Consider the following 286,727-nt stretch of genomic DNA (forward strand, 5'->3'; position numbering starts at 1 on the left):
GAAGTCAAATAGAAATAATTTCTATTCGTTGGTCGTTGCTAGAATAATTATTGAAAAATTGGAAAATAAGAACTGCAGTACATAATTCATTCTGATTTTAATTCTGATTCTGAAATAAAATTTAAAATAATTTAATATTTATTTAGTTTGTAAAATGGCTACCCTGATTAGTTAAAAAGCTGCATCACCACTAAACGTCAATCATTCAAAAACAATAAACATGAACGAAACATTTTATGTTTTTTCGTTAGAAATAATTACTTTGATAAAATATTATTAATTCGAAATAAATCACTCTGAAATCTAATTTATAATTACGTTCCTACATCGACTCTTTTTCAAATCTAAATAATATTTATTAAAAAAAATGTATATTTTCTTTTCTTGCGTTTCAGTGTGAACGGGCTTGATGTGACTCATGTTATTGTTATTTCAGAAAAGAGGTGAGTAATTTTTTTCCTGTCTCATTTTGCCGGATTTTAATTAATAAATGAAGTTAATTGATCGCAATAAAAGTATAATAATTCATTAAATAGACATTCGATGGTTTATCCTCAGCCCAGTGATCGATTCTGACACGATGATGGTGGCTATATCGTTCGATTCATCAAACAGTACTCGTTGGAATTGGTGAAAAATTATCAAAAAACACCTAGGTAAGCTGTAATATTTGTCTATATTTAATTATTTTTACAATCATATTACGTTAATAAGTATACGAATGATATTCAAAGAATCATCTGTCGATTTATTCGATGATAACCGTACAATATTTTGTACGAATGACGTGAGACTAGCTAGCTCATTCTGCTACGGTTTCATTTGCTCACCGGAGATACCGGAGTTAAAACTCACTTTATTATGGACTCAAGATGTTGTAATATTGTACTGATATATTTTTAAAAATGATTAATATAATGCATTGTATGTTTACGTTGTAGAATTCGGTTTCATTAGTACTAACGGCGCTGAATTGTTCTATACCTACGTCCTACGTTGAGAGTAAATTGATCATCGTCGCTTGTTTCATAGATCGTTCAGCTCTCATTGAGGCATAACGGGATGAATTCAAAGAAAAGGTGAATAAATTATAAAGAAATATCATTCTACTATTTATTTGAAATAATTAGAACAAAATACAATTAAATATTAATCATAACCGGTGTTATTGAGCTGAATCCAGGGATGGTTAGCCTATCGCATTGGCTAACGCTAACGGCTAAAGCTAAAACAAATCTGCCATTGGCTAAAGCTAACGGCTAACGGCTAACCAGCAGTCATTGGCTAAGCTATCGGCTAGCTATCGGCTAATTTATTAGAAGTGCAAGCGGCATATCAAAATACTCCTCTAATTCAGACCTCTTTCGTGGTAACATACACACTGATTTTATATTTACCAGTAATGGTCAGTTCTAAATTGTTTGAGAATAATGAAAGATAAAACGCTGCATTTCAGCATTTGACAAGTTTTTAAATTTTTTATTAGTATTACATCGTTATTCGCAATAAAAAAACGTGTCTACCAAAACAAAAAGCAAGACGTTGAGAATAGAAATTTACAAAGTATCAAAAAATTCGTCAAGATACGAAAAATTAGAAATTACAAGTTACAATGTATAGTTCTTGAATTGTTTCAACGTTTTGTTTAAACTGTGCTACTTCACAGTTCTCAGTACCTATAGAAATATAATGTAAGATAGGAAGGAACACCACACAAAATTACAATTTTAATTAAATTTTAAATTAGCATTGAAAAGAACGATTTCAAAGTTTCAAAGTTCAAAAACACCAATTTGATCAAAAAATATTGGTTTATTTGTGTATGGTCGATGGAAAAAACTGAAAAAAGTGAAGCTGGAACTGGGCAGAATTGGAAAAAAAATTAGCCATGGTTAGCCAAGCCAATGAATCATTGGCTAAAGCTAAAGCTAACGGCTAACAAAGTCTCATTAGCTAAGCTATTGGCTAGCTAAAATTATGTAAAAAGCATCGGCTATCGGCTAAAAGCTAACGGCTATCGGCTAGCTAACCATCCCTGGCTGAATCTTGATCTGTGCAACGTTCCACACTATCTGTTGGAAACCATACGTACCTATAAACGATTCGTGGTTCAACTGTTTAACAAGTAATTTTGCTCTGTTTTTAGTCGAAGAAAATCCGGCGTTGAATTGTTCTCGTACCTAACCTACGTTAATAGTAAATTAATCACCAATCACCATCGCTTGTTAGTTTGTTCCATGGATTGTTCAGCTCTCATTGAGACATGATGGGATGAATTCTGGAAAAGGTGAATAAATCATGAAGAATTATTAATGTATTATTTTTTTGAAATAATAATTAGAACAAAATAGAAATCATAACTGCGATGTTATGAAGCTGGATCTTAATCTGTGCAACGTTCAACACTATCTGTTGGAAACCGTACGTATAAACGATTCGTTCAACTATCTGACGAGTAATTTTGCTCTGTTTTTAGTCGAACTTCTTAATTAGTGTTGTGATAGTTTCATTGTGTTCCTGTAGATGCTTTTACGAGTTGCATTATCTGTTTTATTGTTTTTCTATCTGAAATATACTTACCCACGTACTTTACGTACTACATATTACCTACTAGTAGTATTCGTAGATCACGTAGATCGTATAGCTAGAGGTACTGATGTATTCTAGAATATTATTCTAATGTTTGCAATATTTCTTTTTGTTTTCAGGTATGATTACTAATTTCAGTTAGAGAAAATGTTCGTAGGTAGTTTATCAGAAAATTTTAAGCGAACTGTAAAATAGGTATCGGATTCAAGTCGTTACCAATTTTAGCTTTACTGTAATCGAAACTTGAATTTTAAATCAAGTAAGCAACTCAGTGCAAACTGTTCGGTGATCTGCGTAACATTCATTTTCATTTTTTAATATTTTTAATACGAATGAGAATTATTTTCATTCATCGTATAGGTACCCTGAAACCGTAGCAAACTGACGCTGATCTCGAACTGTCTTTCGTATATGAGTGAAATAACTTCGTGATAATTTTATAAACCCTCTTTTTTTCTGAAACAGAAATTACTATTGTTTTCTAGAATACTTGGGCGATAAACGTTACAATCTTTAGAGAGAAACAAACCCACCACGATATTGATACGTATTATGCTATGGGTCGAACAAACGAAACCGAAGCCGATATTCGAATCACGTCCTATAACGAGTGCAATTACTTCTCATGCGATCTGTACCTACCTATAGATGGTATATAGTTTCATTCGTCAGCATTTCTGAGGCGAAACAACAGTTTACAAATAGTTTACGCTCAATTCGTACAAAATGCTGCACGTAGAAAAAGATTTCCAAGTTGAAGTTGACTCTCGACTGAACAGATCGTATGAAACTTGCTCTTGCTTTACTCGCACAAAGTATATAGCCAACTTTTTGTAAACGGCGACATGTTCGGAATTCGATATTATGAACGGATTGTCGTCGTCGCGATGTTTTTTTTGACAAGATTTACACTCGCTCGCTATAGCTATATAAGTAATAATACTTACGAGATACAAAACTTTCTCGCAGTAGTTATACAAAGATGAGTGCGCAGAATGCTGTTTTTTTTAATACAGTCTTCGCAGCTCTAACGTAGGCTCTGAGTGATGTTTAAAGTGTATATTGGGTGTCGTGAAACGTTTAATAACTCAATTTAGTTATATAGCGAAACCGGCATCAAAAGATTGCTTACTCTTTGGGAGATACATGAGGACGCGACCGTATAGTATAAAGATAAAAGTAAAGGAGGAGACTGGCTGATGTATGGCGAGAAAGCGTCAATAATTAGTTTAAGTTAGTCGTCGAAGGTGTGGTCGAAAGTTGATTCGAGCGTAGCTAATGGAAAGCGTAAAACTAATTAAAGGGGGCGCTTAAGCGAGGCAAGTGCTAGAACGCGAGTGCGAGGTGTTGTTATATGTATCTACCTAGACCGTCCCATTTCGCTGTACACTTTTCCACCATCACCATCCCAATCCATCGAACAGCTATCTCTTTACAATTTAATATCTTCGACTCGCCATCACAAAAGCGGGCCGCCTTGTTCCCAACACCAACACCGACACCTACGACGTGATGTTTTAAGTGCCTCTCTCGTCTCTCAACGCCCCTTATACGAGTTCATAAGGCAACCACTTCGACTCTATCGAGTAATTTCACCGGGTTTATTTTATTGGTAAATATTACTTCGTGTATTTACAATAATAGACACACATCGTGTTGTGCATGTTTTACTTTTACCAACAAAGTAACCTTTTTAAACGGTAATGTATTTTTTAAAAGCTGTACCAATGATGAGAAAATTCACCGGAGACGTTTTCTTGGACGTCCCACCAGCACCATCGAGTCGTTTCTCCAACTAAAATCGTGCTGTTGCTATTGGTAAATCAACCGTACGGATTTCGGAGTGTTCGTACGGTCTTTGTAGCTCGTATGTGTGTAATTAAGTCAATGATGAGGTGAAGTTATCCATGATGAAAGGTGGTTTTGTGATGGCCGAATTTTCTAGGTTTTTTTCTTTGGTTTTGATGGTAGTTTGGGAATGGTTTCAAAAATGAAGTAAAATGTCGAAGAATTCTACTCGTACTAGGTAATTTTAGTAGTTTTGAGGTTCGAGAAACTTTCCAATCCTTTTTTTGGGATAAGGGGCAAGAGGACGAAATTTTCTAGAAATTGATGGGTAATTTGCTAGAGCTTTGAGGATTGGGAAACTTCCACAGATGTGAACAAATTTTGTAGATTTTATTTTTTTTCTGACAAAGGAATTTTTGAAACCCCCTCCCCTCCCCTCCCCTCCCCTCCCCTCCCCTCCCCTCCCCTCCCCTCCCCTCCCCTCCCCTCCCAGATTTGAATGAGACCCAAGATCGATCAAAATTGCATGTCTGACAACCCTCGTAACCAAAATTTCAAGCGCTAAAGCTCATATTTTAGATTTTTGGAGATTTTTGCAAATTAAAAAAAATCAAAAAAAAACAATTTTTTCACTTTTATAGGAGGTATAATTTTTTTGAGCAATGTGAACCTATGTGAATAATTCCTTTAATTCAACTTTCACACATCAAGATCTCGTACTCAGTTACTTTTCAAGTATATGAGTTACTAAATGCAATTTTTGGTTACTTTTTCAAACATTTCGATTTTTTCAAAAATTTAATTTTTTGAAGTTTAAAAAAATGTTAATAATAAAGTATTGGTATTAGTAACAGAATAATTTGCGATTCACTTTTATTCTTTCCAAGCTGGCTGCACTACATTTTCAGCAAAAATTTCCAAGCCAAGCCCTACCTTATGCTAAAATTGTCGAAGTCTCGTTCCACTTTCTGACAAAAATAGAGCAAATAATGTCGCCTCTTGTCAATATTACCAAAGAACTAGTCTCGTTTATTGATAAAAATTGACGCTTTTTTGCAAAAAAATTCAAAAAAGTCAAAATTCTTCAAAAATTACTCAAAAATTTCGCCATTTTATCATTAAATACCTAAAAGTTTCGTTTTTTGTACAAAAATTGCGAACAAGTACAATATACATATAATTTTTTCGCAATAGTTACAAAAAAGATCAGCTTTGAAGTTTTAGTTTATTGCTGAAAAATTGACTAAAAATCTTAGTTTTTTAGACAAATTCCTGAAAAATCTCACTCTATACTTCTGAAAGTTACCAAAAAGTTGCAAAGTCTCGTTTTATTGAGAAAAAATGTATTTTTCTACCAATAATTTCAAAGAAGATTCTTTTTTTGCTAAAATTGGGAAAATTTTGCGTTTTAACAAAATTTTTGCTTTGTAGCAAAATTGATATCTACTCTCACTTCTGCTTCAAAAGTTATCAAAAATTCTCGTTTTTTTTGCCTCAATCACTAAAAACTATCTTTATTTTTACAGATGTTCGTATAATAGAAATCCTTTTTTTTTCCCAAAGTTCTCAGTGTTGCTTTTTTTTTCAAAAATTGACCAAATTTTGTTCTTTTTCTTTTTTGCAAAAAATTCTAAAAAAATCTCCTTTTTTCCAGAAATTGTCTAAAAGTCTTGACTTACTTAATTTTCAGAAATTGCTAATTTTGTCGAAAAAGTGAGCCATTTTTTCAACTGTTCAGCAATTTTGGTATATTCAAAATTTTCAGCAAAATGGAGAACTTTTTTTGAACTATATTGTCCAAAAAAAAAAGGGTAGATAGTGTTTGGCAATTTCTTGCGAAAAGTGAAACGATCTCTATTGATTTTGCTAAAAACGAGAATTCAAGGCAAAAAGTTAGACTTTGAAAGTTTTAGCAATTAAATAGTAAAAATTTTTGGTAATTATTGGCAAAAAACTGATATTTTTTCGAAAGTGTTAAAAAACAATTTGACAATTTTACTGATTGGCTTTTTGGTAATTTCCAATTCTGGAAGAAAATCAACTTTTGGATATTTTTTGAAAAAAACTGAGCTTTTTCAGGATTTTTATTTCATCAAAAAACCACAATATTCAGCAATTTTGCTAAAAAGCGAAAATTTTTGTGAATTTTTGAAAAATTAGAATTTTTGTGGTTTTTTGGCAAAATGCAAGACTTTGACAATTTTATCAAAAAGCAGGATTTTTGGCAATTTTTGTCGAAAAAGCAAGATTTTTGCGAAAAAGTATCTTGTTGTCAACTGTCGAAAAGTCATCCTTTTTGTTGGAATTGTCAGTCTTGGTTTTGCCAAAAATTGACAGAAATTCTCAAATTTTAGGTAAATTGAAAAGTTTTGTTTTGTTTTGTGAGTTTTTTTTTTAAATTAGGAATTCCAAAAAAAAAAAAACACCAAAAAATCAATTTAAAAATCTAGTTTCTTGACCAGAAAATCACAAAATCATTTTTCGGAAATTATTGGTTTGAAAAACTGATATTTTTTTGAAATTTGTGTTGAAAAAGTGAGACTGACAATTTTACTAAAAAGAGAGGCTTTTTGGCAATTTCTAATTTTGCAAGAAAATCAACTTTTTGACAACTTTTGGAAAAACTGAGACCTTTTTAGGATTTTTTAAATCAAAAAACCACATAATTTAGAAATTTCGTTATAAAAAGCAGAATTTTTGTGAATTTTTGTCGATTTTTGGCAAAATGCAGGACTTTGACAATCTTAGCAAAAAGCAGAACTTTTGGCAATTTTTGTCGAAAAAGTATCTTTTTGTCAATATTTGTCAAAAAGTCAGACTTTTTGCTGGAATTTTTTCCAGCTCCCAAAATTGATTACCAGAAGCCAGACAGACAAGTCAATGACCTTGAAAGGTCACATAGGCTGAAAGGGGATCTTGAGAAGACAGACAGATGGGTCAATGACCTTCTGATGCCAGTAGACATGCGACATTGGAAAATCAGACAGACATGTTAATGACCTAACGAAATCAGTCAGCCAGACGGGTCAATGACCTTATGAGAACAGATAGCCCGACAGTCATACAGATATATGACATTGGAAAGTCAGACAGACAGGTCAATGACCTTACGACACCACATAGACGACCTTAATAAGCCAAACATATGGGTCAATCATCTTGAGAGGCCTGACGACCTTGAAAAATCAGACATATAGGGCAATGATCTAATGAAACCAGTCAGCCAGGCGGGCCAATGACCTTATGAGAACAAATAGACCGACAGACATACAGACAGACGACCTTCGGAAGCCAGACAGTTAGGTCAATGACCTTGAGAGGTCAGACATGCTAACAGTCGACTTTGTAAAGTCAGTCAGACAAACAGGTCGATGACCTTATGACACCGCATAGACGACAGACATACCACCTTAATAAGCCAAACATATGGGTCAATGACCTTATGTGACCACATAGATAGATAGATAGACGACCTTGAGAAGTCAGACAAACGGGTCAATTGCCGAAAATTAATAAAAATTCTCAAATTTTAGGCAAATTGAAAAGTTTTTTTTTTTTTAAATTAGGAATTTTAAAAATGGCATAAAAAAATTACTAAGAAATCTAGTTCCTTGACCAAAATTTACTCTTTTTTTGCCAAATTTGCTAAAATGTGGGTACGGTTTTCTTCGTTTTTTGAACTAAACTTTGGACTGTATATTTTTCAAGAATGTTAGTTTTTTGCTTTTTTTCTAGTTTTTTGTTTCTTGTTTCCAAGAAGTTGAATAATTTTGACTTGGAAGATTTTTGACTTGAATTCACATATTATGATTCGGCCCCCTCTTTCTCCAAAATTCAAAATTCATACATTTGAAACTACGTACGTATTTTCTGCTTTTCAAAATTGCAACAAAATCATTTTTTCTATCCAATATTTCACATTTTTCTTTCATTTCGCTATCTTCTTATACTTTGACGTTTTTCAGTTTTCTTCGAAGAAGAATTTCTATCTGAAACATTTTACTTCGTGTAATTTCCAAATTTTCCTCCCCCTCCCCTCCCCTCATTTTCCTAAAAAATATTGCATCGTGTTTGACCGAAGGTGTTGAGTGGAAATTATTTCAGAGTTGCAAAATTGGCAGATGGATGTGCATCCATTTTTACCCTTTTTTCAGCAAACAAATTTTCAAAATGGGGTTTTAATCCAAGGGGTAGAAGAGTGATGCACAAAGGTCTCCAATTTTGATCAGAATCTAAAATTATTTTCAAAATGAACTGAAAGTGGCTTACCTATATGTAGGTATATTTACTTTTTATCTGGTTCGAAAATTGTTATCATGACGTCATTGAGCATCCAAATTTCAAATCCTACGTAAAAAGATCTATTCATTCGATTCAGGTATTTCAAATTTTCACATTCCTCTTATCAAACCGCAATAGTCTGTCTTGCTTTATTCATAGGAAAATTCATTCCAAAATAAACACACACTCGCGAGCTCTCCTTGATGAACGCTGCTATTCTAGTGCTGATTGAAATATACGAAGACAAGTTGAGCGTGAAGGGGGGGCAGAGAGAAGGGACGGGAGATGCGATACAAAATATGTTGATTATTTAAACTAGGCAGATTTGATATACGCGGCGGTCCGCGCGTCGAGATTATTTAATTTTATCGCTGGTAATATCTTACAAATCAAACAAAACATTTTTTTAAATAACGCAAGTCATTTTTCAATAGTTTTCAATATGATACCTTCTTTTTTCTTTCGTGTTATTATTTTATTTCATTTATACAATGCATACGTTAAGCTTCTCTTGAAGATCTTCGTGTACACGAGAGTTGTGTAGAGGTGTATCTCTCTCTCACACACACTCACAGTCTCGAAATGCCATACACGACGAAGATATAATTTTATTGTATCGTTGTATGGGTCTGGTAGGTAGGTATATGAGTATTAGAAAGAGACGCAGAGAGATCATCTCCAAGATGACGTTATATCATTGACAGAGGCTATGTTAGAAATAACAATTGCAGACTCTTGAAACGCGTTTTTGTTTATTTTATACGTGGTCGAAATATAAATTGGAAATATTTGACTTTTACGTATAGCTTCGGTTCGGAATTAGTATAGGAGAACAGGTGTTCTCTGCTCACTTCGCTGTATAGGGTTGTAGAAATTGTTAGCATATTTTTGAGGTGAAAAAATTCATCGGTCTATTTCTCCCCTTTTTTTTTTTTTTGGTTGTAGTTGATATTATTGTGTATTTAATTCTGTAGGTGCTAAGTGTGAAGTATGTAGCTTAGTTAGGTTTATTTTCTGGCGAAAAGATTGCAACATCATGTTGTCAAATCGTGTGTATAATGACAAGGCACACCTACGTATAGATTGTATTAGGGTACATTAGAAATTGAATTTGTATCTGTGTGATCTTTTATATAGTGTTGGTCAATGTGTATACAGTTATACTGCATTGTGGGAGGTACCACTTACTCTTAGACTCTGGAGCATGGTAGCTGGCCAAAGAGTCGTATAGATATTTGTTGCATAAATACCACATATTCACGACTGCGACCGGTACAAGCATTTTTAAAGGTGTACTTGACCAATCGTTATGTAAATATTTATACTTTATACAAATATTATTACAACCGAGGAAAGTACCAGTGTATATTTTCTCGATGCTCAGATGCATATTGGTAGGTATTATTGTTACACAATTACTTACCTATCATATAACTATAGTGGAGTAGAATGCAATTCAAACATATTCCAAAATATTATACTATGTATACACATCACTATAATACGTGGTTGAATTCGAGTCTGTTTAACATACAAAATGTATATGAGCACGATGCTGTATTAGATTTATTTGAAATTGAAGGAAAAGGGTGTGTTGTATGATATTTTCGCCAAATGCATTATATTCAAAATGTGTAATACCTTCGTTGGACTTTTATACGGTTCTCTATTTTTCACTTAGGTATTCTTCCCTTTTTGCTGATTATTGAAAAAACACGATTTGATACAGCTGGGTGTATTCGAGTCACGCTCAAAGTGATGATTTTTTTTCAACATTACTCAAATATTGTAAATTGAGTGAAGGAAGATAGATACAGATAATCTGCATTGTAAGGACAAGGTGCAATAATGTTTGATTTTGATTGATTGCGATGTTCAAGAATCTTGGTTATCGTTGGATTGTCTAATCTATGTAATATTCGTTCGTTAATGATCAGTTGATCACTATGCTGGTATTGCTGGTAGACGAATAGAATTGCGCCTGGTATTTGTTCTTATCTTTTCGAATACCTTTAGGTATGAGCTCGAAAACTAATTCGTTTGATATTGAACTAAACATTGTAGGTACGTATTTTGAATAGGTAGGTATTATCGTAAGAAGAATGCAGCTTGTGTGTTACTAATAAGAACCGAACTGCCGTTATCACAAATGATAAGGGAAATATCCCATATCATATCGCAATTTGCTGAAAATTTTTTCAAACCTGATGGGACTGCAGCTGAATCGAAAGAACATGATAAAATACATCAGCAGTTGAAATTTCAAGCGTTGAAGATCATTTTTGGATTTGAGCCAAAATTAGGGAAAAATCAAAATTTTACTAAATTAACTCAGAAATCTGAAATTTAGTATGTACACTAGATATTTTTGACCCCTCCCCCCTCTTCATCCCCTAACATGGATTGGACGATTGAAGGTGGTTTTAGACCATTCTGGTCACTACGATTATGTGACATAAAAACTGCTCAAATCAACTTTAGCGAGAATGAACGGAAATGATTTGAACTATCTTGGAATCTCCACATTTTTTTTTAGGAATTTCAGTTTTTTAACAAAACGCTTGAAAATCTGTCCAATTTCTAAAATTGATTTCAGTAGATCAAAAATCGTATATTTGTCAAAATTTCAAATTGGGAAACTCTTGGAGAAATAAGTATGCGTTTTCAAACAGTCTGAAATCAAGTTTGAAAAAATGGGTGTAAAGTTTCCTCACCGAGAAAAGTTTTAAATTATGGAGATGTTTTTTGGCCAAGTTGACTTGGCGCTCAATTCGTTATGAATATGATCAATGATCATCTGAACGAGGTCTTCAGCCTGATCCGGACCAAGACTGAGCTCTATGCTGAGATCTTCTGCGGGCTGATACCCGGCTCTGGTCAGATGTATGTGTATGGACGCGAGTTATCTAGTCAAAATTTGATCTAATCACTGATCAGATCCGGCCTTGTCTGATCATAAAGACCCGGTTTCTAGCGTATTGACCGGTCTGTCTGTCTGTCTTTCCGTCTTTCCAAGCTGGTATGTATTATGTCAGGCTGACCTCTTAAGGTCATTCGTCAGTGTGTCTGGACTCGCAAGTTCACTGACCTACTTTTCTAGCCTCCCAAAGTTGTATGTCTGGCCTCTTAAGGTCATTGACCCGTCTGTCTGCCTTCTCAAGGTTGTCTGCTCGTTTGTCTGCTTGTCTGTCTAGCCTCTCAAGATCATTGACCCGCCTATCTGGCTTTCCAAGCTCGTCTGTCAACCTGTCTGGCCTCTCAAAGTCATTGACCCGTTTGTCTGATTTCTCAAGGTCGTCTATCTCTCTATCTATGTGGTCTCATAAGGTCATTGACCTGTCTTTCTGACTGACTGACTTTCCTAGGTCGTCTGCTATCCTGTCTGACCTGTCTGTCTTCTCAAGGTCGTCTGTCTGCATGTCTGTTGGTCTATTTGTTCTCATAAGGTCATTGACCCGCCTGGCCAACTGATTCCATTAGATCATTGACATGCCTGTCTGATTTTTCAAGGTCGTCAGACCTCTCAAGGTCATTGACCCATATGGTTGGCTTATTAAGGTCGTCTGTTTGTCGGTTATGCGGGGTCATAAGGTCATTGACCCGTCTGTCTGACTTTTCAAAGTCATCTGCATGTAGGTATGTATGTCGGTCTATCTGTTCTCATAAGGTCACTGACCGCCTCCCCCTGACCGACTAGTTTCATTCGGTCATTGACCTGTCTTTCTGACTGACCGACTTTCCAAGGTCGTCTGCTATCCTGTCCGACTTCTCAAGGTCATTGTCCTATCTGTCTGGCTTCTCAAGGTCGTCTGTATGTATGTTGAGTCTATTTGTTCTCATAAGGTCATCGTCCCACCCAACTGACTGGTTTCATTAGATCATTGACCTGCCAGTCTGATTTTTCAAGGTCGTCACGCCTCTCAAGGTCATTGGCTCATCTGTTTGGCTTATTAACGTCGTATGTTTATCGGTTATGCGGGGTCATAAGATCATTGACATGTCTGTCTGACTTTCCAAGGTCATCTGCCTGTATGTCTGTCCGTCTATCTGTTCTTATAAGGTCATTGACCCGTCTGGCTGAATAGTTTCATTCGGTCATTGACCTGTCTGTCTTGAGTTTCCTAGGTCGCCTGGCATCTCAAGGTCATTGACCCATCTATCTGGTTTCTGGTAATTAATTTTGGGTGCTGAAAATCGAATTGTAGCTTATGTTTGACTGGTTTGAAATGTTTATCTAGATTTGAGCTGATTTCCGGGTGTATGTATGCCTTTTATCACCATTAAGTAAGTAGGTACGATTGTGCGAAGATAAAAAATTCTAAACATGTATAAACAATTTTCTGTTTGTAAGGAAGTTCTTGAAATTTGCAAGAAAAGCTGAATTCGTTGTCTAAAACTTACTGTACTTACCTAACTCTCTGACTTCAAATTTCATCATTTCAAGCAATGCTGGTGTCTGCTGGTCAATTTTCAGCTTCTGGACAAATCGTTATAATTGTTCCAGAAAGTGTAGAAATTCTTCTAAGTTGCTAAAAATTAAGTTGTGCCTCAGTCTTGACTTGGTTAAAGGATTTATCTACACATTTCAGGCAATTTCCTTGAATGTTTTTTTTTTTTTCTTGTATGCCATGTTTATGAGTGAAACAAGATTCAAAACATCAAAAAAGGTGTGTTTCTGTACTTCCGAATCCGAATCTCTCTTATTTCGAGCCACTCTGAACCTTTCAGCATGATTTCAGATATGTTCAGTATCATAAAAATCGCCTGTAAATTGGCTTAAATGTGGATTAACTTTTTAAATTAGTGCAGAATTTGCTGCCCAATTAATTTCTACGGTTTCTAGAGAAGTTGAAAATTGTGCTGAAAGCTCTGTAGAAATGCTCTCGGAAACGATGGAATTAGGTTTTAGAGGAGTAATTTTTATCCTTTTTTCCCCAAGCAATTTGATTGTTGGATGATTTTTATCAAATTTTTTTAAACTTGGAAAACTCTAAAAACTGTCTTGATGGTGATTATTTAAATTTTTTCATGAAATATAATTTTTTTTTGGAGCAATAGAAACCAATGTGAATAATTTTTTAGTTCATATCCCACATATCAAAATTTACTGGTTTAAGGCCATTCTGGAGCCATTCCTGGAATTTCGAGGGAACCGCCAAAAATAGTGAAGAAAGTGTCCAATAAGATCCGATTGACGTTACATACTTTAAAGTTTATTTTTGCTCCCACCACCCCCCAAAAAAACCGATTTGAATTTGTTGAAAAAAATTAAAAAGTCGCTGGAGGCTTCAGAATGGCTTAAAATTAGTAAATATCTAGTTGTTGATGTGTAGGAGTTGGTTTATTTATTTGTCTGGTTTTATTTATAGTCGCAATCAATTGCCAAGGTTCGCAATAAGATCCGATTGACGTTACATATTCTAAAGTTCATTTTTGCCCCTTCCCCTCCCCCCCAAAATATATTGAATTTTCTGAAAAAAATTGAAAAGTCACTAGAGGCTTCTGAATGACATAAAGTTAGTGTTGTTGATGTGTAGGAGTTGGTTTATTCATTTAGCTGGTTTTGGTCACAATCAGTTACCAAGGTTGTACTTGAATTCGAGGAATTATTCTCATTAGATTCACTGTGCTGAAAAAAAAATACATAAAAATGTTCAAAAATTGCCCAATGAAACAACTTTTTAAGATTTTCTGCAATTCCAAGAATTCGCCATAAGGCATAAATTCAAAACCGAACTTCAAAACTTGAAATTTCAATTATGAGGGGGTTTAGAAAATGCTTTTTCAATCTAGCTTGCGGTTTCGTTCAAATTTGAAAGGGCTAGTTTAAAAGCTTTTCTTGTGAACTATATTGTACAAGCTTGACCAGCTTCTTCTGTTGCCTTCTATTCAACTAGCTGCCCCATCGCTCATTTTCCGAAATGGTTTCTAATTTGCGCTTTTTTGAGGTATCCATCGACCATCGTTGATGTTCTCTTCGTGCCATGTGCACATTGGAGCTTTTTTGCAGTTCTCATTAATATTTTAGCTCGATTACTCTCTGAATTATTTTTTCAACCTTAATGATGACGTCGTACGCTCCTCGATCTACAGAATCAATTCCCCATTTAGATATTATTTTTGCTACAAATAATGATACGCTTCGAGGAGCGAAAAATAAAATAAATTGAAGAAATGCCGTTACCAATTCTTCAAACGGTACATCTTACAGCTCAAACTACATAAAACGTGTACCTTGTAAGTACATAAAAAAGAAGACGTAGGACGACGAAGAGGTGTTGGATGAGTTCTAAATAAATATACAGCGCGGTTTGAAAAGTACGACTGCGAACGAAGCGAAGAGAAAGAGAAAGGAGAGTTGCAAAAGAAGAAATTTGTAATTCAAAAAACACGAAAAACAAAGAAAGCTTTTGGTATTTTGCGCAAACTTGCGAAAGATAAGAAATTTGAATGCGAATGCGATAGAACGATGAGCCGGAGGAGGACGAGCAGTACATGCCAGAAAACCCCGAACCAAAAAAAGAAAGCTTCGACTGCGTATGCGAATACCTACCGTTGACGTTGCTCGCGAGGAGCTACACGAAGAAGAAGATGGAAAGGAAATGGGCGGAGGGATACGCCGCCTCGCCTTATCGCATCGCCGGTGGAAAAAAGCCAAGTAAAGAAAAAGAGAGCAAAAAAGAAGTGTTGAAAATTCACGTCACTTGGGGAATCGTAGTGTAGTAGTAATAGCAGCATCGGCGGCGACGATGGCGTAGCGACGTTTTATCTGCATACGCAAATGCCAAATGCCGTTTAAAGGCGGTGTAAAAGAGGGCCATTTTCCACTACCATACCTAATGGTAACGTTTGATGAAAAACTTGGCAGTCTCTTCTTTGCTCTCTTCTCTTCTCTCACAGTACGCGTTGCCTTTCCTTTCGTGCCTCTCCTCTCCTCGATCCCTTCGTTCGACAAATTTCCCAAATCCCTCTTCTTGTTTCGTTTGAAAATACCCCCTGTAAAAGGCGATACGACTTCGACAACGATTATTGAATTATTCAGATGAGTTGGTACAGCAGTATCGGCGGCGACGAAGGCAGTGGCGGACCTGGTAAACTGTCGATGACGAGGATGCCGTTTATATCGTCGCTGTTTTGCCACTGCCAGAGCAGGCAAGCACCACCCTTCTTAGCTTGATGTTTCAAACAAACGCTGAACAAAAAAAAAAAAAAAACCAACAATACCTGAAAAAATTTATCTTTTCTCTTGTTTTACGCTCTGCCTACTGCCGCGTCTCGTCCTTTATCCTTCATCCACGGTCTTTTAGCTTTATCTGTCTGTGTCTCTGTGCGGATTCTCTGGGCTCGTTGGCGTTGGTTGCTGCAGCAACAGCAGAGGTAACCGCAGCGCCGCCGAAATGAAAAAAAGTTCTATCGAGCTTTTCATTTTGTATCGTAGCTTTCATCGTGAGCGAATTGCTTTTCCCTCTTGGCGCGATAATGATTAGACGAAGCGTAATGTATTTTTTAACGTTTTTATGTACTACCTACCTCTCCTCTACCTCTGCCCGAACCTACCGATTGCCATCGTCGATGATTTTTCACTCCCCCCCACATATCTCTGCCTATATTTTTGCTCGCCTTCTCTCTCGTAGTATGGGTATATTGGGTATGGTACCTGTCCCTTTGGCGTTGGTTTTTTATTTTTATTTTTTCGAATAAATTACGCGTAAAGCGACGACTCGACCAAGCAAAACAAAATAGTTTTATACGTTAATTTGTATAATGCTGGTTTTTTTCGTGTTAGATTGCTCGTACCTGATACTCAATGGGATCTCTGTGTGTATCTGTATTTGCGAATGTGTGTATTAAATTTACCATAATACATACATGAGAATACATACGTGGGGGGCGTAACTAACGGTATTGGAAAAAAGCTGCCAATTATCGTTTCCCATTGTATCATAATCAGCGGCGATATTGAGAGCTTATCGTTGAAATACCTAATCGCACGAGTGAGAAAAAAAATGGTAAATTGATAATACTCGTGTGATTTTGTTTAGCTCATCAAACTCGGTGTAGTTTTGTATTCGTAATAAAACTTACACGTTGATTTTTCAAATCCATTTTTATCCAAACATCGGCTAAAAAATAGACAATTTGTGCTCTTTTACATCGATTTTTTTTCTTTCGTAGGCTAATTTTTTCGCTATTTTTTGCGCTCGCTTTGTTTATTTTTTTCGTTGATTTTTTATTGTCTCAGGTTGACTGTTCAAATTTTCAGTAGGGGCCTATCTATATCTAAGTAAGTGTGTAGTTGATGGTGCTAACAAGTCGAATCAGCTCGACTTTAGATCTAGGTCCAGTGGTCCACCTATTTTTCTCAAAATTATTTCGCAGGTTCCTCAAATTCGCGAAAATGAAAGATTGTCGTAATTGCCCCCCCCCTCTCTTCAACACTTTTCATGAGGTAGGTTAGGTGAGTTTTTTTCTCTCAGCAGCTGAGCTCAGAACTATACTGAATCTTGGAAAAATTCTGTTTGAGGTGTTTTGTAGATGATTGAGAGTGATTTCAAAACAGTTGCCGTAAATTTCAAAAGCTCAAATTTGAACTTTTTCGGAGCTGTAATGAAAATTTTGGAATATTATTTGACGTATTATGTTTGATACGTTTTTAGAAGTGCTAAGTACAAATGCAGCCATTTTTTTTACATTTCAACTGAAATTTCGAGACTCAAGGTGCCGAACAGTCCTGCTTACCTTTTTTCCCTTGCTTTTGTAATGCATTTTTCTTGTTAAAAGTCCTGATTTTTTTTTTTTGGACATTGCAAAATATCCAAAAATTGCTAAAATGTTCTAATTTTTATCGTCAACGCCAAAGTTGTAATGAAAGCCAATTTTTGTCAAAAATGCCAAAAAAAGTCCTGAATTTTATCGAAATGTTTAGAAAGTCGTAGTTTTTGCCAAAGGTTGTAAAAAGGTAGCTTTCAAAAAAAAAAACAAGAATAAAATTATTGTTTCTAAAATAGAACTGCCAAATAGAAATTCTGTTTTTTGTCCGAATTGTCTACAAGATTTTTTTTGGGCAGAATTCCTCGAATAAAATATTTTTTTGACAGAAAGTCAAAGCAATCCTGTTTTTTTGCCTGAAATCCCCCTCACCACCCCAAAAAATATGTTTAGTCTAAATTTCCAAAAAATGTGGTTTTTTTGCCAATTGAAGTAGAAGTTGAAAATTTTAATTTTGCAAAAGAATTGAAGGGTTTCATGGAAAGGGGCCTTAGTCATTTTTTTGTTTTTTTTTGATTTTTACGATTTTGAACATTATTTTTTTAAAAATAGTTTTACCATATTCAGTGATATTAAAGTGTTCTTCCATGAAAAAAAAAAACGAATTGGAAAATATTTGATTGTAGAAAAACATTTCAAGTCTATTTTTTTGAACATGTAAAAATCAGTTTTAAAAAAAAGAAATAACTAAGGCCCTTTTTACGTGGAACCCTTTAATTGTGCTTGTTCCTTTTTTTTGTTTCAAAGTTGTAAAAAATTCATTTTCCGCTAAAATTGTTGAGTAAGTAACAATTTCTGATTTCTTCAAAAATTGTCAAATGGTTTATGCTTTTTTTCGCTAAAATTGTCAAAAAGTATTTATTTTTTGTTAAAAATGTCAAAAAGAAAAAAAAAACGATTCTTCACCAAATCCTATCTTTTGCCAAAATTGGCAAAATTGTCAAGAATTCCCAAAATTGTTCGCCAATTTTCATTTCTTTTTGGGTGCCATTTATCGGCACGACAGATTAAATCATTCGAACGACAGAAAAAAAGTTTTTGCCAAAAAGTACACTTTTCTGTAAAAATTGTCAAACAGTTCTATCGTTTGCCAAAATTAATGTGAAAAAGGTACACTTTTTCGTAGAAATGTCCACAAAGTTTTACTTGTTCTCAATTTTTAAAAAAATCGTGGCAAAAATTGTCAAAAAATTGTCCAATTTAGCCAATTTTTCAAGAAATGGCCCCTTTTTGTAAGAAACTCATTTTTTGCAAAAATTGCCAATCAAATTTTTCCAGAGTTACCAAAAAGTAGGTATAAAGGTGCTGTTTCTTGTAAAAATTGTCACAGAAACACGATTTTGGCAAAATTATCAAAACTCCCATTTTATGCAAAAATTGTTGCACATTTTCAACTCTCGCTAGAATTGACAAAAAATCTTAATCTTTGACAAAATTGTTAAATTTCCCATTTTTTTGCGAAATTGAAGACGTCATAACAAAAAGGGGTATATATGACACATATGTCCTTTTTGAGACGAATCCATATTGTTATTCTTCAGACCTTCCTTTATCATATGAGACCACCCCCACTTCACAAAGTCGAAAAACCAGTGAGATATCGCCATTTTAAAACTGCGAAGTCGATTAAAAATTTACTTTTTCAGAGGTAATGGGTTACTCATGGTGGATTTTGTGTTGTCAACCATTATTTACCTGGTTTAAATCCAAAAATTTGCTCAAAAACATTTTAAATCAATAAAAAAACAATTGGCCAAAAAAACTTGTCTTTTTTGCTATTTTTTTTTTACTTTAACATAGCGATCTGTTTTCAGAGATAATGGGTTACTCATGGTCGATTTTGTGTTGTCAACCGTTATTTACCTGATTTAAATCCAAAAATTTGCTCAAAAACATTTTTAAATCAAAAAAAAAATTGGCCAATTTTTCGCTTCAAAAAGGACATATAATTCGAAATGTTTGAGCGCTTACCGCTAACACACAGTTTCCTCCAGACTGACGGTTCATAGCATTTTTTCACACATATGTCCTTTTTGCTATGACGTCTTCAATTGTCAAAAATTTCCAATAATGTGAAATGGTTTCATTTTGTGCTTCATTTTTGGCAGAAAATTGCTAAAAATTTCTAATTTTTTGCCACATTTGTCAACAATTTTCAAAAATGTCCAAATGTTTCATTTCTGCCAAAATTGCTAAAAATTCCTAATTTTTGCCCAAATTTTTCGATATGGTTTCTTTTTTTGCAAAAATTGCCAAAAAGTCCTCATCTTTGACAAAATTTTCAAAAACTTTCATTTTTCGTCGAAATTGTTAAAATTGTCGTAAAGTTCTGATCCTTGACAAAATCATCAAAAACATTCATTTTTTCCAATATTGTCAAAAAGCTTTAATTTTGCCAAAAAATTGCCAAAAGTTGCTCATTTTTGTCAAAGCAAACAAAAATAAAAGTACGTCTTACTGTTTTTTGTCAAAATTGTCAAAAGTCCTAATTTTGGACAATGTTTTCGAGAAATTCTTGTTCTTTTGTCCGGCAAAAGTTGTATTTTTTTTTTGCCGAGATTACCTCAGAAAGTCCTACTTTCAGCCAAAAAGTGTATTTTTTTGGAAAAATTGTTACTAAAGTGCTGCTTTTTTCACTTTTATATAAAACTTTGTACGTATAATTTTCTATTTACTATTTTTTTCTTGAATTCAGATTCCTAGTTCTCTTTGAAAATGAAAACACTTTGACCATTAGAAATTCTGTCTCAAATTTGATCTTAACTCTCCTTCCCATCACTAGAATTGAAAATTTATGCTTGCTGTTTTTTTTCCAAATTTTTGAATTATAGTTCCAAAATTTGCCAAGTTTGGCTTTTCAAAAAAAGCTCAAAGCTTTTGAAAATTATTGATAAATATTTTTGAAACTACTCTAGATTACCTACAGGTCTAACCTAAAGTAACTAAAAATGATTAAAATGCTCAAAATACAAATCCACCAATATTTTGTCATTTTCAGACCTCATTTTGCACCCACTTCCATCGTTTTACTTATTACGTATACGAATCTCTCCAGACTTCTTTTTTGAATTACATCACACACTTTTAAGCAATTCTGCTCAGAGCTAGCTTGTTCAGTTCTCGATCCTTGAACAAAAATTTAAACAGCACAAAACACGTGATAAAATTCGCAACAAACGAGCGAGCTGTTTCAAATCACAATACAACCAAACTGTTGGAAAACGTCTTCATTTTTCGCATTCCAACAAACATCAATGGTATAATAATAATTATACAATTACACATCACTACAGTAGGCATAGTAGGCACTCGAAAAGTACAATTCCACATAGGTAACTTATTTCCGCATAAATAAACCCATCGCTCTTGGCACAGGATTGTGAGTCTACAAAATACAGGAAAAAAGGCCCCCAATCCAATAAATAAAACATCGAGTGTGTATCGTGCAAATCTAGAGATAAGTTAGGTCTTTTGTAAGAATTACACACTCTCTATTATAATTTATAGAAATAACAACATTAATATCCGTTTAAGAAAAGAATCATGGCGAAAATAGTACGAGAGCGAAAGCGAACGCGAATGTTTGGATTATTAAAATGCAATACGATGTTATTAAAAGCGCGTAAGGTTTCATTGTTACGCGGTGGCTTTTGTTGAGGTACTTTTAACTAGACCACATGAAGTGTTTCCACCACCGTACACTTTTTGGCCGCGTATAAGAGGGTTCTTAATAAAACGATGCTCAACTTACGCCCCGCAGGGATTCGGACGAGGGCACTCGACTCGATAATTCGATAATCTCCGCATCGATACCTCTTCACAAAAACTTTATTTCACGCTTGCTGCCTTCGTAATCGTAATTCTTATTCAATGTACAATAACTCGTTACATTAACAAATATAAGTAATACCTACAACTTTCCTCCCCACGGTAGCCTTTCTTTCTCTTCTCTGATTACTTATTAAGTACACAGATATTTGATCTTTTTTTTTCTTTTGCAGGATTCTTACATACAGCTTTGTGAATGAGAATAAGGGTAGAATTTATTTCAAGACTTGAGAATTTCGCCACTTTCTCTCGATGATAATTTGTAAATGTTTCTTGATCTCTGTTTTTTGAACTTGCCCAAAAAAAAGTACCGAAGACTTACCTCTTTCTGTTTTTCGTTCAATTAATAGATTTTCCTCATTTTTCAACTGCCTAGTTATCAGAAATGAGAACGGGTCATTCCATGTCAAATCTGCTCAGCTTTTGCTTAAGGTCCACCGATTTGGCTCAAATTTTTTTTGTATGTTTCTCACATTAGGAAAATTTCCATCACCTTGTGGAGTGGGGTTAGATTTTTCAGCAGTGAAAATTTCAGTCATGATGTTCACTGGGGAGTGCAATTGGACAAAATCTGTTTGTGGCGTTTCAAAGGTAATTGAAGGTAGTTTCAAAAATATTTACCAAAAATTTTCAAAGGTCTTGAACCTTTTTTTTGAAAGCCCAGTTTTCAAAACCATTGCAAATTTTGGAGCTTTAGCATAAGCTTTTACGATATTTTAGTGGCGCAATTTGCAAAATCATGAAGAGTACGAAGCCAAAGGTGTCTAAATGAAATAATATTATGTATCACTGTTAAAGGAGAACTTTTGACAGAATTTTTTTTTTCAAATGTTTCAATTTGGAGGAGAGCAGAGGAGAGGAGAGTTTAAATTTGAGGTAGAATTTTTTGGGGTCGAAATGTTTCCATTTTCAAAGAGAGCTAGAAATCTAAACACAAAAAAAGAGAGTATCTATACCTAAATAGAAAATTTTGTACAAAGTTTTATGTACCAAAAATGCAAAACACAGGGTTTTAAAACCACGAAAAGGTAATTCTAATTTCATTATTAAAGGAATAAAAAATGAATAAAGAAGTAGCTACGAGTGAGCTATTGCTTTTTTTACAAATTTTTCTGGGAAAAAATGAAAAACAGCCAAATACTAATATGATGCAAAAATTTGAAATTGAGCAAAATATTCCCTAAAAATCGCTATAAAAGCGTAAAATATGCTCTAAAAACGCAAAATATTCCTTAAAAATTGCCGAAATATGCTTTTATTTATGCTTTTATCGTGAAATATGCCAAAATATGCTCTAACCAATTAGGCTCATTTTACTTGAAATTTCATGAATCGTGGAGATAATTGAAAAATTCTCTATCCCCTATGCATACAAAAAATATGCTCCAGCATAAAAATCCGAGCCCTGGTTATGGATTTTGAAATTTAAAATTCTATCATTTATAGAGTATGCATATCCTGTGTGAAGTGTTGGTATTTTTGATCCATCTGTAAAGCAAAGATTGAATTTTTTGTATTCTGATAAGAGTTCAAGATAGTTCTGTTTTATTACTAATGGAGAGTGGCTATTTTTTGGGTAGTTAATAAGCTGTAGGTTGACTTGAGGAGGTTTTAGAAGCCAAGGGGGGTATAATATTGGTTTTTGGATGAGAGTTTTAGGATTGATTTGAAGATGATTCAACATTGTGATGAAATTAGAAATGGGTCCTTCTATATGATCAAAATGTTGGGGGTTGGGTGGGTTAATTGAGTTTTGGAGTGGATGCATTTGAGATGAATTTGTTTGTTATGAGAGTTCTTCTAAAATCTGGGGGTAATTCTGCTGCTTCACAATATAGGCTATCTATTGGAGAGGAATAGAGGGCTCCTAAACAGATCCTTAGGGCTGAATTTTGAATTGTGTTTTTGTTTATTTTCAACAGATTTAGGCGTTTCATGATATCTGATTTTACTTTTAGAAAATGAGGAGTCCAATTTAGTTTTCTATCAAAAGTTAAGCCAAGAAATTTAGTTGTGGTTTTGAATTCTAAAGAGTGTCCTTTGAAGTTGAGAATGACATCTGGAGGAATCTTATTTTTTTGATGAAAAGTATACAGTGGGTTTTTGACTCAGAGAAGGTTAGACCATTAGAATCTGTCCATCATTCAATTTTTTCAAGGGTTTCTTGGATTACTTGAAGAGCTAGTTGAATATTATTTGAACGAAAGGAAATGTTTACATCATCAGCAAAGATTCTCAGAGAAATGGGTCTAGAAACAACATTGGAAATGTCATCAATCAAAAGTATAAATAAGACTGTGCTAAGAACTGAACCTTGGGGGACTCCATTTTCAATTTCAAAAAATTCTGAGTATGTATTGTCAACTCTCACTCTAAAAGTACGGTTTGTTAAGAAATTCTGAATAAAGTAAGCCAAATGTCCTCTAATTCCAATGGAATGTAATTTTTGGAGAATTTTATAACGCCAGGCTTTATCAAATGCCTTTTCAAGATTAAAAAAGACTGAAAGAACACGTTCTTTATCCTGGAAGGCCGAACTAATTTCTTTTTGGAGACTAAAGAGGTGGTCTACGGTAGATCTTTTCTTTCTGAAACCACTTTGATAAATGCTAAGAGAGTTTGAGGAATCAATATACCAATTAAGACGTTTAATAACCATTTTTTCAAATATTTTGCAAGGAACTGAAGTTAAGGAGATGGGGCGATAACTAGATGCCAGATTTGGATTTTTATCAGGTTTTAATATTGGAATGATTGTTGCAGTTTTCCATAATTTTGGGAAGGAATCAGAAGTCCAAATTTTGTTATATAACTGAAGTACTTGAATCTTCTTTTCCAGTGTCTGAAAGGTACTTTAACATGTGAGGGTGTATTTCATCAGGTCCAGGGGATGAATCTTTAATGTTGTAGTTTAGACAATGATTTAGCTCTTCAAGAGAGAAAATGAGAGAGTTGTACGGTTCTAGATTTTGAGATGAAAAGTCTAAGGGGGTGGATTCTATTTGTGTTTTTAGTGTTTGGAAAGCACAGCTATAAGAGGCAGTTGCAGAAGCTTTTGCAAAGGATCTAGCTAAGGTGTTTGCAATGTCATCTATTGAGTTTATTTCAGTGTTGCCATCTACTAAGTAGGGTATTTCAGTAGGTAAGATGTGCTACTGTTTTGCAAAAAAACAGAAATTTCTCAAAAAAAAAGTTGGCCAAAATTAGGACTTCTGACGACTTTTACAAGAAATGACACTGTTCGACAATTTTGCCACAAAAATGGGACTTTTTGATGATTTTATGAAAGATCAGTACTTTGACAATTTTGACAAAAGATGCGATAGGCTACTTTTATTTTTGCTTGTTTTGGCAAAAATTGGAAATTTTTGGCAAATTTTGACAAAATTAAAATTTTATGACAATTTGGTAAAAAATGAATGTTTTTGATGATTTTTCAAAGATCTGGACTTTGATGAGAATTTTCACTAGAAACAATAGGAACTTATTTTTCAAACAAAAAAGGGAGTTTTGACAATTTTGTCAGAGATAAGGACTTTTTGGCAATTTTGGCAAAAAATGAACCATATTGCACGATTTTGGCAAAAATTAGGAATTTTTTGTAATTCTGGCAGAAATGATGTGCAAAATGAAAAATCTTGGCATATTTTGGAAATTTTTGACAAATGTTGCAAAAATTAGGAATTTTTAGCAATTCTGGCAAAAATGAAGCACAAAATGACACAATTTCACATTTTTGGACATTTTTGGCAATTTGGCCCAAAAATGGGACTTTTTGACGATTTTGTCAAAGATAAGGACTGTGACAATTTTGACAAAAAGCAGTATGTACTTTTATTTTTGCATGTCTTGACTAAAATTTTTGGCAATTTTGGCAATTGTGAAGCTTGATAACAATTTTGGCAAAAAATGAAAGTTTTTGATGATTTTGTCAAAGATTAGGATTTTTTGGCAATATTGCCAAAAATTGAACCATATTGGACAATGTTGGCAAAAGTTGGGAATTTTCAGCAATTCCCTACAAAAATGCAGTAGGTACATACAAAATGAAACAATTGGACATTTTTGGAAAATTTTTGGAAATTTTTGACAATTTTGGCAAAAAATGAGGCTTTTACTTACACGATTTTTTCAAAGATTAGAATTTTTTGGCAATTCTGGCCAGAGTTGGAAAATGTTTGACAATTTTTGCATTAATAAATGGGAGTTTTTGACAATTTTTACGAAAAACAGCACCCTTTATATCTCGTCGTCGTCGTCGTCGTCTTAGTCGCGCTCCTTACAGGAGATAGCGTATATACTTCCATCTATATCAGCCGGTTTCTAGCGTATCTGATAGTTTCTTTCAGGGTCTTACAGGGAGAGTTGGCCGGTGAGTTTGTTGTTAACATCTCCGATCGTTTCCTCCCTCTTGTAGTTCTTCCTTGAATTTTCCCCTGTACCGCTAGCATGAAAATACCGTTTTCTCGTATTTTATGAGCTAGATACTTTAGCTTTCTGTTCTTTATATCGTCTACTACGACTTTCCGCTCCTCTCCTATTCTTGCTAATACTTCCTGGTTGGTGATGAAGTCCTTCCATGAGATCCGTAGTAGCCTTCGATAGCACCACATCTCAAAAGCAGATATTTTCTTCTCGCATTCCCTTTATATCTAATTTTTGGTAATTCTGGCGAAATTGGACAGTTTTTTTTTTTTGACAAAAAAGGGACGACTTTTTGAAAAATTAAACAAAAGTAGGTAGAATTTTCCGAACATTTCTACATGTATGTAGTACAAAAAAAAGTACCTTTTTCACGTCAATTTTGGCGAATGATAAGTAGGACTTTTGAGAATATTGACAGAAAATTGTGGCAAAAAAAGAAATAAAAAATGGTGAACAATTTTGGGAATTTTTGACAATTTCGGTCAAAAATATGAGTTTTTTACAATTTTGTCAAAGATCACGATTTTCTGACAAAAAACCGGAACTTTTTGACAATTTTAGCGAAATAAATACAAACTACTATACAATTTTAGCAAAAATCAGGTATGCAGAATCCAGATGTCGGATGCATTCTTTTGGTAGGATAATTGAGATGTCATGTCAGATACCTATTTGTATTTTATCGTGGTGGTGATGAATACATTTTTGGTGCAAATTTATAGTCTACTCATTGTCAGTTTGGAATTCTTTTCAGATCTCAAATATACATTGTTTTGTATTGTAATTTTCATTGGATTTTTTTTCTTTTCTTTAAATTTCCCCGTTAAATTTTATTTTTGTGTTCGATTTCAAATGATTTTTCTCCTTGCTAATTTTGGATTTGAATGTGTTTTTGGTGTTGAATTCTATTTGTAGGTAGCTAACTGATTTTCTGGAGTTCACTTCAACGAATGAATATTTTTGCGATCTAAATACTTTTTTTTGAGGTGATCTAGAATAAACTTTGGATAGTGATTTGTTTATTATTTTTTTTGTGTGATTTTTGGTAAATTGGTTTGTAGTGATTTTTATAATGTATTTAAAAAAAAAAGATCATACGCACACTGTTACAGCTGTGCCAGGCGCAACTGTCTAGTTTTAAATTCTATTGTATTATTATTTATGAATTATGTGTATATACTCGTATGTACTTGTACTTACCTTTATTTGTAGCATATTTGTACAGATTAGGCAATCAGAAGTGTAATGTTTGACGTTCTTGTGGTTTTTTTTTCAGGAGTCCATGATTGCTGGTTTTGAAGATAATGAAAATACCGATGTGCAACTTTTATTAGTAAGTTTATCTGAAATCTTATTATGTGATTGTAAACATTAGGGTTAGAATATAAAAATTAAAAATCCTGTAAATATCCCATCAGCGCCTTGTGCATCATTCTCACTTTCTCACCATGCACTGAGATCTCGAGCCCTGCCTATAAAATTCCACGGATCTGATTCAATTTTGGACCTGCGGACTTAATATTGTGAGTTAGATACAAGATAAGAAATCTCCCCCCCCCCCCACCAAGGGTGTATACCTATATTGTAGGGTGTTGATCATGAAGCAAGTTGAACTGGGCACACGAAAAAAAAAATGAACGAAAATGTATTTAAATTGGGAAGATGATTTTCAGTAATGCAGGTAGGTATAATAGGTGAAGGTATCCCAACTGATCCCAACGACCATGTAACATGATTTGCCCTGCCTTTTGTCCAAAATCCCTCTCTGGTCGACTGAATTAAGTCATTTATGAAAAAAAAGTGTCATCTTCCCATATTATTTACAAAGATGGTGTGAAACAAAATGAAACAGAATGTTCATACCTGAAACATATCCTCCTATTAGCTCGTGTTTTAAAAAGGTCACCAAAATTACAAATGGCGGTGTCGGTATGTCTTTTTTTTTCTTCAGATGAATACTTACAATAGAAGTATCTAAAGTTGCATATCAGTACCTATACATCTGCATCATTAACCTTATTATTATTATTTGGCTTTGGCCATCGGCGATTTCCTAGCTTGCTCGGTTTAGTTGGTCGGTTGATTCTCTGTGCTTTGAATAACGATTTATTTTCGCTATGCAAACACTCGCACAATACATCTGGAGTCAGGTACCGTTGAAAATATGATAACTTGTGTGTACGAGTATTAATGGCTGGTAATGGTAAATACACTATGTATAATGTGATGATAGGACGAGGCAAGCGGAGCTAAAACGCAGGGTAGGCGGTTCCAACGAAGTGCTAAGATAATGGTCTACAGCATTAGCTGCGAATACGAATACCTCTCTATATAGACTGTATTATGTATTTCGTATAGGTATCTTTTTCGTCTTATATAAATGGATAGATACGATGTGTGTTTCTTTGTATCCTACACACACGCGCATATACACGCAAAATAGCGCCGCCGCAGCCTCGCCAAAGAGTATGGACTCAACAGCCATGAGCCACTGCAACATGAGAGCGAGAAAGAGATTGATTCGTCGGCGCGGCGGCGGTACATAGGAGAGTTCTTTTTATCTGACAGAAATTACAGCTTTGCTAGACGCGAATGGTGTTATGGCTGGTTCATGACAAGTCGGCAGCATTTTATTCGTTATAATTTCGTTTCGAAAATCATATAGGTAAAGAATGTTGACCGAAAGTAAATATTAAGTCGGTGAGCGGTTTTTTTTTTGGCCGCTTCTATGTGTATCTAACTCGAGCTCGTATGTAGTAACGTAAGAGGAATGAGAACAGCGATTGGGGACTGGCGGTGTAGTGGAAAAAATCACATAGTCATGCGTGGCGTTACGTCGTCGCACGCGTCCGAGTCTTGAAGAAGAGTTGCTCTATAGTTTTGGTCGAATGGTCGACAATACCATCGTTAATTAGAATACATTTTGGGTACACGAGTGCGCATTGCACAAGAGTATAGATGTTGAATAAATTTGGGTATACGTTGGCGAGGTACTGAGGCTTGGTCGAGGGTGCTTGTGAATTTGCCACATGATGGAGCTCGTTTTGGTTTGTTCAATTGCCTTTGAATGTGGTGATGATTTGTTGAGGATAGTGGTGAATCAAGATGTAGGGTGGTTTGGTGCTCTAAGGTGGATTCCTTCTAGGAATTGTTACCTAATTTGGTTTTTTGAGGAAGGAAGAGGATAACGAAGAAGAAAATTATTCTGCAAATAAGTAAAAGTATATGATTTATTGATGCGAAGGAATCATGAATTGACTAAGGAATTTTGGATCGAGGCAGATGAAAGATTCGAAAGAACCTTCAAGGATGTTTAACCACGCAGAATTTTGAGTGATTTTTTTTTAAATTCTTGACCATTGAAGAAACTGAGATATTTGTAGAAAACGTTACTTTGGTCGAGACTTCCCAAATTGATGAAAAAGTTGAAATTTTGAGCATTTTTACAATTTCAGCGGCTTTCAGACATTTGGTTTGTTTTTGACAAGGTAATCTTTGAAAGAAAATTTGCATTTGAACTGGCAGAAGCAGATTTTGAAAGAGGATTGCTGAAGTGATTTATTTGAGGGCTGAGATGAAATTCCCCAAAATTATATTCACCCTCGAAATATGTAGGTATTTGTATGTACCTTTGGAATCCAATTTTTCATTTGAGGGGATATTTTTAAGAGTAAGATACACATAATAAAATTCCCTTTCCCATAACTTCAATTTTTGTTTACAATTTTTTTGTAATTTTGAATCATTTTTGTGTCAGTTTTATCAAGTTTTTTAATATAATATTGTTAACGTTTTTTCTGAACTTTTCTCGATACAGTTCAATTTTTTCTGCAATTTTTCTGATTTTTATTTGGGTTTTTCATGCAATTTTTTTAATATTCAGTGGAACGTTAACATTCTTAATTGAAAGAATTTTTTAGTCATGTTTTTGCAATCTCCCTAATAAATTATTGACAGTTTATTCATTCAATTTTTTTATTTTTTGTTTTCCAAATATTTGATTTTTTCGATGATTTTCTGTAAATTTTGGAAGGTGATTTTATCATTGTTGAAATTATTCTATTTCCATCATTTTCACAGATTTCTTACGCATTTTTTTTTTAAATTTTGCCTTTTTTCAGTACTTTATTCAATTTTGTTGATATTTTATCAGAATTTTATCATTTTTGTAACTTTTACACTGTTTTAACATATTTTTTTTGCATATTTTGGAGATTTGTGGCATCTTTGAGAGTCCTTAAAAATTTGTTTCCAAATTCTATACCGTCTAAATAACATTCTGGTAACGTTACAATAACATTTTGATAACGTCATAAAAACATTTTGGTAACGTTACAATAACATTTTAATAACGTTACAATAACATTTTGATGACGTTGCAATAACATTTTGGTAACGTTACAATAACATTTTAATAACGTTACAATAACATTTTGATACCGTTACTGTAACATTTTGATAACGTTACAATTACATTTTGATAACGTTATAATAACCTTTTGGTAACGTTATCATAACCTTTTGGTAACATTACAATAACATTTTTGGTAACGTTGTAATACCATTTTGGTAACGTTACAATAACATTTTGATAACGTCATAAAAACATTTTGGTACTGTTACAATAACATTTTGGTAACGTTACAATAACATTTTGGTAACGTTACAATAACATTTTGATAACGTTACAATAACCTTTTGGTAACGTTATACTAACATTTTGGTAATGTTACAATAACATTTTTGGTAACGTTGTAATACCATTTTGGTAACGTTACAATAACATTTTTGGTAACGTTATAATACCATTTTGGTAATGGTATAATAACATTTTTGGTAACGTTATAATAACATTTTGGTAACGTTATAATAACATTTTGGTAACGTTGTAGTAACGTTTTGGTTACGTTTCGGTTACGTTTCAGTTACGTTTTAATTACATTTCAGTTATATTCTGCGCCGTTTCTTCAACGTTTATAACGTTACTGGTGTGTACCCTTCACATTACTTCTTTGTGGGTTATTGTTATGCGTTTTTAACGATTTTAAAACGTTTCTGTGGTGTTTTCAATACATTTTAATGCGTTTTTGTAACGTTTCTAAATTATATTTTCAGCATTATTTTCAAAACTTTTTTTTTCATAATTTTCAATTATTTTTATATTGTTTCCGTGACGTTAATTTAGGGTTATGTGACGTTTCTTCGACGATTTTATGATGTTTTATAACGCTGTTGTCTTGTTGTGTTGCTCTTGCAACATTTCTTGAACGTTAGTCGACGTTTATGTAACGTTTCTTTTCCAGTAACGTTTAAATAACGTTTAAGTAACGTTTTGTGCCGTTGTTCCGTCCACATTTTTTTGAATGTTATTTTTAGTTTTGGGTATAGGTATTATATTTTTCAAACATTATTATACCATTTCTAAAATGTTTCTAATGCGTTTTTGTAGCGTTTCTGTTGCGTTTCTGTTATATTTCTGTAAGAATTCGAACACGAATTTGTAGGATTTTTTCAAAATCAGATCGTCAAAAGTGATAACTACCAATCAGAATTATATTGGCATCCGCTTCAGCCTCTCGCCCCCCCCCCCCTAAAATGAGAAAAATTTTGAGCAGTTGTAGAGCTTTCTGCAAATTTTTGGTGAATAAAGTTCTCACAATATATGTTACCTAATTGAGAAAGCTGTAATTCGGTTAGTATAAGTATCCCATTTCTCTCATTTCAGCCCCCCTCCCTCCTCCATCCCATGGAATGAAAAGTTTTGAGCAGCTCTGAAACCTTGTGCAAATTTTTGGGGAAATTACAAATCCCATTTTCTCCAAAATGTTACCTGATTGACGTGGGAACTTGAAATTTAGTTGGTTCTTCATTTTCCTTCTCCCTCCTCCTTTCCTCCATTTCTCTCAAATTTTTTTTTTTTTTTTTTAATATATTAGCTAAAGAGATGTGTACAGCTCGACGTCTAAACGAGGAATGACCATCTCTCAAATTGAATTGGTGCCTCCTGCAAATTTTTGGAGATTACAATTCTCATAAAATGTTATCTACCTAATTGAGCTTGAAAGTTGAAATTTGGATAGTGGTCTCTTTTCTTCTCCCTCGGCTACTCTCTCCCTTCCCCCTCTCCCCATGAATTAAATGAGAGAAGTTTTGAACAGTCTTTTGCTACCTAATTTTTTGGAAATTACAATTCGTAAGAAATATTACCTAGGTACTTAATTGTGCTAGAAAGTTGAAATTCGGTAATCAAGCTAAACTATATTATTCCTCCCTCCATTCCCCCATCTTTCCTATCCCTCCCCCAAAGAAGAATGAGAGAGGTTTTTTTTAGCAATAAAAAATTTTAGATTCTCTTGCAAGTTTTTGGAAATTGCAACTCCCACAAAATGTTCCACGATTGAGCTGGAAAGTTGAAAATTTGTTGGTATCGCATATTCCTCCTCCCTCCCCTCCTTCCTCCTAAATTGAATGAAAAGAGACCTTTGAGCTATTTTGTATAACTTCTTGCAAATTTTAAAAAATTACAATTCGCTTGAAATGTTACCCAATTGAGCTAGATAGCTGAAAGTTTTTATGTAATCCATTTTGAACCCCCCCCGCCCCCTCTGTCATCAATTGGAGGCGGTTTTGTGAGTTCTTCGGGTGCCGTTTAGCAAATTTATGAAAATTATAATGTGTGCAATGTCTTCTAATTAGGTAATCTAAAGAACTGAAATTTGATTATGTCCTGGCCTGGATCATCCTAGCCCACTTTTCAAGAATTCCAATTTTCTCAAAACGTTCCAAAATCCAACTTCTAAATAGCAGCTAATTATTAACGATAGTGGATAATTTTTTTCCAACACTCGCAGCCGCACAAATTCTCTTTCTCTCGAGCTCGCGTATAGCTTTTGCAAAAGCCAAAGCGCGATGAAAAGAAGTCAAGGCAGCGAGTAGTGTGATCGACACAAGAGAGGGAGAAAAAAGCGAGAAGAGAAAAGAGCAAAACGTACTGCTTTGCTCCTCGTCTTCGCGTCGTCGTCCTAATTTGTACACGGAAGTAACCCCCTAAGGCGATAAACGACCATTCAAACCAATTAAATATGACACAGTCCAATGAATATGGTTTTGTATCGAACGATTTGTGTGTTGGCATACCGTTTAAAAACTGCTACAGAGACGAAGCGCGGAGCGAAAAGGGCAATGCGAATTCGAAGAAGCAGAAAAATACAGATGACAAGGAGGAAATTGTTACCAACGAATGTACTCGTACTATACGTACACAATACGTAATGTGTACGTTTCTTTTGGTTGTAACATGTCACTCGAATTACCATCAATTCGTAATTAACGCCGGTGGGTCGTTCGGAGGTTCGGATTCGACGCCCAGTTTTTTCCCGCGCTCAGGCTGGGCTAGGCGCCCGGCCGAGCCGAGCGACTCACTTAATTATCGACTCAGTGAATATTACTGTATTTCAATTGCTGCGTGAAGACCGAAGAGATTCGGATTCTGGTGTGTGTACATGAGAGAAAAATGTGTCGGAGTTTGAACCGTAAAGGTTTAGTCTTTCGTAATTTACAGAATTATTACAGATGCGAGTTCGAGTTGGTATAATTTGTTGTGAAGGTGTGAGAGAGGCAGCTCTTCACTTGCAGATATTTGGTCTTTGGTCCTAGCTGCTTCCTAGTTATGGAAACACTACGTTAGATAAACAGGAAACTGGTCTCTCGTTGACGGGTAATTTGACTAATAGGATGAGGATGGTATTTTATTATATAAAGGTGAATGGCTACGGCAAGAAAAACGTCCACGCGAAGTGCTGCTGTGTACTCGTAATAATAATAAGTAGAATGTTATATTCGCAGCGACGACAACAACCACAACAATAACACATTTATAGCAAAAGGCCAGTTCAATTTGTTCTACGGGTATAAGTATAAGCAGAAGCACACCGCACTCACCGTGTAACAATAAAAAAGACGACAAATCTTTCGTTCGCGCTATAGTAGGTACTCTTAAGTACCTCTTTATTTATCACGCTACAGTAGATTCTACAACGAGATTACTATACTCATAGCTATAGTATATTATAAAGATGGGTTAAAGATAACTTGGTCAAAAGAAAACCTTATACTTACCTATGAGAGGTCCTGGCCGCACAGTTATACGTACCTTTGCCTTGCCTTTACCTACAATCATTCTACGTGTAGGAAAAAATGTGTGAAATATGAATACGGTCGATAAACCTTTCAAAATACATTAAATCGAATGGGCGTGTGAAGAGCGTATTGTAAAATACCCCCTATTACTCGGAAATGACCTTTTTAATCATTTCTAATACATAGGTATAAAAACCTACCACACGGTTGGACGCATCGAATTTTGACCCATTCAGCATCTCACACACTTCGGATGACCATGATATTGAATGAATTCGCAAATTTTTATACGTACACCAATTTTCAAATATTTGTGGAATGTTAGCCCCACGATGGGAAAAAAGAAGTGGTGGACCCTGAGCTGGTGATACGATGATAAGGCGTTTAATAATTTGTCCAACTCGAAGGTGTCTTTTAAAGTCAATATACTCGGACTCACACCCTTTAATTTGTAATCTTTACGTATCGCGATAGGGACAGAGACAGGTTCGTGTATTATCGAGGGTTTTACCTCGAATGGTTTTATATGTATGTATGTGATGAATGCGGATGTCTTGAGAAAAATATCTGTCGTTCGGAAGGATTCGGAACGATATGTTTAGGGTGATCGAGTGAAACGTTGCTAAATTGACCCCTGTTCCTTTCTTCTCCGTTGCTCAAAACATTGGCCTTAGTTACTGAAGACTAAATTTTTGGAGGAAGAAAATTTCAAAGTACCTTAGATTTTTTTGTACCTTGATAAATTATACGATTTTTGGCGAATTTTCCAAGATTGTTCTTTCTTAAAAGAAGGGAGGCCTAAGGAATATTTCTAGCCTTTGTCCTCAAATTAAAAAGTGGCCCTACTTACAAAATGGCGGCCATTTTAATTGACAGGTCAGCCGAAATCGCAGATTTTGCGTTCCAACCTAGGACTTGCAAGAAATTTTTTAAGCCGTACAAAGGGAGATCGAAAGATTAGGCAAAAATCTATCACCTCTCAAAATTTCAAGTGCTAAAGTGCCTTTTTCGATTTTTGGTGAATTGTTGAAAATCAAATTTAGGCCAAACATGAGGGAGAAAGTCTAAATTTTACCATATTGACCTAAAAAGCTGGAATTTGTGATATACGTACTCTATTTTCGACCTGCCAAAATGGATTGGAAACTGTTTCAAACCGTTTTGAGCAGTTCTGGAGCCTCCAGTAGATTTTTCAAGCTTGAAATTTCCACAAAATTTCATCGAAACTGGAGTTAGAAAGCCGAAATTCACTCTGCAAACTAATTTCAATACGCTACAAGTTAACTGCTGGTGGATTTTAAGTCGTTTTGGAACCTCCAGCGAATTGTTTGAAAATTACTGGAGCCTCCAGCAGATTTTTGAAACTTGAAATTTCCCCAAAATTTCATCAAATGTAGATGGAAAGCCGAAAGACCCTCTGAAGACGACTTCAGGTGGATTCAAGTCATTTTGAAGCCTCCAGCGACTTTTTGAAAAGTTGTACGGTGTTTTTTTTTGGAAAATGGAAGTTTCCAAAAAGTAGCTGGAAGCTTCAAAACCATTTGAAACCACCATGAGTCGACTTCACGAAGTAAATTTCAGCTTGCTAACTCCATTTGATAAAATGTTGGGGAAATTTTAAGTTTCAAAAATCTACTGGAGACTCCAGTAATTTTTAAAAAGTCGCTGGAGGCTCCAAAATGACCTGGAGTCGTCTTCAGAGGGTGTTAAAATTGGAGTACACAATAAATTTTGGCTTTCTATCTCTTTTAATGAAATTTTGGGGAAATTTCAAGTTTCAAAAATCTACTGGAGGCTCCAGTAATTTTTTAAACGTCGCCGGAGGCTTCAAAATGATTTGAACTCACCTGAGGTCGTCTTCAGAGGGTGTTAAAATTGGAGTGAACAATAAATTTTGGCTTTCTATCTCTTTTAATGAAATTTTGGGGAAATTTCAAGTTTCAAAAATCTACTGGAGGCTCCAGTAATTTTCAAAAAGTCGCTGGAGGCTTCAAAATGATTTGAACTCACCTGAAGTCGTCTTCAGAGAGTGTTAAAATAGGAGTGCACAATAAATTTTGGCTTTCCAACTCGATTTGATGAAATTTCAATTTTCAAAAATCTACTGCAGGCTCCAGTATTTTTAAAAAGTCGCTGGAGGCTCCAAAACGACTTAAAATTCACCCGCAGTTGACTTCGTAGCGTATTGAAATTAGTTTTGCAGAATGAATTTCGGGTTTCCAACTCCATTTGATGAAATTTTGTGTAAATTTCAAGTTTCAAACATCTGCTGGAGACTCCAAAACTGTTCAAAACGGTTTGAAAAGTTTCCAATCGATTTGGCAGGTCAAAAATAACGTGTACCCTAAATTTCAGCTTTCTTGGTCAATTTGGTAGCATTTTGATTTTTTCCCTCATTTTTGCCCCAAAATTCACCAAAAATCGAAAAAAGCACTTTAACCATTGGAATTTTGACAGGTGATGAATTTTTTCCTGATATTTTGATCTACCCCCCTCCCCCGCCTGGATAGGTGAATTTTTCTAGCAGCTGAAATTTCTCGTCGTAATATCCTATTTTGGAGTTACATTGCTTGGAACTGCAGTACCTAACTTGAACAAAATCTCAGCAGGAAATTTTGGGGGCCAGGCAGTGTTGAAGGGGCCGAAGCAAAAAAATAAATGGTTAATAAAAACTCCCTAAAACATAAGAAACAATGTGTCTTGGAAATTTTTTCAAATTATATCAGGAAATTTAGGAACCGAATGGGAGGGGGGTGCATTGGAAGAGGTCAAATTGAAAAAAATAAGTTCATATCGCACTTGGCGCTCTCGAAAACATGAAAGATGTATCGCACGATATTTGACGTCTTATTTTTACATTTTTACCAAAATTCTAGGGCTCCTCAACCCCTCTATCTTTCAATGATTTTTCGGATTCCACCTCAAAATATCACAAATTAAATAATTTATCCCTCCTGTATGTTTTCAAATTTTCAAATTACAGCTCTAAAATTAAATAAGCTTTTAAAAATCGAGATTATCAAAAAGAGCTCAACTTTGGACTTTTGAAATTTTTAATAAATATTTTTCTGAAACTATTCTCCACCTGCCTACTTTTAAAACACGGCAAACAAGTTTTCTCCAAGTTTGAGCAATTCTGAGCAATTCGACATCAAAGTTGGGCTTTATGACGAGGAATTTCAACTGCTGAAAATTCTGAACAAAATCGGAGCATCCAAACGCAAAGTTTGACAATAATCAATAAAATTTTAATGTTTCAAAATCTGAAACTATTTTCATTTCGGATAAAATAGAATTGTAAAGTGAGCAAAAGCACAAAAATTTAGAAAATTTGTTGAAAAATCGACTAGGGTGTTGAAAATTGAAAAAATATCCAATTTTAATTAACTGTCGCTCAAAGTTGTTGAAAAAAAAATAGAATAAAATGTTGCGTTTTAGGGCTCTACATGTTTCCTTGGCAGGGTTTATGAAAAAAAAAAAAAATTGAACAACTTCAATTATTCAGTTATTATTTTTAATACCGTAATTTTATTTTTCAGCCCAACTTGTCGCATAAAAATGAGCTACGGTAGGCTCATTTTCACATCATTGCCTCATTTTTCCCGGATGTTTTTTTTTCATCATCTGTAAAATTTTTTTAAAAAATCGCAAGTACCTCATTGGATAAAACAAATTTTTTTCCAAAGTCAAGTAAGGCATAAATATTCAAAAAAAATGACATGAAAAAAAATGTGTATTCTCATCGGAATTGTCGAATTTGAAGCGCGAAAACTGAGGAAAAATTCTTGAAATGTGCATTTTGGCACAAAGAATTTTTTTTTTAAAGAAGGAGGGTCATTTTGGCCATTTTCGTGCCCCTCGCTACTTCGAGACTTGGGTGGCCTTTTCTTATAGGGGATGGTCCCTATTATTAATATCAGGTGATATTTTCCCAGGAGAACCCATAGGGGGGCTGTGGGGTGGCCCCAAAGTCAAAAATTTCAAAAATTTTTAGAACCACTGCTCGAGAATGTAAAAAATTAAAAGTAGCGAATATATGTTGCTTTAAGGGTAAGCAATGCAGCACGTAACGCTTTTTTTATTTTTGACCTTTTTGGGGGTTGTGGTGGGGGTATTTCTATTTTTGAAAATTTTGGAACCCCCTTTTTTGACCCTTCCCGTCGAGCCACCCTAATGCCCTTTTCATGGTTTATTGCTACTAGTAGTAAGTTCAATTGATATCATTTGTGTAGTGGTAAACGCTGACTTTGACTTACTCTTCCACAAATGGGTTGGAGTAAGCTCACGTCCAACTTACCTAGTATACACTTAGACAAGGATTCACCACTAACTAACAGTAAACAAGTCAACACAATATTCCTTTCAGAGATTTATTGCACAATACTCGATTACAACTTTGTACAAGAACAACAATGAACTTATAACTTCTGCCTAAAGCGACTATCAGAAAACTGCGAGGCGGATATAGCCGTCCGTCTCGGCCGTCGTCTGCTCTGGCGGAACTAGTCCGACCAGAGCGCGCTGCTAAGCAGTGCTGCCTCCGACCGAGGGCATAAAGTTCCCTGCTATGGCGAGTAATTGTGGTCCTCGAATACCCTCTACATATGCCCCGGCTACGGTGACCCGCGTGGCCAGAGGGCGCGTCTGGGCGTCGAAGCCTAAAAAGGATCGACTCGTCCGATCAGAGAGTATCGAGGACCCACTGCCCCGCTTCGTCCGTCCAGACAACCTCTGTTGCCTGTATAACCGTCAATGCATCCGCAGAAGTTTCTAATAAAACTATCGACAATAATCGCGAGTTAAACATAACATATAATACATGGAATAATAAAAATAACACATGATACATGAAATAATCAAGTTACATTCGTCACATAAAAGAAAAATAACATAGTTAAGTGCTATGTCCGAACTTGTCCGCTATCCAGTGTCCTGCATCGCTGATGTCCTTCCTTCTGGGGTTTGACTGCGACTGTTGGTGTCCATCTTGATGAGTTGGTCATTCTTCATTTGTTGGGTGGGTACCTATATGACGTCCATAAAATCGGCCAGACTCAGACAATTAACGTATTGTCTTTTTATACGTCCTTCATAGTACGTCCATTCAATTGAATTTCTATTTGGCCACAGGTTGGGACCCCATGGCCAGTGGATGTCCCTGACCTGTCCTGCCCCAGGACATTGTCCTGTTGTCTGAGTCTGAGACCTGTCCTACTAGAGGACATTGTCCGTCCTGTGGTCCGGACACTGTCATGTCCGAGTCCCAGATACCGTCCATTCATCCGAGTGTCGGACACCATCCGTTCGTCCGAGCGCCAGACACCGTCCGTTCATCCGAGTGTCGGACACCGTCCGTTCGTCCGAGCGTCGGACGCTGTCTGTTCAGCTGAGTGCCAGACATATGATCAGTCCCGGACACCGTCCGTTTGTCTGAGTGCCAGACACGTCCGTTCGACTGTTACTCAGTCCAGTCTCTCATCCCGTATTTTGGGAAGTTCGGCTATTTCGCACTCTCGCTGGACCAACCATTTGTTCACTCACTCTCTATTCACTTGGTGTTGGAGAAATAAATCAACACCATAAGTTTATATCGACCAACTACTATTTTATCAACTTTTTATCGTCTGCGACCTTTCAATTCATTACCTTTCTAGCTTTTATGTCGCAACGACCTCAATACTATGCCACCATTGGCAAAAAATCTTTTTTGAATTAGAAAAAAACAAACAAAAAATTCCACACACACAAAAAAAATAATTCACAACACAAAGGCATAAAAAAGAAATGCCAAAAAACATGAATAACACATTCGAGAAAAAAAAACGACATATAGGCCAAAGTCCTCTCCGTCCGTTCGACCATTTTTCAAACGACCAGTAGAAATATCACAGCTAGGCAACCTTTGTCTGTGCCCCAGCGTCTTGCGTCCATCTTAGAGAGATAGAGACTCATCTCCTTACACAGAAGGAATCTATTTACTTTGCATGTCCAGCTCTGAAAGCACAGCATGTCCGTCACATGTAGGTTTATCCATGCACTTGTCCGATATTAGTGCAAAAACATAAAACTTTTTTGAACACTCATCTCAACTATATAAGCAGCGTCCGGACCACCACCTATAACGTCCGATTCGTGTCCTGTCTTATTCGTCTTTTCCAGGGCTGTTAATACGAAACGAAACGAAACGAAAGACACGGAACGAAACGGAAAATTTTCCCTCTGGACACGAAACGAGACACGAAACGAAACAAATCAAAAAAATTACACGAAACGAAACGTTATAACGAAACGAATCATTTTTGTTTCTTCAATTTTCAATTTTTCATTGCAAGTTTTTTTGTAAATTTCGACCAAATTCTGTCAAATTCACTCAAATTTCATCCATTTAGAGCCTCTAGAGGGGTTCTCTTTTGAATTTATTAATGAAAATGTCCGCTTTTCTCACTTTTTTGGCTGAAAGGAAACGAAACGAAACGACACGAAACGGCACGAAACGAAATGATACCACTTTTATGGAACGGAACGAAACGTTATAACGAAACAGTTTGGTTCAAAGAGCTCAACCGAAACGAAACGATACGTTTACGTTTCGTGTCAAACAGCCCTGGTCTTTTCTACTATGGTTGTATTAACGACATATTATATGAGTAGCTAATTATAGACTAATTTGTGTCTTTCTTCAAACGACCATTACCTTCATTTTAAGTGGCTACTCAAATTATCTGTCACCCAAATTTCAGGACACACTACCTGAACTGTGGACATCCATTTTAACCTGTCCTTAACGACCTTTTGCCCCATGGGCAACATATCAAGTCAAGTACAGCATGCACCGAGGTGAAACTAAATAAAAATGCACTATCTTTACCTTATTTATACACGTCCGTGCTGTTGGTTCCAGCCTTGTCAAACTACACACCTGACTAGTTGTTTTTAATTGCCTTGTCCTTGTGTGACATGGACACATTCACATCTGTTAAATATCAAATCCGTCTTATTTAATAATTACAACCAACATAGGTGTACTTTCGACTATTCGGCACTTTTTAAATCACCACTTCGTAAGAAAAAATTCTGTTTTTAATCTCCGAACTTCCGAACGACTATTTTAGCAAACACAGACACGATTGAGACCTATCTTCAACACTTCAGCACTATGCATTGTTAACTTGAGCATAATCTAACTTGAAATGCTTCGGCTGGGTTTTCTATCTCGTTATCAAACGAACAAAATGGCGTTTTCACGAGCCGAGCGTATTTAGCACTGGTTCTTATCTCTTATCTACCCCCCGCGCGTGTGTGCCCATCTATTACTTCGTTGCACACTCGCCTATTTGGCATAGAGAAGACTTGTAGCAGATTACAAAAAATATACACGGATATAACATGATTAAAATAGGACCGACGTCCTGTTTGGTGCAGTTCTCCATTTCCCATAACTACAAATTGAGTGCGGACATATTCAAGGACATGATGGATTTTGTCCTTTTTTGAACGACCTATTTAGTACGTGATTACAAATATTTTTCATAGTCGTCCTTTCACCTATGCCCACTCTATTCACAGCGTCTTTTCAGTCAGTCTGCTCGGACGTTTGTCCTAGCAGTGGACTGTGTTGCCCCACAAACACCTCATATTCAGCCAATTTTTCGAGTCTCGTGGCAAACAGGGCAATTTTTTCTCTTGCGTCCTCCTGTATTCTTGTTCTTATTTGCTCATCTAGCTGTTCATAAATGACGTTGATGATATGCCATTCGGACATGTCCGTATTAGACAGGACTCTCAGCCATTTCATGGCAACAGTTACCTGTGCAATTGAGGAATGTTGCGGCATGTCCACGACCGTTTCAATGTGACTCATAGCGTCCTTTTGTCTTTGCTGGTTCCAAGTTGTTTGTAGGAAAGAATCTCTTAGGCGGTAGTAATTTGAATTACCATCATTTCTCACTTTCCATGCATCTGCACATGAATGCTGGACCAGTTTCCTAAAAGCCTTACAGTATGAGTATTCAGATGCAATATACTCTTCCATCGTCTCTTCAAATTCTTTAACAAAGAGATGCGGCTCAAATTGACGGCTATCATCGAAATCTATACCAAATGATGGAACAAACGTCATCTTAAATACCGTCTGTCCTGCACAGAACAAGATATTATACCTCTGCGGCCTTCTAGCTAGCCAAAAATTGGCTGTGACCCCCTCAAACTGTCTATTTTCAAAGTTTGATGGTACTGTTTGTGGTACTGTCCTTGGTATCGTATCTAACCCCTCAGAATGTTCTTCAAAACGACCATTCGGCAGGGCTGTTAACACGAAACGAAACGAAACGAAAGACACGGAACGAAACGGAAAATTTTCCCTCTGGACACAAAACGAGACACGAAACGAAACGAATCGAAAAAATTACACGAAACGAAACGTTATAACGAAACGAATCATTTCTATTTCTTCAATTTTTGATTTTTTGTTGCAAGTTTTTTTGTAAATTTTGGCCAAATTTTGTCAAATTCACTCAAATTTCATCCATTTAGAGCCTCTAGAGGGGTTCTCTTCTTCATTTATTAATGAAAATGTCAGCTTTTCTCACTTTTTTGGCTGAAAGGAAAGGAAACGAAACGACACGAAACGGCACGAAACGAAATGATACCACTTTTATGGAACGAAACGAAACGGTATAACAAAACAGTTTGGTTCAAAGAGCTCAACCGAAACGAAACGATACGTTTACGTTTCGTGTCTAACAGCCCTGCCATTCGGATGATTTACATGTCCGAATTGTCCGTTACCACTGTCCGGCCAGTTGTCCTGGCACCTATTGTCCAGGTAATCGCGTCCGAATCGGACACTCGGCCCTACACAACTGTTCAAACAGTTCTCTCGTCCAAATTGTCTGGTGCCACTGCCCCTACGACTGCGAGGACGACTTTCGTGCAGGACACGATTGTCTGGGAAATTGTCCCAGCCAGACTGGCCAGTCGGACGCCATTCTTGCTCGGACCTGACATTTGGCCTTCTCTGATTTCTTGCCCCTGTGGATTGTCTGTGTTGACCATCCTGTCGCAAGTCTTGCCATCTAAAAACGTCCTCACGTCCGCCTACATGCGTTGCATTATGGTCCTGTCCATTACAGACAGTACTTAAGCGTCCGTTTCGGTCCGAACCAGTGGTAGATATTCGTCTCAGTTGGGTGTTGTTTGTGTCATAGGTGTTACCAGGCACAAACAACCGTTGTCTAAATTGAGGTTGTGATCCGCATGTCTGTGGACCATATCCTATAGGCTCCTCAAAAGTAAAAGACCTCATTCCAGCCATACCTGTCCTGCTCTGCTGTTGTTGAGCAGGTTGTGATATGCTCATATTGGCAATACTGTCAATAGCCTGCTGCATTATTTCGTCCATCATATCACTAAAATTAGGCATAGGCTGTCTATCGTCCTGGTTTACATTTGAGTGTACCAGATTTCTCGGCATTTCAGTGTTAGCGTCCGTGGCCCTAAATCTCACACCTGACGCTCCATCCAGACCAATTTCGTCCATGACAGCACTCTGTCCCTGACGACCTAGTATTACATGAGTATTCGGACCATTTTGTCTACTTTCTAATCGGCTTCTGGAAATAGGACTGCCTATATTCCATCTACGACCATTCAACGAACTCGTTTGGTTTAAAACCAAACCTTCTCTACCACCCTGTGGCTCAGGACAACTATTTCTGTTCATGACCAAAAAAAAATACAGAAACCCAACACGTCTGTATGTGAAACAAAGGATACACCCTCTTTGTTCACAGGTAGGCACTATCGCATGTCCGAGCCTGCACAATGTACGAAGCTGCGGACAGACGGGACCTCGACAAAGCTGAACGCGTCTGTAAGTGAAACAAAGGTAACACCCTCTTTGTTCACAGGTAGGCACTATCGCGTGTCCGAGCCTGCACAATGTACGAAGCTGCGAACAGACGGGACCTCAACAAAACTGTTGTGCAGTATGCAACCTGTACACGTTTACACGAACACTTACGCGAAACGGCCACTTTTTACGCGAATCAACGAATTAAAACAAACAATAAGAACAAATAAAACACTAACCTGGGTATTTTTTCTGGTTTCTGACCTGGAACTCCGTGTCGTTTTACGAATACACGGACAATCAAGCCTAAGCTTGTAATTCAACGAATTAGCGTCCCAAGACCAAAAAGAAGAAATTTTTCATCCAGAAAAACGTCCGACGCCTGGGTATTTTTTCTAGTTTCTGCTCCCGACCTCCGCGTCGTTTTACGAATACACGGCCATCAAGACTAAGCTTGTAAATTGTCCAAGACCAAAAACAAGAAATTTTTTGTCCAGTAAAACGTCCTACTTTGGATAAAAATCCACGACCTTGGATAAAAATCCACGACCAACCCAAAAACAACCTTTTATGGGTAAGACCCGCGTACAAGGCGCCAATGTAGTGGTAAACGCTGACTTTGACTTACTCTTCCACAAATGGGTTGGAGTAAGCTCACGTCCAACTTACCTAGTATACACTTAGACAAGGATTCACCACTAACTAACAGTAAACAAGTCAACACAATATTCCTTTCAGAGATTTATTGCACAATACTCGATTACAACTTTGTACAAGAACAACAATGAACTTATAACTTCTGCCTAAAGCGACTATCAGAAAACTGCGAGGCGGATATAGCCGTCCGTCTCGGCCGTCGTCTGCTCTGGCGGAACTAGTCCGACCAGAGCGCGCTGCTAAGCAGTGCTGCCTCCGACCGAGGGCATAAAGTTCCCTGCTATGGCGAGTAATTGTGGTCCTCGAATACCCTCTACATTTGCAACCCCCTCATCAACTTGGCTCATATCGAAAAATTCAATTTTTGACTTTTTTTTGAGGTACATATTTTGGGAAACCATGAAAAGCTATCGAGGTCCGGTTTGCGGCAAATATGTTGCATTTTACTTCTTAATTATAGACACTGGAGCTGCGGGAAGACATCCAACTAGCGGCCATATTGGCTGAATTACGTGTGTCATGCCAATTTCTCCCGCTGGATGCTTTTGGCTGCGCTGTACTTCAATTCTGCAGGCAACAGGGAAAAGGGAGGGTTGTGTAGTTACGCGAGGTACTCATGACTGCGCGCGCAGCCAGGAGTTCCTTCCGGACTACACAACCCTCCCTTTTCCCCGTTGCCTGCAGATTGAAGTACAGCGCAGCCAAAAGCATCCAGCGGGAGAAATTGGCATGACACAAGATTTTACTACCGTCCCTCTTCCCCGTTGCCTGCAGTTGGATGTCTTACCCGGAGGGCCCAGGTGCAGTGTCTATATTCTTAATCGACTAGCATGCTTGAATTTTTATTTCAAGTCAATTTTTGACCTCATTGTTGCAGATTACTTTTGGGGGTGGCGAACTTTGAGAACCCCTGAAATAAGTTCTAATGTGAATTTTTTCAAACTTTGAGCTGAAATGGTCTTAAATACATGTGTTTTACCAATGTAATATGCGAATGCGATATTTTAATACAATTTAGTCATTTTGGCTAATTTTATCAAAAAAATAGTGTTTTAACAACAGGCATAGCTTTTCCGGCAAAAGTTCTGAAACTTTAATAACACTTTTCTCAGCCCCATTCCAACCGATTTTGAAAATTTTTCGGTATGTTATGTATATCCTTATTAGGTATCCCCACAAAAATTTTCAACCCCCTCCCCTTATATTTACCCTTCAAAATGGCGTATTTCAACTTATGTTATGCTTTTTAACAATAATAAAAATTGAGGCAGCCTAGTGCTCTGTAGATGAGTGTAGCAAAAAATCTGACGTCATATTCATGCTCAGCGGTATCGAATCATAAGAAAACTATACCCTACTCATTAATTCTTAGTTAGTTTCCCTAAAATTCCCATTTACCCCCAACCCTCCCTACAACACATTTTTACATCATTTTGAAGGGTAAATATGAGGGGAGGGGTTTGAAAATTTTTGTGGTGATACCTAATAAGGATATACATAACATACTGAAAAATTTTCAAAATTGGTTGGAATGGGGCTGAGAGAAGTGTTATTGAAGTTTCAGAAAAGGGGGGCTCTCCAAAAAGGGGAGGGGGTGTGGATCTAAAACTTTCCACGCGGAAGTTTCTCAATGGTACCTACCTTCCATGCTAATATCAACTCGAACGATTTCGGTGACCATTTCACCCCTCTTAGGCGCCTATAGCCTTTATGTATTTTTCAGAGAACCCCCCTAATTTGAATGGTTGCAGTTCCGCCCCCCTTGAACATACAAGGGAAGTTGATACATCATTATATCGGAAATTCGACGTAATCTCTTTTATCTAGCCACATATTTTTCGCTAAAATGCAATGCGGGGGAGAAAATGGCGAAAAACTGGTTTCGGGGGAGAGTCCACCCCCCCTTTGAGGGGGCTCCGGACCCCGTAGGGGCCAGGACTTTTAGTAGGTTGTTGAGGGGACCTCTGTGAACAATATCTGCGAAAGATCGGTTTGATATTATTTTTTCCTGTAAAAATATCTTTAACTTAACTTTTGCCGGAAATGCTATGCCTGTTGTTAAAACACTACTTTTTTTGATATAATTAGCCAAAATGACTAAATTGTATTAAAATATCGCATTCGCATATTATATTGGTTAAACTCATGTATTTAAGACCATTTCAGCTCAAAGTTTGAAAAAATTCACATTAGAACTTATTTCAGGGGTTCTCAAAGTTCGCCACCCCCAAAAGTAATCTGCAACAATGAGGTCAAAAATTGACTTGAAATAAAAATTCAAGCATGCTAGTCGATTAAGAAGTAAAATGCAACATATTTGCCGCAAACCGGACCTCGATAGCTTTTCATGGTTTCCCAAAATATGTACCTCAAAAAAAAGTCAAAAATTGAATTTTTCGATATGAGCCAAGTTGATGAGGGGGTTGCAAATGATATCAATTGAACTTACTACTAGTAGCAATAAACCATGAAAAGGGCATTAGGGTGGCTCGACGGGAAGGGTCAAAAAAGGGGGTTCCAAAATTTTCAAAAATAGAAATACCCCCACCACAACCCCCAAAAAGGTCAAAAATAAAAAAAGCGTTACGTGCTGCATTGCTTACCCTTAAAGCAACATATATTCGCTACTTTTAATTTTTTACATTCTCGAGCAGTGGTTCTAAAAATTTTTGAAATTTTTGACTTTGGGGCCACCCCACAGCCCCCCTATGGGTTCTCCTGGGAAAATATCACCTGATATTAATAATAGGGACCATCCCCTATAAGAAAAGGCCACCCAAGTCTCGAAGTAGCGAGGGGCACGAAAATGGCCAAAATGACCCTCCTTCTTTGATAAAATTTCACATTGGCTAAATTATCATTTGAAAATTTTAAAATGACTTTTACACATTTTCGACGTACAATTAGTAAGTACTCGTATTTCCAAATAAAGCATAAATGAAAAAAAAATTCATGTTTATTCGTTTTTTGTTTGAAAGTTAGAGAAGATTCTTTCGCTGATAAAACACGTTGAAAATGTGTGAAATTCATATACGAGTACCTAGTAACCTAATATACTAAAAATATCATCAGGTAGGTATCGAAAAAAATTGTTAAATTTTTACTGCCACTTGGTTCATTTTACCCGAGCCATATTTCAAACACAAGTTTCTATACTTGAACATGATAATCATTTGGAAAAATTTTGCGGTTGGAATGAATAAATATTCAGAATAAAACGAACAGTTCAACTTCAACTTTTTTAATTCATTTAAAAAATATACAATCGGAAAATTTTCCTTTCACTTCAAAAAAAAAAAAAAATGAATAAATAAGAAAAAAACAATATAAGAATGATTAACAATGTACACAATTTATACAAGTCGATTTTTTTTTCTTTCATTCGTTCGTATAAATACACAAGAAAATTACACAATACATAAATACATAGGTAGCGCAGCGCATTATTTAAATAATACAATATTTTTTTTTTTTTAAGTCAAACGAGACAGGTAATAAATCTTAAAAATATAATGAGTAGGAGAAAATTGAAAAAAAAACATGGTATATGGCACGAATTCTCTCTATATTATGTAGGTATAGCCTAATGTAGGTAATGGTTATTCAATATTCACACGCGTTAAGTTAAAAGGTATTGGTAGGTAATATTTTTTCGAAAAACACACGAAAGGGCAGGTCAAATGTACGAGTAATTTATTCGATAAAGTGTCGCGATAACGAGTACCGTACTGCGTTAAATTCGACTAATTTATTACGTATTCAAAATGGCATCGATAATATGTATTTTATTAGTGTGGGATACCGCCGATAAATACTGGGAAAAAATGGCGAACTAGCTTTTTATTCGTTGTTTACGTAGGTAGAGGTACCTATTTTATGAGGTTGATGTTAGTTAGATGTTGATAGATTTTTAGATTTAGGAATAATTTGATTAAGGGTCTATTTTTTAAAAATTAAATATGTATTTTCATTTAAAATTGAGCTCATTTTTGGAGAATTAATGGCGATTTTTTTGAAAATTGAGGACATCCCAAGATGGCATTTTCGATTTATATTTTTTGTTTAGAGGTTGCACTTGGGAGAAATTGAGGGAAAAGTTCGATAGCCTTATGCTCATAGAAACTGAAAATTTTAAATGAAATTGTGATATTCGTGTATGTGTGAAATATATTTTTTAGGTATCGATCAGTATAACTATAAGTATTGAATGAATTGTTGAGCGCATTTTTGAAATCTCATTCACTTTTTTTACTTTTAATTTAATTTTTTTCTTTTTGTCTTTTCTTCGTTTTTCCTCAAATTATCGAACGATCTGCTCAAGATTTTTCTTATTTAAAATATGCAAGGCTATGTCCATTTTTTGTTTCATTTTAAATATTTTCGGCAAACTGTGTTATCCGCGTTGAAAAAAAAATTATATTAGAAAAATGAAATATAAATTGAAAAAAAAAATTGAATAAAATTTGGCGAAGATCAAACGAAGTTCTGGCAAAATTCGGTGAAATTTATATAGTGAAAATTGCACAAGGTATTGTTGAAATTTCATTAAAAATGACAGCCGTAAAAAGCGCAAAGATCATAATTGAAACATCCCAATATTTTGAAAAAATAAACGCAAAATTCATCAAAATTTAGTAGAAACTGTATCAAACATGCTTAAAAATCCTGTCTAATGTTAGGAAAACACCTAAAAAATAAAAAAAGTTGAAATCATCCAATATTGCCAAAAACTAGTAAAATTTTCAGGGAAATTTGTCAAAATTGATCAAAGTTTGTGATGAAAACGTGTTAACAGATTACGCGATAATGCTGTAAAAAAGAAGTATTGAAAATCAAAGGTAAAAATTATCAAAAACTAAAAACATTGGTCGTAATTTAGAAAAACTCGTAAAATTATGCTGGGGAGAAAATGACTAGAGATTGATGAAATATCTCGGATTTTGAGCTGAGTTTTGTAAAAATCGCCTGGATTATGAAACATATTGCATCGCCCATAAAATTGATCCAACGTCATCAATGTTGAATAAAGTTTGGAGAAAATGGCATTAAATACATTATGAAACCTGTAGCTGTGCAGTGTGCATAAAAATAACTGAAAATTGCCTAAAATTGAGACGAACTGGGCAACAGTTGGTTGAAACGTCATTCTTAAAGTTCGATCAAAATTTCGCAAAATCCAATAGACATTGTGACATATTTCATCGAGAGAGTGAGTAGCTCGAGAACGTGATTCTGATTCATGGCTCATGATGTTGTTACTTTACGCATATTATGATGAATCAGGAATCACAGCTTCAAAATATGATGATTTGAATCACGACATGTTTGATCCGAATAATTCGAATCATCCCAAAGCCTAATTTCAATTAGTTTTCTTGATTTTTTTTTTTTAAAATTAATGAGAATTTGTGATACTTTTTTCCGAAATTTTAAAATTGATGTTTTATTTGTTCTTGCCCTTGTTATAATTTTATTTCCCCAGGTTAAAACATTTTTATGACAGAAAAACGCGAGAGATGGTGAAAAAAAATGTAGTTTGATTTTGACCAAATTCATTGAACTCCTTCATTTTGAGTTGAAAAATCACCTGGAAATATTTTTTAGCACAGGAGGTATCTACTCCAGGAAAAAAATATGGGTCCTCAAGAGGGGGCATTTTCGGACAAAAATCGTGGTTTTTTGCCTCTTGCACCTTCATAATCTGTTCTGGAAAAATTGGTCCAGTTTCAGAAGATGGTATTCAAGATTCTGCGTCGACCTAAGCTATTGTCGTCAAAATTCTGAGCGATTGAAAATTTACGAATTGCTTCTTTTTGAGAAAATTTGTGTCTTGAAAATTTTTTCATTCGTTAATTATATGTACTAAAACATCGAAAGATATCATTTTCTGAAATTGAGAGAATATTTTTGAACACAATGGTGTCAATATTTCAAAAATTATAGCCAATTTCAAAAAAAAAATAGAGAAAAATACACAGAAACTTGTGAAATGTTTTCAGTTTTTTGAAATTGACGATAAATACGAAAGACGAAAATATTTTCCCAGATTCAGAAATGATTAACATAAATGATGTGAAATACAATTTGAGAAAAAAATTCAAAAAACGAATTTTATTTACCCCGAAATAAGACATTTGCCAAATTTTCAACCACTCAGTAGAGCCACAAAAGTGGTCTTGGATTTCGATGGAAATGGCCTAGACCCATATTTCACGCATTTTAGCACAATTTTACTATAATTTCATTACAATTTGATAATTTTCGGAAATTTTAATTTTTTTAAAGAGTTTTTTCACGACTGTTCTGCACTTTTAACGCTTTTAGGTGTATTTTTTGCTAACTGTTTCGTAGCAATTTTATGAATTTTTGGTGATTTTCCGTGATTTGAATCCATTTATTCGGGTTTTTAAGTCATAATTTAAAGCATGTTCTATGGAAATTCAGCCAAATTTTAGTGATTTTAAACAGGTTTTCGAGACATTCTTATGCAATTTTTTTTATAGGTTTAGAAAATGAGATAAAAATTGACCACCCCGAGCAAAGAGAAGTCAAAAGCTGGTGAAGAATTCGTATTTTGAGAGATGAGAAAACGATGTTTTTAAAAAATTGTTCACTTTTTTAGTATTTGAATGATGGGTTTTTAAAAATGACAAGCAAACAGGCCCGAGCGGAGTGAGAGCAAGAGTTAGTTTCGAGAAATAAAAAAACAATGTTTTTTCAGCTCAAAAAGGGTTCAAACATTTTTTTAAATTTGAACACCTTACCCAATAGATTTTTATAAAAATTCGATCTCAATTTGAGGGGAAAAAGACAGAAGCCTTAGCGAAGCGAAGGTGCAAAAAATTTCAAAAATTTGTATTTCAAGAGGCAAAACAGGGTATTTATAACGGCCTTTCCGATTTAGGAGGTCAGGAAAAGTTTGTCTTTTTGCCTATATATATGGGTACTTCTTTTCAAAAAAGTCAGGAACTTTCCAAATTTTCAAATAATTCTGTCATTTAATCAAAATCAAGCGAAAAATGCAAAACTCAATTTTTTCAGAATTTTTCATTTTTTCAACGTCAAAATAATTATCTACATATCGCGCCTTGGGAGTAATAAGGTGACATCTCAAAAAAAATTGATTTTGTTGTTTTTGCACTTTTGGGGCTTGTATGACCCCCCTCAACCAAAAATAACACTTTGATTTGGGTACATTATCTAGATGATGTAAAAAACCCAAATGGCCTAACTCAAAATCCCAACAACATTGCAAGTTGTTTGGAGTTATAAGGTGACATCTCAAAAAACTCCACCTTTTTTGAGCAAATTTCGTACATACAAAGTGTTAACAAACAGTTTTGATTGTTTTGAATGTTTGTCAGTTAGAAATAGTCACAAGGAGTGCATTTTTTATTGGTTTGTACCAAATGGAAAATTTTTTTTAAATTGATCACTTTTCAGAAAAATGAATTTGCACATAATGAAATTTTAGTTTTTTGAGAAAAACTCAAAAACTAAGCACTCTAGAAAAAAACTAACGACATTATGTCGATTGAAAATTTAATTCTCTACAACTTTGTTAACATGAAATTTTTTTGGACGCTTCCTTTCGCCTGCACATCAACTTTAATGAAAGGTTCTAACTCAAAATGTTTTCCAAACATTGAAATATTTCCTCTTTAAGATTTTATTTTTCAAAGTGTTCTTATGCTAAATGAAGGTAGGATACCAGATCTTTAAAATGAGGTGACTATTCATTCCGCACAATAAATTATAAGTTGATAAAAATAATGAATCAAGTTTTAAAAAAAAAGAAAATCACTCTCCTGTAAAATTTCACTTTTTTGAGATGTCACCTTATCGATTTTTGAAGATTTTTTTTAGGAAATTTTGTGAAAATGAATTGTAGAAGGGGGGGGGGTATCAGTACATTTTTAATTTTGAAAATGTCCTTCCCAAAGGTCCTTGCAAGGTCCTTCTTTTTAGTTTCCACATTTTGTTTGATACCCGGGACCGGCATGAAATCTCAAATACTTACTTTTGGAACTGCACCATTTTCTCCAAAATAGGTTGGGCAAGGGCTATAGAGTGAAAAAAACTACGATTTTCTCAAAAACACCCCGCTTTGTGGACCCCAATCTCTCCTTTAGGGACACCTCCAGAGCCGACTTTTTTTTTTTTTTTGAATGAATATCAGCTCAAAGTGATATTTAGTTTTCATCGAATTTGACTAAAATCTTCCTGATTTTTTTTTCAAGACCCACCCTAAAGGTTTTTGATATGTTCTGGAAAGCAAGATAAAGTTTTATCTACCATTGACGAACTGATGTGTCGTCGGTCTTGGGGGGGGGGGGGGGTGGGCGGACTGAAATTTTCCCAACTTTTTACCTCAACCTCCCTCATCCTCCTGTATTTTTCATGCTAATTGTCCAGATGTGGTTCGAATAATTTTTGGAAGGGGGAGTTGAAAACAAAAACTATGAATAATTTTAGATGTTCAAAAACAATGCTTTTATAGGAGTACTTGGCAAAAAATTTAGGTTGTTCTATTGCATAGTTTGGTACTGAAATCAAAAATAAAGAAATTTGAAATTTTTTGTGATTTTTTTTTTTAGCTTTTTGGCCTTTGAATGTATAAATTTCTATATAATTTTGTTCGAATCTTTTTTCGTCAAGTATTGAAAATTTTTGAAACATTTCACAGTAGAATTCAAATCTGCTCCAGCGAAGCGAGAGCAAAATGTTTGAAAAAAATTGATGATTCGAAAAATAAAATAAAGGGTACAAAAAGTTGATTTTCATGGCTTCAACATTTGAAAATTTTTTTTTTTCATATAATTTATTCTTTTGTTTTTAACCTGAAGCAACATTATTTCCGATGTGAGAATAAGTCAATTTTTCAACCCCACAACTTTGGTTAGAGAAAAGAAGAGGAAACCGATCTACTTCGAGCGAAGCAAGGGAGATAGCAAGTGAAAAATTGATAATTCGAAACGTGTATATAGTGCCGCATTAAGGGTTTCGTGGGCCCTAGTTCCTAACCCCTGCTGGGCCCTATACCCTAACCCCTAATTCTAAAAATTTCGTGCCCTCCCCCCTCAAAAGAACCAATCCAACAAACACATTTCAAACCAATTTTTTTAGCATTCGTTGCAATTGATAATAATTTTTTCCTTTTACGTTGGGCCCCTAAACCTTCGTGGGCCCTAGTTCCGGAACTATTGGAACTAATGGGTAAATCGGCACTGTAAATAACAAAATCATGCAAAAAGTTGGTTTTCAATTTTCATGACTTCAGCATTTTCAGTTTTCAGTAAATTAGAATATTTTTGAAAATACGAATGGGATCCCAGCGAGGTGAGGGCAAAATCTGTCGAAAATTCATAATTCTTCTTTTTTTCAGGACATACAATTTTCACGTGTTCGAAAACAATCGATTTCGACAAAAATTAAAAATTATTGTTTACCGAATTTTCGGCAAAAAATAGGGCATTTTTTGATACGATTTCAGCAGAGATGGGAACTTTTTCGCTGCAGTTGACTGGAATGCATTGGAGAGACCTGGGGGGGGGGATTTCTGAGTGAAACAGCGTTGTTTCTGATGCGAGAAATACATTTTTCTACTCTCTAATTTTGGTCGGTGAAAGGAAAAGGAAAACGATCTGGCGAGGGCGAAACCTCTTGTTTATTATTCAAAAATTAAAAACTCGTGGTTTTTGGCAATTCTTCGATTTTTCCGACTTGTATAATTTCTTCTCAATTTTTCCCAAAAATTCCCAACTTGATGCCCAAATGTTTTAGTCTTCTCACCCCCCTCTTTGGCATGCCTCATCGAGGCTTCCATGTCTCCTATATTTTTCTCTTTTCCTCGAAATTTATGAAAGATGGCAAACAACGAATACAATTATGAATTTTGAGCGAAATTGTGAGAAAGGTCACCAAAAAAGTTATTCTTGAATTTGCAATGAAGCTGCTGATTGAATTGAATCGCCATCGTGGCCATTAGGTTGACATTTTTTTTAGCAATATTGTATACGACGGGACAAATAAAATTATGATTCTATAATACGGTATGTGTAATGGTACGATAAGAGATCATTACTGAACTACTAATTACAAAAAAAATAAAATAAAAATAGATAAAAGCACCTTTTATACGAGTTATACATAATCATTAAAACGTAAGATGACTCAACAGACCTGTATGGGTACGTAAATCACGAGGAATCGATGATAAATCTATATAGGTATGCAAATTTGCAGATTGTGAAAAATACGAGTACAAACACAGCCCAATACGATACAGGAGCGTACTACCCGCTATTATCCAATTCCTCGATCCTAGGAGAAGTATCTGGCTCATTGGTGCACAACCTCCTCTGCATTTGGAGTTGTTGGTAAAGCTGTATGGTTCTGGCTTGGTTCAGGTGCTCGTAGTATTTAGCCACTAGTTGCTGATGTTCGGGCGACGATGATTGCAATATGGTAGTCGGATAACACCAGGGGGATATCGCACCGATGGGCGAATTCGGTAACGAATTATTCGAAGATGTTGTGGTAGCATCTTCTACGGTCAACCCGTGGATAACATTCGATACACTGGTCACTACGTCGATATCGGTGGTCTCGTCTTCTTCTCCACTGCTGGATGATTGATGCTGGTGGTGCTGTTGATGGTTGTTGTTGTTGTGATGATTATGATGATGATTGTGATGAACAAGCTGCTGTTTCTTTTTACTGGAATCTTCATCCGGAGCTAGCAAAGAGGCGACGTCGAATTGTCGTTTACGCGATATACTCGTCGGAAAGGTCGGAAACACGATCGGTGCGCTGGACCATAACGTAGGAGGGGGTGTGATCGGGGGTGGACTGGGGGAATCGTTACCATCGTCGTCTACAGCCAAGCCCATGTGTTTGCGAACTTTCCTTTGGGCTTTTCGTCTGCGAAAGTCGCCTTTCTTGAAATCCTCGATGTTGGCCGGATGTATAGCCCAATAGTGGCCTTTGCCATTCGCACTTCGGCCAGCTTTGATGAAGCAGTCGTTTAACGATAAGTTGTGCCTGATGGAGTTACGCCAACCGGGCCCTCTGGTACGGAAATAAGGGTAGTTGTCCAAGATGTATTGGTAGATATCGGACAGGACGAGTTTCGATTCGGGTGAACTCAAGATAGCCATGGCGATCAGACCTATGTAGCTGTGTTGAGGTTTAGGTTCGTCTGTGGTTAGCCTGTTCTGGAACAGGGACATGGGGAATGCCCATCGAGGACCATATGGTGTAAAAGTTGGACAAATCGGATTGCCTACCGGACTGTAGTTCTGCACGAATCGGAGACGTTCGGCTTGGAGAGCGTAGTTGTATAAATGCAGACGGTATTGGTCGAAGGGTTGGATGGTATTCGTGGTCACCTGCATCGAACCGGTTTCCGCCGAAGAGCTGACTGATTCTGTACCCATTATGGGTAGTTTTGGGATTTCCGGACGTAGTACAGCGCCTCCGTTTGTGCACATTTATAGAAGGTACAAAGAGTTAGCAATTTGTGATTATCGACGACGAAGGATGCGACACACTGCGAACGCGACGATACGTGAACGATTCAAGGATCAGCATTCGAACTCGAGTTTTACACTGAAACAAATCAATTCGAAAAAATTAAAGTTCAAAGTTTTTTTGTTTTTTTTTTTTTCAAAAAATTGAAGTCTCGTTTCAAGAAACTACCGCCAAAGAAAGAAAAAAAAAATTCTCGAAAAAAAAGTCAATTTCGCACGAAAAATAATATACGAAGTCGACGAAAAGGATGAAAAAAATCACATTTGCGCGCGAGTTTGTTTCGAAACTCGCTTCGAAAGCATTTTGACAAGTTAAGATTTATTACCCTAAAAATCTAAATATGCCATCGCGAGACTACGCCCAATTTCAACCCCCACTCGGTTGACTTTTTCTCACACGACGAACCTATAAATAGTATACGCTGCAAACACTCACAAATATACTGGCGTGCCCGCGACCTAGCAGTTGTTCGCCCCGCGAACGACCCCCTTCTCCCCTCCCCCGTTCGACTCTTCCCAAACAGCATCGGGCTCTTACGCTTGTGTGTGAAATAGTACGACCAACAACAGCCTATCTAGATGTATGTGTGTGCGTGTTTATATAATAGAGAAGGTTAAACAAAACAAGCTGTCGAGATGAATAGGAAGATGGGAGTCACGTCTTGAAGTAAACTGAACGCTGATTGGTGGAAATTACGATTCACGTTCGGAGGGTTGCACCTCTTTGTGATGCGAATAAACGGCTAACAAACACCGAGAAAATATTATGGATTTGTATATTGTGCCAAGCTTGCTTGCTTGCTGCTGCTGGCCCTCTTCTTAGCACGCCAGAACCCTTCGTGTATGCTTGCCCTGTGTGTTTTTTCTCGAGTTGAGTGTTAGTTATTTCTCGCAGAGTTCAGGTGCCTGAAATAGAAAGATGTACCTTAATAAGATGAATTTTTTAAAATTAATTTTGTCCTAGGAAATTATGATGGTGGTTGGTTGCTTGGTAAAGAGGCAAATTTGTTGCTCGAGGAGTACGAAGGACCTTTTTTTTTTTTTGTGAATCCAAAGAACCTTTAATCTCTCTTCAAACCGATTTGGAAAATTTGTCTTTTTTGTTTTCTTTTTCAAATTTGTTCAGCTCCTTCAATTTTGAAAATACCTCAAATGTGCAGAGCATTCCTTCTTGTAGAAAATTTAATTCTCTGCGAAGAAGATCTTGGCATATTTGAGATATTTTCAAAATTGAAGGAGATAGATTGGCTCAAGAAAATTTAACACTTACCTAATTGATTTTTATTTGGGAATTTTTTTGAATCAATTCTAGAATACTGCCCACTCCATTGAAGGTAGGCAAAAAGTGATTTAGACCGATTTTGTTTGAAATTGAATTTCCTATAAGCTAAGTTACCTAGTTACTACGTATAGTTTTATTTTTTTTACTCGTCTCAAAATTTGAGCCTGTGTCATGTCATAAAAAAAAAAAAAAACATTAAAATTTTTTCAAATGTTTTCCCATTAGTGTAAGTATTTATATCCCTCCTTCGGATCAATTTTCAGCATTTTTCGAGAGGGAAGAACCACCTAGTATACCTCAGGATCACAAAAGCATTATTTTGACAACATTTTTTGTTCTATGAATCGTCGAGTCAAATTAGGTACCGCCATTTTTAATACCTATTTTCGAAATTAATTCAGCAAAACTTCGAGTAGCCTATACTCTTTTTTTCTTCATGAAATTTGGCATTTTCATGAATAGTGTAATCGAATGATTCCATGCCCCCCCCTCCATATATATATTATCAAATCGATGTAACTTTTACTCGTTGATTTTTTTTTTTTTTTTTTTGAATTTTCAACCTTGGAATTTGCAAACAACGCAACGTTGCTTCTAATGATTGATAATGCCAATATTAATAAATAAAAATATTTACTCTATTGAATAATTGAATGAAAATATCGTTAAATTATTGAAAAGTGCTTCGTAAAGAATACCTAATGAATGAACTTGAATATTTTAAATTGTCCACAAAAAATTTCTGGAAGTAAACAACAAAAATTACCGCATATTCCTCCTCGTGTCTACTTTTCATTCGATGTCATGAATAGGCTACATAAATGAAAAAAAAATTTTTGATTACTTTTTAGAGGCAAAATTTTGGGAAGCTCCAATCTGTCCAATTCCGCCCCCCCCCTCGCGCTTACCTTTTTCACAAATAGGCTACAAAATCAGTTTGAAAACAAATTGATAAGAAAATTAGTCAGCAGTAGGTAAGTAGTTTTATTCAAATATCTAGACGAGTTTTCGAAATGAAAAATTGAGGGAGAAGCAATATCAAGGAATTTCAGAGTACAAATTAGGCATTTTATTAATTTTTGGCAATCCAATTTTGAAAATGATCTTTTTTCAAACTAAAAAATCATCACATCTTAGCTACCTACCAACTTTTTCAGTGTGAAAAATTGATGGCCCTTCGAGAATTAGAAACACAATTGTCCAAAAATTGCACGAACTGACGGAAAAAAATTCAAATGACCACTATTTATTATTACCAGAGAAACACTTCTGGTCTTATTTTTATGTCATAATCACATTTGAAGGTGCGATTTTGAAGAAGCAGGTAAGCCCCCAATTTTTACAAAAATGAAAAAATCGAAATATCAGAGAGAAAAATTTTAAAAATGTGAACTTTCTAGTTCCAACACCTCAGTCAAGCCCATATATGTACTAAGGTGAAATCATATCAAAAAATTGCCATTAAACTGAAAAAAAAGGATGAAGTGGGGGGGGGGATGTAATTAAATTTTCTAAAACAAGGAAGCTTTTGAATCAATTTTCTAAAACCAAACAGGACTTTTGTTTGACAAACTTTGAAACTAAAAGACGACTTTTAGGCGCAGGCAAGGCAAAAATCAAGAATATCTGATCAATTTTGGCAACAATTTCGACCATTTGACTAATTTTTATTAAATAATTACTTTCTGAGAATTTTGAATTTCCACCAAAGAACATTACAACTTTTCGTCAACGTCGCCGAAAATGAACTCTCTTTGAAAATTTTTACAAAAAACGGACGTTTTTTTGACAATTTTGGCAAAAATTGACCCTCTTTGACAATTTTACCAAAAATGGACACTTTTTGACACTTTTTACGAGAGTGGGCTGGGCACTTCTAGACTATCTTGCCAAAAATTTGTGCAAATGCCAGAAAAAAAAAACACAAAATGTTATAAGCAAGTTTCGCAAAAAACAAGACTTTTAGATCAAAAAGGGGACTTTTTAAACAGATAATGTGAAAATCACTACTTTTTGGTGGTTTGGAGTGGGGTTTGAAGAATGAGAGTGCACCCCCCCTCCCAAAAAAAAGAAGTGATAAAAAAGGCCTACTTAGAAGTATACCTATTTTGGTTCAGAGATGAACAATTTTCAAATAATTTGTACCTGCAGACATCAATTCTACATTTTTTTTTTTTTGGTATTTCCCAACTTTTTAGAGCTTCATAAAAGGGCACCAATATCATTTGAGCGACCGGCGGGGGGAAGGGTTACCTTGAAAAAGTGCTTATTTAGACGGATTCGGCCGATAAATGAAACATTTTCAAAAAATCTCCATAGACATCCATTTTTCATATTTTTTTATTTTTCCTAAAGGAGGGGGGCGGCATACAAGAGAGTCAACATCATTTGAGAGTCCAACAAAGGTTTTTTCTTTAAAAATGGATTATGAAGAACAATTTATTTCGATGTGGAAATGAGATATTTTCGAAAATTTTTCCTGATTTTGATTTATTTCCAGTTCGCAGAAAGACACGATCTAATAATATGCAATACCTGGTTCAAGCAACATGCAAGAAGATTATACACATAGGTCAGTCCTGGAGATCGAGCCAGAAACCAGATAGACTACATACTTATAAAAGGAAGATTCAAGAACACAGTGAAGAACTGCCACACATATCCTGGTGCTGACTGCAACTCTGACCATAAACTATTGGCTGCAAAATGCCAGCTAGTCTTGAAGAGCCAGAAGAAGAGCCAAGAATGATACCGACAACTTGACATTGCAAAAATCAAATCAAAAGAAGTGCAAAAGAAATTCCAAGAAGAACTGGAAAAGCAAAAGGAAGACAAGTTGGAAGAAGAACAAGGTATCGAGGAAAAGTGGCAAACATGGAAGCGAAAAGTTAAAATAGCAGCAGAAAAGTCTATTCCATCCAAAGGAAGAAGAAAACACAAACCATGGATGACTCAAGAGATACTGGATCTGATGGAAGAACGAAGAAAAGAAAACAGACCAAGTAACGAATACACGGTGATAAATAATCAGATCATGGGAATGTGCAGAATGGCCAAAAACAAGTGGTATGAGGAGAAGTGCAAAGAAATAGAAGAGGTGGAGAAAAGGCACAACTCTAGAGAAATGCATACCAAAGTGAAGCAGATGATGGCCGCCCACAAGAAAAGGAGAAGCGGAATAGCATATATGCTAGGAAAAGACGGAAAGTACTGTGTCAACAATCAAGAAACTGAAGATGTCTGGATCAGCTACATACAAGAATTGTATGGAGATGATACACGTCCGGCTCAAATTGAAGTTTCATCCACAGAAGAGGCACCACAAATTGAAATGTGGGAGCTGAGGAATGCGGTGAAGCGAGCCAGAAACCACAAAGCAGTGGGGGAAGATCTCATACCAGCAGACTTGATTAAACATCTAACACCAGAGTATGAAAAAGAGCTGCTGAAGATAATAAACAAAATATATGATGAAGGCACGCTGCCTAAGGACTTCAAAGCAGTAAACTTCGTACCAATACCAAAAAAGAACAACTCGCAAAAATGCTCTGAATATAGAACTATCGCACTGATGAGCCACTCACTGAAGCTACTACTCTCCATCATAAATGCCAGAATTGAAAAGAAGATAGATGAAAATCTAAGTGAAACACAATATGGCTTTGTAGCGAAAAAAGGGACGAGAGATGCAATTGCCCTGCTGAAAGTGATCATTCAAAGAGCACTGAATGCAAATAGGGAAATCATTGCTTGCTTCGTCGATTATGAAAAAGCATTTGATCGTGTCAATCATGAGAAGATGTTGGAGATCCTGAAGAAATACAATATCGATGACAAAGACCTGCAAATAATCAAGAACCTGTACTGGGAGCAAAGCGCTAACATCAAGATTGGAACTGAGTACGCAGAGAGGTGTGACCAGGCAAGGATGCCCCCTCTCACCCAGATTGTTCAATGTGTATGCAGAAGAAATAATGAGGGAAGCGCGAATCGAACGAATGGGATTCAAGATCAAGGGCAAGAGAATAAACGAAATAAGCTATGCAGATGACAAAGTGATCCTTGCTGAGACAGAAGCAGAGATGCAGAAAATGATCGACCAAATTAACAGTGCAGGATTAAAATACGGAATGAAAATAAATGCAGGCAAGACTAAGGTGATGAGATTTACAAAAGAAGATGATAAAGTGGTCAAAATCAACATCGGATCACAAGAAATTGAAAATGTAAACCAATTCAGATACCTTGGAGCGCTGATAAACAATGATGGCAGAGATAATAAAGAAATTAAATCACGGATTGGAATGGCAAAAACCGCTTTCAATAACCTTGCCAATGTGCTGGGAAATCGAACGATGAGTATAGATCTGAGGAAGAGAATTATGCGATGCTACGTATGGACTGTTCTGAAATATTCCTGCGAAACATGGACCATGAGTGCAGAATGCGAGAACGAAGTATCCACTTTCGAGATGTGGTGCTATCGAAGGCTACTACGAATCTCATGGAAGGACTTCATTACCAACAAGGAAGTATTAGCAAGAATAGGAGAGGAGCGGAAAGTCGTAGTTGAAGATATCAAAACTAGAAAGCTAAAGTATTTAGCTCATAAAATACAAGAAAACGGTATTTTCATGCTAGCGGTACAGGGGAAAATCCAAGGAAGATCGACGAGAGGGAGGAAACGATCGGAGCTGTTAACAACAAACTCACCAGCCAACTCTCCCTGTAAGACCCTGAAAGAAACGATCAGATACGCTAGATACCGGCTAATATAGATGGACATATACGCTATCTCCTGTAAAAGAGCGCGACTACGACTACAACGACGATTTATTTCCAGTTTTTGTCAACTTTGAGAGGCTCTTTCTTATAGGAGGCTAATATGGTTTGAGGAGCCGGAGAAAGTATTTTCTTGAAAAGGTATGTAGAAAAATTCTGACGTAGAAAAAAAGAATTTTGACGAATTGAATTTTTTGGGTCGTTTTTTTTCATGTTTTCAACTTGTGGGGGGGGGAGCGGGGGTCTGCTGGCATTATTTTTTTAAAGATAGGAGGAAAATAAAAAAATAGGGGATTATTTTCTCACACGAGGTAACAATTTTGGTGGAAGGGAGGTGGAAAATTCCAACTTTACAAAATGAGCCACACCCTAATGTAGGTCTATAATATTACTTTGAAGATTTAAAAAAAATATGTTCATACATCAAAACGATTCGAGGCGAAACAAAAACAAAAATAATACGTCCTCGTGTGTACACAGTAATAAATAATATAAAATCGTAGCCTAAAATCTACACTCTATATAGTTTCTGTGCATGTACGAATACATATAAAGCCCCTGTCGTGATGTATGTAGTACTAGATACCTGTTGCCGGGCCATAAAAGTATATGGTGTAAAGGCAAACACAGGAGCAGGCAATAAATAAAAACTATATACGTATAGTTGGTGAAAACCCTTTATTATGTGTACATAAATACAGCGCAGATAGTGCAGAAAGCGAACCGATGTAACAAAAAGGTCACTTTAGAATAAACGTCGAGCGACTAAATTTGAAATTAATTGAAATTTTCAAGTATACGCCTTTTATCGGCCCATTTTAGCGTAAACCTCGGAGTAATGGCGAGCGAAACAATCGAATACAAATGGTGATGTTGTTTTCAACGTGATGTTGTGTTACCATTATGACTATACAACTACCTATACAGTACATATAAAAGTGCATTTGTGTATTGTAGACCGACCATGTGTGTACACTTTTATATATGTACCTCTAAACTTTCGAGTATTGTGTGTGTAGTTCATTTTTTAGGTAGCCAGGTAGGTCTATGAGATAGGTATGTACATAAATTTAGCCTCGGTGTGAGGAACGATTAGCAAATACAGGAGTAGGTAAGGTACATGGCTTTTTGCAAGAGTTGCGTAGATGTATACGATTTTAAACACACGATTTACGCGAATGAAAATGTAAAATGCATGGTACACATCCCTTTTTGTAAATAGGGTCGAATTTCCAAACGCGGTGTAATTGTTGTTGTAAATGCTGCCAATGCTGTCGATGCGATGCTATAACACACCCATAACAATTATATAAATTAACATTACACAATATGTTGGGCAGCGTGAATTTTCCATATAACAGACATGTCGATGTTGATCGTTTTGCCACGCCGCTGATGTGTTTATATGAACAGATTGTCGTCAACGTGGGGAGTTACACGAACCTTTTCTTCCCTTTTTTTGATCTTAATTGAATCGAGTTTGCACATAAATTGTACCTATGTACACCTAATGGTGCTTTAAGTGAAGACTATAAATATGAGCAGTTGTTTTTCCATGCGATGAAAATTATTCGCGAACTAATATAACAATAAGGCAGTTTTATCCCAACCACGTGAGTGAACGAAACAAAAGTCAATCGAAAGAAATATCCAAAATGCACCCCGAGGGGTATTTAAGGGCAAAATAGGTGAAATGCCGCTGTCCTCGGATTTTTGAAAATATTTTGATGAAACATTGTTGGATATCCCTTTTGAAAAAATGTTGGAGCCAAAAAATTTCCCCTCACTTCACCCTCCCACCTTGCTAACAATGGCAAAAAACGCGTTTGGGGGGGGGGGAATCACACTTCAACGAGTTTTGAATAAAACAGTGTGAATTTAGGTATGTTTAATTGTTTACTTACCCAAAATATATGGAGTATAGGCATGAGTCTAGCCAACGTGAATGTTTACAAAATTTTTTGGGCCTTCAGGAGGAAGATATTGACTAAAGAAAATTTGAAACCGCCATATCTCCGAACCTAATTCTGGTACACATCAGTTTTTTTCTTCTAAAAATACGTTGAGAGAAGTACCTACTACCTAAGTTGTATTTTCAGAAATTTTTTTAAATTTTTTCTCCAGATGGGATATCTAGAGCAGGAAAATAACGTAAAAAAGCGAGGGCGAAAAGGAAAAAATTGGCACATAAATTTTTTCTTCGGGAATGTGTTCAGATGAACCCCCTGAACTACCAAAAAAATCCTGCACCTTCTACCCCTGGAGCTAACTTTTATAGGGGGCTAAAACCGGTTCCGATTCACGTTTTTTGCGATTTACTCCGAAAATATTAGGTTTACGATAAAACATACCATGACAAAAAATGTTCCCCTTCAAATTCTCGAAAATTTGATGCTACGCTAGATACCCATATCTCAAAAGGGGTGTCTGAAAAAAGGGGTTGAAAGAGAAGGTGTTTCAAAAAATGTCAGTTCAATAAATTGATCGAAGTTACCACTTTATATCATTTGTTTTCGCTCAAAATTTTTTTACAAAGTCTACTCACTCAACTATCAATTACACCACCATTGATTGGTCTTCAATCCTCCCCGGGGGTTGGTGGGGGGTGCTTGATTTTTCAAGTAACACACAACTGAATCATACGTTTGAAAAACGAATCTGGACATGCGATACATCGAATAGTATGTTTTCGAGGTCGGTGAATACGAATACCAACTTATTTTTTGGGTCCAGTTCCTCAAAGCCCCTCTGTGCCCCAAAAAGGGGGTTAAAATTTTGAAAAAATCGTGAAAAGTCGAGTGATATATTGAATGGTATGTTTCCGAGGTCGCTGAGTACGAATATGAACTTATTTTTTGGGTCCCACCCCCTCCCCGATGTCCTTCTGTGCCCCAACAGGGGGCTAAAATTTCAAAAAATCATCAAAAAGTCGAGTGATATATCGAATGGTATGTTTTCGAGGTCGCTGGGTACGAATATGAACTTATTTTTTGGGTCCCACCCCATTTTGGTCATGGGGAGGGGGGTGGGGTGGGAGAAATTTTTTTAGCTTCAACATTTTTTTCAAAGTTATCCAACATTGTTTCATCAAAATTTCAAAAATCCGAGGACAGGGACATTTTATCCACTCGTATTTTACCAGCGAATATCCTTTCAGCTGCTGGAATTTATATCTCGACTTTTGACAGATTTTTGGAATTGAGGAGCTCATTGCAAAAATAGCCCTTGTCACTTTGAAAAAAAATTGGGGAGGTTCTTTTCTCCACTGCATTGTATGGATGCATCAGTATGATAGTCCTGTAAAAGTTTTTCTTGATAAAAAAATCACTTTGAATACACTATACCAATTCATCAGGACTTTACAGTGGGTTTTTGTCTCGCTTGTGTTTTATTTTCATTTTGGACGAAGGCTATTTTTGCAATGAGCTCCTCAATTTCAAAGATCCATTTCTTGAGAAAAAAAAAGTCAAAATTTGATCAATTAAGTAATTAAGATGAAAAGTTAAAATTTGGCTTGCACGCTGTTTTTGACCACCCGAGTCGATCAACTTCATTTTAATCACAAGCGTGACATTTTCATTTGCACGTTTGAGAACTGTGAATTTTTCATTTTTTTATTATTATTTTTTTTTTTTTCAAAAATAATTACGTGCTGGAGAAAATTTAGGATTTTAATCGACACAAACGGGTTTTGAAATTGGAAGTACGATGCCTAACTTACCTACGTATGGTAATTGAATGAGCCACAAAGACGGTACATCATTTGAGTTTATAAATTATGTTGTAAGCGCCGAATTACATTTTTAGCCCATTTTTTAAAAAAATTAGATAATCCGAAAGTCTGCTGCAGACTCCATAACGGCTCCAGCTTGAGATCATCGCCAATCCACTCACGAGAGGCCGAAAATGGGCTATTGAAGCAAATTTCAGCCTTCAACGTTAATTTACATGATCAAATTTTTACTTTCATTGTACATACATAAAATTGTTCAAAATTTTAAGAATTAGACAAAAGTCGAGAAAAGAATTTCAGCAGCTATAATTTGCGCTGGTGGTTAATTTTGACGTCTCCTTTCAAATTCATCTGTGTCCGGTTCAAAAACAATATTTTTTAAGCTGTGTGGGATTTCTCCCTTGTGAGGGAATCAGCTGAAATGTCTGCATTGAATTTCAGCGAAAATTAGATTTTTGGAACAAGGTGCTCGAATATTTTTGCGACTAAAATTCCAACTGACCAAAGTGAGTCTTGCCTTTGAGGCGAATTTTCGAAATTGAAAATCAGAACCTAGGTACCTATTTTGTCATCGAACAGGGTCATTTCTTATGACGAAAATTATGTACTTATTTTTGAGAAACTTTTCAGCAGAAATGTCAGAGTCATCGAGAAGGGTAGATAGGTAAAGGGCGATGGACAGTGAGTCCCGGGTTCGAATTTTTTGAATGAATATTTTTTTTAATACCTGTGCCTATACTGAAAAAAATCAATTAGAAAATCTCGAATCGTTTCGTTCAATCAACAGAAAGTATTTTGAAGTGCCATCAAAAATTCACCAAAATTCAAATCCCTTCTCCCGCCAAAGTTTCCTGCTCGAAAATTTGGTTTCTAAAAAAAAAATGTTGTCAACTGATTTTTTATCGTATTTTTGAACTGATCAGTCATGCTGTGTTTGAAAAAAATTTAGACAGGGAACGTGGGGAGGGGGGGGGGGTGACAAATTGAATTGCTCTGAATTTTTCCCAAATAAAAAGTACATGAATCTTACTGATCTTCAGCAATTTTCCAAAATTTTTGTTGTCGCTCCTGAACCCTTCCCAAACGTTGACTGTCGTCTTCAATTTTTAACGAATTTTGAAAGACGCTTCGTGCTTATTAAAAAACAATGGAATAAACGTGTTTTGTTTATTTTTTTTAAAAAAAATTAATTAAATTTTCACGTTTTCTTAAACTTTGAACTGATTAGACATTTGACAGCAATTCAATTAAATCCTCCTTATCTCATTGAAGATTACCTAACCATTTAAAAAAAAAATATAAAAAATTTTCACTGATTTGGTAGAAAATCACTGATGTACTTACTCCAAAAATAATGTTATCGTGCACTCGACTCGCTCTAGACCATTGTGCCTAATATTTTAACCGCGAATTACAAAAGCTCCGCGAAAAATACGACTTTTTAGGAAAATTTCAGAACACAAAATGAAAAAAAAAACAACACCATAGAGTATAGAAATTATACTAACTTGCGACGATGACGATTGTTGCAATATTTAACAATTTTGAAATCGTCGTTGTATACACAGTTTTTCCTCTTTTTTTTTCTTCGTTTTCTGTGGGACATTGGTAGTGGTAGAATTGTTGGTATACATGCTTGCAAATGAGCTAATACGATATTTGTATAAAGAAATAGTAAAAAAAAAAAGGGGGTGGAGAAGAGGAAGTAAAAAGTTAAAAAGATAATATTATACAACTATAGCTATACAGTAAGTAGATACTTACCTCATTCTTCTCGTTACCTATTAAAACAAACGAAAAGACTGCGGTGTGTGGTTATACCTATTTAAAATTCAAGCTTTTTCCCCATTAGGTATTCTTCTATTCTACTTTTAAATGCTCGACTTTTGCGTGTGAGACAGACAGATAATTGCTGGTGTGAGTATATTTGCGAAGAACTATTCGTATTATTTATATTACCTACGATTAACTAAGTGTATCGGTGAACGGTGTGTACTGTGTAGGTTATTTTTCCTCTGCGAAATATACTCGTTATCAAATTACAGCTAAATACCCGGTGTTTATTTTTTATACTTGTTTGCTTTGGTGTTTACCTCGTGTAACGTCTCAATAAACGAGTAAAGTATTCTTGGTAAAAATTTACTTCGTGGTTATCGAAACAAGCACGATTTATTATTCAATGAATGTGTACTCGTTGCGAGCTTTTAAGTATTTTTCGTGATATTAGAATATTTTTGTATTATGGGTCTGTGACTATGCTCAGGTGTAAGGTGCACCGGGGGAAGTCCGAATTCGGGGTAAGTCAGAAAAACTGCTGTAGCTCTTAGAGGCTTATATCTGCCGAAGCACTACCCAGGGGTAACTTGAGGGTACTACCCCTACTTCATCACAGCATAAAAAATTTCGCGACCCAGTTTCATTTTACAGGCTTTTCATTGGTTCATTTTTAGTTGCTGTTTTAAATTTGATTTCAAATTGTAATCAGTGTTTTTCAAACTGTTTTTTACCTCAGAAGAAATGATCAGTAAAAGTGATATTATAAGTGAAAGTATTCCTAAAACAATAATGTAAAACACCAAGTATTCAATTTTTGTTAATTTTCAATTATTCATTATTTATATCGCTTTTTCTGACTTACCCCCTAAATTAGTGCTATGGGGTAAGTCAGAAAAGTGAACATTGATAATTAGGATTCGACTTCATCGATGTGTAATACGTAGAATAATATGTTTTCGAGGTCGTAGAATCCAAATCTGGAGTTATTTTTTTTGTAGGAGTGGGGGGTGAGGCGTGGGGAGGGGGCAATTCTAAATTTTTCGTACATTATTGTGTAATATGTCGATTGATATGTTTTCGAGGTCGTAGAATCCGAATCTGCAGTTATTTTTTTTGTAGGAGTGGGGGGTGAGGCGTGGGGAGAGGGAAAATTTCGAATTTTTCGTACATTATTGTGTAATATGTCGAATAATATGTTTTCGAAATCGTAGAATCCGAATTTGGAGTAATTTTTTTGTAGGAGTGGAGGGTGAGGCGTGGGGAAAGGGAAAATTTCAAATTTCTCCTACATTATCGTGTTATATGTCGAATAATATATTTTCGAGGTCGTAGAATTCGAATCCGGTGTCATTTTTTATGGTGAAGGTGGAAGGTGAGTCGTAGGTTCGCATGGGTGGGACCCTCCCCCCAAACGGTGATACTTGAATAGCACTCGACCCTAAAAACTAGCTCAAGATTCGAATTCTGCGACCTTGAACACATATCAACCAACATGTTACACAATATTATAGGCAAAATTTGAAATTTCTCCTCTCCTCTTGCCTCGTCTCATACCCCTACGAAAAAATAACCCCGATTCGAATTATACGACCTCAAAAACATATCAATCGACATATTACACATTAATATAGGCAAAATTTGTAATTTACTCTCTCTCCCCTTGACTCAACTCCCACCCCTACAAAAAAAATATCTCCAGATTAGAATTCTACGACCTTGAGAACATATTATTCAACATATTACACGCTTAGTGTAGGAAAAATTTGATATATTACCTCTCCCCACGCCTCACTTCCCTCTCCTACAAAAAAAAATAACTCCAGATTCGAATTCTACGACCTAGAAAATATATTATTCGACATATAACACGATAATGTAGGAGCAATTTGAAATTTTCCCTTTCCCCAAGCCTCACCCCCCACTCCTACAAAAAAAATTACTCCAAATTCGGATTCTACGAGTTCGAAAACATATTATTCGACATATTACACAATAATGTAGGAAAAATTTGAAATTTTCCCTCTCCTCACGCCTCACTCCCCACTCCTACAAAAAAAATAACTGCAGATTCGGATTCTACGACCTTGAAAACATATCAATCGACATATTACACAATAATGTACGAAAAATTTGGAATTGCCCCCTCCCCACGCCTCACCCCCCACTCCTACAAAAAAAATAACTCCACATTTGGATTCTACGACCTCGAAAACATGTTATTCGACATATTGCGCATCGATCAGGGTCGAATCCTAATAATAAGGTTACCAATTAATTTTGTAGATTTTCTGACTTACCCCAAAGTGGTGTAAGTCAGAACAAGTTACATTTTATTCGATTGTGCAAAAGCTACTGCGACAATCGCGCTGAAATTTTTACCATAGGTTAAGAACCCTTATGGGAACCTATATACCAAATTTCAGCCATATTGGTTCATTAGTACGAGAGTAACAGCTGATCAAAGTTGAAATTGTGAAAAAACGTTCTGACTTCCCCCGGTGCACCTTATTTGAAAGAGAAAAAGTATAGCTGGTATAATAATGATGGAAGGAATAATTGTGTCGAACTGCTTTTTAATCTCATTTTTACACTGGGCCAACCTTTTTCGACGCCGAATACCCCCCTCCCCCTTATCATCACACTCACACCATGGTTTTGCAGATTACTCACGAAAAGTTCGTAATTGAAAATACCATCAAAAAATTATTCATAAATTTTTTTCTTACTTATAGCTCCGAAATTTTGCAAGCTCTAGAACACCGGGTCTTGAAAAAAGCTCAACTTCAAATTTTAAAACCACTAAAACATGATCCATTATGTTGGAAATTGTGTGAAAAAACCAACATTCCTCTCAATCTGAATAAATTCTATCTTGAAATTATTCGACAATTTTAGGGAAACATTCGTCTGCAGTTGATAGAAAATTTTGCAAAAAAAACTTATTCAAAGAAGTTACTTTTTTGGATTTTGAAAAAGTCTCATTCCTACCCTTGCAGAAATTCCTTGTCAGTTTTTGTTAGTAAAAAAACTGACAGTTTTTTCGTCACCTTCTAAGGATGTAAAAAACTGTTAGTAAAATCACTAACAATAACTGTTGGTGATTTGACTAAAAATTACCTACATTGTGAAATGTGAATGTATAAAATTGAAGTATGTGGCTTGATGATTGAATTTAGTGCTTCCCTGTAAGCTGCAGTGCTAGAATTGAAGAATTCTTTCCAAAAAAATTTTGAAAACCCTAAAAAAATTTTCCACCTGGGGTAGGGATCGAACCTGAGACCTCCTGCACATCACTGCATTATCCACCTACCTTACCTACTGGACCACTGGAGCTGATGAAAGAACTGGTGTTGAATGCTTTTATATGCACCTCTCAACACTCTGGACTTTAAAAATTTTCAAGTGATGAATGATTTCAACTTTTTCTTTTCATTTACCTACATTGTATCACAAGCTGAATTTTGGTCCTACTGGCTTATTTTTGAACCCTGAACACGAATCCTTGGTGTACCTCAGTTGTCCCTAGCTTGCTGCCCCCATTGTGGATTTTTACCCCCGGAAATAAGGCTTTTCTCCCATATTTCCTCAAATTGCGGTCCTACTCCAAAAATGAAGTCTATAAAAATTGTTTTACGTCAAATTTCCCATCAGATGGCCTATGAACCAACATCGTCCCCCCGAGGGGGGGGTGGACCTACAGTTAATTGAATATAGGGAGTTTTTGAATATGAGCCACGATATGTATGAAGGGTGGAAAGAGGTCCTCCCCACTGGAATAATTTGAGGTTATAATCCATTCTCCTACACTTGTGTGAGGTCAAAATTGTTGTAAAAAAACAGATTTCGTACCTATCAATTATCATGGACTCACATTCAAAAACCCCTTATATGTATTAGATTGACCGCAGGTCCACCTCCCTCGGGGAGACGAAGTTGTTTTATAGATCATTTGATGGGAAATTTGATATACAACAACTTTCATAGACCCCATTTTTGGGGTAGGACTGCAATTTGAAGGGGTAGGGGGAAAACCTAATGGGGGGCTAAAATCCACAATTGGGGGAAAGGTTACCAGGAACTGGTGGGACACTATAAGGAATAAGGATTCGTGTTTGGGGTGTAAAAATGGACTAGTATACCAAAATTCAACTTCCCCCTGAGCGTTTTTTATTATTCGATGCAGTTTGACTCTAGGTCCACCTCCCCTGGGGGGACGAAGTTGATTCATAGGTCATCTGACGAGAAATTTGACGTACAACAACTTCTATAGACCTCATTTTTGGGCTAGGACCGCAATTTGAGAAGATATGGGAGAAAAACCTCATTTGGGGGGCTAAAATCCACAATTGGTGGGAAAGAAAACTAGGGACAGACATCAGAGACACCAAGGATTCGTGTTCAGGTTATAAAAATTGGCCTGTATACCAAAATTCAGCCTGTATGCAAGCGTTTCCCAATCAATGCCAATTTTCTTATGCTAACATTTAGACACTGGCATGACACTAACAGTAACTGTAAGTAACTATCAAGTAGCCGACATGTCTCTGGCAATAACTGTTGGTAACATTTGGAAATCATCAAGAAACTAACTGTTACTGAGTATAACTGTCAGCAATCGATGAAAAACTGTTAATTACTTACAGTTTTTAACAAAAACTGTTAATTACTAACAGTTCTTAACAGTAACTGTTATAAAATTGTAAATTACTGTCGGTCATTGTCACAGAATTTCTGCAAGGGTATGGCCAAAGTTCAGCAACTGTATAGATACTATTTGCGCTCTCTATCGTTTTAGTTACCATTTCTCCTCGTCTGTAAATTCTTATCTGTTTATGTAACAGTCCACTTTTAACCGTTGTGTAAATATTACGTGTAATTATAGCAAGTATGTTCGAATGAGTTTTCTTCTATTTTTTATGCGTATATCCGCGAAACAAATGGTCCTTCGGGCCGGATCTGAAATCAAGCTATCTTGCCAAGCTCCAGACTCGCTCGAAATGGAAAAAAGCCGAACCAAATCTTTCAATCGGTGATATCGTCATATTGAAAGAGAATTTGTCGCCATGTTCATGGCCGCTTGGAAGAATTGTCAATGGCAAACCAGATGCCAAAGGCCACTTACGAAAGGTCTCCGTCAAGGCCAAAGGATCGATTTTCCAACGAGGTGTCCAAGAACTGGTCAAACTTCCAGTCGAAACGAAAATCTCTGGAGAATAACGTTAGAATAATTTCAAACTCGTTCCGGATGTTCGAATAATGTAAATAATTGTTCTTTTTCAACGTAAAATATTGGATTTTTATTCTCTCGTTATTTTAAATTGTTTTTTTGTTTTTACCCGCTCGAATGTAAATATCTTACGTAATCGTAATTTTTCTCGCTATTCGAATGTATATAATTTATTTATATTTATTTCTTAAGACCCTTGGTCTTCCTGGGGGAGCTTTGTATAGATACTATTTGCGCTCTCTATTGTTTTAGTTACCATTTCTCCTCATCTGTAAATTCTTATCTGTTTATGTAACAGTCCACTTTTAACCATTGTGTAAATATTACGTGTAATTAGGTATAGCAAGTATGTTTGAATGAGTTTTCTTCTATTTTTTATGCGTACCTATTAGTATATCCGCAAAACAGCAACCTTATTGATTAGTGTTACGAGACGATTATTCAGAAGTGCTACATGCTTTTCTTGTTGCAGGGAATTTTTCAAAAGTCCATCAAGGAATAATTTTTAATACCTAGAAGTATTTTCTACTTTCCGTTTTCAGTGGTTCTAAAAATATACAGTTTACATTGAATTTGTCAATTTTTCTCTTATTTTAAAAGCATTGAATATCGAATTCGGTGCTCTGAAATTTATTTTTCAATTACTTATGTCCTTCCCTTCTCCCTCGGTGAAAAATGGAGCCAAATTGGCCAGGTTGCGAATTGTTGAGCATGTTAATTTGAACCCACCTAGGTAATCATTATAGTTATTCGCTATTTTTGAGTAAAAATTGACCATTTTCTGTTGTATATATATATAAGCGATGCTTAACGAAAACGTGAAAATGATTATTTATACAAATTACACAGCATATTTGGAATATTTACACTTATTAGGTATACGTATTTCGCAGTCCGCATACAATCGGATACCTTATAAGTTTCGCGAGCATATAGCAAAAGTTTTGCAACCATTGACGAAAATCGAGTTTAACAGCATAAATTAACGATTTGGCAGTTTGTATTCAGGCAAAATAAGCGCCGTGCCGCCGTGTTTGAAGTCAAAATGGTTGAGGGAGGTTTTGATCTCTCTGTGGAAAGCTTAACAAGCAGCATCGTCCTCTTTATACAGAACGAATACGAGTACGACTACGCGCCGTGCCGTGCACGCTACGCAAACGGGAGGGAAATATTAAACAGCTCTCGTTTTGAATATTTCAATCTCTCATGGGTAATGAATATTCACAACAATAATGGTTAACATCAAAACTTGTTTAACAACAAATTCTACAACTTAACGTTAACGGTGTAAGCTTTGGCGTACTTTTAAATGGGTTTAAATGGAGTTTTTTTTTTTCCTTCGCATTCGTTATAGTTACCCCGTTTTATAAAACTCGCAGCAGCGTCGCTCGACGTTGCAAATTCGCCTTCGCGCGCACTGCTTTCGGCAACCAACGTAACGAGTTAAAATTTTCTAAAACCAAAAGTTATAAGCGCGAAAAAGGGTTACCTGCGATTTTTCCAGTTTTTTTTTCTTCTTCATCGAGAGTCAACGCGAGAGAAGTTTTTATACGATGGAGAAAACGCAACGTGGCTGGGCAGGATGAAAAGGAGGGGGTTGGGTGTGATTTTATGCGTGTATACGGTGATGATGGTGGATTCTGTGGTTTGAAATGTAAATGTGGTCTTACGTATTCTTAATCAGAATTCGAGAGCTGCTCTGTTTGAGGGGTAAATTTCAACAATTTTCGTACGAGAGTGTTATTCATTCAGGTACTGACATATTTCAATAAAAAAATTGAATTTGAGCCATCGCTCACTTCGGAAATTGAGGATCAATCTCCTCAATTTTTCTATAGGATTCGAAAAGGTAAACTTTCAATGCCCCAAAATACAGCATTTCGTTATTGTCTGGCATATGACAATAGGGGTAATTGCACCCCCTCCCCCCGCCGATCCTCCGGGACAACTTTTTCCTTAAATGGAACATCCTAAGGAACATTTTAAAGCAAACTTGCCCAAAAAAAAGTTGGCGTTAATTACGAAATGGCGGCCATTTTGATTGACATGTCAGCTAAAATCGCAGATTTTGCGTTTCAACATAGGACTTGCACGAAATTTTTCAAACTTTACAAAGGTAGATCGAAAGATCATTCAAAAATTTATCACCTTTCAAAATTTCAAGTGCTAAAGTGCGTTTTTCAATTTTTGGTGAATTTTTGAAAATCCTGCAATTTAGGCCAAAAATGAGGGAAAAAATCAAAATTTTACCAAATTGTCCAAGAACGCTGAAATTTGGGATATACCCTATTTTCGACATTCCAAATCGATTGGAAACGGTTTCAAACCGTTTTGAGCAGTTCTGGAGCCTCCAGCAGATTTTCGAAACTCGAAATTTCCATAAAATTTTATCAAATAAAGTTGGAAATCCGAAATTCCAGCTGCACTCCAACTTCAACTGGCTGTCAAGTCAACTGTTGGAGAAGTAAAGTCATTCTGGAGCCTCCAACGACTTTTTGAAAATTCTTGGAGCCTCCAGTAAATTTTTGAAACTTGACATTTCGTCAAATACAGTTGAAAAACCGAAACGCATTCTGTAAAGTAATTTCAACGTGCTATGAAGTCGGCTGTAGGTAGATTTCAAGTCGTTTATTTGGAGCCTCCAGTGACCTTTTGGAAATTACTGGAACCTCCAGCAGTTCTTTCAATGCTTGAAGTTCTCATAAAGTTTCACCAAAAAGAGTTGAACATCGAAAATTCACTCTGCACTTCAATTTCAACACGTAATCTAGTCGACTGCAGGTGGGTACAAGTCATTCTGGAGCCTCCAGCGAGTTTTTTGAAAATTACTGGAGCCTCCAGTAGATTTTTGAAACTTGAAATTCCCGCAACATTGATTTATCAAATGGAGTTGGCAAGCTGAAATTTACTTCGCAGACTACATGGTGGTTTCACATGGTTTTGAAGCTTCCAGCAACTTTTAGGAAATTTCAATTTTCCAAAAAAAACGCCATACAACCTTTCAAAAAGTCGCTGGAGGCTCCAAAACGACTTGAAATCCACCTGCAGTCGAATTTGTAGCGTATTGAAATTAGTTTGCAGAATGAATTTCGACTCTCCGCATCTCAGTTTGATGAAATGTTGGGGAAATTTCAAGTTTCAAAAATCTACTGGAGGCTCCAGTAATTTTCAAAAAAGTCGCTGGAGGCTCTAAAATGACTTGAACCCACCGGAAGTCGTCTTCAGAGAGTGTTAGAATTGGAGTGTAGAGTAAATTTCTGCTTTCCATCTGCATTTGATGAAATTTTGTGAGAATTTAAAGTTTCAAAAATCTGCTGGAGGCTTTAGGAATTTTCAAAAAGTTGCTGGAGGCTCCAAAACGACTTGAAATTCGCCTGCAGTATTTCGTAGCGCATTGAAATTAGTTTTTAGAATAAATTTCAGCTTTACAACTCCAATTTGATGGAATTTTGTGGACATTTCGAGTTTCAAAAATCTGCTGGAGGTTCCAGAACTGCTCAAAACGGGTTAAAACCGTTTCCAATCGATTTGGAATGTCGAAAATAGGGTATATCCCTTTCAACTTTCTTGGTCAATTTGGTAAAATTTATTTTTTCCCCTCATTTTTGGCCTAAATTGGTTTTTCAAAAATTCACCAAAAATTGAAAAACGCACTTTAGGACTTGAAATTTTGATAGGTGATAAATTTTTGCGTGATCTTTCGACCTACCTTTGTAAAGTTTGAAAAATTTCGTGCAAGTCCTATGTTGAAACGCAAAATCTGCGATTTCGGCTGACCTGTCAATTTTTTTCTTATAAATTCCCAAAATATTACGAATTTGATGAAAAAAAATGTGAAACTAAAACTGATATTGGAAAGAAACTGAAATAGAGAAACTGAAACTAAAAAAAAGTGGAACTTGACTGAAAAAAAAACAACTGAATCTGAAATGAAGAAACTAAAAGTAAAGGCTGAAACTTGAATGAACAAAACTGAAACTTGAAAAAGGGGGAACTGAAACTGAAACTGAAACTAAAATGACGAAATTAAAACTGAAACTGAAACTAAAAAAAAGTGGAACTTGACTGAAATTTAAAAAAAAACTGAATCTGAAATGAAGAAACTAAAAGTAAAGGCTGAAACTTGAATGAACAAAACTGAAACTTGAAAAAGGGGGAACTGAAACTGAAACTAAAATGACGAAATTAAAACTGAAACTGAAACTAAAAAAAAAAGGGGGGAACTAAAACTGTAACTGAAACTAAAACTGAAAGCTGCAGGAAGCTGAAACTAAAAAAAAAAAGTGGAACTAAAACTGAAACTAAAAAAAGTTGAACTTACTGAAATTTAAAAAGAAACTGAATCTGAAATGAAGAAACTGAAACTCAAAAAAATGGGGGAACTAAAACCGAAACTGAAATGAAGAAACGGAAACTAAAACTAAAACTGAAACTGAAAACTGAAAGCTAAAACTAAAAAAAAGTGGAGCTATAACTGAAACTAAAATGGCGAAATTGAAACTGAAACTGAAATGCAAAAGTTTTGCCATCACTGCTTGCATTTTTGGAAAATTTTATTAGAATTTCGCAGTTCTTTGGAACTTTTCAGTATACTTTTGATTGATTTTTTTTTTAAACACGTTTACAACACTTTTTCGTACATTTTTGGCAAATAATGTTATTTTATTCCTTTTTGAGTGATTTTAATGTTTTAAAAGTATTTTATTTCACTCGTACCTGTACATAGTATGTTTAAATGTCGTAACTAGGAAATTTTTTTGATTTTGTTTTACGACTTTTGTGTTCTTTTGGTGTTTTTGTAAATTTTACCTCATTTTTGGGACATTTTGAGCAGATTTTGCTATATATTTTATTTCGATAGAATTTCTCAAATTTGTACCTAATTCATGTTTTTAACGATATTTTTTACAGTTTCCACAAAATTTCATGGCAGCACTTTTCGAAAATTTGTGTTTTAAGAAGTAATAAAATAGATTTTTCTTTAATCGCAGGCCTTTCTTTGGTGGGGCTTTCCAGAAAGCGCGGCTCAGGTCAAATTTCCCCATTTGCCTCCCCCTCTCGACTGCCCTTCGTTGAATTCAAATGAAAAATGAAAACATTGCAATATAAACCACTCATTTGATGATCAATTTTGAAATTTGATTCAAGTATTTTTGTTTTACTCGTTTCTTTTCCTATGGTTTTATCTAACTATTTGGTTGTTTTTTTTTTCAGATTTGAAGTAATCTCAGCTGTACGATCATAGCAACGATTTCATAAAGACGGAGAGTCGGGGACCTAATCTCGCAGCATCCTTCATGCACCTTCGCTTCAGGTATGTCAGTTTTAAATTCTTACGTTAGTTGTAGGTAAATATTTCTCCAAATGTTGACCACTTGATACCCCTCTTGAATTTCAATGCTAGTAGATTTGTTCACAATTTCGCATTCCGAGGTTTCATTTTAAGTAATTGAGGAGATTACACGTAGAAAATTGGCTTACAAAGGTGTTCATGAGAGACTGAAAGCATGCACATATTTTCTATATACCTGTCTTGTAGGGTCGTAGACTTGAAGATACGATACGAGTATTACATAGGTTGTATTATACATAATAACGATAACCGCAATCAAAGGTGCGATGAGATTAGGGAATTATTTTGTCATATTTTATTGCGGATTGCCAACGATTCGGTGTATTTATCAATGTTGGTAGTTGGCTCTGCAGGGTACATCGTCGTTCCTCGATCGCTAATCGTGAGGGATCAAGGCCCGAACAGGTGTTAATAGTTTTCGAAGTTGTTACAACTTAGCCTTCCTTATATACTCGTATAAAGAGTTTGAAAAGCCTCTTCATTACTCTATGTCTTTCTCTGTATCCTTTTTGCTGCTGTACTCGTTTATATTTATAATCGAGGTAGGCGGGAAAACACTTGACACTTCTTTTGAAAAAGCTTAATTCGAGAAGGCTGTTGTTGTTATTAGTTAAATAAACGGAAGTAGGTTTTAACACCTTTTTTCTCTATCCCTTTCCTACAATGTCCTGTGTCCTACGGCAGCATCTTCTTGTGTCCGCGTGTATCTACAGTCTACACTTCCTTCTTTGCTCCTCTTCATTGAGCGAGTGAGAAAAGTGACCTCCTCGTTCACAGCGGGTATACCTGTGTATAAGAATTTCTTCCTATAAACAAGTACAAAAGGCAAACAAATAAAACTGCTACCGTGCGTAGCAGCCGAGTGTTTTTAATTTTTTGCTTAAAACGGGAGACGTCACATCGACAGGCTAAAATGCAGAAATTAAAAAGAACTGAGTAAGGCTATAGTACAACACTTGTCAAATATCTTTATGGTGGTGTATTTATTTGTACGGGCAATCTCTCGGCTAAATCCTTTTAGACAGGAATGCCTATACCTATCTAGGTTTTTACCGTTAATTCATCCTGTGCGTAGTGTATTCTTTTTATCGACCTGGCTTGCTAGCGGATTCCAAGAATGGCCACACAGACACGGAAAAAAAAAAGTATAGGTAATTTTTATTATTTTAGCACAATAACCGGATCCCATTCGAAAATACAGTAGAATTTATTTTAGAACTTGGTATTTTCAACTGGTCACACAAAATTATTTTTAATGTGATGGCATGGTAAAAATTATTCCTCCATAATGACTTTTACTGTACCATGATAGTAAAAATTACACGAACCAATAATGTAAAAATTAATGTGTGGTGAAAAAAGAAAATACTCCACTTGAAGTAATTTTTACTATTTGAAAAGTAAAAATTATTCTATCGTAATAATTTTTACTATATTTCAATAGTAAAAAATACTTGAACCAATTGTGCAAAGATTATTAGGCGTTGAAGTAAAAAATGCTCGTTTTGAGATAATTTTTACTGTTTGATAAATAAAAAGTACTTGTGGTGAGGTAATTTTTACTTTTGAGCAATGATATAAATTTTCAAAATGAAATTTTAAAAAATTAAAAAAAAGGGGAAGGGATGTGCAAATTTCAATTTTTTTTGCACCGTTGGATTCTACCCGATGTGGAGGATTTTTGACAATCTTAATCTCTTACGAAAATTTCCTAACCTAATGACCTAACGGGGAATCGAACCTGGTACCTTACGTTTTCCTAACTACCTAACTTAACTACTCGGCTATGACCACGCTACTAAAAAACGAGGATTAAAAGAATATATTTGTTTGCAAACGCGTGGTACTATTTCAAATCACGTTACTGTTTATTACGTGCAGTTTGATTGGATAGCACTTTTTCACATGTTTGTGTGTGTATATTTTCTGTGTTACCGGTATATCGTATAAAATTTCAAGGTCTAAAGTGCGTTTTTCGATTTTTGGTGAATTTTTGAAAATCGAATTTAGGCCAAAAGTGAGAGAAAAAATCAAAATTTTACCAAATTGACCAAGAAAGCTGAAATTTGGGATATACCCTATTTTCGACATGCCAAATCGATTGGAGACGGTTTCGACCCATTTTGAGCAGTTCTGGAGCCTCCAGCAGGTTTTTGAAACTCGAAATTCCCACAAAGTTCCATCAAATTGATTTGTAAAGCTAAAATTTATTCTAAAAACTAATTTCAATACGCTACGAAGTACTGCAGGTGAATTTCAAGTCGTTTTGGATCCTCCAGCAACTGTTTGAAAATTCCTGAAGCCTCCAGCAGATTTTTGAAACTTTAAATTTTCACAAAATTTCATCAAATAGAGATGGAAAGCTGAAATTTACTCTACACTCCAATTTTAACACCCTCTGAAAACGACTTCTGGTGGATTTCAAGTCATTTTACAGCCTCCAACGACTTTTTTTTAACATTACTGGAGCCTCCAGTACATTTTTTAAACTTGAAATTTCCTCAAAATTTTATCAAACCAAGATGGAGAGTCGAAATTCATTCTGCAAACTAATTTCAATACGCTACGAAGTTGACTGCTGGTGAATTTCAAGTCATTTTAGAGCCTCCAACGACTGTTTCGAACATTACTGGAGCCTCCAGTAGATTTTTGAAGATTGAAATTTCCCCAAAATTTCATCAAACCAAGATGGAGAGTCGAAATTCATTCTGCAAACTAATTTCAATGCGCTACGAAGTTGACTGCTGGTGAATTTCAAGTCGTTTTGGAGCCTCCAGCAACTTTTTGAAAGGTTGTATGACGTTTTTTTGGAAAATTGAAATTTCAAAACCATTTGAAACCATCATGTAATCTGCGAAGTAAATTTCAGCTTGCCAACTCTATTTGATAATTTAATGTTGGGGAAATTTCAAGTTCCAAAAATCTACTGGAGGTTCCAGTAATTTTCAAAAAAGTCGCTGGATGCCCTAAAATTACTTGAACCCACCTGAAGTCGTCTTCAGAGGGCGTTAAAATTGGAGTGTAGAGTAAATTTCAGCTTTACATCTCCATTTGATGAAATTTTGTGAAAATTTAAAGTTTCAAAAATCTGCTGGAGGCTCTAGAACTGCTCAAAAACGGCTTGAAACCGTTTCCAATCGATTTGGCATGTCGAAAATAGGGTATAAATTCCAAATATCAGCTTTCTTGGTCAATTTGGTGAAAATTTGATTTTTTCCCTCAGTTTTAGCCTAAATTCGGTTTTCAAAAATTCACCAAAAATCGAAAAACGCACTTTAGACCTTGAAATTTTGACAGGTGATAAATTTTTGCATGATCTTTCGATCTACCTTTGTAAAGTTTGAAAAAGTTCGTGCAAGTCCTATGTTAAAACGCAAAATCTGCGATTTCGGCTGACCTGTCAATCAAAATTGCCGCCATTTTGTAAGTAAGGCCAACTTTTTTTTTGGAAAGTTTGCTTTAAAATGTTCTTTAGGATGTCCCCTTTAAGAAAAAAGCTGTCCCGGAGGATCGGCGGAGGGGGGTGCAATTACTCCTATTGTCATATGCCGGACTATTAATATTGACACAGTAATTCGTGTTTTCCATGTAGTAAGAATTACTCTCACAATGCGTGATATTTACTTAGAAATAATAGTAAAAATTACTTTTATAACTGAGTAATTTTTACTTGGGCAGAATAGTGAAACTTTACTATCCGTGAATAGTAAAAATTACCGTTACAATCGCAACAGATAATACCACCTGGTGCAGTACTTTTTATTCAATCATACAATTTTATTTTTTACCAGAACAGAATAGTAAAAATTTACCATCCGTAAATAGTAAAAATTACATTGAATTTTGTGGGAAAAAATACCATACAGAAATGTAATTTTTACTTTCATCACGAATTGAACCACACGTTGAGTGATTTTTACTATGAGATTAGTAAATTTTACTATGAGGTTTGTAAATTCTACCTAATTTTGGGTAAAATATATTTTTTGGCGGACATTTATTATTTTTTAACAGGTAATTTATGTTAAAATTTTTTTCCGTGGAGTAATCATTACTAAAATATGGCACGAGTGAATGTTTGTGTTTTCGTTCGGAGTTTTGCTATTCACTTAATTATATTTTTATAACTTGGGTATGTTTAGTGAATTCTGGATTGTTTATTTGGAATATTTGCTCATTTTTTGCTGGTTTTAGCCCCCCCCCCTTCACCTGAATTTTATTCACATTATGTGATAATCAGAGCGATCTGGAATAATATGTATACTTACCTTTTTCTTTATGTCTTGAAACTTTTTCGCCTAATACACGTCATTTTTCATCATTTTGAAGTATCCTTGTGTGGTAGTTGCTCATTTTTCAGTCATTTCAAGCCTTTTAATCGATATATATCGAACATTTTCTCGTTTTTTTTTTACTTTTTGTTGATTTTAGACAAATGCAAATGATATTCATTCGATTTTTCATAAATTTTTTGTTGGGTATTCAACAAGATTTGATGTAATTTCAACGTTTTTAATCTTCAATTCTCGCAGTTTGCTGCAAATTAGCCAGTTTAGGGAAGAAAACCGTGAAAAAATGGGGAAAATTGAAAGAATTCCGTTTTTATGAAGGAGTGGGAAATCTGCTGAGAATTTAATTTCTTTTTTCGGTGGGAAAAGGCCATTTTTCATGGTGCCTGTAGATCCAGAAAGTGATGGAAAAGTTTTGAACAGGTATTTTAGAAGATCTAGAAAGAGTAAAAAAGAGACAAAATTTGCTAAAAAAAAAATCGTTTAAAATCCAAAAAATGGTTCCAACACTGTCTTTATTTTACAGAATTAAGTACGTCACTTTAGTGCAATTTTTATGTTTTTCATATAAATATTTGATTATTTTTGTGCAATTTTCATGATTTTTATTTTTTACGATTTCATTGTCAGCTTGGTGCAGATTTTCCTCAAAATTTCGTACATTTTTTGTTATTTTTTTCAACTTTGTGTATGCTTTTTGAGCTATTATTTGGTGGAATTGTATAACTGTTTCTACAGCTTTTTTTTTTTTACTTTCCAATAAGTTTTTTTAAAATCATTTTTTCAGTTTTTTAGAACAAGTTTGAGGGTTTTCAGCATTTTTTGAGAAAATTTCGTAATGTAATGCAAAATTTCAATGCTTAGTTCCGTTTTTATCAACTTTTCTGATTATTTCGTAATTTCAGAAATTTTTGAGCAATTTATTAACCAGCGTCAGTGATACCCTGATACCAAATTTTATTTTGTGCCATTAAGTATTCGCAGATTTTATAAATTACTCACTCAGAAATCCTGAAAAACAATTATTTTTTTTCGAAAATTTTGAAAAAAGATGAGCAAGATTTGCTGTCAATTTACTCAACTCGAAAAAGCAGGATTTTTTTCCTTCAATTTATTGGAAAAAATTCAGAACTTTTCCCTTCAATTTTCGCAAAAAGCAACATAATACCTATTTGCAATTCTGGCAAATCAGCTGAACTTTTTTTTCCAGTTTTTTGCAAAGACGTACTCGCGTTAAGCCTTTTTCTGTCAATCGTTTATGGCAAAAAGCAAAAGATTGCAATTTTTTTAAAATGAAAAAACTACTGCCAAAATACATAGGATTTTTATGCAGTTTTAGAAAGAAAGGACTCGTTGCAAATTTTGACCAAAAAGCAAAACTTTTTTGCAGTTTTATTTTGAGCAGGATGATTTTCTCATTTTTTAAACAGAGTAATTTCTCTTTTGCCATTTTTCCAAAAAAGTCGGACTGTTCGTTAATTTGAAAAAAAATACATACCTAGGTACGTTCGGAATCAATTTTTGGCAAAAAAGTGATTTTTTTTACAGTTTTGGCAAGAAAATGATCCTCTTTGGAGTTTTGATGAGAAATAAGCAGAGTTGGCGCGATTCCTCGGTTCGTCAGAATCGGATTCCTGAATTACGATTCCCATACCTGAGAGAATCGGGATTCTCCACTCTCGATTCTTTCACAGAGTGAATCCGGTTCTGAATCCGATTCTTTAGCGGTTCTCGATTCCCTCCGATTCCGATTCCCAAATACTAATTTTTTTCAACTTCAGGACTTGACAAATGAATTTTAAATGAAATCAGTAATTTCCCCAACTAGGTATATGATCATTTTTCATGTTCTATTCTTTCGTTTGTGGCTGTGAGTAGGGAATTGCAGAGAATCGCGAGGGCGCGATTCTCCATTAAAGAGAATCCGATTCTTGCATTGCGCGATTCTTTCACTGCATAGAATCACTGATTTGCAATATTATCACACAACAGCCAATCTTTAAAAAAATGTCACCAGTCTCAAACTACAAAATGCAAATGCATCACTAAAAGCCATTAAAAACAGTGCATTTTACTGTTTCAACACGTGAATAATACCTGCAAGGAATCGCAGGGAATCGAGAAGGTGCGATTCTCTATAAAAGGGAATCGGATTCCTGCGTTTTCCGATTCTTTCGACTTGAAGAACCGCGATTCGAATCCGATTCGAATCGTGAGAATCGGATTCTTTCTCGATTCTTTCGCGCGATTCGAATCGCGCCAACTCTGGAAATAAGAGGTCTTTGTTTGCAATTTCGGGTTTTGGAAAAGTCATATTTTGAAATTTTGAAAAAAAACTCTGCACATTTTTTCTCGCATTTTTGTCAAAAAACATAATTTTGTGGAAAAATAAGTTTTTTTTTCTTTTAGTACCCTCTCAGGAGGTTGGTGAATGGCTTCAATTATTTTCACATCGTCTGTCTCGAGCCACTCAACTTCAGCAGCGCATTACTCCGAAGCTATGATATTTTGATGAAAACTGATTTTACAGTTCGAAAGGGTATTGAATTTTGAACTTTTTAAGCATTTTGAAATTTTCAAAAGTTGAAAGTTGAACTTTCAAATCGTAAGTTCAAATTTCAAAACGACGTTGTAAGTGGGAGCTGCCATTTGAAATTCTGAAAAAATTTCCATAGATGTACCTGATGCTTTTTCAAAATATTCAGTTTTCGAGATGAGATCTTCTAATGAAGGGAGCACCCCCTCCCCCAAATTTGGGACAAACCTTTCAAAAAAATCTGGGGCATGTGAAACATCGAATTGTATGTTTTTAGTGACGCTGAACACGAATATGACGTCAGTTTGACATAGGGCAGATTGGCCCCACTGCTGAAGGTAGTGCTTATTTTACTAACCCCTTATATTGAAAATATTGAGAACGTGTGAAATTATTAAGAAGTGTAAAAATCTCGCATTCTTCTGTACATTACATACATGACGTCAGGTTGTTGTCCGAACCCTCCTTATTAAAGAGTTCGCGACAAAGACGATAGAATGACAGATTTATGAGATCTCTATTTAGCAACGTATGTGGTGGCATTCCACCCCCTGTGACAGGTCAATTAATCAATGATCTCGCGGCTCGCGTCGTGATGACATTTATGATCAAAGATAGGGTTTAAAAATATTATTTATTAGCTCTGTACTTGTACATAGCAATTCTCGCGCATTGATGCGCATATACCACCACTCTTTAGGGGTTGGGATTTTGCTGCTACATATGTACATTTTTATATTAGAGATTTCTTGAGAAAAATCCTCAATTGTATCTTGCACTTGGTTTTGGCAAATACGTGTTAGCTGGTTCCTTGTCGCCTGGTAATATAACGGATCGTGGATGCGCCCCCAGGGGAGGCCACGATCGAGTGATGGTTATTTGTACCCTCTTCTAGCGAGGTAATTCAATTTGTTTTATTATATTGATTGATCCGGTGATCAATAAATAGTATCTTTTTTGGTGGTTCGTCATGTTCCGCGGCATATTCAGATTATGCAAAGTCTTACAAGCTATCTTGTTTAGTTAAGTTCCATCGATGCCTTTAGTATTGGGGAGGCCAACGATAGAGATGGAAAAAAGCGTATAGTGTTCTGTAAGTAATAAAATGTGTATACTAATAATTAATCATAAGCTTTTTCGTCGTAGTACGTCTGACTAAAATGTCTAGTGCTGCAACCTTAATTAGATGAATACCTTAAATATATTATCAGGTGCCTAATAGGTATATAATTCGCACGTCCTATACCACCTGCAAGTGACATGGATGAAGTAGTAATACTCGTAAAATTACATATCTCTCTGCAGGCTTTCTCACTATAGGTAGAGTTAAGTCATTTATGTCTCCTAATATCATTCATTCAAATGCTATGTGAAAACATAATTGCACATGATGTATGTTTATGACGATTTGTAAATAGTGTAAATATATAGTACAAGTAAAACTACATTTTTATTTATGACTATAAACATTGAATGTGTATGGTTGAATAGATAGGTTACAGCCTTCTGAGCCAGCTGGCAATAGGCAATTATTCCCCATGTAAGGAATAATTCTTATCTTCACTGAGTACGAAATCAAACATTTCCTTCTCTCCCTTAAGTAATCTATCCGTTTCTGACTATATCAATTTCTCACATTTAATTACTGTTTGATCATTTGCAGTATTGTTAATACGTTTTAAATATTTACCTACTTTTCAACAATTGTCATTTTTTTTACTATTTTTCAATTATCTTGATGCTTTTTTGAGTGTTTTTACATCTTTTTAACAGTTTTTTTAAATCGTTTTTTTTTTTTGCAAATTTTATTCAATTTCAATTTCATTATTCTTTGATATGTACTTAGTAGTGATTTTGATGCTGCTTTGAGTGTTTTTACACCATTTCAACGTTTTTTGTAACTCTTTCTTGCATTCCGTGACATGGAAAACTGAAACAGAAATGAAAAAATTGAAACTAAAACTGAAAATGAAATTGAAAAAAGCAAAACTGATTTTTGGCAGCTCATTTTTTTCTTATAAATTTCCAAAATATTACGAATTTGATGAGAAAAAAAGTGAAATTAAAACTGATATTGGAAAGAAACTGAAATAAAGAAACTGAAACTAAAAAAAAGTGGAACTTGACTGTTTAAAAAAAAACTGAATCTGAAATGAAGAAACTAAAAGTAAAGGCTGAAACTTGAAAAAGGGGGAACTGAAACTGAAACTCAAACTAAAATGACGAAATTACGTAAAACTGAAACTGATGTCCGCAATTGTTTGTAATATTTTTCAGAATTACGTAAATTTTGGTGTAATTTTTATTTTATTTTTCATAAACGTTTGATTATTTTTGTTCAATTTTCATGATTGAAATTTTTTTTTCATTTTGCGATTTTATTGTCAGTTTTATAGTAATTTCAAGCAGATTCTAGATTTTTTTTTTTGTGAGTTGCTCAATGTTTCACATTTTTGAGTTATTTCATTTATTTTTTCTTCATTTTTTGCTAGTTTTTCCTCAAAATTTCGTAGTTTTTCTGGTAATTTTTTCAACTTTGTGTATTTTTCTTGCGTTATTATTTAGTGAAATTTTACCACTGGTCCTACAATTGTTTTTTTTTTACTTTTCAATAATTTTTTCATCATTTTTTTAGTTTTTTTGAACAATTTTGGGAGTTGTTTTCAGTATTTTTGAGAAAATTTTGCAATATTGCGCAACATTTCAATGCTTGGTTCTGTTTTTATCAATTTTTTTGATTTTTTCGTAATTTCAGAAATTTTATGAACAATATGTTGACCAGTGTCGGTGATAATTTTATTTTCTGCCTTCAAGTATTTGCAAATTTTGAAAATTACCTACTCAAAAATCCTAAAAAATAATTATTTTTTTCGCAAATTTTGAAAAAAAAGAGCAGGATTTTCCGTCAATTTGGTAGAAAAGCCAAGATTTTTCTTCTTCAATTTTGGCAAAAACTCAGAAATTTTGCCTCCACAACTTTTGCAAAAAGTATTGCAATTTTATCAAACCAGCAGGATCTTTTTTTCAATTTTTTGCAAAAAAAAGTAAGGCATTCTGTAATTGTTGGCAAAAAACTGAATTTTGCATATGAAAAAAAAAACTTTTGTCCAAAATTGGATTTTTATGCACTTTTAGAGAAACTGACTCTTCGCAACCTTTGATGAAAAACCAAAACTTTTTTTTGCAATTTTGACGGAAAATGAAGAATTTTTCAAGTTTTTAGGGCGATAAGGAGGACGATTTTCTCATTTTGAAAAAAAGTAACTTCTCTTAGCCATTTTTCCAAAGAGTAGAATTTTTTTGCAGTTTTGATGAAAAAATTGTATTTTTTTTCAATTTTTAGTTTTAAAAAAGTCATTATTTTGTAGTTATGTCAAAAAACAAAATTTAGTGGAAAAATCTGTGCTTTTTTCTTCAGTATCTAATTCTAGTGAAGGGGGAAATTTTTCTCGAATTTTTGGAGAAGATTTTTCAATGCTTATTGCTTGGATTTTGTCAAATTTTTGCATCGTTTTTCGGAATTTTAGCCTAATTTTACTATGTTATTTTCGATTCATTATTGTTTTTTTTTGTCAATTTTTCTGATTAATTTGCAATTTTGAGGCATTTTTTGGCAGATTTCCAACCATCTTATCTATGTTTTTTTTTCAAAATTTTTTATCTTTATTTTTTTGTGCGAATTTTATACATTTTTTTTACAATAATTTTTGACAATTTTTATTGCGTCGAGCTTCCAAGAAAATTGATGCGAATCAATTGGATTTTAAAAATGGTCAAGTATTTGATTCTACAGGATCCTATTCGACTCCCCTTCCCCTTTCAAAAAACATCTGTAACACTCATAAATAGGTAATTCGAAGTGTGAATATTTAGCGAAGAATTATTCTTTTTCTCAATCTTCCAGTTGAAAGACTCTGAAGTGAATACAACGTAGATCCAAGGCAGACGTTCTCAACTTGATAACACTCGTTGTAAGCTGATTAAAAAAACACACATTACAATATTTCATTCATATGCTTACCTTTAAACCTTATTACACGCTGAGGTGCTACATTAGCCAAAGGTACCAGAAAAATGTGCCCATCAAACAATAGTCGAATAAACAACGCTCGAACGCGTTCGTCATCGCCAAGTCGGAAGTCGTAACATTTGCCCACAGTTCTATTCGTATTGTGCCTTTGCGTGAGCCAAGTTTTAGAATGATGCCCATCCGAGTGAAAATTCTCCAGAGGTGGTGATTAATAACCGCGTAAAATATAAACTTTTTAACGCGCTCGTAGTATTCTCTGTAATTGAAAACATTTTCAAACTCGGATGTGTGACGATATATGTAGAGCGGGGGTAATCGCCCATTATAAAGCTATCCAGTTACTCCTCGTCAATATGCCTATATCGCAAAAGGGGGACCATGCTATGGAGCGGGCGTTACAGAAAAGGGCATTGAGCATGGGCATCTCCATCTCCCCAAAGACCTTGTCGTTTTGACGAAACGTTACGTTACGTTAATTTTGATGCTCGAACGTGGTAATCATGTCGATAACACGCTAAGATTATTAAATGAAAATCGTCGTCCGTCAAACACCAGTCTTTCGCCGAGATAAAGGGGAGAGGGGAAGAGGTGCTGGAAGTGGAAGAGAAAAATTTGTGCAAGGATTGGATTCGCGGATCGTCGTCAGCCATACCACATACAAGACATGCTAATTTCTCAGGGGGAATGAATATATGTACCTAACCTAACGTGAGGGTGAAGGATTAGGCTCGAGCATTCCTTCAGGCTAAAATTAGCCATCCACGGATTGCCTTCGAGAAATATTTTTAGCTTCGTCTTTATCCTTTTTTAAAGCAGTATAGGTATCTCTTACTTACTTGTGATACATGAAGCTGGAATCTATGCTTATGAGCGGATAAAGTTCCTATACATTGACTATCGATGAAACAAAGCGAATCTACACACCGTTTAAATATCGAGGTCTTTTGACGTGATGTGTAGTTGTGTACATAGTATAGGTCTGTTTTATGTGTGATATACGTACAAATACATACGTGTATCTACTCGCAGCATTACGTAATAGCGATCTACTTTTACGATGTGTGTTTGTGTGTGTGCGTGTGCAAACGCGATTGTATAGACCTCGACGACGTAATAGGGGGTAGATTTTCACCCTCAAATGAACACCGTCTCTGCCGAAAAAGAGGCAATTATCCTATCTACATTCATTTGTAACAGGAGTCCTATTATGCTACTAGGTACTATGTCCTTCCGTTACGCCATCGCCACCGTTTATCCATACGTAGAGACAGAGAGAGACTTTACAATACGAGTGCTATATTATGGTACTACATATATATGCTCTTCCTAAACCTACGGTGCTTCTGCAACCCACACGTTTCAAAAAGCCAAACAGTAGAAAACCCTTAATCCCTCGTCGCTTCTTCGTACCCTACCCCCTTTCCTCTTGCTCTTGCATCATCATCATAATCATCATCATCATCATCGTGGCCACCTAATCGAGGCTTTATATACGAAATTTTTGTTCTTTCTTTTTGGGCGTTTCGCTACCTACACGTAAAACACTATTAATCAGTGTGCTTTACGAGTTGTTAAGTTGCCCTTTTTTTTATATTTTTTACTGTCCTGCTCTGCGACGTCATTTTTCTTTTAGGTATTTTTGCTTTGTTTGCTGATTCGGGTTTTTTTGTTTCTTTTTGTCGTTGATGGTTCGAGTCTGAATGGACTGGACTGGAGCATTTTTTTGGAAGTTTTGAGTGTATATTTTTGGTATCTACATACTCGTAAGTTGTCGTGATGAACTGATGAATGCAAACCCTACACAAGTTCCCATGGCCCTTATTTATTAAAGATACTTGGGGGAGGGGGGGTAATTCCAACCAGCAGATTTCAAGTGCTAAAGAACATTTTTTCAATTTTTGGAGAAACATTGAAAATTTTTGGACCAAGAATACCGAAATTTTATTAAATTGGCCTAAAAATCTGAAACTTGATATGTACCTATGGAGTCATTCCACGTCAATTGGACCATGAAGTGGTAGGAGGGTTCGGCGATTTTTTTGAAATTTTTCCTGAGGAGAGACCTTCCGAAAGGATGACCAATGGCGCAAATCGCAGCCTTCTAGCCCATTTTTAAAGGCAGCCAGGGGGTGTCAAAGTTTTCAGTGAACCTAAAATATCATCCATTTCAGCAGTGGATTACTCGATGACCGCGATTCCTACCAAAATGGAAATTTTTCCCATAAGTTGGAGGTTTTGAAAGGCTTTTTGGTGGTATCATAAAAATCAGTGTTGCCACTTTTTTTCGTACAAAAAATTAGCTCAAAAAGTTTTGAAACGTAGTTTTCATATCGTTCCGACTCTCAAAAATTCTGAAAAAAATATATTATGGACAACTTTTTATGCTGAACAACATATTAAAAAATTAGGATGGTAACATGTTGCAAAGTCGATTTAAAAAAATTTAAAGTTTGTGAAAAAATGTGATTTTTCAATTTAAAGCATGAAAAAAAATTTTGATTGGTGAAGTTGACCCATTTGACCCCTATTTGTACGTATCAATGAAAAAGTTGAAAACCCCCTTTAACTCAATGAAATGAACGCCTCACAAGAAAATCAAAATTCGAAAAAATTCAATTTTCGATTTCAAACATCAAAAAATGTTCAAATTTATTCAGTTGTCTTATTTTGACCTCTTTCTGACGTATTTCATGAAAAAGTTGTTAAAAATTACACTCACAACAAAAAAATAAAAATCCGTTCATTTTTTGAATCTTTTCGAATTTTGATTTTTTTTTTGTGAGGAGTTCATTTCATCGAGTGAAAGGGTTTTTTCAACTTTTTCAACAGATACGTACAAATATGGGTCAAATGGGTCAACTTCACCTATCAAAACTTTTTTTCATGTTTTAAATAAAAAAAAACCATTTTTTCGCAAACTTAAAATTTTTTTAAATTTACTTTGCAACATGTTACCATTCCAATTTCTTAATATGTTGTTCAGCATGAAAAGTTGTCCATAATATATTTTTTTCAGAATTTTTGAGAGTCGGAACGATATGAAAACTACGTTTCAAAACTTTTTGAGCTAATTTTTTGTACGAAAAAAAGTGGCAATACTGATTTTTATGATATCACCGAAAAGCCTTTCAAAACCCCTAACTATTAGAAAAATTTCCATTTGTAATAGGGAAATATGCCCTGACTGCCATAGGTAGTCCATGTCGTACATATTGCATAAGCAATATTTCGAAGATGTACCTCGTGAAGGTCATCTTATTTTGGTTCTTCTAGATCTTTCGATCATACGATCCCCCTGGGCATCTCTCTACCCTAACAGTAAATGACAATGTGTGAACTATTGACATCATAGACGATTCGCGAACTCGAGGTATCTCTCTGAGAATGTCGAGCTCGCCTCTTTACTTGATTTCTGCTACTCGCGATGGCAAGGTCTTGTCTTCAATTCTACCCAATTTAATATAGAATGTGTCGTGCTAGTTCTTTCATTATTTCATCCCACCTTCGGTGGTTAATTCAAATTTGTTTCAAAAGGCTTAACGTAACCCCTGATGGGGATCCTTTATTTATCTCTATATTTCTTGGACCCTTCACCAGAATCCGGACTGGGAGAAGTGGCAACCCTACGAAAGTGTTTCTAAAACTAGAATCTACGCTCGGGCCTAGTATTAGGGGACGCACAGGTGAGTAGATTAATGTGTACATTCTTATAATGGGATTTTACCCCGATCAAATGCATCTTTTAGATTAACTTCTTTTATTATTATGTTGATCGAAGCTATCTACCTGCGGACTTGGGGATTTAGCGTGAACCATGGACGTAGGTGGAAGGATGAAGGGCGCAATCTCATCAGGCGTTCCTATTAATTGTAATAATTTCCTTGATTATACTTATTGTAGATGAATGTAAAATTCGTAACTTAAGTTATGCAACCAAGCTTACTTGGGCGTAGGAGTAAAGTATAGGTAGCTTGTATTGTTAAGTTGCACTGTTTATTGCTATTTTCTAATATATCGTAGAAAGTACCAAATTATCTGTAATATTTCATTAATACATCAACCTTTGGGACATGAAATGTTCACTCGAGTGTTTTTATTAGCATTCTTTATTATTTGAATGAATAGTATGGTTAGGAAAGGTGACTACTCTCCGTGATTTTGAGCTAGTTCGGAAGAGGAAATTATTCCTTCTCTAAGGAATAATTCTTAGAATGATTCCCTTGATGTTATTATCATTAATTCACCTATCGCTATTTATTCCATTCTGCACTATTACACATTTTGGTAGGAATCGCGGTCATCGAGTGATCCACTGCTGAAATGGATGATATTTCAATTTTACTGAAAACTTTGACACCCCCTGGATGGCTGCCTTTAAAAATGGGCTAGACGGCTGCGATATGCGCCATTGGTCATCCCTTCGGAAGGTTTCTCCACAGGAGAAATTTCAAAAATTCGCCGAACCCCCCTACCACTTCTCGGTCCATTTGACGTGGAATGACCGTATGTCCTTTTAGGGTGCCCCTATTTTCGATATTGGGATTTTCCCCCCTCCCAAGCTCCAAAGTGATGACCTCTGATAAAAAAATAATTCCATTTTCTTTATTTTTTCCATTTTCGAAAAACTCGGACTGTGGTGGGCCCTTCAATTTTCAAAAAATTTTCAAAAAATACAATAATTCATTGTGAAATTTCAAAATTTCAAAATTTTAAGTTCTATTATACCTTTAACAACTCCCAGAGTAAAATAAACTCTGGTGACGATTTTCGCCCCCTTCCTTGAAAGCCAAGCTGACCCCTCTAGAATAATTGAAAATTGGGGGGGGGGACAGAGGACCAGAAATTCCCAACCAAGTATGACGAACTTTCCAACTGGCGCCCAGTTGACTAAAAAAGTTCTTAAGTTCATTTTAGGGGGAGGGGTGAGGAGGAGGATGAGGAGGAGGAAGGGAGGAATTGCCAATTTTGTGGAATAAAACGGCAAATTTTCAAAGTGAAATAAGCGATAAAAATTACATTTTTTAGGTTTAAAAATTTTCACTTTTTCCCTTTTTAAAAATTCTCATTTTTTTACTCGAATTTTCAAAAGTTTTAATGATGTTTTTTTTTTCTTTGGAGGTTTCAATTTTCCAAATGAAAAAATAAACAGGATCGGTCGATGCAAGGGCCAAAACTTTCAAAAATTCGTATTTTGAGGCGTGAAAAAACAATGTTCAATACAATGTTTTTCAAGTGAGAATTTTTTTTTGGGAGGGCTTTGAAATTTTAGAATTCGAATACGCAACTCTTTTCCAGAAATTTCTATAGGGCAAAAACTTTTAAAAATTTGTGTTCCGTGAAAAAAAAATGTAGAAAGTTCAATTTTGAAAAATAAAAACAAAAAGACCTGGACGAGCCGAGGGCTGAAGTTTTTAAAAATTTTATTCATTAGAATAAGTCAATTTTTTTGCCTTTGATATTTTCATAAGTTGAAACAGCCGATATGATGTTCTTGATTCAGAAAATCAGAATTGGACAACTATTTTCACACCCGATCGAAGCGAGGGCAAGAAGAGCTTTCAAAAATGCCTAATTCGAGTTCCAAAAAAAAAGTTATCTCTTCGCCGATTTGTGGTGTATAAATCTTGCAACTTAAACTGGACCGAGACAAAATTTTCCAATTTTGATTGGAAATTTTCAACTATGTATAATTAATAGTTTATCAGCTAGTTCGGGTGACGCAAATTCTTCCAAAGTTTTTCACCACGAGGTTTTGATTTTTCTACATTTTTAGACATTTCGAGCCAACTCCATTCCTTTTCATATTAGTTCCAAATTGTCTATTTCAATTTTTTGCCCAAGAGTTCGTCAAATCAGGTGAATTAAATTTTGGTTCGCATAAATTCTCTCAAGTAGGTCTCGTAAGTACTGAATTCAGTCAGAATTTGAAAAAAAAGTAGAAATAAATAACAATGTTTTTGAAAAAAATTGCAAAGATTGTTCATTTTTGACAAAAGAAAGGCATTTTTCAAATTGTCAGCACTGTAGAGAATCCGTTCATTTCTTTATATGTAATTTTGATTCAAAACAGATACAATTTTTTCGTGCAATAAATTTGATTTTTCAATTTTTGAACAAAGGGGGGGGGGAATGGTTGCTGAGTTTAGAGGTTTCTGAATCTTTAAAATGAAATAACGAGAATGATTTTTATGCATTCAAGTAAACATCGGATGAATTCAGGAAAAATTTCCTCTTTTCCAAGAGTGCCTACTAATGAAAAGCACTCATTTTTCCCTTAAATTTTATGAAAGAAGAAAACGTGCTGGGTTTTTGATAAAACTTCAAATAGGTAATGACTGTTTTAAAAAATATACCTTTTTACACAAAATGCGGAAATGGGGTTCTGCTTTTTCCTTGAAAAAAAACTGCCTGAAAATACCATATTTTTTTGGAAAATTGTAAAAAGTGTGTTTTTTTCAAACATGAAGTACTTATGTACACTTAGGTACTTTTTGTTATTTTGGTAAAGATTCTTTTTAAAAAAATTTCGAAGGTCTGTTTATTTATTAATTGTTTATTTATTTTTGTTTTGTTGTCAAAAAATCCGCAAAATCGCAAGGAAAAGTTTTGGTTTGTTTACTTTGAAAAAAAATCCTGCTTTGTTTGTCAAAATTTGCAAAAAATTTAAATGAAATTCAGCTCAAATCAAACGCATGAAATGTTGATACCAATAAATGATTGTATGTACGTACGTTGTACGAGTGACGTTATTAAATTAATTACTCTCGTACGAATAAAGTAAGAAATTCTTTTTAAAATTGTGTTTTTATTCGTTAATCAGTAAACAAACATAGAAAAAAAATTAATCTCGTTCAATACGTTTTGATAATAAATTTCTCTTTAAGTATACATAGCTTAATTTAAAATATCTTGAAAGCCACAAAGTAATACACGTCGAAATATGTACCTATATTTTTCATACTTGAGATTCGAATCGATAATCAGTCATCAGTAAAAATCCGGGCTATCTTTGAAAACGGTGTTGGATGCTTTTTGACTTTCTTGCGCAGTTTTTTGACCCACACCGGTCCATGTTTTAGCTTGATTTTGGCCTACTTGGCTCCACTGTTTAGCTTGATTTGCACCGAAGTTGGTCCACGTTTGAGCGGTCTGCTCGCCGAATTGTTTCCAAGTATCTGCGATGTTCGTGGGACTGTCGACGTTACCGACTGTTTTTCCAAGGTTGTTGAGGTAGTTTGTGGGTAATCCTTGGACTGGAGCATTTCCTTGCGATTGGACCGAATCGAATGCGACGAACATGGTGACGGCGAAGATTAATAAAAGACACGATGATTTCATTATGATATTTTACGTTTACGAGTACGAAACAATGGTACGTGATATTATTGGACACGAAAATTGTAAACTCGATTTACGAACACGAATATGTATTTGAAAAATAGATTTGTTTACGTAGGTAGATCTAGATACGTTAAGAATGATCGTTGCAAACAAACTGTACCTGTAGTGAATTCGTTGTGAGTTTTTATTCGATGCGAGAAAACGTACTGACCTGAGATAATGTTTAACCTTTGAATTATTTTAATTAATTCGCTGATTATAAAATTTGGTAACATTATTTTTATAGAAATGAACGAATAAATGGAAAGTTAGAGAACTGATTGCGAATGTGTAGATACGTTTAGAGAATATACACGTGATTGATGGAAACTTACAACTGGTGAATCAACGAGCTTTAAGCGATTAGAATATTGTTATCGAGGAATTTCCATTATTTGTGTAGATTTTAATTGGTTCGAGCGGTTTTTGACCGTGTGCGGTCATGGTCATGGTCCATGTGGGATTATACGAGTCAACTTATTTGCGTACCTATAAACCTATTATGATAAAATGACGTACTTACCGATAAACGATTATTAATTTATTTGTTATCGGTGTACTGTATGCACCTTTGTATTCATGAATCATCGTAATGGCCTATAAAATTGTCCTAATTGATGTTGATCAGTTTTTGACTGAATTATCATCTAATAAAATTACTCATGGTTTGTCTATACTTACTTGGAATTGTTTCACCCAGCTGTTTCGAAGTTCAAAATTATTTGTAGGTTGCCGATTCGATTGGGAAGTTGAAAATAATGTGTTAAAAAAAACAAGTATACATACATACATATATTGGAAAATGGGGAATCATTGAGACCCCAACCACTCTTGAGGCAGGTGAGGTGGGGTTTGTGTTTTTTCGATAGTTTGTTTCGCTCATCTATCATAATGTCAAACTTTATATGTGTAGTCTGATTGCTCGAGAGTTTGAACGGTTTTTATGGCACTCTGAAAATCTGCCATTTCCGAAACACGGTTGAGGGCTTCAGAACAGCTAGAAACCGCTTTCAATCGAATTCAGCAAGTTAAAATGAGGGTGTATAGTACATTTCAGATTTCCAGCTTCATTGGGTAAAATTTTGCATGGATATTTCAACTTTCAACAACTGCTGGAGCCTCCAAAGCTGTTCGAAACGATTCCAAATTGTTTCCAAATTTTTCTCCATTTTTAGCCTGCATTTGATGTTTAAAAATGTACCAATAATCGATAAATGCGCTACCCAAAAACTTTCAGCAATGTTTTTTGCCAAAATCTCCTTTTTTGTTGCCAAAATTGTAAAAAGATTTCCATTATTCAATATCTTTTTCAGAATTTTGAGTCCCCCCAGTTTTTCTAGTTCTTTTTGAAAATGGTGAAATTTTGATTCAAGTAAATTTAACACCTCCTCCCCCCCTCAATCGCGCCTCCTACGTTTCCAGAAAATTGTCTACAAAGAGTGGTTGTTTTCTGCCGGAGTTGCTAAAAAAAAGTTCGGTGTCACAAAAATTGTAAAAAATCCCCAAAATTGCAAAAACCTCTGTTTTGTTGCCAAAATTGTTACTAAATTTTCGTTTTTCAATTTCTTTTTCAAAATTTTGAGTTTTTTTTAAAGTTTCTCTATAGTATTTTTTTTTTGAAAATGGTAAAATGTTGATTCAAGTAAATTTAACACCCCCCTTTCCTCATCCCGCCTCCTTCGTTTCCAAAACATCTTCTCCAAACAGCCGTTGTTTTTTGCCGAAGTTGATAAAAAAAAGTTCGGTTCACACAAATTGTAAAAATCCCTGTTTTTTGCCAAAATCGCGAAAACCTCTGTTTTGTTGCCAAAATTGTTGAAAAATTTCCATTATTCAATTTCTTTTTCAAAATGTTGAGTTTTTTTCAGTTTTTTTAGTTTTTTTTTTTTTTTTTTGTTTGAAGATGGTGAAATTTTGATCCAAGTGAATTTTGACCACCCCCCTTCTTTTCTTGATGATTTTCTACAAACACCCCATTTTTAGCTGAAGTTGCTGAAAATTCCATGTCAACTCAACCGATGTTTTTGAGTCATGTCTTTCGATTTCGCTCAAATTTTTTTTACAATATATACCCACCCAGTAACTAATAACGCCGCAATCAGTTTGGTCCCAGTCCCCCTCAGGGGGCGGGTGGGGGCTTCCATTATTTTCACATTGTCTCGAGGTACTCAACTTCAGCAGCGCATTCCTCCAAAACTATGATACTTTGATCAAAACTGATTTCACTGCTCGAAAAAGCATTGCATTTTGAACTATTCAAGTATTTTGAAATTTTCAAAAGTTGAAAGTTGAACTTTCAAATTGAAAGTTGAAATTTCAAAATGGCGCTGTAAGTGGGAGCTACCATTTAAAATTTTGAAAAACTTTCCATAGATGAACCTTTTGACGCTTTTTCGAAATATTCAAGTTTCGACATGGGATCTCTCAATGGAGGGGGAGCACCCCCACCCCCAATTTTGGGCAAAACTTTCGAAAGAAAATCTGGTGCTTGTGACATATCGAATTCTATGTTTTTGGTAACGCTGAACACGAATAAGACGTCAGATTTTCGATAGGACCCTGTCCATGGCCCCCACCACCTCCCCAAAAGGGGTAAAAGTTTAAAAAAGTGTTTTGTTCGTGCGACACGTGGAATAGTATGTTTTTGGTGACGCTGAACACGAATATGACGTCAGATTTTTGATTTGAACCGTCCACGGCCCCCAGCACCTCCTCAAAGGGGGTAACCCCCAAAACCATGGTTACATTCGTGTGACACATGAAATCGTATGTTTTCGATATCGCTGAACACGAATATTGCCATAGTTTTTTAAATCGACCTCACCCATGGCCCCCAGAACCTCCCCTATAGGTAAAAGTCCAAAAAAAATTGTTGGGGCCGTGGATGGAGTCCAATCAAAAACCTGACGTCAAATTCGGGTTCAGCGTCACCAAAAACATACTATATTCCATGTGTCGCACGAACAAAAACACTTCTTTGAACTTTTACTCCCTTTGGGGAGGTGCTGGAACCATGGATGGGGTCCTATCAAAAATCTGACGTCATATTCGTGTTCAGCGTCACCGAAAACATAGAATTCGATATGTCACATGCCCCAGATTATCTTTCAAAAGTTTCGCCCAAAATGGGGGGTGGGGTGCTCCCCTCCATTGAGAGATCCCATGTCGAAACTTGAATATTTCGAAAAAGCGTCAAAAGGTTCATCTATGGAAAGTTTTTCAAAATTTCAAATGGTAGCTCCCACTTACAGCGCCATTTTGAAATTTTAACTACCAATTTGAAAGTTCAACTTTCAACTTTTGAAAATTTCAAAATACTGAAACAGTTCAAAATGCAATGCCTTTTCGAGCTGTGAAATCAGTTTTGATCAAAGTATCACAGTTTTGGAGGAATGGGCTGCTGAAGTTGAGTACCTCGAGACAATGTGAAAATAATGGAAGCCCCCCACCCGCCCCCTGAGGGGGACTGGGACCAAACTGATTGCGGGGTTATTACTTACCGGGTGAGTATATTATTGTAAAAAAAATTTGAGCGAAATCAAAAGACATGACTTTCAAAATCGCCTATTTTTGGTTGAGTTGACATGAAATAACCCAAAAAGTAAAAACCTCTTTATTCGTTTTTTTTTTTAGGATTTTGAGTTTTTTTTTCTGTCTTTGTAGTTCTTTTGGAAAACCGAGAAATTTTTGAACCTCATCCACACTCTCGCATTTTTAAAAATTTTTATGCCAGCAGTCCTGTGTTTTTTTTTTTTTTGCCAAAATCGCTTAAAATCCTGTGTTATCAAAACTTAACATTTGAAAAAATTTTCTTACAAAGTCGGTAGGTAGAAGTACTGCTTTTTTTAGCAACAACTGCAAACAGGTCCTGTTTCTGGCCAAAAATTGATCACGTTTTTCTAAAAATTACAAGAATTCCAATTTTTGTTCAGAAATTGCAAAGAAGTTCTTCGTTTTCCAAAACTTGCAAAAATACTTCCCTTTGAATTGATTTTTCGTGCAGAATTTAAAACGTTTTTATTTCTTTTAACTTTTTTTTTTTTGGGGGGGGGGGAATCAGACAAGTTTTAATTAGAATGTTTGACCTCTCCTCCACCTCCCTCCTCCATACATCTAAACATTCAAACATTCAAAAAAATTCTTCCTCAAAGCGTATATTTTTTCCAAATTGCAACAAAAAGTTCTATTTTTCAGTCAAAATTTCAAAAACTTTACATCATGGATACTTACCTATCTTCCCAGTTGAAACAGAACATGTTCTTGCCATATGAAAAATTTCAGAATTTTTCTCCATATTTTTAATCAATAATAAGAAAATGTCATTTATGTAGAAATCTCACATTAATTCAATATTAGGCATCACTTACATACTCGTTCCTCCTCCCTTAGCCAATCATCATTCACCCCGGACAATTTAAAATCATTTTCATATAAATTAATCTCCTCTTCTATAACTTCTCAGAGAGCTATCAAATCAATACTCACTTTTCATCTTCTTTTTCTATGTTAAATCAACCACAACCCCCTTCTTCCTCCTTCCATCCTCCATTCAAAATTCGCACAAGGTATCGGTTCTGTTTGATCGTTGTGATTTTTTCCCCATTCTTTGCTCAAACGAACCACTTAACAGCACCTCTATGTTCATGCAAAGGTATCTTCTTTCTCCTCAGAGGGTCCATCGCGTTATTCGGTGTATAGCGAGAGCAACTCGACGCCTTTAACAGCCAATTGAAAACTATCGACGATTCATACTTATGTACCTATTAAAAGGTTAATATAGTAGATACCTGGTCGTGGTCGTCGTACTACCATCATTTATCTATTAAATCGTATAGCGTACACCTCGAGCCATCGTTTTTAAACGTTTTTCTTCCTTCTTCATCCATGAATGGTAGACCTCATATGTACAATAGGGTCGCGATGTCTGTCCTAATAAAAACGTCGTTCGGTCGCCTCTGCGTGGCCTCAAAATATGTCACGTCTATTGTCATCCGCTTTTCAACACCCCAACAATACGACAATATACGAATGACAAGCGCGAAAAAAGAATACACCGTACAATAAATAGCAATAATAAATAATACAAAAAAAAACCTAAACCAAACCCAGCGATTTTATTAAGTGCCAATAAAAATCTCGCGATCATGTTTCTGATTTTTTTTCTTTTTTTTGTCAACCTCTCTCGAGTTGCAAATTTTCAATTTCCCTTTCCAGTTCTTCGTCATTATGTCTTTTTGTACTCCCTGGTGAGATTTAATTACACGTAAACAAACTCCCTCGTTCTATTTTTTCCCTCATCTCCCCTCCCAACCTGTCCTTTCACCTCATAATGTATTCTAAGAAGCTCGACCTCTACATAAAGATGAGTTGCAAAAGAATCAAAGCCCACGAAAACAAGGATTCCACACAAAATATCAACTCGTTATTTCGTAATTTTGTACGAAAAAACTTATCACAGCATGAGCCAAGATACCTACTCGTAAATTACTGTTATCCCAACCAAAGTTTTGCGAGCTCGAGCCTCGATTCGGCGACATTGAAACGATCTCCGCACCGCAACACGAGCAGGAGCAGGAGTAGGATAGCAGGATGTATACAAAATACTACACAAAAACCACGTATATAAGGCTTCGGGAAACCTTTTGCTCTTTATAGTAGAAATTGGTTTTTCATGGAAGTGATTTTTGCTTGATTAATTTTTTTTTTTATATACATAGTACAGCAAAAATATATACTACAGAGACGAGAAAAGATAAGAGGATTTGCGGCGGGTAGGCGAAAAATGCGCTTTGCTTTTGATATCCGTATTATGTTGTATAAAAGGGGTTATGGAACAAAAGCAAGATAAGTTTAACATGGGAAAAAGAAAAACTAATGTAATATCGTAGTATCGTAGTCGTACCAACCAACGTCACGGGCATAGTATAACGCGCGCGACCTTTCTTTCCCCCTCGCCCCCTCCCCCCACTAAGTACTTTTCTCTTCGTCTAACTTTCTTATATATATAGATATTTTGAGCCTTATATACGTAACGAGAGAGAAAGAAAGGGAAAAGAAGGTATCTTTCTATTCTCTCAACTCGTCGTATTGCAAGCAAGTATGTAGTACGAGAGTAACTAAGACGAAACCGATCTAAAAACGTGATTCTGATACGCGAATTACTCGTACACGATGAGCTAAATTCTTTCATAGTACATCGTATAGTCTACGTTCTTCTTAGGAGTATTTTCCCCTCCTTGTGTGCCCCTCTGTGCGGTCGTTCCGACGTAAAATACATCCAGATTTCCTCGGGGAAATTAACCAAGAATTTTCTTTCGATAACGCCAAAAACACAGCGTGCTATTCGATGGATGTCGATTTGTCTCGATTGAATTAAAAATCATACACGAAGTATATGTATACTTACGTCTGTGGCCTCGTCTGCCTCTCTTACCCTTATTTTATCTTCTTAATACATAGGTACGTGCTTCAGTCTATATGGTACAAAACATATGCGTGGTCTCAGGTCTGTATAGGCTTCCTACGACAAGAAAATTTGGCCTATGAGTATACTTTTTACTTGCATTTTTATACTCGTCGGTAATGATTTGAAATTAAAATTACGATTTTTATAAAACAAATGGGTCCCTTACAAGTTGGCGCATTCAGATTGAAAAGAAAAACAAGTTTGTGGTCCACCCCCTTCTCTTAGTTTCGTCCCCTGGGAATAATGAACAAGTAAAGTACGTCCTAAAACCCTCGAAATCAAAATTTCAAGGGCTCAACTTCATTTTTGTATTTTTTAAAAATTTCACTACTAAGGTACTAGCCGGACATTTCACCATCATCAAGTTCCAAAAGCTCAAAGCTTCCAAGTTTTATCGAGCGACAAAAATTTTTTTCTACATTTTTTGAAACTTATTACCTAGAAAACGGCTGCTGGACTCATTTCGATGAAACTTGAATGAGTTGAAATCTTACTAAGCCTCCACCATCCTACAGGGAAACCTAATCGCCATGGTCTAAAAGTTCGCAGCTTTCGAATTATTAACAAGTGGATCTGTTTTCAAACGAATTGTTTACGTACGTATATAAATAATTGATCCAATTCTGAGTGAATTGTTCGTGAGAGTATTAATTGAAGACGTCATAGCAAAAAGGACATATGTGTGAAAGTTGTATTTTGAGAAAAAACTGTTTGAAAGTTTGAGTGCTTGTGAAGTTTAGAAATGTGCATATTTGAACATGGTGACGATTTTATCTTATTTTCCCATTATCTAACTATAAGAAATGCTATGCACCATCAGTCTGGAGGAAACTGTGTGTTAGCGGTAAGCGCTCAAACATTTCGAATTATATGTCCTTTTTGAAGCGAAAAATTGGCCAATTTTTTTTTTGATTTAAAAATGTTTTTGAGCAAATTTTTGGATTTAAACCAGGTAAATAATGGTTGATAACACAAAATCGGCCATGAGTAACCCATTATCTCTGAAAAAAGATCGATATGTTGAGTAAAAAAAAACAACAAAAAAGACAAGTTTTTTTGGCCAATTTTTTTTTATTGATTTAAAAATGTTTTTGAGCAAATTTTTGGATTTAAACCAGGTAAATAATGGTTGACAACACAAAATCGACCATGAGTAACCCATTATCTCTGAAAAAGTAAATTTTTAATCGACTTCGCAGTTTTAAAATGGCGATATCTCAATGGTTTTTCGACTTTGTGAAGTGGGGGTGGTCTCATATGATAGGGGAAGGTCTGAAGAATAACAATATTGATTCGTCTCAAAAAGGACATATGTGTCATATATACCCCTTTTTGTTATGACGTCTTCAATTCATTTTGATTCAAGGGAATCATTTATGAACGAATTGATTAATTTTTAGAAAGAACCATTCGCGAATGATTTAATCAATTCTTCAATTTATGAATCAATTCGTTCGCGAACGATTGACCAGAAATTTTTCAATTCGTTCGTGAATGGTTCACTAAAAATTAAGTAAATGAATCGATTCGTTCGCGAATGATTCTTCAAAAATTTTTCAATTCGTTCGTGAATGATTCACCAAAAATTTAGTAAATAAATCGATTCTTTCGCGAACGGGTCACTTATACAAATCAATTCGTTCGCGAATGATTCGCCAAAAATTATTCAATTCGTTCGCGAATGATTCTTCAAAAATTTTTCAATTCGTTCGTGAATGATTCGCCAAAATTTGAGTAAATAAATCGATTCATTCGCGAACGGGTCACTTATACAAATCAGCAATTCGTTCGCGAATGATTCTTCAAAAAATTCAATTCGTTCGCGAATGATTCGCCAAAAATTATTCAATTCGTTTGCGAATGATTCTTCGGAAATTTTTCAATTCGTTCGTGAATGATTCGCCAAAATTTGAGTAAATAAATCGATTCATTCGCGAACGAGTCACTTATACCTACAAATCAATTCGTTCGCGAATGATTCACCAAAAATTAAGTAAATGAATCGATTCATTCGCGAACGAGTCACTTATACAAATCAATTCGTTCGCGAATGATTCACTAAAAAATTATTCAATTCGTTCGCAAATGATTCGCCAAAAATTATTCGATTCGTTCGCGAATGATTCTTCAAAAAATGTCCAATTCGTTCGTGAATGATTCACCAAAAATTAAGTAAATGAATCGATTTCGATTCATTCGCGAACGAGTCACTCAATTCAATTCGTTCGCGAATGATTCTTCAAAAATTTTTCAATTCGTTCGTGAATGATTCACCAAAACTTGAGTAAATAGGTAAATCGATTCGTTCGCGAACGGGTCACTTATACAAATCAATTCGTTCGCGAATGATTCACTAAAAAATTATTCAATTCGTTCGCAAATGATTCACCAAAAATTATTCGATTCGTTCGCGAATGATTCTTCAAAAAATGTTCAATTCGTTCGTGAATGATTCACCAAAAATTAAGTAAATTTCGCGAACGAGTCACTCAATTCAATTCGTTCGCAAATGATTCTTCAAAAATTTTTCAATTCGTTCGTGAATGATTCACCAAAACTTGAGTAAATAAATCGATTCGTTCGCGAACGGGTCACTTATACAAATCAATTCGTTCGCGAATGATTCAATAAAAATTCAATTCGTTCGCGAATGATTCTCCAAAAATTTCTCAATTCGTTCGTGAATGATTCACCAAAAATTAAGTAAATGAATCGATTCCGATTCATTCGCAAATGAGTCACTCAAATCAATTCGTTTGCGAATGATTCACTAAAAAATTCAATTCGTTTGCAAATGATTCGCCAAAAATTATTCAATTCGTTCGCGAATGATTCTTCAAAAATTGAAAGAATGAACCGATTCATTCGCGAACGAGTCACTTATACATATCAGTTCGTTCGCGAATGATTTGGCAAAAATAATTCAATTCGTTCGCGAATGATTTGCCAAAAATTACTCAATTCGTTCGCGAATAATTCACCAACCATTAATCAATTCGTTCCTGACTGATTCACTAAAAATTAATTATTCCGTTCGCGAATGATTCACTTAGAAAACAATCAATTTGTCCAATCGACAATCGGTTGTGAATGATTCGATTCGATTCGATTCACTTCGCTTGAAAACAGATCAATTCCTATACAATATAGTCTCACAAAAACCGAATCAATTGTAAATTAACATGATCCATTTGCGCTTTGCGATTGCGAATGATTCACGAAGAAATGAATAAATTTATTCAATTACCAATCGTTCGTAAATGATTCGATTCGATTGTAAACACATCAATTGCTATACAAATGTTTCAAAAAAAAAGTGACCATTTGTTCTTAAAAGATTTGTATTTTGTAGAAAAGTCGGTCTTATAAGCGTGAGTTTTTTTTTCATCGGAATCGTATCGTATCAAATTCCATGTCAAACCAGCCATCAACATTTTTTGAATAAATAACCACCCCTCCTCCTTCTTTGGGCAGGTGGGGTGAGATTTGTTTTTCCCACCAGTTGAAATTTATCGTCATAGTATCCAACTTTGGAGTTCAATTGCTTTGGAATGCTACTTACCTACTTGGAAAAAATCTGTTTGTACTGTTTTAAATGTAATTTCAAAAATACGTATTCACCAATGATTTCACGATTTCAATGCTTGAATTTTTTTGTAGAACTCAATTCAGGTATCTTACTGGATAAAATCATCTTTAGTAATCAAAAGTTACTTTTAACGACATTAGAAACTATGGTTACTCAAAAAGTAAGCGAGTACATAAGCCTTGTTATTTTTCAAAAGCTTTACAAACTGTAAAGCTATAATTTGAAAAATCCCAATCGACTACATGCCTCCTCTTTTAGTACCCATATCTCCCCTCCAACGGTACCTATGGGACTAAAAAAAATTTCGAGTAGGTAACTTTAAACTCAAAATTTTATCAAGACTTCAGTTTTTTTTGTTTTTACCCTTCATTTTTATGGTTTGTAATTCCATGATCTAGTATCAATTTGCAATATTTCGAGCAAAATGATCGTACCCTAGCCGATTTTTACATTTCGGTTTCGGGACCCTACAATCCTTCCCACAAGCTTACTGCAACAGATTATACCGAGGACTTCATAGTCGAAGCATATATACCGATGCTTCGTTTTTTTTCTTCTTCTTTTTTTCTTCTTCGTCGACGCAGTCCTACTGTGAGGTGTCTGCGCCGTAGTTGCCTCGGCCCTGCGTTCGGCTGGGAAGAGATGAGGGGGCTTCGCGTTTAAGCCCCACCAACGACCAGACATCCATTGCACGGATTACAAGAGTACGCCACCACTCTCTGTCACCGAAGTGCCGATTAAACGAGAATATTAATTTTACTCCACGGTATGGTCACTCGCGTCAGAAATTTTTTTATCGATTTTTTGGTTCGATTAGGTTAGTTGAGTGATCAGAAATATCAACTCGCGAAAAATTTTCATTTTCAATGCGTTTAAGATAGGGTCCATGTCAATTCAACCAAAAAAATGCGATTTTGAATTTGAAAGTAATGTCTCTTGATTTCGCTCAAATTTTTTTCACAACGTCTATCCACCCGATAAGTAAGAAACCCCCAATCAGTTTGGTCCCAGCCCCCTTAGGGGGCGGGTGGGGGGCTTCAATTATTTTCACATTGTCTCGAGGTACTCAACTTCAGTAGCGCATGTCTCCAAAGCTATGATACTTTGATCAAAACTGATTTCACAGTTCGAAGGAGCATTGCATTTTGAACTTTTTAGGAATTTTGAAATGTTCAAAAGTTGAAAGTTGAACTTTCAAATTTCAAGTTCAAATTTCAAAATGATGCTGTAAGTGGGACCTGCCATTTGAAATTCTGATAAAATTTCCATAGATGTACTTTTTGATGCTTTTTCGAAATATTTAATTTTCGAGATGAGATATTTCAATTGAAGGGAAGCACCCCCTCCCCCAAATTTGGGCAAAACTTTCAAAAAAAATATGGGGCATGTGATATATCGAATTGTATGTTTTCGGTGACGCTGAACACGAATATGGCGTCAGATTTTTGATTGAACCCCATCCACGGCCCCCAGCACCTCCCTAAATGGGGTAAAAGTCAAAAAAAATGATTTCATTCGTACGACACATGAAATATGTGGTACGTTTTCGTCATCGCTGGGCACGCATATAGCCTTATAGTCCGGCATATGCCAATAGGAGTAATTGCACCCCCTCCCCCCCGCCGATCCTCCGGGACAATTTTTTTCTTAAAGGGGACATCCTAAGGAACATTTTAAAGCAAACTTGCCAAAAAAAAAGTTGGCCTTACTTACAAAATGGCGACCATTTTGATTGACAGGTCAGCCAAAATCGCAGATTTTGCGTTTTAACATAGGACTTGCACGAACTTTTTCAAACTTTACAAAGGTAGGTCGAAAGATCATGCAAAAATTTATCACCTGTCAAAATTTTAAGTGCTAAAGTGTGTTTTTCGATTTTTGGTGAATTTTTGAAAATCGAATTTAGGCCAAAAATGAAGGAAAAAATCAAAATTTCACCAAATTGACCGAGAAAGCTGAAATATGGGATATACCCTATTTTCGACATGCCAAATCGATTGGAAACGGTTTCAAACCGTTTTGAGCAGTTCTGGAGCCTCCAGCAGAATTTTGAAACTCGAAATTCCCACAAAATTCCATCAAATTGGAGTTGTAAAGCTACAATTTATTCTAAAAACTAATTTCAATACGCTACGAAGTACTGCAGGTGAATTTCAAGTCGTTTTGGATCCTCCAGCGACTTTTTGAAAATTCCTAAAGCCTCCAGCAGATTTTTGAAACTTTAAATTTTCACAAAATTTCATCAAATGGAGATGGAAAGCTGAAAGTTACTCTACACTCCAATTTTAACACCCTCTGAAAACTACTTCTCGTGGATTTCAAGTCATTTTAGAGCCTCCAACAACTTTTTTGAAAATTACTGGAGCCTCCAGTAGATTTTTGAAACTTGAAATTTCCCCAACATTAATTTATCAAATGGAGTTAGCAAGCTGTTTACATCGCAGACTACATGGTGGTTTCAAATGGTTTTGAAGCTTCCTGCTACTTTTAAGAAATTTCAATTTTCCAAAAAAACGTCATACAACCTTTCAAAAAGTTGCTGGAGGCTCCAAAACGACTTGAAATTCACCAGCAGTCAACTTCGTAGCGTATTGAAATTAGTTTTCAGAATGAATTTCGACTCTCCATCTTAGTTTGATGAAATTTTGGGGAAATTTCAAGTTTCAAAAATCTACTGGAGGCTCCAGTAATTTTCAAAAAAGTTGTTGGAGGCTCTAAAATGACTTGAAATCCACCAGAAGTCGTTTTCAGAGGGTGTTAAAATTGGAGTGTACAGTAAATTTCAGCTTTTCATCTCCATTTGATGAAATTTTGTGAAAATTTAAAGTTTCAAAAATCTGCTGGAGGCTTCAGGAATTTTCAAAAAGTTGCTGGAGGATCCAAAACGAGGTGAAATTCATCTGCAGTACTTCGTAGCGTATTGAAATTAGTTTTTAGAATAAATTTAGCTTTACAACTCCAATTTGATGGAATTTTGTGGGAATTTCGAGTTTCAAAATTCTGCTGGAGGCTCCAGAACTGCTCAAAACGGGTTGAACCAGTTTCCAATCGATTTGGCATGTCGAAAATAGGGTATATCCCAAATTTCAGGTTTCTTGGTCAATTTGGTAAAATTTTGATTTTTCCCCTCATTTTTGGCCTAAATTTGATTTTCAAAAATTCACCAAAAATCGAAAAACGCACTTTAGCACTTGAAATTTTGACAGGTGATAAATTTTTGCATGATCTTTCGACCTACCTTTTTAAAGTTTGAAAAAGTTCGTGTAAGTCCTATTAAAATCTGCGATTTCGGCTTACCTGTCAATCAAAATGGCCGCCATTTTGTAAGTAAAGCCAACTTTTTTTGGGCAAGTTTGCTTTAAAGTGTTCCTTAGGATGTCCTCTTTAAGACAAAAGTTGTCCTGGAGGATCGGCGGGGGAGGGGGTGCAATTACTCCTATTGTCATATGCCGGACTATTAGTTTTTCAAATTGATCTCACCAATGGCCCCCAGAACCTCCCAATGGATTAAAGTCCAAAAAACACCTTTTCGATGTATTTTTCGACTTTTGAAACATCTAATTTGAAGTACATAGAAAAGGCGAAAGTATAATAAGAAAGGCTAATGCAAATAAGTAGATGTACTACATTATATGCACGTATACAGATACACGAGTAAGAGGATTATTAAGGGGGTTTGCAACGCGACCATCTCACCATATAGATAGTCAAGAGTTGACAAAACTGACAAAACTGTTCTCGCATCTCTCTCTCTCGATCGGTTGGGGTATAAAGGTTCGCCTTCGGTAATTCATTTTCAAACACCGTGAAAACTGAATAGATTGCTTAAAAAGCACCATTCACTCGTACACAGTAGGTACACACTGGAACATAGTGCGAAAATGCTAGCAAGGGCACGAACCTACACTATCTTGGTGGGTGAGGGGGAGGAGGGGGAGAGGGAGACCGGGGGTACCGTTACGATGGTCTGACATTTTCGTCGAATACAAACGCGATAGATAGTAAAGACCGAACTTTACGTTAGTCTTCGGCAAAATAACGAAGTCTTCCATCGTCCCGCTTCCTACGATTTACTTCCTGCTTTGAAAGCTAATTGCTTCCGGAGCTTTTTAGTCGCTTTTGCGAATTTCCTGAATTGCGAAAGCCTTATAATTCGCAATATAATTCGACGCCGAGTTGCTTTTGAGTAGTTCTTGTGCGAAACGCTCCCCTCCCCTGCCCTTATCTCACGCTCCTGTGCTTTTGTATAGTATACTATCTATGTGTATTATTTATTTCGTTTTAAAAGCTATACGTAGTATATACACTAGAGCGAGCTTCATCGCATTTTCTACGCTTTTATGTTGTTACTCTCTATAGCTCTACCTCTTCGACGACGACGACGACGACGACGACGTTTCGGGGGCTTTATTAAATTTACGTTTAAGTACAAAAGCCCGAACGCTTTGTCAACGTTTTTCCAGCTAATAGGACGTCTTTAATAAACACCTTGCCGAAGCGTCGTCGTCGCAACTTTCGATCCGGTCTCTTTATGCGATGCGACAGCGAAGTGAAATTTTATTGCCTACGTCGCTCCTGCTAGCTAGTCGTTGTGGGCTGATGCGAAGATGTTCGTGGCGGGTGGTGGAGGTGGATTTATTTTTAGTTTAGATATTTTCTACACGAAATAGCTGTAAGTATAGAAGTGTATTCACTTACTCGTACTTGGTTTATGGGTCGTACATTCGAGCAAATTGAGTGAATGGTGACAGAATTTCAATTTTTTTTCGAATATCATTATCTAAAGGGTATTCCCAGGTAAGATAGGCGAAATGGCCCTGTTCCCAGATTTGGAAAATCATGATGAATTATTGTAGGGTACCTCCGAAGAAAATTGTCGTGCGGAATTTCTGCCCCCCACCCCCTTGGACAGTCTTTTCACTAGTACTTTCTTCCTACCAATCCATGAAATTAAAATTTTGTCTGCAAAAAGCTCATGGGTCATTCCACGTCAATTCGACCAAGAAGTGGTAATGGGGGTCGGCGATTTTCATGAAAGTTTTCCTGTAGAAAGACTTTCTGACGGGATGACTAATTGGCGCAAATCACAGCCCTCTAGCCCTTTTTTAAAGGCTGCTACATGTAAGGGGTGTCAAAGTTTTCAGTGGACTTGAAATATCATTCATTTCAGCAGTGGATTACTCGGTAATCGCGATACCTACTAAAATGGAACTTTTTTCAATAGTTAGGGGTTTTGCAAGGCTTTTTGGTGATATCATAAAAATCAGTGTTGCCACTTTTTTTCGTACCAAAAATTAGCTCGAAAAGTTTCAAAACGTAGTTTTCATATCGTTCCGACTCTCAAAAATTCTGAAAAAAATATATTATGGACAACTTTTCGTGTTGAACAACATATTAAAAAATTAGGATTGCATTATTTCGTAAAGTTGTGATTTAAAAAAATTGAAAGTTGACGAAAAAATGTGATTTTTTGATTTGAAACATGAAAAATAGTTTTGACTGGCGAAGTTGACCCATTTGACCCCTATTTTTACATATCCGTTGAAAAAGTTGAAAACCCCCTTTGACTTAATAAAATAAACTTATCACAAAAAATCAAAATTCAAAAAAATTCAAAAAATGCATGCATTTTGATTTTTTTGCTACAAGTGTGATTTTTATCAACTTTTTCATGAAATACGTCAGAAAGAGGTCAAAATAAGACAGCTGAATAAATTTAAACTTTTTTTGATGTTTGTAAAAATTGAATTTTTTTCAAATTTTGATTTTTTTGTGATTGTAAAGAGGAGAGTGAGAAAGATCAGAGATGGTAAAAATTATTTTAAGTACTGGGTAGGGTTTTTCCAAGAATTATTCCCTAGAGAGGGAATATTTCTCTTCTACCTAGCTAGCTCTAAGATTAGGCTTTTCAATCCTTAACAGTCTCAACTACATCAGAAAGATCTCAAGATGAAATAAAACACCTCAACAGAACAGTTTAACCTCATTTAATGGTGTGATAATTATTAATATTAAACAGTTCAGATAAATTAAACTAAACATATATAACTATTTGTCTAGTGTGAAGGCCATGCGAAAACTACCTTGCCTCTATGGTCAGATTCCAATTTGACTAGGTAAATGAAAACGTTCACAGGAAAACCTGGCAATTGCATAAACAAAAGCATGGCAGATCAATTAGAGATACATTAAAATCATATCTCTCGCATAAAATATTAAATTAATGTCTGTTAAACAGTCACCATTTAATATTTTATAACTGATTGAAGATGGGCGAGCACAACCCATAAGATATGTAGATATTTCAAACTATCTCAAACACTGTACAAGTTGACTGCCTCACCCTTGCATCCCCTAATACTAGGTGCAGTGGCAGCTATTGGTTTAAAGATGACACATATTTATTGGGCACATCTCTCTATGTCCCTAGATGATAGAGAGATGATCCAAGAAACTATAAATTGAAACAACATAATGCCAATTTACGTTAATTTAAACACATATCAACCAATGAGTGGCAACATCACTAATAGGGGATGAGGGGGTGGCCCTCGCCTGCCTTTGTATTTACACCATTGACAAAAAGCATAGCTTACTCGAGTTACTAAACTAGAAGTGATTCTTGTAAGTTTTACATCTTCGCATTGGACCAAAGATGTAAAGAACCTTGCACGTATACCAGTTTTTTCCCACTCTAATGGAAGAATTACACTAATATTTCCCATAGGGGAATTACATTACGAACCACCTATGCCTAGGGCAGTAAATGCAATACTGCTCTTCATATGATGAGTTATAAAAAAATTCCAACTTTTGTCAAAATTGTCAAAAAAACAGTGTTAGTCATTCATAATTGTTGAAAAATACATTTTCTTCTGACGTTATAATTTTCTTAAAATGTGTCATTCCGTAGGTAATGGGCCCATTTGGACGTTTCTATTTTTTTTTTTATCGAAATAATCGTTTTTTTAGTGAAAAAGTTGAGAGAATTGATCATCGAGGTTTTGATGGATTTCGATGTAGAACATATCCAACTACCGCGTGTTAAAATATCAAGGCTGCAGGTCCGCCCCAAGCAGAGAAAAACGGAACTAAAGTTTTTCTAAGAAGGGCCCATTTGGTTGATTTTGTTTTTTCGCAGTAAATTCACTTCCAAAAAAATACCTTCTGAATTATACTGCACCTAGTCGCCAGTGGCTAGATGTATACCACTCAAAAACACGATTTTGCTTGCTGCTGCAGCGGTAGCCATGTGGCATTAGTAATGGTTTACTGAACTGGCGGTATTGCGGTATGGGTTCGTATCACACCTCGGGATGACATTTTTGAAATTTTTTTTTGCGATTTTCATTTTTACAAGTTGAATTTTTTTCTGCTTTTGAACAGAGTAACGAATTTTTATGTAAAATTTCAATTCATTAAATCATTGTTTTTCAGGCTTAAAATGTTCATAAACATTAAAAGATTGAGTAAAAAAAATCGCTATTGCAGGTGGGTAGTAATATGTATTTGACATCAGAAACAATAATCTTCAATTTTAGGTATGAAGGTTTTGGGATTACATGAAATTTCAGCTTTTTTCAGAAAAAAAAACTTTGAAGGCGATTTTCTCAAAAGTTGAGCTTTTCAAATTTTTAAGTATGGATTTTTTTGGATTTTTTTTGCACTTTTTGGGCTTCTATCCAGCTCATATGATTGCTCCTGAGGTCTACTTCACCCCTCCCCCCACCCATAACTCAATATCGACCAAATGGGCCCATTACCTGCGGAATGACACAAATGGACAAAAAACCCTGTTGGCCAAAATTTCAAAAATTCCTATTTTTGCCAAAATTATCAAAAAATTACGAATGTTTGTTAAAATTACCAAAAAGCACATGTTTTTTGCCCAAAAGTTCAAAAAATCTTATCGTAGGAATAATTGTCACAAAAGTCTCATTTTTGCCAAAATTGTACAGAAGTGTTTCTTTTGTAAAAAATTATTAAAAAATCCTCACTTTTGTCAAAATTCTGAAAAAAGTCCTGGTTTTTGCCAAAATTGTGGAAAAATACATTTTTTTTTGACGTTATCAAAATAGTATCTACTTACATTCTTTGCAGAAATGACCAAAAAACTTTGTTGTAGGCACCCAAAATTTCGAAAAGTCCAGATTTTGACAAAATTATCCTAAGAAGTCCTTATTATGTTTTTTGGCAGAATTGTGTGCAAAGTTCTGTTTTGCCTAAATTTTCAAAAAATCTCGTTTATGTCAAAATTGTACATAAATAAGTTCCTTTTTTGTCAAATTTATAAAGAACTTTTAATTTTTGTAAAAATTGCCGAAAAAAAACTCTCGCTTTTGGCCAAAATGTTCAAAAAAAACTGTTTCCAAAATTGTCAAAAATTCTTGCTTTCGCCAAAATTATCCTAAAAAGTTCTGTTTCTTGCCAAATCATTGTCAAAATTTATTTTTTCCGTATGCTATCAAAAATAACCTGTTTTCTGCAAAAATATCTATGATTGTATGTACCTAAATGAATTAGGTATTGTCAAAAAAAAACTGCTTCTTTTAGCCAAAATTTTCAAAACTCCTGCTTTTTATCAAAATTATTGTCAATGTCCTCGAGAGGTCATACAGGCAGGTAGACGAGTATGTGTGGAGTTATTCTAACCTTAAACCGACCAGTGAGTCTCTGGGGGGCGGAGGGGGGAGAATTTGACTCAAAAATTGAAATCATACAAAACAACTATCGAAGGGGGTGGCAAAATACACGTTTTTTGACCTCCTAAATCCGTTTCTGAAGTAGTTTTGGCCAAAAAGTGTAGGTAGCCCTGGTGATTTTTCCGTGGACGCGTTTTTTCAAAATGTTTTTCAGGACTCTGGTTGTTTTTTTTTTTTTTTTTTTTTGAATAATGAATAGTTCTTGTCAATACGTATCCAGAGATACTAATTATTCAATTTTGAAACAATTGGGCTCATCCAGTTTTTTTCATGGATCAGGGTGTCTACTGGCAAGGAAAACAAGGAAAACAAGGAAATAGCAGGGATTTCACTAGAGGTAGCAAGGAAGCAGGGAAATAGCAGGGATTTTGACGATTTCTGTGTAATAGCAAGGATTTTTCAAAAAAGTTCCTCTTGAATTTTCAACATTTTCCATTTTTGTTCTTGTAATTTTTCTCATTAAAAATTGTTGATTTCTACTTTTTGAATCATCAATTTTCAAAAGCTTTTGCCCTCGCTTCGCTCGGGCTGAAATATTTTATTTTTCCTAAATTATTTTGTTTGACAAATCTTCAATTAAATAAGTCAAAAGTGAAAACAAAGTGAAAATTGAAAAAAAAAACATTCAAATAGAAAATAATGGTCTTATACGTCTTGAATTATTATCAATTTTCCAAAACGTTTGTCCTCACTTTGCTTTGAAATCGAAAGTTATAGAATTTCAGGGTTGTACGAGACGTCGCTTAGGGGAGGGGGGCATCTCTCCATTCGGCAAGTTGGGTAAAATTCGGCAAAATTTCGAGTAAGGGCCTATGATGAAAGAAAAACCAGTTTTTTTTACTTTCCGAAACACAAATTTCCAAAATCTTCTGCCCTCACTTCGCTCGGGCTTGTTTTCTTTACTTTTTCAGTACCAAGAAGTCCAAGATGAGCATTTTAAAGAAAAAATCAAGTTTTATAACCAAAAAATGAACTCTCCCAAAAAAATCGTTTTCATTCCTCACCGAAATGCAAATTCTCAAATTCCTTCAAAAAAACATCATTCAAATACTAACATTCTAAAAGCCAAAAAATGAACTCGTAAAAAAAAACATCGTTTTTACGCCTCTCGAAGCACAAATTATCAGAACGTTTTGTCGAGTCGGTTTTCTTTCCAAAATAAACCCCTCGCATTAAAAAAAAAAACTCTCGTTTTAGGCATCTCAAAATAACAATTCGCGAAAGCTCTCGCCCTCGCTTCGCTCGGGCAAATTGTTTCTTATTTTGGCATGGACAAATTTCACATATGAGGGCTCCAAAAATCCAAAAAATTATAAAAATTTTCATTAGTCATATGAATGTTATATTAATGGGTGAAATTGATATTTTTCTTCTACATAAAACGACAATTTCAAGTCGAATTGTTGTGAAGCTCATCTTCAATTGTCTTCGTATTACTATACATTTTTAATTCTTCGTAATGTTCCATCAGCATGAAACTGATTGAAAAAAAACGTCAAGAAATTTTCTACAAAACGAGTACCTACACACAAGGGGGAGGGGGTTGTCTTTTTAAACTCAAATTTGAAGCAAGGAAAATGGCAAGGAAAAACAAGGAAATAGCAAGGAATTTGATTTTTCAAATCCAGTAGACACCCTGTGGATCCTTCAAATAAAAATACATATAAACCCCCTCCATGTTTTCATCTTAAATACCCTACCATAAAAAATGAAAAATTGCACCAATTCCGATTGGAATTTTTTCTCAGCATAGTCTCGTGTAAATCGTGATTATTTTTTGCTCCAAATTCTTCTTTGATGAAGATTATTGAAAATGTCATCAGTGCATGTATCGATATCGCGACATTTCCAACGTTTCGTTTTCATATTCGAGTATACTCAATCAAGTGCTGAAAGGGTTGAAATCCAAATCATTTTTTTTTTTGTCAAGTAGTGGAAGGTGCAACAACCACCTCGTATTGTGACAATTTTCAACATTTTTCATAGGCATATAGGCATAGGCCCATTCATCATAATGTAGGAGAAATTTCAACAAAGTGGACTTCGCAAATGCAAAAATACTCGTTATCTCGAGCTAACCCACGATCATTGATCAGTCGATAGAGAATCTCGTGTAAAACATAATCTGAAGTGACCAAGCAGTCATCGACGAACAATACGAGTACATCAGTATCAGCATTATATCCATAGTACCTACATATAAAGTCCTGTAATAACAATATAAAAGAATGTAAAAGTATCTGATACAGGCGAGAAATTATACTTAGTGTGCCTATTCAACTCTTTGAATCCAGAGATGTTGGTGGCAAGGTATTGTGCTAGCTCGAGTATGTTTATACAGGTTCAATTCTGTACTACAACGATGCAGTTGAGCGATAAAAATTAAACCTTTGATGAAGATCTCGATGTCGAATATAGGATTTTCGCCAATCGATACAACTACATCTATCAATATTACAGATCTTTCGGGCAAAGAATTAATAGGTACGCGATGGTTTGTTTTGGTTAGATTGAAATCGTGTCGTTTGACTCGTAAATTTACTATGCATCGTATACAATAGAAGAGAGATGGACGAACCCTGCATGTACAGTCTACCTCTACATAGAACCCTTCTTCTTGTAATACTCGTACGAGTAGTGATGAGGACGTGATGATGATGACGATGTTAACCCTGCACACATCGTGTTTCAAATTTAAACCGTCTTTGTGGTTAAACTATTAAGGGGTTCGCTAAATGAAACATAATAGATTTGTTACAAGCAGCGGAGACCAAAGGATAATATATCGGATGGCGTGACATATTGCTCTTTACTTTTATACACATACTAATACAAATGCTAAATGTAGCACGATGTACTTGCTGCTGTTCTTCTCCCCCGACTCTATTGTACCGTGTATGGGTTGAGAAGGGTACTTTATATCAATGATATATGTAAAGAAGCTTATTGTAGTGTAGTTAGGCCCAGCTCGCAGTCGACGAGTAAGTATTTTTCGCGATCGCGACGACTAATTCGTCAAAAGCCTTGTCATTATCTATTTTGCATACCAAATATCAGATCGCTAATAAGTTTACGTAATACTCGTGTTAACTTCGCTTCGAATTTACGTTAGTATTTTTTAGTTGATATTGGTGCTTTTTTTTTCATCGTTCGACGTTTCCGCCTCCTTTTCCGGTTTAGTTGACTGGTCCATAATATAAGATGGGCTGACGATATTAGTATAGCAATCAGGGGCGTGTTTCAGGTTTTTGATGCCCTCGACTATGGGCCATTTCTTGTTGCTCTCCCGAAGCTTTTTGCTGACCCCCAACTCAACATTTTTTTTATGCTATCGGCCCTGTAGTCCCAGATCATTGCAGTTTATATTTATACATAACCGTAATGTGGGTCAGCTGATGACAATTTTGGACAGATCTCCAGCCTAAAAAACATAATTCATGTTAAAACGACAAAATTACAAATCTCAAAATGATTGAAAATCTCAGAAATTAATGCAGTAGTGTCATTCCGCAGGTAATGGGCCCATTTGGTCGATACTGAGTTATAGGTGGGGGGGGTGAAGTAGACCTCCGGAGAAATTATATGAGCTGGATAGAAGCCCAAAAAGTGCAAAAAAAAAACTCAAAAAAATCCATAATTAAAAATTTGAAAAGCTCAACTTTGGAGAAAATCGCCTTCAACGTTTTTTTTTCTGAAAAAAGCTGAAATTTCATGTAATCCCAAAACCTTTATACCTAAAATTGATTATTGTTTTTGATGTCAAATATTACTACCAACCTGCAATAGCGATTTTTTTTACTCAATCTTTTCATGTTTATGAGTATTTTAAGCCTGAAAAAAGCAAATCCTGAGATGTTATGAAAAAATGCTTTCAATTTCCTGAATAAGATCATCACAAGTATCACTTTTACTCACAGTTCACCCCTCAGTCCCTTGAAGCCACCTCGATAATGATAGACTTGTCATCATCATCATTGAACTTTGACCATGCGAGCTGTTCAGCCCATCTGGAAAAATGTAGAAGAATTGCTCGCCGATGTATCATCAAGTCTTTTCTTTGGTCTTCCTCTACTCCTCCTGCCAGTTGGAGTGTACTCTTTGACTTTTTGTGAGGACTGTTCATCAGGCATTCTGTCAACGTGTTTTTGCCATTTCTTTCTGTAATCTTTCACTTGTCTAATGATTGGCTCTGCTCCTAGCTCCTTCAGGATTTCTTCGTTCCTTTTCCTATCTCATCTAGTATATCCTGCTGTGGCTTGCATGAATCTCATTTCCGCTGCCATTACTCTGCTTTTTATATCCTTTCTCATTGTCCATGTTTCACTTCCATACAGCAGCATTGGTCTTGCCAGCGTATCATAGATTCTTATTGGAGTTTCGGCTCTGACTTTTCTTGGAGGTATGGCTCGATTTATAGCTCCGCTTACTCTCAGGAACTCAAGCTGTGCGACAACTTCTCCTTCATATGACAGCTCACATCCGAGATATTTAAAGCTTTTAACTTGTTCCACTGGCAGTCCACTTACAACGATTTGACTGCGTATTGGCTCTTTCCCCTTGAAGGCCATCACCTTTGTTTTTGAAGACGAGATTCTCATTCTGTACTTATCAGCTACTTTCTGAAGGTTGTACATTGATCTCTGCAAGTCATCTTCATTGTTAGCAAAGACCACCTGATCATCAGCAAACAGCAGGGTATTGACATGGGTGTCGTTGATGTCTAGCCCTTTTGGCTTGGTTTTCACTGTTTTCAGCCATTCTTTAATCATGTCATCAAAGTAGATGTTGAACAGACTGCATGACATTGGGCATCCCTGTTTTACTCCTCTTCCTGTCTTCTTTGCTTCCGACATGTTTCCAGATCTTACTCTGTCTTATTACATTCTACATGTATATTTCTTCAATTAGGTGTACTATTTGTTCATTCACTTTGATTTTCCTCAGGATTTCAAACAACTTCTTCCTTTGTACTTGATCATACGCCTTCTCCAGCTCAACAAAGCACATGTGGGTCTCTAGGGTATATTCTCGTCTCTTCTCGATCAGCAGCTTTGTTGCATATACCCCATCTATGCATGATCTTCCCTTTTGAAATCCATTTTGACATTCCAATATTATTGGCTTCACATGGCTCTCGATTCTTCTCGCTAGCATCTTTGCAAGTATTTTGTAAGCAGCATTTAGTAGGCTAATTCCACGATAGTTTCCTGGGTCATTTCGGTCTCCTTTTTTGAATATGGGCATTACAATTGCAGTGTGGAAGTCTTCTGGTATGGTAGCACCTGATAGAATTTATTGTAGAAAGCTAGCAGTCTCTTCTTAACAGTTATTGTAGCGTTCTTGAATAAGTCTGTTGGTAATTTATCACTGCCTGGGGCTTTTCCATTTCTGGAGCTTTTCAAGGCTCCATCTAGCTCTTCCCAAGAAAATGGCTCATACTTGTTCTCATGTTCTCCTCATGGTTTGCCACTTCAATTTCATTGTCAGGATCACTCCATAGGTTCGCATAGTATTCGACCATTTTTTCACAGTCTGGTGGGGCAATGTTGGTTCTGTGTATCTCAATAAATCAGAGCAGATAAAAGAAACTTGACATTACAAACCTATCATGAAAATTTTTAGGGAACGATTCACACAGAAACGACAAATCGTTCGAGAAGGACTGAATCTCTTGGAATCAAAAACAGAATGTAGTACGGGCACCGAAACAAAAATTCCAAAAAGAGTGCAACCGGAAAGATATAGAATTTTTGCGATATATAGTCAAAAGTAGACCTTCCCCCGATCCCGAAACCACCATCACATTTTTGAGATTGACTTGCAAACCCCAATTCAGGGGTACTCAAAGTTGTGAAAATTGCTTATTTTTTTCCTACATATGTAGGCTTATGAGTCTTCACAGAAGATAGGTAGGGAAACGATTCTGGGCTTAAAACACTCGTGAAGGACCACTCTTCAAATAGCTACTCATAAAAAACCTCGCGCAGTGATTTTCACCCCCTTCAGTGGTTCCCAAAGTTGAAATTTCGAAATTTATTTTTTCAAGTCGCGCAATCAATCGAGTATTACTCGGAGGGTAATTCCGCAGCTGAAAAATGATATGAATAAAAAAGTTTGGGCATTTCATGAGGATTTCAAATATGTGTCAGTTTTTGCCCTAGCGTTGATAGGGGTTGAGATAAGAGGGGTTGAAGGGGGAAAACATGGTTTTTTGCAATCACAAAAATAATTTCTGATTTCGTTTTATACAAGCTTATATCGTTTATTATACTTGATATTTTGTAATTTCTTACCCCTGTGAGTGATTTTGTCACTTTCATCCCCTAAATTCCGCGAAACATAAAACTTTTCAAATTTAAAAAAAAATTGAAAATTGAAAATTCATTATTATTGGTCTGGTACCAATAGATCATCTGTTCGCTATAATTTTGTCGAAAGCAATTTTATGATTGATTATTGTTCTACACGTCAATACAATTTTTTTAGCCCAGATGCCTTTTTCCCCTCCCCCTTTCCCGAAGGTCCGCCCCCCTAACTTGAAAATCTGTCCATCTCTTCACCTATGGGTCGCACAAAAAAATGTTTAGACGAAAATTGTTCCTTGAAATCTCAGCTACAGCGGCGTGGTCATCATCAAGTTTCATTTGGAGTAACCGTTGAGCTTGAAAGCTCAAAAAACTTGAAAAAACATTCTCAAAGTCATCAAAATCATTTTTTTGAGTTTCCAAGCTCAACGGTTACTCCAAATGAAAATTGATGACGACCATGTTGTAGAGGAGTTTTCAAGGAACAATTTTGACCCAACATTTTTTTTGTACAACCAATAGGCGAAAACATGGAAGGATTTTCAAGTGGGGGGGGGGTGTATCCTCTGTTTGAGGGAAGGGGAAAATGGGCATCTGGGCTAGATTTCTTGGCAATGACGTATAGAACAATAATCAATCAACAATAATGTAATTTTGTAAAGGGGAAAACAATTGTGTTGTAGAAATGGCAGTGGAGGAGGGAGGGGTTGGTCCGATATGAAATCAGAAGGAGGTAAGAAAATTGAATTCTCAACACCTTTTGTTATTATACTTTGAAATTGTATCTCTCTAATTTTCGGCAGAAAATCAAAAAAAAAATGATTTTGATGACTTTGAGAATGTTTTTTCAAGTTTTTTGAGCTTTCAAGCTCAACGGTTACTCCAAATGAAACTTGATGATGACCACGCCGCTGTAGCTGAGATTTCAAGGAACAATTTTCGTCTAAACATTTTTTTGTGCGACCCATAGGTGAAGAGATGGACAGATTTTCAAGTTAGGGGGGCGGACCTTCGGGAAAGGGGGAGGGGAAAAAGGCATCTGGGCTAAAAAAATTGTATTGACGTGTAGAACAATAATCAATCATAAAATTGCTTTCGACAAAATTATAGCGAACAGATGATCTATTGGTACCAGACCAATAATAATGAATTTTCAATTTTCAATTTTTTTTTAAATTTGAAAAGTTTTATGTTTCGCGGAATTTAGGGGATGAAAGTGACAAAATCACTCACAGGGGTAAGAAATTACAAAATATCAAGTATAATAAACGATATAAGCTTGTATAAAACGAAATCAGAAATTATTTTTGTGATTGCAAAAAACCATGTTTTCCCCCTTCAACCCCTCTTATCTCAACCCCTATCAACGCTAGGGCAAAAACTGACACATATTTGAAATCCTCATGAAATGCCCAAACTTTTTTATTCATATCATTTTTCAGCTGCGGAATTACCCTCCGAGTAATACTCGATTGATTGCGCGACTTGAAAAAATAAATTTCGAAATTTCAACTTTGGGAACCACTGAAGGGGGTGAAAATCACTGCGCGAGGTTTTTTATGAGTAGCTATTTGAAGAGTGGTCCTTCACGAGTGTTTTAAGCCCAGAATCGTTTCCCTACCTATCTTCTGTGAAGACTCATAAGCCTACATATGTAGGAAAAAAATAAGCAATTTTCACAACTTTGAGTACCCCTGAATTGGGGTTTGCAAGTCAATCTCAAAAATGTGATGGTGGTTTCGGGATCGGGGAAAGGTCTACTTTTGACTATATATCGCAAAAATTCTATATCTTTCCGGTTGCACTCTTTTCCGATTTTGAAACGATACAGCGTTCGGTGCCCGTACTAATGATGATATACGACAATATAAAATGAAACATTCTTCATCTTTAATAAATCAGTGAAAATTTCGAATGATTCGTTCGCGAACGATTTGCTCAGGGAAGGTAAATCGTTCGCGAACGAATGAATCATTTGAAAAATTAAATTGCAGCGTAATATGGGTTAATGAAATGACGAAGCTTGGCAGTTTTAATGCTGTGATCTAGAATTGTACTCAATTCGTTCGCGAACGATTTGCTCAGAAATTATGAATCATTCGAGAACGACTGAATCGTTCGGAATCAAAAACAGATGACACACAAAAATACTAAAACAATACATGGAATCGTCATCTTCAATAATTGTACCAATATCATTTTTGAATGATTCGTTCGCGAATGATTTGCTTAGTGAAGGAAAATCGTTCACGAACGAATGAATCACTGTGAAATAAATTGCGTAATACATACATACAAATGAAATGATGAAGATGGCATGGTTTTAATGCTATCACCGAAAATTGGACTCAATTCGTTCGCGAACGATTTGCTCAGAAATTATGAATCTTTCGAGAACGACTGAATCACTTGAAATAAAAAAACAAATGATGCATGAAAATACAAAACGATACATTCTTCATCTTGAATATATCAATGAAAATTTCGAATGATTCGTTCGCGAACGATTTGCTCGGAAATCATGGATTATTTAGAAACGAGAAGAAATCACTTGGAATCGAAATCATGCGATAAACGAAAATACAAAACAATATTACATTCTTCATCTTAAATATATCTATAAAAATGTTGAATGATTCGTTCGCGAATGATTTGCTCAAAAATTATAAATCATTCGAGAACGACTGAATCACTTGGAGTAAAAAATAGCTAACACACGAAAATACAAAACTATACGTCTTCATCTTTCATGTTGATAAAAATGTTGAATGATTCGTTCGCAAACGATCTGCTCAGTGAAGAAAAATCGTTCGCGAACGAACGAATCAGTGGAACCTTAAATTGTCTTCAATAACTGGACTGAATTCGTTCGCAAACGATCGACTCAGAATTGACAAATTATTTGAAAACGATTGAATCGCAACTGAATCAAATCCAAAGAAAGTAGGTATGACAAAAAAATGGGTACTGATTCGTGCGTGAACGATTTGAGAACGACTGAATCACTTGGAATCAAAAATTGATAATGCATGAAAATAAAATACAAAACAAACATTCTTTATTTTCAATATATCATAAAATTTTTTACATAATTCGTTCGTGAACGATTTGCTCAGTAAAGAAAAATCGTTCGCGAACGAATGAATCACCGGAAAATCAAATTGCTCAACACGTATAAATGAAAGGACGAAGCTTGGCAGTTTTAATGCTGTCATCGAAAACTGGACTTGATTCGTTCGCGAACGATTTGCTCAAAAACTATGAATCATTCGAGAACGACTGAATCACTTGTATTGGAATTAAAAATAGATGATACACGAAAATACAAAATGATACGGTTTTCATCTCTCATGTTGATAAAAATTTCGAATGATTCGTTCGTGAATGATTTGCTCATTGAAAAAAATCGTTCGCGAACGAACGAATCACTGGAACCTCAAATCAGACATAGATGACATGACGATACAAGTTTGAATTAGGTATTATTATTAAAATCCAAAGAAAGTAAGTATGACAAAAAAATTGGTATTGACTCGTTCGTGAACGATTCGCTCAGTAATAATAAATCATTTGAGAACGACTGAATCACTTGGAATCAAAAACTGATGATACACGAAAATACAAAAAAAAAAAAAAAACATTCTTCAATATATCTGGACTAGATATAAAAATTTTAAATTATTCGTTCACGAACGATTTGCTCTAATGAGAAAAATCATTCGTGAACGAACGAATCACCGAAAATTCAAATCACTTACTTACTTGTATCAACAGCTGAAATGACAAAGTTTGACATTTTTAATCCTGCAAGGGTATGATTGGGCGCTGAACTCGAATCATTCGCGAACGATTTGCTCGGAATCGAAAAATCATTCGAGAAGGACTGAATACCTTCTAAATCGAATCCAATGAAAGGAAGCGTGGTAAAAATCGACCTTTCCAAATCCATGAATAAGAATTTAAGATGATTTGTTCGTGAAGGATTTACTCGTCAGAAGGTTAAAAAAATTGATTATCGATAAGTCATTTTTTTAAAAATTTGTATCTCTAATGAAATCGAAAATTGAAAAATGAATCTGATCAGCTGAAGTTTAGGAAAAGTTCTTTTTAAGAATTCAACTTTCGTAGGTAATAATTTTGGGTCGTTTGATTGATTTCAAGAATTAAAAAATGGTCAAAATGGAGAATATCTGCAGAAAATCAGAGATGCGAGTAAAAATGAAGCAAATTAGCGTGAAATTATTGCTTTTATAGTTTTCAAATTGCAGAGACTTCGGTTTTTAGGAATGCATTTACTTACCTACTTACGATAAAGTATACAACATATGAATCTAGTTGGGTATATTTTTCAACAGTGAAGTACATATCTCTTGGGCAGGACAACTGATTAAACTACCGAAATTATATTTACGATGTTTATTTAACTGTCGAGTGTTTATTTTAAATCCTGCCTCGTTTAACGATCCGCGTCCCGAGCCAGGGTCCGCAAACCGGGCATCGCGTATAAAAATACGAAACAAGGATAAACATACCACGATGATGAAAGAAAAAACCTTTTTTTTTTGAAAGCAGAGTTCCATTCTCGATTAATAATACAAATAATACGACGCGACGCCACGTATCATTTTTTTTCCTAGCTTGACGTATGGTACGAGTACATTTCAAGTACCCAGTCTGCTTTTACCTTTACCAGATTCCCGATTCTGGCTGCCTGCCTCCTTTCTCTGATTTTTTTTTTATCGGCTACCTAGACCTACGAATTGCTAATAATAATGTACTCGACGACGCCGGGCCACGCCGCGTCGAATAATATTTAATTGTGTTGGAATATTATTTTGTTATAATTGAACTACAGCAGGAGGAAGGTATAGGAACAGTGGGCCAAAAGTGCCTCCTCCCCACTCTGCCAGCCTGGGCCGGCGCTTCTTTTCATTTATTTTATAGTATACACTGCTATACATACACATTAGAGACGACTACATGTTACAGATGGAGAGATGCAATGCACCGCGTAAATATAACAACATAATCGCCTCGATTATTACTATGATTATCAATCCTACTCTCCTCTCCGGAGCTCCTCTGCTCTTCGATTGAGCTGTTTCCATATAGTATGCGCTGTGTTTGTATTTTTTTGCCCAATCATGCCGCCCAACAGTACTCTTATTTCAAAGCGAACCGCATGAATTTACGCTTAAGCTGAGCGTAATTAATAAGCGCACGTAGCTTTCGCGGTTCGTTCTTATTTTATTCCAATCGGGCCGGTGGATTTTGATTACACTTCTGTGATGTGACTTACTATGTATATAGCTCATGTTGGAGAATCCTCCACCACGCTCTCGATCCTCTGGGACAACTTTTTTCTTAAAAGGGACATCCTGAGGAACATTCTAAAGCAAACTTGCCAAAAAAAAGGTTGGCCCTACTGACAAAATGGCGGACATTTTGATTGTCAGGTTAGTCGAAGTCGCTGATTTTGATTTCCAACATAGGACTCGAACGAAATTTTTTGAACTGGACAGAGCTAGATTGAAAAGGCGTGCCAAAATTCATCTCCGGCCAAAATTTCAAACACTGAAGCGCTTTTTTAGATTTTTGGTGAATTTTTAAACGTCAAATTTGAGCCAAAAATCAGGGGGAAACATTCAAATTTTACCAAATTGACTAAGAAAGCTGAAATTTGGGATATATCCTATTTTCGAACTGCCAAATCGATTGACAACGGTTTCAAACCGTTTTGAGCAGTTTTGGAGCCTCCAGCAACTTTTTGGAAATTACTGGAGCCTCCGGCAGATTTTTCAATGCTCGAAATTTTCATAGTTAGAATTTCCTACTCTGTTAGGTACAATTTTATAGAAATTTAGAGCATTAAAAAATCTGCCGGAGGCTCCAGCAATTTCCAAAAAGTCGCTGGAGGCTCCAAAACGACTGGAAATCCAACTGCAGTCGACTTCGTATCGTATTGAAATTAGTTTGCAGAATGAATTTCGGCTTTACAACTGCATTTGGAATTTCAAAAATCTGCTGGAGGCTCCATTAATTTCAAAAAACTCGCTGGAGTGTCTAAAATTAACTGAAATTGTAGTGGGAGAAAATTACAGCCTTTTCTCCTACTTTAGTGGGAGAAAATAATTTTCTTCCGTCACTTCAGCAGGGAGAAACCAATTTATGAATTTTTCTATCTCCTATATACTGGGAGAAATTTATTTCGTCGTATTCCTGTCACCTAACGTGGGAGAAAATAATCATGTCTCTATACAGATTCGATTTTCTCCGATCTTTTAGGTGAATGTACATTTTTCTGTCCCCTTAGCGGCAGATATTTGACCATTTTAATGACCATTTATTACGTCAGAGACCAAATGCGACATTTTTCCCAACCTATCAAGTGGTGGTGGCGCCTGCGGCCAGTTACAGTCGCGATAGTATCGAATATCGGCGATTATACAGGACTAGAACTTCGTACTTCCGGTGGTGGCGCCGAGTTTGCCTCCACTTCCGATATATTGACCAATGACAGTCAAGTTTTCCACGAATATCGCCGATTACACACGAATATGACGTAATATTTCACTCGTACTAGGTAGTAGGGTGCGTTATCTCCGCGGCCGGTATAAGATAGCGCCGGATAACGCCGCGTGCCGCGTTCAGCGCGTGCACCACTTACTCCTCCCCGATTTTCGTCTTCCGCAGGCTATAAAACGTCCGGTCCGAGACAGAAATCCTCAGTATTAGAATGAAGCGCCATAGCTTTATCTAATGCTCGCTAACCGGCACACAAGCGCCATAGCTTCGGTTAGCTACTAATGAGTCGTTCTTCAAGAATTTGTAATTCACATTACAAGTTGTTAGTTGGTAAGTACTACAACTTCCGATGTCGTCATTTCATCTACTTGGATTGATCTGCAGCTCAATCCAAGAGACATATTTAGATCCAGTACAGTTCGTGTTCAAGTTAAGTAGGCAATTCGGTCATACGAAACCTACGATACTAAATGGATCAGACATCCACGACTCGGGCATTTTCGTCGCCATAGACGATTCTTGTCCTTAACACTGTTTCCATTGAGGATAAGTTTTCGATTCTCGTCTGTCTCGGATCGATTTCTGACAATTTAGTACAGAGGTAGGCACTTTAGGGCTTTTCTTTTCCTTTTTTTCCCCAAATTTCCTTTATTCTGATAAGTTATTTTGATAAGTTTATTCTGATAAGTTTTATTCTGATAAGTTCTCCCTTTCCCAATAAAAAATCCCTTTATTCTGATAAGTTAGTTTATAAGTACACAAATCAAAAAGGACAATTCGTCATAGAATGTCAATAATTTCTCTTGGCCTTTAAATATATATTATAATATGCATTCGAGTTCTTTTTCTTATTTATTCACATTTATCGAATTTGTCATTTATTCAACTTGGTATTTCATTCCATCTTCTACACAAGTAAGTATTTCTACGAAACAAGTAAGTATTTCTTCAGTATGAGTAGATATGGTACTCTGGCATTGTGATGTACAATTATCGTGATTTGCTCGAAGTTATTTCACCCCACGTGAATATAAATAAATTTAAATTATGGTGGGAATTAGGAATAATTCCTTGTCCGCGATTCATACGACCCTAAGATCATACACTGAGCTAACTTACGAATGGCGAGAGATATTAATTATATGCGCTTGAAACACATCCATTAGAACCAGGAGAGTGCATAATAGGATATCCAGTACACTTAAGTGGATATGAGGTTATTAGTTACAATTAAGTTGTGTATCGTCGGCTCTCATATCTTCAAAGAAATCAGAAATTTTTCCTTTTGGAAAATTTCTGGGAAATTTCAAGAGTCAAAAACTTCAAAACCTCAAAACGAAAAATTTTCTGAATTTTTTGTTTTATGGTAGTTTTTGATTGGGTTCCAGTTTTTTCTCCCACCACAAAATCCACCTGCAGTCGACTTCATATCGTATTGAAATTAGTTTGCAGAATGAATTTCGGCTTTACAATTGCATTTGAAATTTCAAAAATCTGCTGGAGGCTCCAGTAGTTTCAAAAAAAGTTGCTGGAAGCTTTAAAACGACTTAAAATCCACTTGTAGTCAACTTCATATTGTATTTAAATTAGTTTGCAGAATGAATTTCGGCTTTACAACTACATTTGAAATTTCAAAAATTTGCTGGAGAGTCCAAAACGACTTGAAATCTACCTCCAGTCGACTTCATAGTGTATTGAAATTAGGTTACAGAATGAATTTCGGCTTTACAACTGCATTTGAAATTTCAAAAATCTGCTGGAGGCTCCAGTAATTTCAAGAAACTCGCTGGAGAGTCCAAAACTATCTGAAATCCATCCGCAATCGACTTCATATCGTATTGAAATTAGTTTGCAGAATGAATTTCGGCTTTACAACTGCATTTGAAATTTCAAAAATCTGCTGGAGGCTCCAGTAGTTTCAAAAAAAGTTGCTGGAAGCTCTAAAATGACTTGAAATCCACCTGTAGTCGACTTCGTATCGTATTGAAATTGATTTGCAGAATGAATTTCGGCTTTACAACTGCACTTAAAATTTCAAAAATCTGCTGGTGGCTCCAGTAATTTCAAAAAAGTCGCTGGAGTCTCCAAAATGACTTAAAATCCACTTGCAGTCAACTTCATATTGTATTTAAATTAGTTTGCAGAATGAATTTCGGCTTTACAACTGCATTTGAAATTTCAAAAATCTGCTGGAGGCTCCAGTAGTTTCAAAAAAAGTCGCTGGAGTCTCCAAAACAACTTAAAATCTACCTCCAGTCGACTTCGTATCGTATTGAAATTAGTTTGCAGAATGAATTTCAGCTTTACAACTTCATTTGGAATTTCAAAAATCTGCTGGAGGCTCCAGTAATTTCAATAAAGTCGCTAGAAGCTCTAAAGTGACTTGAAATCCACCTGCAGTCGACTTCGTATCGTATTGAAATTGATTTGCAGAATGAATTTCGGGTTTACAACTGCATTTGAAATTTCAAAAATCTGCTGGAGGCTCCAGTAATTTCAAAATAGTTGCTGGAGTCTCCAAAACGACTTAAATTCTACCTCCAGTCGACTTCATAGCGTATTGAAATTAGTTTACAGAATGAATTTCGGCTTTCCAGCTGTAGGTAAGTATTTAATGAAATTTTGTGGAAATTCAAGTTTCAAAAATCTACTGGAGGCTCCAAAAATTCTCAAAAAGTTACTGGAGACTCCAAAATGACTCGGAACTAAACCAGCAGTCGACTTGATTGCGTGTTCAAGTTGGAGTGCAGCGTGAATTTCGCATTTCCTACTTCATTTGCAAGTTTCAAAAATCTGCTGGAGGCTCCAAAACTGCTCCAAACGGTTTGAAACTGTTTCCAATCGATTTAGCTGGTCGAAAAAAGGATTAAGCTGAATTGCAGAATTCTAGGGCAATTAGGGTAACACTTGATTTTTTTCTCATTTTTGGCTGAAATTTAATTTCTAAAATTTCCCTGGTTCTGCCAAAAAGCTCAAAGTTTCCTAGATAACGAAGCTTTTTGTAAAAAAGTAGAACTTTCATGGGTAAAAAAGCCACGTCGATTAAAATAAACGAACTTATCGTGATCCGTGATTGCTTGGCATTAAAGTAAAAAGCTCAATTTTAAAAAGTTCATTATTTGCTCCTCAATAATAAAATTAGAAGGTTCTGTAATACTTGAACTTTTGAATCAATTTTGCGAGCTTTAGAGAGCTTTTTAGGCTGTACGAACTGTCCGAATGAGGGAGTTTTTGGGTACGGAAAATCCGTTTCCGGTGTTGGTTCTTTCAAAAAGCTCAAAGTTCTCTCGAAAACGAAGCTTTTGTTCAAAAAAGTTGAACTTTCAGGTAGAAAAAAGCTCGATTGACTGAAATAAACGAGCTTGACGTGATCAGCGATGCTGAATTAGTGATAATCGACTATTCGTACAGGCTATTTGGCTTTCATTTGGCTAAAAAGCTCAATTTTAAAAAAGTACAAATTTTACAATTTTGATCATTTTCGAGCATATTAGATGCTAAATGAGACCAATTTGATTAGGAGAATATAGAGTATTAGGAGGTTCGATGCTCCTAATACTCGAACTTTCGAATCAATTTTGCGAGTTTTAGAGAGCTTTTCTGAGTGTACGAACTGAACGAATAGGGGGGTTTTTGGGTACGGCGAATTCGTTTCCGGTGTTGGATCTGCCAAAAAGCTCAAAGTTCCGTTGAAAATGAAGCTTTTTTTCATAAAAGTTGAACTTTCAGGTAGAAAAAAGCTCGATCGACTAAAATAAACGAGCTTGACGTGATCAGCGATGCCGAATTAGTGATAATTGACTATTCGTACAGGCAATTTGGCTTTTATTCGGCTGAAAATCTCAATTTTGAAATAGTTGACATTTGCTAATTTCAGTCATTTTTGAGTACATTTGATGTTAAATGAGACCAATTTCATTGAGAGAATATAGAGTATTAGGAGGTTCGATGCTCCCAATACTCGAACTTTCGAATCAATTTTGCGAGCTTTAGAGAGCTTTTCAGACTGTACGAACTGAACGAATGGGGGGGGTTTGGGTTCGGCGAATTCGTTTCTGGTGCTGGTTCTACCAAAAAGCTCAAAGTTCTCTCTGAAATGAAGCTTTTTTTCATAAAATTTGAACTTTCAGCTGGAACAAAGCTCGCTCGATCAAAACTAACGAGCTTGACGTGATCAGCGATGCCGAATTAGTGATAATCGACTATTCGTACAACCAATTTAACTTTCATTCGGCTAAAAAGCTCAATTTTTGAAAAGCACGAATTTTCCATTTTTTGTCATTTTTGAGTGTATTAGATGTTAAATGAGACCAATTTCATTAGGAGAATATGGAGTATTAGAAGGTTCGATACTCCTAATACTTGAACTTTCGAATCAATTTTGCGAGCTTTAGAGAGCTTTTCAGACTGTACGAACTGTACAAATAGGGGGGTTTTTGGGTACTGCGAATTCGTTTCCGGGGTTGGTTTTGCCGAAAAGCTCGAAGTTCCGTCTAAATAAAGCTTTTTTTTCAAAAAAGTTGAACTTTCAGGTGGAAAAAAGCTCGATCGACTAAAATAAACGAGATTGACGTGATCAGCGATGATTAATTAGTGATAATCGACTATTCGTACAAGCTGTTTGCCTTTCATTCTGCTAAAAAGCTCAATTTTGAAGACAACAAATTTTGAAAAAAATGATGCAGCGCTCCAGGTGGCAGAAAATGGAACTTCTTTTGTTATCGTCTAAAAGAAGATGTAAATACGTTTTTCTATATCTCGAAATCGAAATTACAAAAGAACTTCTCATTTTCACCACCTGAAGCGCTGCATCGTAAATTTTGAACTTTCGAATCAATTTTGCGAGCTTTAGAGAGCTTTATAGACTGTACGAACCATCCGTAGTGGGGGGGGGGGGGTTCACTCTATGAGAATCCGATTCTGGCGTTGGTTCTGTCAAAAAGCTCAAAGTTTTGTCAAAAATGAAACTTTTTTCAAAAAAGTTGAACTTTCAGGTACCGAAAAGCTTGATCGACTAAAATAAACGAGCTTGACATGATCAGCGATGCTTAGTTAGTGATGATCGACTATTCGTACACGCTATTTAGCTTTCATTTGACCAAAAAGTTCAAGCTTAAAAAAGTTTATAATTGGAAGTTCAACTCCTAATACCTACTTGAACTTTTGAAAAATTTTTGTGAGCTTTAGAGAGCTTTTCAGACTGTACGAGATGTAGTTATGGGCATTTTGAAACCCGGAGAATACATTTCAGGTGTTGCTTTATCAAAAAGCTCAAAGTTTCCTGGATAATGATTGAAGCTTTTTGTAGAAAAGTTGAACTTTCACAAAGCCATTTTTCCGGAAAAGTTGATACTATGTCTCATGGTAAATCTTTATCCCTTCCCACCCGCTAAAAAAACTGTATTTTTGTTCCTGTCAAGTTGACTAATTTTTTCAATATTGAATAAAAAACAGAATCAAAAATCAATTGCACAATATTTACATTCAAGTATCCGAACCTGAGAGAAAAAAAGGAGAATGACTCTTAAGAGGGAGGGTATAAAATTTTGAGTGCATCATTCAATTCATCCGCCAAGGGTCCTCAACCGACCCAGAGCGTACTAATTGTTGGAGCGAAAAAGACCGACTTGCTCCCAAACATTGAGCATTGTTCGAAAAAACTGAAAAACTTAGATACATAGAATAAATTAGGCATATTATATGAATAACTTTCTAATAATCTTGATTTTGTTTCTCATGTTACAGATTGACCGCAAGGCAACGTGGGCAAACTACACGACTACACGTCTTCAGCAGCACATTCTCATCGAAAGGATTTCTCCATGGAGCAGCTTGTTAAAAAGTGGAAATGGGAATATCTAGGAGGACTCATCAAAGCCATCCAAGAATTTTCTCAACAAAATGAAACTATTAATTAATGGCCAGTTGGACCAGCAGTTCGTAAGCTTCGTGAGAAACTCGTATTTGGCCGATGATATAGACGCATCTTGAAGTCATCTACAGTCGCAGTCGATAATTGGTCACTTATGGTTTAATTTTAATTATAAAAATTGCAATCCGTACCTACCTTTGTTTGTACACAAATGAAAAATGATTGAGCTAAATATTTTATGTAATCTCTTGATAAACATTGTAAATAATATTGTATTCTCAAGCATTGTTATTTTAATAAATTGTTGATTTTTATGTGTTTTTTGTGCAACTATTTCTTAGTAAACTTTTCTGTCGAATAAATAATTTCAGAATTTATTTTTTTATGAAACCTGCTTTAATTTAGCGACGTAAACTGTAATTTCAGCTCATTTCCAAATTTGGGCACTCCTCCTCTAAAGCCCCTTTTGATTTCAGCGCCGAAATTGTATCAAATTCGTGCTGAGGAGATTCAAAAACATAGAATTCGATACCTCACATATATGTTATTCAGGCTAATTTTCCAAATTCGTCACTCATCAGAACATCGTAATTACCTAAAATTTGTAATTAGCGTCTTAAAATCAGAATAAGAACTCATTAAAGTGTAATAATAACGTCAAAATCGCAATCAGCGACCTCAAATTAGTATGTACTCGATAATTTGGAAAAAATTCCTTCATACTAATCGTAATAAATAAATTTGCTGGTGAAAAATTACAATAATACGCCTGCAAAAATAACGATACGCAACACATTTGAAAACGACCGAAATTGGTTCGAATTATTTTCAACGGACTTGCAGCGCTATCTATCGGAATAAAAAAGAAACTTTGTTCTGTTTTATGAAATCGCGAGTTGAAATTTGGCGATTCGAGTGCTAGATATGCGCGTGGCGCTATCTATCGGAATATTACGGAACTACTTAAAACAGAACACTCGAAAACCCATTTCTATCCTTTTTTTCGTTGTAGTTCCGAAGTATTCCGATAGATAGCGCCACGCGCATATCTAGCGCTCATTTCGCCAAATTTTAACTCGCGTTTTTATAAAACAGAACAAAGTTTCTTTCTTATACCGATAGATAGCGCTGTAAGTCCGTTGAAAATGGAAATTACAACCATTTGAGATGGAATTTATTAAAAATTAATGCGTACTTACTAATTCGAGGTCGCTGATCTCGATTTCGATGTTATTATTGAATATTGAGGAGGTTTTACGCTAATATGGGGACGCTGATTATAAATTTGAGGTTATTTATGATGTTTTAATGAGAAACAAAATGCTGGTGAAGTGATCTATTAAGAGATAGAAAATTTAAAATCCTTCCACAAACGTAAAAGAAATTACTGTGGGATAAATCAAAGCCGTGGAGTTCAAATTTACGATTTACTTTATTCAGGGATGCCAACTTACCGGATTAAAAACCGTTACGTATTATTTTATTAATTGATGATCACATTTGTGGAAAAACGCCACGTTTCGAATAATTTTTATGCCTTGAAAGTAGGCAATTTCTTCGACACAATTTCAAAAAATCACATTTTTCTGCATTTAAACACCTTTTACAAACGTAAAAAAATTATCTTGGGGTAAGTGGAGGCCCCGGAGTTCAAATTTACAATTTATTTCATTCAGGGATACCAACTTACCGGATTAAAATCCATTTGTATTCTTAATTATATTGACGATCACATTTGCTGAAAAACTTCACGTTTCGAGTAATTTTTCTGCCTTGAGAATAGGCAACTTCTTCGACGCAATCGAATAACATCACGTTTTTCTCCATTTAAAACCCTTTTACAAACGTGAAAGAAATTATTGTAGGGTAAATCGATGACCCGGAGTTCGAATTTACAATTTATTTCATCCAGGGATACCAACTTACCGAATTAAAATCCATTTGTATGCTTTATCAATATTGATGATCACATTTGCTGGAAAACTCCACGTTTCGAGTAATTTTCCTGCCTTGAGAGTTGGCAACTTCTTTGACGCAATCGAATGAAATCACGTATTCCTCCATTTAAAACCCTTTTACAAACGTAAAAAAAATTATCTTAGGGTAAATTGAGGCCCCTGAGTCAAAATTTACAATTTATTTCAGTCAGGGATACCAACTTACCGGATTAAAATCCATTTTTGTACTCTTTATTAATATTGACGATCACATTTGTTGAAAAACGCCACATTTCAAGTAATCTTTATGCCTTGAGAGTAGGCAACTTCTTTGACGCAATCGAATGAAATCACGTATTCCTCCATTTAAAACCCTTCTACAAACGTAAACAAAATTATCTTAGGGTAAATCGAGGCTCCCGAGTTCAAATTTACAATTTATTTCAGTCAGGAATACCAACTTACCCGATTAAAAACAGTTTCATATCGATAATTTGGTGCTAAAAATTTAATTGCCTGAAAAACTCCACGTTTTGAATGATTTTTGCGCCTTGAGAGTAGGCAATTTATTTGGCGTTCGAATATTTTACGTCTTTTTCAATTTTAAAGCCTTTTTATAGCGTAAAAATAGCAATTTCAAAGTGAAATAGGGGCCCTGAGTTCAAATTTTCAATTTCTTTCAGTCAAGGATGCCAACTTTTATTTTGAGTGAACCGGTTTCAAGAATCAGAATCATCGCCTTTTTAAACACATATCTGCGTTTTTACTCGCTTTTGTTTCGGTTTACAGCATATTTTCTATCTGAATGAGACGAACACAACAGCTCCGGCGCCATCTACTTTTGAAGAATGGTGTTGTTCGGTGTAATGGTTATAAAAAGAACGGCATGACAGAAGCTGTTCTAACGAACGTACAGTTCGAGCGTCCTCTGTAATGAAATTCTTCGTAAAAGAAATCGCTAGTTGACTGGTGAATCGTCAAGATGGTGTTTGAGTTCTGTTGCTTCAGCGAACGAATTATGAACTACGTATCTATGTACTTAGAAAACGAAACAAAACTCATTTTTCATTCCATCCAACTTTTATAAAATTGAAATAAACAATCGAGTGAAAATAATAAATAATTTTTTTATTGGCTAAAAATGTAAGTATTTTTTTGTTGATTTGAAATAACCTGAAGTACACATAACTACGAGTAAAAACAATTTCAACACGAGAATTTGTCGAAGAAGACGAAGAAGAACAAACATTCACAACACAAGTGCCCTTTTATAGGCGAGTAAAAAATAAATACTCGTAATAATTGACCTTCGAGAAATGGAATTCTTAAATAAATACGAATAAAACGCTACAACAAAATGAACACATTTAAAACACAACACTGGGAACGATAATATTAATAGGTAATAAATAAATAATATCACACGAATGGATTTTAAAAACTGTACGTCGTTTACTTCTTGAACAACGAATTACTCTTGACTCTTTTCTTAATCTCATCTTTCGCAGTCGGTTTCGTTAACCAAGCAGGCATTTCTAATTTAAGAGAACCGCTATTGAATGTATTGAGACTACTTGACGAAGCAGCAGCGTTATTTCCAATAGGACTAACATCATCGTCATCTGAATCGGTATCGTATTGGATTTTAGGATTAAATTTGACCCTTTTCACTTCCGGAGGCGCAGTAACTCTTTGATCAGGTACGTGAGTTGGAGGCTGCTGAGGAACAGGAGGCGTTGGTTCTTTGGTCGTTTGGGAAAGCTGATCCAGAGGAATGCTTTCGAATAACTCGTCGCTAATATTACCCCAATAATCGTCGTCGATGTTTACTGGTTGTGGTTTTGAGGCAGGTTTCGACGATGGTTCCATATCTGGTATTTCGAGATCGTCGTCGTCACCGGAAGGAAATTCGACTCGATTGTTGGCAGGATTTCTATCGTCTTCGAAATCAGTCAGATCTTCGTCTTCGGTGTTATTCGAATTGACGTTGATATTGCTATGTAGATTCGGTCGGAAAGAAGGAGCGTAAGTTGTAGATCTTCCTGCAGGGATAGATTCGTCTTCGAAATCTGTCAGGTCATCGTCGTCGTAGAAATTCGCACCGTATCTCGTATTAATATTCGTTTTCTTTGTTTGATTCGGCCTGGTTGAAGGAACAAAGTTGGTGGATTTTCCGGTGCTGAGAGAATCGTCTTCGAAATCAGTCAGATCGTTGTCTTGGTTGTGGTTGTGATTCGTTGGGTATTTCGAGATTACGTTAGTATTTGTTCGGTTTGCAGGCAGGTAGTTATCGGTGGTTGAATGGTTTGGAACGAAATCAGAGTCGTCTGGGAATTCGAAATCCATCGAATCAGGATCGTCTTCGGCTTGATACTGATTAATGCTGACCTGGGTTTTGGAGTAATCCGGCATGTTATCGAAAAATCTGAAAATTATGAACGATTAATGAAATGAGTAAGGAGTTGGAAGATCAGATCGATCGATGAAATAAGTATTTAATCAGTTATCTTACTCGGGATTAATATTATCGAAATCGTCGGCATCTTCGAATTGAATTTGATTAACGAAATCCGGATCGGTGGTTTGGCCACAGAATTCGCGTACTTTCTGAATAATATGATTGCCGAATTTTTGCAATTTTGCCTCGTTAAATTCACCGACTGTGAAAGGGAAAAAATAGAAATGAATTTTATGAATTATTTATTCAATATTATATTATGTACTCGTATCTTTGCTTAAATGAGACTTACTTTGAGCCAAATCGGCGATCGTTGAAGGCTTTTGAGTAGCGATTTTATGAAGAGCGATATCGGTAGCGATCATATGAGGCGAACAATTATAATCTTGGGCCAATTCATCTCGTAATCTTTTCAAAACACTGAATAAAGCTGCTTGCTGTTCTCGTTCCTTGTTGACCTGTTTGCTTTTCTGATTAACTTCCGAAGATCCGCCGCTGCTGCCAGGTCTGTCAGTTTCTCTGTTTGGAAATTAATTATTTAATCACTCAGTTTAGAAATTCTCACATTTAATAGTCTGCAGTGCAACGGGCAGAAAGTAATCGGTTGGATTTTTGTGGCAAAATAAAACGCGATCGAATTTTAAAATCTTGTTAGAATTTCAAGTTCCAAAGTGTTTTTTTTCGATTTTTGGTGAATTTTTCAAAATCAAATTTAGGTCAAAAATGAGGAAAAAAATCAAAATGTTACCAAATTGACCAAGAAAGCTGAAATTTGGGATATAATCTATTTTCGACACGCCGAATCGATTGGAAACAGTTTGAACCCATTTTGAGCAGTTGTGAACCCCCCAGTAGATTTTCGAAACTCGAAATTCCCACAAAATTTCATCAAATGTAGTTGGAAAGCCGAAATTCATTCTGCAAACTAATTTCAATACGCTATCAATACGCTACGAAGTCTACTGCAGGTCGATTTTAAGTCGTTTTGGAGCATACAGCGACTTTTTGAAAATTACTGGAGCCTCCAGTAGATTTTTGAAAATCGAAATTTCCCAAAATTTCATCAAATGGAGTTGGAAAGCCGAAATACATTCTGCAAACTAATTTCAATACGCTACGAAGTCAACTGCAGGTGGATTTTAAGTCGTTTTGGAGCCTCCAGCGACTTTTTGGAAATTGCTGGAGCCTCCAGCAGATTTTTCAACGCTCGAAATTTCTATAAAATGTTACCAAACAGAGTTGGTAATTCTACCTATGCAGATTTCGAGCATTGAAAAATCTTCTGGAGGCTCCAGTAACTTTCAAAAAGTCGCTGGAGGCTCCAGAACTGCTCAAAACGGTTTGAAACTGTATCCAATCGATTTGGCAGGTCGAAAAAAAGGTATAATCTTAAATTTCAGCTTTCTAGGTCAATTTGGTAAAATTTTGATTTCCCCCCCCCCTCATTTTTGGCTCAAATGTGATGTTTAAAAATTCACCAAAAACCTAAAAAAGTCCATTAGCGCTTGAAATTTTGACCGGTGATGAATTTTGGCATGCTCTTTCGATCTAGCTCAGTCCAGTAAAATCAAAAGTTCACCAAATTGACAAAAAAAGCTGAAATTTGAGATATACCCGATTTTCGACATGCCAAATCGATTGGAAACGGTTTCAAACCGTTTTCAGCAGTTCTGGAGCCTCCAGCAGATTTTTGAAACCCGAAATTCGCACAAAATTTCACGAAATTCATTCTGCAGACAGAACTAATTTCAATACGCTACGAAGTCGACTGCAGATGGATTCTAAGTCGTTTTGGAGCCTACAGCGACTTTTTGAAAATTACTGGAGCCTCCAGTAGATTTTTGAAACTTGAAATTTCCCAAAATTTCATCAAATGGAGATGGAAAGACAAAGTTCATTCTGCAAACTAATTTCAATACGCTACGAAGTCGACTGCTGGTGGATTTAAAGTCATTTTGGAGCCTCCTGCGACTTTTTGAAAGGTTGTATGGCGTTTTTTGAAAAATTGAAATTTCTAAAAAGTAGCTGGAAGCTTCAAAACCATTTGAAACCACCATGAAGTCGACTTCATCTCGTATTGAAATTAGTTTGCGAAGTAAATTTCAGCTTGCTAATAACTCCATTTGATAAAATGTTGTGGGAATCTCAAGTTTCAAAAATCTGGTGACTCCAGTAATTTTCAAAAAGTTGCTGGAGGCTCCAAAACGACTTGAAATTTGCTTGCAGTCGACTTCGTAGCGTATTGAAATTAGTTCTCAGAATGAATTTCGGCTTTCCATCTCCATTTGATGAAATTTTGTGAAATTTCTAGTTTCAAAAATCTGCTGGAGGCTCCAGAAGTGCTCAAAACGGGTTCAAACAGTTTCCAATCGATTTGGCGTGTCGAAAATAGGGTACATCTCAAATTTCAGCTTTCTCGGTCAATTTGGTAAAATTTTGGTTTTTTTCCTCATTTTTGGCCTAAATTTGATTTTCAAAAATTCACCAAAAATCGAAAAAAGCACTTTAGCACTTGAAATTCTGACAGGTGATACATTTTTGCCTGATCTTTCGATCTACCTTTGTACGGTTTAGAAAATATCGACTCAATCCAATCACATCGTCTTACATTTTTTAATGTTGAACAGTCGATTTTTAATTTTTTTTTTCAAATGATGATTCTGAAGGATTTTCATGAAAAATATTAATCATTTCCTAAAATTTTGCACTTTTTCTTTTTTACACGACAAATCTTTTGGCCATTTTCGCCCAAAAAAGTGACAAAAAGTGACTTGCAAGGGAATTTAAGTGACCGAATTTCATGCCTGGTAATACGACCCACAAAAATGGGTTAAAATTTCGATAGAAAATCAAAAATTTCCATCGAATCTTTTTTTGAGCACTTTTGAAGAATTTTGAGCTGATGTGAGCATTGAGTCTATTTTTCGGTCAGTTATGAAAAATTTTCAGCTCATTTTGATAGATCGCATAACACTTTTTTTCATAAATAGTAAAAATCGTGACCCAATTGTGAGCTCAAATTTTTCCAAAAATGCCCGAAAAAAATTCCCAATTTTCTGCCCAAATTTCAACCCATTGATAAGGTGTCATTTTGTTTTTTTTTTTTTCAACCAATTGTAGGAAAATCAGAAATTTCCAGATCTTTTTTGAGAATTTCTGAAGAATAATTTTGAACTAAAATAAAATTGGTGCAAATTTCTACAAAAAAACAAAAAGTTGTGACCCAATTTTGGTCACTTCGAAAATTTAACTCATTTTGACAAGTCGTATGCGTATTACAATTTTTCAAAAATTCCAAAAATCATGACTCAATTTTCTACAGTCTCATGACTCATATTTAAAAAATTCCAAAAATCAAGACTTGATTGGATTAAATTTTTTTTGTCAAATACGTGAAATTCTCCTGAAATTTCGTGTCATTTTGATGAAAATTCATAAAATTATGACCCAATTTTGGACTTGAAATTCTTCAAAAATACTCGTGGATAATATTTTTATCGCAATATGTACATTATTCGAACGTCTCCCAAAAGATTTAACCCACTTTGATCAATCGCATGACACTTTTTCGAAAATTTCCAAAATTATCAGCAAATTTTTGGACTTAAAATTCTTCAAAAAAGCTTAAAAATATTTTCATCGAAATATTTGAAGTACTCGCGAAATTTCAACCCATTTTGATAAGTTGTAAGGTAGACTGAAATTTTTGGACAGAAAAAATTCCACCCAAATTCGATATTTAGACTGTAGACGACCAGGTTAGAAAAATAGTACGTATTACTGGAGCATGCATAGACTTACATTGGTAACTTTGGCTTTTTCTTGAATAACATTTCTATCTCAGCAGTCGGTATCAATTTAACACCACAATCTTCTCCCCTGAAAATAAAAAAAATAATAATTCACCGTAAGTCATACTTCAGCAAACAAATTAGTATTTGTAAATTCGAGTAACGAACGCTCACTTGGTAATGAATTTTTTGCCAATTTCCGTAATTGCGACTGTACTAGCTAAGAAAGTTGGTTTTCTAGCACCGAATCCCGAATTACAGGAGATCTCTTTCAAAAGACCGTCTCTCAAGCATAATCGTCCTATAAAAAAAACAACAAAAAAATACTTGACATTTCGGAATACCAAATCAGAATACAATCTGTGATCAATTTTTCGTACCTAGAGCTTTCCACGCTACTTCTGAATTCGCTTTACCGCTTCCATAAAGTGGATTGTTTAAATAAGAAGCGTAAATCTTCGGATCCTTCATACCACGTATGAATTTAATCGGAATTCCTAATCCAAATCGGCCATTGAATAGTTCCATCACTTGAAGAAAAAGTTTCGCTTCCTCTACAACGCTTATCTGAGGTTTCGAAGTTTTACCCGTTCTCAGTCTAAAAATTAAACACGATTAATTCACGATCGGTGATCAATAACTAAACGTAGAATAAATGATCGAAGGACGTACTGCCTGGCGCAATTATCGCAACAATTGGCGCTCAAAGTTGTCGGTAAATCGGGAGCAGTTTCGGTAAAGTACGAAAGCAACAGTTGCCGGCGACATTCTCGTGTTTGTAAGTATTGCTGCATCAGTCTGACCATTCTTTCGCGGTGATCTCGAATGCTAGCGTTTGTCGAACCGGTATTCGTGAAGTATCTGAAGGAGAGAAAACGTACGTTAAAATATCGTCCCAGGGATGTGTACATTTAACACTGTGAAATTAATTCTAGAACCTCTGTAAGGAGAAATCCGAGTCAGCGAAGTATACGTGGCAAGTTGAAGGTAACCCATCGCGTCCAGCTCGGCCTACTTCTTGATAATATGATTCTATATCTTTAGGAGCACCGTAGTGTATCACACATCGAACATCTGTACCGAAAAATCAAATCTTTAATCATTGCTGTAACAGTTTCGGTCTCAAAAGAGAAATATACATACTTGGTTTATCGATTCCCATTCCAAAAGCCACTGTAGCAACAACGACCGGTAACTGATCTTTAACGAACTCCTCATGCACCGATTGTCTGGTCTTGAGTGATAAATCAGCGTGATATGGAGCGCATCTTATTCCATGAGCTAATACATTACGCATAGAATTAAAAAACAGTGCTTGAAAAGTGATCTGAACGATGATCACTTACAGTTCAAATCTTCGGCTACTTTTTCTGTCGCTTTTTTCGTCGGACAATAGATTATAGTCGGTCCGGGGAATTTATACGTGAATCCTTTTCCTTGAACGAGCAGTTTTTCTATATCACGAAATACGTCGTTTGTTTTCGTAGATACGGCGAAATACAAATTAGGACGATCGAATCCGGTACAGATGACTTGAGCGTTCCTGTAAAGTAATCCAGAATTAGGAACGAGTTTTCGAGCGAATAATTGATCAGAATGAGAGTTCTTACCTTAAATTCAACGATTTACATATATCTAGTTTAACTTGAGGAGTCGCAGATGCGGTCACAGCCAGTATAGGAACGTTACTGATTATTCTTCTGATGTTTCCAAGTTGCCTGGAGTTGGAATGTGTTTTTTAGCGAGTTGAAAAAAGTAATTCAGAGTTGGTTAAATATTATTTACCGGTAAGAAGGTCGAAAATCGTGGCCCCATTGACTGACACAATGAGCTTCGTCGATCGCTATCAACGTTATGTTCACGGTTCGTTCTATTTTCAGTAGTAGTTCGCGATTACCATCGGAAATGAACCATTCGGGAGTAATATACAATACACGACAATCACCACGAAGTACATCTTGTAGTGATTTAGCTCTAGCAGTCTGAGCACTGCCGAAGTAGCACGCTGGTATATTAGACATCTAGCGAACAAATTTTAGATCGAGTTAATGTGTTTCGTTCGATTCGCTCGTAGTGATTTGATCGTGAGTGAACATACTTGTAGTGAAAGAACTTGATCTTGCATCAAAGATATCAGAGGTGAAATCACAATCGACAATCCGTTTCGGTAAACTGCGGGATATTGGTAACATAAACTTTTACCGTAGCCAGTCGCCATCACTACGCAGTTGTCTTGTTTTTTCTGTAACACCAACGAGCTCGTTATTCATTATTTCATAAGAAAGTGATTCAACAGTATGATGTGATAGTTACCTCGAGTAGAGAATGGATTATTTTCCATTGCATCGGTCTGAATTGAGTGTGACCGAAGTATTTACGCAGAGTATTCAGATGATCGGCCGAAGGCTCTGGTATGCTCATTTTGGAAGGATTTTTCTTCAACGCTGACTACAATTGGAATTTAAACGCGATTAAAATCATATTTCATTCGTAATAATTATATTAAAACACTCACTAAACGAAATACTTGAACTAATTTTTCTCTTTTTCATCAAAAGCAATTTTTTTGCGCGGATTTTGATTCGAATTTCGAAGGAGAACGCGGATTCAAATTCCGAATAAATAATGGCCTGGTGGGTTTTAGCCAATCGATGTCTTTGAACGTATAGTTACATTTTTGGCTTGTAGGAGCGCTAACATCAGACTATTTGAAAATCTAGTTTTACAATTTGAACGTGCTTATTTTCATGAGGAGGTATCACTGTAGGTGAAATTTTACACCTCATCATGAAAAATGATGCTAATTTATTTTCAAATTAGATTTTAATAATTTTGAGTTCATTTGATATTTTTTGTGATAAGTTATCAGTTCAATTACTTCAATTGAGCAATAAGTAATAAAATAATAGCTGAAATTTACCATAAAAACTGTCCATAAAAACGTATTTGTCAACTTTTCGCCTACATCTTGTTGATCTTGTCATAAATCGAACCAAGTAAGTACACTAAGTACTAAATAGTATTAATTCGTATACTCATTTCCTCACCCTGTATTGCTCATGCTCATATAGACACTGGACCTTATAATTGCTCATAATACTCATCTACTACTCTACCTTCGTTTTTCAGCTCTTGTCAAAATGGCATTCGCTTGTGTACCCTGCGTTGTAATCCCACTTCTGTTAATCATATGGAAATTCATCGAACCTTACGTACTCCGGTTCTGGAACCCATTCGCCAAAAAAGGAGAAACAGATTCGAATAAGCCAAAAGATATAACAGAATGTTCACTGTTCGCTTCGTGCCCCTGCATCAAGAAGAATAAAACTGAAGAAGTAACCGAACCGAAGGAAGGATTGGTTGACGATAAGAAAGATAATTAAATGGGTATTTTCGTCTCATGGAATGTGCATTACTGAAAACTTTGAGTTTGACACCCCCTAGCAGCCTTTAAAAAAGGGCTAGGGGCTGCGATTTGCGCCATTGATCATCCCTTCAGAACCAGAAGCTTTCCACAGGAACAATTTCAAAAAATCGCCGACCCCCCCCCCCCTTTAGCAGTTCTGAGTTCAGTGATTTCTTGGTCGAATTGAGGTGAAATGACCCATGTACAAATACAAAATTTTGATAATAGGTATCACGTATCACGTACCAATGATAAATTTAACAGACCTTTTATTTTATAGAAATGGATGGAATTCAGGGCTTAAAATGAAACCATTTGGATTTTATTGGTTGTTGTGGTAGGTGGTTTTTAAAGGACTCAAAAATAATGGTTTTTGGTTAGGCTTAGTATGTGGTTTTGGTTTTGTTTTTGTAATAATACTTTTTTTTGAGGTAGGTAGTGGTGGTTTTTGATATGAAAAACCATTTCAAATTTTTAAATAAATTTATCGAAAAACAAATTAAGGTAGCAGTAATGTCTGATTTGAGACCAAAAAAAAAACCAGAAAATTTCTATCACTGGTCTGGATTGAAAAAAAATCGCAGAAACCAAAAAGAACCATTTCATGAATTGGTTGTTATTGGTCATGGTTACTTTTGAAAATTGAAATGGTTCTTGTTGTGGTGCCTGTGGTTGTGGTTTTCTCCAAAGAACACAACTTTTTGGTAGTTTGGGTTTTTTCAAATCCAATTTTTTCCTCAACATATTATTGGTTTTTTGTTGTTGTTGTTTTTGAAATGTACAAAAAGAAGTTGAAATGGTTGTGGTAGTGGCAGGGATGAGGCCCCAAACGATTTTTTTTCGGGTTCCGGGGCTTGGGCTATCAATCAAAAATTTCTTAGGTCTTTGACTTGGATCAATGGATTGAGGCCCAGGAAACTTTGGGTTTGGGTTTCAGGGCTCAGTGTCCAGGTTTTGAATGAAGTGTTCAGGGCTTTCTGAGGATTTTTGGGGCTTGAAAGTTGAAATTGCAATTTTAGTGAAATATAAAGTAAAATGCTATTTGATTTTCTGTTGAAAAAAAAAACATTTAAAGCGCAGATTCCGATTGCTTTTTTCAAAATTATTTGAATGGAACTGTTTTTTTTTTAAATCGCCAATCAGAATTAAATTTTTTTGGAATTTAATCAGGGGTTGAAACTGATTGAAAATTGATTTTTGGTTTTTGGTTTGGTTTCAATTTTCACCTTATGATAATTGGTTTTTTGGTTTTTGGTTTCAGTTGTTTGCTACCTTTATTTGGTTTTTTGGTTTTTGGTTACAGTTTTTTGCTACTTTTATTTGGTATTGGGTTTTTGGTTTCAGTTTTCAGGTTTGTTTTCCTGCCAATTATTGCATTATGCCCCCTAATTCTAGGTAGTATTAGTATTATTAATTATTGTATTCATTTCTACTAGTCAATTAATGCATAAAATGTCAAAACATTACACGTATTTTGACATTTCTGATGATTTAAATTTCAAATTTTTTATATTTGGTTTTTGGTTAAGTGGTTTTGATCAAATATTTTCATTTTTGGTTTTTGGTCAAGTGATTTTGATCAAATATTTTTTATTTTTGGTTTTGAGTTTTGCACAAAACAGATTTATATTTGGTTTTTCCTTCATTTTTGGTTTTGGGGTTTTTAACAGTTTCAACCCCTGAATTTAATTTTAATTTTTAATTACTTATTGTCCAAATTTTTCATATTTTCAAGTATCATTTTTCAAAGAACTATGAACTACCTACAGAATATAAATACTGTACCAAAAACCCCTCGAAATATTGAAACTTTTTGCTGAAGTTCTGAATTTTTTTTTTTGAAAATCATATTTTTTGACAATTGAGAGTTGAGTTGAGATGCACTGAATGGTAATTAAATTACAATAGAAATTTACAAAATTCAGACAAGCCCTGAAAAGCTCTTATCACAGTTTGGGTTTCGGGGCTCACCTTCTGGGCTTGGGAATATAAATTATAAATAATGTAGGTACTAGGTACCAAAAACCCCCTTGAAAGTTAAAATATTAAACTTTTTGCTGAAGTTGTAATTCTTTTTTTTGAAAATCATCTCTTTTGACTTTTGAGATGCACAGAATGGTAATTACACTAGAAATTTACAAAATTTACAAGCCCCAAAAAGCCCTGATCACAGTTTGGGTTTTGGGGCTCACGTTCTGGGCTTGGTATTCAGAGGAAACGGTTTAAGGCTTTGGGCCAGGGCTTTGTAGGTTAAAGCTTTTAAGGTTTTGGGGCTTGGACATTCGGGCTTCAAGGAAATAATCGGGGCTTTTTCGGTTTTCAGCCTTCGGGTCTTGGTCCTGGGCCGGGCTTCATCCCTGGGTAGTGGTTAAAACCAATTGAAAAACAATGGTTGTGGTGGTTTCATTTGGTTTTAGTTTTAGTGGTTTTAACTTTTAAGCCCTGTATACCTCACTTAAGCAACTTGTACATTTCCAGCGATATTATTTTTGTATCAAGAATATGTGGTGCTTGAACTTGAAGATACAAATCTTTGATGAGTATTTTGTTTAGTCAATTAGTGTGTTTGTTGTGTTAACTTGGTTTAGCTTTAACGTTTATCTACTTCAATGTATTATTATGGGTTTAAAATCATGTTTGAAAGTTTCGTTGAAATAGCATAACTTATTATTTTTGTACTTATTACATTTATTTTTATTATTTATTTGAAAATATAGTCTTATATATTATGGTTACCTAACTAATGAACTTATTTAAACGATAATTTATCGTGTTTGGGATATTTTTCCAGATCATTTTCTTATAATTGTATCGTTGACTCAACAATGTAAAGGCTGGAGTAGTTTCCTCTTATGCATTATCGATCTCGAAACTATCTCCTGGAATTCCAAAGGGAGTTGATGAACGAAACCTGTAGAAATAAGATATGCACTCTGCGTGAATTCCTAATCCCATTTTTTCATTCAATTAAGTAGGTAGCAATGCTAAGTATTTACTTCTCGTTTCCGAGCTAAATGGCGTTCCGGTGTATTTCTGTTTCTTCTGTCGATTACTTCGAATCTTCTGTAGAGCTTGCAAAAATATTCTCGTAGCGTTATTAATTTGTCTGTTGCTTAAGGTGACTACAAAAAAAATTATTTTCAGAAAATGCACATCTTCAATAAAATTAATTACATAATTTCTATCCAAGTGTTACCCAAGTTTGGAGCCACAGGAATAATCTCGTATTCGTAACGTTTGCGTTTGGATATCAAATTCCCATCAATTTGCAGGGTTTTCAAACGTCTCCAATTTCTTACAGCGTCACAAATATCTACCAAATTCGATAGTAAATTATTGCTGACGTCCAAGAATGTTAAATTGTACAAGGGGTGTAAATCTTTCAACGTTGTGATCCCATTATCTGATATGTTTAATTCTTGTAGAGATTTCTGTAAAGAAAAATTCTTGTACATGTTTTTCTGTCAGCTGATTGCTGAAAAAGCTTACCGATATTTCGACTATGGTGCCAGGATCAAAGCTCAGACTGGTTGCATCTTTCATGCATTGTTTTTGAATGTGAAGTGTTTCCAATTTGGGAACGTTCTTCAGACCATTGAGACGAGATATGTAATTGTATCCTAGGTATCTGTACCATTGTAAAATAATATTATTGTGTTTGAGATGAGGGCTGATGTCAAAAAATGAATCCTACTTACAAATGGGTCAAATTTGGAAGATCATTCAAATTCTGGGTATCGTTCAATTTATTCCATTGCAGGTATAAATGTGTAAGATTTTTCAGTTTGCATAATTGCCTAACGTCGTTGATTAAATTATTGTGTAAATAAGCCACACAGATTTTCGAATGGTTAGAGATGTCTTCCTAAGTGAAACATTGAAAACACCAGTGAAAATCTCAGTAGGAGAATTGCTCGTTGTAACCTTGCTATACTTACAATTTGATCTATTTTTCTGTTATTCGCGTATAAATGCGTCTGATTTGATTTCGATTTTTGCAATTTGCTGTTTTGATGTGTTTTCATTAATTCGTCGTTTAATTTTACCATTTTTGCATTATTTTCAACTGCTGGGTGAATTAATGTTGCCTGCTTTTATCGTGCATAGGTAGGTATCGATTTAATAAAATCAAGGGTGAAAAAATAAGAGAACGTTGCTTGGAGATACTTATTTTACTTCGTTTTTATGCCACTCAAGTTTGAACTTTGATTCAGTTTTTTATTAATTCAGATGATTTATTTTTATTATAAAAATACTTACATATGTAGAACAACATTATTACCTACGTTCCTGAATCAGGACTCAAGGTTCCTTGGGAACAAATTTATTTAAATCTAAATCTGATAAAATTCCTTTGATATAGAACCTAGCAGATTTCTTATCCTTCGTAGGATTACTATTTTTTATTTCATATCCATTATCAGTGTCGGTAGGTTTATATTTTGCTACGTATATGTCATAAGTGTTTCTGAAAAATGCTTTGACACGTTCTCCTTTGAGAAGAGATAGACTTCTATTGTGAGATCGACAGTTGATAATTGTAAAATTGTATAGGAATTTTTCATTAGGCAACTTGATTTTATTGATGATTTTCGTTTCAACCTGACAATCCTTTGAAACTGATTCATAAGCGATGGAAATATATTTTTTTCCTGGCTTTGTTATTTCTTTGTATAATGCGCATGCGCAAATTTCCTTTTTTACATCTTCGTTGTTTTGTAATTGGTCCTGGCAAAGTTTCATTCGGAATAAATTTATCACTGGAAGATTTTAGAATTTATTAGGTAGGTAATTGTTTTTTTTTCAGAAGTGCCTATATAGATTATACCTATAAGCAATGCTTTATTAACTTACTGGGTGTAACGAACATGGAAGCTGTTTCATCGGCGAATTGTTTAGCCATTTGACCTGTTTCGAAGGACTTGTATTCTTGTTCTAGGCATGTTTTTTTATCTGCTTTTACTGTCAGTATTTGTTTAAAGAAAAGTAACGCTAGAGTCGCGAACAATTTCATATTTCTTGATGACTTTGACTCGAGCTGTTTCGATTAAAGACTGAGAAAGCTGCCGAGTAAGTAATACCCATCTATTGGTTCGGTAATGAGACATTTTGTACCAAATGTTTGATTGCGGTTTGTTTTCATCAGCAAAACATGTGCATCTAATGTAAATTGTAATGAAGTTATGTCTGCGTTGATTATTAATGCATATGGTTGATTTTTCCAATTGAATTGTGGGTTGTTTCTTTTCAATTATTTACTGTTGCTTAGTTATGTATGTAGTGTATCAAGTAGATATTCGTGTGAAATGAAAAAAATTGATTTATCTATCTAGAAAATCTTCATTTCTCTTTTGAGAAAAATTTGCCTCGATCCCTCAAGTTGTGCTGGCCTTCTTGTGTAAAGCTGCCAAAATTGTAAAAAATGCAAAAATAATGTGCCTAAGTTGTTGAATTTTTGTTGAAAATTTCCCATTTCTGTGCCAAGACTCTTCACTTCCCTCATAAAAACAAAGTTGGTCCACTTGTACAGAGCTTCTAAAGTTTGCAAAAATTGTTGGGCAAAAAAATGAACCCTGTAAAAAGTTGTGGAAAATTCCTCATTTCTGGCCAGAATACTTTTTTCCCGGATACTTTCAGCATCAAAAGGTCCATAATGTATTTCTTGGGTCCCAAAATTTTCAAAAAATTGTCCCAAAATGGTTGAAAAATATGATTGGGTGTCCACATTTTTCAAAATTATGTTTTCGAATCACAAAAGTCTCATATCCTGAAATACCTAAGGGGTGATTGCAAGTCTCTGCATCCAGAAAAATATTTTTGGGCCCAAAATTCTCAAAAAGTTCCAAGTGAAGTTTTCTAGGATTTGGGCTTGTATTTCAAACCTGGGTTTTCAGAAGGGTATTTTTTAAGCCCAAAATTTTCAAAAAATTACCCAAAAATGGTTGGAAAATGCAACTGGGCAGCAACAAATTACAAATCGAGTGTCCTATAGTTTAACACAATTTGGAGACTGCGCATCTAAAATCGTAGGTATTTCTTGGACCTAAAATTTTTAAAAAATTGTCCAAAAGTAACCGAAAAAATGGGGTTGGGCAGTTAAGACTTTGGGAATTGTATTTTCTAGTTTCATTCGATTCTTGAGCCCAAAATTATCGAAAAAATTCCAAAAATGGCCTAACAATACGATTGGACTGCCGCAACTTTCGGAATTTTGTGAAACTCGACTTCTGACAAGAAAAGAGGATTTCCATAAGTTGCAGCTGCACAATCAAATTTTTTGGAAATTTTTGTTGGCAAAATTGGTCTCGTAACGATAACTGTAACGTTTTATTTCGATAACTTTTAGTTTTTATTTTTAATAAAAAATAAAATTCGTTTCGCGAATTCTAAATATCGCTGGTTACGTATTAAATGGTTTTTTGTTCTTTTCGTAAAATCGCGTAAACTGTTGGCTGTTAAATTATCGTCGTATATTCGTTGTTTTCGTTAGTTATTAAGTTCGTTCGCGTTAATATTATTCTTGTCTTCGTAAAGTAAAGTCGTCGAGCATTTTGCTCAATTTCTTTTGTCTGGTTTATTGATCGTTAGGTCAATGACCGTTTAAAATAAATATTTATTTATTTTGTTGAAGTTTGTTTTCGATTTGTCGAATGTTTGGCAAGTTTAATATTATTGTCAGTCAGGAGTTATCGTTATTCTTCGATTCTCCGTACATGGTAGCGTGAGCGTAGTTGGTGAAACGCTCTGTAGTTCGACGACGTTTTGGTATCCTGTGTGGATTGGTTCGTCCAAGTATCCGGCTTGTGTAGCTGTCTGTTTTTGGTTCGTGTGGTGTTCGACGAAGTAAATGTCGACAGTCCTGTCCTATTTGAGGTCAGGAAAATCAGTCAACGTAGACGACGACGATAGTAGCGTGGATAAGCGTAAATCGAGCGCTGAATTTCGTGGTTTTTCTGAAAAAGAAAAATCAGAACAAAGTATACCGAAGTCGAAAGGTAAAAGTAAAGTAAACGTCGAGCACGTATCTGAGTCAGCAGGTGATACCGAAGCTGGTACGAGTTCTGCGGGTTCCGGTGATATTTCCAACGATCCGTCGATCCCTGTTGATCCCGTTCCTCCTCCGTCTAATCCGTCATCCGGTCCTCCACCTCCTCCACCTCCTGGTCCATCCGACGACGAGTCCGAAGGTAGTGAAAGTAGCGACGACGAGTCCGACGACGTAGCTGTAGAATCCGATTCGAGTAGTTCGTCGAGTGAAAATATGTTCGGTGCCGGTGATAATCGTGTAATGGAGTCGATGGTCTTTCGCGGTACTGGTTTCGTCTCCTGGAAGAGAAAAATAAAGGTCATTTTGTCGGCCAAAGGATTACAAACCGCGATTGTACAAGTAAATTCGTTATCACCGCGTAAAAAAGCGAAAGCTTTAGAAATTCTAATTAGGCACGTAGCTGAGAACGTTTTCCGATTGGTCAAGGAGACAGAGGATCCGTACGTGTTCTGGACGGAGCTCAACTCCTTGTACCAGGCGGAAAACCAAGCAGCGATAATCGATTGTCGAACCCGTATTTCGAAGATTGTCATCGATATGTACAAGAGTCCGAAGGAGTTCCTAGAGGCATTTTATACGCTAGTCAACGATATGGAGAGTTTGGACGTGAAGTTGACTCCATCGGAAATCTATACGTATCTGATCAATGCGTTAGGCAATTCGCCTAAGTATGAGTCAGTGCGTATGACTGCTCGAGGACTAGTTCACGTTACAGCTGGAGACCCAAATCCAAAAGTAATTTCGTCGTTGCTTTTGAGTCTGGAAGATGCCTCGAAGAACTCCTCGACTTCGAAGGGTTCGACAAGTACCGGTTCAGCAATGGCCGCACTCGATCAATCCGGTAATAAAAATAGTCGTAATCGTAATCGTAATAAATCGCGTAGTAGTAATTCGAACTCGTCCGGTAATTCGTCGAACGGTAATAACGGTGATCGTAGTGGTAGTAATGGCTTCGTACAAGCCAAAGATCGTACCTGCTATAAGTGTCACAAACGTGGCCATATGGCCAAGTCTTGTCGATCCGCCGGAGGGAATTATAGAAACGATACCAACCCTCGGGGAAGTATCGTTTGCTATCGTTGCAATCTGACAGGGCATATCGGTCGAAACTGCCCTCAAAACGGTGATTCGTCGCGTAATAATGGTGGTAACGGTTTGTCGAGTGGTACGTCGGTACGTCTGGTACTGCAGGTTCGTCCGGTTCGTCAGGTCCTCATCCGTCGATTGCGTTAGGTCTCTATTCGTCACCTACGGTAAAAAAAGAAAAATTTTCGTTAGATGAAGGTCGTAGTTGTAATATCGTAGATGAATTTGTGAAAGATAGGTTCAGTCGTAGCAATTTCGGTGATAGTATCGCGATTTCAAATTTCGGAAATTTGCGTAACGTAAATATCGGGTCGAACTATTTCTTAGGCGACTCGACTGCTTTAAACCTCGGTGAAGAAAATGCGTATGTCGAGACAAACGACGACGACGGCGTTGATTTCATCACGTTTGTCATCGATAGTGGTGCGACTTCGCATTTTCTAAAACATCCCGGAGTCCTACTCGATGAGAGGAAAGTAAACGAGAGTTTGCAATCCGCTCATTGTGAGGTCTCTTTGATGAAAGAGGGAGTAGGTAAATTGAGAGTCTTAGCCGATGACGGAAACGTCTATTGGTTGAATGAGGTATATTATGTACCTAGTCTTTCGTTTAGTCTTCTGTCCGTGTCGAAAATCGTAGCGAACGGTTATCGTTTCTTCTTCGATGAAGATCCTCGTTTGGTCGATCCTGCGGGAAATTTAGTGTCTAAATTAATGCTTAATGATAATGGATTGTATACGATTCAATTCCTAATAAACATACCTCCCATGTTGTATTCAAGTTGTTCTTATTCATCTGCGTTAATTTCTGACGATACTAGTGACTCGACAAATGTAGGTAATATCTCGACGACGATAGGTAATGATTCTGGAGTTGTAGTTTCGAACGTTTCAAGTGTAGGTATAGGAAATACCAGTACGAGCAGCGACAGTGATGTAAATCTGAAAAATAAAAAGAAAGTAAATAGGTTAAAAGGTGAAGGTGACATCTGGCATCGTAGGTTGGCTCATACGAGCAAGACGGTACTAGATAAAATTCCTGAGTTACGTGGATGTGATTGCCCACCTTTCAATCAGTGTCAAATTTGCTGTAAAGCAAAACAAAAGAAACATACCTACGATTCAAGTAGGTATAGGTATCCAAATCCGCTCGATCTTGTTCATATAGACGTAATGGGTCCTATTACAGAAGGACTAGAAGGCGAGCGATATTTGATTGGCTTCGTAGATGATTGTACGAGATGGGGAGTAACGTTCGGAATGAGAAGTAAAGCCGAAGTAGGTACCTACCTAAAGAAATATGTCAATATTAGTGAAACGTTATGGAATACGAAGGTAAAGCGTATAAGGTGCGACAACGCTAGTGAATTTATCGGAGGTACCTTTAAAGAGTTTATCGACGAAAAGGGCATTTCTATGCAGAACAGTGAGCCTTATGAGAAGCAGCATAATGGCACCGTCGAGCGTTTTTTCCGAACCATCCAAGAAAAAATGCGAGCTTTGTTATACGAAGGCGGTTTAACGAATAAATTCTGGCTCTACGCTGCTTACACGGAAAATTACGTATACAATCGTTTACCACATTCTGCCTTGAACGATCTGTCACCGTACGAGCTGTGGAATCGTAGAAAGCCGGATATATCGAGAGTGAGATTGTTTGGAAGCGTTGCACGAGTTCTGGTACCGCCTGAAAAGAGAAAGAAAACTGATGAGAAGTCGATAGATATGGTATTACTTGGTTTTACAGAGACAGGTTATGTATTGTACGATGTTTTGCGAAATAAATTCACAAATTCGAGTTGCGTAGAAGTCGATGAAACGCGTAAGATACACGATATCATCAACGATCATTTGATCAAAACGTCTGTAACTGTAAGTATAAATGACGTAGATATCATACCTACGAATCAGCAAGATGTACGTAGTTCGGTAGAGCCAGCTCCTGGGTGCTCATCTTGGGTAAACCCAGATGAGTTGAGCGAAGCCGAACGTAGCGGTGAAATTAACGTTGATCTTAGTATGATTGATACTTCAGCTACCGACGATCGATCCGATGATTTTGCTTGTTTTGCACTCGCTGGGGTCGATGACCTTACGTATGAAGAAGCGTTAAACGGTCCTGAATCGAAATACTGGCGTGTAGCGATAGATGAAGAGTTAAAGGCGATGGAAATCAAGGATGTTTGGTACTCAGCATCTGAAAAAAGTGTAAATAAAGAAAATTATTCGAAAGTAGACAGTAAGTGGGTTCTTAAGAAAAAAATCAACTCGAATGGTGGGGTGAAATTTAAGGCGAGATTGGTGTTGCGTGGTTTCAAAGACAATCATTTCTATGAATTGGATGAAATCTACGCGCCAACACCTAATCAACCGATAATACGCTCGATGCTCAATCTAGCTGTGGTCAACAAGTGGCAGTTGAGACAGCTAGATGTGAGTACAGCATTTCTCAATGGAGATATAAATCGAGGTATTATGTTCAACCCACCGAAAGGGACTAATGAAGAAAAAGGTGTCGTATACATACTCAAACGGTCGTTATATGGATTAAAAACGAGTCCCAAGTCATGGAACGTAAAATTGAACGAGTATTTACTTTCGCTCGGTTTCGTAAGGAGCAAAGTCGATCCGTGTGTCTATTTCGACGCAGAAAATCCTCTACGTTGCGTTTTTGTCGTTTACGTAGACGATTTTCTAATTACAGGTTGTGATGATCGTCTTATTGAGTGGTTGGTTAAGCGATTGAATGAGCGTTTTGGAATCAGAGACCTGGAACAATGCAAGAAGTTTATCGGTATGGAAATTAATCGTAGTAAAGATCGTTTGGAAATTCATCAAAATTCATATATTGAACAGTTAGTAAATGAATATGGGCTATCTAATTCGAATAGTATTTCAACTCCAATCGAACCGAGCTTGAAGATTACTAATCTCAAGCTCGATAAAAGTTATGAAACCAAAGTGCGTGGTCTCTTAGGAAGTTTAAGTTACATAGCAAGGGGAACACGTCCCGATATTGCTTTTGCTGTAAACTTTCTAAGCAGATATCAGCACTTGGCAAACAAGGAGCAATTCGAATATAGTAAGCGTATTCTAAGGTATCTACGTAGTACGTTAAACGTGAAACTTACCTACGTAATACCTGAAATCGTTGATAAATACTCTGTAAGAGTATACGTAGATTCGGACTTCGCTGGTGATTGTTTAGACAGGAAGTCAACGTCTGGAATTTTTGTGTTACATTATGGTAACGTTATTGACTGGGTAGTTAAGAAACAAAATTGTGTAAGTCTTTCGTCGTGTGAAGCGGAGTATGTTGCTTTAAGTTCATCTGGTAAGGAAGTTTTGGCTTGGCGAAATTTATTTCTTGAATTGGAAGTTTGTATTGATACCGTTCCGGTGTACTGCGATTCTAACGCAGCGATTGCCGTAGCGAACACGGTCGAATCAAAACGTACCAGACATATTGATGTCTGTTACCATCATATACGCGATTTAGTCACGAAACAGATAATTTACTTGCAAAAGATATCTTCGGCAGATCAACTTGCCGATATTTTGACCAAAGCCACTACACGTACCGTATTTGATAGACTCTGTGAGTCATTATTTAACGCTTAAATTAAGTTTTCGAGTCGATTTTTACTTAGTTTAAGTTGAAATTTTGCTGTAAAAATATTTTGATTTAAAGTGTTTACAAACACCGGTATTGATAAGAAGCAACAAGTTTTACGTTTATTTAAGTGGTACGCGTGTTAGGGAAAATATTTTTATGGTGGGGTGTTGGCAAAATTGGTCTCGTAACGATAACTGTAACGTTTTATTTCGATAACTTTTAGTTTTTATTTTTAATAAAAAATAAAATTCGTTTCGCGAATTCTAAATATCGCTGGTTACGTATTAAATGGTTTTTTGTTCTTTTCGTAAAATCGCGTAAACTGTTGGCTGTTAAATTATCGTCGTATATTCGTTGTTTTCGTTAGTTATTAAGTTCGTTCGCGTTAATATTATTCTTGTCTTTGTAAAGTAAAGTCGTCGAGCATTTTGCTCAATTTCTTTTGTCTGGTTTATTGATCGTTAGGTCAATGACCGTTTAAAATAAATATTTATTTATTTTGTTGAAGTTTGTTTTCGATTTGTCGAATGTTTGGCAAGTTTAATATTATTGTCAGTCAGGAGTTATCGTTATTCTTCGATTCTCCGTACAATTTTAGGGAATTTTTCAGAAAATTGTGAGAACATTTTTTGTAAATGTTGAGGAAAATTTTTGAAAATTTTGGGAAATTTTTTGAAAGTTTTGAGGAAATTTTTTGAAAGCTTCGGGGAAATTTTTTGAAAATTTAGAGGATGTTCTTTGAAAGTTTTGGGTAATTTTTTTGAAAACGTTGAGCTTATTTTTGGAAAGTTTTTGGGAAATCTTTTGAAAGAGTTGAGGAAATTTTTTGAATGTCTTGGGGAAATGTATTGAATAATGCTGGGGAAATTTTTTGAAAATATTGGTGAAGTTTTTTGAAAGTTTTGAGGAAGTTTTTTGAAAGTTTTGGGTAAAATTTTCGAAAACTTTGAGCATATTATTGGAAAATTTTTGGGAAAAGTTTTGAAAGTCTTGGAGAAATGTTTTAAATAATGTTGGGGAAATTTTTTGAAAATTTTGGGGAAGTTTTTTGAGAGTTTTGAGGAAGTTTTTTGAAAGTTTTGGGTAAATTGTAACACTTTGAGCATATTTTTGGAAAATTTTTGGGAAATGTTTTGAAAGTCGTGGGGAAATGTTTTAAATAACATTGAGGAAATTTTTTGAAAATATTGGGGAAGTTTTTTGAAAGTTTTGAGGAAGTTTTTTGAAAGTTTTGGGTAAATTGTAAAACTTTGAGCATATTTTTGGAAAATTTTTGGGAAATGTTTTGAAAGTCGTGGGGAAATGTTTTAAATAACATTGGGGAAATTTTTTGAAAATCTTGGGGAAGTTTTTTGAAAGTCTTGGGGAAATGTTTAAAATAATGTTGGGGAAGTTTTTTGAAAGTTTTGGGTAAGTTTTTTGAAAACTTCGAGCATATTTTTGGAAAATTGTTGGGAAATGTTTTGAAAGTCTTGCGGAAATGTTTTAAATAATGTTGGGGAAATTTTTTGAAAATATTGGGGAAGTTTTTTGAAAGTTTTGAGGAAGTTTTTTGAAAGTTTTGGGTAAATTGTAAAACTTTGAGCATATTTTTGGAAAATTTTTGGGAAATAATGTTTTGAAAGTCTTGGGAAAATGTTTTAAATAATGTTGGGGAAATTTTTTGAAAATATTGGGGAAGTTTTTTGAAAGTTTTGAGGAAGTTTTTTGAAAGTTTTGGGGACATTTTTTCAACACTTGTTTGGGTAAACTTTTTGAAAACTTTGAGGATATTTTTGGAAAATTTTGAGGAGATATTTTGAATGATTTGAGGAAATTTTTGAAAGTTTTGAAAAGGTTTTTTAAACACATGATAAATTTTTTGAAAACGTTGGGAAAATGTTTTTTAATAATGTTAATGAAAGTTTTTGAAAGTTTTGGGGAAATTTTTTGAACACTTTGGTTAAATTTTTTAAAAACATTGGAGAAATTTAAGAAAATTTGGGATTGAGTTGTTTATTAATTCAGATGATTTATTTTTTACAATAAATTGGTAGGTATAGGTAACAATATTTAGGTACGTTCCTGAATCAGAACTCAGATTTTATTGGGAACAAATTTATTTAAATCTAAATCTGATAAAATTCCTTCCAAATAGAACCCAACAGGTTGCTGACCCTTCTTCAAAGGATCATTTTTCAATTCATATCCATCACGAGTGTTGGTAGGTGTATTTGCTACGTACATGTCGTAAGTGTTTCTGAAAAATCTTTTTACACGTTCTCCTTTGAGGAGAGATAGACTTCTACTGTATATATGAGATCGACAATTGATTATTGTAAAATTGTATAGGTATTTTCCACTAGGCAACTTGATTTTATCGACGATTTTCGTTTCAACTTGACAATCCTTTAAAACTGCTTCATAAGCGAGGGAAGTATTGCTTCCTCGTTTTGTTATTTCTTTGTATAATGCGCATATGCAAATTTCCTTTTTAACATCTTCGTTGTTTTGTAATTGGTTCTGACAAAGTTTCATTCGGAATAAATTTATCACTAGAAGATTTTAGAATTTTTTAATTGCTTTTTTCAGGGGTAGATTAAATATAAGCATTGATTTATCAACTTACTGGGTGTAACGAATATGGAAGTTGTTTCATCGACGAATTGTTCAGTCATTTGATTTCTTTCAGAGGACTTGTACTTTTGTTCTAGGCATGTTTTTTCATCTGCTATTACTGTCAGTATTTGTAGGAAGAAAAGTAACGCTAGAGTCGCGAACAATTTCATATTTCTTGATGACTTTGACTTGAGCTGTTTCGATTAAAGACTGAGAAAGCTGCCGTGTTAAGTACTAATACCAATCTATCGGTTCGGTAATGAGACGTTTTATACCGAATGTTTAATTGCGGTTTGTTTTGCATCCGCAAAACATGTGCATCATCTGATGTAAATTGTAATGAAGTTATGTCTGCGTTGATTATTAGTGCATATGGTTGATTTTTTCTATTGATGTGGGTGGTTTTTTTTCTTCAATTTATTGTTGCTTATGTAGTGTATAAAGTAGATATTCATGTGAAATGAAAAAAAATAATAATTTACCTATCGAGAAAATCTTCATTTCTGCGGTATTAGAATTTTCCTAAATAGCCCTCTTTTTGAGAAAAATTTGCCTCGGTCCCTCAAGTTGTGTTGGCCTTCTTGTGTAAAGCTCCCAAAATTGTAAAAAATCCCAAAATGAATGGAAAAAATGTACCTAGGTACCCAAATTGCTAAATTTTTGTTGGAAATTTCCCATCTCTGTGCCAGAGTATTTCTATAAAAAAAAACTTTCCTCGCTCCGTCAAAAAAAAAATGTTGGTCTACTTGTGTATAGAGCTCCTAAAGTTTGCAAAAATTGCTGATAAAATCAAAAAATTGAACCCAGTGAAAAGTTTTGGAAAATTTCTCATTTCTGGCCATAATGCTTTAAAATTTCCCTCATACATCCAGCATTAAAAAGTCAAAGGATAAGGTATTTCTTGGGTGCCAAAATTTTCGAAAAATTGTCCAAAAATGATCGAAAAATGTGATTGGGCGTCTACATTTTTGGAAAAAATTATGTTTTCTAGCCACAAGTCTCATATCGTGAAGTAAGGAGGTGATTGCAAGTCTACGCATCCAGAAAAATATTTTTTGGGCCCAAAATTCTCAAAAAAAAATCCCAAGTGAAGTTTTCTAGGATTTGGGCTCTATTTCAAACCGGTGCTCTCAAAGAGGTATTTTTTGAGCCTGAAATTTTCAAAAACATTTCCCAAAAGTGACTGAAAAATGCGATTGGGCAGTCAAGACTTTGGGAATTGTCTTATCTACCTAGTTTCATTTGATTCTTGAGCCCAAAATTTTCGAAAAATTGTCCAAAAATGGTCGAAAAATACGATTGGACAGCAATCAACTCTTGGGAGTTTCAAAAACTCGACTTCTGATGAGAAATGAGGATTTCCAAAGTTGCAGCTGTCCGATCGATTTTTTTTTAGGAAATTTCAAGGAATTTTTCTTTTTAGGAAGTTTTAGGAAATTTTTTTGTTAACGTTGAGCAAATTTTTTGAAAATTTTGGAGAAACTTTTTGTAAGTTTTGAAGAATATTTTCGAAAATTTTGAAGAAATTTTTTGAAAACTTTGAGTAGGTATATTTTTCGAAAATTTTGGCAAAAATTTCTGTGAACATCTTGGGGAAATTTTTTGAACACTGGATAATGAATAAATGAACTTGTTTGAAAATTTTAGGGAAACTTTTGAAAGTTTTGAGGAAATTCTTAAAAGTTTTAGGGAAATTTTTTGAAAGTTTTGGGGGAGCTTTTGGAACTTTGAGAAAGTTTTTTGCAAATTTTGAAGCATTTTTTTGAAAACTTTGAGAATTTTTTTGGAAAAGTTTGGGGAAACTTTTTGAACACTGGATAAATTTTTTTGAAAATTTTGCGGAAACTTGTTGAAAGTTTTGAGGAATTTTTTGAAAGTCTTGAGGAAGTTTTTTGAATGTTTTGAAGAAGTTTTTTGAAAACTTTGGGGTAATTTTTTGAAAGTTTTGAGGAAATTTTTTGAAAACTTCAAGGATATTTTTCGAACATTTTGCGAACTTTGAACATCTTGGGGAAACTTTTTCAACACTGCATAAATTTTTTGAACATTTTAGGAAAACTTTCAAAAGTTTTGAAGTAATTTTTAAAAAGTTTTGGGGAAATTTTCTGAACACTGGATACATTTTTTTGAAAATTTTGGGGAAACTTGTTGAAAGTTTTGAGGAAATTCTTTGAAAGTTTTGAGGAAGTGTTTTGAAAGTTTTGGAGAAGTTTTTTGAAAAACTTGAGGTCATTTTTGGAAAATTTTGGAAACATTTTTTGAGTTCTGGAGACAATTTTTGAACACTGGATACATTTTTTTGAAAATTTCGGGGAAACTTTTTGAAAGTTTTGGAGACGTTTTTTGAAAGTTTTGGAGAAGTTGTTTGAAAGTTTTGGAGAAGTTTTTTGAAAACGTTGAGGATATTTTTGGAAAAAATTTTGAAAGTTTTGGGGAAATTTTTTGAACACTGGTCAACTTCTTTTGAAAATTTTGGGGAAACTTTTTGAAAGTTTTGAGGTAGTTTTTTGAAAGTTTTGAAGAAGTTTTTTGAAAAATTTGAGGATATTTTTGGAAAATTTTGGGGACAGTTTTTGAGTTTTGGAGACATTTTTTGAAAACTGGATTCATTTTTTTGAAAATTTTGGGGAAACTTTTTGAAAGTTTTGGAAAAGTTTTTTGAAAACGTTGAGGTTATTTTTGGAAAAATTTTTGAAAGTTTTGGGGAAATTTTTTGAACACGGGTTAAATTTTTTTGAAAATTTTGGGGAAACTTTTTGAAAGTTTTGAGGAAATTTTTTGAAAATGTTTTGAAGAAGTTTTTTGAAAAATTTGAGGATATTTTTGGAAAATTTTGGGGACATTTTTTGAGTTTTGGAGACATTTTTTGAGTTTTGGAGAAATTTTTTGAACACTGAATACATTTTTTTGAAAGTTTTGGGGACATTTTTTGAATTCTTGGGGAAGTTTTTTTGAAAGTATTGAGGGTTTTTGAATGTTTTGGAGAAGTTTTTTGAAAACTTTGAGGATATTTTTGGAAAATTTGGGGAAATTTTTGAACATTGGATAATTTTTTTGAAAAAAACTTTGGGAAAATGTTTTGAATAATGTTGAGGAAATTCTTCGAGAAATTTTTGGACACTTTGGTTAATTTTTTTTGAAGACTTTGTGGAAATTTTTGAAAATTTGGGTCCAAAAAATATGTCATGCCTGCATGATATTTCCACTTTTGATATATTCTTAAACCGGTTTTACTGTTTCAGACATTTCTTTTTATATTGGCGAAACTGCCCAAAAAATAATTACTTATCCGAGGGTCATATTTTTATGTTAGGTAAATTATTCTGGTTTTGGATTGATATCCTCTGTGACCTTTCTCAGAAAACTTTCTGTAGAGTTCTCGTCCCAGGGAAGAAAGGAAATCGTTGCCAAAATTTTTAAAAGTTAGGAGTTGAGCCCTTTTTTGAAATCTCATTAAAACTCCTGCTAATTGGAGAAAAGCGTACCTATAGGTATTAAACTTAATTTTTCGACAATTTTTTCAGTTGAGCCAATAAGTACAGAGATACCTTGCGATTTTCTGGAGGTAAGGGGAAGGGTAGATTGTCTGAAAAGTAGGAGGGGTGTTTAACTCTGACTCTGAGGTCTCTGAGTGTAAATATGTGTGTTTCTCTTTTGATCCTGAGCAACTTTCTTTCCCTCGAATGAGGTTTGATTTTGCATAGTTTTGGTGAAAATCACAAAAAACGAATCTGAGAGGGGAGGGAGGGCTCAGATTTTTTCGGTAGAGGTCATAGATAGGTAATATTAAAGGAATAGTGGTTGATATTATTGCTGAGTGAACTTGAAATGTGTGTATTTGATTCATTTTTATTCAATAATTACATCAGGTATCCAACAAAAAATATTTAATACATAATACCTATATCATGGCGCAGATCACACAGTTATTCTTCATCAAATTTCTGAACCTGCAGTCTATTCCTTTGGCTGCACTTCTCGATCAGACTCATCTGTTGCAGGCTTGAATTTATCTATATCCAAACCGGGTATAAATCCTTGAAAATTCAGCTCGTCCGCTTTCTTCTCCACGCCCAAATAATTCGCACCCATTTGAAATAACGCATTATCTTTACCCATGTCTAATAATTTATTTTTACCCATTTCTACCAGTTGATCAACGCCCGTCGTCGGAGTATTGGTAGGTCTAGGTATATCCGCTACGTAAATATCGTACGCGTTTGCATAAAACCCCCTCACTCGGTTTCCTTTGAGAAAATATACGCCTATTGAAAACTTATCAGATTGACATTTGTAGATCCGAAAATCACCTATGGTTTTACCAATACCAGGCAAATAAATTTCTGTAGCTGTTTGCATCTCAGATTGGCAATCCTTTGAGACTGAATCATAAACGACTGGAATCACCCTCGTTTTGGGGTAATCGTTGTTTGGCACGGTAAGTGCTTTGTACAATACACAGTCACAAATTTCTTTTACGATATCGTTGTTTTCTAAAATCGTGTATTCGGTAGGTTTAAAAGAGAATAAGTTGATTACTGGAAAAAAATGGAAAATGAAGATTTTCAAATTTATCAATTTTACCAATAGGTACCTAAGTTATAAGTATTTGGCACTGTCTGTTTCTGTTTGAGAACAGATTTTTTGCTCACATATTAACTTACCAGGAGTAAAGAATATGGAAGCTATGTCATCCCGGAATTGTCTTGCCAAGGCAATCTTATCCAATTTGACGTTGTATTCCTGTTCCCGGCATGCTCGATAATTTCCCGTCGCGAATGTGTGTAAAAGAAAAAATAACGTTATGGACGCGAAAAATTTCATGTTTTTTCGATGACTTGTTCGTTCGATTTCAAGTATTAGAAAGCTGTGTATTACGAAGTACATATAGGTACTACGTTTCGTTAGATTTTAAGCCTGCCAAATGTTTAATTGGATGTGTGTGTTGATTATAACACAAGTGTTCGTGTTCGGTTTTTTGTCAGGTGAATTATGAGGGTTCTTTGTGATTTCTCGCTGAGGTGTGCTTTACAGTTTGTTGTTCGTAGGCCTAGGCTTGGGTAGGTGGAAGTACCTATAATGAATATTTTGTCGAATGATTTATAATTTTGAAAATGTTCAACTCTCTTGATCGGTATATTATAGGTTTTTTTTAAAAACCTGCTTAGAACACCTAAGGATGACGAAATTTTCCTCCTCGATTATTTTATATTTCTTTCATGGCCCGAAGAATTGCACTAATATCCGAAATTCGGCATTTTGGCAATTAAAAGCGTTCCTAATTAAACGAATTTCATCATTTCTGGGGTTCTGGCAACTCTGTAATCTTCATAGCGATTTTCAATTTTGACGGAAAATCAACAATTCTCTCCGAAACTTTTTATTCGGGTATTTTCGAAGACTTTTCAGCTCGCAATCGGGTCATTATTTTGGGGGGTTTTCGAAAAAGGTACCATGGAACCGATCAAAATGAAATAAAGTTTTGCCAGAAAATCAAAAATTTTCCATTAGGACTTTTTTGAAGACTTTTGAGCCCAGAATAAGGTTACATGACTTTCGATATTTTTTTTGCAAAGGTGTCACGTGACTTATCAAAATAGGTTAAAATTTTACCAGAAAATCAAATATCTCTCCCCTACCCCCCCCCCCCCACACCTTCTCAAAAGACCCTATTGAAAGGCATTTTTTGAGATTTTTGATCTAATCAATATTGTTGTGGCATGATTTTCGTGGTTTTTGAAAAAAATTGTCATGTAGCCTGACAAAATTAGTTAAATTTCTACAGAAGATCAAATACCCCCTTCTCCCCATTTTTCGATGAACTTTTGAAGATTTTCGAGCTCACAATTGGAGTAATGGAGTAATGATTTTGACCATATATCTCCCCTCTGGTGGAACCTCCTGAGCTGACATTTTTTTCGAACAACTATCAACTCAAAAAGGAGAAAAAAATATAAACAATGAAACATTACTGACCAGAAGAACACACTCGAGGTGACCTCCTGGAAATCATTGCATTTGAGGATAATGCGTTAACGATGAGGTCGTAATTATAAGGTCCAAATCAATTGAAGCGCATTCTGCAGAAGGTCTAAATAATTACAAGAAGTGAAATGTAGGTATAACTAGATCTAGCCTCCTGCTTAGGTACCTAGTACCTACCTAATAAGTGTGTGTGGTGTGCGCTGGGTGACGTCATCGATGGAAACATCACTTTCTGCGGTCAATTAATTTTATTTATTTTTCTTTCAACCATGGACGTCACATTTTTGCTGATAAATTACAACAATCCAGACTACCAACATACCTACAATGAATCAATTCGTTCGCGAATGATTCGTCAAAAAATGAGTAAATGAATCGATTCGTTCGCGAACGAGTCACTTATACGAATCAACTCATTCGCGAATGATTCACTCATATGTACGAATCAAATCTTTCAAGAATGAGTCACTTATATATATACGAATCAATTCGTTCGCGAATGGTTCATCAAACATTGAGTAAATGAATTCATTCGTTCGCGAATAAGTCACTAATACAAATCAATTCGTTCGCGAATGATTCACTTATACGAATCAAATCGTTCACCAATGAGTCACTTATACGAATCAATTCGTTCGCGAATGATTCATCAAACATTAAGAAAATGAATCGATTCGTTCGTGAGCAAGTCACTAATACGAATCAATTCATTCGCGAATGATTCGCTTATACGAATCAATACGTTCGCGAATGATTCATCAAACATTGAGTAAATGAATCGATTCGTTCGCGAATGAGTCACCAATACAAATCGATCCGTTCGCGAATGAGTCACCAATACGAATCAATTAGTTCGCGAATGATTCACTTATACGAATCAAATCGTTCACGAATGAGTCACTTATACGAATTAATTCGTTCGCGAATGATTCATCAAACATTGAGTAAATGAATCGATTCGTTCGAAAATGAGTCACCAATACGAATCAATTTGTTCGCGGATGATTCATCAAGCATTGAGTAAATGAATCAATTCGTTCGCGAATGAGTCACCAATACGAATCAATTCGTTCGCGAATGATTCACTTATACGAATCAAATCGTTCACGAATGAGTCACCTATACAAATCAATTCGTTCGCGAATGAGTCACCAATACAAATTGATTCGTTCGCGAATGATTCATCAAATACTGAGTACATAAATCTATTCGTTCGCGAACGAGTCACTTATTCGAATCAAATCGTTCACGAATGAGTCACTTATACGAATCAAATCGTTCACGAATGAGTCACCTATACTAATCAATTCGTTCGCGAATGAGTCACCAATACAAATCGATTCGTTCGCAAATGATTCATCAAAAACTGAGTAAATAAATCGATTCGTTCGCGAACGAGTCACTTATACGAATCAAATCGTTCACGAATGAGTCACTTGTACGAATCAGTTCGTTCACGAATGATTCATCAAAAATTGAGTAAATAAATCGATTCGTTCGTGAGCAAGTAACTTATACGAATCAATTCATTCGAGAATGATTCACTAATACGAATCAGTTCGTTCACGAATGATTCATCAAAAATTGAGTAAATAAATCGATTCGTTCGTGAGCAAGTCACTTATACGAATCAATTCATTCGAGGAATGATGCACTAATACGAATCAAATCGTTCACGACTGAGTCACTTATACGAATTAATTCGTTCGCGAATGAATCATTCATCAAACATTGAGTAAATGAATCTATTTGTTCGCTATTGAGTCACCAATACGAATCAATTCGTTCGCGAATGATTCACCTATACAAATCAATTCGTTTGCGAATGAGTCACCAATACAAATCGATTCGTTCGCGAATGATTCATCAAAAACTGTGTAAATAAATCGATTCGTTCGCGAACGAGTCACTTATACGAATCAAATCGTTCACGAATGAGTCACTTGTACGAATCAGTTCGTTCACGAATGAGTCACTTGTACGAATCAGTTCGTTCACGAATGATTCATCAAAAATTGATTAAATAAATCGATTCGTTCGTGAGCAAGTCACTTATACGAATCAATTCATTCGAGAATGATTCACTAATACGAATCAAATCGTTCGCGAATGATTCACTTATACGAATCAATTCGTTCGCGAATGATTCATCAAACATTAAGAAAATGAATCGATTCGTTCGTGAGCAAGTCACTAATACGAATCAATTCATTCGCGAATGATTCGCTTATACGAATCAATACGTTCGCGAATGATTCATCAAACATTGAGTAAATGAATCGATTCGTTCGCGAATGAGTCACCAATACAAATCGATCCGTTCGCGAATGAGTCACCAATACGAATCAATTAGTTCGCGAATGATTCACTTATACGAATCAAATCGTTCACGAATGAGTCACTTATACGAATTAATTCGTTCGCGAATGATTCATCAAACATTGAGTAAATGAATCGATTCGTTCGAAAATGAGTCACCAATACGAATCAATTTGTTCGCGGATGATTCATCAAGCATTGAGTAAATGAATCAATTCGTTCGCGAATGAGTCACCAATACGAATCAATTCGTTCGCGAATGATTCACTTATACGAATCAAATCGTTCACGAATGAGTCACCTATACAAATCAATTCGTTCGCGAATGAGTCACCAATACAAATTGATTCGTTCGCGAATGATTCATCAAATACTGAGTACATAAATCTATTCGTTCGCGAACGAGTCACTTATTCGAATCAAATCGTTCACGAATGAGTCACTTATACGAATCAAATCGTTCACGAATGAGTCACCTATACTAATCAATTCGTTCGCGAATGAGTCACCAATACAAATCGATTCGTTCGCAAATGATTCATCAAAAACTGAGTAAATAAATCGATTCGTTCGCGAACGAGTCACTTATACGAATCAAATCGTTCACGAATGAGTCACTTGTACGAATCAGTTCGTTCACGAATGATTCATCAAAAATTGAGTAAATAAATCGATTCGTTCGTGAGCAAGTAACTTATACGAATCAATTCATTCGAGAATGATTCACTAATACGAATCAGTTCGTTCACGAATGATTCATCAAAAATTGAGTAAATAAATCGATTCGTTCGTGAGCAAGTCACTTATACGAATCAATTCATTCGAGGAATGATGCACTAATACGAATCAAATCGTTCACGACTGAGTCACTTATACGAATTAATTCGTTCGCGAATGAATCATTCATCAAACATTGAGTAAATGAATCTATTTGTTCGCTATTGAGTCACCAATACGAATCAATTCGTTCGCGAATGATTCACCTATACAAATCAATTCGTTTGCGAATGAGTCACCAATACAAATCGATTCGTTCGCGAATGATTCATCAAAAACTGTGTAAATAAATCGATTCGTTCGCGAACGAGTCACTTATACGAATCAAATCGTTCACGAATGAGTCACTTGTACGAATCAGTTCGTTCACGAATGAGTCACTTGTACGAATCAGTTCGTTCACGAATGATTCATCAAAAATTGATTAAATAAATCGATTCGTTCGTGAGCAAGTCACTTATACGAATCAATTCATTCGAGAATGATTCACTAATACGAATCAAATCGTTCGCGAATGATTCACTTATACGAATCAATTCGTTCGCGAATGATTCATCAAACATTAAGAAAATGAATCGATTCGTTCGTGAGCAAGTCACTAATACGAATCAATTCATTCGCGAATGATTCGCTTATACGAATCAATACGTTCGCGAATGATTCATCAAACATTGAGTAAATGAATCGATTCGTTCGCGAATGAGTCACCAATACAAATCGATCCGTTCGCGAATGAGTCACCAATACGAATCAATTAGTTCGCGAATGATTCACTTATACGAATCAAATCGTTCACGAATGAGTCACTTATACGAATTAATTCGTTCGCGAATGATTCATCAAACATTGAGTAAATGAATCGATTCGTTCGAAAATGAGTCACCAATACAAATCGATTCGTTCGCGAATGATTCATCAAAAACTGTGTAAATAAATCGATTCGTTCGCGAACGAGTCACTTATACGAATCAAATCGTTCACGAATGAGTCACTTGTACGAATCAGTTCGTTCACGAATGAGTCACTTGTACGAATCAGTTCGTTCACGAATGATTCATCAAAAATTGATTAAATAAATCGATTCGTTCGTGAGCAAGTCACTTATACGAATCAATTCATTCGAGAATGATTCACTAATACGAATCAAATCGTTCGCGAATGATTCACTTATACGAATCAATTCGTTCGCGAATGATTCATCAAACATTAAGAAAATGAATCGATTCGTTCGTGAGCAAGTCACTAATACGAATCAATTCATTCGCGAATGATTCGCTTATACGAATCAATACGTTCGCGAATGATTCATCAAACATTGAGTAAATGAATCGATTCGTTCGCGAATGAGTCACCAATACAAATCGATCCGTTCGCGAATGAGTCACCAATACGAATCAATTAGTTCGCGAATGATTCACTTATACGAATCAAATCGTTCACGAATGAGTCACTTATACGAATTAATTCGTTCGCGAATGATTCATCAAACATTGAGTAAATGAATCGATTCGTTCGAAAATGAGTCACCAATACGAATCAATTTGTTCGCGGATGATTCATCAAGCATTGAGTAAATGAATCAATTCGTTCGCGAATGAGTCACCAATACGAATCAATTCGTTCGCGAATGATTCACTTATACGAATCAAATCGTTCACGAATGAGTCACCTATACAAATCAATTCGTTCGCGAATGAGTCACCAATACAAATTGATTCGTTCGCGAATGATTCATCAAATACTGAGTACATAAATCTATTCGTTCGCGAACGAGTCACTTATTCGAATCAAATCGTTCACGAATGAGTCACTTATACGAATCAAATCGTTCACGAATGAGTCACTTGTACGAATCAGTTCGTTCACGAATGAGTCACTTGTACGAATCAGTTCGTTCACGAATGATTCATCAAAAATTGATTAAATAAATCGATTCGTTCGTGAGCAAGTCACTTATACGAATCAATTCATTCGAGAATGATTCACTAATACGAATCAAATCGTTCGCGAATGATTCACTTATACGAATCAATTCGTTTGCGAATGATTCATCAAAAATTGAGTGAATGAATCGATTCGGTCGCGAATGATTCATCAAAAATTGGGTAAATAAATCGATTTGTTCCCGAATGAGTCACTTATACGAATCAATTCATTTTCTAACGCGTGTAATTGTCAATCGTTCGTAAATGATTCGATTCAATAAGTAAACAGATTGATGGCTGTACAAATGTTTCAAAAAAAGTGAATCAATTTGTTCGTAAACGATTTTTAGTTTAAGAAAAATCGGTCTTCTCACGCTAAATGCGTGAGTGTTTTTTTTTGAGATGTAAGCTCATTTACTCGGAAGGTGCGATATTCACACAAAATTTTACGAATCAATCGAATTACGTCAGTACTTACTGTACTTGTTCTATGTACATACTTGAAAAAAAAATAGGTAATTAATACAACGTAGGTACCTATCAACCTGTTTGCCTTCAGAAAAATTTAACAAATTAATCGAATTGCGCCAGTATTGCACCAGCATTGCACATGAACTACAATAAATAATTTGCTTTAATAACTCTCACGAAGGAGGGAACGAGAAGTCCAAGTCCATCCTTCCTTGTGAAAAAGTGGCCGTGATTCCTTAGCCAAGTACCTACCAAGTTGAATTGAAAAACACTGCATTTTCACGATCTAAGACTCGTACATATTAAATTTATGCATCTAAATTAATTATCTGCAAAATCTTCTATGTACCTACCTACTTCTTTTTTTTTTTTGAACATAATGAATTATTATAAGAGAGTGATTTTGGCTTATTTTGTTATCGATGGGTTGTCTTTCACGATATCGCTAGAAAATACCACCGAGTGTACCAAACGTGAAATCAAGTCAACGTCCAAAGATGTCGATTATCGGTGTTCTCAGTCTGCTGAACCAGCACTTCCTCGAAGAAAGTGGATTTCGCAATTGTTTCTCGAAGCGCGACAGAAATTTCAAATGGGACCAGATGTGAATATCGAATGCAAAAAGGACTTCGAATTGTTTCGATCGCATCTGAAAAATCAATCTGCTTGGGCAATCAAAAGTAAGTTGTAATTTTTTACTACTTATTTTGTAGATATACAAGTGAAGTTGTGCCAAGTTCGTTATTTTTGAACAAAATAAAAAATTCGGCTTTCCCAACAATTGGATCTAATTTACCCGAAAAGCAATAATCAGATTTTACCTCGTTTTTGACCTCTCAAGTCGATTGATGATGGTTTCATGCTGTTTTGGGTTTTCCCGGATTTTCTAGTTTACGAAAAATTTCATAAGTGGAGCTCAAAATATAGAATTTGCACTGAGCACTGATCAATTTGGGTTCACTGCTCAGTGGGGCATTCCTAAACCAAATTTTAGTCTTCGATGTAACATTGATGAAATTTTGATTTTTTCATTGGAAATGGACCAAATTTAAAATTTTAAAAATTCTCCAAGAATTGAGAAATGAATTTCAGCAGCTGAAATTTGCCTTGGCATAGTTTGTTGGTTCTCTTCTACAGAGCTATGCAATAAAATTTCAAGAAACGTATTATTAAATTTATTGAAAAATGTTCAGATAAAAAAAAAAAATTCAGAATATAAAAATTAAACAGAAAAATTCTAGAAATACTAATTATAATACATAGGTACTCAAAGATTATGAAAAATGCAAATTTTTAATTTTTTCTCTCGTTTTAAATTTTCAAAAAAAATCACATTTGTGCTCCCAAAGCATATCAAAATTTACATCAGTCCTTTTTCTGGTATTTTTTTTTTTTTAGTGATGGAGTCATCAGAATGGCCAGTAGATGGTATCCTTTCTAGTGCAGTAAATTATATGGGAAAATATGACGAATGTTTGACTATTTCCTCGAATGGGTTCAATGGAAAATACTGCCTCGTTGAAGCAATTCTATATGATTCGCATACGTTACAGAATGAGATCGTTGAAATACCTAATGGTTTGATTTTTTCTGGGGAAGCCATAACGATGGTAAGTAGGCAGACCTCTTGATCACAGATGATAAGTACAATAAGTACATATAAACACTTCTACCTTATATGTTGCTATTATCACTAAACACATGTTTCATGATCTCATCGTGCAGTACCAAGAAAATCCTGCTAGGGTTGATGGAAATGTCATAGTATATATGGCCTGTATTGCAGGGAATAATCCTCACGATTATTCCTTGTAATAATCCATGTACCATAACCGTAAATAGGCGAAGTACCACGAATAACCTAGAGAAGGGAGATAGGATAGGTACCTATGATAGGTAGGGGAACTTGTTGAAATGAAGGTTGGTTAATGTTGGCTCGGTCTAGTATGTTGTTAGCAAGAACTAGGAACGTTTTAATTTTGTCAAACATCGTGATTATATCGGTTAATATTGTACTTTGTTAATTATTTGCGAATTCGCGTATAAAATATGTTATTTCTTTATACAAAGTTATCTAAATTGATTGTTACCTTTAAATACTAATAAATCGTGTAGTGTTTAATGGTGGAATCGTTTATTTCGTGTAAAGAACCTTTTTATCGTATTCGTGGTGTAAATTAACATTTAGTGAAAGATAGAGTCAGTAAGATAGTCAGGAGTCTCTGAAGAACTGTATGTATTACGTGAAGATATCTTGCTGGTTGAAACATTGGGTTTTTAGGTCTTTCTTAGCATAAAACTCTATCAAACTACGACTTTTATCCTTTCATTTGGCGCCCAATCGCGTGTTTTTTGAGTCGTTTTTCGAGAGTGTTACTTAGTACCACGAATCTGAGTTCTTTTCGCGATCCAGAGGACCTCAAAATACGAGAAAAACTCCACCCCAGAGTAAGATACTTGTAAACGTGTAAATAAAGTATCATATTTTATTTATTTGTGTATAAATTTTGTATTTTATGTGTTCGTTTTTGATACAAGTATGCTCGAATTCGTCTACTTGGTCAAAAACGTGTTAGATTAAGTATTACTAGCAAAATAGGTACGTTCCTATTAGCTAATTAGATTTTAAGAAATTATTTATTCTCGTTTTTGGATCAAGAAAATCGGACCAAAATTGGTGAAATTATTGATATTTTTCCAATTTGGTTCAGGTTTATGGTCTGAAAAATTGTGCATTGTTGAACTCGTTTATGAGCTTATTTGGTTCAGGTTTATGGTCTGAAAAATTGTGCATTGTTGAACTCGTTTATGAGCTTAGTAGGATAGTGTTAGTTGTGTCCAAGGTCAAATTCGTGCCACGTTGCTATCTCTATCGTTATACATGAACATTTTACTTCGTTGGTGTGCTTATTTTTTCACGTACATCGTTGCCGCCTGTTCACGAGTCTGTACAGTTTTGTTCACCGTTGATTTTCTCGTTCTTGTTCAGCTCTTGTTACTTTTATTATTTGTATTCATACGATACCCTAGTTTTTCACCGTTGATTCTCTTAGCTTGGCTAGAATTTTATTTATTGCTTGAGTACTACGATCTTTCAAAATTTCTAAATCAATTAAAATATTTTCACCTCCGGTTGACCAAACTGAGACACCCCCGAAGTCATCAAAAAGAGTGACTGAATATTTATCACAAAGTAGAGACGTGAGATCGGAATATTTTCGTAATCTTCGTGAGTTGAAAACCGAATCTTACGATATGTATGAAGACGATTATACAGAGGAAGGTAATCAGAATGCGGAGGAGGTGGATACAGGTGGCAGACCGAAACGTCTTAAACCTAAGCCTGTGGAGGAAGAAGGTATTGAGGTAGAAGATCTTGCGAAATGGAGCAATTCGTTGCTTACATATTATGAGGCTGAGAATAAAGAATTAAGAAAGAAAACTGAAGATCAGGATATAGTTATCGGTCAAGTAAAGAAGCAAGCGACTTCTACTGAGAAAAAAGTCAAAAAATTTATCGATGAAACGTATAAAGAGGATGAACAAAAACGTGAAACGTATAAAAAGAATTTAGAAACTCGTTTGGGAAAGCACGAAGATGATTTAAACAATCAGCATGACGAACATGAAGGGTTAAAAAGTGAGTTCAAGGAATTTAAGGAGGATATTGAACCGAAAGTGCAGATGTTAGATACAGATCTCACGAAACATAGAGAGAAACAGGCTGAACACGCTAAAACCATTGCTGCGTTTATGACAGCCACGGGTAAGGACGTTTTAGATCTGAAAAAGTGGAAACAAAGAGGTGGTAATGGCGGAGGCTCAAGTGATTCATCCAATTATCGTGTGAAAATTGATGCTGAAACTATGAAAAATAGTGGTATTCGTTATAATGCGTCGAACCGTTTTCACCCACATTATTTCGTAAAAGAATTCGAAAACCACGTAAAAGATTTAAATATTCCTGACAGCCATTTATGCGCTACGTTTCGCGGTTGTATTAGTGATAAAATTGAGGGAATAAAAGCGTGGAAATTGGATGTAGGTTTATATGATAGTTTTGAGCAGTTAAAAGAATCATTTCTAATCCAATGTTGGGATAAAAAGTGCCAAAACGAGGCGAAAGATTATTTTAATCTACGTTGCAAACACTTCGCAAATGCTCGTACATTTGCGCAATTTTACAAACAATGGTTGGAAACGTTAAGTCACGTAGAATGGGCAGTGCCTAATGCAGTTATGAGTGACATGGCAGAAAAGGCACCTGAACCTTATAGGACGAGACTTCGTGCTGTTATACATGACAAGGCCCAATTCTTGGCAGTATTGGCGAATATTCAAACAATTCAAGAAGATCCCACTCGTTTAGCACCTATAACAATAGGGCCACAACCCCTTAATTTTGAACCTCCTTACGAACGAAAACCCAAACCTCCCCCCAAACCTGAACCTAAACCAAATTCTGGTAATTATTCTGGATCTTCTCAAAATAAAGATAGCAATATGAACCCTGATCAAATAGCGAAATTGGTTAGGGAATATGCTAAAATGCTTCGTGCACAAACTGGTCACGACACGTTGCCTATGAAAGCGTTAGGTTTCAACAAGGATGAAAGTGATCAGGATGATGAGGAAGAGGAAGAAGAGGAGGAGAATGGCGAAGGAGGTGCGGGAAACTAGGTCGGCGGAAGCTCACGAGAGCAACTTCTGGCGGCTCATTAGCTCTCGATTTAAGTCCTTTCGATGAGTATGAGCTGGTGGGCGATGGAGTGATTTACTTAATAAAAATGAACGAAAAAAATCCTACAGGTCCATTACCTGCGTATATTGATAATCAAATTTCCATGTCTGAATTATATAGGCGTACCAAAGATTTGGAGTTTACCAAAACTAAATTTATTATTTCTTGTGGTCAAGTCGAAATCAATCATTCAAATAGACCTTATGACGTTATTTTTGAAGATCTTGTAAAAATTGTCGATTTATTTTGTAAAAAAGGAGCGACTGAAATTGTTATGATTTTTCCAATTGTCAAACCTACACTAGCTAAAGAAAAAGGTGTTCCCTTATCTCGTTACATAGCTTATAGGCAAATGTTTGGAAAATTAATGATGGATAAACGTATTCGATACTGGAAAGCTCCTGCGTTAAGTTACATCAAATGCGAAAAAGGCACGAGTAAAAAGGGAATTACGTATCCGCGTGCAGCTATTGATGATAAAAATCACGTAATACCATTAAATAAGAAATTTACAATTTTGGAAGAAAAACGTAGATACTCGCCTTCAAAACAATCGTTAAAAGAATTATGGCCTATTATGCTAGAAGAATTACGTATTCACAATTTATATACGAGTATTCCCCGAACAAAACCAGAAAGAAAAAGTGATTTGGTAAAAATGCCTAATGATCATAAATGGAATTTGAAATATAGGAAACATTCGTTTAAAAATCCGAACTCCGATCCCCCACCAACTATCGAAGATACCTCAGACGTCGAACAACCGGTTACTACCACAACCACGTCTGATACCCCCCCAAATCCTGTTCAATTACCTGTAAAAAATGTTACAATTGACCCGTCCCACCCTAACACTGACTCAAACAATGACACAGTTAACGATAAAATACCTGTACGTTTATACGCTAACGATTCTGACAATGATGGTTTCTACGAATCTGATTTGGATTCTGAATACGAAGATGAAACTACATATCCGCTACTGAATACACTTATAGTTGATCCCAATGATAATTCTGCTGCAAATGACATAAAAATTCATCGAAATTTAATTGATTTTATGTCTACTGAACAAATTAACTTAGTACCTACATGCGTAGTAAAATTAGGAGTAGGAGATCATAACATATTAGCTCAATTAGATAGTGGTGCTATTCCTAATGTAATTTCAAAATTTACGCTTGAAGATTTGACACGTAAGTGTGGAAAAGACACGGTACGATATTTAGGCTTGTTACGACCAGTAGTGTTAAAATTGGCAGATGGTTCGCTATTAAGTAGCATGAAAAAGATAGTTCAAATAGAGTTAAAATTTGGTGAAATGAAATTTCAACTTCTTTTCTTTGTAGTTGAGTCTAATGAACATTCGTTAATTATAGGTAGAGCTACGATGAATAAATTACAAATTCATGCTACGGTACCTGCTAAAGCCGCGTATATTAAGGGTAGAAATAAAATAAAAACTCAAATACTACCGTACGTAGACCCGAAAGATTTTGATTTCGCTATGCCTTTGTTCAGGATTCAAATTCCAGAAAAATACGTTCACGAGGTTATTCATAAAACTTTAAAATATTCTGGAAAAGCTCCTAATCCTGATGAGGATATTATCGAAGATAGAGGTCCCGAGGTAGGATTAAAAAATTTTAGGCGTTACTGTGACCAAGCAGTTGTTGAGGGACGAACTACTCAAGATATCGCTGATAAAACATTTGAAACTTTTGAAGAACGTTACAAAATGCTTATGTCTTACTTTCCCGGTTTATGCAAAGGTCGTGAAGTACAATTTCGGTTTAATACTAAAAATGGTGAACACGATAAGCAATGGTATGGTGAAAAATTTAGACCTTCACGTCATCTTCGTAAGGCTCTTCGCAAAGCAATAAAAAAGATGTTAAAATTAAAACTCATTCGACCCTCCAATTCCACGTATATCAATACATTAGCTCCTGTAGTAAAAAGCAGTGGTGAAATTCGCTTATGTTTGGATGCTTGGGAATTAAATTCATTTTTAATGAGCGTTTTGACTGAAGCTCCAACAATGGATAGTGATATTTTCGAGGGTGCGGTTGGAAAAGTCTTCTGTGTTCTCGATTTCACAGCAGGATTCTGGCAGATCGCTCTGACAGAATCATCGAAAAAATATACTGCTTTCCAATACGATGGTCAAGTCTACGAATTTAACGTTTTGCCTTTTGGAACAAAAATTTCAAGTGGGGAATTTGTTAATATGATCAATGAAGTAATTGAAGATCAAGACGGAGTTAGCAAATACGTAGATGACGTGAAAATTTGGGGAGATAGTTTTGAAGAATGTAGGGATAGACTATTCAAAGTTTTAGATCGAATAAAAGAATTTGGTTTAACGTTAAATCCCGATAAATGCGTATTTTTCGTAGAAAAAATTAATCATTTAGGTTTCGTTATTAAAAAAGATGAAATCGCTAAACACATCGATAAAATGAAGAAAATCGATGCTTTTGTGGAAAAACATACCAATAAAAAAACTGGTATATTTAAATTAAAAAAGAAAAAAGATGGTTTACGCCTAGTAGGTCTCACGGGTCTCTACGGTAGATTTATTTCTTGTTACCAACAAATTCTTCGACCAATCTACGATGCAATGAAAGGTGATAGCGAAGACATGGAGTGGGGGCCTGATCAAGAAAAAGCTTTTGAAATTTTAATGCGAGAATACAAAAAAGATTTCGTATTACATCCACCAAACGATGATCTAGAGTTACATCTAGATACTTTAGTAACGGACGATGCGATGAACTCTTGTTTGTTTCACTACGTTGATGACAAACCGCAAGTCATCATGTACACAAGCATTTCAATGAAAGATCATCAAAAGAATTATACGATGTACGACAGAGAAATGCTCGCATTAGTGAAAATTATTAAAAAATTACAAATTTGGTTACACGGCAAAGTCGTACACGTACGATCAAATTTATTACCTATTGTTAATCAATTTCGTAAATTGATGCTTACACATCGAAAAGCGGCTTCATGGATTACGCAATTAAATTGTTTTGATCTAAAATACGATTTGGCAATGGGTACTAAAAAGCTTTACGAGATTCAGGCTCCCGAACTCACAATTGGTAGGATAGGATTTCCGATTACATCGTTACCTACATTAGCGGTTGAATTTATTGAAAATCAAATACCTGAATTATTGCAGAATTTGGATAATATAAGTGCCTTTCAGATTCAGGATCCACTATGCATGGATATTATAGAAGGTCTTGAAATGGTCATACCTGCGAACAATAAACATTTGCAAAATGTACAAAATACAAAAAAGAAAAATTATTGTTTAGAAGATGACGTACGGGGGCACAAAATTTTATACAAAAAGCATAAAGATGGTTCAAAAGTACCGGTTTTACCGGCAGTTTTATTTGCAGACACGGTAACATACTTACATTCAGTTTATGGACACGTAGGTACTGCTAAAATGGAGCTCATTTTTCGACGCATGTATTTTCGACCTAATCACATAAAATATATTCGTGAATTAAGCAACATCTGTATCGTATGTAAAATAAATAAAAACTATGCAATGCATAAAAGGTTAGAATATGCACAAACCGAAGCGTTTTCCATAGGTGATGTTCTTTGTGTCGATATTTTCGGTCCCGTAGCAAACGAAAGGGGCAAGCCAAAATACTTGTTAGTTATCAAAGACGTTTTTACTTCACGAACTTGGATACGAACTTTACCTAACATAAAACAAAGTCACGTTAATAAAGCTATGGAAGAAGTCATTGAAATTATAAAAAAATATAATGTAAAAATTAACAAAATAATAACTGACAATGGGAGCCAATTTACATCTGACGCATGGCATATTTTATTACAGAGTCATGAAATTAAAGCGGGTCATACGACTGCTTATAATCCTCAGTCAAATATGGTCGAAAGAACAATGCGTATAATTGGCGATAAGTTAAGATTAAAATTAAATAGAAATTTCGATGTGTATAGATCTCATTACGGTTGGCATAGATTTATCAAAGAAATTGAAATAGAATTGAATAACACACCAACATCTTTTGGCTATAAACCTTACGAAGCTTGGGGAGTTGATGATGTATTATTACTGAAAATTCCACAGGGAGAATCTAAGTTCAACTTTTGGAATGCATTACGAGAAACGCTTGCAAAAGCTGATGTTATGCAACAAAAATCAGTGTCATCTGCTGAATTATTGCAAGTGAAATTTTTACATGATGAATTAGTTCACGAACCAGATGGATATGTGCGAGTCACCGCGGATGGAGCTTGCTCCAGAAACGGCTCGGCTGATGCTATTTGTGGTATTGGAATTTGTTTTTCTTTGACAACTACAAAAAACGTTTCTGAACGTATAAATCATCCTGATTTCGCAAATTCAAATAATTTGGCCGAAATAGTAGCGGTAATTTTCGCGATGGAAATTTTACTTTTTAACGGTATTAAAAAAGTAAGGATTTATACTGATTCACAATACCTAGTAAATGCAATTAACGTAAACATAGCCAGCTGGATCGCGAAAGGTTGGAAAAACAGTCGAAAAAAGATCGTTCATCATAAAGCTCTGTTTGAAAAAATTATGAAACTTCGTAAACAATTTGAACAATGCGAAATTTTACACGTCTATGCTAGGAAAACTGATTACACGAATATTATCGCTGATAATTTAGCTAAAAAATCAGTATACACTCAGGAGAAAATGAGTATTAAGATTGAAGATATGTCTAGAAAACAAGCTATTGAAAATTACATTCGAGCTAAACGTTTGGAAAAGCGTATGCATGATGAGTATTTGTTCAATAAAGCACATGCTGATCCAACCCCGTTGGAACCTGGCGATTTGGTTTTATTGAATGAACACCGTCAGTCTAGCTTCGATCGAGGCACTTCGGGGAAATTATACGCTAAACGTTCAGGACCGTATAACATCATTAAAAAGACTAGTTTTAACAGTTATATGCTGATGCATACTCACGAACAAAATTACACAACTATTTCGAACATTCGACAAATAACGTTATTTGCATCAGCAGAACAACTTGAGGAATTAAAAACAGATCCTTGTCTCATTTCACAGTTAGATAAAAGAACGTTAGAAGAAAAAATACGTGATTTTTTAACAGCAAATACAAACGCTAACGAATTTGAAAATGATGACAACGTGGAACTTACCGTCGATGAGAATGCTGTAGATGAAGTTATACAACAGATGAAAGATGCGAGAGATGAAAGAGCAGCTAGAAGGCAAGCATTACGCGATTCTCTGGAACAAAATTCAGTTCAAAATAATGATGACTCATCAGGGGCAAGTTCTGCGAATCAAGTTAAGCGTAGTAGAGGTCGCCCTCCAAAACCCAAAACAGATATACCATTAACAACTATGGTACCAAAAAGAGGTAGAGGAAGACCCCCCAAAATTAATAAAGAAACTGAATCTAACTTGAACGATAATGATACAAATACGGATACTGACGCTAATTCTGATAATCAAAATTCCCCTGAACAAACCGACGATGAAGATATCGATTGGGAAAGTGTAGATTAACGCTCATTAGCGAATGTATAAATCAAAATTTATAAATTTAGACTAATTTTGTTGTTTTTTGCCTTATGTAGTACGTTTCAATAAAACAAGTATTGTTTTGGTTACTTGTTTGTTGCAGGTTCGATTCTAAAATCATTTGGGGCACGCTTCTATTATTCACGATTTTGAACATTTTTTTATTTTTTTTTATCATCAAAAGAGTGAATTCACGTTACCGATCTAAGAAAAATGGAGTTGAACACAGTTAAAATTAACAAAAAATTACAAAAACATATACCATCGTTAGGTCATAACAATGAGACAATTTACGTGACAATAAATTATAAAAATAACGAACGAATTTCTCGTTGGTATCGAGAAATACAGCCGAATATGTGGAAGTTCGTAAAAGATATAGCAAATGATGGAAAACATGAATATCTAGATGAGAATTTACCTGGTCTTCGTCGGGAGTTGTTACATTGTAACAATGGTCCCATTACGTCGCCGGGTACTTCGAACAATTATTCATGTAATCTTGAAACTGCAAAACAGATCAAATTATTAGACTTTGACATACAAGCTGGTAAACTAAAAACACGTAAAAGAGGTTTCAATAGAGTTAGGGATATTAAGTTAACGATACCTATTCACACCACCGGTCATTCTATCAACGATCGTTTAACACTGAAGTTGAACGATTTAGCTACGTTATCAAATTTCAATGCGATAGAATTCTACAAAGAATATTACGCGATGTACGTACCGAGATTCAAATTTGCTTCAATGATCACAATTAGAAAAATGATTCGTAAAGATGAAAATTTATCAAAAGATGTTAAGATGAAAATGGTTCGATTTTTGAATAGGGAAATTTCGATGGAACAACAATTCCCGCGTATAGATACACCTTTTGTATGGACTAGAGAAAAGATGATGTGTGAGAAAACAATAGAATGGAAGAGAGCAAAGTTAGAACATCTTCAGTACTTAAATAAGTTGAAAAAAGATCGATTAATTTCAAAAATCAAACATTGATAAGAAATCTCAGTCACCACATCCACCGTTAGTCCATCTATAGCTCAGCACCTCATCCGCCTCACGCTTGTACAGACAGCTGTTCATCACGTTGCAAAATTCGAATACCCCACTGCCTTCTTCGCCCTCACCTTCACACATGTTTCAAGTATATAGTTGGCTTCGGTAGCGTTACTAGCATTATTCGTTTGCTTACTTTGATGGTTTTGATTTAGTAGCGACAATTTGCGTTTGATCTTAATTTCGTGCAATTTGATTATTAAAGTAAAGATGAAGTTCGCTGGTGTTAGGGAAGTGAGTCCAACTATTTCGTCGGATTGGAGCGATCATACCGGCAATACGTTCGGAGAAGAGCCGTGGGATGATGAAAGTTCATCGACATTTGAAAACACGATGCACTCTTCGAGTGAGATAATCAACGCTAACCGTACGTGGACTCCTCCAGACGAATGGACGAGCAAAGTTGTGAATGACTTCTCAAAAATAAGTGGTACTCATAAAAACAAAACATTCGAAGAATATGTCGGTAGTCTCACGTTTGATGTTAAGTCGCGGTTTGAGAAGAATCCTGATGTATTACCAGATAGCGATTGCGTGGATATGTTCGGAGAAATAATAAAAATTACAACGAGAGATGGAAGTAAAAAAGTATTCATGAGTCCGGCTGATAAAAACTTTGATCGAAATGTACCATTGTTATCTAAATGGTACAGATATCATCGCTTCTTATTCTGGAAGAATTTTAACTTGGCAATTATCGAAAATCAGCGTGAAACGAAGGTGATCGAATTCGAAGAAAGACACTGTGGTTATCGTCGAAACTTTTTAACTCCGTTAATTCAAATGAAATTTTTGATACCTGAAATCCAGAATCGACGAATGTTGCTACATCAAAGCAAAATGATACATTTAGATTTTCAAAGGATTAATGAAACCAAGATCTTATTCCCACAGTGGTTTAATTAAACCATAAAATATTTTGTTCGGTAATGGTTCGGTTATTATTAGTCATTCTTTGAGTTTATGAAGATGTACATTTTTTTTAACTTTTTATTTTTCTTCCTACTTCTTGAATATTATTGATTAGTCGTTGGTTATGTTACTAGTTACTCACGTTAGTTAGAATAGAATTGTTTTCTTTTTATTTTTTTTTCTCTTTATTTTTTTTCTCTTCTCTGTTGCGGTTTTCATTCGAGGCTAATTTAGCATGAAAACAATACGAAGATAAAATTTACTCAGTTTTGATTGGGCCGTTTAGAATTACGATCTAATTTTATATAATTAATGGTGATACCATATACATAGTTCTGATAAATTTTGCGTAATTAAAGAGATTCGGTTTCATTTCAACGGAATAGTTGTTTCATTTCTCAACATGTTCGATGTACGAGGTAAAAAGTATGGAGCAAAGTGGTGCGAGTATCAGGATAAGAGCAGATAACGATGGATAGTATGTAGGGATTTGAAACCAGTTAGTGGTGCAAAATTTCAACGGCCAGATACTTTCGAACAATACGCTATACGCCATACTTTTCCGGCCGCAAAGAGATAACAGCCACTTCAGCCATCGAGTTAAGTTGCTTTCATCGATCGAGATTATTCTTGCTTTTGTATGCGTTCGAAGTGGATGTTTCATTACAGGTACTGTTTTGCGTTAGCGATTTTGAGTGGTTTCGGGAGCGTTTGAGTACGAATTCGTGTCTTGAGCAGTGTGATTGAAGCGAATTCACATTATTTGTTTGGTTTTCATCGTTAACCGTCTTCGAGTATTTCTAAAGGTATTTATTTCATCATTTTTCTGTACACTGAATGATACCGGTGGTGTGATTACACGACGATCAAATACAAATCAACGGTTTACTTGATATTAACGGATAATCAATAAATTTCAACAAATTGATCGTCGTTGTCATACTCGAATTTAAAATAAACGAATAAAATTACAATTTAGTATACTTTGCACTCACGATAGGTCGAGAATGGCACCGGTGACTGTCATCTGCTGTTCTGTTTGCGGGGGAAATATAGCCGAGCCTCCGGTGAATTTGGATATAACATCGCAGCCAACATTTATGTCCATCTCACAGTGTCTCCATACATTCCATCCGGAATGTTTTTTAGCTCAGTGGAAGTCTCAGAACAGCACCTGTAAGGTAAAATCGTGCGAACGGGTATTAAAATTCACAGAGGTGACCGATGTGCCTATTTTTACAAAAACAATAGACTGTGGTATGAGTAACTCAGCGGAGCTGAATGAGTGTCTGAATGAAAAGCGTAAGTTGAGATTCGAGGTAGAGAGTTTAAGAGAACAGGTACGACATGAGAAAGAAGTTAACGAAGGTTTGACGAAATCAAGGAGTGAGCAAATCTCATCTCTTTTAGAATCTCTGAGTGCTCTGTCTGAGGAGAACCAAAATCTGACGAAGATGTGCGAGCTGTTACAGACTCGTGATCAAGCAATGGCTAGAAATTATGATAAAATTTCAAGGGCTGTTGCATCCTCGGCTGTTGCTACGACTTCGGGACTAAATCTATCTCTAAAAAGAACGTCGGACCAAATTACCAAAACACCAGTGGTCACGCCGACTGACGAACGACGTACGTTCGATCATCTTCAACAGGAAGAAAACTTACGACGATTGCTACAGGTAGAGACAGCCGAAGCACAGCCATTGAACCTAGGTGTAAGTGATAGGGGTAGTAACGTGGACGTACCGATAACGATTTCATCGCATTCCGATGTGACGATTAGAGTAAATTTGAACGCTGTGAGTACGAATGCTGTGCACGGTTGCAGTAGTTCGGAAAACACATCGCAGTCATCGATTAACGTAGTAGTAACAACTTCCTTTAACCTTCCGCCGCCACCGTACCGTATGCCAACATTGAGCGGTTCAATTGGTAATAATGATAGAGTACCGGAAAACTTCATTAATGGTCAGATAACTTCGTCGAATTGTTCGGTAACGGTATCTCAGGTTTCTGCAACAAATACAGTGACAGTTAATAGTCGTCCGATAGTATCACATGAACAAATTGCAGCCATGCCAGCACCACCTTTTCATGGCTCTGGTAATTTTCATCGAACGATAATTCACCACCATTTACGACGAGATGGTAATGCTATTAGAAGGGGACACGCTGGTATTCGTGATCCACGTGTAAATCGGATTGTTTCACTGTATTGCTATTCATGGTCTGGTTTTACAGACAGGTATAATACAGAGTATAGGATATTTTTCAATAGGTTTCAGTCGAACGCTAGAGCCCTATTACCGTTTGTCCCGCTTGGCCCGCATCCGAACGACCTGGTACTGGCGGGCAGAATAGAACATCATGTATTAAGGATGACTCTGTTCATACATAATATATTGCTCGTAGGAGACGGCTACATATACGGCATCGTGGTGTACGCTACGAACAATCGACCGTTTGCGCCCGATATGAATTCGGATATTTATCAGTATGACGCGACGGTAGACAACCTGATACAAACGTTGACGCAGTACAGAGAGCTTCCATCTCGTATCCTATTATCAATTGGGAATACGGATGCGTGGCTTGGTACTCCTCAACAGGTATTCCGCGAGCAATTTGAAACTCTAATTCGTGTATTGTACGATCGTGGTGTAGCGTCGCTTTATGTACTGCCAATTATTACTTACCATAATATGCCTGAAGCTCGTGTACAGATTCTTTCAGTTTTAGGTGACAATTGGACATCGGCGCTACAATTGGATGGGTTTGAATACCATTTCATAACTCATCCAGTTCGAGCTGCGACGGCGAATCGGATGGTGCGATTGGAGTCCAATGCACCTCGATATCCATCAGCGGTGTTTCGGGAGCTGCTACAACGACTATGACGTATATTCGATCACACGTACGTAGGTAAAGAAACAGATGACGACGAGCAGCCTCCCGAACACCAATGAGTAAGTATGAGGCGCTGAGATGAAAGCTGTGAGTAAGATATCGAATTAATAAGAAACAATTACGTCGAAAATTATTATGTTATCAACATGATATGTTATCACTTACTCACAGCGTGGTACGAAGTCCGGTGTCATTTGACAAACTAACTACCTGTTTTATCGTATAAAAGGTAGATGTGGTGCAAAGAGATTGTGGGTTCGAATTGATTTTTTTGTTTGATTCTTCCTTTGGCGTTGAATGTAGATCAATTTTGATTTAGAAGGCTGTTCATTTATTTTACGATAGTTGCATTCTCTCTCTTTGATACCTCATCTAAATTTACTACCGGCATTGTTTTGTTATAGCTAAAATCTCCGCTTAGACAGGTCAAAACGTGAATTCACCAATTGGTATATTTTTGAGTTGTTTCTTATTTATCAAATTCTGTTTATTACTTGGAGATGCGGACTCCATGATATGTGTATTATTAATCATCGGACGCTTTGCGATCCATATTAAACTAACAGGTACGTGTGATTCAGTTCACGAAGAGGTTTGTTACAACGTGCGCGAACTCATCGTAAGCAGTTCGCTGAGGTTCGGGAATGGTCACGTACCTAGTTATATGGAGTACACATCGACGAAGATAAACAGAAGGAGAGAATATGAACTTCTCCTTGTATTATTTTTTACCCATTTATGCTGTATTTTATGTCATTTTTTTTATTTTATGTCGTTGTATTGTTTTCAAGGACGCTGTAGAAGTTATGTTTTTTACTTTTTCTTTTTTACAAAAATTTGAAATTTTTTTTAACTCATTTCGAATTAATTGCCAGATTACACTTGAATTCGAACGCTTCTTCGATGTTGGGAAGGCACAGTTTGATTAAACGATTCATAATCGATAAGTTGTTATTCGAGAGTAACTCGTCGCAATGATCGGTGAAGAATTTCATCCGTATGATTCTCTGTCTGGTATTCAAATCGGCGTCTTGTAACATGGTAAAAATGAATTCGCTCTCGTTGGCCCATTTCCACGCGTTCAATACGTTTTCAACGATTCCATGATTATCGTTATTTTTGGAAAATATTACATGATTAATGCAGGTACGCATAAAAGAAAGGTAAAATAATATTGAAAAGTGAAAAGGGATTCACGATTGTAATTGCTTTTGATTCAAAGAAGGAGTTGATATATTCATGGTACGCATATTACGATTTTTTCTATTTATTATACAAGTATTTCTTTTTGTAAATCTTTTTCTCTCCCCCCTTCTTTGTTAAAATCCCATTAATAATTCATAATCAGAGATAGAAAAATGTTAGATGAGATAGACTGAGCCAAATTAAATTTGAATAGAAACACTTTCACATTTACCTACCGGGGCTTCATAGCTTAGGCTACTTAGAAAAATGGTACTGAGAAATTTTCAAATAAAATTTGGTATAGAAATGACAGTTAAGGATAAATACGTTCGATGAAGCTTTTACACTTTACACTTACTTACTATTTCAAACCTACCGATACATGTCATGTTTTGTCTGTAGTGCATTTCGACTGTCTGTTAGACATTTTTCACATCAGATTGATTTTATCTCACGAGATGAGAATATCCGGTGTGTTTGTTGCTGAATATAACTCGCCGGCGTATCGGAGAAATCTGATGCGGAAGGGTTTAATATCAGACTACATTCACATCTGATTACTCAATTGATGACTGAGTCAATCATTCTTCATTGCCTGGAGAAAAACTGATCATTTGGTCTCGTCCGACCAATGAGCACGGAGGGGCAGTAGGGAATGATATGTCATTCCAGTCCATATATAAGACTAGAATCCGTGCCCCAGCTCGGGGACTCGAGGGGTCGCGTACCTCATGGGTCCACGAATTGGGGCATATGTCATAGTATATATGGCCTGTATTGCAGGGAATAATCCTCACGATTATTCCTTGTAATAATCCATGTACCATAACCGTAAATAGGCGAAGTACCACGAATAACCTAGAGAAGGGAGATAGGATAGGTACCTATGATAGGTAGGGGAACTTGTTGAAATTAAGGTTGGTTAATGTTGGCTCGGTCTAGTATGTTGTTAGCAAGAACTAGGAACGTTTTAATTTTGTCAAACATCGTGATTATATCGGTTAATATTGTACTTTGTTAATTATTTGCGAATTCGCGTATAAAATATGTTATTTCTTTATACAAAGTTATCTAAATTGATTGTTACCTTTAAATACTAATAAATCGTGTAGTGTTTAATGGTGGAATCGTTTATTTCGTGTAAAGAACCTTTTTATCGTATTCGTGGTGTAAATTAACATTTAGTGAAAGATAGAGTCAGTAAGATAGTCAGGAGTCTCTGAAGAACTGTATGTATTACGTGAAGATATCTTGCTGGTTGAAACATTGGGTTTTTAGGTCTTTCTTAGCATAAAACTCTATCAAACTACGACTTTTATCCTTTCAGAAACAAGTTGACATTTGCCATCTGTATGCCATCATCTTGCCAACCAAACGATTTAGAAGTCTCTCTCATTGAAACATTGAATCCAATATTTGTCACTCGTGGACTTCAAATGTCCGTAAATGTGAGCCCCTTGTATTGTGAAGTAAACAAAGAGCTTGAGTTTTCTCAAGGAAGCTACATTGTTTGGTTAGTCACAACAAGGATTTAGGTAAAACGTTGTGAGCCTACTGTAAACTCATTGATATATTTTATTTCAGGTGGTTGTTAGTAGATATAAAATGTATTTCCTGGCACTGGAGTAAGAATTCTTACAATACTTTTTAAATTCAAAAGTATGTGGAAACTTATGTGAAAAATTTCACATAAACCTTCACATAGTTTTTCATTCAATCAAATGCAAAAATATTTACAAAACTTAGATATTGAAATGAAATGCAAAATTTTTTGCAATACTTAAACATTTCAAACAAATGCAAAAATTTCATCAAAACTTGAACATTTCAAACAAATGCAAAAATTCATTCAAAACCTAAACATTTCAATGAAATGCAAAAATTTCATCAAAACTTGAACATTTCAATGAAATGCAAAAATTCTTTCAAAACTTAAACATTTCAAACAAATGCAAAAATTCATTCAAAACTTAAACATTTCAATGAAATGCAAAAATTCATTCAAAACTTAAACATTTCAAACAAATGCAAAAATTTCATCACAACATTACCATTATACCACTAGTTAAAGAAAACATTATCTCTAATAAAGCGGTAACACAAACACCAACACCTTTATCATAGAAACTGATTCTTTTAACTAATGAATTTTTTCCACTGTGAACGAATTTTTTTGCATTTGAAGTACACCATCTTTTAGAAATTGATCCATTAGTTAAAGAAATCAATTTCAATAATAAAATGAATAACTATAATAAAATGGATAACCAAGCACCTTTAAGAACATGTGAGAAGTGTATGTGTAAAATTACATACAAGAACTATGCCAGACATTTAAAAACAAAGAAACACAATGAAGTCAAGATTAATGTGAAAGAATTAAAGACGGAATTGAAGTGGTATGGAATGAAAAATGTTGATAAAATGAAAAAATCAGATTTGTTAGTGAACAAAGATAAAATCAAGGCTATTAATATTGATAGAGAAAAATTGTTGAAATTATCAAAAAAGAAATTGATTGAGTTTATTCAGGATAACAATTTCAATATTAATAAACAGTTGAGAAAAGATCAAATAGTAGAAAGGTTACTCGATTTTCACTCAAATAAAACATTACCTCTGCCCAAATGGGAATTTGTGGATGAAAATTTTAAATCAAGACATGCTCAATTTGATATGAAAAATAACTGGGATATTAAAGATATGTCAAAGTTTTTACATTTTATGAAAAAACATGTTAGTTCTTTACTTCAAGAATGGATGAAAAAGCATAGTGGTATTAAAGTGAATTTTTGTGTTTCTGCAACTTATGTAGACACTCGAGATGAAACAAAAATTGCATACAAACATTTGCAAACTAAGAATGATAGAATTACTAATAGAAGTGAATTAACAAATGGAATTTCAACTTTAATGAAGAGTGTACTTGATAGACATGAAAATATCATTGATGAATTAACAGGTAGTCCATGGCGAATAATATCAATCAATAGTTTTAGAGTAAATATAAACAAATATGACCCGCTTAGAGCAAGTTCCTATATTGATCTTCCAAAAATTTTAAAAGATAAGAAAGCAATTATAAATGTTAAAAATACTGATAATAAATGCTTTTTATGGTCACTTTTAGCATGTTTATATCCTGCAAAAGATAATCCACAAGAAATAATAAAGTACAAAGCATATGAGAAAACTTTTGATAAAGCTTTGAAAGATATTGAATTTCCGATGAAAATTAAAGACATAGAGAAATTTGAAAATAAAGTGAATGAATTGAAATTGGTAGAAGGTGGATTATCTATTAATGTTTATCATCATGATGATCGTTATAAAATTTATCCCTTACATATTACTAAAGAAGAGAAAACAAAACATGTTGATTTATTGTATTTATGTGAAGAGAGTAATGATAGAAATACTCACTACTGTTGGATTAAGGATCTAACAAAATTGATTAAAAGTCAATTAACCAAAAACACTCAAAAAATACATTTTTTGTGCAAAAGGTGCCTTTGTCATTTTTACAGTGAAGTTAAATATTTAGAACATAGAGAAAGCTGTAAAGTACATGATCCAGTTGCAGTAAAACTTCCTCTTAAAAGTGATAACATTTGTGAATTTACAAACTATAATCGATCAATGAAAATTCCTTTCACAATAATAGCTGATTTTGAGTGTATACTTAGAAAACTTGAAAAAACTAAAGTAGAGGAAGATGCTAAAACACAAAAAATTCAAGAGCACGTACCAATTAGTTGTGTTTATTACATTTTATATGAGAATGGAGAAATATCAGAGAACATGTTTGAATATTTTGGAAGTAATACCCCTCAAGTATTGTGTGAAAAATTATCAGAAGATGCAGTACGTATTGCTAATGAATACATATATAATTGTAAAAAAATGAAGAAACTGACCAATATACAAAAATGTGAATATAAAGAAGCAACAATATGTCATATTTGTGAAAGAAAATTGAGTGATTTCCCACCTATGATGGAAAAAAATATTAATAAATTGAGAAAAGAAATAGAAATTACTTCAAATATTTTAAAGTATCATGATGATCAAACACTGACTGATAGACTAGAGAAATTAGAATTAGATTTGAAAGAGAAATTAGATGATGAAGAAAAAAATAAAAAGAAAGTTCAGGATCATGACCATATAACAGGTGAATATAGAGGTGCAGCTCATAGTCTTTGCAACTTGAATTACAATGTACCTAGTTTCATACCCGTCTTGTTTCACAACTTTTCTGGTTATGATTCCCACTTATTAGTCAAAGAATTTGCTGGAACTACAGATAATTTAAAACTAATTCCAAATAATGAGGAATCTTACATCAGCTTCTCAAAAGTTGTAAAGTTTCAACACTATTCAGGAAAAGAGGGTAAAATAGAACTTAGATTTTTAGATTCATACAAATTTCTATCTGAACCACTTTCTAAATTGGCTAAAAACTTGGAAATGTGTCATTTCAAAAATTTGAAGAAATGGTTTGATAAGACAGTACCACCTGGGAATGATTCATTGTTCAATTTGTTGACTGAAAAATTGGCATACCCTTATGATTATATGGACTCATTAGAAAAATATGATGAGGAAGAGTTACCATCTAGGGAGAATTTCTACAATTCCTTGAATGATAAGCATGTAGATGAAGAGGAATTTTTACGTGCTCAAAAAATTTGGGAACAGTTTAACATTAAAAATCTAAAAGAGTTTACAATGTTGTACAATAAAATTGATGTACTCTTGCTAGCAGATGTGATTGAAAATTTCAGAAAAACTGCACTTGAAATTTACAAGTTAGATCCACTTTGGTATTATACTACCCCCGGATTTGCTTGGGATTGCATGTTGAAAACAACAAAACAAAAATTGGAATTGATAACTGATGTAGACATGTTGTACATGTTTGAAAATGCCAAGCGTGGTGGAATTTCCCAATGTTCAAATAGATATGAAAAAGCCAATCATAAGTACATGGGTGAAAAATTTGATAAAAATAAAGAATCAACATTCATTCAGTATTTGGATGCAAATAATTTATATGGATGGGCTATGAGTAAACATTTACCATATGGAGGGTTTTGGTGGGCAAATCCAAACGATTTTACTTACAGTAGAATTTTGAAAATGAGAGATAACCAAAGCAAAGGATATCTGTTTGAAGTTGATTTAAGCTATCCAGAAACATTACATGATTATCATTCTGATCTACCTTATTGTGCAGAAAATATTATTGATGAAAATAGACTTCCTAAATTATTCACAACATTATATGATAAGAAGAAATATGTTTTACATTATTTGAATCTTAGACAGGCTCTTGAAGCAGGTTTGAAATTGGAAAAAATTCACAGAGTTATTCAATTCAACCAATCAGATTGGATGAAAGTATATATTGATAAAAATACAAAGCATAGACAAAATGCAAAAAATGAATTTGAAAAAGACTTTTTTAAATTGATGAATAACTCTGTTTTTGGTAGAACAATGATGAATGTGCGAAATCATGTGGATATAAAATTGATTAGTGAAGGTAAAAAATATACAAAGTATGTTTCAAAACCAAATTTTGTAAAATCAACATTTTTTGCAGAAGATCTTGCAGCTATTCACATGAAAAAAACTCACATCAATTTCAATCAACCAATTTATGTGGGTGTTTCTATTTTAGATATTTCAAAAACATTGATGTATGATTTCTATTATAGGTTGAAGAGAGAATATAAAAATGATGTTAAACTTTTGTATACTGATACAGACTCATTAATTTTGTCAATAAAAACGCCAGACTTTTACAGTGATATGAAAGGAATGATTGATGAATTTGACACATCAGACTATCCTGAGAATAATATATATGGTATTCCTCAAGTTAATAAAAAAGTTATTGGTAAATTCAAAGATGAAATGAAAGGAAAAAGTATTGAAGAATTCATAGGGTTAGCTTCTAAATTGTACTCCATCAAAGTATTTGAAGAAGATGAAAAGAAAAGAGCAAAAGGAGTGAAGAAACATGTAATCAAAAATCAAATCACCCATAATGATTATAAAGAATGCTTGGAGAAGAAAATAACAAAGAGTTTCAAGCAGAAAATTATACAAAGTAAAAATCATAATATTTACACATTTGAACAAGATAAAAGAGGTTTATCTCCATTTGATGACAAGAGATGTATATTTGACAATGAAACTTTACCTTGGGGACATTATAAACTAGAAGTAGAAAGACAGAATTTTATCACACATTTGAAAACTCTCTCTTCACTAATATAAATAACTTTGGTTAAAATTTTTTTTTCCTTATTATAAAATAATAATATGATCAATAATGAAAAGGGGCATCTTAAATTATTACTCTCTCATGTAAATTGGTATGATGTTTCAAGTAATCAGGAACTATCAGAAAATTTAATCAGAGAATTCAAAGACAAAGTATATTGGTTTGCAATTTCAGTTCATCAAAAACTGTCAGAAGATTTCATTAGGGAATTCAAAGACAAAGTATATTGGTTTGCAATTTCAGTTCATCAAAAACTGTCAGAAGATTTCATTAGGGAATTCAAAGACAAAGTAAATTGGGAAGAAATTTCACGTTATCAAAAACTATCAGAAAATTTCATAAGGGAATTCAAAGGCAAAGTAAATTGGGAAGAAATTTCACGTTATCAAAAACTATCAGAAGATTTCATCATGGAATTTAAAGATTGTGTAAATTGGCATTGGATTTCAGGTCATCAAAAACTGTCTGAACATTTCATTAGAGAATTCAAAGATCAAGTAAATTGGCATTGGATTTCATGCCATCAAAAACTGGCTGAAGATTTCATTAAAGAATTTAAAGACCAAGTATGCTGGGAATGTATTTCATGGAGTCAAAAACTGTCTGAACATTTCATTTGTAGCATAGGTCATGTTAATTTGCCTGAATTTATTTGGGTAGATTAACCTATCTACATATTGTTCAATGATTATGGGCTTAAGTGATGAGAGTGGGGAAAAGTTGAACTTATGGACGTTAGGTAAGTCCTACCTAACGTAGTAGGTAATAATAATAATTCGAATGTTGATTAGTACGTACGTTTTGAAGTGTTACGCGATCGCGTTGTAATTAATCCTTTTTCTTTTTATGTTTTTATTTTTCTAATGATGTTTCGAGTAAGAATAAAATGAATTAGTTTCGAGTGTTAAATTTGTTTGAATTTTCGATAATGATTTCGTGTTTTAATTCGATTGAATCGGTTTTAATTATGGAAGAGTAGACCTGTGTCACGTAAGCCAGTAATGGCGGTGCTTAGGCACACGCCTAGATAATGGTGTGAATTTAGGGAAAATTCTTCTTAGATAGGGCTACTATATAGTCATGGAAATTGACTCCGTCTTAGTTTATTAAATCAAAATTGTCAAGGTAATGTCAGGTTTAGAAACTAATAATTAAATATATCAGGTATGATATTTTATTAGCTCTTAGAAATTTAGATAATCGAGTAAGCGATTCAAATTTTTAATGTGTCTAACATCGTAATTATTCCTATGAATAATATTTTATAATCGAATAAATACTTATCACCTAAAAGAGGTTACGATCTCACCTTATGCTTTTGGAACTTTGATAGGTATTTACCTATTTGTATATAGTCCCTTTATCTAATCTTTTTCGATGATAGGAAATAAATTACTCTCTTGTTTAGACATTTTAATTATCTGGAGTATAGGCAGGTTCCTTTATGTTAAATTCCTGTAGAATTACCCACTTATCCTATTTAGTTATACCAGTCTAACTCCTTACCTACCTATTTGGACACGCCAAGCTTTCCCCAAAAAATGATTCCTTATTAAAATTATTTAATCCTATACCACAGATAATTAAAATTGGCGCCCAACGTGGGGCTAAAGTTTGTGTCAATTTAAGTAGGTAAGACCTACCCAAAAAATTACCATTTTTGAAAATTTGTGTCAAAATTGAAATTCGAGAAATTTCGAATAATTTGAATTTTTTATTGAGTAAAATAATGAGAAGAATTTATTTCCATGGCCATAAGTAATCTTATTTCATTTGTGAGCCTTCTGTCTCCAGTTGAAACTGGATAGAAAAATTTCCGCCTGTAACCATGTATCGAGTAGGTAGATACATGGGTTACGTAGATTCGTGTTAAGAAGGTTTTTTCTAGCAAGCACACTGTCAATTGTACCTACTTACGAGCATGAAAATGCGTAAACGAAATAAATGTACTTGTCTAGGTAAAGGTATAATGTATCGAACAAAATTGCATCTCAAAAGACCTTGAAATATGTGTAAATATGTTTGTGTTAGTAGATAATTAGGCCAACTAAATTCTCTCCTCCCCCCAAACGTTTTCGATTGCTTTCGAGCATTCGAGTACAAACTAGCTATAAGATTATAAGAAGTACAGTTTGAGTTGAAAAAAAAAATATGAAAAAAGATAAAAATAGCTTCGAGTGATCGAATAGAAAAAGAGTTCCTAGAAAAACCAAACTGCTAGAGTATCTATTGTATTCGTGTACTGCGCATATCCTTATCAGAACTTGTTCACGTTGTGTTCTGCTGCGTAGGTTAAGGCAACAGTATTGTAATATCTTTCGTTGCGTATGTTTCTGTGTTTCGAATGCTTTTAGTGCGAATTTTTACTTTTCCTTTTTGAGTAATTAGTTAATGAATTTGTTCGATTATTTCTTGTAATTGTTTCAAGCTCTAATTTATAAAGCTTTCGAGTGTGAAGTGCGTAAGAAAGAGTGTCGGCCTGTATTCGAGTTCCTGGTTATTGTTCCAGTCATTTTACTCTGTTTATTCGTTTGGCATATAAAATGGACGCTCCGAAGGTATGATAGGTTTCTAGGAGACCTTAATAAAAATATTACGTGTATTATTATTATCATTAGTTTTCTATGTGTATTATATGAATATTCGAAGGTTGAATAAGTGTCGAAATTTCCTATGTAATAGGATGGCGCCCAACGTTCGAGTATTTTTGATCCACTATACATATTATTCAATCTTCGAGTATGTAGGTATATGTTATTGTTTGTTGTTTTCGATCATTAGGGTTTGTATTACTTTGTTAGATGTTCCTTGACAATTTGTAGGGCTTTAGGGTCTAGTTAGGGATTGTTAGGGAATTAGTTAGGGTTTATTCACACCATTGTCGTGCTGGCTTCGTGAGTTTCGCATTCTGAAGAAATCTTTCATAGTGTTGAGTAATTCACGCGAAGAATTAATTCAAGATTCGATTTCAACTGATCGATTGGTTCCTGATACTTTGATTATTGATCCAGCGAACCAAGTTCCAGATTTTAGTCGATTTTCACCCGATTACGACGAGTTATCATCTACGGCTGTTTTTGTGACTCCTAAAAAGTCACACAGAAGGTGGTCGAGAAGTTTGCCAGACCTATTGGTTGTTTCTCCCAACGATCTTGAAAAACAGTTGGTTGAGAAACTTAATCCCAAACCTTCTTCGATTAAAAAGCTTCATCGTTTGCGTAGTTTGCAACATCCAGTTGGTTTCTATAAAGAGACTAGATTTCGTAAACGTATAAAACCTACGCACGATTCAACAAACGACGACGTTGCTCCAGTGAAATTTAGTGACTCATTAATCGACGACTTAAACGAAGTTTTCAACGCTTCAATATTTTCATCTAATCATTCGTTTACTGAATCCGAAGAATCAGCGAATTCATCTCGAGAACGTCGCATTTCGATTGATTCAGATAAAATCTCAATTTGTTCAACTATTCGTAGATCTTCGAGTGAATCAGATATTTCAACAGTATCGATTAACGAATTGAAAGTTTCTTATCATCGTTCACCTTCAAAGGTTTCACCGAAGAAGTCACCTGTAAAAGTCGATAAAATGGATCCTTCAAACATGACTGTCGACGATATTAAAAAATTAATGGCTGATCACGAAAAGGCTACCAGAGAAATGATGGATTGGAAAAAAAGGGCTAGAGAAGCTGAGGAATTCAATGGTACTCGCTTCGAAGATGCTGATGCTACTGGAGGTAACCAAAAGGTAACTCAAAACACTACATTTGTTGGAATATCTCCAGCACAAATGAATGCCATAATGACGAAACAATCTGAGTCAATGGCTAAAATGTTCGAGAAATATGGCCCTAAATCTCGTCCTAATTTCGACAATACTCCTCAAGAATCGTGTATTGAGATTCCTCAACGTCACTTTAATCTCAATGCAGCAGCTGATGAATTCGAATACCACATTCCCGGTTCATTATCGTTAATTAAAATCGATCCAGTGGTATTTCGAACTAATGGCGATGGTTCCGAGGGAAAAGGATTCAATCTTCAACAGATTCTCGATAATACAAGATTGAAATCCTGGGAAGGAGCTGAAGATCATCGAGTAGCTGAAGAATTCGTAGTCGAATTTGAAAAGGAGATGCGACCGTACGTGAAAAATAATAAAAATTACAACATTCTCTTTTCAAATAAACTCGAAGGTGTGGAACTCGTTAATTTCCAAAATCAAATGGATTTGGATGCTCCTTGGCATGAAAATGCTAGAAAATTTATAAAAGAATTTTCGAATAACAACGTGTATACTTCCGATAATACATGTTTGTTTAAAGACAAGAAAAATCCGAACCAAAGTGTAACCGATTTTGTTACATTTTGGTTAAAACGTATGCGTTGGAATCCCTGTGCACCTTCTATATGGGTTGCTGAAATGATCGTCGAAAAAATCAAGCCTTTTGGTTATGAATTTCGAGAAGTGTTTAAGGAAAGTAAACCTGAAGATTCGATTGAGAATTTAATTGCTCGAATAACCAAAATGGAACAAGCTGGCTCAAGAGACATCGAAAGAAGAGATATTAGTGCGTCATCATATTATCATCAACATATGAAATCTCTTATCGATAAGTCTTCGAAGAAAAAGAATAAAAGCGATAATAAATCTTTTTCGTCGTCCGGTTCCAGTGGTTATCAAAAGCCTAAAACAAATTCGAATAATTCCAATAATTCGAATAATAATCGTACAGCTCAACAAAATCTTCTTCTGAAAAAGTTCAAACCAGGTCAGCTGTTTAAAAAGACGATAAATCCGAAAGATCCTAACAGTGCTGATATGAAAAAGATTGCTAGTATCGAAGAAGTAAATTTAACCGAAAATGTTGAAATTTATATGCTGACTGACAAAGGTGAATTTGAAAAAGTCGATCCTTCTAACGAAGAAGAAGAACAAAGTAATGAAGAAGAAGAAGAAGATATTATCACCGTTCGATTATGTGATTTAAACATGTAGAGGGAAATACTGACGGTCGTAGTATTCCCTCCACCGATCGAAAACCGACCGCTAAAATTATTTCAAAAAAAGGCGATCCAATCAAAAAACCAACTGTTCCAGAACCCCCGCCAGTCATCAAAGAAAAATTGTACATTATGGGTGGACGAATCGCATATATCGGTAATCGAGCTGCACTACAGTTTATGAAATATGTTTGTTTTGATACTTCAAAAGACGAATATATTTTGTGTCAAGATAGCCTAACTGTTCCTCAAATCAACAAAATACTTGAAGAAAAAACGTTCGATATTCCATCAACAGTTGATACTGCGTTGCTATCTGTTGGTTTACAAGAATCTGTCTGGACTAAAAAATTCGATAGTTCAGCATTTCATCACCATTTGAAAAAATTAGTCATCAATCTTCGAGATAAACACCATTTCAAGAAGATAATCTTTATGCTGACCGTTCCATTACGAGGTCGTGAAGAAGACCTTGAATATTGGAAAACGCTTCAAGAAGTTAATAGCAAGCTTTTCTATATCGGTCATAAAGAAGAAGGTTGTCGGTTTTGGAACATATTCTCATTTTTTGTTCAACGCAATGAATTATGGCCAAATGAGAAAAAATGGTACGTTTATACTTACGAAGATGATATTCTGTATCAAGTTAAACAGAATTTATACGAACTGAATAAATCGACTTCAAAAGAAATCAACTGTGTTTATTGGAGTAACGCATGTTTCCAAAAACTCCAATGGGAAATGATAAAATTCTTCCGAAGTCAATGTCAAATCGATACCAAATTCGAATTCGAGAAAGATCTTGAAGTGAAACATATTCAACAGCGAGAAGAACATCTAAGTGGCAGCTTATATGGTCACGTTGACGAACCTGTGATATTCAATCTAAATCACAGTGTCATCGAAGTTCTGAATCCAGTCGATATCGAGTATGTGAATAAAGACGTTTCACCTAAAATCACACTCGAGTTTGGCAAAGTAAAAATTGATGCCTTGATCGACGGAGGATGTTCACACGTGTTAATTCAAGAAAATGCATACGAACGCATTCTAGCCGAACATCCTGAACTTCGAAAAAGTGAGGTTAAAGCTGAAGGTATGGGAAAACAATTTTCCTTAGCCGCTGGTAAATCACATCCGAAAATTACCAAAATGTCATATGTTACCTTCAGTTTTCCAACTCAAAAACCTCGTAAAAGTGTATTCCATATTCAGCTTTTCGTTGTGAAAGATCTTAATGCTGAATTAATCGTTGGTCGAAATCTTCAACGTGAGTTTAAAATGGTGACTCATATGGCTGAAAATCGTATTCAAGTTCGAGATCCATCTAACGATACTACGTTCGACGTTTTCTTCAAAGATAGCGAAAAAAATCCACATCGATTCGAGCTGAAAAAAGATCCAAAGCAGAAAGATCCAGTCGAAGTAAAATATATCACCGCGATGAAAACCGAAGAAATTTTCTCCATCAGCGAAAATAAAGAATACGTCATCGATGGTGAATTGATGCTTCGAGTCGACGAAACGGTTCAGGATATCAATATTCCTGATCCTGAAAAAGGTGAGTTAAAAAATAGTATTCACGATAATATTGAAATATTCGAAGATAGGATAGGGTTGTGTAATATGTACACGCACACTCTAGTATTCAAAGGTGGAGTTCTGCCTCCTCCTGAGAAAATTTGGGTAAAAACACGTCCTATTCCTCATCGCTACGAAGATGGTGTATTCAAAATTATTCGACAATGGATCAAAGATGGTAAGATTGTTCAACGGCAGTCACCATATAAACTTGGTCTAGTATTCGTTGACAAAGGTGGAGGAAAGGTCAGAATTTGTATCGATGGTCGACCTTTGAATGAATACATTTTACGTCATTCTACCGAAGTACCTAATATCTCGAATATGCGATATAAATTTCGAGGTATGAAATGGTTCACGATTTTCGATTTTAATTGTGGTTTTCTTCAAATTGGTCTCGATGAAAATCAACAAATTGTATTAAGTTTTGTTGTCGATGGTATTCCTTTTGTAATGACAGTAGTCGGTTTTGGTACCGAAGATTCATTGGCTGCATTTGTGTACGCTCTGCTGCTTGTATTGAAAGGTTGCGAACACTTCACTGGAGTGTACGTTGATGACGTCGTTGTTTTCTCGAGAACGCTCAAAGAACACCTAGAGCACATTCGAATATTTATGGAGAAAGTGAAAAAGGCTGGAATGACACTCAATTTAAAGAAAACACAATGGTGTAAGAACAAAATCAATTACTTAGGAATGGTGTTTTCTGAAGAAGGAGTTACCGCTGATCCAGCTAAAATCCAACCAATTTTGGATTTCCAAAAGCCAATGGAACTCAGAGGAATGCAACAATTTCTCGGAATGTTCCAGTACTATCGAGCTTATATGTCGAATATCAGTGCTCTCTGCGAATCCTTGTACGCTATGACTTCGAGTAAAGCTGATTTTGTTTGGACTAAAGAAAGAGAACTTTGTTTCGAAGAATTAAAGCAAGAATTGGCTCGAGAAACGATGTTGGTATATCCCGATTTCGATAAACCTTTTTATTTATACTCAGATGCCTCGACTAAAGCCATCGGTGGAGTTGTAATGCAAGAACAAGAAAAAAATGAAAAAACGTTCATGATGCCAATTGCATTTACATCTCGAGTATTAAAAGGTTATGAAAAGTCTTATTCGATAATGGAGTTAGAATTGCTCGCTATTGTACATCTATTGGCGAAAAATTACTATCTCCTCGCTGGTAACAAAGTTCATTTGTACACAGATAATATAGCTGTTACATATCTCAAGAAAAATGACTTATTACCGAATCGAATTATCAAGTGGCTTCTCTATTTGGATAATTTTCGAATCGATATCAGACACATTGCAGGTTGTGAGAATTCTATTGCAGATTTTCTCTCTCGATATACGTTTCAAATTACTGAGAATGATAAAAACTTTACCATATTTCTCTTTAATTATTTACCTCCAAAGTGTCTCTATACAGAATTTCGACGATTTCGAGCACTTCAAGATCGAGATGACCAAATCAGAATGTGGATGAGTCGTGAGCCATACCAAACGTTACTCGATGAAAAATTGAACTTGATTATGATCCAAAATCGTAATGATCGAATATGGCGAATTTATGTGCCATTAAAACTTCGAAAAGATATTATCCATCACTATCATCACGAGTATGGACATGTTGGCATCACGAAACTCATCAAAATTGTTCGTAGACATTTCGATTGGCCAGGTCTGACAGTCCAAGTTCATCAATTCGTTGCTGAATGTATACCATGTCAAATCTCATCACGTTCATCATCGAGATTATATGGTCCAATCACACCTATTGTGTCTGAACGTTTTAATCAGATACTGTGCATCGATAGTTTTGGTCCAATACCACCAAGTACTGGAGGTTGTGATTCAGTATTCGTTATCGAAGATCACTTTACCAAATATGTTCGATTGTATGCTGTCAAAGTAGTCACTTCTGAAAATTTGATTAAGAAAGTCGAAAGTTGGATCACAGAATTTGGAAAACCTGAAATGATTTTATCTGATAATGGTAGCCAATTTAGTTCTCGATATTGGCGAAATTACTGGAGATTTCAAAATATCATGTTACGATACACATCTCGTTATACTCCAAATTCGAATCCTGCTGAACGAATCATGGCTACGATTGGTTCCAGTATGCGAAAATATATCAGTCGCAAGCAGAAATCTTGGGCCAGAATTTTACCATCAGTTGAGAAAAAACTAAACTATACCGAAAGTTTAGTTACTGGATGTATTCCATTCGAAGTGGTGAAAAAGACAGTGGTTCCAGATCCTTTAATAGATATCATCAAGAAAAGACATGTTCCAGCTAATATCGAAAAAATTGTCGCTGATAATCACAAGAAAGATTGTGATCGAAAAAGAGAATATTTCAAGAAATATTTTAAACCAGTCCGATTAAAAGCTGGTGAATTGGTTTTCGTTAAAAATCGAGTCCTTTCTAGTAAAGAGAAAGGAATATCAGCGAAATTATCTGATTGTTGGAAAGGTCCTTACAAGGTTATAGTCGAAAAGAAACCAAACGTGTATGAACTTGAAGAATGTGACAATCCAGAACACGTCATAAGCGAGAATATCAAGCATTTGAAAAAGTATAATGCGAGCACAGACACTCAAACTTTTAGGGAAAAAGTCTTAAGCCTTCTCGTCGAAATGTCTGCTAGTCTAGTCTCTTAGTTACTGATACGTAATATTGTATATTTCGATATTCGAGTAGTAACTAACCTAGAATTGTGTTGTATTTTTCTTTTGTTTTAGATCCACAATAATCGATTCTACTCCAAGTGTAGCGACTGTCACGTTCACTTCATCAAGAACGAATTTATTCCCGACGATCGAGTGTTTATGTGTACCCCTCAGTCTGCAGAATTGGATATTATCGTCGAGCGAAAAGACCAGAAATTATTTCCTTTTATTGGATTCAACTACGAATGCCCAATCCGTCATCGAATTAACGTTCAAGTCGAGTCATTGAGTTTTTCGGAAGCTTTGAAAAAAGCTGCGTTCGAGTTTTTGCTCAATAAAGTCCGTTTATACGTTAACGAATTTCTGACGTTGACTTTTGGCTGCGACTATTTACTCGATGAATTTAAGCCAACCACATTCGACCGTTCGCTGATTCGTTCCTTCTCAACTTTCATACCTAATGAATTGTTGATCATACCGAATATGGACGAATTTATCTCCTGCGCATTCAACGATTTACCAATTTCTATCAGACCCGAGAATCCAGATGTTCCTTCGAATTCGAATTCTGAGTCATCGAGCATCGAAAATCAGTTGAAGTCATCTTTAAAGAAATCAAAATCGAAGACGGATGACGATGTCCAATTTGGAAAAAAGAAACCAGCTGCGAAAACACCGGCGGTAGACTCGAATGTAAAAAAGAACGTTTCTTTTGGTTCGAATATGAATCTTTCGTTGAATTCAGGCGCTTCGACTTCCAAACAATCTCTCGCTTCTCCGGACACGTCGGTACCAAATGCGAAAAAATCTGCCACCATCGAACCTCGATTTAAGCCGATTCCTCCTAACGCCATTCAAGTCGCTCCGGAATATTTGATCGACGAAGATAGAATTCCAATTAATCGTATTCACGCCTTCATCCCATACCATTACGAAGGAGAATCTTTAAGAATAAATTTCGATTGTCCGGTGAGCGCTTTTCAAAATCTATATATCGAAATTTGGCGCGGTTTAAACAGAGGCATATACCAACAATTCCAAATCATTGAGCCGATGATCGAAAGTTACAACCGACCTCAAACCTACGAAATACCGAGAATCGAGACAGAGGCTAATGCGTGGAAAAACCACTTGAACCTCGTGAGAAACACATTTGAAAACGATTCTCATGACGCTCGATATTTGTATGGACCGATTTGGACTTACATAAGTTTACGAGATGCTTTAGCATGGCCATTTACCATCTTGGGCAAAGTGCGAAATCAACCGATCGAAGTAATTTACGATTCCCGGTTACAGCATTCTCTCGTGTCGAATTCGGTGGTCAGTTACTTGACTTGGTCGAATCCAGGGTTGATTGCAAAGCAAGCACTCGAAGCAGAGACGGTGATTTATATTCCTTGGCGCGACGATTTTCGAGTAAAAAGTAACTTTTCAGTATACTTCCCGATCACTCTCAACCCTGGAATGCCAGGATACGAAAATGACGAGCATATCGTCAACTGCTACGTTACTGAACTTCAACCTTATCGAATTTCTGGTGAAGTTAAAGGCACCATAATTCTCGGACGGAATTTTACTTCGAATATTATCAAATACGATGACAATAAGGTCGAATTTACGCTCAAAGGTACGCGAACAAATCCTACTCCTCGAATAGTCCGTTGCAAGAAGATGTTGCCATTGATTCGAGTAGATGGCATCTTAAACACCCTTCGAATAATGTCACCCGATCAACTTCGAGCGGAATTCGAACACATACTCCTCTACATTCGAGCGAAAAAGACGAAGGATGGAGTGGACGACGGTTGCTACGATGGTAAATAGGTTTTGTTCCTTTTTCGAGTTTGTATAATGTTATTGTTTCTTTTTCGAGTATTTTTTGTATTTTTTCTTTTTGTTTTTCTACCGATTTTGACTACGTACCCGATTATGACGTTTTTTCTCGATTGTGACCTTTTTTGTATTTGTAATTTTTGTTTAAATCAGCAGCTGTGATTTATGATATTTTTATTTTATAATTGTCGAGTTTTTTATCTTTAAATTTTTATCAAATTTTTGTACTTGTCTTTCGAAGATATTTTTAATTTGAAAATTTTCCAAAGTACAACTTTTTCCCAATCTCCTCACTTCAGTTTGCCAGGGGAGAATTTTATGTAGCATAGGTCATGTTAATTTGCCTGAATTTATTTGGGTAGATTAACCTATCTACATATTGTTCAATGATTATGGGCTTAAGTGATGAGAGTGGGGAAAAGTTGAACTTATGGACGTTAGGTAAGTCCTACCTAACGTAGTAGGTAATAATAATAATTCGAATGTTGATTAGTACGTACGTTTTGAAGTGTTACGCGATCGCGTTGTAATTAATCCTTTTTCTTTTTATGTTTTTATTTTTCTAATGATGTTTCGAGTAAGAATAAAATGAATTAGTTTCGAGTGTTAAATTTGTTTGAATTTTCGATAATGATTTCGTGTTTTAATTCGATTGAATCGGTTTTAATTATGGAAGAGTAGACCTGTGTCACGTAAGCCAGTAATGGCGGTGCTTAGGCACACGCCTAGATAATGGTGTGAATTTAGGGAAAATTCTTCTTAGATAGGGCTACTATATAGTCATGGAAATTGACTCCGTCTTAGTTTATTAAATCAAAATTGTCAAGGTAATGTCAGGTTTAGAAACTAATAATTAAATATATCAGGTATGATATTTTATTAGCTCTTAGAAATTTAGATAATCGAGTAAGCGATTCAAATTTTTAATGTGTCTAACATCGTAATTATTCCTATGAATAATATTTTATAATCGAATAAATACTTATCACCTAAAAGAGGTTACGATCTCACCTTATGCTTTTGGAACTTTGATAGGTATTTACCTATTTGTATATAGTCCCTTTATCTAATCTTTTTCGATGATAGGAAATAAATTACTCTCTTGTTTAGACATTTTAATTATCTGGAGTATAGGCAGGTTCCTTTATGTTAAATTCCTGTAGAATTACCCACTTATCCTATTTAGTTATACCAGTCTAACTCCTTACCTACCTATTTGGACACGCCAAGCTTTCCCCAAAAAATGATTCCTTATTAAAATTATTTAATCCTATACCACACATTAGAGAATTCAAAGACAAAGTAGATTGGAAAGAAATCTTAGAAAATCAAGAACTATCAGAAGATTTCATATGTGAATTGAAAGATTGGGTATCTAGGAAAAAAATGTAATAGTTAAAAGAATTGTTTTCTATAATAAAATGAGTTCTATTATAGAATTGGATAATTTTATAACAAATACTTTAAGGAACAATATTCAATTATTTCAAGAATCTAAGCAAAGAGTGAAAACATACAACATTGAGGATGCTCTTTCTCCTGAAGTTGTGAATGATTTTAAAAACATGGACAAGTTTCAATTTTCAGAAAGCATATTGATGTTATATTTGAGAACGAGAGAAAACTTGATGAAAACAAATGTGAATACATATTTGAATGAAATGAAAAAAATCATTCCTTATGAGATTATGAAGGAAGCTTCACAGAGATTTGGTCTCATATGCAATGTATCAAAAAAAGAGTATTATCCATCCAAAAGGTGTCAAAACTGTGGAAGTACTCGAGAATTTTTCAAAGATCGAGATAATATTTTAATATGCAAAAAATGTTTTGCCGAGGTAATTCACTACAAACATAATTCTAAACCTCATTGCTTCAAGAAACAAAATTCAAACTACAATAGGTTAAGTAATTTCAAAAAGTGTTTGGAGAAATATCAAGGAAAACAAACTGATTTTATAAGTCCAGAGGTTTATATACATTTACAAGAAGCTTTATCTACATTTGGACAAGTGAAAAAATCAACTGTTTTTTATTTCTTGAAAGAACTAGGTTATCATAAACACTATGACGATTATATTCTAATTCATTCTAATTTAACAGGGCAGAAACCAAGTGATATTTCCCATTTAGAACAACAACTTCTAAATGATTTTGAAAAATTTTCCAATCAATTTGATTTGATAAATAGCCATAGAAAAAACTTTATAAATATGAAATTTCTTTTACATAAATTAATGTTGAAAGATGGTCACAATTTTGATCCAGAAGATTTCATTTCACTTGGCAACAAGAGGGAATGTGATGAAATATGCAGAAAAATATTCCTTTCTTTAGGATGGAAATATTCATCTAATTAACTGCTTTGTTCTTTTAGAACACTGTTCTAAAAGATATTACCACTTTTTATAATTTTTTGTAACCACTAAAGCTGTATAAAACTCATTGTTTGGACTCACACATCTGTACGCATTTTGATCTGTAAAAGTTAGATTTTTGATTTCAATAAACAAGTCTGTGGTACGAATTCGCTCATTAGAAATGATGGATTCATTGTTATAATTGAACCACTTATTATTTGACTGAAATTTCTCAAAATTATAAACACATTCAATTTTTGTATTGACTCCCTCTGTTTCCATAAGCAATTTTACCCAAGTTTTTGTCACCAAATGCTGTTGGCTCTTTAAATTTTGCTGCGACACTACCAAATAATCATAGTAATAGTTACTTGAAGATTCACCAAATTTTTTTGTTCTAATTCGACACATGTATTGTCCTTCATTTATAACTTTCAAAAATGATACAACCTCAACCTTTTTCTTCGATGTTGAATTCAAATATTCAAATTTATTGATACTTAAACGTTCTGGAATGTCAAAAGGAACATCTTTAAGCCATTCCAGCTGATACACAAATTCTTGTTCTGAAAATGTAACGTTACAAAATAGTGTAACTCCCTCATTGTTGACTATTTTTTGAGATCTAAAGAATAAATCATGTTCTTGTAAAGTTGATACAAAAAGGGTAAACAGAATAATACCAGCACACTTCATTTTATAATAGGAAAAAAAATTTTTCTACTATAAATGAGCAATAATTACAATTTAGTAAATGAAAATGTTAATATAAGAAAGGAATTGAAGGCAATGTATCAGGCAAGTAAAGCAGGTAAAATTTATAAGCAAGAAGTATTAGAAGAACAGTTTAAACCAATCATTACACCACTAGAAAAAATTAGAAACCAAATAACTCAAAATGTTCCAGAAACCTTCCAAATACCTTCCCAAAATCTTCCAGAAACCTTCCCACAACCTACCCAAAATATGCTTGAGTGGAATAGTTCTCATGAAAATGTTCTTGGCGAAATAGCAAAACAATATTTACAATTTTATGCTGCTGATGATAAAAAAGAAATTTGTGATACTACTTTTGGGATTCGATATGATCCAGACATTAATAAATGGATGATTGGCAATGAAGAAATTAATTTTAATGGTAATAACATCAAGTTTAAAGGTGGTATTGAATTTAAAGGAACTCATGGTTTATGGCAGTTGTTGACATTAAAAAATCCAGATCCAAATGAGTATGATTCTGAAGATTTAAAGGATTTTTGGAAAATTATTGATAAAACCAGTAGTTATAAACAAAATAATAATCCATCTTCCAGAGTGAAATCAAGTTGTGGAATCAAATACATTTCTGTAATAAAACCTTTACTGGATAAATATCTGAAAAAGGGGGGAGGGTTGTATCAAAGTGATAGCATAGATAGTTATCTAGAAAAATTAATCACAATTTACTCAGAGATTCAAAAAGGATCTTTAGATGGTAAGGCAATAGTACCAATTTTAAATCATCTCAAAAAAATGAATTTGTATGCCAACACATCTGGGGATAAATATATTTATTGGGATAACTTGCCTGAATTGTTTGATAAATTAGTTGTTTTGTATGGTGAAAAGAAAGCTGGAAATTCCAACCCTCATTTAAGAAATGAAATTGTTAGGATTTTGCAAGAACTTAAAGAACTTTGAAAAAAAAAATTTCCTATTATAAAATGAATAGTGACTCTCCATGTAGTAGTGAAGGAAATAATTCTAATACACAAAGTGGGAGAACAAGCTCCCAGCATCAAAATATGAAAACATGTATTTTCTTGATGACGATTCTCTTGAAAAGTATTTGGAAATTTAGAAAAAAAGTGATTAGACGCAAAAAGAAGAAATGATATTTTTTTTTCTGTAATAAACATGAATAGTAACAACTTTAAAACTATATTGAATGACAAAATTCGACAAAGAATTCCCAAGGTGATGTTTGATGGTGAAGTGAAAGAAGGTAGTGGTATGTTGGGTACAGTTGCAAATTGGGCAATAAAGAAGCTTCCATTACCTCCCATGCATTTAGAAGATCATAATTTTACTGGACCCTGGACAAATCCAACTTTACAAATATTGAAAGGAGTTGAACCAAGAAATAAACTGGATTATGCATCTAGGAGACATGATGTTGCTTATGAATTGATGGAAGATCCTGCTGAACTTCATGAAGCTGATTATATATTACAGAGAGAAGCTTCAAATATTGCACGTGATAAAGATACAAGTAAAAAATTGGAAAAACAAGCTCAGCTTGTGGATGCTGCCATGGGTGTAAAAAGGTACTTTGGTACAGGTATGAAAAAGGAAAATTATGAAAAAATTCCTGTCAATTTAGATGAAAAAGAACAACTGTTAATTCTAGAGGGGATAAAGTTAGGGAAACCAATTACTTTAAACTTGGATCACAAACAATTGATTCGAACAAAAAACAGTGTGATGAAAGAAACTTATTTACCAGTGACAACATATCAAAAGAAGGAAATCAGCAAAGCGCGTACCCAAAAGAAATCAGTCAAGATAAAGTTGTCTGCAAAACAATTGGAATTTATCAACACAAATAATAAAACTGGAGGTTTCTTACCTGCTCTAGTTGCTGCTTTACCAGCTATAGCTGCGGCATCATCCATAATTAAAAATGGTTTTGATGCCTATAGCAATCATAGAGCAAACAATCAGTTGGTTGAAGAAGTTAAAAAAAGATATAAAGAAGAAAAACCTCTTCACAAACAACTAACTGATATACTAGAGGAACCAGTAAAGTCTGGTACAGGTTTGGAAAACAACGAAAAGGTTTTGCAATTTATAAATAATTCTAAAGATATCAAATTAGCTATGAAGAAAGTAGGAAAAGGATTATATTTGAATCCAACTTCTCATCGAAAACCTGTTGAAGGTGAGGGGTTATATTTAAATCCAGCTTCTCATCGAAAACCTGTTGAAGGTGCTGGGGTTAATGTGAAAGCAAAAAAAAAAAAGAGGAAGGGAGGTTAATAAAAATTCCTATTAAACCCTTATCCAATATGGAACTAGAATTATATGCAAAGGAATTGTGTATACCTTATTTTAGGGGAGTGTTTATGAAAGATCAACTACCAAAACAAATTGGAAGAAATGAAAGCATGATTATCAATTTAGATGATTCTATTGGACCTGGATCTCATTGGGTTTGTTTTTTCAAGAAAGATGATTATATAATTTATTTTGATTCTTTCGGTGAAAGACCTCCTAGTGAAGTACTAAACTATTTTCAAAAGAATGTATATTATAATGTTGACCAAAAGCAAAATTTCAATCAAGTTATTTGTGGACATCTTTGTTTGAAATTTTTAGCTGAGTTCTAAGTATTTTAAGAGAAATTCTCTTAAAATTACATTTCTCTAATATCCAATGCTACATAAATTTTTTCATCACCAAAATCCAACAGATTACCATCTTGATCTACAATCTGAACTACAATTTCCCTGAAAGAATGTGTATTTATTTCATAGTATAAGTAGTGATATGGGATTATCCAATATTTTTCACCTGTTGGAGCTGACCAGGGGTGGGAGTATATTACACCACCTCCTCCTTCTCCATTTTCATAATTTGTATTCACTAAATTACATTTTACTTGAATAGCAGTAAGAGGAAAAATGTCAATCATTCTATCTGAATGATGTGTTACATCTTTTTCTAAAACCCTTTCACTATAACCCAAAACTCTACAAATAGAGTTGGGTACACTAAAGTCAACTTTTTTACCTTCAGATATTATCTTTACTTTATGAGTATATGGTGTCAAATTCATTTTTAATTTATCTGCTGCACACCTTCTCTCTTTAATTGCTTGTAAGATATCTTCTACTTTGTACTTATCTCCAGGAATGTGAATGTAATGACGACACTCTTTATCTAATAACTTATCTAGATGTAAATCTTCCCTTTTTTGTATTATTGTACTTAGTTTATCAAATTCCTTTGCTTTGATTGTACTCTCTAGATTATCCACATCATAAATTCCTTCTGGAACTGTAATCATCTTCTTTTCATCTTCTGAAAGATCAAATCGTATATTTTTTCTCTCAACATTATATAAAGAGTTGAATTTTTTATCTCTTATAGCGTTGATAATATCCGTAACTTCGTAGGCACCTTCTGGAATATAAATTTCCTCGTGATTTCCTTGATCATCTACAAGATCAAACCTGTTGTTATGTTTTCTTACATTCATTAAAGAATTAAAGAGACTAAGAATGAGTAAACAAACTCCATAGAGTTTATTAGAACACAGATTAACTCTATTTTTAAATATTGTGTGAATGTAAGAAGATAAAGTTTCTCCTTTACGTTCGCCTATTAAATCAAATCTCATATTTATAATACAAAAAAAAAAATCCTAATATAAATGAAGAAAAAACGTATTATAAAAGTAGTTAAAAGTGATATACCTATTGAAATTGAAAATTATGATTACAAGGAGGTGGGTCCACGATATAATAGAAATTTTCCAAATGTAATTCGAGCTGGTATATTTGGTCCATCAGGTTGTGGTAAAACCAATCTTTTAATTCAAATTCTAATGGAAATAAATACATATACCCATATTTATCTTTGCTCAAAAACATCTCATCAAGAAAAATATATTCGATTGAAAAACATAATAGATATTATCAACAGAACATCACCAGAACAGAACATTGGTTTTAGTACTATATTACCTCAAGATTTGAAAGAACCTGAAGAAATGAAACCAAATTCAGTTATAATTTTTGACGATGTTTTGACAGACCCTCAAGATAAAATAGCAAATTTCTATCTGAGAGGAAGACATTACAATATTTCTTGCTTTTATCTAGCTCAATCCTATTCAAAATGTCCAAAACAATGTATAAGAGATAATTTTAATTTACTGGCAATTTTTATGCAAGATCTTAGAAATTCGAGACACATCTACGATAATCATGTCTCACATTTAGTAACATTTGATGAATATTTGGAAATGTGCAATATTTGTTGGAAAACTAAGTATGGCTTTCTAGTAATTGATAAAGATTGTGATAATGTGAATGAAATTTTTAAACAAAGTTTTAAAGGATTTTTTTATATACAATAAATAAATGGAAGAAGCTAAAGAATTACATGCACCTATTAGGAAAAAATTTTGTAAAAGAAGTATTGTAACCAAAGGTATTGACGATTTATGGGCAGCTGATTTATTAATTATGGACAAATATTCCAAAGAAAATGATGGTTTTAAATATATGCTCAATGTTGAAGATACATTTTCTAAATTTGTATGGATTGAACCTTTGAAGAATAAGTCAGGTAAAGCAGCTACAGATGCTTTTGAAAATATTTTGAAAATCTCGAAAAGAAAACCCAATTTACTTCATGTGGACAAAGGTGGGGAATTTGTAAATCAAACTTTCAAGACAATGTTGAAAAAACACAACATTAAAATGTATCATACCAATAATGAGGAAAAGTCTGCAATAATTGAACGTTTCAACAGAACATTAAATCAAAAGTTGAAAATTTATTTTGAGATGAGGAAGAATTTCAGATGGATTGATATTTTACCTAAAATACTAGAAGAATATAACACAAAAGATGTTCATAGAACTATTGGTATGCCGCCTATTAAAGTTGATAAGGATAATGCAGAAGAAATTTTGATGAAATTTAACAAAAATAAACCCAAATGTAAATCGAATCAGAAATTTAAGCAGGGAGATAGAGTTAGAATTTTTGCATATAAAAAAGTTTTTGATAACAAGTACAAGAATAACTGGACTAAAGAAATTTTTGTAGTTGATGAAATATTTCACACAACTCCTGTAACTTATTCTATTAAAGATACTGATGGTGAAGAAATTGAAGGGAAATTCTATAATGAAGAACTTTTAAAATCCAAGTTTTAATAAAAAAAAATTTTTCCTATTATAAATATGATACAAAATTACATTGAAAGTGAAGACTTTGTAGTCTACAGACCCTCTCCACAAGATGATATAAATAAACCAAACAGTAAAATTCGTATAAGAACATACAATGAAGATGTCATTACCCATCCACATAGAAGTGGATTACTTGTGAAAGGAATTGTTACAGTGACTAAAAATTCTGACAAGAGTGCTGTAGCAGAACTTGATTTGAAAAAAATATCATTTGTTACTAATCCACTACCACATTTATTTTCAAAAATTGAATATTTGGAATGTGATAAAATAATAGATTCAGTTGAAGAGCCAGGTGTGGTTACTACTATGAAAGGAATTGTTTCATTTGGTTCTGATTCGATTTACAATGATGGAGGCTGGAATATCTCCTCTCCAAACTCAAATGTTCTGAACAAATCTGGGTATTTTACTTTGTATGATCCTTTAGAAACACTATTTGGTTATCATGAGGATCACAAGGATTATGTATTTCACGTCCCACATGAATTAAGGTTAACAAAAACCCATCTCAATAATTATAATAATATGTTTCAAGTTGATAGTACTTTTGCAAATGAACATACTATTACTATAAAATTTACAGATGTTGCGTTGATAATGTCACAGGTAAAATTGAGAAGAGAAATGGAAAACAAATGTCTAAAACAAATACTGGCTTCAAAAGATTTACCACAAATTTTTAGACATTGGGGATATGAGTTTAAAACTGGTATAACAACAAAAAAGTATACATGTGAATATACTTGTGATGGGAATCCAATATTTATTCTTATTGGGATGCAAAAAAATAGAAATGATAACATCAAAGTGGATAATAGTCAATTTGATTTATGTGGCCTTGAAAACGTTCAAGCTGTTCTCAACAATAATGAACATTATCCTAAAACTGAACTAAATATAAATAGTTCAGAAAATGATTATAATAAAATTTATCAAATGTTTAAAAATTTCAAACTAGCTTATTATGGTAATGAAGGGAAACCAATTTGTTCTATAAATGATTATGCCAACAAATATCCCATAATAGCTATTGATTGTACCTGCCAACCTGAAAGCATAAAGGAGAGTACCACAAACGTAAAATTAAAATTTAGATTCAAGGAAGCTCTTTCTGCTGATACAGTAATACACATTGTAACTATTTATAATGTTGTTTCTACTTATAACCCTTTCACAAATAGAGCTGTTGTAAATTAATCTTACATCTTTTATGAAAAAATTTTTCATAAAAAAGTTTTTTATTCACATCATTAAAGTCTGACAATATGAATATTACTTGAGTCTAAGTTACATAAAATATGTTCAATTAAGCCTTTTGAAATATTGCGATTTACTATGTCTTTAAGTTCTTTTGGTAGTTTTTCATTTTCTGAAATTGCGCACTAATTTACTTTGTCTTTGAACTCTATTATGAAATTTTCTGATAGCATCTCATGCCATGAAATTCCTCTCCAATCTACCTTGTCTTTGAATTCCCTTATGAAATCTTCTGATAGTTTTTGATTCCATGAAATCCTTTCCCCAATCAACTTGATCTTTGAATTCTCTTATAAAGTTTTCTGATAGTGTTTGATGTTTTGAAATCCATTTAAAATCTACTTTGTCTTTAAATTCTCTTATGAAATCTTCAGATAGCATCTCATACCATGAAATTCCTCTCCAATCTACTTTGTCTTTGAATTCCCTTATGAAATCTTCTGACAGTTTTTGATGAACTGAAATCCTTTCCCAATTTACTTGATCTTTGAATTCTCTTATGAAATACTCAGATAGATCTTGATATCTTGAAATCTTTTTCCAATGTACTTGATCTTTGAATTCTCTTATAAAGTTTTCTGATAGTGTTTGATATTTTGAAATTGCACTCCAATTTACTTTGCCTTTAAATTCTCTTATGAAATCTTCAGATAGCATCTCATGCCATGAAATTCCTCTCCAATCTACTTTGTCTTTGAATTCCCTTATGAAATCTTCTGACAGTTTTTGATAACGTGAAATTTCTTCCCAATTTACTTTGTCTTTGAATTCCCTAATGAAATCTTCTGACAGTTTTTGATGAACTGAAATCCTTTCCCAATTTACTTGATCTTTGAATTCTCTTATGAAATACTCAGATAGATCTTGATATCTTGAAATCTTTTTCCAATGTACTTGATCTTTGAATTCTCTTATAAAGTTTTCTGATAGTGTTTGATATTTTGAAATTGCACTCCAATTTACTTTGCCTTTGAATTCCCTTATGAAATTTTCTGATAGTTTTTGATATTCTGAAATTCCCTCCCAATCAACATAATCTTTTATTAATTCAAGGTGGCTCTTTTCAATAGTGTTCATTATTTATTTTATAATAGAAAGAAAAAAAAATGTCAATTTGTTTTAATCAAATGCAAAAATTTCTCTTCAATAACAACCTCCACATCTGGTGGGTGCATTAGTTAAAAGAATCAGTTTCTATGATAAAGGTGTTGGTGTTTGTGTTACCGCTTTATTAGAGATAATGTTTTCTTTAACTAGTGGTATAATGGTAATGTTGTGATGAAATTTTTGCATTTGTTTGAAATGTTTAAGTTTTGAATGAATTTTTGCATTTCATTGAAATGTTTAAGTTTTGAATGAATTTTTGCATTTGTTTGAAATGTTTAAGTTTTGAAAGAATTTTTGCATTTCATTGAAATGTTCAAGTTTTGATGAAATTTTTGCATTTCATTGAAATGTTTAGGTTTTGAATGAATTTTTGCATTTGTTTGAAATGTTCAAGTTTTGATGAAATTTTTGCATTTGTTTGAAATGTTTAAGTATTGCAAAAAATTTTGCATTTCATTTCAATATCTAAGTTTTGTAAATATTTTTGCATTTGATTGAATGAAAAACTATGTGAAGGTTTATGTGAAATTTTTCACATAAGTTTCCACATACTTTTGAATTTAAAAAGTATTGTAAGAATTCTTACTCCAGTGCCAGGAAATACATTTTATATCTACTGTTGTTAATTGCATTATTCTCACTTTCAGTTTGGTTTACTCTCTATGATACTTCAACTTATTATGGTAAGTATAAGCTGCAGAGAAAAATTTCGATTAAAAATTTTGAATTTTTAAAAAATAAAACGTAAAGTTGATTTTTAAGATGATATTTTCTCAATAAGATGCGCTTTAGACTAAGTATGTGTTTTTGTACGAATCAGATAAATCAAATAATAACATTTTTTCAATACGATGCGTTTTACCTATGTGTCTTATTTGTAAGAATCAGATAAATTAAATAAATAGGTACGTATGTAGGTACTTGAAGAAGCATCTATAATATTTTCCATAACCAGAAATTTTGGGAATTTGTTGAGAACTGAAGGGTTATCGCTTATCTGGTCGACTTATAAATAAAACATTACCAGAGTGTAGGGTGCATGATCAACCAGTGTTGGGATGATTGGCCAGTAGTTGAACTATTATTTCCAGGGGGCGCCAGCTTATTGAAAAATATTATCCAAAGTTCTTTAAAAAAGCATTCACGGAGGCTCATCGGACTTTCATTTTGAGTTGAAAGTTCCTTTGAAAAAATCTAAGCTGCAGAGGCACCTCTCTGGAGAGGAGAAATGGGACCTCAATCAAAGTGGAGGAATTTTCAAAAAAAATTGTAGTTTTTTCGCTTAGCCCCCCCCCCTCCGCGGCAACCTAACTTATTTTGGGAAAAATGCTCTTTTCTGGCACGTACTAGTATGACCATCATGCCTATGTGGGGATTAAGGCTACATCGTCAATTTTTTGAACCATTTTCTTAGAATCTTGATGTACCTACAGTAGCGTCAAATTTGGTCAAGGGTATGAGCAATTTAAATAAGCCTAGATTTAAACTTAGTCGTTGTGGTGCCCGTTTAAAGTATACATAGTCATTGTGGTGCCCGATTTTGGGCTTGTGGTGCCCAAATCGGGCGTGGTGCCCAAATCGGGCACCACAGGGTTTTTTTATATAACACGATACAGAATCGAGTGAAATGAACTCTAAGGTGGAAAAATAATTTGAGGCGGGCACCACAAGTACCAAGTTTATATATCGGGCACCACTATGACTAACTATGATGAAAAATCCAAACTGCACCAAAACACCTTCAATCTTCATCATACATATATATGTGATCCTCTATGTACGTGGGCACCACAATTACCATAAAAGACCTGGGCACCACAAGGTACTAGGTACGTTCATATACGTATAGTTTTTGATGCTTGAGGCGATGCGGGTTGTGTCATCATCGTGACAAAGATTTGACATGCATATACCTCGGCTCAGATTGTAGGTGCTTTCTGATACCATATGCTGCAGCATCTCATGAATTATATATTCTCCATACATAGGTATAGATTAAATAGGAGCGGGGATAGAATGCAGCCCTGTTCTGCTCATCTCTCTCTAGGTGGAATTTCCCCGACGTTGTTTCTCTGTTAATTCATCTTACATTGTCGCACACATCTCAAGTAGAATTCTCCACGGCTTTTGCCATTGTACTGTATTCACGTGCTTTCTTGATCAGCAGTCTGAGGTTAAGGATCTGCTCCCTAGTTCCTCTTCTTCTCACAAATCCAGTTTGTTCCAGAGGGATTTGACTGTGCATGAGTGAGTATAACCTGTTGTACATGATCTTCAAAAGTACTTTGCTGGTGTGACTTATCTAGGTGATTGTTCTTAGTGGTGTCAAAAAATATCGATAGTATCGATGGCTGTATTCGACACTTATCGATACTTTTTGAGCAAGTGTCAAGTACAAAATTGTGTTAAAATTCAGCAAAAATGGAGCAAAATGTCGTTTCAACTTCCTCTAAACTGCGAGTAATAGTAAAGGCATGAAAAAAATTAAAATTACCAAAAACTGTTCAAATTTTTGTAAAATTCAAGCTGTTGTCAAATTGTCACTGTATTTTTCATTTTTCCTCTGGGCTGTGGCCCATGGCCAAGAAAAACGCAGGCTAAAGCGTGAATAATTGGAGTATCAATTAGTATCAATACTTTTTGAGAGTTATTTGATAATAATCAAAACCATTATTCGACGATACTTGACACCACTAATTGTTCAGTAGTTCTCGCAATTCTCAGGAGATCCTTTTTTGTACAGAGTGACATATGTCGACTGTACCCCGTCCTGGACGGCCATTCACTGCTCATCCATATTGAGTTGCATATCACACCTAGGGAGTAATAAGGTCACATCTCAAAAAAGTGAAATTTTACAGGAGAGCGATTTTCTTTTTTTTTGAAACTTGATTTATTATTTTCATCAACTTATAATTAATTGTGAGGAATGAATAGCATCTCATTTTAAAGATTGGGTATCTTACCTTCATTTAGCATAAGAATACATTGAAAAATAAAATCCTAAAGAGGAAATATTTCAATGTTTGGAAAACATTTTGAGTTATAACCTTTCATTAAAGTTGATGTGGAGGCGAAAGGAAGCGTCCAAAAAAAAATTCATGTTAACAAAGTTGTAGAGAATTAAATTTCCAATCGACATAATGTCGTTAGTTTTTTTCTAGAGTGCTTAGTTTTTGAGTGATTCTCAAAAAACTGAAATTTCATTATATATGCAAATATGTACATTTTTCTGAAAAGTGATCAATTTAAAATTTTTTTCCATTTGGTGTAAACCAATAAAAAATGCACTTCTTGTGTCTATTTCTATCTGACAAACATTCAAAACAATCAAAACTGTTTGTTAACACTTTGTATGTACAAAATTTGCTCAAAAAAGGTGGAGTTTTTTGAGATGTACCCTTATAACTCCAAACAACTTGCAATGTTGTTGGGATTTTGAGTTAGGCCATTTGCGTTTTTTACAAGATCCACATAATGTACCCAACTCAAAGTGTTATTTTTGGTTGAGGGGTGTCATACAAACCCCAAAAATGCAAAAATGTCAAAATCAATTTTTTTTGAGATGTGACCTTATTACTCCCGAGGTGCGATATGAATGAAAAGTAGGAATCTGGAAAAGTCACTTCTTACCTTGTGGATCAATTATTACAATCAAATGTACTATCTCAGCACCATGTAACCTTTTCAAAAGATCCAGATCCAGCTCCAGATCAACTTTGAAGGTCAACTCAGACCAGACAACCCCCTAATAGATTTTCATATTAAGTGGGGGAGAGGAGAATATTATATCTGTAGAATGAGTATAGACACTGGAACTACAAGATGAACAACTGGTGGGCACAGACGTTAGGGGATCCGGTAAAAAGTTATTTCATTCCCCTTACTGCGCCAACACCCGCGTTGTCCATTAGGGAAACGACGATCAGCGCCTCTAGCAAGTAAACCACTGAAACTATTGCTCACAAATACTTCCCCTTGCCGCGCCAACACCCGCGTTGTCCAGTAGGGAAACGACGATCAGCGCCTCTACAGGGACCGTTTGGAAAAACTTTTCACGAAATTTTACGTGATTCCCCTTACCGCTGTGACCTGCAGTTGTTCATCTTGTAGTTCCAGTGTCTATAAGAATGAGTCATCAACTCGACAGCCACCAGCTGAATGTATAGTTTAGTCATTAGTTACTTTAGTTCTCGTGTAGACCCTGTATAATAAAGATCGCTTCAATATGTGACATCTTGTTTCAGTCGCAATGTACATAACACACCCATAATTCAATTTTCAATCAAAATATAAAAAACGTAACTGATATAAATACAAAATACAATGTCAATATCTATGTAAGTAATTAAATATCAGAAACATTGCATTTGTTTATTATTTTTTATAAAGTGCTGGAGGCCATTTCCTAAGATAAAAAAACTTAAAAAACTCGTTTCTTGATTTTGACTGCATGCAAAACCAAATTTTTAGGCATGAAAACTTGAAATTAGAGGTAATTATCTGAGAAGCTTTCGTAGCGTGTGATAATTTTAGAAGAAGAAGAAAAGTAAAATTACTGCTCCAGCGAAGCAATAGTGAAATTTTTTTGAAAAAATGGCTTCAAGAAACAAAAAAACGTTCATTTTAGCATGTTTTATAGGGTAAAAATTGAGAAATCCGTACATTTCCGTAGGTACTTTTTGCCAAATCCGTACCTATGATTTTTTTTTAAAGCAAAAATCTGCCACCCCCTAAAATTTGCCGCCCTAGGCAGCTGCCTATACTGCCCATACGTAAATACGGTCCTGCCTTTATTAATTATAAATATAATGTAATTAATGAAGAAAATATGGTATAATGCACTTAGTAGCCTATTGGTGGTGTATCAGAGATACCTAAGTATTTTTATGTAACGGTGAACAATGCAATTATATCGCGTTTTATCTAGTTTTAAGAACCATTAATTTTATCCCTTTATAAATACAAGAGGTATTTAGTAGCAGTCTCCTTTTCATCTATTGTCCGCCACTTACAAGCATGTACTTGTACAATATAAGCACACAATTCAGCGAATGTATATAAAATGTGTTATGCTTGAACTGTTTCTTAAAAAAAAGTATCATTGAAAGGTGTTGAAATGTGTTTTTATTTGAAATGGTATCAAGAATGTGTTTATAGTGAGTTAGAATTATTGAAACTCTCCCATTTGAGGTAGTCTGGGATATAAGGCAAATATTCACCACCTAAGGAATATTTCTTAGCCGCATCTATGTAGAGTTTATATCTAACATCAACCCTCCATCCAATAATTCTACGCTTAACTATATGCATTGGTGGCTAAATAAGTAGTGTAGATATAAGAAGTTCACACACCTGAGAAAATAATATTTTTGATTGAGAATTATTTAAAATTTCAACTATTTGAAATTTTAAATAATTCTCAATCAAAAATATTATTTTCTCAGGTGTGTGAACTTATTTAGCCACCAATGCATATTGATTAATTTTTCTGTCTCCGGTATAAATTATTTACAAAATCTAGTGATGCATACATAAATGTTGTGTAATAGGTACTAGAAAGACGTGGTTTGTTGTAATTATTTACGTTAGGTATTTATAAATTTTAATTGTTATTTTTTAAAAATCATTTTCTATTTACTTAGTTACTCCAAAAATCAACCCCCCTCCCCATTTCTACTCCCGAGGTTCGAAAATACAAAAATCCTTTTCGGGTTCGAACAGATATTTTACACTAAAAAAATTTTGAAAATAATACTCAGTGGATCCTAAAATAATTTTTTTTATTAACAACTTTGGGAACCCCTGGAGCCCAAAAAAATGGCCATTTTGGCGGATACGTATTTGGGACATTTATACCTCTTTACAAATTAAAAAAATCTCGGCTCTTTTGATTAGTAATGTATAATAGCTTGCACTTGATAAATTAATAGGTATTAAAATTTACATTTCAAAATTTGTACAATTATCTCCATTCACATGATGAGTTTTCAACAAAACTTGATACCTAACTTAACCAAAAATGCAACATCTTCAACAGTACAAATTTATATTCTAGAATGCGTTCCACCAGCAACAACGATCGTTTCTCCTGTAATGTATCTTGCTTCATCAGAGCACAAAAAAGCAGTAACGCCTTCTATATCACTTGGCTCGCCAGCTCTGTATCAGAACAAACAAAAAGTATAAATATGTATGATGAACTTTTTATAATGATTGGGCTTATTCATTCTTCACATAGGTAAGTATCTAAATCAATTTCTAAAATTTACCTTCCCATTGGGATTGTAGACACAAGAGCGTCTTGTAGAGGTTTATCTCGAAATATCTTCTCGTGAAAACAAAATAATAATAACGTTGGTATACTTAATTAGTATTAGAGTTGAAAGCAAATTCATATTTGTAAGTATTTTGATTGATGGATTGACAACTAAGTAATAGAAAAAATCCGATTAGGAAAACTTACAAATTCAGTGAACAAAGTCCGAATCATTCCAGGAGCTACACAGTTGACTCGGATATTGAGAGAAGCAAGCTCGTTGGCGAAAACTTTAGTCATTGCTATTAAGGCACTTTTACTCACACTGTATGCTCCAATCTCCTGTGTACGCGTACAAGTCGGTTTCAAAAATATTTTAATTGTTGATGAACAAATTGTGCATAAAATATTTTTGAACGAAGAAATTATACCTGTATAGGTTTCAGCCCAGCTATTGATGACATATTGACAATTGACCCACCGTTTCTTCCCTTCAAATAGGGTAGCACTTCTTTAATTAGGAGAAATGAACTTTTGACGTTTACATCGAATATTTTATCCCATTTATCTTCCGGGCACTATTCAATGAATTTTATGGATTTATTTTTAGACAATCCACAATAATGTTGTAAAGTAGGTGCCTACTTGAATACATTGTGTAAATTATATAAAGGTTACCTACATCAGCAGTGGATCCAATATGAGGGTTTACACCTGCACTGGAAACTAATATATCTATGCCTCCAAATTTATTAAACGCCTGCGGGAGAAAAATGATTAGTTGATCAATGTGTAAATCTTATTTGTTCGTGAATAACCTGGGAGATCTACCAACTTCTTCGTATAATCGCTTACGGTCTTCTGGTTTGGAAACGTGGCATACCGTGCCAATTATATTATCTTGATAGCCTAGATGTTTCAATTTTTCTACCGCTTCCTTTACGTTGGCTTCTTGTCTACTACTAACCACTACTTTGGCTCCTTCAGCGGCGAGTCTTTTAGCTACTGCGAATCCGATCCTGTGGAGCAAAAGGTAATTCGATTAAATACAAAATGTGGACCGTTTCAGACTTGAGACATACACATTCTCACTTCCTAAAATTTCCCCCAAAGCCATTTTTGAAGATTTTTCACAAGTCTAAAAAATGTATAAAATCAACCTAATCCACACGTACATTTTCCTGGACCACGGGGGGGGGGGAGGGTGTCACCTATTTGGAACGAATTAACAAATAAATAACTTTATTTTCGATCGAAATATATATATATAAATGGAGTTCAATGAACTCGAAAATGTTCATAATTTGAAAAAATTGGGATACATGAGCCGCCTCCCCTCCAAAAACAAAGGGCCAAAGAGCACCCCCTCCCCAAATTTGGGCAAAACTTTCAGAAAAAAATCTGGGGTGGTACATTGAATTGTATGTTTTTGGTAACGCTGAACACATATATGACGTCAGATTTTATATTAGACCCCATTCACGCCCCCCCAGCACCTCCCCAAATGGAGTAAAAGTCCAAAAAAGCGTTTTGTTCGTGCGACACATGAAATAGCAAGCTTTTGGTGACGTTGAACACGAACATGACGTCAGATTTTTGATTGAGCCCATCCACGACCACCAGTTGGACTTTTACCTATTTGGAGAGATTCTGGGGGCCATGGGTGAGGTCAATTTGAAAAACTAAGGCTATATTCGCGTTCAGCGATATCGAAAACGTACAATTTCATGCGTCACACGAATGAAATCATTTTTTTTGACAATTACCTCATTTGGGAGGTGCTGAGGGGCATGGATGGGGTCCAATCAAAAATCTAACGTCATATTCGTGTTCAGCGTTACCAAAAACGTACAATTCGATGCATCACATGCCTCAGATTTTTTTTGAAAGTTTTGCCCGAATTCGGGGAAGGGGGTGCTCCTCCACCATTGAAAGATCCAACCTCGAAAATTGAATATTTCAAAAAAGCATCAAAAGGTACATCTATGGAAATTTTTCAGAATTTTAAATGGTAGCTCCCACTTACGGCACCCTTTGAAAGGCTATAGGTGGATAAGTATGGCGAATTTGCCCCCCCCCCATTTTCGAGAAACCCCCCTTTTTCTGAAATTACAATAGACATTTTTTTCTCAGCCCCATGTGAACCGATTTTTTAAATTTTTTGGTATGTTGTGAACATCCATGAGAGGTATCTCCACGAAAAATTTCACCCCCCCCAATATTTTCCCCTCAGAATGGCGTTTTTGCGTAGCACACTATTGGTTTCGCTTTGAGAAATTGAAATTTCAATTACAATGAATGTTCTCTTAAGCTATCCAACCGTTTTTCGTACCTATTGGACACCATTTGAGAATCATTAAGGCGGAGGGTATAGATTTATTTTCATTCAGTTCGGATGTGTAATTGCTGAGTAATTGCAATTTTAGTTCATTATTTTAATGCATTAAATCCCAAAAAAGGGAAAAGGGGACTTGTAGAACACCTGCCGCTCATTGTACCCTGCTATACCCCCAGTCTATTCCATCACCAGCTGTGTTTCATTGTACCCTGTTACACCCCGGGTCTGTTATAGCTGTAAATTCCAAGTGGGAGTGGTTTGGTGGGGCGTTTACCAAACAAATATATTATTTTAATGCCCTAACCCTCGTAGTGAATTCGTGGCTGAGTGGTTAGGGCATGTAGGTAGGAATAGGAAATTTAGGGACCCAGGTTCGAATCCCCGTGAGGTAAGTAGGTAGGTGACAGATTTTTCGTAGGAAAATTGGATAGGTAAATGCTTTGGAGTTACCTATGTAGTACATGATAATGGGGCAAAAGTAATGCTGAAATTGAGTTATGAATTATATCATTTGCTAACTAAAAATTCATTTCATTAATTTTTTGTCTACCTATAGCCATAAGTATAGTAAGAATTACCTTGACATGAATAATTTTCAACTTTTTACTTATAATTTAAAAATCACTTCAAAATGAGTAATTAAACTAATTTTTGTACAATTGAAACATGTAATTTTTATTATCATGATTTAGTAAAAATTATTAAAACAAAATGATTTTTACTATTGGTACCTAGGTATAGCAAAATTTATTAAAATGATAATTTTTACTATACGATTACAGTAAAAATTATTGAATGGGATCTGGTACTTAATTGTGCTAAATACCAGTATTTAGTTAAATTTTTTTGTAAAAAGTACCCATATTTTTTTGTGTAATTTAGAGGCAATTCAAATTCTTAAATTTATAAGATTTAATTCTTAATTTAGAATAAAAGCAAGTTCTGAAAATTGGTTTGAAAATTTATAAATTTGAAGACAATGGAAATTCTAAAAAAAATAATATGAAAATTTGTATTTAGAGACGCTGAGAATTCTAAAAATTGATTAAAAGTTCTGTAAGTTGCAGATAATGTGAACTTGAAAATCATATGAAATAAGTATTGTAATATTTATGAAGAAGATGAGAATTCTGAAAAATTGGAGGCAATGTAAATTCCAAAAATTGAGTAAACGTTTTACAATTTGTGGACAATATGAACTTGAAAATTGAATTTGAAATTTTTTAATTTAAAGACAATAAGAATTCTGAAAAATTATTCAAAATTTGACTATTTAGAGGCAATGTGAATTCTAAAAATTGATTGCAAATTTCCTAACTCAGCAGCAATGCAAAATTCTGAAAATTTATTGAAAACTTTATGAAATTGTAGCGATGGGGAATTCGGGAAATTGATTTGAAATTTTGTAAATTTTAAAACAATGCAAACTATGAAAAACAACTAGAAATTTCTTAATTTAGAAGCAATACAAGCTTATAAATTATTCTGAAATACCTATTGTAATTTGGAAAATATGAAAACACTGAAAAACAATTATTATTTTGAAGCAGTGAGAGTTACAAAAATTCTCATTACTGCCCTCATAGAAAATCACTACTAGTGACTTCAAAAAACTACTAGTGTTTCCGAAAAAGTTACTAGCGTTTTCGAAAACGTTACTAGCGTGTGTACTGACGCTACTAGTGACCAACTTGACACTACTAGCGACCAGCTCGTCACTACTAGCGACCAGCTCGTCACTACTAGCGACCAGCTCGTCACTACTAGCGATCGACTCAACGCTACTAGCGACCAACTGAACACTACTAGCGACTAGCTCGACGCTACTAGCGACCAACTCAACGTTACTAGTGATAAGCTTGGCGTTACTAGCGACTGCCTTGACGTTACTAGTGATCAGTTTGGCGCTACTAGCGACTGACTCGACGTTACTAGTGAATGGTTCAACGCTACTAATGACCAAGCCCACACAAACCATGTTTTTTTAAATTATGAATTTTCAAAACTTTCTGCTCAGGCCAGATCATTTTCCTTTTCCTTTCTCTAACCAAAATTAGAGAGTAGGAAAATTGACATTTTCTCACATCACGTTTTTTTACTTGATCTTTTTTTTAAAAAAAAGGTTCCTCATTGTCAGATGCATTTCAGTCAAACTACCAGAAATCCTCAATCTAAAAACGTCATTTTTTGCAGAATAAGTATCTGGAAATAATCATTTAACATTTTCTATTTTTTTTGCCAAAATTGATTGTTTTTGAAAATACAAAAATTATGTGCTGAAAAAAATGAAGAATTGTCAATTGTCAATAGCTTTTGTCCTGGCTTGCTCGGGGTCCTATTTATATTTTTAAAAATATCACAACTTCCTAAAAAATTAAAATGCCTAAGTCATGAAAATCAATTTTTTGCATCATTTTTAATTTGGATAAATTTCAAAAAAATTACAAATAAGGAAAGCTTATTTGTTTTTATAGGTAGATATGACTCAATATCCATTTAATTTATATCTAGAAGCATTAACATACCAAAAACTCATCTATATATCCGCAGTTTTAATTTTGTAAAATCATCATACTTGAAATTTTTCAAAGTCCAAAGTGCTGAAAAGCGCATATAAATGCTTTAAGCACCACTTCTTCCAACTGCCACAGTGGCCTAGTAGGTAAGGTAGATGATTAGGCTGCAAGGGGTTGTAGGTTCGAATCCCACCTACGGTGAGAAAATTTTTTATGATTTTCAAAATTTTTTTGGGGAGAATCCGTTGTTCTAGGACAGTCTAGGAGTACATAGCTACTTTTAACATGTTTTTGACATGATTTTCAGTGCAAAATGCGCAAATATGCGCGCGTCACTACTATTGACAAACGTTACTAGTCATTAGTAACGTTTGTCAGTAGTAGTGACGCTACTTGCCGAAAAAGTTACTAGTGTTTTTTTTTAGTAATGACGCTAGTAGTGATTTTCTATGAGGGTGTGACATGGTTGATTCACTTATGCACTACCTAGATGTAATAACGGTTATAGCTGTATAGAAAAGGCAGCTAGCTACGCACACTTTGCTGCTTAGCTGTCTAGTTTTAGCTTTGCTTGCCTGTTTTAGTGATGACGCCGATGATCATGTGTATAAAACAAAGATACATTGACTTTGTATGAATAAAGTCTTGCACTAGTCTTACCAAGAAAATAGCACGTACACGACACTGTCTGTCAGTGGGTTGTGACAGCAAAGAAGCATAAGCCAAAGGAATGAATATTATAACACCAGTTTAACGTGGCAAATATTATAATTTCACATAAAGTTTATAAAAGAGATAAACACAAAAAACATACCAACGGTCTAGGTTCATTAAAAGGTTACACGTTATAATGATGATATAAAACCGACCACAAGCTAAATACCATTAAAATAACACCTCAGCACGGCAATCATGGAATATACCTCAGCTGCAGCTAACAATATACTAAATTTACGCAACTAGGTTAATCTCAACGTTCTCAGCTATGCCCAGACCGCGGTCCTATTGGACTAGCTGCGTGCGCACGAACTTATGAAGCACAAAGCTCAACTTGTTTCACATGGAAACAAGTTGGGCGCGATCCTACCCGCCACACATGATTCGGCACAAAAATGCGAATAGCATTTTCAAGTGTATTTTTGAACCCATAAAAAACATGTATTTTTTTCAAAAAAAATTTTTTGATGGTTCGTGGTCAAAAATTGAAATCCCCCTCCCCCCATTTGTCAACGAATTGACATTTTTCGTGCTATAAATTTTTATTTCAAGAGTGAAATTAATGCACTTTTCGTCAATTTGTCGACAAATTGGGGGGAGGGGGATTTTTTTTACATTATCGTCTACACATTGGTAAAATATTTCAAAAATGCAAAAATTTTCATTTTTTAGGTTTCGGATGGTACTTTTGCAGCAATTGTAAAACTTGTAATTTTTTTTTCTCGAAAATGAAAAAAGATGCCAGTCTAATTTTTTGATAGGTATGTTATGTTAAAAAATGAGCAAATTCGCGTAATTATTTGTATTCGATTTTTTCGTTGTAATTACCTGTAATTCGAGCGTTATCGAGATACATTGTATCGTTTTCGTTTCCGAGAAGTCAACAAAATCATCCGATGACTTTTATAATTTTTCTACTCGAGTATTCGTTTTTCCGTTCGAGTTTATTACGTTTTATGATCGCATTATGGCGATATTATTTTCGTTTTATTAATGTACATAGTTTTATATTATGTATTCGTATAAATACATCATTTATCTTGAATGTGCGACTCGAATTTTATTAGGTTATGGGTACCAGACGCGCTAAACTGTGCCTTTCGAGATAAAACGCTAATCGTGATGTATTCCGTTCGGTTCGTTATCTAGAAACGATTACAGTGGTTCGAGTGCATATTCGCGTTATCTTCAACGTTAGAAATTAGATCGCAGTCGTTAGCTGTTGATATTTAATTTCACCATGGATTATATAAAGGGAATAAAGCCTCTGTCCTGTTCCAGTGATTGGCTGTCATGGAAAGATAAAGTGCTCGATGTACTCGCCTTATTTAATGCCGTGGAGATCGTCGAAGGTAAATCAACCTGCCCTGAAGAACCAAAAACGACCGATACCGCCGCCGATGCCGCCAAAACACGTAATTCGATTGCAGCTTGGCAAAAAGCATCTCATCAAGCGAAGATAATCATTTCCCAAACGATTTCTCAAGACCTACACAGTCACATCGCTGGTAGGCTATCCGCACGTGAGGCATGGGTAGTGCTCACGAAAGAATTCGACGATAAAGCTGAAGATCAATTGTTCCGCGAATGTCTAAATTTCTTCAGCACCAAATGGAATGATATCGAAGATGCGCCATCTGTTGTTTCGCGAATCAAAAATCAACATCGTGAATTTCGAGCAGGCTTGGAAAATCGAAAAATCGAGACAGTCGATCAGCTGTTAGAATTATTGTTCGTTTCAAAAGTTTTGCATATTCTACCGAATCGATTCGAATCTTTTAAAGCGAGTTACCTTCTTATCAAATCTCAGGCTAGTAAGTCGCTCAACGATCTATCCGATGCACTTATTATGCATGAGCGTAACGTTAGTCCGGTGCATAGCTCATCAACGTCGTCATCCGAAGCTATGTTTGCTAAATCCGGCAAGAAGAATAACTCGAGATTCGTCGCTAAAACGTCCGGTGATCAACGTACTTCTGGAAATAATTCGAATAATTTTGGAAGTAACCAGCAAAACGATGTCATTTGCAAGTATTGTTCCGGGAAAGGGCACTGGCTCAAAAAGTGCTCTAGGTGGATAAACGACGGTAGACCACCCTTTCCAGCTCGAGCTAACGGTACTGCAAATTATTCGCCAAAAGTCAACGCTTCCGGTAGTTCGCCAAAAGTGAACGAAACGATAGCCGATTCAGAAACGAAAAGTGCTCTACTCGCCGATTGTGAGCAGCAAATGAATACGGTTATTTCCTCGAACGATACTCAAGCTTGGTGGATCGATAACGGCGCCACCAAACATATCACACCGCATCGAGAATGGTTCCAAACGTACGAACCGTTTCCGTCAAATTACTTCGTCAAAGCTGCTGGTAGTCGAGTCGCAGCTGTTGGTCATGGATCGATCGAAGTTGCTAGCTTCGTAAATGGCCAGCTTATCAAATTCGATTTGACGGACGTGTGGCATGTACCGAGTATTTCGAAAAATTTAGTATCTGTGCTTGCCGCTCACGATAAAAAGCCAGATAGTAAATTCGTCTCAAATCAAGTCTCCTGCAGTTTCGAAACAGGAGATCGCGTAATGTTCACCGGTTCGAGAAACAAACATGGTACGCTTTACAAAGCATCGTTCGACACCGTGTTACCAGAGCCTCAGGTGAATGCTGTTGAGAGCAGCGAACTAGTCCAACTCTATCACGAACGATGGGGTCACGTCGATAAAAATCTCGTTCGATCCAAACTCGCAGCATTGGGGCTACAAACGAAAGCCAACGCTAATACCTATGTCTGTGAATCGTGTCAGTTTGGAAAGGCGCACCGTCAGACGTTCGGCACACGTCTACCGACCAGATCAGTTGGTGAGCTGATTTCTGGTGATGTTTGCGGACCATTCGATCGTTCCTTCAGTGGTTGCAGATATCTGATCGTTATCAAAGATCACTATTCGCATTATCGACATGTGTTTGTCGAGAATGAGAAAACGGCAGCCGTAGTATCTCGCTGTATTCGAGAGGTACTTTCCGAAGCTCGTACTCAAGGTCATCGCGTGTTGGAATTTTTATCTGACAACGGAGGCGAGTTCGATAACGAGGCAGTACGTTCGGTGTTACGAGATTTTGGTGTTCGACAACGACTAACTGCGCCATACACGCCGGAGCAAAACGGTTCTGTTGAACGTGAAAATAGAACGATTGTTGAAATGGCTCGAACATTGAAATATTCGAATCCAGATTACGCGTTTCCGGTATCAATCTGGGCCGAACTCGTTACCACCGCTGCTTATTTGCTGAATCGAGTAGGCAAATCATCGATCGACGGCTCAACTCCTTACGAATTATGGTTCGGTAAACCAGCTCGAATAAAACACCTTCGAATTGTTAGTTCGAAGTGTTACGTCCATGTACCTATCCAGCTACGCAAAAAGATGGATAAAAAGGTACTTGTCGGTTACCTCGTCGGATACGATGGTGATGAGCGATATCGAGTCTACGTTCCCGAGAAACGTGACGTTGTTTGTTCGAGAGACGTCACCTTCAACGAAAGACTTCAAGATTGCGAAGAACGCGTTACGTTACCAATCAACGACGATTTGCTCGATCCAGTTGATTATGAAAGTAACAGTGATTCTAAAACGAAGGAAACTAAAAGCATTGCGAAAAAGAGTGCACCTTCTACTCCGAAGAAATCACCGTCGTCTAATTCGAAAATTTCTCCAAAGTCATCGAAATCAGCGTCCGAGCACGAAGATTCGGATATCGATGATTTTCAAAACGCTAACGAAGATCTAGAAGAATCCGAGCTTCTGTCTAGATGGAGAAATTTACGCGACAACAAACGTTCGAAATCTGCGATTCTCAACAATCACGCTAATTGTGTTGAGATCGAGATTTTCTTGGCCGAATTAGATTCGTTACCGACCTCGTACGATGAAGCTATTCGAAGTCAAGAACGTTCCGAATGGAAAGCAGCGATGGACACCGAAATGCAGTCCATGGCTACTAACGACGCGTGGGATTTAGTTCCTAAACCTCCGGGAAAGCCTGTATTACGCAATCGATGGGTTTTCCGCGTAAAGACGAATTCGAACGGCACTATCGAGAAATATCGCGCTCGATTAGTTGTAAAAGGTTGCAGTCAACGACCCGGAGTTGATTACGATGAAACGTTTGCACCTGTAACTCGCCTCGATACGATACGATCGTTGTTAGCGATCTCAGCGGCCGAAAATATGATTGTACGTCAATTTGACGTCTCTGCAGCTTTCCTGTATGGAAAGGTCGAGGAAGAAGTCTACATGTGGCAACCCGACGGTTATAACGACGGTACGAATCGAGTTTGTCGATTGAAAAGCAGCTTGTACGGTCTAAAACAAGCACCTCGGTGTTGGAATGCTCGATTTCATGCTTTCCTCATAAAACTCGGTTTCGTACAAAGTAAAGAAGATCCCTGCGTTTACATCTTCTACGTAAAGCGAAATGGGAAAATTCGTAAACTCATTCTCGCTTTATACGTTGACGACGGACTGGCATCATCAGATGACGAAGAACTGATGGATGCATTTATCAACGCGTTGCAGTCCGAATTTAAGATCGTTTCGAGAACAGCTGACCAGTTCCTTGGTATTCGAATATCTCGATCTTCGAACGGAGATATCTCATTGGATCAGTCGCTGTATATCGAAAAACTTACGAAGCGGTTCGGAATGGCTGGCTGTAAGTCAGTAGATACTCCGATTGTAAAACGATCTATGACATCAGACATCGAGAAAACGTCTGATTTTCCCTACCGATCAGCAGTTGGCGCGCTGCTGTACGTCGCCAGAGGTACTCGATTTGATATTTCATACGCAGTTGGCGTATTATCGAGATCCCTGGAAAATCCATCACCCGAAGATGTTAGCTGTTTGAAACGCGTTATTCGTTACTTGAACGGTACGATAAACTTCAAGTTGGTATATAAGTTCGATCCAACTGTCAAACAGCTAGAGTGTTACAGTGACTCAGACTTCGCCGGCTGTCCTACTACATCTCGATCGACAACTGGCGTTCTGATCAAGTATGCTGACGCGGCGATTTCCTGGATCAGCAAATGACAGCAGTTGGTAGCTGACTCGAGTTGCGAAGCCGAATTAATCGCCGCTAACGAAGCATCGAAGGAGACTATCTGGATTTCGAGATTATTTCGAGAATTAATCGATCTGTCCGACATTCCTGTGTTATTGGTGGATAACGAAAATGCCATTCGAATAGCCGAGAACGTCGAATTTCATAGCAGAACGAAGCATATCCTGAGAAAATACTTCTTCATCCGTGATCGAATTCGAGCGAATATGATCAATGTTCAGCATATTCGAACTGAGCAGCAATTGGCTGATATACTGACGAAGCCGTTGCCATGTCCAAGATTGTCAATCTTGCGAGAACAATCTGGATTAACATCATCGATTGTTTAGATCATTGGTTCGATAATTCTCGAATTAGGGAAAGTGTTAAAAAATGAGCAAATTCGCGTAATTATTTGTATTCGATTTTTTCGTTGTAATTACCTGTAATTCGAGCGTTATCGAGATACATTGTATCGTTTTCGTTTCCGAGAAGTCAACAAAATCATCCGATGACTTTTATAATTTTTCTACTCGAGTATTCGTTTTTCCGTTCGAGTTTATTACGTTTTATGATCGCATTATGGCGATATTATTTTCGTTTTATTAATGTACATAGTTTTATATTATGTATTCGTATAAATACATCATTTATCTTGAATGTGCGACTCGAATTTTATTATGTTATTCTACATAAAAAGGACTAAAACTGAGAATTTTTTCAGAATTTTTGCTGGTGGACATCGTGGTTATATTTAAATTATAAGTTTTAAAATCGATTTTTTTAGGTATTTGAAAGTGGCAACACTGATTTTGACACCACTTGTCGATTACCCTCTCAAAGTACTACAATTTGAAAAAAAGTTCAAAATTCTATACCACGTACAACCGGAGCAATTTACCTACAACTGAAATTTTCCATTTTCGGCCATTTTGGAGAACTTTGAAGCGCCACAGCTCCGTCAAAAAAAATCGAAAAAACGTCCGGTTTGCGTCATTCGTCATCGTTTGATGACCTCTACAAATGATCTGATTTTGAAAAAAATCGAAGACCCCTCGTGCAAAAATCCGCCGATTTGGCATGGAATGACCCATGGTCTTAGGGGTCAAAAATACACTTAAAAATGCTATTCGCATTTTTGGGCCGAATCACGGTCATCGCTAAAACAGGCAAATAAAGCTAAAAAACGTCATTTTGACTTGAGGGGAAAATATGGGGGGAGGGTGGTGAAATTTTTTGTGGGGATACCTCTTATGGATGTTCACAACATACCAAAAAATTGAAAAAATCGGTTCACATGGGGCTAAGAAAAAATTCCTATTGTAATTTCAGAAAAAGGGGAGTTTCTCAAAAACGGGGGCGGGGGGGGGGGGGGGTCTGGGGGTCTGAAACTTTCGTGACGGAAGGTGCTCAAGGGCACCCAACTTTCCATGCAAATATCAACCCTGAAGCTCTCGGGAGCAAATTCGCCATACTTATCCACCTATAGCCAAAAAATTGTCAATTTAAAAGTTCAAAATGCAATGCCATTTTGAATTGTGAAATCAGTTTTGATCAGAGTATCATGCACTGCTGAAGTTGAGTAGCTCGAGATGACAATGTGAAAATAATTGAAGCCCCCCCTACCCACCTCCTGAAGGGGCTGGGACCAAACTGATCGCGGTTTTCTTAATTATGGGCGAGTCGACATTGTAAAAAATTTTTTAGTGAAATCGAAAGACATGACTTTCAAAATTGTACATATTTTTGTTGGTCAAATTGACATGGTATGACCCTTCTACATAGGTACTATAACTCTTCCGGGTCAAAAAGGATCCTCTGGGTGGAAGTAAGGAGAAACTCCACTTAAAATGTCAATAATTTTTAAAAACACTTTCTTCTTTTTTAATTTTAGAAGCAAAGGTTGCTTCAAAATTAAATTTCATATGATTGAAATCGTAGATTGGGTTGATTGAGTTCTGAGGAAAAACGTTTGCTTGCATATAATTTTGATTAGGCGAATGTCTGTAATTGGGCAGAGGGTGGTGTCCACCTGACTGGGTAGGGGCGAGAAAAATTATAGGTGTGTGACTCTTTCGAAAAGTAATTTTATTCTGAACACTTTTGGTAACGATACATTTTTCTCCAAGTAAGTATTTATGAAACTTTTCGTAAAAACCAAGAAAAAAAGAACACGAAAAGGGGGATTTTGTACAGATTTTTAATTTATTGCGAATAACGCGGAGAAGATGAAATTTACGAGGAAAAAGTACTGGAACAAAAGTGTTCAGACTGTAAATGACTGTATCTTTCCCACTTTCGAACACGACATTATGAAAATACTCGGTTTAAAAAAATCATCATAATGACAACGAATGAAAACTACTGTTACTTACCCTTGGGTCGATCCTGTGACAACAGCAACTTTTCCAATCAATCTGTTCATTACTGATGCAGAATTCGCTTGGTAATTTATTACAAATTTAAAATATGTATTTGAATATTCACTGTAACAAAAGTATTAATTGTCTACAACTTGAACTACCGCGTTCCAAGAAAAAGAATTAAAACTAAATTCTCGGCACGATTTTATGTCCGTTTATACGGGAGCATTTTATCATTCTTTGAAGGTCAACTAATTAGGTAGTAGGTACCTATCTTTTCAGTTATCTATAGTATCTGCTACGTATGCGTAACATAGCCCTTTCAGTAGGTGGCGCTAATCTAAATTTCGCAAGTACAGAGATGAGGGAGAAGGGGAAGTCAATAAAAATTCAAGTTTCTAGCATCGTGTACCTAGTTGTAAACGACTCGTCGTAAAGTTGTAATTACATAATTATCATACACGTGCGCGCGTTCTTAGTTTTTTTGTATACACGATATTCATAGTTAGGGGGGGGGGGGGAGGAGGAGGGTTCAAATGTCATGTCAACTTCAAAACCGTAAATTCACCTACTAATTGAGCAAAAAACACCTGCTGGGGATCGTGCGAAGGCCTTTTTTTTCACTTCTTCGTTGGGGGCACGCTAATTGTCGAAAGTTGTAAGTCCACAATTTTTTGAACTTCCTCCCCACCCCGAACAACCGAAAATTAGTTATTTTCGCCTTATCTGTTCAAAAAGTCCCATTTTTATTGTTCCAAAAGTCTTGTTTTTTGTCAAACTGGTTTTTAAGGTTATGCTTTTTTACTGCCGAATTTGCCCAAAATTCAAGAAGCATCAAAAAGGACCATTTTTTGGAAAAATGTGTCTATTTTCATCAAAATTGTCAAAAAATGTCCATTTCTGGTAAAATTGTCAAAGGGGCCAATTTTTGCCAAAATTTTCCGACAGTCTTGTGGTTGTCAAGATTGGCCAAAAAAACACTACTTTTGAGAAAATTGTCAAAAAATTCTCGTTTTTTGTCATAATTGTCAGAGAGACAATTTTTGGCGAGTTGGCAAAAAGTTGTTACGTTTTTTCGTCAAAATTCTCAAGAAGTAATTTTTTGGTCAAATGGTCGTAATTGTTGCCGAAATTGATCAATTTTTTTTTTTTTTATGAAACGTCCAAAAAGCATTAAACATGAAAATATTCACTTTTTTTCATTTTTTCAGGAAGGAGACACAAGTTCTTTTTTTTTTACCATTTAGAGAGGTGAAAAATGTTTAACAATATTTCCAATGAAAATGACCAAATTTTAAGAATTAAAATGTGCGTAGGTACCATAAAAAAACTTAAAAATTCCAATTTTCGGATTTATTATATATTTTGAGAGCTGGTGGGTGGAGGGGGGCTTCCTAGCACGACTTATTTTTACTAACATGGCCGAAGAACTTTTTCTCGTGGAATCGGGACAACTTGTGGACGTTAACAAATATTTTTTTCACAAGTAGTTATAAATTAAGAGCTCCCTGCTCTAATCCAAAAGTTATTCATGGATGGAGATAGGGGATCCCCGAAAGTTATAAGCCCATAATTTTTTGTATGCTCTACTCACCCCAAACATCTAAAAAGAATTGATTTTCGCTTTACATGTACCTACATTATTAAAAACCAGATATTTATTATTTCACCAAAACACGTTTTACGCCAGTAAATAGACTTGTTAACAGTTTCGCGTGCGTAAATTAATTTAAAGTACGAGAAGAGCCGGTGAACCAAAACTAAGGAAGTAGGAGGAGCCAACTTCATTTTTTGCTCGAGTTGCATCACAGGTGCAAAAACTTGAAAACGTGTTAGACCTACATAAATAAGTAAAATACAAGTACATGCGATGTAAAAAGTGAATCTAGATCCGAGTAAATCACATTAACACGGTACAAAATTACTGAAACGCATCACCGCCATCCGCGTCATTTCCTTCGTTAAATATAGGTAAATAAACAAATGGAAACATGCCCTACATCAATTCTATAGTTGAATTAAAATTCATTCCCCTTGAATTTGAAAAAAAAAGTACAAGTTCAACTCTTACAACATTGCGTTGAGAATTTACAATCAAATCTTGTGTTGATCGATGTAGACAAGACACCCGTCAATAATTTGCAAGTATAATCATCACTTAACTCATGGCTGGGTTGTTTTTAATTACTGTAAATTAAACGCAACGTAAATACGTAGACTCTTGCGTTAGGTAACGGTTTTGATGAAATGCAAATACCCAATGTCGTTTACTCACTGAATTTTTCAGCGCCACTGTGGGCCAGGAGAACAAAAGATGCGCGCATGACATGTTTTATAATGATTGATGAGATTCTTTAAGTCAAAATAATAGTCCGGCATATGACAATAGGAGTAATTGCACCCCCCCCCCCGCCGATCCTACGGGACGACTTTTTTCTTAACGGGGACATCCTAAGGAACATTTTAAAGCAAACTTGCCAAAAAAAAAAAGTTGGCCTTACTTACAAAATGGCGGCCATTTTGATTGACAGGTCAGCCAAAATCGCAGATTTTGCGTTTTATCATAGGACTTGCACGAACTTTTTCAAACTTTACAAAGGTAGGTCGAAAGATCATGCAAAAATTTATCACCGGTCAAACTTTCAAGTGCTAAAGTGCGTTTTTCGATTTTTGGTGAATTTTTAAAAATCGAATTTAGGCCAAAAATGAGGGAAAAATCAAAATTTTACCAAATTAAACAAGAAAGCTAAAATTTGATATATACCCTATTATCGACATGCCAAATCGATTGGAAACGGTTTCAACCCGTTTTGAGCAGTTCTGGAGCCTCCAGCAGATTTTTGAAACTCGAAATTCCCACAAAATTCCATCAAATTGGAGTTGAAAAGCTAAAATTTATTCTAAAAACTAATTTCAATACGCTACAAAGTACTGCTGGTGAATTTCAAGTCATTTTGGAGCCTCCAACGACTTTTTTGAATATTCCTGAAACCTCCAGCAGATTTTTGAAACTTTAAATTTTCACAGAATTTCATCAAAATGGAGATGGAAAGCTGAAATTTACTCTACACTCCAATTTTAACATCCTCTGAAGACGACTTCAGGTGGGTTCAAGTCATTTTAGGGCCTCCAGCGACTTTTTTTGAAAATTACTGGAGCCTCCAGCAGATTTTTGAAATTTTGAATTTTCACAAAATTTCATCAAATGAAGATGGAATGCTGAAATTTACTCTACACTCCAATTTTAACACCCTCTGAAAACGACTTTAGGTGGGTTCAAGTCATTTTAGGGCCTCCATGCAGCGACTTTTTTGAAAATTACTGGAGCCTCCAGTAGATTTTTGAAACTTGAAATTTCCCCAACATTAATTTATCAAATGGAGTTGGCAAGCTGAAATTTACTTCGCAGACTACATGGTGGTTTCAAATGGGTTTGAAGCTTCCAGCTACTTTTAGGAAATTTCAATTTTCCAAAAAAACGTCATACAAGCTTTCAAAAAGTTGCTGGAGGCTCCAAAAGGACTTGAAATTCACCAGCAGTCAACTTCGTACCGTATTTAAATTAGTTTTTAGAATAAATTTTAGCTTTTTAACTCCAATTTGATGAAATTTTGTGGGAATTTCGAGTTTCAAAAATCTGCTGGAGGCTCCAGAACTGCTCAAAACGGGTTGAAACCGTTTCCAATCGATTTGGCATGTCGATAATAGGGTATATATCAAATTTCAGCTTTCTTGGTTAATTTGGTAAAATTTTGATTTTTCCCTCATTTTTGGCCTAAATTCGATTTTTAAAAATTCACCAAAAGTCGAAAAACACACTTTAGCACTTGAAAGTTTGACCGGTGATAAATTTTTGCATGATCTTTCGACCTACCTTTGTAAAGTTTGAAAAAGTTCGTGCAAGTCCTATGTTGAAAGGCAAAATCTGCGATTTCGGCTGACCTGTCAATCAAAATGGCCGCCAGTTTGTAAGTAAGGCCAACTTTTTTTTTGGCAAGTTTGCTTTAAAATGTTCCTTAGGATGTCCCCATTAAGAAAAAAGTTGTCCCGGATGATCGGCGGGGGGGGGGGGGGTTGCAATTACTCCTATTGTCATTTGCCGGACTATAACTACATTGAGCTTTTGTGAAAAAAAATTTGAAATAATCGAAGTGGCGTATGGAATTCTTGTGTCTTTGAGCTGAAAAATTCAAAAATGAAGTAAATTTTTTCATTTTTACGCCCAGGGAAGGGGGTACTACACTAAGATTTTGAATAAAATTGAAAAAATTGAAAAGGGATGTGGAAATCTTGCGATTTTCAGCTGAAAAATTCTAAAATGAAGTTCCTTTTTTCATTTTGACCCCCAAGAGAGGGGGTATTACACTGAGATTTTGAAAAAAAATGAAAAAATTCAAGTGGGGTGTCGAAATTTTGAGGTTTTGAGCAAATGAAGTCCTTTTTTCATTTTGACCCACAGGGTAGGGGGTACTATACTGAGATTTTGAAAAAAAATGAAAAATATCAAGTGGGTTGTCGAAATCTTGGGGTTTTGAGCAGAAAAATTCAAAATGAAGTCAATTTTTTCATTTTTATGCCCAGAGGAGAGGGTACCACACTGAGATTTTGAAAAAAGATTGAAAAAATTAAAGTGGGGTGTCGAAATCTTGTGTTTTTGAGCTGAAAAGCTCAAAAATGAAGTCAATTTTTTCATTTTGACTCCCAGGAGAGGGGGTACTACACTGAGATTTTGAAAAAAATGAAAAAATTCAAGTGGGGTGTCCAAATTTTTAGGTTTTGAGCTGAAAAACTCAAACATGAAGTCTTTTTTTCATTTTGACCCCCCAAGAGAGGGGGTACTACATTGAAATTTTGAAAAAAATTGAAAAATATCGAGTGTGGTGTCGAAATTTTGCGGCTTTGAGCTGAAAAACTCAAAAATGAAGTCTTTTTTCCATTTTGACCCACTGAAGAGGAGGTACCCCCTAGAGATTTTGAAAAAGATTGAAAAATTTCAAGTGATGTGTCAAAATCTTGGTTTTTTGACCTGAAAAAAAAAATAAAAATCAAATAAAAAAAACATTTTATTGCACTCAAAAGGAAACGATCTTCATACTTTTTGAGTGACAATCCAGGATCAATGCCACTCTGCTGTAACTCTACAGACCCCTCTTTTTCATTTTTTTTCATTTTTTTTATTTTGGTTTCAGAACTTTTGAAAATGGTAACATGTGACCTATCAAACTAGGTTAAAAAAGCTGAAAATCAAACCCTTGTATTAGAACATTTTTTGAGCACATTTGAAGAATTTTCAGCCCAAAATGGAAAATTGTTGTAGAAGAAATCAAAATACACACTCGGGGTGTCCACCTGGAGATCGGTTCGAAGGTGGACGAACTCGTAAAACAGATCGAGGATGAGCCACCACTTGAGTTCTAGCTGCCAAAAATGATTTCAACACCTTCTAGAGAAATTTTAAAATACAAAAGGAATCTAAAATCGCGCTGGAAGCTTCAGAATGGCTCGAGGTTGAAAAATTTGGATTTGGGGTTGGTTTTAAACAAGATACATACATCTACACTCTACAGCCACTCGTGCAACTGCAAATTTCAAAAAATTTCCCTATAAAACAGGAGAGGTTTAATTTTTTTGAATTAAAAAAAAAATGCATATTGAGGTACCAACGTAATTATACAAAAATGTGTAATAGGCACTAATTGGTTCCTCGCCGCAAATTATGAAATAATTTTTTCATTTTTTTTACAGCCTGAATCTTGAAAAAAGTAATTGGCAATGTTTCCCAATCTCTTACGTCAATCCACGTAAGCGTGTAAAGTACACGGTCAATCACAAGAAAACGATCTTAGAACACAGAAGGTTTTTTAAAAAATATGCTCGTTGCATTTATTTACCGCTTTGAGACTACGCAAATGAAGAGTGATATTCCAAAACTCGCTTTGTCCATTTTTATCAAAGTTGGGTTTTCAGCAGTACCTGGTAGAGGAAGTATTAACTCACATTCCTACATCATCAACCTACCAAAATGAGGTGTTAAACTCACCTAAATAGCCAATTCACTAAAAAATTTTGAAAAAATAATGTTCCAAAACGCGCTTTGTCCATTTTTATTGACATTTTTTCCAGCAGTATTTAGTGGATGAAGTGTATATCTACACTCCTACATCATAAATCCACCCAAATAAAGTGCTAAACTCGCCTAAAAAGCCAATTTACCAGTTTAAAGAGAAACTGTTTTTCCTCTTTCCTGAAAAGTTGTGAAAATGGACAAAGCGAGTTTTGGAATATCACTCTTCAAATGCATTTATTAACCTTGACCAGACAACATAGGTTCCTACTACCTACATGAAAATTTACCGCATAGCCGAATGTAACAAATGCAGGCTGCAGAGGGTAAAACCGGATCCGAATCTCCGATGCGAAATGACCACAAATAAATATCCCAAAAGGTGTACTTATCCGAATCAGAGACGATTTGAAGTCATGCTATTTAAGGGGGGAAGGGAGAATTTATAAACATGAATACCTAATGCAGAATTCATTTTGCTTCCTCGAAATAAGTACGTATGGAAAAACAGCTGGAAAAATATCTTGCAATACCAATTAAGTACCAGGAGCGACGTGAAGGATGTGAAGTCACCTGCTTCAACTCCCTCGCCTTGACGAAGATCTTCTGTTACGTAAACTTTGGCCTAGCCAATATTATCGAGCATGGAGCAAATAGGTATAACGAGTATGGTACGAAGAAGAAAATCCACCTACGGTTAGGTATCTCTTATTTTCTCGCATTTCTCTCCCGATGCTCTAAGAGGAGGATCGATTACCTATTTAATTTTCAAAGGCATAATATTCACGTTGATGTTGAACCATGGATCGTCGAGCAACGCCGTTTACGTCGTATTTCTTTATCATTTTTTCGTTGTTTTGCGCGATTGCAAAATCGGATTTTCCCCAACGAAAATGGATTTCGCAGTTGTTTTACGAGGCTGAAACGGCATTTCGGATGGATTCTAACGCCAATGCCGAGTGCAGAAGAGACTTCGACTTGTATAAGTTACATCTGAGAAATCAATCAGTTTGGGCCGTCAGAAGTAAGTTTTTTCGTAAACCTAACATCTATCTTTTAATACAGATTTATCTCACATCCTCGCGGTCTGATGCTGATGCTGTCCCATATCGGTGAAATTGCCTCTAAAATTACGGCTGCCTTATCAGCCATGAAGGTCCAAAAAGTAACTGGAAGTTTCAAAACGACTTGAAAACACTCGAAGTCGTCTTAATAACGTGTTCATGAATTTGGAGTGCAAAGTAAATTTTAGATTTCCAACTCTGAAAATCTGTTGAAGGCTCCAGTAATTTACAAAAGGTCGCTGAAGGCTCTAATTTTGCTGAAATTTCAAGTTTTCAACATCTGCTAGCTGCAGGGTCATTTCATCTCAATTTGACCAAAGTTCTAGAGTCATGTGCTTCGATTTCACTCGAATTTGTTTCACAATGTCTAGCCACCCAATAAGTAAGATACCAGCAATCAGTTTGATCCCAGCCCTCTCAGGAGGCGGTTGGGGGGGGGGGGTGTTGAAATTCAAATTTTAAAATGGCGCTGTAAGTGAGAGCTATCACCGTTCAAAATTCGTAAAAATTTCCATAGATGTATCTTTTGACGCTTTTTTGAAATATTCAAGTTTCGAGATGGGATCTCTCAATTGAGGGGAAGCACCCCCACCCCCAATTTTGGGCGATACTTTCGGAAGAAAATCTGGGGCATGTGATATATGGAATTCTATGTTTTTGGTGACGCTGCACACGAATATGACGTCAGATTTTTGATAGGACCCCATCCACAGCCCCCAGCACCTCCCCAAAGGGGGTAAAAGTTCATAAAAGTGTTTTGTTCGTGTGACACATGGAATAGTATGTTTTTGGTGACGTTGAACACGAATATGACGTCAGATTTTTGATTGGACCCATCCGCGGTCCCCAACAATTTTTTGGACTTTTTTTCTATTAGGGGAGGTTCTGGGGGGCCATGAGTGAAGTCGATTCGAAAAACTAAGGCAATATTCGTGTTCAACGATATCGAAAACGTACTATTTCATGTGTAACACGAATGTAACCATTTTTTTGGGGTGGCCACCCCTTTTGGGGAGGAGCTGGGGGCCGTGGACAGACCCAATCAAAAATCTGACGTCATATTCGTATCTAGCGTCACCAAAAACATAGAATTCGATATATCACATGCCCCAGATTTTCTTTCGAAAGTTTCACCCGAAATTGGGGGTGAGGTGCTTCCCCTCCATTGAGAGATCCCATCTCAAAACTTGAATATTTCAAAAAATCATCAAAAGGTACAACTATGGAAATTTTTTAAAAATTTTAAATGGTAGCTCCCACTCACAGCGCTATTTTGAAATTTGAACTTTCAATTTGAAAGTTCAACTTTCAAGTTTTGAAAATTTCAAAACGCTTAAAATGTTCTAAATGCAATGCCTTTTCGAACTGTGAAATCAGTTTTGATCAAAGTATCATAGTTTTGGAGGAATGGGCTGCTGAAGTTGAGTAGCTCGAGACAATATGAAAATAATGGAAGCCCCCCCACTCGCCCCCTGAGAGGGCTGGGACCAAACTAATTGTGGGGTTCTTACTTACTGGGTGGGTATATATTTTGAAAGAATTTAAATTTTTATAAAGTTTTTGAGGTGTCTGGTTTCACCTGAAAATTAATTCATCTTCATCCTATGAAGACATTCACGCGAAATTCCAACATTCTAATGTGAAATTGGATTGAAAAATTGATTTGTTTATGTTCTGCATTCTCCGAGATTGCTGATTTAGAAAAATTTCAAGTTCTTCCTTGCTTTAGTCATTTTCCTCAATTTTTGGTTTGTTTTGTGTGAAGCTTTCCAAATGGTAGATCCTCATGACCATTTTTTGGAGCAGTTCCCAGACATCCTTGATGGTTGGTTCGGTTGCTGATTGAGCATTTTCACTGATCTATGTGGTCTCTAGGGATGATTCTGCTTTTTAAAATTTGGCATAAGTTTTCACCTTTTTTTTGTGTGTGTGTGCGTTGGTGGTACTATTTTCTGCTTCATAATACGGTCAACAGCATGAGTTTCGATTATGAACTCCTCAATTATACCAATATGTTTTTTTTCTAGTGTTGGAATCATCAGAATGGCCATCAGTTGGTCTTTTCTCTGGTAGGGTTGCTCATTTTGGGGACTATGACGAATGTTTGAGAATTTCTTCGTACGGTATCAAAGGTCAATACTGCTGGGCTGAAGTTGCTTACAGTTACCCCGATATATCACTCGGTGAACTCGTCGAGGTGCCAGATGGAAAACTTTCTACTTGGGAAGCTCTCACAATTGTAGGTATCATTTTTGACCAATGTTTTTTTCAATGGTTTGCAATCATATTTTTCTTTGTGATTGTTAATAAAAAAAAATCGATGAACTACTTACTTAGTTGAACAATCTATGATTACAAATATAGTGGATATTTTTTCTCAAATTTTTGAGCTTATACTTATTATTTCTACGTCTGAACAAAATATTATGCAATTTTTTGCAGTATCAGAAAAATCCTGCCCGAATTGATAGAACAAAACTGAATTTTGCCATTTGTATACCATCATCTTGCAAATCAACCGATTTAAAGATTTCCCTCAATAGCACTCTATATCCACTATTTACAAATCATGGACTCAATGTATCAGTTGATGTGAACCCTACATTCTGTAAAATACAAGAAGAATTTAATTATTCGCAAGGATATTATACTGTCAGGTAAGTTAATGTGCAATTAAGCATTGGGATGAGTTTTATGAAATGGTAATTCAACTAGACCAAAGTTTACATCACTCAAGTTCAAGTGCCACTTCACTCTGCATATGCAACAACAAGGTACCTACTTACACTAAAAGGCTAGGTACCTATTATCATTTTTTTAAAATTTCAGATGGTTTTTCATGATACTTTTTTGGCTTGTAATTTTTTCCACTTGTTACGATATTTATGCTTCCAGTGATAAAACAGAAGAAAGTGAGTAAAAATGAAATACCTATACCTGATTGTAGTATGCAATTTTTCATAATAGGTACCTGTGTACTTATGTATCCAATATCTTGTTTCATTACAGGTAACCCAAGTGGCGAATTGGGAGATATATTCAGAGCAATTTCTATCGCCAGAAATTTCAGGAAACTGAAACAAGTTAATCCAAAAACCGACTACGCTATATTGCATTTTATCAAAATTTTCAACATTTTATTTGTAATTTACGGACATCGTTACATCTACTACATCGGTTTTCCTCTATCCAATGCGGAAGAAATCGAACAAGTAATTGATTTTTTATTTCAACATTGAACAGGTTCCTACGATGAGGCTTATTTTAAAATTTATAAATTGAAATTTTTGCAGCATTTTAACTCTTCCAGTTTTGAATTGGCATACACAGGTGTTGTGGATGTGTTTTTCACAGTTAGTGGTTTCTTAACGTTTCATTATGGGCTTTTGCCAATGATGAAAGGTGGAGGATTTTACCTGTTTTTCAGTATCCTGTTTCGGTGGATAAGGTAGACTCCAATGATCTTTGTATTTTACGATTTATTTGATTTTACATTATGGTTAGTTGCTAGGATGTTGACAGTAATAGTTATGGGTAGATATAATTTTAAGAATGCAAATAAAAATGTGATTTGACGTTTTTTGGTTAACTACTTGCAGAATGGTTCCAGTATTCTTAATTTTGGCATCATACGTCATCTACATAATGCCATACATGAGTGATGGCCCTATGTGGGATTATAGAATAATGAAGGAAGCCACCCATTGCCAGCAAGGTTGGTGGACCAATTTACTGTTCATTAGCAACATTATCAATACCGATCAACAGGTAATTGAAGCATTAAAGAAACAACTTTCCTCTTGATTATCATTACCATGTGTAAGGTTGTATTAGGATTAGGGCCTAGGGGTGTACAAGCGCTCTCCAGCAAATTACGGAAACTTCCAGCAATCGCAGAAAATGTACCTAAGCATTTTTTTACAGTTTGCTATAAAATTGCATTACAGCAGTCTGCAGTCCATTGTTGGTCTGTCATGAGAACTCCAAACCCCTAATTTTTTACATTCTTGGTAAATTCTGTAGCATTCTGTAGAGCACTCAGACACTTTTAGATTTTTAGGCACGAAAAATCAAAATTAAAAACAATTTTGTAAAAATCTTTTGTGATATATGATGATTTTATGATAATGAAGTTGCAATTACTGTTCCAGTGAAGCGCGAGCAAAATTTTTTTTCAAAAAATGGGTCTAGAAAACAATTGAGAAATTTCTTTGTATATGATCATTGAAATATAAAGTCATCATCATAAACGTCATAGTCGCAAGCAACATGTGTGCCCCCAATAACGACCATCACTCCTCTCTGTCTTGACCTAATGTGGCGGCAGTCGTAACTGAGCCAACTATTTTCCGGACTGTATCAGTCCACCTTGTTGGAGATCTTCCTCTCCCTCGTGTTCTGGGGACCTTGCCAAAGAGAATTCCCTTTTCGATGTTTTCGGGTCCTCTTCTGGCTATGTGTCCAAAATAACTCATTATCCTGGTTTCACATATTTTATTCAGCCTGGTTGGTTCTTGCAGTTGTTTCACAATTGATGCATTTGTTCGGTGCACAGTGTATGGTATCTTCAACATCCTGGGCCATATCCACATTTCAAAGGCATCAATTCTTCTTTGATCATCTTGCTTCAATGTCCAGGTCTCCGCTCCATATAAGAAAACTGGAAAAACTAGCGCCATAATTAGTCTCTTAATTGTTTTTATAGAGATTTTCTGGTTGGTGGTGACTTTTCTCAACCAAGACATTGCTGCTTTTCCAAGAGCAATTCTTCTTCTAATTTCCTTAGCTGATCCTCCATCAGCATCCACAAGTGAACCCAAATAAATAAATACGTTCACTTTTTCAAATTCATTCAGGGCTTTGGATTCTGGTAAGTATCCAGCTCTGTCAACAACTATGACCTTGGTTCCATGTCCTCGCTGAACATCCTGACCCACCTGATCAGTTCTGCCAGTTCCTCTTCAGCTGCGCTATCAAGGTGGTATCATCAGCTTAAAGGAGATGGGAGATTCTTCTTCCTCCTATCTTGATGCCGCCTTCCCAATTCTCCAAGGCTTTTCGCATGATGTACACACCATAGATGTTGAACAGCAGAGGCTGGAGTATGCAGCCCTGCCTTACTCCCCATTCTACATAGCTGAAACAGGTTCGACTCTTCTCCACCTACCCTTACCATCATCTCATTGTTGTCATACAGTGATTTGATCAGCTCAATTAGGTACTCTAGAACTCCCATCTCATGTAGTACATAATTATCTCATAATTAGAGCTTTGTCCAATTCACATAGTCAATGAAGCATAGTACCACCGAGACGTTGAATTCATGGAATTTTTTGATTATTTGTCTGATGTTCAAAATCTGTTCTTTGCCTGTTCAGGTGGAATCTGCCTATGCAAGTGTGCCTTGATCTTGTTGTTGATTATTTGGAGCATCACTTTACTGGCATGTGGAATCAGGGCTATTATGTGATAGTTAGCGCAATTTTTCATATCACCTTTCCTGTGTAGAAGAATTAACACCAATTTGCACCAATCCTCTAGCCATTCTCTTTTGGCCATATGTTGTTGCATATCTTCCAGGTCACCTTCTCTGCTTTCTTACCCATGGACTGTAGTGTCTCAGCCTCAATACCATTACATCCAGGAACTTTGCATTTTCTCAACACCTTGATGGCATCTCTTACTTTGTCAAGTAAGATTTCCAGCTCTTCTACGCTGTCCACTTCAATTCCTGGTACATTATTGTTAGGTACCTAAACCTATTTGGGATCTGTGGTTCACTCCAATATAGCTTTCTGCAATATATCGCACCTCAGGAGTAATAAGGTCACATCTCAAAAAAGTGAAATTTTACAGGGGAGTGATTTTCTTTTTTTTAAAAACTTGATTCATTATTTTCATCAACTTATAATCAACTGTGAGGAATGAATAGCATGTCATTTTGAAGATTGGGTATCCTACCTTCATTTAGCATAAGAATATTTTGAAAAATAAACTCTTAAAGAGGAAATATTTCAATGTTTGGAAAACATTTTGAGTTATAACCTTTCATAAAAAGTGATCTGGAGGCGGAAATAAGCGTCCAAAAAAAATTTCATGTTAACAAAGTTGTAGAGAATTAAATTTCCAATCGACATAATGTCGTTAGTTTTTTTCTAGAGTGCTTAGTTTTTGAGTTTTTCTCAAAAAACTAAAATTTCATGATATGTGCAAATTCATTTTTCTGTAAAGTGATCAATTTAAAAAAAAATTTCCATTTGGTACAAACCAATAAAAAATGCACTCCTTGTTACTATTTCTAACTGACAAACATTCAAAACAATCAAAACTATTTGTCAACACTTTGTATGTAAGAAATTTGCTCAAAAAAGGTGGAGTTTTTTGAGATGTGACCTTATAACTCCAAACAACTTGCAATGTTGTAGAAATTTTGAGATAGGCCCTTTGCATTTTTTACATGATCTAAGCAGCATACCCGACTCAAAGTGTTATTTTTGGTTGCAGGGGGTCATGCAAACCCCAAAAATGCAAAAACATCAAAATCGATTTTTTTTGAGATGTGACCTTATTACTCCCGAGGTGCGATATAGTCTCCAGTTTTCTAAAATCTTATTCAAGTCCCACACAACTGTACCATCCTTGGCAGTGATTCCACATGATTGTGGTTTAAAATCTCTGGTGATTTGTTTCATCTTCTTGAATACCTAGCTATTTTACCAATTTATGCAAAAAAATATAAATAGGTACATTATGATGTATTTGTAGGTAAGTTTATGTAACAAAGAAAATCTTTCACGGTTCCATGTCTTAATGTTATATGATTTACAGTGCTTGTGGGTAAGTTGGTACATTACAGTGGATATTCAGTTGACCATCATTGGAGGAATTTTACTACCTATATATTTTTACAAAAAATAGGAAGATCGGAATCTATGCGATATTCTTTGCATTAGTGTTATTCAGTGCCATAACATTTATAGTTGCTTACATAAACCAGTACCATGGAATTCTGAGGATGTACATGAGGTAATTTATATTTGTTATGATGATAAATCCAAATTGAATCATTGGATCCCCTATCCTTTTTTCGTTGTTGTTGGTTTTTTAAATAAAAAGATGCGTGCCCTCCAAAACTGAATTTCAACTTTTACAGCTTTCTAGAAGAACCTCGGAATGAACCTGAATTTACCGATTTTTATGTTGCCACATATTCAAGAGCAGGATCTTACTTGATGGGATTTATTGCTGGCCTTGTGACTACATTACTAAAAGATAGCAAATTCCAATTCAGTAGCTCGGTAAAAATGATGAATTGTCTTGGGAATACCTACCTAAATTAAACGGTTCACAAATTAATGTTGCTTGTTTGTTTTTTATTCCAGAAACAAATATACTTCGTTTTATTTTTATCCGTATTGATCGGTGGAGGAAGTCAATACTATGGACGTGTATTCTACAATTTTAACAGACAATATGATGTATTTGAACACGCTTTATATGCTGCTATAAATCGTTCATTATTTACATTGATATACGCTGTCCTTATAACTTTGTATTTTACATCAGGTTTAGGTAAGTACCTAATAAATAGGTGACTTTTTATTTGTTTTTCTCGAACAATTGATTTATATGTATTTCAACTAAGCATTCAATGTTTATCTTGATTTGCAGGAATATTAAATAAATTTTTCGAATGGAAGGCATGGGTTCCATTTGGACGATTAATATACTCAACTTTTCTAGTAAATATTGTGATTCAATTGTTTCATGCCTCTTCACAAAAACAGGCAATGACATCTTCCAAGATGAATTTGGTGAGTAATTATCGGCAAATACCTAGGCATCTGATCTGATGTAAATTGGGTGAACATAAAGAGAGTCTACTCGTAGTTAATGATGGTATTCTAGCACAAAATGTACTTACATGGTATTAATTTATAACCAATTGACCAGGCTATTCAACACTTATTATTACACAATTTTCTTTGTGTATGTGTGTGTGCTTTTTAGGTGTGGTGTGCTGTTGGCGATATATTGTGGAGTTTCATATTTGGCTTAATTTTACATTTATTTGTGGAAGCTCCCATCTCAAATTTGTCAAAATTGATGCAAAGACAATTATTAAAGTGAGTATTATTTCTATCATGTACCTACATAATAAGTCTTTTAGAATAGAAGTACCTACGTTAAATGTCTCCCTCCTCACCTCTGTACCTTCCTACGAAAACCAGATGAGATGTGTAGACATGTTAGCCCAACTTACAAGCTGTCAAGGCATGGTTTTGAAATCATTTTCAATGATCATCACTTTTTTGCAATGTGATAATATCGCACCTCTGGAGTAATAAGGTCACATCTCAAAAAAAATTGATTTTGATGTTTTTGCATTTTTGGGGTTTGTATGACACCCCCCCCCCCTCAACCAAAAATTACACTTTGAGTTGGGTACATTATCTAGATCTTATAAAAAACGCAAATGGCCTAACTCAAAATCTCAACAACATTGCAAGTTGTTTGGAGTTATAAGGGTACATCTCAAAAAACTCCACCTTTTTTGAGCAAATTCGAACATACAAAGTGTTAACAAATAGTTTTGATTGTTTTGAATGTTTGTCAGTTAGAGATAGTCACTAGGAGTGCATTTTTTATTGGTTTGTACCAAATGGAAAATTTTTTTTAAATTGATCACTTTTCAGAAAAATGAATTCGCACATATCATGAAATTTCAGTTTTTTGAGAAAAACTCAAAAACTATGCACTCTAGATAAAAACTAACGACATTATGTCGATTGGAAATTTAATTCTCTACAACTTTGTTAACATGAAATTTTTTTGGACGCTTCCTTTCTCCTCCACATCAACTTTAATGAAAGGTTATAACTCAAAATGTTTTCCAAACATTGAAATATTTCCTCTTTAAGATTTTATTTTTCAAAGTGTTCTTATGCTAAATGAAGGTAGGATACCAGATCTTTAAAATGAGGTGCTATTCATTCCTCACAATTATAAGTTGATAAAAATAATGAATCAAGTTTTTAAAAAAAAAGAAAATCACTCTCCTGTAAAATTTCACTTTTTTGAGATGTGACCTTATTACTCCCGAGGTGCGATATACAAACAAATTATAATTAGTTTTTGAATCAAAGAATAGATTTTTGATAAAGTTACCTGTTTATTTTTTGTAGATTGTTTGTGAAACAAGAAACGGATAAATCTTTTAAAGGAATAGGCTCCAATGCTGAAGCTAATGACACAAAAAAAGAAAATTAGTGATGTCATAAACCTAAGCTAATTTTTATATGTATTGCCTACTTTGACTTTTTGTATGTAAGTAATTGTTACAAAAATGAAAAATAAAAAGCTGTTTTTCATTTTATTTAGAATAAAAAATTTTTCACAGTGCGTTTTGTGGTTATTTTATACCATATTAAAAAATGGTTGCCTTGGCCAGTAGCGACAGGAGCAATGTTCTCCATAAAGCTTAATAGTGGATCCAAAAAATTATTATTCAAAGGGTATTCCACGGTAAGATGGGCGAAATGGCCCTGTTCCAAGATTTGGAAAATTATGATGGATTATTGTTGGGTACCTACAATGAAAGGGGCGCGGGGAGTAGTTCCGTTTTGAATTGAACTGTTGTTTTGGTCCCAAATTTCTCGAATATGATTGATGACTTTTTTGGGAAGTAATACGATAGACAGGTTCGAGGGACGAATTGGCGTTTTCTTTTGAAGTGCCATTTCTGATTTCTTGGCTACCAATTTTGGATGCTTCCAGCCAATTTGTTATGTACTTCGCGAGTGAAACAAGACGTCACATATTGAAGCGATCTTTATTATACAGAGTCTACACGAGAACTAAAGTAACTAATGACTAAACTATACATTCAGCCGGAGGCTGTCGAGTCGCTGACTCATTCTACAGATGTAATATTTGGGGGTGAAAATTTTCACGAAAACCAAAAAATTTGGGGAGGGAGGGGCGGCATATTCTTGTCTGCCTAGGGCGGCCTAATGTTAAATCCGGCCCGGAATAAAGGTGGGTGAACGCAACCCTGGGGGAAATACTTAAATTACTTACTGACACTGCATTTTTGCTGTCACTGAGTTGTCTCACTAATTGAAAGTGAACAATGAACATTGAACAACCGACATGAAAAACAAAGGTTGCTGGGTAAACATAAAGTGGTCAAAAAACAAAGTCTAGGTGGACAACGTTCTCAAAATAAAAATAAAATAAATTTTAGCAAACTCCACAGCAGGAAAATTAATACTGCAAATAAAGCAGTTTTGAGAGCAATATGTGCATAGTACAACCTGAAAAAAGTGAAATCATGCTTTAGTCAAGGTTTAGGCAGACATAACTCAAGTATTTTTGACGTTACCTTCTCCACTTAATTCTGGCTGCTGGTAAGGTATGAATATCGTCATTGACAAGATACACGCGTAATCCTAACCACGTCGCTTTTAAGAAATATTCCCACGAGAAATCAGCCACATTGAAGAAGAAGAGTTGTTTATCTTCATTGGATAACTTTTGCCAAAGCTCCTGAGTATTGTTATTTTTAAAAACCCAATCACTTGCTCTAAAATACGCCGTAACTTCTAGAAAGTGGTTCATTTTTTTATAGATCTTGGTTAAACTGTCCGGTAAACAAAACATTTTAAAAATCAGTTTGTAATTATGTAGGTACCTATTAGTCCGGCATATGACAATAGGAGTAATTGCACCCCCCCCCCGACGATCATCCGGGACAACTTTTTTCTTAAAGAGGACATCCTAAGGAACATTTTAAAGCAAACTTGCCCAAAAAAAAGTTGATCTTACTTACAAAATGGCGACCATTTTGATTGACAGGTCAGCCGAAATCGCAGATTTTGCGTTTCAACATAGGACTTGCACGAAAATTTTCAAACTTTACAAAGGTAGATCGAAAGATCATGCAAAAATTTATCACCTGTCAAAATTTCAAGTGCTAAAGTGAGTTTTTCGATTTTTGGTGAATTTTTGAAACTCGAATTTAGGCCAAAAATGAGGGAAAAAATCAAAATTTTACCAAATTGACCTTGATAGCTGAAATTTGGGATATACCCTATTCTCGACATGCCAAATCGATTGGAAACGGTTTCAACCCGTTCTGAGCAGTTCTGGAGCCTCCAGCAGATTTTTGAAACTCGAAATGTCCACAAAATTCCATCAAATTGGAGTTGTAAAGCTAAAATTTATTCTAAAAACTAATTTCAATACGCTACGAAGTACTGCAGGTGAATTTAAAAGTCATTTTAGAGCCTCCAGCGACATTTTTGAAAAATACTGGAGCCTCCAGTAGATTTTTGAAACTTGAAATTTCCCCAAAATTTCATCAAACTGAGATGGAGAGTCGAATCTCATTCTGCAAACTAATTTCAATACGCTACGAAGTTGACTGCTGATGGATTTCAAGTCGTTTTGGAGCCTCCAGCGACTTTTTTGAAAATTACTGGAGCCTCCAGCAGATTTTCGAAAGTTTAAATTTTCACAAAATTTCATCAATGGAGATGGAGAGTCGAAATTTATTGTGCAAACTAATTTTAACACCCTCTGAAGACGACTTCAGGTGGGTTCAAGTCATTTTAGAGCCTGCAGCGACTTTTTTGAAAATTACCAGTGCCTCCAGTAGATTTTTGAAACTTGAAATTTCCCCAACATTAATTTATCAAATGGAGTTGGCAAGCTGAAATTTACTTCGCAGGCTACATGGTGGTTTCAAATAGTTTTGAAGCTTCCAGCTACTTTTAGGAAATTTCAATTTTCCAAAAAAAAAACACCATACAACCTTTCGAAAAGTCGCTGGAGGCTCCAAAACGACTTGAAATCCATCAGCAGTCAACTTCGTAGCGTATTGAAATTAGTTTGCAGAATGAGATTCGACTCTCCATCTCAGTTTGATGAAATTTTGGGGAAATTTCAAGTTTCAAAAATCTACTGGAGGCTCCAGTATTTTTCAAAGAAGTCGCTGGAGGCTCTAAAATGACTTGAACCCACCTGAAGTCTTCTTCAGAGGGTGTTAAAATCGGAGCGTAGGGTAAATTTCAGCTTTCCATCTCCATTTGATGAAATTTTGTGAAAATTTAAGGTTTCAAAAATCTACTGGAGGCTTCAGGAATTTTCAAAAAAGTCGCTGGAGGCTCCAAAACGACTTTTAAATTCACCTGCAGTACTTCGTAGCGTATTGAAATCAGTTTTTAGAATAAATTTCAGCTTTACAACTCCAATTTGATGGAATTTTGTGGACATTTCGAGTTTCAAAAATCTGCTGGAGGCTCCAGAACTGCTCAGAACGGGTTGAAACCGTTTCCAATCGATTTGGCATGTCGAAAATTGGGTATATCCCAAAATTCAGCTTTCAAGGTCAATTTGGTAAAATTTTGATTTTTTCCCTCATTTTTGGCCTAAATTCGATTTTCAAAAATTCACCAAAAATCGAAAAACGCACTTTAGCACTTGAAATTTTGACAGGTGATAAATTTTTGCATGATCTTTCGATCTACCTTTGTAAAGTTTGAAAATTTTCGTGCAAGTCCTATGTTGAAACGCAAAATCTGCGATTTCGGCTGACCTGTCAATCAAAATGGTCGCCATTTTGTAAGTAAGACCAACTTTTTTTTGGGCAAGTTTGCTTTAAAATGTTCCTTAGGATGTCCCCTTTAAGAAAAAAGTTGTCCCGGAGGATCGGTGGGGGGGGGGGGTGCAATTACTTCTATTGTCATATGCCGGACTAAGTATATTATTGAATAGTCATTAGATATAGGTACGTAGGTACTTAAGTTGTGTTATCAACGTACACTGGTTTTTCTCCAACAAGACAAGCTAGAACATCTAAGAAATAAGCAGGGATTGTGTGCACCAGGAGCGATAATATCCTTAATAGGTATTTATTATCTGTAAATATCACCGAGTAATACCACACTGCTTTTATGGTGGGCCATTCTAAGGAAAAATGAGAGTAATGATGTTCAATTTCTCCGTAATTTATGGGATTTTGAGTTCCGCTGGAGTAAATATACACAGGAATATCAAAATCTCTGAAATATAATAGCAAAAACCTTAGTTTGAATTCTTCATAATTGTTTCAAGGTAGGTAATGGTAGTTAGGTCGTCATGTGAACAACAAACTTTTTCTCCGATTTCAATTTTTCGTATTTTTCAGCGGTAGCTTTGGTCGCACATATCAAACCATTTATTACTAAATCCACCGGGACCATATCCAAACAGCGTTTATCGTAAGTTGCTTCGCAAACGTGTAATATTCCGGTCATAGCAGCTATAAATGTTCCAGTTGGTCCATAAACGTTATCTATCCAACCACGAACAGGCTCTTGGTAGGTTGAAACGACTAAAATTTAACAAAATTGGTAAACATACTCGTATGCGAGATCAAAACTTGATAATAATCGTGGAAGAAGAAAGGAATTTTGTTTGTTTGCTTGTACACTAGATAATATTTATGTTGTGGATTATGTTAGAGGCAGGTACTTACTTACAGTAGGTCGAAATAGGCCGATTGGTAAATCTTGACTTTCATTTTTCACTACACATTCGGCCATCGCTTTTGTAAACGTGTATGTATTGGGCCATTCACCCAATATTCTAAAAAAATATACAATATATTTCGTAGTAATAGTAACCCTTTGTAACGGTTAGATAATATATGCAAACATTATAGTCCAGGAAAATTAGATGAAAGAAAAGGGTCATTGGGAAAGAGAGGTAGAAAGCTGAATTTTGGTATACTTGGTATTTTTATTTGTGCAAGACACCCCTTCGCAGTAGCTCATTCTACGAGAAATTTTATGTACAATAACAATGAACTTATGTAATTTTCCCATTTTCCCAATGGAATGCTAATTTTCCTGGACTATATAGGTATGGTACTCATTTTATGTATAAATATTGTAGAAGGATGAATTACTTGGGTGTTTCGAAATTAACTTCTGAGTCATTCATTGTGGCAACTTTATTTATCACATCAATGTAATGTGCAGGCATATCATAGAACTTCTCTTCAATTTCAGAATGAGGACAAAAAGAATATGCTGTCGAAATATACATCATCGCCTATTCAAAACAACATGGTAAGAAAGGGAATTGAAAACATTGAAAATTGGATAAATGATAAGTAGGTATAAGGGTATCTTCTATATATTAAAACCACAACCGGATTCTTTTGACACTGAGATCTCAGCAACGGCTGAATCAATTTTGCTCGATGATGTCTCAAAAAAAAGCTTTTGGCCCGTAGATGTGCAGGTTTTTAACAAAAGTTTGAAAAGTTGCACCGAAAAGCTCAAAAAAGCTCAATAAACGATTTTAACCTATACATAGCAAACTGGAGGTATACATAGAAGTACATATATTATATGTACCTTGAAAGAGCATCAAAAGAAGTCAAATGTCAAAGAAAAAAGTTTACAAAAAAGTTGCACAGTAAGCTTAAAAAAGCTCAATAATTGATTTTAACCTATTACACAGCGCATTTGACGCATACAAAGAAGTACATATATTATATCTTGAAAGAGCATCAAAAGACGTGTAGTGCTGAAAAAAAAGTTTACAAAAAAGGTTCAGTGTGAAAAATCCTATAAGAATCCCCCGGTTTCAGCTATCAAACTTTCCAAGTTGAAAGTTCATTAAAATTATGAACTTTGAGCTTTTGCTGTGCTTAAAAGCCCCACCTGCGAATCGCCAGAGTGGCATTTCTGGAAAGAGGACTACATATAGTAACTTTTGGACGGGGTCCCCAATTTCAACCCCCCTCATACATTTTTCTCAGGTTGGGCTCCTGGACTATTAGAGGTTCCTCCATAAATCAAATTGAGATCATACTCCAGAATGCCATAAACCATCTTCAAAAGTGGATCACTAGCAAAGGTCTCCATTCCTCTGCTGAAAAAACAGTGGTCATAAATTTCCATCATAAAAGAGGAACATTCTCTGATGTAAATCTGCAGCTATATGGTACTCAAATCAAAAATGTTCAGCACCATAAATTCCTTGGCTTACATTTTGACAAAAAATGGAATTAGAAACTGCACCAGTGCACCTTAACACCATTAAGCAGAGATCTAACAACGCCATAAACCTACTTAAACAACTTAGCCATAAGGGTAGAGCCCGCACAACAATTGTAGACGTCGACATTTACATCGACTACGTTTTTTTCCAACATATGATGGAAAAGTGATCAATTAATTTATTTAGTAGGAATCTTCTGTCCATACAAAAGTCAGGTAAGTAAATAAAAATTTTCGAAATTTTCTCATTATTTCTGATACCTCGACATGCCATCTCGACATGTAGATGTAAAATTCGATGCTCGAAATTTACATCAACAACTATGTCGACCAATTTTTCAGAATTAAAATTTCTGTTTTAGGGTTTAAAATTTTAGTAAACATTCAAAAATATGATCTTGTTCAATGTGGAAAACAAATTTTTTAGGGAATTGATGAAATTATTCACTTATTCCGCAGTTTGGAGATGTAGATGATATGATGTTGATATTGTGGATGTATATTTGTTGATGTCGAATTTCACATCAATATTAACATCGACATATCCACATGAAAATGGATTAGTTTAGTACTCACAGATAAAGTATTGCACCATCTTTGATATAAGGGATTTCTGTTGAACTTCTTGATTATACAGACTTTTCGTCTGTATGTACTTCTTTGGAAATGGACTTTGCATCGATGCTGTTTTCAGCACTAGCAATAGCCACATCAGAGGAAATAATTTTGGGGGAAAAAAATTAAAAATTTTTAAACTCAAATTCTATAACTTAACGAAGCAGGAGGTCGACATAAATTTCGATGTGAATGTCGATCCATCCACATCCGTCACTTTTGGATGCCCCATGTCGATGTGAATTTTGACCCTATGTGGAGCCAATTGTTGACACGAATGTAAATCAACATCAGTCAACAATTACATTGACAATTAGCTCAACATAGGGTCGAAATTCACATCAACATGTGGCATCCAAAAGTGACGGATGTGGATGGATCGACATTCACATTGAAATTAGCATGGTCATTGTTGTACGGGAGGCACCAAATATGGAACACTTTTTTTTGGAGGATTGCCACTTGAAAACTATAGGAGGTAGAAACCTCCACGAAGGCTTAAAATGAAGTTCCATCCTTCCATCAACACTGTACAAAACTTCAGGGGCGAAGGTCAACTTTAAGTATGTTTTTTTTTATTGTTGAGTGATGGGTGTCAAAATGACAGTTCGAAATTTTGGATGCCTAATATGAACCACCTATAAAATTTCAAAATAAACATACTTTCACAGTTTTCAAAAGGTCATATTTATTTGTAGAAATGAACAAAAAAACTAATTCTAAGCAGTTCAGGTTAATTTTGAATATTTATTGTTGAATGACGAGTGTCAAAATGACAGTTCAAAATTTTGGATGCCCAATATGGACCACCTAAAGAATAATTTCAAAATAAACATATTTTTACGTTTCAAAACATCATCAGGGGACGCGGTAGCGTTGCCACCCCGCCCTCCCACGGTTTCAAGCGCATAATGAAACGCGTTCAACCTAGGCGGCGCAACGCCAGACGGAGTTATATTCTGTAACTATTTTGTAATGCAATTTCCCCGAGTTTCAAACGCAATTTTCTCAAAAACTATGCGTTCATTCAAAAAACGCATAGATAATTTTATTCTTATTTTTCAAATACCTTTCAGAATATATAAGAATAATTTTTGTACGATAAAAATTCGCGAAGTTTCAATTAGCCATTTTTTTGTCATTTTGGCGAAATTGTTCTTCAACACTTACTCAAAGTTTGAAGGATTGGCCGAACCAATTTTGATGAAATTTGGAATATAGCTTTGATTTGTCAACCATTACTGACTAAGGTAAAAAAATTGTAAATTTTTTCAAAATTGACCCTGCACCCCCCCTTTTTGGGCCCCAAAAATTCTCAAAATTAACCCAAAATATCAAAAGGCACTTCTCCACCACAAACTTGATGTTCATGCAAAAATTGAGCTTTGTAGCCCAATTACATCAAGCTTGAGTGGAGTCTAAAGATGCTGAAAAATGACAAATTTTGAAAAAACGAGCAGTATATTTATCCAAAGTACAATCAAACCAAAGCTGGGATAGATGTACGTACATCAAAAGGCACATCTACGATGTTCAAAGTACACTTGAACAAAATTTCAGCGTGATTTGTGCCCTATTCGAAGCTGTAGCTTTTCTTAATGAAGTAGTTTAATTATACTCAAAAAATGGCCAAAAATCCATTTTTTAAGAAAAGCTGCAGCTTGGAATAAAGTCCCAATCATGTTGAAATTATGTTCACATATACTTCAAACACCACGGAAGAGCCTTTTAATATTTTCAAATTGATATGAGCTTTCATTTATGCGCAATAATAATTATTATTGCACATAAACGTTCAATATCAAAATGTCCGTTAAATTTAAAGCACAACAGGTGTTGGCGGCGTTGTATGCAGTTGAAATGCGCTAAAACGTTGAGCAGCCTAGCGGCTGAATGATTTAAGCTTCCGCTCGCCACGCAGTAGACTCGGTTCGAACCCCATCAGAATCAAAAATTTTTTTTTAATTTTTAATTTTGTAAGCTGATTTTTTCAATATGATTTTTATTTAACATGTTCAATTTTTAAAAATACATTGTAAAAAAACGTTTTTCACTTCCTAAAGTACAAATTTTCTTTTGCCCTTGTTTTTTTAAAAAAAGTAAACATGGAAAAAATTTCATTATGCAAATTTATTTAAAACAAACAAGATACATTTTTTCACCTGAAAAAACATGTTTTTTTTTACTTCTTGAAATGACGTTTTGCTTTACTTTGTTCAGGTTTGTTTGGTTCTCATTTTCAAAATTTAAATTTTTAAAAAGTTGACATTTAAATTCCAAAATTTTGAAGCCAAAAAATGGAACCTGAAAAACACATCGTTTTTTCACCTCTTGAATTTTTGAACGTTTTTTCACTCGCATCACTCAGTTATTTTTTCTATCCTTTTCCTAAACTAAAAAATTCCATTTTGAAACTTAAAAAAATTCAAAAAGGAAAATATTTTTTAATAGGTATTTTTATAAATTATTGGTAAACTTGTCATTTCATCTCTCATTTCATTTTAGAAATTTATATTCGCTATTTGTCATTTTATTTGACAAAATTGAAAGTCTTTTTTTACTGATCGGCGAATTTTTGGTCAACCCCTTCCCCCATCACCCTTGAAAATCCACTGTTTTTATTCCAGTCAGTTTAATGACAAATGTCCAGTAATCTGTCCACTCCCTGCATGCTCCTGCCACCAATGCTATTTTCATTTATTAGATTGAACACTTCATCACAATAATATAGAAAAAAAAGTACTGATATCCTCCAAAAAAACTCTTCAAAAGAGAATTACACCCCGCCCTCTCCACGATTCCTAATGAACCTACTCCATGAACAAAAATTAAAAATTTCAGTAAGAAAATGTTATGATATCATGGTGGAATCCGCCCCTAAGAAAAACAACCTACCACTTCACCATTTATTGTATAAGACAATCTATGAAACAGCTAATGAGCCAAAAATTTGGGCGGACAGATCCCTCAAATAAGTTTAGTAATCTAACTTGACTCTGGAGTGTGGAAGATTTGTCAGCCCCCAAATTTTTGGCTCATTAGCTGTTTCATAGATTGTCTTATACAATAAATGGTGAAGTGGTAGGTTGTTTTTCTTAGGGGCGGATTCCACCATGATATCATAACATTTTCTTACTGAAATTTTTAATTTTTGTTCATGGAGTAGGTTCATTAGGAATCGTGGAGAGGGCGGGGTGTAATTCTCTTTTGAAGAGTTTTTTTGGAGGATATTTATTAGTAGAAATGAACAAAAAAAAGTATTTCAAGCATTCCCCTTTTCAGTGGCTGTAATAAATGAGTAAAAAATTCAATATCGTAGGTGGTCCATATTATTAGCGCACCCCATTAAAAAAAACTTTGCACCAAAAATTTCTGTACGTGCCCTCATTTTTAGCAAAAACTGATCACTTCAGCAGAAACTTCTTCCTTTTTTGATATTATAAACATCACTGACATTTAGAAAATTAAACCACATTGAAAAAATTTTTCAGTGTCTCAAAACATTTTTTTGTAAATTTCTCAGCGAGTTTTGACTTTACAGTTGTAATTTTTGTCTCATTCGTTTTTTTGATGAAAAATACATCAGAATACATTTTTTCCTGACAGATTGCGCTAATTACCAACGAGAACAGGTGCTGGTCCATATTGCATACTGATCCATAATTGGTGCCCTTACCCTTACTGCCTGGGGATCAGATAGAAAATCTTTGTCAAGAATCTATGTTAGCCATCTACAGTCAATCGTGGACCATGGATCCATTGTTTACAATACAGCTTCAAAAACTGACCTAATGAAATAAACTCCAATCACCAACAATGCATTACGTTTATCAATAGGAGCGTTCCAAACCAGCCCAATATAATTAAACTTACAGAGGATTCTGGAATTATTTCTCTACAAGGAAGAAGAAACTATTTAGCTCCAAAACAACATGTCAAAAGTGCCAAAAAATCTAGTCATAGGTATAAATCATCACAAAACCCCGTACAACAATGACCATGCTAATTTCGATGTGAATGTCGACCCATCCACATCCGTCACATTTGGATACCACATGTCGATGTGAATTTTGACTCTGTGTCGAGCCAATTGTTGATGTAATTGTCGACCAATGTTGATCGGCATTTATGTCGATAATTAGCTCGACACAGGGTCGAAATTTACATCGACATGTGGAGTCCAAATGTGACGGATGTGGATGGATCGACATTGGCATCAAAATTTACGTCGACCTCCAGCTACACAAAATTGTTAAATTTTAGTTTCAAAATTGCAATTTTTTTCCAAAAATCATTTTCTCTTACACATTTAGGTGGCCACTGCTCATGCTGAAAGCGAAAGCAGCATCGGCGCGGAGGCCACCTCCGAGAAGTACAGACAGAAAGTCCGTATTCAGTAGTGATGGGATATTATCGATATTTCGGGATATCGATATCGTCAAAATATCGGAGGTCTGATATCGATAATATCGATATATATCGGATGTTTTTGATGTTCATAAAAAGACCATAAAACAGCTGATTTTTGATGAAAAGAGAAACTGAATCATCTCTAAGCTGTTTCTATTCCTTATTTTTTTGCTTTTTCAGTATCTAGCTACCAATTTGGCGCTTTTTAAAATAATGATTACATTGATGACGTAATTGTCAACATTTCATCATTCTACAGATGTGGCCCATGGCTACCATTAATAGCCGTGATAATCACTATTTTACTCTAAAAAAGTCTGAAAATGCTCAAAAAGATCAAAAAAATACCTCGCACAATTTATTTGCGGGATTTTTGCATAATTTTTAAAAATTTTCCGATAATCGATTATCGGCTTCTAAATATTGATATATATCGAGGGCGGCAAATATCGATATATATCGATAAATATCGATAATATCCCACCACTAGTATTCAGCATAGTTGAACATTAAACTCTTTATACTGAAAGGTACAATAGGTTATCTAAGAGTACTACACTAATACATTTTCATGTCGATGTTAATGTTGATGTGAAATTCGACATCAACAAATACATCCACAATATCAACTTAATTTTTCAAATTTGAGAAATCTTTGAAAATTTGGTCGATGTTAGTGTCAATGTATTTGTGGATGATCGACTTTCACATCGACATAACATCGACAAAACTCCAAACTATGGAAAAGTGAACAATTTTATCAAGGCCATTAAAAAATTTTTCTCCCTTCAAACAAAGATCATCTTTTCAAATGTTTACTGAGCTTTTAAACACTGAAACAGAAATTTCAATTCTGAAAAATTGGTCGACATAGTTGTGGATGTAAATTTCGATCATCGAATTTTACATCAAAATGTCAACATCGCATGTCAAGGTATCAGAAATAATGAGAAAATTTCGAAAATTTTCATTAACCTGGCTTCTTTACAGACAGAAGATTCCTATTAAATAACTTATTGGTCACTTTTCCATCATCATGTTGGGAAAAAACGTAGTCGATGTAAATGTCGACGTCGACAATTGTTGTACGGGACATTCCACTCTCACCTTCAACACAAATATGGCACATACACACCATTTGGATATAGAACAAAAGAGCTGATAGTTTCATTGGGACTGGACCTACTCAACATACCTCAGATTGAAAGCTATTGTAATAAGTACCAACTTATAATACCAACAAAAAATACCTTCTACAGATCAAATAGATGAGAAGAGGTGATTCTGGCCAGAATTTGAATCGGATATACTGCATTAACACACAGATCACTTTTTACTGAAAAATCCCTCAAAAAATGCGACACATGTAATGTGAAATGTAACAGTCCAACACATTACAGAATCATGTAAAGTACGAGTAGGTATACGAGTATAAGAAAATTAGAAACGAAATACTTGGGGTAAATTTTAAATATGTACATACAAGTAGGTAAGTATATGAAAATGAAGAAGAAATGTGTGTAAAATTGTTCTTGTTCCTAATTTGTGCAGGGATTTATGATTTGTTATAACTTATGTTCTGCTTTAATAAATTTTGATAGGTATATATATTTTTGTGAATTTTGCCATACTTTTGTTGAGATTATTTTGTTGTTATATTTTTGTTATTTCTTAATTTAATTTCTATTATTGGTTTGTTTACGTTAAAGGCCATGATGCCGGACGCTATAAAATAAAACTTTTCTATGATGATGATGATGATGATAAGTAAGTAAGTACCTACGTAGAAACCCAATCGTAATTCACTTCTCTTTCTCAAAAACAAAACAAAAAAAACAACTGATGAAAAATAAAATTTACCTTTAGATTTTTTGCACTTTTAGCCAATTTCAATATTTGTCTAGTGCCGATAACGTTAATTATAACAGCCAGCTTGAGCATCTCATCAAACCGTACCGTAGCCGCTCCATGGAACACAACGTTGACTTCTTCGGCAAATTTTTTCTTATTTTCGTCAGATAGGTCTAATTCCGACTCTTCTAAATCACCGTTCATCACAGACACCTTTTTATAGAAATCAGGAGATTCGTGCTTGAGTCTTTTGAAAAGCTGCGCATAAATACAAGTAACTAGGTACGTATTACAAAGAAATGTTGTACATTATTGATAGGTAAACCTAATTACCTATATTGTTTTAAAAAACAATAATGAATTAAGTATGTGTAGGTAAATTAAAATTACTCTGTCTTGAAAAATAGCTTTGATTCTTTCATCGGAAGTTTGTCCTTTTTTATTTCGCACCAATAAATAAATATGCTTCAAATGAGGACAAGATCGCAGCAATTTTTCAGTCAAGATTTTTCCCATGAAACCGGTACCTCCGGTGATGAAAACGGTTACATCGCGGAAGAATTCTTGAACTGGTGTGCCGATTTCTTCTTTTGGCACTATACGAGGAGGGTTGAAGTTTCTTTCACCCAATATTTCCAAAGGATCTCTGGGATATTCGGGAGTAATTATACGTTTCAGTATTTCAGAACCGTATTCGTCCACTTGAGCTTGTCCTTTCTTCAGCATGTTTCTAGGATGCGTATATCCAGTGCTATTTTTAATGACGGTTAAATTGTATCTGAAACAATTTTCGAATATTAAGTAGGTAATTATAATAATTAATAAATTAGGGTCATTCCATGCCAAATTGGCGGATTTTTGCACTAGGTGTTTTCGATTTTTTTTTTTTTAATCCAGGTAATGTGTAGAGGTCATCAAATGATGACAAATGACGCAAACCGGACATTTTTGCGATTTTTTTAAAGCGGAGCTAAAATTTCAGTTGCACATAGCTCCGGTTGTAAGTGGTATAGAATTTTGAACTTGAAAAAAAAAATTGTAGTACCTACTTTGAGAGGGTAATTGACAAATCATGTCAAAATCAGCGTTACCACTTTCAAAAACTTGAAAAAAATCGATTTAAAAACTTACAGGTACCTAACATGATCTTGACGAGTAAATAATTACAAGTTTGGCACTTATTGCATATATAGTCCAGTCATTTTAGCAAAATTTTTAGTCGAACCTCAAAAAAATTAGGGGCAAGCTGAATTTCACATCATTTGTTCAGATTGGTCTCTAAAACAACTCATCAAAAGTTGCACCACCCCCCAACTTGACCGCTACCCCCGCAAGAGGTCATTAACCTTTGCCGATACAGGTTTTTCGGCTGTATCGCCAAAATGAAGGGTCCGAGAGGAAAAATGTTCGAAGAAAATTGTTCTACGCCAAATTTCCTATCAGCATGACAAGTCCAGCTTTTCCCAAAATGGCGATTTCACCCTTACTGAGGAGGGGGTAAAGTTGTCAATTTTATATGAAAATTGTTTTAAAAAATGAAAATCGGCAATTTAAAACGTGAACTCGATTCACGGTAGACTCAAAAATATTTTGACCAAAGTTGCACACTGCAACTTGGCTGCTACCCCCCCCCCCGCAAAAGGTCATTGACCTTTGTCAATCTACGTTTTTCGGCTATATCGCCGAAATGAAGGGTCGGAGGGAAAACCTGAACTAAAATTATTCTACGTCAAATTTCCTATAAGCATGACCAGTTCAGTTGAAATATATTTTTCGATTTTTGGTGAATTTTTGAAAATCAAGCTTAGGCCAAAAATGAGAAATAAAATCAAAATTTTACCAAATTGAGCTGTAAAGCTGAAATTTGGTACAAACGTTATTTTCGACTAGCCAAATCGATTGGAAACAATTTCAACCCGTTTTGAGCAGTTCTGGAGCCTCCAGAACATTTTTGAAACTTGAAATTTCCACAAAATTTCATCAAATGAAGTTGGAATGCGGAAATTCACGCTGCAGTCCAATTTAAACACGCTATTAAGTCAACTGCTGGTGGGTTTGAGTCATTTTGTGGCCACCAGCGACTTTTTGAAAATTATTGGAGCCTGCAGTAGATTTTTGAAACTTGAAATTTCCATAAAATTTTATTAAAAACAGTTAGAAAGCTAAAATGTATTCTGTAAACTAATTTCAATACGCTAGGGAGTCGACTGTAAGTACATACCTACATTTCAAGTCGTTTCGGAGCATCCAGCGACTTTTTAGAAATTACTGGAACCTCCAGTAAATTTTTGAAACATTTATAGAGTGAATTTTTGCTTTCCAACTGCCTTTAATGAAATTTTAAGTTTCTAAAATCTGTATTTTTTGCCTACAACCCCTCAAAGCCCTTCTGTGCTCCAAGATGAGGGTCAAAATTTTGAAAAATCGTGAAAAGTCGAGTGATATATCGACTTGTATGTTTTTAAGACACTGAACTGGAATATGCACTTTTTTCCTGCTCTACTTACGATTCCTCAAAATCCCCTTACGCCCCCTACAGGGTTGGCAAGTAGACTATATAGTCTACTTTACATGCTTTGTCTACGTGTAAACAACATTACTGTAGACAACGATAGTTTACATGTAGACAATGTAGACTATGTAAACTATGTAAACTACAAAGTAAAACTGTTTTCTGTTTTAGACTAAAGCCTTTTTCACATGGATTTTGGCAGAAGATTTTGAAAATATGTGGTTAAAATCCAAAAAGTTTTCAAAAACGAAGGTTCAAAAAACGTCCAAAAACTACTTAGATTTTTGAGAATCCGCGTAAAAAACACATACCTCCTTGGCAAAAAAGCAATACTTTTCAGTTTTTGACAATTTTTGGCAGAAAAACGACTTCTGGATAGGTAATTCTTGAAAAAAGTGAAAATCTTTAACAATATTGTCAAGTTAAAAACCAAGAATTTGACTCTCTCACAAAGCAAAAGTTGACAATTTTAGCAAAACACAGCATTTTCCTAATTTTTCTCAAAAAACGAGATTTTTTGCATTTCTTGGGCACAAAAATGAAACATTTGCAATTTGTAGAAAAAAGTAAGGCTTTTTAAAGTTTTCGCAAAAAATGAAAATTTTCAGCAATTTGGCTCAAAAAACAAGAATTTTCATCTATTTTTGAAGTACTTTTTTTTTGACAACTTTTGGAAGGGAAAAATTTGAAAAAAGCAAAACTGACAATTTTTGCAGAAGTAGATATCGTCAATTATTACTTGGTAAAAAAATTATACTTTTTCACAATCTTTGTTGAAAATACAAGATTTTTTATCTTAAATTTTTCAGTTAAAAAGTGAGGGTAATTTTTTGCAAAAAAAATGACAATTTTTGACAAGAAGGGAGATTATTTGGGAATACACAACTTTGAAGTTGACATACATTACACATAGTCTACAGGAAGTCTACATTACATGAAGTTTACATAGATTACGCGACAAATGTAGACTATGTAGACAAAGATAGTCTACGCGTAGAGAACCAACCCTGGCCCCCTAAATAGGATAAAATTTTGAAAAGTCGCCAAAAAACGTGTAATACGTCGAATTGTATGTTTTCAAGATGGCTGAATATGACTATAGACTCATTTTTATTATTTCATTCATTTTACTACTCAAACGTTCTATACTAACGCTCCAAAATTATCCTCACAATGTCTTTAGCAGGTAAGATGTCAATCTTCTTGCATATCTCAGTGTTTTCATTTTGATTGTTTTCCTGAAAAGTTTTCGACTCATTGAGGGGTGAGATTTTATCCATATTTTGAACTTTTTTTGGTGCATCTGGGAGCTTTGTGGGGTTGGAAACAAAAAAATTAGTTCATATTCGCACTCAGCGACCTCGAAAACATACCTACCATTCGATATATCACTGGACTTTTCACGATTTTTCAAAATTTTGACCCTCATTTTGGGGCACAGAGGGGCTTTGAGGGGTTGTAGGCAAAAAATAAGTTCGTATTCGCATTCAGCGATTTCGAAAACATACCATTCAATATGTCACTCGATTTTTAACATTTTTTCAAACTTTTGGCCTTTTTTGGGGCAGTTTCGAGCTGTGAGGGGTTGGGCCCAAAAAATAAGGCCATATTCGTGCTCAGCGACTTCGAAAACATAGAAGTCGATATATTACTCGACTTTTCACGATTTTTCAAAATTTTCACCTCCATTTTGGGGCACAGAGAGACATTGGGGGAGGGGGGTGGGACCCAAAAAATAAGTTCATATTCGCACTCGACGACCTCGAAAACGTACCATTCGTTTTATCAGTCGACTTTTCACGATTTTTCAAAATTTTGACCCCCATTTTGGGGCACAGAGGGGCTTTGAGGGGTTGTATGTAAAAAATAGGTTCATATTCGTATTCAGCGACCTCGAAAACATACTATTCGATATATCGCACGTCCAGATTTGTTTTTCAAATAATATGATTCAGTAGTGTGTTACTTGAAAAATCAAACAACCCTCACTAACCCCCGTGGAGGGTTGAAGACAAACCAATTGTTGTTTGATTAGTAGTTCGGTGAGTAGACTTTGTAAAAAAAATTTGAGCGAAAACGAATGATTTTAAATGGTAATTTTGTTCAATTTATTGGACTGACCTTTTTTGAAACACCCACCCTTTTCAGCCCTTTTTTTGGACACCCCCCTTGAGCAATAGGTATCGAGCGTAGTATCAAATTGTCGAGAATTTGAAGGGGAACATTTTTCGTCATGGTAGTTTTTCTCAAAAACCTAATATTTACGAAGTAAAACGAAAAAGACGTGAATCGGAACCTGTTTCAGCCCCCTAAAAAATTTTCCTCCAGGGGTAGGAGAGTCGGATTTTTTTTGGTGGTTCAGAGGGTCCATCCGAACACATTCCCGAAGGTAAAATTTATGTGCCAATTTTTTTCTTTTTTGTCCCTGCTTTTTTACGCTATTTTCCCGCTCTATAAGTCACAAAGCGTATAATCAATGTATGGATGCAGGTACCCAGTTGACCAAATGCTAGCAAATTTTACGCTAGCACGAATGGTGCCGGAATTTGAGACACTTTTTTTAAAAATGCTAGCAAATCAGTAGTGATTAGGTCGCATTAGCGTAGCAGAATTGAGCACAAACAGCTAGGGTATAGCTAGCATAAAGGTAGCGAAAAGCTAGCATTTTGTTAGCACTTTGCTTGCAATTCTACTACGTAAATGCGACTAAATCGCGACTGATTTGCTAGCATTTTTAAAAAAAGTGTCTCAAATTCCGGCACCATTCGTGCTAGCGTAAAATTTGCTAGCATGAGGCTAGCATTTTGCTAGCGCAGGAAAAGTTTGATTATCAGGAAAATTATTTTTACTAATTAACTTTTAAAAATACTAGGAGGTGTTTTCAATCAGGTCAAGGTAGTTCTCCAATATCCAAAAATAGGCAACTGACCTCCTACGCTAGCTCACCGCTAGCATAGCTCTAGTGAGGTGTGCCAGAGTAAGTAGAGTAGTAGCACTCTTCTTACTATCATACAAAATACTACCTTGAGCTTATATTCAGATTGACTACATACTTTATCTAAGAGTAGCAAAGTATACCATGAGAGAGAACAACGCTAGCAATTTGCTAGCATTAAGCTAGCGCTTGGGTTAGAAGTCTCTTTATTAAAAAATAAAGTTTTTTTTTTTTTTTAATTAAAAAATTGCCAAAATTTAAAATTTAAAAATGAAATATTAAACAAACTAAAAATAAGAAATTTCAAAAACATTTGAACAACATTTTTAATGAACAAATTATACATTATAAAAAATGAAATAATTACAAGAATGATTTTTCAATAATGGAATATTCTTCAAAATTATTGTTCAAAGTTGAAAAGTAGCCAAAATGGAAAGGAAAAATACCTACCTGTTAAAATGAAAAGCATTAACAAATTTGAAATTTTTTTAAAAATGAAAATAAAAAAATCATTGAGAAAAGAAAAATTACGTATTTAGGTATCTGTTAAAAATATTTAAAAATTCCATTTAAAAAATTAAGATATGGAAGTATTTTTCTGAAAAATGGGTGAAAGAGATTCACTGAAGTTTTTCTGTACTTGCATGAGTAGGCTATGAAGGAAATGCCAGTGAAAAACATGCTAGAAAAAAAATGCCACATACTTGCTCGCATTTTGCTAGAATCTAATTCCATACAGAAAGCTAGCTGAAAAGTGAGGGCAATCAGCTAGCGTTTTTCTATTGCTAGATTGCAAAGTAAAAGCTAGACGAGAGAGACTAGAGATCTGCTCGCATTTTGCTAGCATTAGATTGCTAGATAAATGTAAGCAGATAAATGCAAGCGTATTGCTAGTGTAGAAAAGCAAGCAATTATCCGTTAGTAAAACGCTAGCATTAAGCAAGCACAACTAGTGTGATACAAATGCTAGCTGAAAAAAGCGAGAGAATTGCTAAAGAATTGCTAGAACATAATTTGCCAGAAAAAAAGTGCTAGCAAATTGCTAGCTTTTTGCAAAAGATTTATTGCTAGCTACAAAAAACTAGAAAAATGCTAGCACTTTCCCAAAACGTGAGTAAAATGCTAGCAATCCGCTAGCACTTGGTCAACTGGGTACATTAGGAGTAGGTATAATGAGTTAATGAAGCGAATTGGGATGAAAAATACAATGATGTACCAACCTTAGAATATCAATCTGGTTAAAAATGTGCACAAAATCACTTCGATGTTTCACAGCAGCAACATAACAATACCTATGAATAGGGCTGTATTAAATTTAAAGCGCTTTTATTTATACTCTCCGACGAAGGTCGTCGAGTTTGATATTGGGTGACATTGGGTTGAAATACGCTTAATCGTTTTTATTATAAGTTCACGAAAAATTAATTAGCTGCATTTTGGTAGGATGCAGATGTAGAATATTTATATTATTGACGTAGGTAATGTTTCATAGTTTTTTTTTTTTTTTTTTTTTTTAATCAAAATTGAAAGCGTGAAAACATTTCCTCTAGCTCATCAGATTGCATGCGAAGCAACACTTATTTATATGTTTATGATTTTATGCGCTCAGTGGTGTCTCATGAGCTATACCTTGCCTACAGGTCATTTCACGTCAATTCGACCAAGAAGTGGTAGGGGGGTTCGGCGATTTTTTTTTCGAAATTTCTCATGTGGAAACACCTTCCGAAGGGAAAATTAATGAATACCTGCCTACATTATCACTTACGTCAATATTGTGGAAACACGTCTTCAGTGACGTCAATCTCTCATTACTTATTATCATACATAACGTTTTTATTACGGTCCGGAAAAAAAACTTTTATGACATCTTCATGTACATATGAAATACTTTGTTTCCATCGTTATTCCATCTTAGTATCTAGTACCTAGGTAGTTACCTACCTATGTGTATTTTTGAGCTAATACATACATTGATATTTTTTTTCAAAACCGAATGAAAAGACGTTTCATGGTAAGTAAGGTAAGTACTGTGCACTATTAACGCCATGCACTCGAAAAATTGGAATTACTCAGTCACAATTTTAAACTTATTCCCATTCTGATTCGTGTAGATGATAAAGGATACATGAAGGTATATTTTGAGTGAATGTTTGAATTTTTATAATCTTTTTCCTTCGAGCTATAACAGTTCAAAGTGAGGTCACCCTTTTGGCGTTATTAGGAACTGGGTACCTAACAACGCCAACATTTTTTTTAAAATTTTAAATGTAGAATTTGGCGATATAACCAATTTTGAGTGCAATTATTGAAATCTATGATAAAAAATGTATACCCTACCACCAAAATTATCCGCAAAAGTAAATTTTAACCCCAATCAAAATGCATTTTCAAATTTTAAAAAAGTGATTTCAATTTCAAATCTAAAATTTTGCGATAAAACCAATTTTTAAAGCAATTATTGAAATCTACGATGAAAAATGTATACCTTACCACCAAAATTATCAGCAAAAGTAAATTTTTACCACAATAAAAATGCATTTTCAAATTTCAAAAACAAAAAAATAAAATGTAAAAAATACAAAAAAATGTATTGAAAATCAATAATATTGAAATACGAGTAGGTATAATTATTACTTATTAATCACCTCTACGTCTTTTTGACATTTCTGAAAAAAAAAATGAAAAAAATTATGTTGGCGTTGTTAGGATACCCCTATGTTCAACTTTGAAGAAAAATTTTAGCATGAAAAAATGCATAAAATGGATCGTCAATGAGCTTAACATGTAGAAAAAGCTGATGAACTTGCCAAAAATATTTTTTTCTTCATCTATTTTCAAAATTTCGTGTTTTAATATTTGCACCGCACCACCAGTGAAAAACTTTGAATGCAAAATTTTTGGATTTAAACTTTGAAAATCACAACAAGATTTCACTGGTCACGTTGTTTTCATTTATAGAATACCTGAGTATGTGTTATAGCCCAGTATAACTTTTAGTTTTGGAGATATTAGCTGTTGGCGTTATTGGGCACCTGGCGTATTTAGGGCACAGTACCTTAATTACACTATCAATTGAAGGACCTGATGGAAGAAGGGCCTCCTCGGAAAAACATAGTTTTGAGAAAAACACGTTTAAAGTTTTACTTTTGTTGCCAATTAAAAACTACTCAACGTATTGATTTGTGGTTCATGTATTTTTTTTTATTTGAAGTGTCAGCAACAAGTATTGACCATCAACTGCCAAATAATTTATTCACATCTTCGAAAAAAATGAGATTTAAAAACTCGCGTCGGAGGCCCTTCTTCCTTAAGTTGATTTTGATTTTCATTAACTTCATCTTTTATCGTGATTAAATCGAAAACTAAGCATTTTAGACAAAAACTAATGACATTATGTCGATTGGAAATTTAATTCTCCACAACTTTGATCAATTGTAATTTTCGTAGGATGCTTCCTTTCACCTCCAGATCAATTTTTTTCTATAAGCTGATTTTGATTTGCATTCAAATTCATTTTTTACGTGATATAAATCAAAAACTAAGCATTTTAGGAAAAAACTAACGACATTATGTCGATTGGAAATTCAATTCTCTACAATGTTGTTCACTTGAAATTTTTGTAGGATGCTTCCTTTTGCCTCCAGATCAATTTTTATGAAACTGTAACAGGCATCTAAGGTATGGTGGTACGCCAATTGAGATGTTTTATTCAAAGAGATATGAATGAAACATTACGTAGCTTGCTCTAGGAACAAGATCATGAACTGAAACTCACACCAAAGGTAGTAAAGACTTCAAGGAACTCAAAATCACCAAAAGGCGGAAAAAGGGCATCCTGCCGAGGAGGCCCTTCTTCCATCAGGCCCTTCAATTACCGTATGTACATGTAGGTAATAATGTAATGTTCTAAATTTATGATGAGCAAATTTTTGATAATTTTTGTAAAAAAAAAAAAAGTTGCATAGTACCTATGTTATCTAATTATACCACGTCGAATGCTTCAGATATTAGGGAAGGCGCCTCTATAAAGGCAACCTTATAGGTTTATGTACATAGGTACACAGCGTGTAGAAGACCAGCGTTGTTATATGGGTATTACCAGATACCAAAATACCAGGGGATCTGTCCCAGTATTGGGGCAGTATTCCCACCCTCATAGAAAATCACTACTAGTGACTTCAAAAAATTACTAGTATTTCTGAAAAAGTTACTAGCAATACTGAAAACGTTACTAACGCTTGTACTGACACTACCAGCAACCATTGAGTTCGCTGTTGATTGTTGAACGGAGACCAACCAAGCAGTGGTTTGATGCGCCATTATGGCAGCCTTGAGTGCTTTGTGCCACCATTGAACCTTCCCATTGGCCTGAGGGTGGTAGGCTGTTGTACGTATGCGATTTGAGCCTAGTACAGATGACATCTTCCCAAATGAGTCAGATTCGAACTGACGGCCTTTGTCGGTGGTGATGGTTGCTGGTACTCCAAATCTTGGAACCCACTCACGTGCAATCGATTTTCCAACAGCTTCTGCGGTGATTTGGCTGAGAGGATATGCCTCTGGCCAGAGTGATGTGCGATCAATCACTGTCAGGAGGTATTCCTTACCATGAGAAGGAGGCAAAGGGCCGGCAATGTCCACATGTATGTGGTGAAAACGAGGCACCTTCTCAAAATTGCCAAGTGGAGAACAAGTGTGTCACAAAACTTTGGCATTTTGGCAGGGAACGCATTGTTTCGCCCACTGCTGACAGTTCTTTTGTACACCAGGCCACACAAAACGCGCACTGACGAGTTTTGATGATGAATTGGCACCAGGATGTGCTAAGTTGTGCACACTGTTGAAAACTGCTCGCCTGAATTTTGCCGGAACGAGTGGTCTAGGTTTGGCACTGGATGTGTCACACAGGATTGTTGAGTTGCTTTCAGGCAGCTTCTTGGGCTGGACTTTGAGACTCAAATCGCTACTCAACAGCTGCTGGATATCCGTATCAACAAGTTGTTTGCATGCTAGTTCACAGTAGTCAGTTTCAGACTCAACGCTAATCGCTTCGATTCGCGAGAGCGCATCTGCAGGGATATTGGCGACTCCCTCCACGTAACGGATGTCTGTGGAGAACTGGGAAATGTAGTCAAGCTGCCTAGCGCGTCTCAGTGGCTCTTTTTCCAATTTTTGCTTGAATGTGAACACTATGGGCTTATGATCCTTATAGATCGCAAATTCTCTGACCTCAAGATGACTCCGGAAGTGGCGCACCACTGAGTAAATCGCCAACAGCTCACAATTGTATGTGCAGTAACGTGTCTCAGCAGGTGACAGCTTCCTTGAGAAAAACGCTAGTGGTTCTAGGGCATCTTCCTGTTGCTGTGATAAAAAAACTGCCCCAACAGCTGTGCTGGATGCGTCTGTAGACAGAATGATTGGCAGCGAGCTGTCTGGATGATGGAGCATGACAGCATCTTCCAAACGCTGTTTGAACTCTTTGAATGCGCACTCTGCGTCCTCAGTCCAAACAAGAGGTGTTTTATCATTCTTCTTGTTGGTACAGATGATAGGTTGGACACGCCGCTGGATGTCTGCGATGCTTGGCAGATAATGTCGGTAAAAACCCAGCATTCCTATGAATCATCTTAGGCCGGATACATCGCTTGGCTTTGGATAGTTGACAATGGGCTCAACTCGGCTTGGAGACGGACGGATACCAGCTTCGTCAACATTGTATCCGAGGAACTCAATGCTATGGTAATCACTGCAGTTACGTGAGCGCGATCGGTGCTCTCTACCTTCATTCACAAGTGTATTGACAGGTTTTGTAAGTGCAGAGATCTGACCTAGCAACAAATTCTGTTCAACTGCTGCGGAGCTCAATGCACTAGTTGCACCTACCATTGCTACTGCCACTACACTTGGTGCACGGACATATTGGATGGCTGCATCCGCGGCCTGTGCCATTTTATCTGGATCAGTGACGCTTCTGGCAGCCAAAACGAGCTGAACTGGCTCAGGTATTCTGCGTTTAAACAGCTCTGACAATGTGTCATTGGTGACTCTACCTTTTGCGAAAACACGCATCTCTGCCAGTAAAACGGATGGTTTTTTATCGCAAAGTTGACACCCTTCGAGCAAGCAATTAATTTGCTCTGTATCGGATGGTTCGTACACTTTGTAAACGCAATCGCGCAATGCGGTGAACGGATTATTGGATGGTGGGTTGAAAATTACCTCCTGAACATTGGTAGCTATGTCATGAGGTAGCGAACCTGCAACGGCGTCGAATTTGGTTTTCTCATTCTTAAAACTGCCTAGACCCAATCCGAGCTCTACCTGACGCCACCATAAACGAATATTTGTACCATTGAATGCTGGTAATTCAATCCGATGAATGGCATTCACAGCATGTGGCGTGGGCTGCTCTTTATCCGTATCACTTTTGTTATCATCATTTGGATTGGTAATTTTGGCTCAAGATGACCAAAAACAGCGCAAAAATAATCGAAAAACGCACTGGAATGCTCAAAACTGGTACTTACGAGGAATTGGCTGGAACAGATGCACTCTACCACCGGAATACCTCCGAGACAAAGGACTGGAAACACACGAAAACGGCCAAAAATCAGTTGAAACTATCTCCAGAAATGCCAGGAAACGTGTACAGTCGTTGTCTGCCTTAAAAAACGGCTACGTATGAATAAAAAAACGTGTCAGAGGTCACCACTTTGGGATTTTATACCCAATTTGGACAAGTTTCAGTTTGGATAAAATAAGCACTGTTTGACATGAAAAATGCAACTGTTTATTCACACGATAATAGTGCATACAAGCGATGCGAGAGAAATGTACATAATGATGCCGCTGAGTGCTACATAGTTTTAAGGCACATGGACGCAACCCATACGCCACAGTAAGTAAATAGAAAATGATTTATAAACAATAACAATTAAAATTTATAGATAGGTACCTAACCATAAATAATTACAACAAACCCATGCCTTTCCAGTATTACACAACATATCACTGGATTTTATAAATTTATACCTGAGACAGAAAAATTAATGAATATTCATGGTGACTTAATACATAAGTATAAGAAGTTCACACACCTGAGAAAATAATATTTTTGATTGAGAATTATTTAAAATTTCCTATTCTTTGCCTTTTCTAAAATAGCTCTAGAAATAATTAATCGTTGAATTTGAGAGGTTCCTTCGTAAATTTGATATATTTTAGCATCACGCATCAATTTCTCTACAGGATACTCGGTATTGAAACCATTACCTCCAAATATCTGCAAAATTAATATATTATATAAAAAATTGTTTTCCTCTGTAAAATTTAAAAAATAATAATTTGTAGCACAAATCGCTTACTTGAACGGCATCTGTAGCACATTTATTGGCAACATCAGACGCAAGAGCTTTTGCAATAGAAGCGTAATATGAGTTGGGACCACCTTTGTCAACTTCAAAAGCAGCTTTGTAATATACTAAACGAGCACTTTCAATACTAATGGCCATGTCTGCTAAAATGAATGCTACAGCCTACCCACAAAAACATTATACCTAATTAATTCTACAAATCAATTCCATAGTTGAGAACTTTGTTCAATGAGAAGTCATAAAAATCAGCAAACATTAATTGTTCATGTTGAAAAGTTTTATGAGGGTTATAATGTTGGATAGGTATTTTTAAAGTACCTAATATGTACTTATTTGTGCAATACCTGGTGGTGTGCGATAGGGACACCGAAAGCTTTTCTTTCAAGAGAATATTTCGTCGCTTCATCAAAACATCGTTGAGCCACACCAACTGCAGCCGCTGCCACCTGCGAAAAAATATGCCAAATTGATCCAAAAAAATAATGCAATGAAATAAACATGGCCGAAATAATTTATTTACCGGTGTTCTAGTCTTATCTTATGTTCCCATTGCAATTTTAAATCCCAATCCTTCTCCTGCCAATACGTTTTCTTTAGGAACTCTAACATCTTCAAAAGTAATACCTCGAGTATCAGAAGCACGTTGACCCATGTTGATTTCCTAAAAAATTCAATTATTCTTCAGTATAAGTACTCGGAAAATATTCTATTCAGTCTACTTTTTCATTTACTTTTCTTCCTGGAGTCACACCGGGAGTATCTCTATCAACGATAAATCCTGTAAATGCTTTACCCGGAGGGCATTTTGGATCAGGGTCTGTCCTAGCAAGAACGAAGTACCTGAGAAAAATATAATTTACAAAATGTATTGTACGAGTACATATGACCTTAAATTACTTATATGCCATTAGAACTACTTATTCTTTAAATTGTAAAATTATTATAACAAGCTCATTTTTGAATTTATTAAAACAGTACTCACCAACTAGCTACTCCTCCATTCGTTATCCACATTTTTTGTCCATTGATTACGTATTCGTCGCCCTTTTTCACAGCTTTAGTTTGTATCCCACTTACATCTGAACCTGCGCCAGGTTCGGTGACACAGTAGGCCTACAAACACATTGAATTTTTTCGAACGATATTTCTATTTGAAGTGAGTAAGCAATTAAATCAACGTGTTTTATACTCACAGCTACAATGGGTTCAGCAACACATCTTCCCAAGTATTTCTTTTTTTGTTCATCATTGCCCGCGAGTATCAACGGAGTTTGCTAAAATCAAATTACTATTTATGAATTACAATAAAACTTGAAGACATTTAATACACTCTACATAAAAAGTTGATATTTTTTATAATGAAGTGCCCCTGTCCTGGGATTTTTGAAATTTAGATGAAATATTGTTGGGTACCTTTGAAAAAATGATGGAGCCAAAGAAATTCCCCCCACCCCCCTCGCCGCAATTTCTCACGATAATAATTTTAAATTCACCCAAAATATATGGAGGAAACATGAGTCTAGCAACGTGAATTTTTTCAAAATTGTTTGTCCTCCTCCTGAGGCGATGGGGAAGACACTGATAAGAGAAATTGACATATTTTTCTTTCAAAAATACATCAGCATGAGTTCTATAAATTGGTATTTTCTTTTCCTCCAGGTGTGTCATCTTCAAAAACTCAAAAATCACTTTTAAAAATGTTGTTGTTTACATTGTCATGACACCGCCAAAAAAAGACAATACAATTACTGCCAGTGATGAAATTGCATTTTTTGGTCATGAAAACTAAATATCTTCCAAAAATATTCTACAAAATTGCATTTTTTAAATCACAATAGGTAATAAAATTGATTTTTGGTTACAAAAATTTCATGAAAATGCATTTTTCGGGTGACCATAATTGCATTTTTTTAATCACAAAAATGTCATAAAATTGCATATTTGGTCACAGAAATTGAATGTTTTGGTCACAGAAATTGCATTTCTCAGTGACAAAAATTTCATTTTTTGGTCACAAACAACGCATACAATGATTGCATTTTATGATCGAAAAAATGGAATAAAATTGTCATTTTTAGTCACAACAATAATTGCATAAAAGTGCATTTTTTGGTCATGGAAATTGCATTTTTTTTACCACAGAAATTGCATTTTTTGGTCACAAACAATGCATATGTACAATAATCACATTTTGGTTGCAAATAGGTACTCCATAAAATTGCATTTCTGGTCACAGAAGTTGCATTTTTTAATCACAAAAATTATAAAATTGCATTTTTGGGTCTAAAAAATTTCATGAGATTGCATTTTTGAGCCACAAAAATTTTATGAAATTGCATTTTTTAATCACAACAATTGCTTTTCTTGTTTACAAAAATTCCATAAAAATGAATTATTTGGGTAAGAAAAATTGCATTTTTTGATTAAAAAATTTAGTAAAGCTGCATTTTTGTTCACAGAAATTGCATTTCTCAGTCACAAAAATCTCATTTTTTAGTCACAAACAATGCATACGAATGCATTTTTGTTCCCAAAATATTCCATAAAATTGCATTTCTTGTCACAGAAGTTGCATTTTTTTTTTATCATAAAATTGAGTTTTTTGGTCACAAAAATTCCATAAAATTGCATTTTTTGGTCCAAGTATTCCATGAAATTGCATTTTTTGATCTCATTATTTGTATTTTTTGGTCACAACTATAAGTAGTTGCATAAAGTGCATTTTTTGGTCACAGAAATTCCATAAAATTGCAATTTTTGATCACAGAAATTGCATTTTTTTTTTTGGTCTCAAACATTGCATAAAATTATATTTTTTGGTCACAAATATGTACTTATTCTATAAAATTTCATTTTTTGGGTGGCAAAAAATTGCACTTTTTGATCACAAAATTTTGTGAAACTGCATTTTTGGTCACAGAAATTGCATTTCTCAGTCACAATAATTGCATTTTTGGTCCCAAATATTCCATAAAATTGCATTTCTGGTCACAGAAGTTGCATTTTTTGATCACACAAATTGCGTTTTTTGGTCACAAAAATTCCGTGAAATTGAATTTTTTGGTCACAACATTGCATAAAATTGAATTTTTTTAATCACAATAATTTGAATAATTGCATTTTTTGATCACAAAAATTCTACAAAATCGCGTCCCCCCCCCCAGGGTCATTGCATGTCAACTCAACCAAAAAAAGGCGATTTTGAAAGTCATGTCTTTTGATTTCGCTCAAATTTTTTACGATATCTACCCACCCAGTAAATAAAAGAAAGCCGCAATCAGTTTAGTCCCAGCCCCCTCAGGGACTTGGTGAGCTGGGGCTTCCATTATTTTCACATTGTCTCGAGGTACTCAACTTCAGCAGCCCATTCCTCCAAAACAATGATATTTTGATCAAAACTGATTTCACAGTTCGAAAGGTCATCGAATTTTGAACTTTTTAAGCATTTTGAAATTTTCAAAAGTTGAAAGTTGAACTTTCAATTTGAAAGTTCAAATTTCGAAATGGCGCTGTAAATGGGAGCTACCATTTAAAATTTTGAAAAAATTTCTATAGATGTATATTTTGATATTTTTTCGAAATATTTAGATTTCGAGATGGGGCTCTTGACGGAGGGGGAGCACCCCCACCTCCAATTTTGGGTGAAACTTTCAAAAGAAAATCTGGGGCATGTGATATATCGAATTGTATGTTTTCGGCAATGCTGAACACGAATATGACGTCCGATTTTTGAGTGGACCCCATCCACGGCCCCCGGTACCTCCCCAAAGGGGGTAACAATTCAAAAAAGCGTTTTGTTCGTGCGACACATGAAATAGCATGTTTTTGGTGACGCTGAACACGAATATGACGTCAGATTTGTGATTGGACCCCATCCACGGCCCCAAACACTTTTTTTTGGACTTTTACCCATTGGGGGAGGTTCTGAGGGCCATGGGTGAAGTCGATACGAAAAACTAAGGCAATATTTGTGTTCAGCGATATCGAAAACATACTATTGCATGTGTCACACGAATGTAACCATTTTTTGGAGGGTCACCACCTTTGGAGAGGTGCTGGGGGGCGTGGACGGGTCCAATCACAAATCTGACGTCATATTCGTGTTCAGCGTCACCAAAAACATACTGTTGCATGTGTCAGACGAACAAAACGCTTTTTTGAACTTTTACCCCCTTTGAGGAGGTGCTGGGGGCCGTGGATGGGGTCCAATCAAAAATCTGACGTCATATTCGTGTTCAGCGTTGCCGAAAACATACAATTCGATACATCACAAGCCCCAGATTTCCTTTTGAAAGTTTCACCCAAAATTGGGGGTGGGGGTGCTCCCCCTCCGTCAAGAGTCCCATCTCGAAACCTAAATATTTCGAAAAAGTATTTGAACTTTCAAATTGAAAGTTGATCTTTCAACTTTTGAAAATTTAAAAATACTTAAAAAGTTCAAAATTCAATGCCTTTTCGAACTGTGAAATCAGTTTTGATCAAAGTATCATAGTTTTGGAGGAATGGGCTGCTGAAGTTGAGTACCTCGAGACAATGTAAAAATAATGGAAGCCCCCCACCCACCTCCTGAGGGGGCTGGGACCAAACTGATTGCGGCTTTCTTACTTATACTGGGTGGGTAGATATTGTAAAAAAAATTTGAGCAGGACATGACCCAAAAACGTTGGTTGAGTTGACATGGAATGACCCCCCCCCCCCGCCAGTTCTACAAAATTTTAACTTTTTTTCTCAATTTGTGATGCTTAAAACCTACATAACATAATTTTATTGTAAAAGTTTGTAAAGCACCTCGTGTTTGATGAAACTATTTTATTCGCACCAAGTTTCATCGAAAAATGAATAGGCAGGAACTTACCCCTAATGTGTTACCTTCAAGTGCAGTTTCAATACCAGAACACCCGTAGGCTAATTCTTCACTGATTAAACAGCCATCGAATACACTCAACTCCATACCACCTGAAACGTTTTCTCAAATACATACCTAATGTATAATCTAGCTGCACGTATATTTAAAACAAATCAAAAGTATTGCAAGACCTCCAACATACCAATATCAGCAGGTATACGAGTGTTGAGGATACCGATTTCGTGAGCTTTCTTGATGATATCCCAAGGATATTCGCCTGTCTTGTCATATTCGGCAGCTTTAGGGATAATTTCTTCTCTAGTGAATTTTCTAGCAAGCTCTTGTAACTCGCGCGAATTATCTGATAATGCTAAAAAAACATCAATGCGCGGCGAATAATTAATGATTGTAATGACAGCATCGCCTCGAAGGGTGTGATTCAATTCATAAAAATAACACCGAATACTCACTGAAACATACACCAGTCGAGGTACGATCAGAAAACTTTCTCACTAGAACTTTTGATGCTTGTTTATTCAAGGCATGTTGTAAAATCTGCAGTACAATTAAAGCAAAAACACTGACGAAACATTTCTAGACTATGTGAGCTACAAAGAACAAGAACATACCTGTTTGGTTAAAAGCATCTTGCTACAGACGTGGTTGAATGACCAAATTAAGTATATCAAAGCTCAAAAATGACAATCTAGTAAGTATCTCAATTGTTTTCATCGAACACGAACACACAACCATTTAGGTAATAAAAAAAACCATGGACGTTAGGTCTACACAACGAGCGACTGTCTGTGTAAACAATGTAGGTAAACATGTATATATTATTTTGGATTATGATGTAAGATTAGGCAAAATGAGGATGGTATAGTAATAGAGCAATGTGATTTCGCGCGAATATAAATTTCTATTCACATTAATAACGAAGATATGATCTTGCGAGCAAGACGACTTCACTCGGTATCAGGAAGGGAGGACTGCAGCCAACAAAAAACACCTCGCTTCGGCTCGGGAAATAAGCCTCCTAGAATTCGTCGACAATCTCATTATTTTCCTCGTAAAATAGGCAATGTACCGATATAGCTTACTCAAATTATAGAATATTAAATACAACATGAAACAAGATAAGTATCTTTATTTATATTTACGACTTTATACTCGTACTTATACCTACCTACGTTATCTCCTAGTTACCCATGTTAACTATCCAACACAATTTTTGGTGATTTTTAATCTTCTTTCTTCGCCGATGCATGCCACGAAGTCAAAGCTAATACACATGTCCCTACCATAAGTATGTCTATCTTCCAAGGATAGCATGAGCCACACACATTTTGGTATCTAGGGCCTTGCGGAGAAAATCCATGCCCGGGGGCAGGGGAAGGGACGGGAAGAAAATAATAGAAAAAAACCATTGATTTTAATATTTGAGGTAGGTACTTACATATATATAGTCCAGTCATTTTAGCAACATTTTTAGTCGAACCTCGAAAAAATTGGGGGCAAGCTGAATTTCACATTATTTGTTCAGATTGGTCTCTAAGACAACCCATCAAAAGTTGCACCTCCCAACTTGCCGGCTACCCCCGCAAGAGGTCATTAACCTTTGCCGATACAGGTTTTTCGGCTGTATCGCCAAAATGAAAGGTCCGAGAGGAAAAATGTTCGAAAAAAATTGTTCTACGCTAAATTTCCTATCAGCATGACAAATCCAGCTTTTCCCAAAATGGCGATTTCAGCCTTACTGAGGAGGGGGTAAAGTTGTCAATTTTATGAAAATTGTTTTAAAAAATGAAAATCGGCAATTTAAAACGTGAACTCGATTCACGGTAGACTCAAAAATATTTTGACCGAAGTTGCACACTGCAACTTGTCTGCTACCCGCGCAAAAGGTCATTTAACCTTTGTCAATCTACGTTCTTCGGCTATATCGCCGAAATGAAGGGTCGGAGGGAAAAAAGTGATTGAACTAAAATTATTCTACGTCAAATTTCCTATAAGCATGACCAGTTCAGTTGAACCCTTAAAGACCCAGGCTAATCCTGAGATGTTGGGTGAAAATGCTTTCAATTTCCTGAATTAGATCATCACAAGCATCACTTTAACCCACAGTTTGCCCCCCAGCCCCTTAAAGCCGTCTTGTAAAAGCTGTACCAATTTATTTAATTTTCCTTGAAAACCGAGAAAGCAAAAACCCCAATGAGGTCAATCATGGAACTGAATGATATAGTATCATTAGGTGTACTGAATGAGTGAAAGCATATCCCCAAAGAACACCCCACCCCTTTTTGGGGGGCAAATTTTCAAAAAAGTTGGGATAAAAAAATTGGACCCATGCTCCATTTTTGGATAAACATATTGATGGTAGACCCTTCACAAAATGAAATCATGAAAGGTGTGAAAATGGTGGACCAGAGCGATTTTTTGAAAATTTGATTCGCTTGTCTCGATAAAAACCCGAAAAAACAGAGCATGAATACGCAAAGTACATAATATGGGAAATATTATCAAGTACGCTTGAAATGACAGAAACAAGAATTGAAAGGAACACAGATGCTTTTAACAGCACATAAGTTCAGATAATCTACAATCCACCCATCAAATCTGTTTATCACTCCGTGGATATTCTTTCTCGATATTTGTCACCAAATAGTTACATCCTACAGAGGTTAGCAGTACGATTGTTTTTCTGCAGAAATATTGAAATAGGTTTATCTACCACTTTGAAAAGCTTTACACAGTCAAATTGCAGCACTCCCTGGCATTTCATAATGTTCAAGCATTCATGAAGAAGTCACAATCCCTCCTCGATCATAGATAATGTAGTTCTACATCATGAAAATTGCACGAGCAGAAGTCGTCGTTTACAATCATGAGATTGTGTCTAGCTTATGACTACAGGATTCAGGGGATTTGAGATTCAGTAAAAAGCTTTCAACTGTTGTTCAACCACAACTCTGAACTTTTGAATGTTTTGAGAAATTCCTGCTGAAGTTGATATTCTTTCTCGATATTTGTCAACAAATAGTTACATCCCACCAAAGGGTTAGTGGTACAATTGTTTTTCTGCAGAAGTATCGAAATAGGCTTATCTACCACATTGAAAAACTTTACACTGTCAAATTGCAGCTGTTTCTGGCATTTCATAATGTTGAAGCATTCATGAAGAAGTCACTATCCCTCCCCGATCATTGATAGTGAAGTTGTACATCTTGAAAATTGCTTGAGCAGAATTCGTTGTTTCCAATCATGATATTTCATGATGTTGAACTACACTATCAATGATCGAGGAGGGATAGTGACCTCTATACAAGCACGTATGGTAATAGTGATGAGGATGAGAAATATTCCTTAGCAGGTGAAAGATTACCAGTAGCCTTATACGGCTCTTTGTAATATCAAGAAGGAACTATTTGCACTTACCCCTTGCTAGCTCTGCAGCTACTACAATAGTGTCGGATACGTCAACATAAATACCAACCAATGTATTAATTAGGCTCACTTTCGTGAAATAACAACACATTCGTTAGTTTCTCCAATGTAATCGGTGTAACAAATTACATTCTCTTAATTATAAGGTTTTCTTCAAATATATACATTCACCAATATTTTCATTAACCAGATAGCGTAATTAGAACAGAGACACTATGCTCGACTGCCTAATCATGTCAAATTCACCAAAGATTCACCAATGAAAACTTAATTAATCACAATGGCACAACAGGGTAACTAAGATGAAGTGCTTGATTGCTCTTAATTAAGGTACAATTTAACCGAGCTCTAATAAGGGCAAACTGGGAAAAGAATACGTTTTCAAACGATTAAGTCGAAGGAAAACGGACCAAATGCTCAAGTCCAACGATTCATAGATCGCCTAAGTACAGGTCTGTACTAAACTCACGTATCTACAACTCAACGAACGAACAAGAAGTGATTTCGAGATCAAACCTAGTTAAAGTTATACCTAAAGCACCTAAAAGTTCCTAAATCGATCTCGAAAGCTGATAGGCTCGCGCTACTTTTACCAAAAGATGAGGGAAATATACTAACCAATCATAAAATAGGTAGATGTAATAATGCGAATTCTCCGCCCATATAAATAATATTGGCGCGGACCTCCTGCTGGGATATAATATTATCCCGAACCCCCTGCTGGTATTCGATAATATTCAAATTTGCAAGTACCTACACCTTACCTTAATAAATCAAACGATCCCTAAGTTGTCAAGACCTAGAGGATGGATTTACCAAGTCCTATAGGATCTTCCCCAACTTAAGAATCATTACGAGATGCACTGAGAGGACAGTGAGGCCATAATGCCACCTTACAAGTACATTTCAAGTCATTTCGGAGCATCCCGCGACTTTTTGGAAATTACTGGAGCCCACAGCAGATATTTCAATGCTCGAAATTCCCATAAAAATTTACCAAACAGAGTTGGAAATCCAAAATTGACTTAAAGCGTGTTTAAATTGGATTGCAGCGTGGATTTCCGCATTACAACTTCATTTTGATGAAATTTAATTTTGTGGAAATTTCAAGTTTCGAAAATGTTCTGGAGGCTCCAGAACTGCTCAAAACTGTTTGAAATTGTTTCCAATCAATTTGGCAGGTCGAAAATAAGGTATGTTCCGTGTGTCGTTACTTTAAGTTATTATGTCACTTAATGACCTTAATGTTGTCGATAGTGACTTTAAACTAAATAAATAAATAAATAAATAAATTTCAGCTTTATAGCTCAATTTGGAAAAATTTTGATTTTTTTTTTCTCATTTTTGGCCTAAATTTGATTTTGAAAAATTCACCAAAAATCGAAAAATATATTTCAACTGAACTGGTCATGCTTATAGGAAATTTGACGTAGAATAATTTTAGTTCAATCACTTTTTTCCCTCCGACCCTTCATTTCGGCGATATAGCCGAAGAACGTAGATTGACAAAGGTTAAATGACCTTTTGCGCGGGTAGCAGACAAGTTGCAGTGTGCAACTTCGGTCAAAATATTTTTGAGTCTACCGTGAATCGAGTTCACGTTTTAAATTGCCGATTTTCATTTTTTAAAACAATTTTCATAAAATTGACAACTTTACCCCCT

General features: G+C 35.2%; 7 protein-coding genes, 2 long non-coding RNA genes and 2 pseudogenes across 10 annotated transcripts; 4 read left to right on the top strand and 7 right to left on the bottom strand.

The window, feature by feature from the left end:
- Positions 1–352: 352 nt before the first annotated feature.
- On the top strand, positions 353–134,024 carry LOC135848556 (uncharacterized). 2 transcript variants are annotated; one of them, XR_010559384.1, is made up of 7 exons: positions 353–443; positions 559–656; positions 942–1,079; positions 2,147–2,287; positions 26,957–27,013; positions 77,872–77,971; positions 133,578–134,024. It is a non-coding gene; the product is annotated as an uncharacterized LOC135848556 (long non-coding RNA). The 2 variants fall into 2 exon arrangements; XR_010559383.1 differs by lacking the exon at positions 353–443 and having other exon boundaries at positions 455–656.
- On the bottom strand, positions 47,390–67,294 carry fd102C (forkhead domain 102C). Its single transcript, XM_065366068.1, has 2 exons — positions 66,999–67,294; positions 47,390–56,763 (listed from the first exon to the last, which is right to left on the bottom strand). The coding sequence occupies exon 2, from the start codon at positions 55,816–55,818 to the stop codon at positions 54,622–54,624; it is 1,197 nt and encodes a 398-aa protein (XP_065222140.1). The 5' UTR covers positions 55,819–56,763; positions 66,999–67,294; the 3' UTR covers positions 47,390–54,621.
- A 2,724-nt stretch (positions 134,025–136,748) lies between the features above and the next one.
- LOC135846994 (bifunctional 3'-5' exonuclease/ATP-dependent helicase WRN-like) lies at positions 136,749–144,495 on the bottom strand. Its single transcript, XM_065366370.1, has 14 exons — positions 144,204–144,495; positions 143,989–144,132; positions 143,676–143,911; positions 143,501–143,608; positions 143,237–143,433; positions 143,034–143,171; positions 142,829–142,964; positions 142,563–142,751; positions 142,271–142,488; positions 142,065–142,191; positions 141,901–141,978; positions 138,392–138,618; positions 138,154–138,301; positions 136,749–138,066 (listed from the first exon to the last, which is right to left on the bottom strand). Exons 1-14 carry the CDS (start codon positions 144,309–144,311, stop codon positions 137,094–137,096), a joined length of 3,027 nt encoding a protein of 1,008 aa, XP_065222442.1. The 5' UTR covers positions 144,312–144,495; the 3' UTR covers positions 136,749–137,093.
- A 3,620-nt stretch (positions 144,496–148,115) lies between these two features.
- LOC135846635 (uncharacterized) lies at positions 148,116–148,751 on the bottom strand. The gene is made up of 3 exons (XM_065365838.1): positions 148,493–148,751; positions 148,293–148,418; positions 148,116–148,207 (listed from the first exon to the last, which is right to left on the bottom strand). Exons 1-3 carry the CDS (start codon positions 148,749–148,751, stop codon positions 148,116–148,118), a joined length of 477 nt encoding a protein of 158 aa, XP_065221910.1.
- Positions 148,752–171,194: 22,443 nt separating this feature from the next.
- On the top strand, positions 171,195–173,242 carry LOC135847554 (uncharacterized). Its single transcript, XR_010559197.1, has 2 exons — positions 171,195–171,800; positions 172,519–173,242. It is a non-coding gene; the product is annotated as an uncharacterized LOC135847554 (long non-coding RNA).
- A 20,563-nt stretch (positions 173,243–193,805) lies between these two features.
- On the top strand, positions 193,806–205,520 carry LOC135847552 (uncharacterized). Its single transcript, XM_065367115.1, has 2 exons — positions 193,806–196,361; positions 203,146–205,520. The coding sequence occupies exons 1-2, from the start codon at positions 196,347–196,349 to the stop codon at positions 204,898–204,900; spliced, it is 1,770 nt and encodes a 589-aa protein (XP_065223187.1). The 5' UTR covers positions 193,806–196,346; the 3' UTR covers positions 204,901–205,520.
- A 15,970-nt stretch (positions 205,521–221,490) lies between these two features.
- LOC135847553 (dehydrogenase/reductase SDR family member 4-like) lies at positions 221,491–235,141 on the bottom strand. The gene is made up of 7 exons (XM_065367116.1): positions 234,904–235,141; positions 222,697–222,880; positions 222,544–222,621; positions 222,293–222,439; positions 222,069–222,203; positions 221,875–221,930; positions 221,491–221,764 (listed from the first exon to the last, which is right to left on the bottom strand). Exons 1-7 carry the CDS (start codon positions 234,951–234,953, stop codon positions 221,650–221,652), a joined length of 765 nt encoding a protein of 254 aa, XP_065223188.1. The 5' UTR covers positions 234,954–235,141; the 3' UTR covers positions 221,491–221,649.
- A 5,774-nt stretch (positions 235,142–240,915) lies between these two features.
- LOC135848477 (nose resistant to fluoxetine protein 6-like) lies at positions 240,916–251,395 on the top strand (annotated as a pseudogene).
- Positions 251,396–251,832: 437 nt separating this feature from the next.
- LOC135848479 (fatty acyl-CoA reductase wat-like) lies at positions 251,833–270,757 on the bottom strand. The gene is made up of 9 exons (XM_065368392.1): positions 270,619–270,757; positions 264,339–264,726; positions 263,958–264,206; positions 255,971–256,116; positions 255,539–255,648; positions 255,175–255,394; positions 254,844–255,083; positions 252,404–252,661; positions 251,833–252,335 (listed from the first exon to the last, which is right to left on the bottom strand). The coding sequence occupies exons 2-9, from the start codon at positions 264,672–264,674 to the stop codon at positions 252,239–252,241; spliced, it is 1,656 nt and encodes a 551-aa protein (XP_065224464.1). The 5' UTR covers positions 264,675–264,726; positions 270,619–270,757; the 3' UTR covers positions 251,833–252,238.
- A 4,266-nt stretch (positions 270,758–275,023) lies between these two features.
- Positions 275,024–276,385, bottom strand: LOC135846964 (uncharacterized). Its single transcript, XM_065366340.1, has 2 exons — positions 276,382–276,385; positions 275,024–275,859 (listed from the first exon to the last, which is right to left on the bottom strand). Exons 1-2 carry the CDS (start codon positions 276,383–276,385, stop codon positions 275,024–275,026), a joined length of 840 nt encoding a protein of 279 aa, XP_065222412.1.
- A 130-nt stretch (positions 276,386–276,515) lies between these two features.
- Positions 276,516–282,282, bottom strand: LOC135848480 (medium-chain specific acyl-CoA dehydrogenase, mitochondrial-like; annotated as a pseudogene).
- Between the last annotated feature and the right edge of the window lie 4,445 nt (positions 282,283–286,727).

This window comes from Planococcus citri, chromosome 5, assembly GCF_950023065.1.
Source record: "Planococcus citri chromosome 5, ihPlaCitr1.1, whole genome shotgun sequence".
Lineage (NCBI taxonomy): Eukaryota > Metazoa > Arthropoda > Insecta > Hemiptera > Pseudococcidae > Planococcus > Planococcus citri.

Excerpts from the sequence above, each read along its gene's own strand:
- LOC135847553 (XM_065367116.1), bottom strand. The coding sequence starts at position 234,953 with ATGAACAGATTGATTGGAAAAGTTGCTGTTGTCACAGGATCGACCCAA. Across the intron at positions 222,622-222,696 it reads GTAAGCGATTATACGAAGAA|GCGTTTAATAAATTTGGAGG; the intron begins GTTGGTAGATCT and ends TTTCTCCCGCAG. Across the intron at positions 222,204-222,292 it reads CTGGGCTGAAACCTATACAG|GAGATTGGAGCATACAGTGT; the intron begins GTATAATTTCTT and ends ACGCGTACACAG.
- LOC135846635 (XM_065365838.1), bottom strand. The coding sequence starts at position 148,751 with ATGTACAAGAATTTTTCTTTACAGAAATCTCTACAAGAATTAAACATA. Across the intron at positions 148,419-148,492 it reads TCCTGTGGCTCCAAACTTGG|TCACCTTAAGCAACAGACAA; the intron begins GTAACACTTGGA and ends TTTTTTTTGTAG. Across the intron at positions 148,208-148,292 it reads ATTTAGCTCGGAAACGAGAA|GTTTCGTTCATCAACTCCCT; the intron begins GTAAATACTTAG and ends TTATTTCTACAG.
- LOC135848479 (XM_065368392.1), bottom strand. The coding sequence starts at position 264,674 with ATGCTGAAGAAAGGACAAGCTCAAGTGGACGAATACGGTTCTGAAATA. Across the intron at positions 264,207-264,338 it reads AAGCTATTTTTCAAGACAGA|CTTTTCAAAAGACTCAAGCA; the intron begins GTAATTTTAATT and ends ATTTATGCGCAG. Across the intron at positions 255,649-255,970 it reads GTTAATTTCGAAACACCCAA|AATATTGGGTGAATGGCCCA; the intron begins GTAATTCATCCT and ends ATATTTTTTTAG.
- LOC135846994 (XM_065366370.1), bottom strand. The coding sequence starts at position 144,311 with ATGAGCATACCAGAGCCTTCGGCCGATCATCTGAATACTCTGCGTAAA. Across the intron at positions 138,619-141,900 it reads AAAAAGCCAAAGTTACCAAT|AGAAACTGACAGACCTGGCA; the intron begins GTAAGTCTATGC and ends ATTTCCAAACAG. Across the intron at positions 138,067-138,153 it reads TTCGATAATATTAATCCCGA|ATTTTTCGATAACATGCCGG; the intron begins GTAAGATAACTG and ends CATAATTTTCAG.
- fd102C (XM_065366068.1), bottom strand. The coding sequence starts at position 55,818 with ATGTGCACAAACGGAGGCGCTGTACTACGTCCGGAAATCCCAAAACTA.